Source organism: Tauraco erythrolophus, chromosome 19 (genome assembly GCF_009769465.1).
Source record: "Tauraco erythrolophus isolate bTauEry1 chromosome 19, bTauEry1.pri, whole genome shotgun sequence".
Classification (NCBI taxonomy): domain Eukaryota; kingdom Metazoa; phylum Chordata; class Aves; order Musophagiformes; family Musophagidae; genus Tauraco; species Tauraco erythrolophus.
In genome coordinates this window covers 5,689,643-5,962,932 of record NC_141483.1, presented here as the reverse complement: position 1 = coordinate 5,962,932, position 273,290 = coordinate 5,689,643, and the positions used below count along the sequence as shown (strand labels likewise).

The following is a 273,290-nucleotide window of genomic DNA, read 5'->3' as shown; positions in this document are numbered from 1 at the left end:
CACAAAAGTCCTCTTCTGCAAGAGCTGTGCGCTTCCACGAGCAGAGCAAGGGTCTCCCTCTTGCGCACCTACAGCCCACCAGCCTACCTTTGTGGTTTTTTCTTCTAACTAAGCAATTACGGGCAGTTATTAAGACATGCCCGAGTTGAAATACGAGGTGGCAGAGCCTGGTCGGATCTTTGCACAGGAGAACTGCCATCACCCCCCTCCTCTGGCACCCCCCGGCACAGCTCCAGCGGCCCGAGCAGCTCCGCTCCTGGCGGTAGGCCCGGGCGGAGACCGGGACGCCGGGGGCCTCCCCGGGCGGGGGCGGGACCGGGGCTGCCCCGCCCCGGAGCGCGGCGCTGGCGGTGCGGTGCGGTGGGGTGCGGGCAGGAGCCGCGGCAGGATGGGGCTGGAGCTGTACCTGGACCTGCTCTCGCAGCCCTGCCGGGCGCTCTACATCTTCGCCCGGAGCAACAACATCCCCTTCGAGTTCAAGCAGGTGGAGCTGATGAAGGGTGAGCGGGGCCGGGGATGGGGCGGGTGGAGGGGGGGTCGGTTCTACGCGCCCCCGCGGCCCCTGGGTGCGCAGAGCGCCCGGCTGCCGGCCCCGCTGCCGCGCACGGCCCCGCCGGGACCCGGGGCTGCCCTCGCCGCTCCCGGCCAAACTGGTCGTTACCAGCCCCAGAGCCGCGCCGCGGGCGGGACCGGGTTACTCAATCATCCCATCCGTGCGAGATGCTGCGAGAGGGTGGGGAGGGCTGGGCCGTCCAGCTGCAGAAGGCTCCAGATGTCAAGGAAGAAAAAACAAAACCCAGTTCCCTACAGAAGCCCTGGCTTTGCAGCGGCAGCCTCGGTGCCTGCGCTCCTCTGCAACGAACACGACTCTGCAAAGTTGTGCGGTCTCTTTGCAATCAGCCCCACCCCAGCAGAACACGAGGCTCTGAAAAACGGACTGTTTTTCTGAGAAGAGACGCTCAGGGTGTGCTAGCTCTGAGGCCCTTCCCCGTTTAGAAGGGAAACAAAAAGCGACAGAGATGGGACATTCACGTATGGGTGAGGACAGCGGAGCGGTTCTTGCTCACGAATTCAACTTCCTTAGGAAACTGCGCTCCGGTGAGCAGCAGCGGTTGCTGCAGAGCAGCTCTTCTCCTCTTAGCAGGATTTAACAGCCCCTTGGGAAGGGTCCTCATGCACAGAGCACGCTGATGTCTCCCCGTGTGCAGGTAGGGCAGGACAGCCAGCCACCCCTCGGGTGTTCCGTCGGGTCAAGCTGCTCGTGGTCAGGTTATTTTGAGAGGGTTGAAGACAGGTTTGTAAAGACAGTGAAGGCAGCAGAGCGAGATAGCGCAGGCACCAGGCATCTGAGCACTGAGAAACGGAGAAGGGAAGGTGGTTTAGTCTGTATTAAAACCAACTGATAAACAGTAGGAGCCTGCCCGAGAGCTATCATGTGTTTTCACCAATGGATGCCCAAAGATCTGTATCTTTTCTTTGCAAATGAAGCTGGTAAAAACTATCCTACAACCTTTCCAGACCTCTGCTGGATTTGAAATGAAGATAATGTATGAGGCGTAAAAATGCCTCAGTAAGTAATGCTTAAAAACAATGAAAGATGAGAAGGCTCCTGGGTAAAGAAATAAAAAAGGCTACAGCTTGTGACTCAAAGAAGCCTCAAGTGTGTTGTGGTTTACTCTCTGGGTGTTCCCCTGCACACTGGCTGTGCATTCATTGCACCTTACTGCAGCTTTCCTCCGACTTGTCTCTGTAGAAAAAAAATGTTGCTATTGTTTGTAGCTGAGGGCAGGCTCATCTAGTGTCCTTCCTCTTCCTTCCCAATAAATCAACTGTTGTGGTGAGATGCTGGTGCAAAGGAGACTGGCAGGCAAGCAACGAGAGCATCAGAGAGAATGGAAAAACTGAAGTACAGGTATCGGGGAACTGAGAGGAAGGAAAGTAAATTAAATCACAGTTTTCCAGTGATTTGTGGCATCAGCACTTGCTTTGGTCAGTGGATTTAAGATGGGTAGTTTGGCTTACAGGAATGCTAGACGTGCATCCTGTTCCTGCAGTGCTCACCTCCCACGCCGTGGGGAAGCACTCCTGGTACCTGTGGCTGGGTTAGCTTGGCAGACAGGTATGGGCATACCGGCCCCCGAATGAGCACCCGCTCAGGGATATAGTCCCAGGACCCATTGCTGCATGGTATGCAAGGACCAAGTGAGGGAACAAATACTCAGATCTGAGCTGGCAGGTTAAACATGTTCCCCCCAGAAAAGCTCTTGGACCCCCAATAGGGTAAGTCTCAAGGAAATGGGTGGAAAGAGTGAGAACGGATAGAAATCACATGACACTCCAGGGACACCTGAGGATTGGAATCTGCACACCACATGCAGAAAATCCCGATGTCTTTTTGTAAGGGGTTGGGGGAGACGGGCTGTGAGCCAAGTGACAAGGGTAGTCACGGATCAGGTTTGCCAAGTACTAGGAAAGCTAAAACCATTTCCAGAGCATCTCCTCTGGCACAGAGATTCTGAGGTGACTCACACAGCAGAACATGTCATGGAGTTAGACATTAGGGAAACTTGAATACAGAGGTACACACATATGACTTGAAGCCAGGGGCTGGAAAAGGCTGGCACGAATGAGTCACATAAAACAAGGCTTCTGGGACTGAGTTCAAATGTAATAGAGCATGCTGAGACCTCAGATGAACAAAGCACCTTCTCCTCTCAGGCTCACTCTGCCTGCCTTTCAGGGGGCAGCTGAAAGGTAGCTTAAAAGCAAACTCAAATCCATATTTGCTCTGATAAAGGATATACAAAACCCATGTAATCAGCTGATTGAGAGATCTGTAATAAAGTACCCATGGCTTTATATGGAATCACAAAAATCTATTTCATCTGAGGACTAAAAAGAGAGTTGAATGTAAATTATGTTATCTTCCAGAAAAAAAAAAAAATCCCTTGCTTTATCACTGTCCTTGTGGTTCATATTTCTGATACCGAGATCCCTTTCCTCCCAGGTGCTCGGTGTTCACTCTGGGTTTGTACAGTGATACTTGAAAAGTCAGTGCAATCGAACTTTCCAAGACCCGTTTTGGAGTTTTAGAAAGCAGATATTCTTTATTGCAGCGCTGGGCAGCACTGGGGATCACTCCACCACAAGTGTGTGCCCACTGGGCAGAGTTACAGAGCATATATGTTGTTAAGTCATACATATTTAATCACTTTTCTGAGAATTAGTTTACATATTCATGAGATTTCCTGGAAATCATTAGGATATTTACATATTAGCCTCGCATGCGTAGTTGTTCATCTCGGTGGTCTTCTGGTCGAGGGAGGAAGTAAATACTCTTCCTCGCCGTGTTAGTTCAGTGAATTTTGTTCTGTCGCATGCGCAGTCAGGAGCTGCTGTCACAGCTTTTTCAATTCTCCTTCTAACTTCCTTTGGTTCTGCAAGCTTAGCTATTTCATTAGGGTTTTTTATGCAATGGTCAGCTCATGACTGATATAGTTAGTAATGTTTTGCAATGAATGTTGTGTTCTTATTATAATCTACATTTCACAGGACTTTGGCATGATTCTATGTATATAAATTTTCTATTCAACGGGACAGGCACAAACTTAGAGTTGATAGAGCCCTGAGCTGACAAGTGCCGTTGGTATGAAAGGACTCTTAACCATTCTGACCTGCCTTGAGAGGTTGTTCTGGTATGCAGGCAATAAGCAAATAAGCTGACATCATAAGGCAAACCCGTATTCACCCTGAGGCACTTGTTGATTGCTTTTAAACAAGACTGTATTTGTACAAGCAAAACCAGGAACTTGAGGCCAGGTGGTCCCCACAGACTCCTCAGGTGTTTGCAGACAGGTCCTGAGCATCACTGCCAAGTAAAACTTCTCATTTCCCTCCTCAGGGCAGCACAGGACAGAGGAGTTCCGGAAGGTGAACGTCCTGATGAAGGTGCCCGCGTTAAAGGACGGTTCTTTCACCTTAGCAGAGAGGTGAGGCTCAAATAAGCTCCAACTCCTACTGCAGAATTGTTTATCCTAGTGCTTGGGTTCTGCCAGCGTGCTGTTCAGTCTCTAGTGGGGCTCCAGCCCAGGTAGCTGTTTGCCTCCTTCCTATCTGTTCCACTCGTACCGAACATAAACCTGTGTTTCAAGAGAAGATTTCTCATGTAAGCAACTCGGACAGCGTTGATAGTGGAAAAATCTGTGATCTGCTGCTGGGAACTAGCTTGCACGTAGGCAATGTTTCTGAGCTTAAATACCTGTCCATCTGTCCTCCTGCTCTCTGCCGTCAGCTGGAGGCTGAAGGTCAAGGCAGTAAATCTGACACGAGGCAGCTGCTGCTGGATGGCCAGGCAACGCAAGGCTCGGATTTGGTATAACCTCATTCTGCAGCTCATATCCGCTCAAAAATGTTGATGGGGTAACTGTCCCGGCAGGCCACGTCTGTCTCGCTGGGCTGATGCATCGTGCAGTCGCTGTCCGCAGGCAGCCGGTCAGGCCAGCACAAACTCTCACGTGCTGTGCCTCGCCAGCAGCTGCATGTCCTGCACTTACACCGGACTCGGGCCAGGGTTGTGTTGCTGCTGGTGCAGCAGTGCACAGTTTGGGGGAAGAAGGTGCTTTAATCTCAGATGACCAGCTTTCGGGTCTGTCTTGCTCTCCGGGCAGCATTGCCATCCTCCTGTACCTGGTGCGAAAATTCAAGACTCCTGATCACTGGTACCCATCTGACCTGCAGAAGAGGGCCAGGGTTGATGAGTACCTGTCGTGGCAGCACATCAACATTCGCGGGAAGGGGAGCAAGCTGTTCTTAACGAAGGTAAGACCATTATATACCAAAAACCACATGGTAAGAGCTGTGAGCACTCTGCCCCAGGAAGCACCTCCTGCATGCAGGGCCTTTCTAAGCAACTGTACAAGCCAGGTGACAGATAGGAACTGCCTTGGCTGCTCAGCTGAGCCTAACTGGTGGCCTGAATCCTTCGTGCTGCCGCCACAGCCCTGCAGAGGTCTGCAGGACTGTTGTCGCTTCTAGACGCAGTCCAGAGCAAACCTGTCCTGGTGAGCAGCTCACACCAGACACAGCTCGCCGGCGCTGCCCAACTTCACGGAAAGAACGAACCTCCTATGGGAGCACGAAACGCAGTTGCTTGCAGATGAGAGGAGACTCTCGTGCTTGAAATTTCAGACTTTCTAGGCAGGAGACAAGGACAGGCAGGAAGTAACGATTGACATTAACGTCAATCTGCCAAAGCAGATCAGCAGCACTGCTTGTTCTCGTGCGGGGCTGGTGAGGGGTCCTCAGAAGGCGGCAGTGAGAGGGCCGGACTAAGTCTGGAGGGAGACATGTAAAAAGCAACCTGTTTCTTCTCCCTGCCAGGTGCTGATGCCTCTCCTCACAGGCCAGCCACTTCCTCCAGAGAAACTGGAAGGTGTTACTGAAGAGCTGAATGTTGTCCTGAAGCAGTTTGAGGAGAAGTTCTTGCAGGACAAGCCCTTCATCGCAGGCAGCGAGATCTCCCTGGCAGACATTGTAGCACTGGTGGAGCTCATGCAGGTGAGCATCAGCCCCAGCCTGTTGGATATGCAAGTTGGGTTGAGGGCAGGCCGGGTGAGGTGTGACTGCTGCACCACCACCTCTTCAATGGCAGATCTGTCTCCCTGCAGTTAACTCTTTAGTAGACTTAAATCTTCTTCCTTTCTGACTTTGACCATATTGAGTTTGCCAGGGAACACTACTTTGGTGAGACAGTTCTCTCTATAGAAGTATGGACAAAATTCCTCAGAAAAAAAAATCACAAACTAGGCAGCGAAAGTACAGATATTTGGAAGAGATGTGTTGGTGCGCACGGACCTCCGTGTTCTGCATTAGGCAGTTCTCGGGTTCGCCGTGGCAGCGCTCTCTCGCTGCGTGTCCCAGGGGACAGCAGCTGCTGAGGATGACTACACTTGTTTCCTGTGAGCTAAGAACCTAATATGACAACTGGCTGCTGCCTTGAGCCAAAAGCATATCTGTGCTTCGTTCTGGTCCCATCCCTGGTAAATGTGTTGTGTGACTCACTCCCGGGTCCTCTCGTTCTCTCTGCAGCCTGTGGGTGCTGGCTACGACCTCTTTGAGGAGAGGCCGAAGTTGGCAGAGTGGCGCAGGCGGGTGGAAGAAGCAGTGGGCAAGCAGCTCTTCCAGGAAGCCCACGAAGGGATCTTGAACGCCAAGAACTTGACCGCTGATAAGATTGCACCTGAACTACTGGAGCATTTCAAGCACCAGCTCCTAAAGCAGGCCAGCCAGGTTTAGGGGGTTATACTCTGAGTACAATGGATGGGTTTGTGCAGGCTTTTTGTAGTATTTCACCATTTCTCCTAAACATCATACAGAAACACCATTTCACAAAATGCACTTCAATCACAGCCTTTCTGCAACTTAGAAGGGAAGAAAACTACATCTTAGACTGCAGTGAGCTGCTTTCCCCTCTTGTCCACTACAAGTATGTGAGCTGTAGCCTATAGGCTTTTCTTTCTTGCTCCAGCACCACTGGATCTGCTTGAGGACAGAGGCAATTCAGTCTGTGTGGGAAATGGGACCAGTCAGCACTTCCCTCTTCATCCCTGTTTTGAGTTTTCCAGGTCACAGTGCTATAGAAAGGGCAAAGAGTTCCTGAGGGTATGGTAGAACAGATCTGTCTGAAGCAAGGAAAAATCTTTGTTGGAAATGGCTTTCACTTGGCAACACGCTCAGTTGGAAGATTTTTTTTTTTGCTCTTTCAGTAAAGAGACAGGTCAGGAACCAGCCCTTGGTGGGGGCCCTGCTGGGACTCTTGGAGCTTCTGGCCATTAGAGGCTGCTGTGCCACCCGTGGGAGCAAAGGGACATTGTGCCCAGGAGCAGGGGGGCTGTGCAGGTACCAAGTGCGGCCCCCCTCTTCTGGGGAGGATGGGGTTAGCCCTGTGAATAAAGATCCTCAACCATGGACTCATGCCATGGTCTACACAGAACAGCCTGCACAGCTGAGAGAAGCTGCTTTTCCAGGTGAAGCTGCTGCCCACCACACTGTCCCCCTCTGCAAACCCTATCAGGGCCCTGTCTTTTCCCCGGAGCAGCTTCGTCAGCCCAATGGAAGCCCCTCAAGCCAGGCTGTCTCCACGGATGAGCTGCCGTGGCTGGCCCAGCTTTGGTGGCAGGGAGAGCTGTGCTGGCCAGCCCCGGGGTGAGCGGAGTGCGCAGTCTGAGTAACGCCTTAAATACTGTTGTGTGCCACTACTCTTCTGTCATGTCAGATACTCCAGTAAAGTTAATGGTTACGCTTGCCACGTGTTGTAGCTCTGTTTGGATCTGTAAACAGGATTGGGAAGGAAGCGGACACTGATTCATCCCCCACACCTGTGCAGCGCCCTTCACAACCTCTCGCCTGCGCCCCGTCGTACCCCTCCCGCCTTCCTGTCCTCTCCCATCCGTGTGACCTTCCAGGTACAAGCCATGAGGAGGGTTCCAGTTTGCAGAACTGTTTTTTTTTTCCCTTCTTGTTAAGCTCTGGTGGTTCACACCGCCCACAGAGATGGCTGCGTGGTACGCTGGGTGTGAGGTGTCAGTCATTGAAGCGCAAGTCATTACAGTGCTCAGAAAAGGTGAAAGTCGCTGCTCAAACCACCCTCGCACATCCTTTCAGCTGGACTTGCTGATATTGGGGAATGGGCCAGCTGCCTCTTCTGTGTTTGTTTCCTGAGTAAACTTGTCCTTTAGTTCAAAAGGGCACCAGGAACCACAGCTTGCGATGCACATCCCTCTGGGCTGAGCTAACGCAGCCAAGCAAGCCGGTCCCTTTTACCTTCTGTTCTTCCAAGCTGCAGGAAATCCTAAATGTCAGCGGTGAAAAAGCAGATTTGCCCCAAAACTTTTTCAGGCAGAGGATATTTGTCTTCTTACCTAATTTTTTGTTGGTTAAGTTTGTCGAAGAGAGCCTATTGCTCTCCAGCCAGCGAAGTCTCTGACAGCAGCTTTCTTCTCGCCCTGAGAGCACTTGCATGGTTGGTGCCGGAGCAGCAACCTGCCCTGCAGCACTGCACCGCTGTTCAGCTGTGGCAGCTTGCCAGCAGTGCTGAGCCTACAGAAAATGGCCTGTTTACACTGTGCCACCAACCACTTCCTTTGCTCCATAACCTGCAGCTTACCACAGCCACCAGCTGGGCTTCAGTGCACCACTGGAATAAATCAGGTCCTGCTTTGCTACCTCACCGAAGCTGCCCAACCTCACTGCGCTCTCTCCCATTAGCACCTTTGTACTTTGCCTAAATTTCAAATTTCTGACCTCCAACTTCTCCATTTTCTGTAGAGAGCAAACCTCCTCCTACTAGCACAATAAATTCCTCATGCAGCTTCTGTTCAAGTAGAAGCAGAGCAGAGGAACTTATCAAAACCAAGAGTCTAATCTATAGAGTGCTTATGCTGACAAACCTCAAGCTCAGATTGGAGCAGAGCCCTTCTTGATACACATCTCCATGCAGAACCTTGAGACAGGGCTGCTGTGCATGCAAAAACATTGCACAAGCCAAAGCAAATACTGTGTCTTTTTTTTTTTTTTTTCCTTCTTTATGGTACTTATAGCACAAGAGCTCCATGTAGGAGAGTCTTGAGCCGCTTTTCTGGTTGTTTGACTAAGGCAAGGGTTCCTTAAACGTCACCCATTGTGTGCTCTTGCAAGGACGGCTGCCTTCAAAAACAAGTTGGAACTGTGTTCAGAGCTCGTTGTCTGGTGCTGCTCCACTGCCAGTGTCACAAAGGATAACGCTGATCGGCTGCCACCTTGCTCCAGCCCGGTTCTGGTGACAGGAGGAGGTTTTAAATTGTTTTTCCCACAGTCTTCTCTGTCTGCTCGAAGGCCAACTGCTCTGTAGATGGAGCTGTGCGTGCAGTGGCCAGTGGCATTTTGGGCCCTTCTATGCTGGGGGCACAAAGCACCTCCCCAGGGTACCTCATTGGATGGCAATAGAGCTGTCCAACAGATAAATCTGCCTTGCTGTTTTTTTCATTCTAAATCGTGGGAATAAGGCATCTCATCCTTGTACTTTGCCTTTTGCTGTCCCTCCACCTCTCCCATTTGTTCATGTGTGTCATTTGATGGTGCTGATTCCTGCTCCTAGATTGAGAGCCCCAGGAGCTGCCCGTCAAAACCCAACAGGTTGTGCAAGAGTTTTGCCTGCATCAGTGCAAGGTCTGCTCAGCGTCCACTCTCCTTTCATCTGAATATGGAGAGTGTTACACTTCCGGTGACAGTTTAATGTGCTGTTCTGATTCAATTTCCTCAATTCTTGGCAGGGGCTATTTGGAAATAGGAGAGAAAAAGCGTTTTCTAGAGTAAAACAAAGCTGGGATAGACAAAATAGGAGGAAAGTTTAAAAACTAGATACCCATCCTGAGATGTTTTCTAAATGATTAAGAAATGAACTGCAAAACTTAACTGCATTTTTTCTGCCTTGTTCCTGTTTCCGAAAAGCTGACAGACAAAGTACAAAGAGGAAAAATAGCCTTTGAGGTGATGGAGCCAAATGAATATACAGTGCTAGAAGCACTGGCCTAGAGTCAGGAATAACAATCAAATGACATATAACATGACCAGATAAAAATCTCCCTTTGGTTGTGTGGGCTGTACAGTGCAGTCAGCAAATTGGGGAAAAACTTAAGGAAGGCACATTTCCAGGAGGTACATGAAAAGATCTTTGAAGTCCAGATAGGACTAATGGATCAACTGAACCATAAATACAGGAGAAAAGCGAACCCACGCTGTGACTCTTGCTACCCTCCGCTGAGATCAATGAACTCTTCTCAGTGATATCTCCGAGTAGGGACATGCAGCCATTTCGAAGCACAAAGACTTCTCGGACTATTACCTGTGCAGAGCCACATTCACGCTCCTTTCCCCCACTCCCTTTACATTTCAGATTTCTTTGCACTGAAGGAGTCTTGAGATGAACTCGAGCACCTGCCACAATACTCTATGAGCCTTCATCTCTGGCGTGTTGGTGCTGCCTGCAGGTGCTCTGGAGGCTAAACTACTGCTGGGGAGCTGAAGCGTGTGTGCACGCAGGCCCTGTCCCTGTTCTGGCCAAGAAACGGAAAAAAATGGTGGACGAGAAGCTCAATATGAGCCGGCAATGTGCTCTTGCGGCCCAGAAGGCCAACCGCATCCTGGGCTGCATCAAGAGGAGCGTGGCCAGCAGGTCAAGGGAGGTGATTCTCCCCCTCTACTCTGCCCTCGTGAGACCTCACTTGGAGTATTGCATCCAGTTCTGGAGTCTCCAACATAAGAAGGACATGGACCAGTTGGAGAGGGTCCAGAGGAGGGCCACGAAGATGATAAGAGGGCTGGAGCACCTTTCCTATGAGGACAGGCTGAAAGAGTTGGGGCTGTTCAGCCTGGAGAAGAGGAGGCTCCGGGGTTACCTTATAGCGGTCTTCCAGTACCTCAAGGGGGCCTACAAGAAAGATGGGGAGAGGCTGTTCAGGAGGGCCAGTTGTGATAGGACAAGGGGTAATGGTTTTAAAATAGAGGGAGGTAGATTCAGGTTGGATATTAGGAAAAAATTTTTTACCATGAGAGTTGTAGAACACTGGAACAGGTTGCCCAGAGAGGTGGTGGATGCTCCATCCCTGGAGACGTTCAAGGCCCAGTTGGATGAGGCCCTGAGCAACCTGATCTAGTTGGAGATATCCCTGTTCCTTGCAGGGGGGTTGGACTAGATGGCCTTTGAAGGTCCCTTCCAGCCCTAACGATTCTATGATTCTATGATTCTATGATTCTAAAATCTTGTGCAGTTTCTAAATCTGAACAGTGACTGAAAATAGGTGCGTGGTGCAGCGAACTCAATACTTTGTGTCGAGACGCAGCTTGTTCGCCAGAGTCTGGCAGACTGACCAGTCTAACAGTAATCCCCGTTCCTAAGGAGTTCTCAGAGCAGAAGTCTTGGCAAAGTGGTATAAAAGGAAGCACCTGAAAATGTTCCCACTGGTAATTTATCCAGTCAACGAGCTCCTGGCTCAGCATCCGAGCCTTTTCACCACCCTTTGTAATGATCCTTTACACAAGTAAAAGAGAACCAATCCTCCAGTTCCCTCTCCCTGAGGTTCCTGTGGCTCTTTCCAAGGATTTATGCGTGACATACAAGCTCTCTGGCACAATGCTGATAAAAAGGTGTCAGCTGAGCCGAGGTGGGTTTGACTGGGGGTGACTTTGCCCTGAGTGGTTCAGCTACTCTATCTTCCAGAGTCCCAGAAGTCCCTGTACTCAGCTATCATGTCACCCTCCCCGAATCACACAGCTGTGAAATGCTGCGGGCTGCATGCAAGGGCTCGAATTCTGTCTGAGCTGCCTTAGTTCTCCTCTGCTTGCGTGGAAATCTGAAATGACAAACACCAGGGAGCAAGGAAAGTCATTTGACTGTGAGTACGCAGAGGTAATGCCTGCAGAGATGCCCTCCACGCTTCACTGCCGTTCAGGCGGCACCTTGCAGTGCTGGGCAGAGACTATGTGACTAAAGAATTATCTTCTGAACTGAAAACCATACTGAGATCTAGCCGTGCGAGATCAACGCCATCTTAGAGATGTCGCACAAGGGCCCCGCTTGCAGCGTGACACATCCCTACAGGGGCGCGTTACAAAAACAAGCACTGGCCTTGTGAGAGCCGCAGTGGGGCGAGCGGGCTCCCAAGCCCCTGCGGCATCCTGCGGAGGGGAACGACAGCCCCGGCTCCCTCAGTGCTTAGTACCAACCTCTCATGTGAGGTGGGTAATTTACCATTACTCCTAAGTTGCCATTACTCTTCTTTTCCTGAAGCTGGGCTGTAGGCACAATGCCAGCCCAGCTGCCCAGGGCTGCCAAACCCTGTGGGATGGGGAGCCCTCTCCCTCCCACACTCTGCCCGTGGCTCGCTGCCGGGGGAGGCTCTCCTGGGGTCCTCCGGCATTCTCCCGTCCTCGCCCCGCGGGGCGCTTTCGCCCGGAGCCCTCCCCACGGCCCCGCCCGCCCCTCGCACCAGGGGCGGCCGCGGCCCCGTTCCGCGCCCCGCGCACCCACCGGCCGCCGCGGGCCCGGTCCCCGCCCGGCGCAGCCCGGGGGCGGGCGCCTCCCCCCCGCGCGGGGCGGCTCCGGGCGGGCGGCGACGGAGCCGCGGCAGCGTCCCCGCGGGCCGGGCCAGGGCGGGCCGGGCGGTGACGGCGGCAGGATGGGGCTGGAGCTGTACCTGGACCTGCTCTCGCAGCCCTGCCGCTCCATCTACATCTTCGCCCGGAGCAACAACATCCCCTTCGAGTTCAAGCACGTGGAGCTCTTCAAAGGTGGGACGGGCACGGCCGCCCGCCCGCCGCCGCGCTGCCCCGGGGGCGGTGGCGGGCGGCGGGGCCGGGGCGGGCCGGGCCGCATCCCGCCGGGGGCCGCGGGCTCAGCGCCCCTCTCTTGGCTCTTGGCAGACTCGGTGCTGGGGAAGAAGCCGGCGGCGGGGAGCGGCGCGGAGCAGCCCCGTGCAGGTGAGGGGAGGGGAGGAGATGGTCCCCCCCGGGCGTCCGTCCCGTCGGGCCGGGCCCGCTCCCGGGCGGCGGTGGGCGCCTGGCAGGAGGGGAGAGGCTGCGCTCCGGCGCTCGGGCAGCCCCCGGCGGTGTAACGCGATCCCCGGGCCGGGGCCATGGGGCCGGGGCCGGGCTGAGCCCCCGGGCGCTGGCAGGGCCGGGCGCCGCGCTGGGTCCCGGCCGCGACCTTCGGGCAGGGGGGCCGACCGCGGCAGTCGAGGATCGCGCAGCCCGCGGGGGGTCTGCTCGCCCGGCCCGGCTCTCTGAGCAGCATCCCGCCGCTCCATTTCCCTCGCCTGTCCTGAGCCGCTGCTCCGCTGGGAATTGACGAGCCATTGAGCCGGTTTGGACTGTTCCCAGAGCGAACGTCAGTTCGGCCCGTTCCACATCAGTGGAGGTGTCAGATCAGAGGAGGGACCCTCCCTGCTTGGAGACGCTCAGTCTCAGCTGAAGGAGGCAACTCTTGAAACCTGGAAGCTGGTAAAACGCTGGAGCTCGTGGAAGCGGGAGATCACCCGTTTATGAGAAGGATGCAGAGATGCAGAGCTCGGAGGAGGCTTAGCTGTGGTCTCAGCCTGGTGGCCTCTCAAGACAGGGTCCCATCCTGCCTGGGAAGGGTGAAGCAGGTCAAGCCTGCCCAGACTTGCACTCTAGAGCTGAGTGTGCTCCCAGCCCCTGGAAGCTCTGCTTGGCCCATTGGGAGGGGAGGACTGCCTCCTCGGGTGAGCTGAGTGGTTTTAAATGCATGCTCTGCTGAGGGGCCTGAGTACAATGGTTTGACCATGCAGCTCTTATTCCCAGAGCGGTCTCATGGCTATGTTACATCTATTTTTGTGGATCCCCAAGGAATGTTCCTTCAGCCATTTCTAGCAAATTAGTCACAGTGACAGCCAAGGAGTGCTCTGGGAACATGTACTTAGCAGAAACACTCAGCTGTTCAGACTTGTCCAACTGTACAAGATGTCTAGTGCCATTTACGTATTGCATTATCCTAGTAAATTGTTACTTTTTTCCCTAAGGCAAAGCATAGTACTTGGAAGTCCTTGTCTGAAGAGGTGATTAGCCAGAAACATGATTGGCAAATAAACTGGTCTTTCTGCTGAACTTTCTGCTTCTGTAAAATCTTGTCCCCTGCTCTTTTCATCCTCTGGTAAATCTCCTTCCCTGCACTACGATTTTGGCTTAAGAATTACTCCTGAGTGCAGCCTGCCCTGCTTTCTGACAGCGTATACTCTCTCTGCTTCTTAAAGTTATTCCTCAAAGCCCAGTGGTACACACTCTGTGTGTGTATATGTATTCTTGGGGGACATCAAGAATTAATTACGCCAGATGCAACTGATGTTAAACAGCACTTAAGTCAACATCACAGGAATGATAAAGATGAGCCACCTAATACCACTAAACAAAAAGGCTGGCTCTGCTTGCTGGGTGCTGGAGGAGAGGCACAGGCTTAAACTCTGCTAACGGCAAATACAAGTATCGCTCTCTGTTTTAATACAATAAGCAATCGGTGTCAATGAAGCAACCTGGACTTGGTGTTCATTCCAAGGCTCTTCTCAGTTTGCAGCTCGGTGGCACAGTCTCGGCACGAGTGTTTTGTGTCTGTATGCAAAGACCCTGTACGAGCCAAAGCAAACAAGGTGCCATCCCTGGGCTGTGGTGCAGACTGCGTAACAGACACTGACCTACTGCCCAGCCTGCTGTAATGACATGTTAGTCCCATCAGGGGACTAATATGTTCAGTATTCCTGCTGGGACGGCTGCGCAATGAAAGCAGGCTGAAATCTGATTCGGGCTGCCCTCACCCACTGCTTACTTCTCATATCATTGTTTCTCAGTTGCCTGCTGCCTTGGATGATAAACACAGACAGCAGAACAGCCAAGCAGCTACATCTGAGAATCAGCTGTTCATCAGTTGTAAGCATTATTGGCTTGCAACTTTCTGCTGCGTTTTCCTAAGGAGCGCCTGAACTCTACAGATCTCGCCAGAGCTGGAGGTGTGATGTTCGCTGGCCTGTAGAGCCCTTCTAAAAGCACAGGACCAAGCACCTTCCCAGAGCAACTCCTTGCTTGACAGTGGATTTACACAAACTTGCCTCACTGTTTTTATGATATAAATCATGGGCATAAGGCACCTCGTCCTTGTGCTTTGCCTGCTGGCTAGATTTTCGGGTTTGTTGGGGTTTTTTTGTATTTAAGTTTCTCAGTTATGAAGTTTAGCTTGCACTTTCTGTCTGGCTCTTATTCTTATGAAGCCTTTTCTTCCTACCTCTCCTGACAATGCTGCCTGGTTCTGCTGTGCACAGGGAACCTCTTACCCAGCTGAGCTGGAGGCCACCATCACCACAGGTAGCCAGAAATGTTCCCCGGTGAGATGGAAGACATGGGTTTGAATCCCTTCAGACAGCAGATGGATGTGAACCTTAGTCTCCCATGAAGCTACTTAACGCAAGAATTTAAAAAAGCATCTCTCAAAGAAGAAGCAAAGTAGAGGCTAGTCAGCTAGGAAGGAGAGCAGGGTGGTAATGTTTGCTCTGCTTCGTTATGTGAAATCAATATTGGGAAAGTAGGCTGTAATCTGCAATGCAGCAACCTTCCTTCCTCCCACCCCTTCCCAAAGACAACTGCAAATAAACTTGACAGTCTAAAGGCTGGTTTTATTTGTTGGAGACTATTTCCTGCTGCACATTTGTCCAGTAAAGCAGACACTGCCACTGCCTCCTGAATGGGGGCAAATAGTTCTTGGGGATGTAGATCACTGTCCGTTAGTTAACGGCCTTTATTTTTTTTGAACAAAGGGATTTTTGTACAAGATCTTAGAATCATAGAATCATAGAATGGTTAGGGCTGGAAGGGACCTTCAAAGGTCATCTAGTCCAACCCCCCTGCAAGGAACAGGGATATCTCCAACTAGATCAGGTTGCTCAGGGCCTCGTCCAACCTGGCCTTGAACGTCTCCAGGGATGGAGCATCCACCACCTCTCTGGGCAACCTGTTCCAGTGTTCTACAACTCTCATGGTAAAAAATTTTTTCCTAATATCCAATCTGAATCTACCTCCCTCTATTTTAAAACCATTACCCCTTGTCCTATCACAACAGGCCCTCCTGAACAGCCTCTCCCCATCTTTCTTGTAGGCCCCCTTGAGGTACTGGAAGACCGCTATAAGGTCACCCCAGAGCCTCCTCTTCTCCAGGCTGAACAGCCCCAACTCTTTCAGCCTGTCCTCATAGGAAAGGTGCTCCAGCCCTCTTATCATCTTCGTGGCCCTCCTCTGGACCCTCTCCAACTGGTCCATGTCCTTCTTATGTTGGGGGCTCCAGAACTGGACGCAGTACTCCAGGTGAGCTCTCACGAGGGCAGAGTAGAGGGGAAGAATCACCTCCCTCGACCTGCTGGCCACGCTCCTCTTGATGCAGCCCAGGACGCGGTTGGCCTTCTGGGCCGCAAGAGCACATTGCCGGCTCATATTGAGCTTCTCGTCCACCAGTACTCCCAAGTCCTTCTCCTCAGGGCTGCTCTCGATCCATTCTCCGCCAAGTCTGTATTTGTGCCTGGGATTGCCACGACCCAGATGTAGGACCTTGCATTTGGCCTGGTTAAACTTCATGAGGTTGGTACGGGCCCACCTCTCCAGCCTGTCAAGGTCCCTCTGGATGGCATCCCTCCCTTCCAGCGTGTTGACGGCACCACACAGCTTGGTGTCATCGGCGAACTTGCTGAGGGTGCACTCCATGCCACTGTCCACGTCACCGACAAAGATGTTGAAGAGGGCCGGGCCCAACACGGACCCCTGAGGGACGCCACTCGTGACCGGTCTCCACTTGGACATTGAGCCGTTGACCACTACTCTCTGAGTGCGGCCATTGAGCCAATTCCTTATCCACCGAGTGGTCCATCCATCAAACCCATGCCTCTCTAGTTTAGAGAGAAGAATGTCGTGCGGGACAGTGTCAAAAGCTTTGCACAAGTCCAGGTAGATGATATCCATTGGTCGACCCTTGTCCACCGATGCTGTCATCCCATCATAAAGGCCACCAAGTTGGTCAGGCACAATCTGCCTTTGGTGAAGCCATGTTGGCTGTTACCCACCACCTCCTTGCTCTCCATGTGCCTTAGCATGGTTCCCAGGAGAATCTGCTCCATGACCTTGCCAGGCACAGAGGTGAGGCTGACCGGCCTGTAGTTGCCCGGGTCCTCCTTGTTCCCCTTTTTAAAAATGGGGGTTATGTTCCCTCTCTTCCAGTCATCGGGGACCTCGCCAGACCGCCACGACTTCTCGAATACAATAGCCAGTGGCTTGGCAACTTCATCCGCCAGTTCCTTCAGGACCCGCGGATGGATCTCATCAGGTCCCATGGACTTGTGCACCTTCAAGTTCCTCAGATGTTCCCGAACCTGCTCTTCAAGTACAGTGGGTGGTGGTTCATCCTCACAGTCCCTGCTAGTTCTTTCCACAGCTTGGGCAGTAAGACAAGAGGCTTTACCATTGAAGACTGAGGCGAAAAAGTCATTGAGTACCTCAGCCTTCTCTATGTCCCGGGTAACCAGCACCTTCTGCTGGTCACGCTGATTGGATCAGGATTTGCACCCTAAATGTCATGTCTCCTTCTAGAGAGCACTTAAAACAAGTGAAGCAAACTCCTCGCACTTTCTCTTACGTAGGTGTTCCTGGACTTTTATGCAATTTCCTGGCATTTAACTGCTGACTGGCAATTCCAGTGCCTGCAGTGGGAAACTGAAAACCTGATTAGTTATTCAGCTGTTAATGCCTCCAAACTCCAAACGACTGTGGAGTTTAAACTCTTCTTTGGGATGATGTCTGCCTCCTGCGTTTTTCTGACAGAGGTGGGTTCACATATAGAGCCAGGAGTAATGCAGAGGCAGGAGTAATGCAGGGCAGAGGTGTGTGAGCTTCCCTGCCCCTAGCAAGTGTCCGCTATGGCAGAGTGAATTATTCCATGAGCCTACTATTGTATTGCTGACATTCATGTTTCTCTCATCCCAGCAAAAACTCTGGAAACATCCTCAGCTGCGTGTCTGCCAAGGGATCGGCTCTGTTGACAGCGTTTACTTTCTTTGAAAATGCTCAGTTCCCTCTGGTCTACAGAGGCAGACAAACAGGGAAAAGATTTTGCTCCCTGTGTCTGTACGCCAGCTGGGTTTTCTTTGATTAATTATAGAATCATAGAATCATAGAATTGGAATAGGGTTGGAAGGGACCTCAAAGATCATCCAGTTCCAACCCCCCTGTCATGGGCAGGGAAACCCTCCACTGCACCAGGTTGCCCAAAGCCTCATCCAACCTGGCCTTGAACACTGCCAGGGATGGGGCATCTACAACTTCTCTGGGCAACCTGTTCCAGTGCCTCACCACCCTCTGAGTGAAAAATTTCTTCCTTAAATCTAATCTAAATCTGCCCTCTTTCAGTTTAAAGCCATTAGCCACTGCAGTGATCTCTGTGAGCACAAGGCTTTCCAGTTGCTTTCCATCATGACTCCTTTGTAGGTAGAGTCAGCCACATTTACAAACTGCAGGGAAATTACTTGGGTTTGGTGCTGCCTGTGGTAACAGGAGCAGGAGTAGCAACCATCTGCCCTGGGTAGGACGCTGTGCCTGCAAACTCAACTTTTCCAGACCCTGCTTCCTTGGCAAATATGAAGTATTTTTTAGGTGCTGAGTTGTCTTCATCCTAACTTCGGTCTTTCTCTCCCCCCCCTCTCTAAAGCTGTCGGACACACTGTTCTCAAGCCAAGCCAGCTGTTCCCTCATACCTGCAATAGTGTTTTCAATACCAGGACCTTTGTTGCGGTGTCTAAATGCCTCCTCTCAGGGAGTGATTTTTTTGAGTAAGTTTTGCAAGTGTTACTGGTACCTGAGTGAAGCAACAGAATTCCTCTGTAAAAATGTGAACTGCTCTGTGCCACCTGCCAGGCCTGAGCCAACTGCCCTCCGCAGACAGCTTTTACATGGACTCTTCGATTTCACTACCTTTTAGTTGTGAAATATGACTGTACAGGGAAAATCTAACACAGTTCACTGATTGTCCAGTTGGCTGCAGGTATTTAATTTGTCATTCACTGGCAGGTACGTGTCTAACCTCTGACTTGTCTGTTCATGTTCTTAGGGCCATCAAATAGTGAAGGAGCTGGCAAAGTCAGCCTCCTGAAGAAAGTACCAGCACTAAAGGATGGAGACTTCACCCTAGCAGAATGGTAAGAACTCAGTCCTTAGACTTCCTTGGGTACCAGTAATCTGTGCAGCATTTAGGAGATGTCATTCCCCCGAATGATTAAGGATCACAGAATTTATGAATGTGTTGGTTGTTTTTAATAGTATAACCTCATTTGCTCTGTTTCCATTCTCTGTTTGAATTATCTTTCCGAATGTAAACAAATCAGGTGACTTAACTTCTTGATCTTACTCTGAATGCACTTACCTCAAAATGGGATTATAAACATTTCTGGGAAATGTTTAAAGATTATAAAAATCTCTTTTACCCTAGGAGAAAAAAAATCCCTTTTACCCTAGGAAAATATTCTATTTATCTGAATTATTCATAAAGGCCAAGTGAATACCTACAGAGATAAAATTTAGGTTTTACATTATAAGATTAATATGGAGACTGGTTAATGGTGTCATAATACTGAAATAATTGAACTATAGTAGTATCAGCATAGTAGGAGGGTCTGCATTTTCTTCTAGTTTGTCAGCACAGGATTTTCTGTGGCATCTCTTTTTGTAGTAACAGCCTACATGTTGTTGCAGATGACTAAGATATTTTTCCATCTGACTTCTCCTGCCAGTTACTGAAAGTATAAACATCTGGACAAGCACAAAAAGATTCTGTAGGCTGTCCTTGCTGGGACTTCCACTGACTTCAGTGGAAGCTGCAGGCTAGAGATAGGTCTGATGAAAAGGCAACATAACCCATTAGAGAGATGGGTCAGAACAGTGGAGGAACCAGTGGGGTTAACATTCCTGATAGACGATTATGGAGGATTATTGTTGGTTTACCCCAGTGCAGTCCAGCAGTACTGTGCACCTTAGAACAGTGCTGTGATTTTCCATCAGGTTAAAGTTTTCCTGGGAACTAAGGTGATTAAGTGCCATCTCTGATGTCAACATGAATTAGATGCCTATATATGGTCCCCAGACTCCATCAGAAATCCTGATCTGAATGCTTTTTAGTGGAAGCAGCGAGTTCAGAAGGGGCAGGAGAGGGACCTTACATGAAAGCGTTCTGCATCATAATTCGCTGACTCCTTTCTTGTCTCTTGTTCACATCTGCGCAGCACTGCCATTCTGCTGTACCTGAGTCGAAAGTACAACACTCCCGACCACTGGTACCCATCAGACATACGAAAACGGGCCCAGGTAGATGAATACCTCTCCTGGCATCATGCTAACATCCGGGCAAATGCTCCTAAGACCATGTGGATCAAGGTAAGGAGACTAAATATTAAAATGCGAGTAAAGTGATGTTTTCCTGGCAGAATACTGAGCGTTTGAACAGCCCCAATTTGGAGAGAGTTTGTCACGCTGAAATAACAAACCTAGGCCATTCCTAGCTGAGAGGAGCTGTCAGAGAGGGAGCCATTCCTCATTGTTCCATGTCAGGATCTAGCAAAAGCAGCTTTGGCCGTTTTATTTTTTTCCTTGTAGTAGGTTTGGTACAGAAGGTCTCAAAGCCCAACAGACTTCTGTTGCCTGGATTTGTGACCAAATATATAGCAGATCGGGTGTTGCCTCCAAGGGCCTCTCCCTCACTGCACAGCTGTGCAGAGTGTGCACATAGACAGAACTTTGGCTTCTTTGGCAAGTGTGTGCTTTGTTGCTGGAAGCAGAAGGGCTTGCATTCTTCATACAAGTCCCTGCAACTCCATCAGGGTGGAAATCCGGAAGGAGCCTTCTGTTTCCAGTCCACTTAGGTGCTTCTCTGAACTGGGCTCAGGGATAGACAGAACAGAGACACAGAGAGAATGGCAGAATTTCTTTATTCAGCGTGGTCAGATCAATTTACATTTGGGCAAAATTAACAGAATCACCCTGAGGCAGAAAATCATGTAGGATCAGATGATTTTGCTGGACACCTATTTCCAGCCAACTCACCAGACAGTTACTGCAACCATCCTTAGAGAGACCCAGGTGCAATATAGCCCTGCAAGTACAGCTGTGGCATGGAATTTGAGATGAAATCAGGGTTTCTAGTAAACAGGTAAGAACTTCACTCTTCCTGTGCAAAGTTTGCCCGTGTTTGTGCCTAACAAAGCATATAGGGACTCATTTAGCTTTTTGATTTATTGACATTGGAATTTTTGGCTAGAGAGCACAGAGAAGCAATTCAAATATGAGTCAGATTCATACAAGAAGCAGTTTCTTCCAGTCTCTGCAGGCTCTTATTGCAGTGCTTCAAGGGAAAGAAATCCAACTCGTTGCTGCTGATGATCAGATAACCCAGATACAGAAAGGTCCTCAGAATAATTAAAAATAGGGAAACGTATAAAGCCACCATGTAACAGAAGGCACATTAGCTAGACATGGGAGAAGATAGAGGGTCCTGAGATACAGAAAAGGAAGAAGATGCTATTTCAAGTGATTATACCCAGAGATTGCATCATACGTAATCGGAACCACTTAGGAAGAGAATTGGCCATGAATTTTCTGACGAAATAGATTCTGCATGTATTTGGCAAAAATCCTGGCTTGGATTACGCAATCCCAACTTGAATAGTTGAATATACTAGCAGTAAATAGAAGTTCAGTCCACACCCATCAATGGAAATTTCTATCTTTAATTTTGCTTCTCTAAATAAACTATATTTCTGTAGCTGTGGTAGGTGGATGCAGCAGAGTTGTGAAATACTGCGGGCTCCGACGGTGCGTACACCTCTGTGAATGGTGACAAATCTCATGGAAAGGCAACTACTCCCTGTGCCAGTGAGTCTGTGGAGACAAGCACCACATTTATATGACTGCTCTGGAAAAATTTCTAGTGGTTTAAAGAATGACGCGTGGGAGGCCACAGAAAGGCTGGTGTAAAAGCAGTGCTTACCTGCTCCCAGCCTCGCTGGCTGCTGTCACGCAGAGGAAGCCATTTCCTGCCTCTCCAGCCACTGTTGATGCATTCCAGACCCTCCTACACTCCCTGCCACAGACACCACTGTGCCCTCCTTTCTGTCAGCCTGCAGGACAGGCAGTTGCCTGCCTGCCCGCCTCTGGCACCCAGTTACACAACAGGGCAGATAGGAGGGGTGGTTGGTGGGCAGGCAGCCTGCTGACCCATCTTGGCAGGCTGTCGAAACCGAAAACATAGCAGGGGTGACTGTGGCAGAGATTTGTCTTCCCTGGAGCTGTTGCCTGTTTTTCTTTCGTAACCACTCAGGTGGAGTGGGAGGGCACGACTGCCAGGTGCAAAAAGAGCAGAATCTTTGGTCTGGTTCTGCACGTTGATGCCCATTAGCTGGAGGTGACTGTCACGGCAGATCAGCCACTTAGGACTGCTTGTGTGCTGTCTGTCCATGAGCTGCTTGGAATTGCAGCAGTCCATGAAGCTCTAGCATCATCTCCTCCTGTGGGTTTGCTGCAGGACCACTGACAATCATGAGTAGTTCATGAGGTGCAACCTAAATGACTACCAGCAGATCCATGCGAAGACAGCTGAATATATTCTTAAGTCTTTTCTCTCCTCAGGTGCTGATTCCCCTTTTCACAGGGCAGCCACTGCCCTGTGAGAAGCTCCAGGAGGTTATGGAGGGGCTGTCCACCTCCCTGAAGCAATTTGAGGAGAGGTTTCTGCAGGACAAGGCTTTTATCATTGGGAGCGAGATCTCCCTGGCAGATCTTGTGGCCATTGTGGAGCTGATGCAAGTGAGTGCTGGACTGTGGTAAGGAAGTGTCAGCACAAGGGAAAACAGACGCTGCTGGGCAGGGAGAAGTGCAGCATGTGGCAACACTTAGAATCATAGAATCATAGAATGGTTTGGGTTGGAAGGGACCTCAAAGATCATCTAGTTCCAACCCCCCTGCCATGGGCAGGGAAATCCTCCACTACACCAGGTTGCCCAAAGCCTCATCCAAGCTGGCCTTGAACACTGCCAGGGATGGGGCATCCACAACTTCTCTGGCAACTTCACTAGAAAGAGGAGTGAGTGGGGGCATAGCTCAGCAGAGCTGGCCTAAGATGATGAGGAGAATATGGGAGTGGGTTCAGAAAACCAGTTAAAAAAAAAAAAAAGCTGGCTGCAACAGATCTGTTTTGTTTCTCTTTGTTAACAATACTTCTTCTCCTTCATCCTTTATCATGACTTTATTTTTAACCTTGAGAGAAGGAGGTAATACATAAAAGTGAGAAGCAATAGCAGAGAGGTGTGATGAAATAAGAAAATTATATAGGAATGTTTTTATCATACAAGAATATTCTTCTTCAGATGGTACGTGCCCATACCATGTCTGGAAGATGCAACACTGAATCGCAGGCAGAGGCAAATTAAGTCTGTTACAAACCGGTTGTTCTCTGTAAGACCGTCAGAGATCCTGCAGCCCAGAAGTGATTCTTTCTCCCAGTTCTGTGTCCCAGAGGCTGCAAAACAGAAGTTCAGCTTCTCTACAGCATGGGGTTCCAGAAAGTGGCACAGAGAGAAAGTAGAAGGGGGTGAGATTATGTCAACTAAGACATCAGTTCAGTTACACACTTAGCGTTTTGTGCTGGTTTGGTGGCTAACACAGCAGTCTGTACTGCAGACTGTGCAGTTGTCCCTGGAACTGTCAGCCCACCATGTCTTCAATGCTGTAGCTGAAAATCACTCACAATAAGTGGTCTTCATCTCTGCTGCTTGTAAAAGCTGTTCCAGCACTCAAGGATTGACTTGTAAATGCCCTTTAAAATACAGGCTAGCTTCTGTGTCCTCCAGATAGATACACACGACCAGAGGAGACTTCCCTCCTTCCTAGTGCTCCTCTATGAGCTCTTCTTCATTTTTTCACCTCTACCTGTACCTGCAGGTACACTTTCGGTGCCTCCTGTCTTGGTGACTGCCCAATGTCTCACTGTTGCTCTCTCCCCCTTTCCGCAGCCTGTTGGAGTTGGTTGTGACATCTTTGAGGACAGACCCAGGCTGATGGAGTGGCGCAGGCGGGTGGAGGATGCTGTGGGGAAAGAGCTTTTCTTCCAAGCCCATGAAATGATTCTCAATATCAAAGAACTGAGCAACATTCAAATTGATCCACAGCTGAAAGAGCATCTGGCACCTGTGTTGATGAAGATGTTGAAATGAATTAACCTGTCTTACCATTTTTCCTGCCCCCTTTTTTGTTTTTTTTTTTTCTAACTTCTTCTCTGACCTCCAGTTCTACATGTAACTGGAATGAGCACTGTAATTCTAACACAGAAACTGCGGAGTGCTTCCCCCCACCTTGCCAGGCCTTTCCTGTGTCTTTGAGGGTGGAAGCTGGGGAAGTTTTAAGACCTGAAACATTAAATTTATACAAAAGGTGGAGGCCCTACAGGCCACTTCATGTGTGCATCTGGGTTTTATTTCAGTGTCAGTCTTCTCAGAGATCATGGAGACACGAACGGTATTTCGTGACAAAGTTTGAGCCAACCTGCAAACTGGGAACATTAGAGGATGAGGTTTGTTGTTTTCATGTGTTTTTAACATTTGCAACTCCTTCCCAAGTGGGAAGCACTGCAAAGCATGCCTGATCCTCACCTTCCCAGCACGTGTCTGCACAAGTACAGCACAAAGCTACAGGCAGTCACAAAAGTGAAAAAAGACATTGAATAAGTTTCTTATTCCTGAGGCATCTTGCTTGGCTGTCCATGTACATTCCACTCTTCTATTTGCCTTTAGGTTCCTGTGAGAAGTTTCCTCATATTTGTCTACAACTGTGAATCTTCATAATTCTTCAGTTTAATCACTACTCTTCATTTTTGAAAGCCTGGGTTTCATTGATGCTCGGTCTGCCACTACACAGGCGGCAAAAAAACCTCCCTCCCAAAAGTTGAAGGTAACTACAGCCTTCAAATAATTGCCTACCTAAAGTACTCTGCTGATACTATATAAGGAATACACTGGAAGAGTGCGTTCATAGTGATTTCTTGAAAGAGAATATAACAGCAATCACAGTTTGTTTTTTTTCTGTGATCATACTGTAATAGCAGTCTACATTTCTACTAGAAAATGCAGAGGGGGGAATAAATCTCTCAGCTCTTCTGAGACTGTTTTGGATGCAAGTTTGCAAAGTAAGTCACCCTGTGCAGCTGAAGTAATAAGAGCGATTTTGTAGCATTGAGCAACATATGCATCACAATAAAAGGGCAGAGAGCTGTTTTGGAGCTTTTGGGCTTTTTTTCTTGGCTGTGTTTATTTCTGATTAGCTGTAGCTCAAATACAAAACCCTTTTGTACTGCAGCACAATTTATGAGGTAAAACAGAATCCAACCATTGCTAGTTTGTTCAGTTGAAAAAAGCAAATTATAAAGGATGCAGAAACTGGTCGAATATAAATCTCTACATACTTCCATTCACAAGTAGTTGTTGCCCTTGAACTTTACCCTGAAATCCTTGCACAGGAACTCTTCCTGTAAGGAGTAAGACAAAATGAGTAAATAATTCAGGAATTGCTTCTTTCGCTAATCAAACAGCTTCTCTTCTTTGCACTACTGCCATGTCTTGGTTAGTGATGTTTCTGCTGGTAAGTTCTGTAACACCTGATGTGTTCTGGTGATATTTTTCACTAAGGTTTCAGTTCTAGATACTACTGATTTAGTCCAGAGCCTAGGGAGATTCTTTAAATTCCCTGCCTGGAAAGAGAACACCATTATATACTTCAGCTTGCATTAGCAGGAAATTTTGTTTTGTGATTATGTTCTCTATAAGAGACCTGACTGAAGGCGCTCTCTTTTCATGAACCAAAACGACTAGCAACAGACACACGTTTATTCGCACCCTTCCTTTCTTTTCTTCCCAAACAGTAGCTGAGTAATAAGTTTTTATTGATGTTTTATTCACAAAATATTGTCTACAACTGAGTTAAATTTTAAATGAAAAGTGGTTGATTTTGGGGGTAATTTTGAGAGTGGAATTGCTAAGTGGATGATGACACACACAAATGTCTGCAGGAGGGAAAAAACTACTGTGATTTTCCAAAGGTTGAGCATGTCTGAGACTACTTGCTGCTGTGCTGTCCTCTCTTGGTTGTATGGTCATCCCCCTACAAGCATTTTAATCACTCGCTCCAAGACAGAAACAATAAAACAAATGTCTTTAGTTTAAAAGCTGGGAGACTGTGAACAATCTGCCATTCACATGGTGAACCATCAAGAGCGAAGAACAATACGTATCATCAACGATGTTCCATGTTCGGGACAGACCCATGTCCTGTTGCAATTGCTGACATCCAATACTTGAATCTTTTCCTTTTGGAGTCCTTCTGATATGCTGGTTTCTTGTCATGTGGGGTTTTCTGGCCTTGGAATTGGAAGAGATTTTTAGTATTTGAAGGCATTAGAGAGAAATAGAAAAATGGATCCTAAATGGTATTTTACGTGGAGGCAATGACTCCCAGCAATCAGGCAGTGGTGACCCTGTACCCAGGGTTTGCAAGGTGGCTGAATACCCCCACTGCCTTTGTTTTGTTTCAGTGACAAACTCAGGATCATCTCTTCTATTTACAAGGTTTTATCTTTCTGTAAATTTGCCCTGGAATCTAACAGTTTTCCTGGTTATTTCTTCTACTGCTTTCCAAGATTTGAAGGGAGCATCCGTATTGCCACTTACCACCACAAGCAGCCACCCGCTGCCAGCCTGCTGTGCCCCGTCCCCTCTCTGGTTGGGTCTCTCTCTTCATGATCTCTCTCCTAGAAATCTGTTTCTAGCCTTTTTGCTGGCTGGTTTATACACACTACTCCTCCTGCCAGTATTGTCTTCAATAGCAGCAGCGAAGGCCAAGCAATTCCCTCAGCAGAAAAATGAGCAATGCCATCAGTTTTCATTAGGATTGTCTAGAGCTGTAGAAAATCAAGAAGTCACATTATGCTGGGTCAATTTTCACCACAGTGCTGTGCCTTAAACAAGATAACCTTTTGATCTAGCTGGTTCATAACCTTTTGCTGTAAATGAGCACATATAACCTTCACTGGACAGTAGCTCAGCAGCTGAGAAACCTCTGACCTCTAGATTAGACATTTCTGATGTGCAGATTAGACTGTCCCTGAGACCCAGCCTGCCAGGGGCACCTTTATCCATTTCAGAGCTCAAAGTCCTGATTGCAGAAGCTGGTTTGGTAATTAGGTATTTTGGATAAAACAACAAACCTCTCTGCTTGCCTTTTCATTCCTGTAGTGCTGGTGATTCTGAGAATCTCAGCCCTCCCTGCGCAGACAGGTGTGGAGGTGTCCATTGTGGTGACCAAAAATGACATCCCAGTGGCAGTTAAGGACCATCACGAAACTCCTTTTACCCTTCCATCAGTGAGATGGCATTTCACACGTATCCCAGCAATGCACATCGTAAAAAAGCAGCAGGCCCGAAAGCGGCTGCTGCGACTGGGGCAAACAGAGAAACGCCAAAGCGCTGCCTGGGGCTGGCGCAGGACGAGGGGCGGGCGGCCGGGCACGGTGCCCACCGCGTTGCTGCGGGCAGCCCCGGGAGCCGCGGGGATGGTACAAGGTGCCAGATCGGGGCCGCCGCCCCGCGGGGCATCCGCTGCCCGGGCCGCTCCGGGGGCGGAGCGGGGGCCGAGCGGGGGCCGGGCCGGGCCGGGCGGAGGCTGTGCGGGGCTGCGCGGCGCTGGGCCGGGGCGCCATGCCGTTCGTGGAGCTGGAGACCAGCCTGCCGGCTGAGCGGCTGCCACCGCGACTGGCCCAGGAGCTGTGCTCCGCTGCCGCCGACATCTTGGGCAAACCGGCGGAGGTGAGCGCGGGGACGGGGCGGCAGGGCCGGGGCTGGCGGGGCAGGACTGGCGGTGACTGATGGTGCCTGTGCCGGCAGCGGGTGAACGTGACGGTGCGGAGCGGGCTGCCCATGGTGCTGTCGGGCTCATCTGAGCCCTGTGCCCAGCTGCTCGTCTCCTCCATCGGCGTGGTGGGCTCGGCGGAGCAGAACCGGGGGCACAGCGCCCGCTTCTTCGACTTCCTGACGGCGCAGCTGGGCCTCGGCCCCGAGCGGTGAGTGCCGGCCCGGCCGGGGGGGCTCTGCCTCGGCACCTCCTTCGCCCCGAGCGGGCGAGGACAACGGGTCGACCCCTGGGGCAGGGAGAGCGGGGGCACCTCTTCTGTTGGGCTCATGTGGTGTGTGAAACACAGCAAGCAAAAGTACAGGAAGGTGTTCAAAGGGATGATGATGATGTAGGTTCCCATGTCCTCCAGGAGATTAAGGTGTCATAAAAGTCCGAGACCTCATCACAAACGTTAAGTGCTCTTGGATGCTGAATCCCAGACACATAGTTCCAGTCGGTGTAATTGGTGCAAACCCCAGTGTGCACTGGTAGAGCTTTGCAGTGGGGTCACCATGGTAAATGCTGGAACAAGGCCGTTCCTGAAGGTAAGCCATGTCCCTCTCTGCACCTCCTTCTTGGCTGCACAAGGAGAGCAGTAGCATTTCCCTGCCTCTTGGGTGCTGTCGGGTAAACACCTGACAAGACGATGGGCTGCTTGTGTCCTTCTGAAATGGACAAGTATCTCACAGAAACAGCGTTGAAATTGAGTCTGCTTTTGGGTTTGTGTGCATGGAGTCTGGCACTTGTTTTTCCCCTGCCCGTACACAGCTTATTTTGCTTCTGTTAAATTAACGCTGTGAAGTGTGAGCCAGCGAGAGCTTAGTGACGATTTTTTACCTTGTTGCAAACTGGGCAGGGATAGTATGTAATCATAAAATAATAATGTTTCCTGTCCACTGCATTTTTGCTCTTATACCCAAAAAGGATTCTCATCCGCTTTTACCCAATGGAACCCTGGCAGATCGGCAAGAACAGAACAGTCATGACATTCCTGTGATCCCTTGAGTGGCGGGAACAGAGCAATGATGAAGACAACCCAGAGATGACCAGCACCGTCTACTTGTTTCCTCTTCTGATCAAACCTGTGTAGCTCTACACCTTCACCTGTATGATTCACTTTTGTGTTTTAATCGTGTGCACAGAAAATTCCAGAGTGGGGCAATCAGCTGTACTGATTTTACTACAATAGTTCAAGGTCTTTGTCTCAAGCCTGTCTCGTAGCCTAAGGGCTCTCCTGGTGCCTGTGCCTAAGCCCTTGCAGTCTGGTGATGGCCATATGTGCACCTAGAAAAAGCTCTCTGATAGCAGCAAAAAGTTTAATTCCAGAACACATTTGGCTTTATTGAGGAGCAGAGGGGTTCTTGGGTTCACGCAGATTTCTTTACACTTTGCAAGGCAGAAGGATCCTTCTTTCTTTTTCTCTGTGGCAACAGGAGGGTCCCAGGTTGGCTATGAAGACCAGGGAGCCAAGTTCTTCTCTTTTCAAGCTCCCCAAAAGCCCTTTCTGTAAAGAAGAGAGGTGATTACTGAGAGGAGAGCTTATGCATTTGTATAATTGTTCATCTAAAGCTCGTGTCAGATCTTGTGCTCTGTGCTCTACCATTGCTGCTCTCAGCAGCTGTTCCTGAAAAACGTTAACTTCTCTGCCGGATTTTCACAGCTGAATGTTTGTGTGCTGATGGCATCATGTGGAGAAAGGAGTTGCTCATGAAAAATTACGCTGTGCCGCAGGAGAATATTTTGAAGGTTCTGCTGCTGCCAGCTTTAATTGCTGTCACTCACCTCGTTGTTCAAAATACTTTTCCTCACCCCGCTGTTACAGGGAGTTTTGGGACCATACAGCATCTCACTGTTCTGTGGCTGGTGTTTTCAGCTCACTGTCCCTGCGGGAAGTGTGTTGGGTTTTCAGGACTTGTATGCTCTCTCACTTTATAACTGGAACACACATGGCATTTTATTAAAACAAAAGCACGGTACTTTTACCCTTTGCCGTGGTTCAGCCCAGCAGCAGCTCAGCCACCACTCAGCCGCTCGCTCACTCCTCCCCTCAGTGCGGTGGAGAGGAGAAAAATGTATCAAAAGGCCTGAGGGTGAGACAAGAATAGAGGGGGTGCACCCACCAACCTAGGTCCCGAGCAAAACAGACTTGACTTGGGGACAAATCAATTCAGTTTATTAACAGTTAATTGAGAGAAAAACAAGAAACACAGCCAGATCTTAAAAACAACACCTCCCCCTCCCGCCTTTCCTTTCTTCCCACCTCCACCTCCTCCCCAGCAGCGCAGGCGGACAGAGTATGGGAGGCTGCAGGTCAGTTCATCACACGTTGTTTCTGCCGCTCTGTTCCTTAAAGAAGGAGAACTCTTCACACTCTTTCCCTGCTCCAGGAGATCCCCTACTCATGAGGCAGTCCACCGACTTCTCCACTGTGAGTCCTTCCCGCAGGATGCAATCCTTCCCCATCGGATTGCTCCAGCGTGGGCTTTTACCACAGTCACGGATCCTTAGGGAGCTGCCACTCGCTCTGCCGTGGGTTGTCCCATGGACTTCAGATGCGTCTCTGCTTCATCGTGAGTCCCATTCTGTACACCCTCCCTCAGGCTCAGCATCTCTGCTCTGGCGCGGGCTTCTCCCCGGGCTGCGGTGGGTCTGTGCCCCACCGAGTCTCATGGCTGCAGAGGGGCCGCTGCCCCTCACTGAGGGCTGAGGGTTATCCCCGCTCTGGCACCTCCTCCCGCTCCACCCGCACTGACCGGTGTCCATGTGGCCGTTTCTCTCCACTCTCAGCCCTGTCCGGACACACTCGGCCCAGCGTACCCGGGCAGTGGGGCGCTCCTGCGCTCTCTGAGTGGTGCCACGGCCATCTCCAGCGGGTGCTGCTGGCCCAGCGTGGGCAGCCGCCGCCTCCTCCCTCTCCTCACTGCAGGGCCGAAGCTCAAAGCACGTTTCCGGCTCCTTTGTCCCTGACTTAAATCAGGCATTCGCAGAGGCGCTGATGGCTCGACCCGAGCCTGAGGGGATGGGGGTCCGACCGGGCTAGAGACCGGTGCGACCGGTTTTGGACCTGGGAAGGTACAGGCAGTGAATCCCCTCTCCTGCTACCAGAACCCCTTCTCATAAACCCCTTGCACCCTTCCGTCAGTGAGATGGGATTTTTTGCCCTCACAGTCTCTCACACGTAGCCCAGCAATGCACATCGTCCCAAAGCGGCTGCTGCAATTGGGGCAAACAGAGAAACGCCAAAGTGCTGCCTGGGGCTGGCGCAGGGCCAGGGCCAGGTGGCTGGGCACGATGCCCATCGCATTGCTGCAGGCAGCCCTGGGAGCCATGAGGACGGTGCAAGGTGCCAGCTTGGGGCTCTCGCCCCGTGGTGCGTCCACTGCCCCGGCTGCTCCGGGGGCGGAGCGGGAGCCGGGTTGGGCTGTGCCCGGCCGGGCGGGTTAAAGGCAGTTCAGGGCTGCGCGGCACTGGGCAGTGTCACCATGCCGTTCCTCGAGCTGGAGACCAGCCTGCCGGCTGAGCGGCTGCCACCACGACTGGCCCAGGAGCTGTGCTCCACCGCCGCTGCCATCTTCAGCAAACCGGTGGAGGTGAGAGCGGGGCTGAGGGCAGTGGGGCTGGGGTGGCAGAGTCAGGGGCGGTGGGAGCAGGGCAGCGGTAACTGATGGTGCCTGTGCCGGTAGTTCATGAACGTGACGGTGCGGAGCGGGCTGCCTATGGTGCTGTTGGGCTCGGCCGAGCCCTGTGCCCAGCTGCATGTCTCCTCTGTCAGCATGGTGGACTCGGCGGAGCAGAACCGGGGGCACAGCGCCCGCTTCTTTGACTTCCTGACGGCGCAGCTGGGCCTCGGCCCCGAGCGGTGAGTGCCGGCCCGGCTGGGGGGGCTCTGCCTCGGCACCTCCTTCGCCCTGAGCGGGCGAGGACAACAGGCTGACCCCTGGGGCAGGGAGAGCGGGGGCACCTCTTCTGTTGGGCTCATGTGGTGTGTGAAACACAGCAAGCAAAAGTACAGGAAGGTGTTCAAAGGGATGATGATGATGATGATGATGATGATGATGATGATGATGATGATGATGATGATGATGTAGGTTCCCATGTCCTCCAGGAGATTAAGGTCTCATAAAAGTCTGAGACCACATCACAAACATTAACTGCACTTGGATGCTGAATCCCAGACATGTGGTTTAGGTCCAGATAAAACCACACTCATCGAACCATCTGGGAACGATTGTTCTTGAAGATGAGTAGTTCCAGTCAGTGTAACTGGTGCAAACCCCAGTGTGCACTGGTAGAGCTTTGCAGTGGAGTCACCATGGTAAATGCTGGAAAAAGGCCGTTCCTGAAGGTAAGCCATGTCCCTCTCTGCACCTCCTTCTCGGCTGCACAAGGAGAGCAGTAGCATTTCCCTGCCTCTTGGGTGCTGTCGGGTAAACACCTGACAAGACGATGGGCTGCTTGTGTCCTTCTGAAATGGACAAGTATCTCATAGAAACAGCGTTGAAATTGAGTCTGCTTTTGGGTTTGTGTGGATGGAGTCTGGCACTTGTTTGTCCCCTGCCCGTACACAGCTTATTTTGCTTCTGTTAAATTAACGCTGTGAAGTGTGAGCCAGCGAGAGCTTAGTGACGATTTTTTACCTTGTTGCAAACTGGGCAGGGATAGTATGTAATCGTAAAATAATAATGTTTCCTGTCCACTGCATTTTTGCTCTTATACCCAAAAAGGATTCTCATCCGCTTTTACCCAATGGAAACCTGGCAGATCGGCAAGGACAGAACAGTTGTGACATTTCTCTGATCCCTTCAGTGGTGGGTTGGAACAGCAATGATGAAGACAACCCAGAGATGACCAGCACCGTCTACTTGTTTCCTCTTCTGATCAAACCTGTGTAGCTCTACACCTTCACCTGTATGATTCACTTTTGTGTTTTAATCGTGCGCACAGAAAATTCCAGAGTGGGGCAATCAGCTGTACTGATTTTACTACAATAGTTCAAGGTCTTTGTCACAAGCCTGTCTCGTAGCCTAAGGGCTCTCCTGGTGCCTGTGCCTAAGCCCTTGCAGTCTGGTGATGGCCATATGTGCACCTAGAAAAAGCTCTCTGGTAGCAGCAAAAAGTTTAATTCCAGAACGCATTTGTCTTTATTGAGGAGCAGAGGGGTTCTGGGGTTCACGCAGATTTCTTTACACTTTGCAAGGCAGAAGGATCCTTCTTTCTTTTTCTCTGTGGCAACAGGAGGGTCCCAGGTTGGCTAAGACCAGGGAGCCAAGTTCTTCTCTTTTCAGGACTTGTATGCTCCCTCACTTTATAACTGGAATACACATGGCATTTTACTAAAACAAAAGCACGTACTTTTTACGTATAATGTTATCTCTGCCTTCCATTGATGATGAAAACATACATCAGTTTCCTTTGCACTTTGTGGCTTGCTCAGGTTGCAGACAGGGAGCTTAGAGGAGCTGAGAGCGTGTCCTTGGGACACAGATCCATGGGAGCACAAGGCTGAAGGGTGCTTCTGGGTTCTTTCGTAATTCTGATTGGAGTTTTATTAGTTTATGACTTGAGGTCTCAAGATAGTTGAAAATTGCCGTTTGAAGTTGGTTGTTCTCTGTGCAGCATAAACATCTTCTAAGTTTGCAAAATCTGTCGGGAATATAATACCAAACACAAATGCATGTACCAGGCTAGGGGTGCTACACCTTATCTGATTAATAAAATGTATCAAAGCCTCTTTTGGTAAGTGTCATTTTACTGGTGTACAGCATTGGGGTTTTGTAGGTCTTGGGGCTCAGAGACAGGTATCATGGCTGCCCAGGTCTCTGCACTTTCTCAGGAGGTCTCTTCAACTAGAAGTTTTTGAAGCTCAGGTAAGGAACAGGTAGACGAACTGAGTATGAGACACCGGTGTAACTCGGGAGAACTGTTGCAGAGAAGAGGGTGGACAGCCCTGGCTTTGCAAAGGCCTTGACCAACTTGAGGTGAATATTCCGAAATGCGGAAAGTAATATTGCTTTAATTCTAATCTGCAGACAGCTTATTTCCTGGAGGTCCTCCTACCCGTGAAGGACCAAGCACAGAGTCTTGCCAAAGCCTTTGTTTGCTTTAGAGGAACCCTGCTCCACCCTGTGCCCCAGCCCTCCTTTTTCAGGCCGTGTTGGCCACTGTTAGGTACTGCTGCAGGAGTTGCACAGGACCTTCCCCTCACCCTCAGCTGCTCCCTGTGTGGGCTCTTGCCTGAGAGTGACTTTCCCAGCATTGCAGGGCTGAGCAGGAAGAGATAAGAAAGGAGAGAGAAGTCTTGGAAAAGAGTGTGCCATGCGAAGATGTCCGAATAAAATCGGTCATCAGTGTGACTTTCCCACTCACTTCCATGTTGACTCTGCCTTCTGCCGTTATCTGACAAGGCGTCCTAGAATAATGCGAAATCACAGCGAAATCGCTGAGTCACGGACCATCTGGAGAATTTTACAGTTCATGGACTTTGAGCTTTTTTTATAAGAGCAGTTGAAATATTAATCAAAGGATCATTTGGTTGTACTTTTTTTGGTGCTGGGATCTGTCAGCACACAATGAGATTCTGGGAGTCCTATGAGCTTGCGGCTGGCTGTTTTCCTTAACAAACTGCTGGTGCTGGATATGCTTTTTATATTCATGTTGATGTGAACAGATGGCCTATTTTTCCTCCACTGAGCTAATGTTAGAGTAGGTTCGTACAATATTTTAGGGCTCAAAATGGATACCCTGCCAAAGGGCTACGCAGCGTCCTGAAACCCACCCTAGAACACACAGAGAGAAATCAACAGAAGCAGGAAAGATTTCCTCACATCTCTGTGGCTTATGTTTCCTAGTTGGAGAAAATCAGATGCACCAGCCTCATCTAGGACTCAGCAATAATGTTATAAAATCCCTTTCCCTTGAATGCTATGTGCAGATTGTCCCCCTTCCATGCGATGGAGCCTGCCTGACATCTGGTTTTAGTGTCTCCCAGCTACGGTAGATCTTTCTACCGTTGTACTAACTCTGTAACTTCGCAGGCTTAACCTCCTACAGTTGACTAACATTTCTGCTCCCAGACATGGCCTCTGTTGGTTTGCTCCAGCACTCTGCCTGGGCAGGTTTGCAAATTCAAAGGTAAGGACCTGATTTTGAACACAACGTAACCATTTCCTAGCTTCAAACCTTTGAAGCAAGGACAGTCTTCCTGTGGATTTGCAGGAGAGAACCATTGGGGCCCTGAGCACTCTGAAGGGCACTACTGACAGAACTACAGAATTGTGATGGCATTGGGAGTTATTCTCCAAGCACAACAGTGTGACGCTGCTGTTCACAGCACTCCTGTTCTTAGTTTGTTGTGATGGAAAAGACAGGTGTCTCTCTCAAACAGGACCCCGGAGTTCACACCTTGAATCATAGAACGGTTTGGGTTGGAAGGGACCTCAAAGATCATCCAGTTCCAACCCCCCTGCCATGGGCAGGGAAACCCTCCACTACACCAGGTTGCCCAAAGCCTCATCCAACCTGACCTTGAACACTGCCAGGGATGGGGCAGCCACAGCTTCTCTGGGCAACCTGTGCCAGTGCCTCACCACCCTCTGAGTCAAAAATTTCTTCCTTAAATGTAATCTAAATCTGCCCTCTTTCAGTTTAAATCCGTTGCCCCTTGTCCTGTCACTACACACCCTTGTAAAAAGTCCCTCTCCAGCTTTCCTGTCGGACCCCTTTGGGTACTGGGAGGCTGCGGTAAGATCACCGCGGAGGGGTGACCTTTTGGGACCAAGAGGACTCTTCCTCGTACTGCTGAACACCGATTCAGTGAAACGCTTGAGCAAAGCTCAACTTCACGGCTGCGAGGTGACGGGCTGTGGCGACCGGCGGCCTCAGCCCGGCGGTTACACCCCGCGGACGCGCGAGGCCCGAGCCTGTCCCGCCACGGCGCGCGCGCGAGCAGGGCTGGCGCGGGGCTGCGCGCGGGGCTGCGCGCGGCACTCGCTCCCTTCGAGACGCGCTGCCACACGGCCGCGCTTCCTTCAGACCCACTAATTGCCACGAGCAGCGGCCGCCGTTACCGCCCGGCTGCACTGCCTCGCATCGTGCTCCACCTCCCGGGGCACAAGCGCCCGTTCCCGCCAGCAGCGAGCCCTACAAGGGCTCGACGCACGACCAGCGACCCCGGGACGATAACGGACCGGGTTTATTTAACCCGTGCGCGCCCGGCCCGCGCGAACCCTGCCCGCCGCTCCCCGCCGCGCCAGCGCCGCCTGCGCCGCGCCCGCCCCTCCCCGCCTCCCAGTCCCCGGCGCTCCCATTGGCAGTTTCAGGAGCGGCGGCTCGGCCAATGAGCAGCCCCTTTGTTGGCGCCGGAGGCTCCGGGGGTCGGAGGAGGTTGCCGTGGAGACCGCCGGTGGGGTCGCGTCGCGTCTCTGGGGAGTCGCCGCTCGCCGGGGGGAGCCGCTCCGGGAGGCCCCGCGGCGGCCGCGCCCCGCCGGCCGGGAGCAGCGCCGGCGCCCCGGGGCGGCCCTGCGAGGTGAGTGTCCCGTCCGCGCCCGCCGCGCGGGGCGGCCCGAGGGGCTGCGGGCTGTGGCGCTGCCGGTGCCCTGCGCCGCCCGGCCCGGCCCGGCCCGGCGCGGCGGGGCCTCGCCCGCTCCCCTCTGCCGAGCCACGGCCGGAGGCGGGCGTGGGCTCCGTCCCTCCTGCGCCTCCTCCCGGCCCTGTGTGCCGCCCTCGGGGCGGCGGAGCCTGGCAGGCGGCGTGAGGGGTGTCCCCGCGCCTCGTCCGCAGAGTTACCCCATTTCGGTAGAAACGGCTTTTGCGAGAATGCGGCGGAGGTGCGCTTGGCAACGTTAAGAACAAAATCCCAAACAAAAGTGGTTTTTTAAACAGACGTGTGCTTGTAGCGTATGGATTCCAAGTGCAGCAGCAACAACAAAAGCCAGGAAAGCCCAAGTCACTCCCTTTGTTTCTTATTTCGAAGTTGAGAATCACACAAGCTCTGGGAGCAAGAGCTGACATTTGGAATTTTTATTTCAGTTTCAAACTACTAAGGAAAAAGGAGGTAAGGTTTTGAAGGCAAAAGGCTTCAGAGAGGTGTTGTTGCCTTTGGAGGATGTGCTCACCTGTGGTAGCCCCAGGTTTACAGCTGAGACACTCTCATAACTGAAAGATTTCAAGCCAGTTTGTAATAGTTTATATTAGAGACAGATTCTTCTTTTTCTCCACCTTATTGATGTAGCAATGTTCGTCTGAAAGTGCTGGTAGTGACATAATTCTTCGATGTTATGACACTGTTGTAACTCGGTCCACAGTTAGGTTTGCAACCGTGTACAGTGCCTGGCTTGGAAAAACGGAACAAACCCCCACCTGCCTGGCACACTGGCATAAAAGCTCTGCGGAGGCAATATCCTTGTCCTGTTTTTCAAAAGCATTACACTGTTCTGTTCAGTTATGCTCTCTCAACTTCTGATCACCCAAGAGCAGAGGTGCTACATATTTGTTACAAGCATTCTGTATAAATAAAAAGTAGAATTAAAATGGTTTTGCCACCTTCTCTGTAGTGGCAGTTTCATGGGCAGTCCCAGCACAGAAGTAAACTCTTGGCTGTAGTCTCTCTCCTGTCAACTTCCTCTGCTGCCTTGAGCAAGGTTGTGTGGATTCAGCAAGACTCGAGCATGTTTCTGAATTTAGGCATGTTTGTAAGTGAACTTAAAACCACTCAATTTAAATAAGTAATTGATTTGGGATCATACGGCCTTATTTATCGAAATGTCATAAGCGTCTGCACTGTCTGTCAATACCTGAGTATTTCTGAGAGAGCTAACCATTGATCGCTGTGCGTGTGTTTTATCCGTGTGCAAAGCAGACAAGGACACCTTGTCTTGACAGAGATTTGAGGTTTTATTAATGTTTATTTAGTGACTTAAAGAGAAGAATGCTTTATTGCTGTGCAGTTGTCAGTCTGATTTAGCTGCAAGCGAGGAAAGCAGATGGTGCACGGGTAAGCAAAAAATGTCATTGCTGGGTGAATGAAATTCATGTCGAAGCATTATTTTCTCTACGTGCAGAACTAATGATGATGTGCGAGTTAATTCAGCTTATAGTTCAAAACTCCCACTGCTTCCTGCTGTGGTTAATTCTGGAATTATTCTTCTATTAATGTGTTCTCCGATGTTAAAGACTGGTTTTAGCCTGTCTGGCATGTGTCATCTTTTTGTTTGAGTTGATGGGAAGGTTTTATCACGTAGCAGTGAAGCTTTTCTAAAAAAGCAGCACAGAACTCTCTCATGTTTTTTGCCTTTACTAACACTGTCTCAGGCAGCTAATAGAATATAAATTGTGGGTTTAATTATGAGAAAAAATAACTTACAGATTATAAATGTGGATTTTCCCCTTTAAACTTTTTGTCAGTGGTAAAAAGACTAGAAATGTTAGCATCATTCCTTCAGAATGAAGAAATACTAGCTTGTAAAAGTTGAATTTCTTTTGTTTGCATGAATCTAATAGATCCAAGTGTATATGGAGTAGCTATAACTTGCTTTTGCGTTACAGATGGCCTGTAGAAGTTGGTCAACGTACTCAGAAAAGACGATTGTCTTATAAACCCTAGTTCTGTTCTAGCAGGGATAGCAGTAATGAAAACATTTTTAATCAGAAGAATTTCCAGGTGCGGTCAGTGTTTTGAGCAATGGGTTGACAAGCCACTGTGACTTACTGCAAAGTCAATCTGACACGGATAACTTTCTGGTTTTGCCTTTCCTGTTCTGTAAATATCTCCAAGGGTTGAGATTTCTAGACCTGAGAGAACAGCTTGTTTTATAGATAAAAGGTGCAGGGAAAGTTCCATAGCTTTTTTTAAAGTAACAGAAGTTAAACTCATAAGCATAATGATTCATGCCCGTAAAATGCCGGTGTTCAAGTCGTTAAAGGGATTCATGTTGTAATGTTGTTAATATAATGTGTGTTTATTCAATATTATACAGTAACTGAATAACCTCATAGCTGTAATTACATGGCAAATACTTCTACTCCCTCCTCACTGCCAGGACTAGAGTCTTGAAAGCAATCCTGAAGTAATGAGTGCGATTAACTTTGTATTTTATCCTCTGTCTCTAGTTAAAATTCACTCTGTTATGGTTCCTATGTGGTGGGGCAGTTTGTCTCTTGGCTTGGGGGGTGTGGGTGTGTGACATAGGACAATTAATTGGTTATTGATTAAAGTATTCCCAGCCTGTCCTTTACTTCTGAATACTTTCTTTATGGACAGAATAAATATTCTAATCCTGTTTGCTTTCCAGACCTGTTTGTGTTAGGCCGTTCCTCCTAATCCTGGAGAAAGACAGCGTGAAGAGCTGTGAACATGGTAAGGGCTTATTGAGATGGTTTTTGAGATGTTTTGGCAGAAATAAAATTAAAAATGTTATTGGTAAATTTAGTAAGTTGAAAAAATTTGCTGTAAGACACATGTCTGTTCTAGGGAAGCTATTGCTTGCAAGACACTTGAAATCTTGTTTTATCAGCTGATTTTGGGGGGAAAGTGTGTTGACTTACCATTTGCAATTAGTCATGACTAAATTCGTTAAAGAGTTCTTTTAATTTCATGTAGAGAGAGGTCTCTCAATATAGTCAATGTACCAAGTAAAGTGAAAAAATGAGAACGATCCAGTTTGCAAGGGAAACTGGGGCACACGTAGTTGTAACATTTCTTATGGCATCTCAACTGTCGTTCTAGATTCGAATTGCGGCACTCAATGCGAGCTCCACGATTGAGGATGACTACGAAGGTACTTTCAAAAGTCATAAGACACAGACAAAGGAAGCTCAAGTAAGTAAACCCACAATTTCCTTGATGGAGTTTCGTCTGGATGAGAGTTTTGTCCCTTCTCATTGCAGGGATTGTTTAACCATAATTTTTTGTCTCTGAGAAAGTTATATTACTGTGTTATTTCTTGAGTCTTCCTTTAGCAAGCTAAAAATTCACTCAAATGAGTTATATTAGGTCAGTAAGGCTAATGTTCTGCTATACATTCTGGGTGTAGATTCTGTACAGCAGAAAGTATTGAGTGTGAAACCACTGATATTCGTAAGAAATATAGGTATGTTGTAATAAGTATATTTAATAAAGTTGCCCTGCCAAAGATGTTCTAATTTTTTAAACCACAGGAAGCAGAAGCTTTTGCTTTGTACCACAAAGCTTTGGACCTTCAGAAACATGACCGATTTGAAGAGTCTGCTAAAGCTTATCATGAGCTGCTTGAGATTCGTCTTCTGCGAGAGGTCAGTGATCTTTAGAGAACAAAACTCTGCAAACTATTTTTATTATATTTTGTATTACTTTGTTTCTTTTTGACTAATTAGAAGTGTCAGTCAGCGTTATCAATTGGCAAGCTGTTTGCTGCTCTTTTTACTTTTCTAAGTCCTAATGCCCATGTTGCATTTATTTTATCATATCTAGGCAGTTCTTTCTGGTGATGAGAAAGAAGGGCTGAAACATCCAGGCTTGATGTTAAAATATTCCACCTATAAAAACCTAGCACAACTAGCAGCACAACGGGATGACTTAGAGACAGCCATGGAGTTTTATTTGGAGGTACAGTACATACACCTGAAGTAAAACACAGGAGCCTCAGTGTTTGCAAAAGCTTGCTAAAATACAGACATGCACCTTTCAGCATGCATCATTTGTGTACATGTCTGAATTCTGCGTACTTTCTGATGTTATGTGTCATACAAGCAGTCTACTCTTCAGTCCCCAAACCAGTAGTGTCCCTGTTGAAAACTAAAGCAGGGCCAGATAAGTGGGTATGCATGTCTGAAATGTGAATAATGTTATTTGTTGTGCTTTCTAGGCTGTAATGTTGGATTCCACTGATGTCAACCTGTGGTATAAAATTGGTCGTGTGGCAATAAAGCTAATCCGCCTGCCTTTGGCTCGTCATGCTTTTGAAGAAGGTCTCAGGTGTAATCCTGATCACTGGCCTTGTTTAGACAATCTTATCACAATCTTGTACACACTCAGTGACTACACAAGTAAGTACAGTACAACAAAAAAAAAATCTCAAGAAATATGTAAGTTCATGTATAAATAAAAAGTGTAACAGTGCAATTGTGTAAGAGGTGTACCTTGTGTAAGCAGAATATTAGGGTATGATGGAGATTTTTACTTCACAATAGAGATTTTTTTTAATTTTGTGGTAAAGTATGATGGTTTGTATCAGTTCTGGTTACCCTAAAGATAAATGCCTGTGGTCTCTTAGATCAGAGCCTCTGCAAGAAGGTTCCCTGTAGACTGTTCTCTTGCCTTTCAGTGCATGTTGATTTTGTCTTTCTAGTTATTTCCAGCTATGTAGTTCCAGGATTTGCGTATAAAACTACAGTCTAGTTCATAGCCTAGCATGATTAATTGTATTTACAGCAGTTGATACGACTGACACTGAGATTTTACATTTGAGTAATATCCAGTGGATGAACTGGTTCAAATGAAGTTTAAGAGAGAAGTTGCAAGATGGCAGAACTGTTGAATCTGATCCCTTAGGTTTTTCCTACTGGAATGGTCCTTATTATGTTTATGTAATTGTCCACGTGAGCAAAAACCTGGTGTGATTCATAGCTTGTTAAGCTAATGGAATCTGCAGTGAAGACATTTGATAACATAAAAATGGCAAATTATTGTGATTCTGCTTTATAATTCTAATTTATTTTGTGCAGGAATGGAGTCTTGAAAGTAAATAAAAGATGTACTGCAAACATTGTTTAAACAAAATTAATGATATTATTTTTCTGGATGTAATACTTGGCAAGGCAGATTATTTTAACTGTATGCATGTAATTATTTGACACGTTACAAAGCTATTAGTCTATGTAAATGTCATGTTTAGTTGGAATTCAGTGGTGTATATGAAGCCCAGAAATGGGAGCTTTTGAATTAGCCAAAATGGCAACTGACTGTTCGATTTCTGTTTCTCTGTCAGCGTGTTTGTACTTTATCTGCAAAGCTCTGGAAAAAGACTGTCTATATAGCAAAGGATTAGTTCTGAAGGAGAAGATCTTTGAGGAGCAGCCTTGCCTCCGGAAAGATTCCTTAAGGATGTTCCTCAAATGGTGACTGTCATCTTATAGTATAGACTGCATTTGGGGTGTAAATTTGGGGTTTGAGGTAGTTCAGAAGAGCTATCGAGATGTAATGCTTTAAGTTTTAGCTGTATCTTGCTGAGCTGTCTGCTGAATAATAAATCAATGTTAAGTGTTGGTGCTGCTGACAGAATGTCCTCCAGTAATTACTTTTGGAGGGAGATGGAAAGAGGCAAAAAATCCATTTGCTGCTGCTCACTTATTTTCATACCTCAATCTCTTGTAATCTATGTTCCATCTATTTGTTTATTTATCTGTCTATTTATTTGCTTATTTATTTATTTATTTATTTATTTATTTATTTTATTTATTTATTTCCAGCCAATAACTGCAGCATTCATTTTAGGGGTTTTCTTTTCCTTAATGAAAAAAAACCCCAACCCTACCACACACTTTACTGGTTTACCAAGAAGTTACAAATTTGAGACTTGGTGCAATATTCTCATACCAGTAGGTTTCAGGGAGTCATACTGATTTTATTGACAAGTGAGTACAGTCAGAAGGCTTTGTACATTTCATTAATTCCAGAGATGCAGAAAGTCTTAGTTTATTAAGCTCAGACCACTGCACACTGGGAATATTTTGCAGTGTTACATTTGAGATTTTATTCCTTTATTATTTTTTTTTTTAATTACAGTATGTAAAACTTTTTAATAAAAGTTTGGTGTCCTGTAGGTTTGCGAAGTAGACTGTCTCTTTCTGTGTGCGTTTTATAGTATGAGTGGGTAGGAGGAAATTGGGAAAAGAAAGCGTAGGCCCATAAAATTTACAGGATTTGTTCAAGTTAACTGACTGTTCAACATCAGAGCTGCTTCTGCTACTGCAGTCTGGTGTAGTGGAGGGTTTCCCTGCCTATGGCAGGGGGGTTGGAACTGGATGATCTTTGAGGTCCCTTCCAACCCAAACCATGCTACGATTCTATGATTCTGTGTTGCTGTGATGGTCAGCAGAAGTCAAGAAAGAAATTAAGTTTTTAGTTTAATTTTAGTTTGGTCTCACTGAATAAACTAATTGCTGCATATGCAGGTAACATCAGTGCCCTGTATAAGTTGTGTGTGGTAAATGGAAGTGGAACATGCATCCTAGCAGGTGTCCTTAAGTTGCACAATAAATCAGTCAAAAACACGTTTAACATTTTAGACTACTATATTCGAACATTTAAAATATGAAAATACAAAGTATTTAGAAGATATAGAAGAGAAAGGATAACTTAATTTTTAAGGCTCTTGGATTCTATGTGTAGTAGCAGACCTTTAACAGAAAGTTCTGTTTAGTTATAGAGACGCTGATTTATTAAGCTGCCTTAGTCTGGCTCTTAAAATGAATCATATGCTGAATTAAGCCAGGGCTTTTAGCCAGTTGGTTTTTGTTTCTGGTTTGTGATATCTCTGAAAAAGTGGATGATTTTTCACTTTCAAAAATTCATTCCTAGACTCAGACTACACAAGACAATTTTCAGCTGCAGATTTTATTTGTGATGACATGAATTCCTCAAAATAGCATTTTGGAATGAAAGGAATTTTTCAGCTGTACAATTTTTTTCTGAATCAAAAATTTTTTTCTTCTGTCCAAGAAAGAAAACGAAACTTCTTGCTTTCCTTTCATTTCTCAGTGTTTGGAAAACAGAATAGGACAATCGCCCTTTATCTTTCAATTTTTAAGGTAGAGCAAATATTTCAAATGGTGAACACTTCTCTCTGCATGCTGTAGAGTTTGTCAAATAACATTATTGGAATGCTTGTTTTAACACTGTTGATTTTTATGTTACATTAGAGGAAAATACAAAGTTAATCTTCTCAGGCTTTAAAAAAGCCAAGCAACCAACCAAAAAACCAACCGAAACCCAAAAACTTTAACTTGTTTTCATTTCTTATTATTTCCTAGTGACATGTCTATCCATAACGTAAATGTGGGTGCAGCTGAAACAGGAAGAATCGTAGATGAAGCACTGGAGCTCCGCAAGAAAAGACAAGCTTTGCTAGTGCGCGACCGAGAACCCGACCTCAGACTGGTCCAGCCAATTCCCTTTTTCACGTACGTCTGTTTTCTGTTTTTCAAAGGTTTCTCTGAAACCACTTATCCTGACAACCGTGTTACACTTCAGAGTTCTTCTGAACGCTTTTTCTTGTGAAAACAAACAAACAAGACCCCCGGTGTTTTCACGTTTTATGAGTCCATAGGTTGTTTTGATCTGCTTACAATTTTAGCATAAACCCTGTATCTGTCAGTTTTCAACCTTCGAATTAAAGCCGGTGATGTAAAAAACTAAACAAACTAAGAACGATTTGGCAGCCATTCCAATTGTATTATTGGATTTTTGTCTAGTTTGTATATGAAATTCAAAACGTTTAGGTTTTTAAAAATGTTTTTACTATTGCAATAATGGAAACTCAAAAACAAATTACAGTTCTTTATTTGCAGTGAGATATAAAGATACAAACAAGTTATTTATATGTTTTTATTAAGGCATAAAGGACTAGTGTTTAGTTAGGTTTTTTTTATTGCATATATTTTTCTGGAGTATTAATGGACTCTGCACACAGATCCTATTGCAGAGAAATTGCTTCTACTTGTGGATAAGGGTGAGACTTTTTTTTATTGTTGATTGAACGCAGAATCTGGAAATGGTTCCTTGACACTACTTTTTAAGGGTTCAGAATAGAGCAGTTTCCTCAGCAACTGCTGCGTAGATCTGTCTTTGTTAGACATTTTTTGAGATCAAGCACATTATTGACTCCATTTCTTTCCTACTGCGACCAAGTCACCAGTTTCCTCTGAAAACCTTTGCGTGCTGCCACATTTTGTTCTTGTTTTTCTAAGTGGTGTATTCTAGAAGGAAAGCTCTGTTTCAGGCATGAAATTGTCAATGGTCCATATGACAGGAAATACGGAAAGATATTCTCCAGCTTTTCTAGTCGTGGGACAGATGTGTATTCCTCTCCCACTGGAAGGGTGCTCTTGCTACCTCTAAGCTATTGGAGAAAAACAATGTTGAATGCTGCTAGGTTTTTAAATATAATTTAGAAGATAATGGACAAGAATTAATGAAGTTGTGATGCCATTGTGTTTCCACATGCAGGTGGAAGTGTTTAGGAGAAGCTTTACTTGCCATGTATCACCACCTCACGACATGTGATCCTCCTCGACCCAGTCTGGGAAAGAGAATTGATCTCTCGGAATACCGAGACCCAGTTCAACATTTGGTTCTTTCCCCTACCTCTACTCCTGTCAGTGTTATTCAGCCAACTCCTGTCAGCACCAATCCGGTGGTGACAACACCCGATCCTGTATTACCTTATACTCCAACGACACCCAACTTTCCAAGTCACAGTCAGAATTCACTGGAGCCAGGAGCTGCTGTAGGTGAGCAAGGTACTCCAGTCGAAGATTCAAGATATCTTTCCTGCTTCTCTGGATATTAAAAGCACTACAGAATTCATTGGGAAATGCTGTCTTTAAACTGCGTGTTGGTGGATTCAGAACCTTTTCAGCCTATGGATAACATCCGGTAGAAAAAGTGAAGTTGAGCTACATAAAATTAAGTTCTGTTAACCATTCACATTAGAAAAGGAAGGCAGCTTAAACTGCCTGAAAATCGTTGATTCCTGACTAAGACCAGTGTTCAGGACAGTGGACTTACTTTCCTGTCAGTTTCCTGAATTGAGGGTCAGGTTGATTTGTTGTTAATTGTTACACCAGTGCAGGAGTATCTAACTCCTTCTGGTTTTATGCTATTGACTCATACTTCAGTTTTTCAGTCTTTAAGATTAGAAGAATCATGACTCCATTCCAGCAGTGATGCAGATCAAGCTTTTTATGTTGTGAAGAGTCTTGAGCTCCTTAAAATGAGTGATCTGTTACAGAAAAAGATGATTGGGTTATTCTTCTGCTCATATGTAACTTTAAGAATCTAAGAGTGCCAAGCTGTTGCCTATATTTATTTGAAGTCTGTAGCAAGAGGTTTTGAGTGTTTTATATTGTAGTTGTATATGTATTTATATATCTAAAACTATCAAGGAGTTATCCATGTTTTGTTGATATTCATGGGAATTTACAGGTGTCTATGGAGTTAAAGGCAGACTCCTCTGATTTCCATTTCAGAAACTTCTTGAAGATTAAAATAATGAATAATGAAATGCAGAATTTTCACAAAGTCCACTTCTTGCCTCAGACCAGCATTTTAATGCAAAATGCCATAGCCAGTTTATAGTAAACTGATTTTTAAGAAATTTTTTGGCACTATCTTCAGAAAGAAAAGAAGGAATTTCGAGTGTTGCTATAGAATAAAATAAAGTGTCATCCACAAAGAGCTTTTTTTTAAAAAAAACCCTATTATCCATTTTTTGTTTGGCAATTTTAACTGCCAGTATTTTTTTTTCCTTCCTTTTTTTTTTTGTTTAATTCTATTTTTAGGTGACATATCTGTAGGTGATAAATCTAAGAAAGGGGTGAAGCGAAGGAGAATTACAGAAGATAGTGGTGAAACAGCAAAAAGGAGATCTGCTAGAGTCCGGAACACCAAGTGTAAAAAAGAGGAGAAGGTTGACTTTCAAGAGCTGTTGGTGAAATTCCTTCCTTCCAGGTGCTGTACAGCGGCAACTTTCATTATGAGAGTATCAAGAGATGAGTAGAGGAAGCTGTTTGGGGTTTTGTTTGATTGATATGCTCCAACCTTAAAACCACTAAAGCATGTTATTTTTTGAAGCAAATGTGATGTTTTGTCTTCTCGTAAATTTAATAAAACTGTTTTTAGTGAAAATTACTAAAAACTAATTGAAAAATAAGAAAGCTTTTACTAATGTGAAACTGAATTAGAGGACAATGCAGTTGTCAGATTGCATAAGATCAACAAACAAGGTTTGGAGAAAATTTGGGTTACAAAACTTGGAAACTAGATCTAAATCTCCGAATGTGCTTCAGTTAATATCCTTGCACTGTTCAAATATGCACAACATGCTTAGGTTTCACTTACTAGTGACGATTTTATTGATATTGTGGTTTTTGCCCTCCTTTCACACAGATTAAGGAAATTAGATCCAGAGGAGGAGGAGGACCCTTTAAATAACTATGAGGTACAATCAGAGATTAAAGAAGAGAATTTCCAGCATGTTGGACCACATCGAATGTCTTTTGATTCTACAACATTTATGGAATCTGGTAAGGATTTCATTATAACCCGCACTCCTCCTCTGTTGTTTCTTCCATATTGTATGCTTTATTTTCTGTGCTTTCCTATGTTATATATAGAGGATACAAAAGTATATATTGTTTTTAAAACTCTATTTTTATGGCATAGAAACACCTCATTTGGTAACAGTTGTGATTTTTTTTTTTTTTTTCTTTTAAGTCTTGGGGACTGCTCAATTACTGTGTCAAGAGCTCTATTGTGTGGAGTTTCACATCTAAACAGATTGGAATATAAGAACTTAATTCTACCTGCATGCAGCACAGGAGAACTGCTGCAATATAGTGCATAAAACACTGCTGGAACTTACTTGTTTCAAGTTATGGTCTGCCTTGACCTTGAACACATATGACTTTGTGTTTATCTGCTTTCTAGAAAAACAGGATGTTCATGAATTCTTGCTGGATAACCTGAACAATGGTGGGATCTTGGAGCTGATGATGAGGTATCTAAAAGTCATCAGCCAAAAGTTCCTAGTGAAGTGGCCTCCTGGCTTGTGTGAGGTGGTCCTTAGTATCTATAATAGCTGGAGAAAGCATAGTGGTAGTCTTCCTAATCCATTACTGAGGGACTCAAGTAATCAGCATATCAAGGTAATGAAACATTTCTCCTTATAATTCTGTTTCTTTGCCACTGTGTTGCTCTCTGTGTACCAGAAGTACCTAATTGAAATCTGGCAATTAGATGCAGATTTTGCTTAGCTCTGCCTGGGGAGCTGCTTGTCCTAGCTGTCCCATCCTTCATAAACCGTGGTGGCCTCCAGCTCACGGAACTGTTCCTGAGCTCCTGAACGTATCTGGGTATGGTATGAGTACACCCTGTACGTACTGTGTGTGTGTATATATACACACATGCACATAGACATAAATATATTTAACTCCTTTACTCTGTTGTTGCTGTTTATTTTTCTTCCCTTTCTTTTTTCTTCTGATATGACACAAAGTTTTGTTTTGTCATCAGGTGACTAGAGAGGCTGCTCTGTTCACACTGGCTGATTCAGGGTCAGCATTTCTGCTCTAAATAGAGTAAATGCAGGTTATTTTAAAATGAAACTGTAATTTACAGGAAAAAAAAAAAACAACAACAGAACAACAAACCAAAACCAACCCTACCCCACTCAGCAGCTCCATTTTGTTACCTTTGTAAATCTGTACGTTTCACAAATGCAAATAATAAAAATGACAAGTTCATTAAATTAGTGTTAAACTGGCTTAGTGATGCAAGATGATACTTCTTGATTTATAAAACCAGTGCTGATACTCCTTGGCCACTGAGCCTGCCTATAATGTCTTTTCATTGTTAGCAATGTGTATTCATTTGGAAATTTATTTGCCTTTCGTAGGACCGTAGTTTGAAATTAATTTTTTTCAGATCAACAGTGTTTCTGCTTTTTTGGAAATGGAAATTGAATTCTGAAAGCTGTGTTTCATTGATTCAGTTTACAAAACAAACTAACGAAAGTATCGCTATGTAGCAGCTGTTAAATTTTTTATAAATCCTCTGGCTTTTGTATTTCTCTGTTTTTCGTACATATATACTCTTTTTTAAATAAGTGTAAATATATTTGTAAGTGTATTCCCTTGGTTCTCATTATGACTGCGTAACTGCTTGCTTGTATGTGAAATCTAAAAAGTCAGTATTTTGTAGCTATACTGTTAAAAATCACTGTCTTCATGCTAGAATTTTTTTAAACTTGATTTGCAAGCTATCCTGAGTGTAATAAATATGTGTTTTTAAGATTGTAAAGGGCTATCCTGGTAACGTGTATGGACTTTTGAACCTTTTCACAAGTATGTGTTTTTTACAGCTGGACCTGTAGCCCTTATTGCTATGAATTTAATCAGAAAATAGTATATTCTTCACTGCACAAAACTGCCTAGCAGAGACCCATGATGGTGTGGTTTTTAATATACTCCTAAACTTTGTCCAGCAAGCATTAATAAGCTGATAAGACTAGAGTACATACTCAGTCTCATGGAGATAAGTACTGAAAAAATTATACAATATAGACTTTTTATTTCTCAAATATCAGTACTTCTGTTATATCCTGGAAACATACTTCTAGCATGATTTAGCAATTTAATATAGTTTTATTCCAGCCAGATACAACAAAAATAAGGTTGTCACTTTTTTCTAACATCAGGCAATGCTGTTCTGACTACCTCTTTTTATGAGCTGAGATTTTAAATATTTTTTTTAATGCTTCTCCTCATTGTTGTTTGGTACCTGTTGATTTGTAAATGCTATTATATACCTTTAGACGGAGGAAGAAGTAGTTATAGCTTGGGAATAGAAATCCCAAGAGGACAGGTTGAAGGTTTTCTTTGAAGTAAATTGCAAATTTAGTGGTGTGTTTGTTTAGTTTTTTTTATTCTTCTTTTAATATGTGTTCCTGTATACCCTTTTTTATATCTTCATACTTTTTCTGAAGGATATGATGTTGATGAGCCTTTCTTGCATGGAACTGCAATTAGATCAGTGGCTGTTGACGAAAGGGAAGAGCTCTACAGGTGAGAACTGCATGTTACTTTCTTCAGACTCTAGAAACACTCAAGGTATATGAAGAAGTGTTTCCAGGAATTCATTGGATTTTGGAGCTATTTTTACTTAATATCTTTCAGATCTGTATTTTATGGGTCTATCAATTGTTTGCCTTAAAGTAGATCAGTACTTTCGAAATACTACTATGTGGGACTCTTTTCATGGAGTGCTAGCAACTTTATGATAAAATGTAATTAATTGATTTGCAGTTTCTCCACGAAATTGCCCTGCTGCCTCTGTGAATGGAAGGTTTGGTCCTGACTTCCCAGGAACTCATTTCTTGGGAGACCTGTTGCAGCTGTCGTTTGCGTCCTCACAGCGAGATTTATTTGAGGAAGGCTGGATGGAGTTTGTCACTCGGGTGTATTGGCTGAAAGCTCGCTTTCTGGCACTGCAGGTTTGTTTGACTTTTGATTTGACAAATAAAACTTTTCTCAAATTAAAATCAATGTTGTTTGGAGACGCTACAGCTGATTGGGAATCTCAGCTCATTTAATCAGCTCAAAACGTAGTGATTTCACTTTACTCTTTAGTATAATCGACTGGCCCTAAGGGTAGAGGAGGAAGTGAAGTAAGAGGTCTCACATGCTAAGGTAATACTCAGATATGTTTAATATGTAAGTCTTTTTTTAAAACTAGCTCATGTTTGGCTTAAAAAAATATATTTGGACCCAAGTTATTTGGAGTAGTAATGCATAACTGCAGAACATGGATTTTTTGAGGACCTGGAGTAGTGGATATTATCAAAGTCCCAGACAGTCCAAAATGCAGCTTTCAACTGAAGCAGACTGTATATTTAGTTATTCTCCCCTCTGCTTTTTCAAGGTAGCATGGTTCTTCTTGTGGGGAAGTTGAATTTAAAGCCTCTCACTAAGGGAATAATTTCAAAGAACTGTTATTTGATCCCAGACTTTTTTTCCCCCCTCCGAGCATTGCTTCCTCAGGACATCAAAGAGTTTGTTTATGCATCTATTATGTTTAAGCTAATTGTCAGCTAACAATGTGAGTCAGTTTCGTAAGCGTGAACTGACCAGTTCCTTCCGTTTTTAGTTTTTGCATGTAAGGATTCTTTTCTAATAAAGGAAAAATGAGAGTTCCTATACAGCTATTGCCATCTTTTCTTTAGGTATACAGTTATATTTTGCCTGTGCAGCTTGCATTCCTCTCCTGACCACTCAGCTTCAGTATCTACTTCAGTTGGACAGAGCAAATAGAGTGCATTTACTTTGAAGAATATAAGAATGTTTCATGACTCAATGTTTTTATTTGCACAAATGAAAGAGTTATTTCTACTGTTTTACTCTTCCATGTTTTTAAAGGAAAGAGTTTTTAGCAATCCAAATTAATCTTTCAAATTTATGCAAGCTGGTTTGTATTTCTTAGTTTTGTTTTATTTGTTATTGAAGTCACTGGCAAGACATGCTGCCTTTTTTTTTTTTAATTGGAGATTGTAAATTGGATTTGTAATCACACTGGCAGTGCCTGCATTGAATTTAGACATTTTCTACATGCTTTAAATAGAATTCTAGGCTGTTTTTTGTGATTTATTTTTTTTCCTCTGTACTGTTTTTGTAGGGAGACATGGAACAGGCACTTGAAAACTATGATATCTGCACTGAAATGCTACAGAACTCCACTACAATGCAGGCTGAAGCTGGCAATGAAGGCAGCATCGTAATACGGTTGCCTAATCTGCATGTTGATTCCGTTGTTTCTTTGGAAGAGGTAAGAATTAATTTGCAGGTGTATTCTCCCCGCTCCATCCCTCACAGTGTCAAAGGTCATCTGCGAATTAGCTTTTTTGTGATATGGAGGTTTACCGTATCTGTCCTAGGATTTTTCTAAGAGTGAAAGTACAAGTTCATAGTTTAATGATGATGTCCAGGCCATCATTTCCTTTTTGGAAAGACACTTTTTTGGGTCCGTTGCTTCTGTATGACTTAAGATTACTTTTATGCAGAAGAAAAATATTAGAGCAGCTGCATGTAGAACAGTAGATTATTAGACTAGTGTTTTGTTTTCTGTTCTTAAACATAAATTTTGTAGAATCCTAGAATGGTTTGGGTTGGAAGGGACTTTAAAGGTCATCTAGTTCCAGCCCCCCTGCCATGGGCAGGGACGCCTTCCCCTAGATCAGGTTGCTCAGTTTCATCATTGCTTGAGTGAGCTCTTTACTTCAGCAGTCTGTTTTCCACACAACAATTTGTATACACTTTTAAATAAAGGCATGTCCATCTTTTATTCTTTGTATTGGTATTTTGAGGGATGAACTCCAACACAGGAGATACTGCCTTCACCTTGAAGTCTATCTGATGAATGTATGCTTGCGGTGTAGAAACGTGTGATTTTGGGATTTGAGGCAAAAAAGTTTAAAATCATTATAGCACTAAAGTCATATCCTATATAATGATTAAAAATCTGTGGAATAGGTGAAGTGTTACACAGTAGGTGTTTTCTTCCTGGTTCGTAGTCCTGGATGTAGCTCTCGAGTTCCCATAGTTTTACAGCTAAACTGCTTGGAGAAATGTCAGTAGTCGAACGTATGTGAAGACAAAATGAAAGTTGGATTGTGCCATCTGTGATGTTTGCAGATTGAAAAGAACCTAAAATCTCTGGAGAGATGCCAGTCTTTGGAAGAGATCCAGCGACTGTATGAGGCAGGGGATTATAACGCAGTGGTGCATCTGCTTCATCCAACATTGTGCTTTAATGGTTATGGCAGAGCAAAACATCTGGAATTTGTAACATCCATACCAGAGAGACCAGCACAGCTGCTTCTCCTACAGGTTTGTTTTGTTTCTTAAAAAACCTTTTTTTATCTGGGATTAAGATTTATTCCTGAAAACAGGATGACAGGCTTTCTAGAGTAGATGTTAGTGGTTAACAAGTCTTATTTACAAAGCAAAACGTGGAACCAAATCTGTAAGTGGTTTGAACAGCAGAGCTTTATTGATATCATTAGCAATATGCCAGCTTTTGCTAACTGAGATGTGGCTAAAGATGCCAGATGTCAGAGACCTACATGAAATGGCCAGAAAAACTGTAAATTCTAATAAACTTGAATAATCTTATGGATAGATTCATGCTATCTGCATCTGCTGTAAATACTTACTGTTTTTGCTGATGTTGACTATATGGTCATTTATAGCCATTCTGAAACTTAAAACTTACTGGCATATGAATGATTTTTATGATGTAGTGTGTCTGTCCTGCATGAATGACAAACTATTGATATATACATCCAGTGTAATTACTATAAATTTAGTCTGTTCGACACTATGAAAATAAGCGTACAAATGAACTCAGCTGTAGGAACAATTTGAGCCTATCAGGTTCTCCAGGGGAAAAAAAGTTTGCATGAGAAAAGACTGATGCTCTTTCAACTGCCCCTAACCGTATCCTTCAGCCTCTGTACCTTTTCATGACCCAAGCTTGGCAAAGTACAAAGAAGCAGGAGGATATTGCTATAATGCTAGCCTTATAGTTGCTATTTTGTATTTATGGAGTAATCAAATGGTAGCTCAAGACCATAAAGATCCAAACCCAGTTGTAGGGCCTCTATTCAACCGCATATCGTTGGAATTTTAGACATACAGCCATCCCTTTCCTGAATGGTGGTTGTGGTGTTTTTTTTTCTTGCATCTGTTATTAAAGCAGAAAGATTTGTGGTGATTTTTTTGAGGTTTAGATCCTACTTGTATGTTTGTCATCCAGGGAATAAGCACCTCTGATTGTCCTTTTTTAATGTTATTTTTAAAGATATTCTCTTATCATTTCATTAAAGTAACTGTATATGGTGTATTGCTTTGCCTTGCTGTTCATCCATGGTTTAAAATAAACCCTTCATCCTTATAATAGATTTTTTTCACATTTACATTGCCTAGGACTCCCTGCTCAAACTGAAAGATTACAAGCAATGCTTTGAATGCTCAGAAGTTGCTGTGAATGAAGCAATTCAGCAGATGATTAATATGGCAGCAGCCTCTGCTAAAGAAGAGTGGGTTGCTACGGTAACACAACTGCTCATGGGAATAGATACTTCATTATCATCAGTCAGCAGCATCCTGGATGACTCTTCTGTAACACCAAGCCTTGTTCGATTAACAAACAACCTGATTCAGGTAACCTGTTCACTTGCACTAGAAAAGAGGTGTTGCGTGCTCCAGACCTTCAGGCGCGATTCAGCTGCTGTGTCTGAATTGCCACCCGCTCCCAGTGACGTTTGGGTTACATATTTGTTGGGGAAGGTCAGGGAAAGAGGAGCATTGCCTTCATAATCTTCATTTTAATTTCAGTATGTTAGAGATGCACTGAGCGCACCCGTGCTGGGATCAGTAACAGCAGGTACCTTCAAACACCAAGCTGCCTGAAACAGTGACAGAATGGTAGTGCGATAACCCATGGAACAGCGCTGTTTTCTTACGCTGTTTGAAATGGTGGTAATACAAAGGCTGATTGAGCTGCCTGGGTGCAGTTTGTAAGTTATGGCACTGATCTTGACTGTGTGTGCTTTGGGCTAGACAAGAGCCTGTAAGCCTTATGGACATGGTGGAGTTGCGTGCAAGTGCTGGCCAAGCTAAGGGTTTTGAGAAGGGTGATGAGAAGACAGCAGGAAAAAAAGTAATGTGTGAACTGGTTCTACCATTATGAATACAGCTACTTTTAGCCTTTCAAAGAAGGCATTTTCAAACCTTAAAACTACTGAATGAGTATTTTTCAGTCCAGTTAACAAATGGCAGACTCTCAGTTCTGTTAACAAGCTGGCCTATTTAATGTCGAAATTCAATGTGCTTACAACTCTCAAATCTCCATTTGTTTCAGTAAAAGCCAAGGACCTTCACTACTCGCAAAATCATCTTTCTGTAAAGTTGTATGTCTGTTACTGTGTTATGGAATATAATGGAATTCTGGAGAACAGGATATTCATTGTAATATCCTAAATAATTTCTGTAGTAAAATTAATATGATTCTTTATCTCCGTAAATACGGAGAGAAAAACTGTTATATATGAGAAAAGTGTAGGACTTCAGAGATTTCTGGCACTGGCAATAAAATTAGCAGTTGTCTATGAGAAATGCTAGGACAATGGTTCCATGACAGTGTTGTGTTGCTCAGAATTTATTCAGTTGCATCATTTACAGAGCATGTGTTGATGATTCTAGTTGGTCTTTAACTGTTGTTGTAAGATCTGATAAAGAGTTCAGGAATTCTTTTAACTAAGTTCCTCTTCCTTACTGTTTGTAGCTAAATTTCTTCTACAGTAATGAGGCCTACTAACACTAAGAATTTATGCTGTGCACTTGTTACCTTTGAATTGTTTGTATATGGTATTAACAGAGAAATAACTAGTTGGGAAATGATGATGCAAGAGGAATGTCAAGGTAGGGGAAATGATCTTCTACCCTTCCCCTCAGCAGGTAATCTTATTTATAGGACTTTTACCACCACTCGTTGTGAGAAGGTGAGATTCAACTTTAGATTATTTCCTTAGCATAAAATGCATTACCAGCTCTGGGTTGTTTGGAAAGAATTCACACCTGATGTTTATTTCATACTTCTTTGTATAATGTCTGTTTCTTTATTAGATCATAGACTGCAGCATGGCGGTCCAGGAGGAACCAAAAGAACCGTATGTCTCCTCAGTGCTTCCATGGATTATCCTGCATAGAATCATCCAGCATGAGGAAGATGCTTTTCGATCCCTTTGCTGCCAGCAGCAGCAGAACCAGGGAGAAGAGGGTGGGTTAATTATTCACTTCTACATATTGGAGCTGAGGCCCTTACAATCTAGCTCTGGAATATAAATAAGGAAATACTTGTTTGTTGTCTTATCTTGCTAGCTGAAGGGAGTAGAGGCATATGCAAACATAACTTGCTTATCACACAGCGAACTTCTTTTTGCCAGATGTAGCATTGGCTAGTTGGATTTTACTCAGTTCTGTACTACTTAAATACTTACCAACTTCTTTGTTCCAGTGAGTCCTGATACCCCAATGTTGCCTTCTTCACTCATGCTGCTGAACACTGCTCATGAGTATTTGGGAAGAAGATCCTGGTGTTGCAATTCAGATGGCGCTCTTCTCAAGTTCTATGTAAGTGTTAGCATCATAGAATAATACAGGTTGGAAGGGACCTCTGAAAGTCATCTGGCCAACCCCCATCTCAAAGCTGGGACTAACCTCAAAGTTATATTAAATCGTTTATTACCTTGTCTTAATGTTAAACATACACTTTGAAATCCACTTTTCTTCTTCTCCCAGACAAACACGTGAATGCTTCTGTCAGTTTAATCTGAATAGCAAAGGCTTGTTATTCCAGACCCCCTGTCCATCAATATGGTTTCTAAACAGGACTTTTTTTTGTCAGACAAGAGATACCTTTGGATAACCAACTCCATACTATAAAAACATCTGAAATGGGGACTAGTAAATGATCTACCTTGCCCTGAAAGAGAAGGCACAAAACATAAAATCTCATCTATCTTGCTTATCTCTCACATGTCTTGCTGGAAGGTGACCTGTCTGTGTGGATGGACCATGCTTCTTGCTCCAATATTCCAGCAGCAGCTGTGGCTTTCGTCCCCCAACCAGGACGTTAAATTAGGCAGGATAGAAATGGCAAACTTTGAGCAAGAGGTGTGTGCTGTCTCAGCAGTGCATTCTGGTGGGTGTGCACCTCAGTCTTTCAGACAGGAAAAAAGGCAAGTGGGCTTAGCAGAGTTGGCTGTAGGGGTAGATAGCCCTGGTTCCCCACGAGAAGTGTGATGCGAGAAAGTAACCAAACCATAGCGTGGAGAACGAGCCACTCAATTCCCCAGAAACGAGGGGAAAAATGCTGTTAGTGATTGCCAGTAGAGTTGCATAGCTGGTCTTCCTGACAGAGACCAGTGTTGTTGTTTATCACACCTTTATTTCCTCAGAGTTCAAATGTTTGATAAGGATTTTGCAGTTAAGTAGATTTAACAATCATAATTGGTGGTATTAGGAACAGAATTTTACCCAATTATGCATAGGTGGGACAGACATGACACGACAATGCAAACTTTTGTTTCCTCCCATGAGCTGTTAATCAGCCTCAATTATATTCAGGTCTGCTTTTCTTTTTTTCCCCCAGTCTGATAACAAAAGGATAAAAGGGATTTAAAATAACCGACTGTGGGAGGAAAGGGAAATACTTAGTGTCATATGTAGCCACTTTAGATGTTTTCTGTTGAACAATGCTGAGTTCATCATGAATTCCTTACAAGGTATAGTACCTCTGAAGTCATGCAAAATTTACATACTGCTAAAGATAACCATCTCGTGCTTTGAAGGATAACCTAATCATTCATATGAAATAAAAATGCAGAAAAGTCTTTTTTCAAAGCTTTTGTAAAGAACTGCATAACCTGTTTTGTTCATTGCAGGGTTTTTCTTAGGTGTTTTGGTTTATTGTTTTCTAGAACACAAATATTGCTAGTTCAAGATTTAGAAAGAACTTGTGTTGGTAGTCTTATTTGTGCTGAAAGGGGTGGAGTGATTATCCTTGACATACCTTATCATGTTGTCAAAGGTGTTAAATATTAAAATGGATGTAGCAGAGACGTGGATAGTTGGTAGTAGGGATGTGGATAATTGGCAGCAAAGCTGAGCAACTCAGTACATGGACTGTTTTTAAAAAAAAAACACAAAAATAACTATTGCTTTCAGATGATGCTTGAAATGTTTAAATTTGTATAAAGCAAAATTACATTTTTAAGGACGTTTTTCTGTCATCACAGACTGAGACCAAGTTTCATGTATTAGTGACCTTCAAGTGGAAGAATGTAGGTATAGTCTTTGCTTGTAAGAATGTGTTGAAGGATGATTTCTTCTCAGAAAGACGAGAAGTAAAGAATCATGCTCGTTTATGTTCAGTAATCAAAATGATACTCAAATATTTTAATTGTGGTAACTCTTAAATTAAGGAAAATAAAAATTGAGTAGTGAATGTAAGAAAAATGACAGCATAACTAAGTATTAGAATAAAAAGTTATGTTCTGTGTTTGGAAGTCAGTTTTCTAAAATCTGGCTAGTAATAGAGATAAACTCTTGAGTGTTGTTAGAAAATAAACCTGGGAATAGTTTATTTTCTGTCATAATTCCCATTGTTATGTGGACTTATCTCACTGAGAAGAAGAATTGTTTTCTTCTGATTTTTTTCTCCTCTATTTTGGTTCTTGCACTAGTATTTTATTTTGTTCCTAAGATTTGAAAGAGAAGTAGGAGTAGCTGTGATGTGTTTGGCTGTTCTACTGTTGATAAATTTGACTCATTTAATTATACCTGCTTTGATTTTTATACCACAGACTGAAAAAGAAAAAGTGATTCTATTGTTTTCATGTTATTAACTATGTATAGCTTCAAATACAGAGTTTATCTATTGAACAAAATAATGAGAATGATGACGAGTTGCTTCAGTCCTTCCTTCCATGTGCCTGAAGGCTGTTTTCTGCTCTGTTCAGAGGAGTGTCTCAGAAGATGTAAAGTTCTCCAGAATGGGTGTCTGGGCAGTAATGCTGTAGCATTATTACATGAAAGGAGTTACCCACTCATTGTTGACCTTTTTAAGATTATTCCTTGAGGTCTAGTTGGTACTCCAGAACAGAAATTTCCCATGGTTGAAGGAGAATATGTCTATGTGTATTGCTGTTTCCTCGCTTTATCTTTCGCTTAGGAACTCCAGTGCAGGCAGCTTTCCACTGTGCTGGCAGTCTGGGAGAGCCCGGCCGTTGGCAAAACCCAGACAGTACAGTACCGTGCCGTTCGCTGGGCAATGCTCTACAGAGATGTTTTAGTGGCACTTTACAGATTCAGCTTGACTTTATTGAGGTTTATTACTTTCAGCCAAGAGAAAAACATGATTAATTCTGCATAGAGCTACTTGGGAATCTCTTACTTTCCCTTCTCAGTGCTCCCTGGAGCTTATTAGCCACAGCTCAGTGCCAGACCACATCTACCTCTGCATTGAGCAGCTGTGTGTCCAGGACAGTAATTTAGACAGCTGGGAAGGATGGCACGGAGAGCCTGAGGGGTTCTGCAGGAGTCAGCTCACCCTGGTAGGACTGGAGCTGCAGAACAGTGTTTGAGCTGAGGCTGATTCCATGTAGGACTATTGGATTATCTCTGCATCTTACTCTCCTCGATCTCCCTGCTATTAGGAGCATATCGCTGATACACCTGAGTTGCTGCTGCGTGGATCTGCCTCCGGTCCAGAGGGCTTATTAGCTCGAACACTGTACTTCATGGAAATAGATAGTCTGTTTCCAGACTCGAGCTTGCCCTCAGGTGCCGTGCTCCGAAGTGATGAATCTAAATTCTGTCGGTATAGTGTGCCTGTATCCACAGCCTGGCAGTCTGGTAGTATGCTCTGTGAACCTGGATAAACTGCAGATAATTGAGAGCTGCGAATGTCTTTACAGCTAGATCTTTGCAAATGTCATCAGCTACTTTGAAGAAAACCTTCAATTTTCAGTCACAGAATTGCCCACTTAAACTAAAATACAGTATGGTATTATTGAGCACAAGAATTTAGTTTTCGGAGACAAGAGGGTGTTGGAAGGGTAAAGAAAGACAAAGATAAAAAGAAATGCAGCGGCCTTTCTCTTCAAATAACTCAAGACTGTTAAATGAAAGTGTGTTTTGTAGACTAGGATTGAATGATCACCTTCTGTAGGTGAACTGTCTGCTCAGGTACGTTGTACTGCTTGTGGCTGAAGGTGGTGTGCAAGAGAAAATGTTAAAGCGCAGTTAAGTTCTTTAACAATAATCAAAGTCTGAATTATTAAAAACAAAATTCTGGGTTACTGCTAAGAATTTAAAAGCTGAATAAGAGCACAGGAGATTGTTTTGAACACGAACTGTTCAAGTGAGAATTGTTACTGGTGTTAGATGTGATTTTGTTTGCAGCAGTAGGAATATCATGATTTTGTCACAGTATCCTATGATGCTTATGTCTTCCTTTCAACTCACACTTCTCTTAAATTTCAAACATTGTTCACAAATTCTTACAGGAAAAGTAGGAGAAATAAAGTGTCTGCTGTGACTCAAAGATGATGCTATGACTCAAAATTTCATTGAAATACCTTCTAAGAATTATCTTTACTTTCATTTTCAAGAGGTTTGACTCTTAATAAATGGTACCTTGTTCTTAGCACAAATCTTTTAAGCAGAAGAGAATTAGCATCTTGTAGTTAATCCCAGGATTTACAGACAAGCTTCTTACATGTAGAATGATAGAATTTTGCCTTGTGATGATGTGCAGCGTTTATGGTATCAGGAAAGCCAATTGTGATGAGAAGCTTCTTGTAGCATGCATCGTATGCATAAATGATTGAGTTTACAATCCTGGGTATTGAAAAGTGATAAATGGTGCTAAAAAGGCAGCTGAACTACTGTAAAAGTAATATGATGAGCTTTTCTATGAATTGCAAATAGGTGAATTTTGTTTTGCATTTTCAATTTATGACTGCAGAATTTCAGTTGAGGAAATTCGTTAAGTTAACCAACGTGTTAAGGAATGGGTATGGCTGATTTGGAGAAGTCAGATTTTTCTAAAATGAATAAATGAAAGTTGATGCTTTCTATCAGAGGAAAAATGTTAAAGGAAATTACTTATCAGTTAATAGAACTCTCCTGGTAGTATACAGCTTCCTAAAACTTTAGAGACAAATCACAGTGGAGAACTTGGTATTTTTCTGTACCCTTTAGTCTCCCAAATGATGATTACAGTAGAACCATTTCTCTTCTGCCACCTCAAATGAGTTTTCTTTAGAGGTAACAGGTGTGCTCTGATGCTGGGGACACACACACATACTGCCGTTGGATGTGTATGATATTATGAATGTGATTTCTACTTAAACATTTCATTTTTTAATTTAAATTTCATAGTGAAACATGTTGGAATTGATTCTTAAACCTTGGTGATTAAGTGTGGGTTCTGTTTTGGTATTGAAATAAAGATCCAAAATCCCACTACACAGGTTATTATTGGTGAACATGTTTCTCTTGTCTTTGAAATATCTTCCTGTGATGTGTTCTTTTTTGATTTGCTTTTTAAGGAAGTTCAGTGAAAATTTTCGAAGAATTACCTTTCGCCTTTTGGCATTCAGTTGCAGTTTTCTTCAATGAATGTTTTAGAGTAATAGCATCTTCCAAAATATGCTACCGATAGGTATTTTTTTCTTGTAATGTTAAAGTTAAATATAGCAACTTGCTACAGTGTTTAGTCATTTGGGATCAGTCCAGCCAGTTTCCTTGGTGTGTAGCCATCTGTATAATACTATTCATACTGTGCAGTTCTATATCCCTTCTAACCATATTTTCATTAGCCATCCCTTCTTTTTCCACAAAGTCCCCTCCATCCCCCTTTTTCCATGCAGAGGAAATTGTTGTTTGTGTATTAGGGCAGAAATTCTTCTATGCCTTTTCTTTATTCACAGGGTTGACAAATGGTAGCATTTGTATTCACAGAAGCAACTTGATGTGTAGTGGAAAACTTGGAATGATCTTAAGTCTAAAGCATTAAACTGATACGTAATTTCATCGATTAAAGACAAGACTTCATGAATTAACATAGGGAAAAAATAAAAGCACTTTATAGCAGTTACAGTGCCATGGAAATTAGTTGTGTGAGAGTAGTTTACAGAAATACGGGTAATATTTGATTGTAAGTGGGGGAAGAAAACGTGTAGTTCCTTAATGTTGTTTTCATCATCTGCCTTCAGACAACTAGGTACCTTAATGCAATCTTCAGCTTGCAGCTGACTTTTTGAATGATATTTGTGGTGTTGTAGGTTCAGGTACTACAAAAAGAACTTGCAGCATCCACTTCTGAAGATACTCATCCATACAAAGAAGAGCTGGAAACAGCCTTGGAGCAGTGTTTTTATTGTTTATATGGTTTCCCTAGTAAAAAAAGCAAAGCAAGGTACCTAGAAGAACATTCAGTACAGCAGGTAAGATATTTATTATTTCCTGTCAGTGGAATATCTTGAAGGGATGCAAGATACACCCTTGTTTGGTTTTAATGCACCTTAATATATTTTGGACAAAGATTACTTTTATTTCCTTGTAAAATTTATGTATTTTACATATTGTAGAAAATTAACTCATTAAAAATATATGGAAACCTTTACAAATGTAAAGGGTCAGATATTTGAAATGAAATGCTAGTATAGTCTTATTCACAGTAGTCTGCCATTTTGAAACTATTGACAAATTGATTTTATTGAGCCATGACTTTCCTGTTTTCAACAGAGAAGAAGTTCGAGTTTTGAGGAAAAATAGAGAGGAAAAAAAAGTCAGCTTGAGAGAAGAAAACTTTAGCAGCCAGCCTTGCAGTTTATGAATGTGAAAAATGTCACTGTTAAAAATTATGCAAGTAAATTATATTATAGCTTATTTTGAAATCTATGATGGTAAATATGTGGTAGCTGTTTATGAGGAATGTTTGAAATTCAGTTGAGTTTGGGAAAAGAACAACTACAGAGTGCCTTGGGAAGAGGGTAGTATTAAGGAAGGGACAGAAAAAGCAGGTCAGCAATCCTCTGCCTTGAAACATCACTGATTTTGTTCAAAAACCTCAAATGATTTTTGCATTAACCAAATAAAATGATCGTAAATTGTAAATGAAGAACAGTTTCATATAAGCAAAACTATTATCTTGCTCCTTTGAACAGACCTTTTTAAATACATGAATACTGTTAGCTTTTTACTCATTGCATGTTTGTGAATTCTGTCTCTTAAACTTACCTGTTAGAAAATTAACATAATGAGAAAATGGAAATAACTGAGAAAAGGGGAAGTGTAAGGAGATGACCCTCCATTCTCTCTCTCCCCTGAAAAAAATCTGTTACGTTTGGGCAATTCTGAATGTAAAATGACAAATTGATTTTTAGTAATGTGACTTCCCCGTTATCAGTACAGAAGCAAAATTGACAGTAAGGAATAAGATGAACAATGAAAGGAAAAAAATTAGTCTAGGAGAAGAGAACTGTAGGTTTTTAAATATTTTTTTACTATTTTCAAGAAAGAAAAGTGGAAGAAAATGAGGAATGAATTCTGAAACTTACCTTTCTGTAGGAACTTTGAAGATTTTTCAGATTTTTGTCTGATTCCCATTTCATTTATCCTTACTTGAGTTTGAAATCAAAGGTGTAGAGCTTTTTCTCCTCCATATCTTACTCATGATGTCAGTGTCACTCAGGATGCTTGCGCTTGATTCTCGCTTATAACCAACTTTTCTGAGCTACTCTTTTAAGCAAGTAGAATGACTTTGTCAGTGACAGACACTAGGTTGCAGCCCAATACCTTAGTCTTTTAAATCAGCGAGCGGCATGCTATATTATGCAGTGAGCAGCATAAATTAATGACACCTTTAGTTGTTCTGTTCTTGGGAGGTTTAATTTGTTTCCTGCTAGAGCAATATGAATAGTCTTGTGATCTAGAAAAGCCATAGAAACTCATCATTAGTAGACTTTGGAATTTTGGAATTTGAGATAATTTTTTTTCCCCCTCTCATCTACCTCTCTCTTCAGGTTGATCTAACATGGGAAGATGCTTTGTTCATGTTTGAGTATTTTAAGCCTAAAACTCTTCCAGAATTTGATAGTTATAAAACCAGTACTGTGTCTGCCGATTTGGCCAACCTTTTGAAGAAGACTGCTACAATTGTTCCTCGAACGGACAAGCCTATGCTGAGCCTAGATACTGTATCTGCCTATATTGAAGGAACATGCAGCAAGGTATAATTAATTGCTTTTAAAATAAATTCAAAAGGAGTAAAAATTATTGCTGTTTTTATTATGTTGACTTTGAGATAGTTAGGGGAATGATCTATGCCATGATATTTCGTTTCCTCAGGTAATTGCATTTAAATGAAATAAGAATGACACTACCAAAGCTTTTAGTCTTGGAATGGGAAGATGTTATATTGGTTAATATGGAGTCAGTATGAGGTGTTCATTAGTGTTTGTAAGTGCTCTGTGTATCTGTGGAATGTTTTCATTGTCTTCATGTCTGATACGTTCATATTCTGTGATGAAATGGCTACTTTCACTACAAGGAAGAAGCAAGTGTGCAGCTCATTTAATATGAACATTTCATTTAATATGAACCTTTACTTTTTTTTTTTTTATTTTCAGGCACCATCTCTCCCAGATGGCGCAGATTATTCTCCACCAGTGGTGACTGAGTTGTACTATCTTCTGGCAGACTATCATTTCAAGAATAAAGAGCAGTCTAAGGCCATTAAATTTTACATGCACGACATTTGTATATGTCCAAACAGGTCAGTATTATTGAATCCTGCTGCGCATCATTCGTTCTTCTCACTTCTTTCAGTACTGAAAAGCAGACCACAAAAGATTTTGGTTTTAGGAGTTAAAAAAAAAAAAACAAACCACAACTAAAAAAACCCACATGTAATCCATTATTGTAGGTAGATTGTATAATTAAGAGCATCTCTACAAAAAAAAACAGAATTTAGTGTTGGATATTTCTTTCTTCTGAAACTAAAACCAAAAAATGAAAGGAGGGCTGCTAAATAAAAATCAAGAATAAGTGGGAAGGGCAAGGACCGAATCAATATTTCTCTTTTGTAACTTTTCTTCTTCATACATGACAAGGAATGAAAAATGTCACTGTTTAATAGCATAAGCTATAGCACAAATCGCATTCTTTAGTGGATTACTGTTCAAGCTGACCTCTTTCTAAAATTATTGATTATTTAAACTAAAACACCTTGTTTCTTGGTAATTTACAACTTTCTGAAATACCAGCAAGATTAAGCTCTCTCATCTTAATAATAAAGCGTATTTTGAACAAGTTTTTTAAAATGAAATTAAATAATCTTTAAATTTACTGATTAAATATGAGCTTTGCATATTAGATCTTAGCTATCTTTTTAATTCTCCTTGAATTTGGTAAATCAGGGTCAGTGACAAAAACTCTGATTTGGTAGGCTTGAGACAAGAAAACTATTTGTAAATCCAGCCATGTAACTGAGACGAAAGGGAAGGTGAAGGCACAGAGCAATTTTACATGTGAAATCTACAGAGGAAATTGCTGTAGTTTAGTGTTACTGAATCTTCTAGTCTGGGAACTGTGATTAACAGATTGCTAAAAATTTGTTTGAAACCTGATAAAGAAATTACCAAACCCCTCCTCCCCATTTTTTTTTTTGTAGTTTTGATACCTCAAAACCAAAATCCATAAATAACTAACAGTGGAATGCATTTTTACTTTATGCGTGCCATTTGTTGCTCAGAAGATGCTTTATATGGTAGCGTAGTATTTCTACGTCTGTTATATAAGATGTTACTTCCTCAAATGTCTGTATTACAGTTCCCCTTCCATTCCCCTCAGGAGTCTGACTATTGAGGTCACTTGACCCAGAAATGGGTTTTCAGTTGAAATTAGCAAGAAATTACAAGCAAAAGTATGAGAACGTTTTGATTATTCTTTTGGTGTTAGAATCATGGTGAAATTGAAAAATCCCAGAGCCATCGACCCCAGATGCTAATTAGAGACTGTGGAATACGGAAACTACTCTTCAGAGTGTGTTGTCAATGATCTAATAAACACAGGACTAGATCCTGAACAATCCCCTCAGTAAGCAGTCTGTTGTTCATCAGGATGTTCCTACATGAATGCGTTTTGGTTTTTGTGGTTTTTTTATTTTTTTATGTTGGAAAATGATGATCATGACGATAAAAACCATTCACAGTTCAGTCCAACAATACAAAATGTCGTAATGGCTGTGTGCTGGCCTACAGAAATACAGGGTGACAGTGTTTGGACAGGACAGCGTGGTTGCTGAGAAAAGAAATCAATTCTTTTGATGTGAAGTACAGATAGGCTATTTTTGCATGGCAAACAAACCTTGTTTCTTCAGGTTTTCATGCGTGACAATTACTGGGGACAGTGCTTTATTAGGAAATCATTTTTAATAAAATCGGTATGATTTAGGCTATACAGCCTCTGTTTCATTATGAGGGGAAGAAGAGATGCAGGAATCTTTTTTGAGAGGATGAAAGGAAGATGTTTGTGGATATAATAAAGTGAACCTTGTCTGTGCCATTCAGTGTAACATTTAGGGGGGAAACAGTTCATGTGTGATGTTCTTGCTTGCATAGGTTTGATTCATGGGCTGGCATGGCTCTGGCTCGAGCAAGTCGCATTCAGGACAAGCTGAACTCTAATGAATTGAAGAGTGATGGTCCAATCTGGAAGCACTCGACTCCCGTCTTGAATTGCTTCAAGCGAGCCCTCGAGATCGACAGCTCTAATCTCTCCTTGTGGATAGAGTACGGCACCATTTCCTATGCCCTGCATTCTTTTGCATCCCGACAACTTAAGCAGTGGAAATCAGAACTACCCCCTGAAGTTGTGCAGCAGGTGGGATCTAACTGAGCAGTATGAAATTTTAAATGTTTTAAATGATCTTTTCTAACGTCGTAACTTTTTAAATTGAATATTTACACACTGTATACCACGTACTAGACTATGCTTACTCAGTAATACAGAAACTCTAATATTCATTCATATAAGCTGCTGGTGTCAAGCAGTATTTAAAGGGCTTTTTTCTTTCTTTTTCTGTGTAAAATTGGTTTGAGCCTGATCTTTGAATTATCTTTCAAAGGTGACACAAAATTATTGTAACCTTCTGGAAAGGGGAATTGTATTTACCTTACCTTTCTGTAAATGTCATACAGTGTTTCCAGGAAAGGGTGAAACGTATGCATATTTAAATAGCAAACAGGTCGGGAATTACTCTGATAGCTGTGTCCATCTGTCATCTCTTGTATCTAAAGACATGCTGCCCCTTTTCTGGTTTTGAACTATTTACTTAAACAAAAGATCAAAACGAGACAGAGAATTTTCATAGAAAAAGTTGTTACAAATTCATTAGCTCTTTATGCATGACGATGATGAAAAAGTTAGAGTCGTTATGAAGTTTATTGCCAAAATGAGCAATTCTGAATGCTCTCTGACAGTGGCAAGAGTTGCTAGGGGAAATGTTTTGTCTGCCTGTTTGGACCAGTAAACTCTATTTCTGATTTAACTATTCTGACTTAGAAATATTATGTACTCCACAACTGGAAGCAGAATGAAAAAAGAAGTGCTGCTCCTGAGCATCTGCTGTAATTTGTAAAAACTTTTAGTGTTTGAACTATAGAGAACAGTATTGGGAACATCCTTTGTTTCCAGGAGAACATATTTACAGGAAGGTGTCAGGTCTTGCATCTGAGCTGCCTGTGTAACTATTAACATTGCACTTCCCATAGACACTTATACAGCGTTTGACCCTCAAAGAAGACAGACGATGGAAGTGTGTGTATTAAAGGAGAACAAATGGTTCATTAATAGTAGGTTTGAAATGACAGCTAACAGTAGAGTTTTCTTTCTGAGGCTAATTACATCCCAGAGCTCCAAAACTAACTAGTCAGAAAATGAAGTTATAGTTTTATGCCTTTGATCTATCAAAAGTTTGGTCTTACTGTCTTGCGGCCTCTTGACTGTGAGGGACTTGCTGAAGAATTCCAGGGATAATGCTGGAGTTACTTTGTGTTACCAGATAAAAGGTACAATACAGAACAGCCATCTTAAGTTGTTGATCAAATCAGAATGTTTATTTAGGACTACTTGAATCTTCCTTTTTTTTTTTTCCCAAGTGAATATATTAAAATGGCACAATCTACTAAGAAAAGCTCTATTATAATAAAAGATAAATTGGAACAAGATAATCTCCCTTCCAGGGATATAGCTCTTCAGGAATGTGATTCTTCTACACAAAAACCTCATTATTCTCCTCTCCTTACATAATATTTAGAAGGTGAAAGGCTATGTTGTAGTTTTTGAAGTGCAACAAGTGCTTAGGATACTGTCATAGCCCAGCAATTTAAATTTATAAACTTCTTTTTCAAAGAGAGAAAATTACGGTAATAAATCTTTACATTTAGTTTTTTATGTGACTTTGTTGGCAGCTAACCTTAATTTATGCTGCTGGTTTTAATTTCTTTGGGGAGAGGGGTATTCTTGCCATATTCAGCTCAAAATTAGGTGCATTGCAAACAAGATAAAATACATTTCTTCAAAGATAATAGTGATCCGTATTGGCTCTGGGAGACTTAGTTGCAGAACAAAACAAGTAGTATTTTTTCTCTGAATATTTAAAATAATTACAGTTCTGAAAAAGTGGTAAAGTTACTTTTTGTAGACATGCATACTAATGTGTTATTTTTAACATTTATGTTTATATATGTATTCTTACACTTCTGTCTTAACTATTTTGTTCTGGTTATTTGTGTCAGCAGTTACTGGAACGAACAAAAATCTATTCATAAAGACATTTTGTGGGCCATCAGGATGTATTTGATCACTTAGATATGTTCCATGTCTTTTAGGTTGAAAATATTTTAAATTATGTGCCTCGTTTATGCACTTCTACATGCAAGAATGTATTTTTAGAATTTTTCATCCCAGCCACAGCGAATTCATGTATTCTCAACACTTGATTCAATCACAGATGGAAGAGCGTCGAGACAGTATGTTGGAGACAGCCAAATTGTGTTTTACGTCAGCATCTCGCTGTGAGGGAGATGGTGATGAAGAGGAGTGGCTTATTCATTACATGCTGGGGAAGATTGCGGAGAAGCAGAAACAGCCTCCTGTTGTCTATCTGCTTCATTACAAACAGGCAGGTCATTACCTGCATGAGGAGGCTGCCCGTTATCCAAAGAAGATTCACTACCATAATCCACCAGAACTTGCCATGGAAGCATTGGAGGTAAAAGGAAGTTAAATACGTAGGCTTGAAAACCTTGTTCTCTACAGCTAACAGAATACCAGTTATTATTAGTTGATATTATTAGACAAATGTGCATGGTGCTCTGCAGCTGGGAACATTTACAAGACTAACTTGGGGGCTAAAATGGAGCCTGTTAGTTGGGCTAGTTTTGCTTTAAAGACAGTTTATGTGTACAGTCTCAATACTGGACAGACAGGCAGAATTTCCGTTTCTGGATTTTGCTGGACACAGTTCATTAGTTAATTTTCATCAAAATCAAACATGGATAGTTTCACAAGCATCGCATACCTATGAAAGCGTAAGTTCATGCATGAGTTGGAACAGTGGTCGTAACATCTTTGCTTTCACTGTGTTGTCTGGTAAAAATAGTTGATCTAGAACATACTCAGTGATGACCTGTTTCCAAGCAGACCAGATCTGCTGTCATTGTTGTATTCCGTAGGTTACAGTTAGAAAAATTTTACAGTGTTCAGATCTTGTCATTTACAAGCAACTTTCAAAGGCTGGAAAAGTCCTGTCCGGGTGAGTTTAGGTAGCAGCTGACCGTCAGTACTAACCCCTGCAGTTTCTACAGAGAAGAGACTAGTCGTAATAGGTTGCAGAGCTATGAATTCTTTACTGACCGAATGGACTTCAATCTGTGTTCTAGGTATATTTTCGTCTTCATGCTTCTATTTTGAAACTTGTGGGGAAACCAGACTCTGGAGTAGATGCAGAGATACTAGTTAGTTTCATGAAGGAAGCTTCTGAGGGACCATTTGCCAGGGGTGAGGAGAAGAACACCCCAAAAGTTGCAGAAAAGTGAGTGCTAATTTCCAGGAGTACCCTCTGAAAGCATACTTAAAAACTACTGTATAATAGATTATAAAAATGAAGATGAATGAAATATAAACCAAAGTGATTAGAATTAATTCTAATGTTTGCAGTTTTCAGGTACTGTGAGCACTGAGATTATACGCTACTCAGATCTTCTTAATATGTGGCACAGCGTAGATGGGAAGGGAACAAAATAGAACAATTTTGATCTTGTGTTCCATTTTGAAGCCACTGTTTTTATTTATTAATAAAATCAAATTTTTTAATCAACTATTAACAAATGCAAAAGCGAAGGGCCTTTATTTTAAAGGGTAAGAGACTTTAGTCCTCACAATTTGTCTGATTAACAACTACAAAATAAAGAATGTTTTACGATTGACCAGTGACAAGGGAGGAATATAACCTGTACTAAAAATCCATCGTTTAGAATTTGTTAGTAAGATTTGATTACTGTATTGGAAGTGTTGTAAGAACATGTAGTCTCCTTTTGTACTTTGTATATGTCCCTAGTATGTTAACACTTTACTTTTTTTTTTTTTCCTTGCCCTTCCTAGGGAAAAAGCTTGCATGATTGATGAAGACTCTCACTCTTCAGCCGGAACAGTGCCGGGCCCTGGGACTTCCCTCCCCTCATCCTCCGGTCCAGGTCTGACATCCCCACCTTACACAGCCACTCCAGTTGACCACGATTACGTCAAATGTAAAAAACCCCGTCAGCAGGCAACGCCGGACGGTACAGTCCCTGTTCTCAATACTGGCAGCACAGAGAGGTGCTCTAATCATGGGGGGTTTGACCAGGAATGATCAAACTGCTCATTTCCAGGAGGGTGATGGGTCTGTGGTAACACGGGCAATATTGAAGCTCATTACCTTTATAAATTCAGTGCTTTGAATAGAATCAATGTGCAGTCAGAGCTTTAAATAAAAAATTCAAAGTTGTCACCTGCCACCATTGGCCCCTGTCACTTAGTCAAAATGGGAGGATCGGAGGAGTATGTAGCTGACTAAATTTTCAGTGATTTTTTTATTTATTTTTTTTCTCCACAGTTAAGTGTCTGTCTGAGCTTATTAGGTAAGACGTGGGTCCAATCTTTGGACGACTGGACACTGTTTCAGTGCCTATGTGAAATGACCAGGTGAAAATTTGAACTGTGGCTGAAACAAGACAAATTGTTAAAGAGGCAAAGCAAAACAGTATTAACCTTTTTCGAAGGAGGCAGGTGGCAACTATTTTGAATGCATTGTGTATCAGCACGAAGTGATTTGCATGACAGTTCAGTAGACTTCATCTTTTAATTTTTCTTTATCATTTACAATGACTGGTTAGCAGCTCATCTCTATAGAATATGAAGTGATATAACAAATAATTGGCTTATAAATGCAGAAGGTAGGGGGATATCACAGTGTTACTGAAGATTTTGCAATATACATGTATAGTAGAAATTAAGTTACTATTTAAATAACCTGACATTATTATTTGGCTAGGAATTTTATTCTGATTCTACTCTCCTGGCCATTTTTATCCATCTGGATCTGCAAGTATCAGCACTCAAGGAGAAAAATACCTGCAGCGTATAGCTTAGTGTTGGTAGAATGTGGCAAATCCCACAGAAGTGCTCTGCTTGATATGATTTTATTTCTGGAGGGTGGGCTGCTTCCTATTGTCATTTTCTGAAGATTTGTAAATAACTTTGATGACATAAATGTTCATATGCCTGGAAACTCTGCAAGGTGAATTTATTCCTTTTCAACCACAAGTAATTCTTGGTGAAACTGACAGAAGATCTGTCATCTCTTTCACTGAATTGAATAGAGAAATGTTCCTTTTGTCCACGCTTACGTTTCAATAAGGAGTAATTCACTGGACTGTTTTGATATTGTATGTAGTGTGTTAGTGTGAATGGGTTATATAGTGATTAGGCTCTTATATTAGCCCTTTGATATCTTTTGGCACAGCAAACTCAGAAGGGGGCAAATATTTTAAGTATTTCCTAAACAGTATTCCCTGTGAGAAGCAGTTCTGCCTAAGACTACATCTGCCTAGATCCTGAAGACTGTTGAAATGTTGCCAGGAGATACATAATTTAGATAAATATTCCAATATATGTTGTTAGTATACTCACTCAAAGTAAGGTATTACGGACTGTGGCATGCTAGTTGCCCAATGGGAGCGAAGTTGGCTGCTTAGCAAAGCCTGAATGTGCAAGCTAAGCGATGTCTACCTCTGCCAGGGCTGAAGTAGCAGTTCCTGGGTCTGCTAGCTTAGCCTAGCTAGGACTAAACTTCCCTGCTGTCAAAGCAATTCAAAGTGTCAGCTGCTGAAAGATGTGGAGTTAGAGTGATCTTTAGGAATGCTGTGTGTAACCATGACAAGTAGAATTGCAAAGTACTGCATCATTCATAACATTTTGTAAGTTGCTGGCACAACTGAACTCTGGATACAGCATATTGAAGAGCCCCAGGAAACTGGAATATTTGCCTTGGGGCCTTTACAGATGGAAGGAGAGTTAGCAGGCTGAGCAATGCTCAGAAGTCTTCCACTTTTATATTATTACATATACTGTGCTCCTCTGCATACATTTGCATTTTATTTGTATTAAAATACATACTTTTGAAGTAAAATACTCTTGACACACATAATCACAACACTGAAGAAGACTGGTGCCTGCATCTCCATTGTACCATTCCTAAAAATTGCAAGAAAATATCCATCCTTTGACTACTCTTTAGGATTTTTTTTTGTTCCCTACCATTCTGACAGCAAACAAAACCATCTATATTGTTGTTCACAGAACAAATAATTTGGCCTAAATTTGACCTAGATATTTATTCTTTCTGAGGCCTGACAGTACTCTAATTTACTTTTGTATCTATATTGTTGATCATATATGACATAAACAAAGTAAGAGCATTATACAGAGTCTTACCTACAAAATTCTCTTCATATTTTACCATAAACCAACATGCTAGTTGAGATTGCTGTCATTGCTGACCTGTGAGACCTCTTTTTGACCATTTTTGGGTGCTGCACCTCAAGAAAACGTGACCTGTGAGGAAAGAGAGAAGGAATTGGGATGGTTTGTGTAGGGATGAGAAGAGTGAGAGGAGGCATGACAGCAGTGTAACCTAAATAGTGTTGAAGGCTGTACAAAGAGTTAGAGGCAAAACCTCGGGATTTCAGTGTCTGGGAGAGACAGAACAGACAGTATTGGACTTAAATTGCATATTCAATCTGGACATTAGAAAATAGTGTTAGAGTAGTATTAGGAAATACTATTTAGCAAAAAAAAAAAAAAGTGAAACACTCTAATATCTTCCAGGGGATAGTATAGAACTGCAATGCTTCAGCACTGGAAGTCTTTAAAAAGTGGCGATACAGCCATCTGCCAGGAATTATGGAGATGTAATTTATCCTGATGGAAAAAGGAATAGACTAGATGAATTCTTGTGGTTCCTTCTGAGCCCTATTTTTTCTATTAATTTTATGTTGTTTGTGGAGGATGTTTTTTTTTTTCTTGGAGGGGTAGGCATTGTGGGTTTTGTTGTTGTTGTTGGTTTTTTTTAAATCAAGATATCCAGCAGTGTGCTTTCTAGTGCAGGAAGTTCTCATTACAAGCAGAAGAGAATTACTGTACAGCCAGACGTCTTTCCTTGAAAATATTGGGACTCTGATCTTCAAGCATTCATCTGTAGATAGGTAAAGTTGTGAGGGCAGACTTGTTTCGGATACATTGTATTTAAATGTGATGTTATAGCTGTGTAGCTCTCCAGAACGTTTTGCTGGTGGAAAAAGACGACCAGGATATGCAGAAATCACGGTTAAAGTTGAGAGCATTGAAAAGCTTTATATCCAGTGAACACTGGTGATACTCCTTTTAAGTCATATATTTAATGAAAATGGGAGAAAGGAACCAGTAAATACAGCTTGTAAAGTAACTAAACTTCTTTTTCCTCATGGCAGCTGCTGGCATGTATCTCCTTCAAGGAGACAGAAGTATTGCTGAGTGGCAACTGTTAGTTGCTGGCTGACTAGCTGCTGTCATGTGTGTAAAATAGGCAGCTTCCTTTCTCTTTCCGTGTCCTTCCATTCAGCAACATCTTTCCTTCCTTCTGTTAATCCTGTCTTTCCTGTCATCACCCCCTGCCTGTTGCTGTTTTATAACCCTCCAAAATTAAAACCCTGGATTTGCTAGTAGAAGCCTGAGGTTTAGACTTTTTTTTTTTTATTTTCCAAGAGCAAAGTAGGAAGCAAGAAAAACCAGGAACTCAGCAGGGACCAAGACTTATCGTTACCTGGGATGTCACCATATTGGCACGGTTAAATGGCCAGTGTTTTATGTACCAAACCAGATGTGCTCATTGTCCTCCTTTATACAGGCTGGATGTGTGTAGTCATTAGGGACCAATCACAGTACAGACTTCAAGCAGTTTAATTTTACCTAAATTTTGTGCTAAGCATTACAGTTAGTTCAGAAAGCAGTAAAAGTATTAAATTAAAAAAAAAATGGATGAGAAATGTTTCCAAAAAAAGTGGACTGGGAAGTTGTTGTGAGGTCTCTTTTTGCTGTAATATGCCTTTGTTGTGTTGATATTCAGTTCCATGTTACTGTGGTGGTATGCAGATGATGTATTCAGTATCCATTGCTACTGCAGTGTTAAAATGTCTTATTGTTTTAAGTCTTCATCCATGTCATGTAGTATGATATGTGTAGTTAGACGTAATTGTCCTTTTTTTGTGTTTGTCTTTGCCTGATTGCTTTGCAACCAATATTGCCCGTGCTGCCTCTAACCTTTATACAAATCTCTGTTCCCCAGGCATTTTCTTCCTGCTTTCACCTGTCACGGCTTGCTTTTAATAATTGGCAAAACCTGCATGATAAACTCACTGGGAAAGGCTACTTGCTTCATGCTGTGGGAGAAGTCTCACTTCATAGTCTGTTGGTCTGTAATTCTGCAAATGTTATGAATATGCACAGTTTTTTTGTAAACGGGGGTTCTCAACATCCTGATGAGACAAAGGTGATCTCTGAGAAACTTTTTGCACCAGGTTGTCACTCATGCCAAACTAAATAAGCTTCTAAGATGGAGTGGATATTTCTGTGCATAAAAAGAACATCCACATTGCATTTTGGAACATTAAAATCCTACCCTTCAAAATTTTCTCTCTCCAGCAGTTTAAAATGAAATATTTCAGTCTGCAGTACATATCCTTTTCTGGCACATGGTACTGGATGTTCATGGGGACTGCATACTGGACTACTTGAATAATGAATCAGATCCAGTTTATTGCAGGACGCTCCATTTTACCTTTCCCCAGTTTAACCTCTCTGTGATTAGTGGAAGTGTCACACTGACATTTAGTGTGAGATTATGTGAAAAGGATTTGACTAAATAAATGGCACATTGCTGAGATACTCTCTTGCCCCACACTGGAAGACAGAGGAAAAGCAATATAGGACTGCAAGTTACCGACACGCAGTCAGTGTTCAGTGCAGCTGGACAAAACGTAGGCTCTCATCTTTGACTCATGTTCCAAGAGAACTCCCTTTATACATTAAGAGGACTTGCTGCCCTCAAGAAATTAACCTGCTCCCATGCAAATCTCCGCAATTCTTTTGTTTGTAATAATGTGCAAGTGCCTTTTGATACAGAGCTGAATGTTGTCTTCTGTTATGGGTGGAATCTGTTTCAAGAATGAGAATTGTGTGGTACATCAGGTTTCTGACTACAGACCGATAAAGAAAAATGCTAATACACACAAATGAAGAAGGGAGGTACAGTGCCAGGCAGGCAGGACAAAGAGAGACAGTCTGTACATCCACAGCCTGTGAATAACCCACCTTTATTGCATGAGATTATTTTTTTTAATAATATATAGTTAGTTATTCATATCTCCGAACTGTGCAGCAGGATTTTTTACTGTAACTTGAGTTGGCATATGTATCTAGCTCTTCAGCAAAGCTTTCTGTGACACTTGTTTCTGATGTTTTACTTGTAGCTGATTGTGTATCACATTTCAGATATCTTGTATTACAACTGCTTTCCTTCAGATATTTAAGAAAGAAAAAGATATTATTTAGAAAAAGTGAGTTATACCTTCCTGGCTTTCTGAGACTGTTACCTGCCCCCACGTGCAGGTGTTTCAGAGGTCTTCTCCCTCCTCCTTTGAATTTTGAGAAAGTTTCAAGGGATGGAGGGCTGACAACACGCTTACTGAGCTGCACAGTAATTTAATGACAAAGGCAGAATACCTCCTTCATGTTGGCACCGTGAAGCTGTTCTTCAGCTCCCCTGAGAATAAATCACGTAAGCTCGTACCACGAGCAGATGTTACCTGGTCAGCATACTTAGTAAAAGCTCTGTCATTAGGACCGTGTGTCTGCTAGTTCAGGTCACTTACCCTTTCACACATCACTGTCTCTTCTCTTCTCTCCTTCAGCCCTGTGAGTGGACACAGTTTAGGTAACCAGGCTTACGGCGTACGGTCCACAGGGCTTATGGTGCATATGGGACAATGCTGGCACAGGGTAATAGCTAGTAAAGTATTGAGTCTTTTTTTTCCTGTTGCATTTTAAAATTAAATACTCATTTAGATTCCCCAAAGCGTAACGCAGCTTTTTACTGTTAATGGGCAGGCGTGCAGGTGGCGTGCCCGAATGCTAATAGAGCAAAGTGACAAAGGCTTGCGCTGGTACGGAGCAACAGCGTGGAACAGGGAAGTGTGGAAGTCAACCCAGTAAACCTATTATTTCATTCAGGGTAAGATTGATCTTGAAATGCTTTTGAGCACAGAATTAAGTCAAATGGACTCCAGGTATTTTTCTAATATCCAAGACAGATGTGTTTCAGTAACGATAGCTACTTAGTTATCCAAGCGACTGGCAGGATCTTACTGTGATACAATAAAGCTCTTGGCAGTACAGATGAACATACAAGTTCTTTTTTCCTGATGGCATCTTTCCAATAAGCAGTATTTTTTACTAATCACTTGGAAAGTTAACAAGATTCTTCCTTTTGACCTTTTCACATCTTCTGTCCAGAGCTGCTCTTTTTCACCTGTTGACAGAGTAGGTAATATAGTCTGACATAGAAATCACTGAAATATCACAAGTTGAATACATTATAAGGAATGAGTTCTAAAAAAATATAATTTTTCTCTCGAGTGCTGTTTCCTTATCTTTAGAAATAAACATTAAATACTTAATATCAAATAGAGATTTCAGTTCATCAAGTTGTTTGAAGTCTTCCTAAAACTTAGGAGTGATGCAACAAAGTAATGAAAAAAAATGTGATAATATCAAAGAGACAATCTGGTATCAGGACATATTTTTTAATAGGAATTTTGTTGCAGTTATTTTTGCACAATTTAGTAGATCTTTTTCCCTATTCTCTTCATCTCCACTACAGTTAATAATTTTGGGACATTAATACCCAGTTGCGTTTTTATCTTAGCTTTTGAAATAATAAGAAGCTTGACAGGAAGGGACCTCAAAAGAATATTTAGTCCTTGATTTCTCATTTGCTTATAACTGAGAAATCACTTTAGCGTTTTGGAAAAGCTTGCCTTATTGCTATTGCCGGATGAGGGAACTAAGAAAATACCTTAGGTAAACAAAATAGTAAAACAGCCATTTTTTAACTTGTCAATTACACCGAGTTGCATTAAATTGTATTTTAATTATTGTAGAAAATAATAAAAAGCACTGATGTTCTCTTTGGATTTGCATCTTTCAAAAGGACAGGTAGCAATAGCACTTGGGAATTTGGAATTAATTCTCATGTCTCTCGGGCTACAGTGGTCTTGGTATGTAGGTTGAGTAACTAATGACTGTCTCAACTACAGTCAACACTTAATCAGATGAAGGAAAAGCTTTATAACACAATGAATGTAAAAATATATGGTGCGTGTCTGTCTAGTATATGGATAAGATATTTGTGAGTTAGGGTAGAAAAGCATAGTACTTTCATGTATGAAAAATATGTAGACTTTTTTTAAAAAGCAGAGTTAGGATGTGACTTGGTACAATTGCTGTGAGTTCTGCATTACATACTACAGCATTTAGGTACTGACAGAGTTTTATTATATGAAGGTACATCTTGGGTAACCAAACAAATGATAGTTATCTGTCTACCTGTCTTTGAAAACCTCCAGTGATTCCATAGGTTCTCTATGCCATTTTTTAACTGTATGTAACAGTTAGGCTACAGATTAGGGGGGGAAAAAAGCCATTTTCTTGATGCAATTAAAACCTATTGCCTCTTGCTCTGTACTTAGTGAATATGAAGAGCAATTACTGTATTTTTATTTTGGTTAATTATATATATTTGGAAATTCTCCATCATCTTTTTGAAGATAAGTCCAATTCTCCCAATGTTTTTCTTATATGCCGTATCATTAATGTCCCATCATTTTTTCTCCTCTCCTCTGAGTTCATTCTAGTTATTCAGTGTATTTTTTAAAATGTGAGTCCCAAATACAGACACCATAATTAAGCTTAATTTTCATTAGTGCTCAGTAGAACAGGAAGACTCTTATGTATTTTTTCTGTGAAGTTACTGATTATACATTCAAGTGTGATAGTTTGCTGAATTGCTTTTACAATAGCATGACATTTTGACCATTTCTGGTTTGAGAATCGCTAATTCTTTACAAGTATATGTGAATATATGTGCTTGGATACACACACACACTTTTTCTGCTACTGATCTTGTTATGGTTTAGGTGCTTATAGGTGAATTTATTTATTTATGCTCAAATAATTCTGGGGAAAATGAAGGCTGGCTGGCTAATAGCTTTGACTTTTTATCCTTTATAAAGACAGGTACTACACTTTGTTCTCCATTCCCTGGAACTTTACCCATCCTCTGTGACTTCTGAGAAATTAATACTAGTAACTGGTGGCTGCTGCTAATTTCTGAAATACTCCAGTGTTTTTCTTCAGGCCCACTTAGTTTGGAAGCATCTACTGCATTCAAGAAGTGTCTAAAATAATAGGAAGCTGACTCAATAGTAGTCTTCCTCTGTTTTTCAGTGATTAAGGAGCCCAGTGTTAATATCATCAAGATTATTTTTTTTTATAGTTAACGTATTGAAAGTAAAGGAGAATGAACATACATGCCTAGACCTACACTCATTTTAGTAGAAATTTCAAGTCGAAATAGGTAGTTAATTGTAGGGAGGTATTTATATCTGTTCCCCATTGGGAAAAGTTTCCCTGTCACGCATACGTTTGAAACATAACATGCTAAATGATTGTCTCTCTTTGCATGCTGAGAAGTCAGTGTAATTTCCTAGTGATCTGATATCACTCTCGTATATTGGTCTAGCAGTTCTTGATTTACATTCTAATGCCTCATCTGTCATAACCCACACATCAGAACTGACCTCCAGGCTCATGGCAACATTTGGACATTTGCAATTTATTCTTTTCCCCGAGATGAGTAATTTAGCCACTTTGCCACAGATGCAGAAACTTCCTTTAAAAAAAAAAATAAAATTGAAGGGAGCTACTGTAAATGTTTTTCCTGATGCCAACTGGGAGTTCAGCAGTATCCATTTGTACCACAGAAGGTTATTAAAGCTTTATAAATGAGTCATTTAAAGCTTGACTGACCTCTCTTCAGAACCCTTCTCTTCCCATTCTTTATAATTACATTCTTTCTATATAAAACTTGTCATCATTAACCAACTATATAACTTCCAATTAGGAAGCAAAGACTGTTCCCCCATTCTTTTTCAAGATACAGTTTTATTAAGATCTGTTCAGTGAAAGGGAAGGTTTTCTTTGTGTGGTAGTGAAAAGCCTACAGAGTGCATCAAATTTGGTTTAAATTTGTTGGAATCCTAATAAGCAGAACCTGATCTGCAAGCTGAAGGTCTGCAGAGGGATTTATCTTGATAAAATAAGTTCATAGGAGGCCCTTAGCTCTCTCCTGTACAAGTGCAATTCAGATGGAACAGATGAAATTTAATTAAATTACCAGCTCATCTCAAAGCAAGGGCTTTTCCTTTTTTAATTTTCTTTCTTGATCTTATCAAGAAAATTAATGAATAAGAATGCAGTGGAACTACCTAGATAATGGATGTAACATGCCTCTTGGTTAAGCTATTCTTGTATCTTAAGCAGAAACTGAAAATTAATCTTTAGGGCTACAGATTTAGAGAGAATTGCCTGTATTGGAATTTTGTGTTGGGCACTGTTGGCATATGTATGTTGGCACAATGTAACAGAAAAATGCTAATTTCCCATCGCAGTGGGAATATGCATACATCTTTTTGTTGGAGATACTAAGCTGCGTTTTTTGGTCATGCAGGGTTGCTTCTGATAACCCTTGATGCAGAAGAGCTTGGGTTGTATCAGGCAGATTTCAGACATAGGTGGAAGGTTTTCACTTGCCTCTTTGTTCTGAGGTGTGAATTTTGTCCCCCATGATGAAGCCACGATCCCATACAGCTTTTCCTGTGCTGTAACAGCTATCAGCAGGTTAACAACTTAGTTGTGACTGTAATGTAGTCAGCAGCCAACATACACTACTCCACTCTGTCAGGGCAAAGTCACTTCTATTCTTCTGTCTACTGCCGTGAAGTCCAAGAGTTTTCCTGTCTATCTTAGACCTAGTTCTTTGATGGATTGTTCATTTGCCCTATCAAATCACCTTTCAGAACATGTGCTGAACAGCATCTAACACCTGCAGGATAGATGGCATCAGTGATCACTCCTGTAAGTCTTTGCCCTCTAATGGTACTGATTTTTCTGTCCTTCACAGGTAATTTTACCAGTATTATTGTTCGTGGTTTTCTCTTGTCAGTTGTGTCAGACTCAAAATTATACTGAGTCCTTTTCAAGGTAAATGACACAGTAAACCTGAGAAATCTTATGGGACCATACTACCTGAAATATTGCATCCTCAGCTTTCGAAAGTTGAGCATCGTTCCTTTTGAATCAGATTCCAAGATGATATTCTAGGAAGAAATGTGGTGGGGCAGGAAGCTCTCTGTTACATTAGTGTTAAGTAATACCTAGTGAAAGAAGACTGGGGTTTTAATTTCTTAGCACAAAGAGGCAAGATGAAAATGATCAGTTGAAGTAGACAACTTAAAAGAAAATAAATATCTTTTAGACAACAGAATTGGTGGTTGTTAAGGATGCTGTATTGTACTTGAAAGGGGTTTGCAGAGTGGCTGCAGTTTTATGTTGCTGTTACCAAGATGCAAGTAACAGCTTGGTAAGTATTATGTGGTGCATTCCTCCTCTATCTGTTTTGCAGAGAGGAGTCAGGATAGCACTGCCGCGGTGCTGTCTGACTCCAGTTCCACGCAGGATATGTTTAATGAGCCTGCCAGTTCTCAAGACAGCCTGAGGAAGACTTACACAGAGAAGAGGATTTCTACTACCTGTGCTGATGCACTGATGCCCAGCAAAGAGACCCTGGGATCTGCAGAGGATAAGAGTATGTCTGATTTAATAGATAATGTCAGCTGGGGTATTCTCATTAGAATGTTTCTTCTGGCCTGCAGAAGCACTGAAACACGCTGCACTGTGACTGAAAATTTTAACTCGGTGTTACTGCTTTGGGTATGTGTGTAGCTTAAAACTGAAACTGTGGTTTGCTTATGTGGTCGTCATCCTACTTTGTACTACCTGTTAAACCATACAAAGAAAAGAATAATGATAAACTACTGTCTGTGGTGGCCCTTTGACTGGCTTGCCTTCTCTTAGGTTATTATTCACTCTTTCTTCAATGTTTCAAATCTCTAAACAATTTAAGGAGTAGTTATTTGAAGACAGTCTCAAACAAAACATTTTTTCTTTTCCCAAGGTATAGATACCCCTTTTGTTCTGGCCCAGTAACAGCTTGAAGTGTTCAAGGCCAGGCTGGATGAAGCTTTGAGCAACCTGATCTAGTGGAAGGTGTCCCTGCACATGGCAGGGGGGTTGGAACTAGATGATCTTTAAAGTCCTTTCCAGCTCAAACCATTCTATGATATTCAGTGCATAGAAAAGCACAAGTAGTGGAATTGGATGTTTTATTCCATTGGGTGCTTTATTTCAGAGAAGTGGAATTGCTCTCTACCAAACTTTTCCGTATGTTAATAGTAGTAAGTGTTCTGTATTCCACTGGAAAAATTGTTTCAAAATCCATTAGCTGGAATTTCTGTGTCTGATGTTTGTACAGTTGCATGTGGCAGTAGATAGAGGTTGAACTTCAGTAGGGAAAGACAAACAAGACCAATGTATAAATTTTGCCCACTTTTCTGGGTTGTGGAACTGGAATGTTGTATTTTTCCATAAAGCTCTCTATGGAGTAAAATTATAATGGATACATAGATTGTCCCAAGCACATTTTGGAAAATTTGTGTTCTGGAAATCATGTTTGACTCAAAGGAGAAAAGGTTAAGGAGCAGCTTCATACTTGAGGATGGAGTATACTTTAGTATAGCTTGCTAGGAGAGAAGATCTAGTGTAAGAGGCTCTTTATCCTAGCAAAGACAAAGACACAGTAAACTTCTGTAACTAAAAATCAAAGTTAAAAAAATCAATCTGCATGTAGCATGCATGTTTTCAGCAATAATGGCTACCTAACAAGAAATGTGAAAGCTCCCACTAAGATGTTTTCTGAAGTAAGATTCAGTATCCTTCAAGAAAAGATGGGTCAATTGAACGATGAGTTACCAAGTTAATCGCAAAAACATTTGGATAAAACTGTAGGTCCTGTGTTATCCAGAAGGCCAGGTTAGCTGCTGCTAATCATTCTGTCCCAGCCTAAATTGTTTTCTGAAATTGTGTTCCTCTAGGTGGGTTGTTAAGAATAATACATTTCACTCGGCAGGATGGCTTTAATTTGCTGTTCCTTCTTCCTTTCTTTGCAATAGAATTCTACTGAATTTGCACTTTTATTTTATCATGTTCCCCCTTCCTGCCATCTTCCAACAGTATATCAAATCCTTCATTGTGTAAGGTGTGCTGAATTCTTAGTATTGCTCAGGGAAAAACCCAAATGGAGAGATCAATGTTTGGCTCTGTCTGTTAATGAGCTGAAGATTACTTATTCATTAAACATCAGGAATAGTACCACTCAATATTTCTGTCTTTGCTTTAATGGAGAAAAGGATTACCATTTGTTGTATCTAATTTTCGTAATTTTGTGTATTTCATTTGCCATTTTGTAATTTTTATTGTCATTTTTGTCTTCTCTTAATGTTCCAGTTGCAGGAAAGTCAGAAGAGCTGCTGGAATGCTCAGAGTCTTACCATCCTGCTGAGTCCACTGGCCAGAAAATTCTGGTGGATCCTCAATCTGCTTCTGGCAATCCCATCAAAGCTGCAGTCCCCCCACCCACACAGTGGGACTGCAAGAAGAAAGCTGAACCTTGTGGAGATGCATCTGAATTTCCTCATGGTCTTCCAGCAGACCTGGAGGAGCAGCGGAAGTTCCTGACAGAGCAGTGTATTGCCTCCTTCTGTTTGTGTCTCAGCCGCTTTCCCCAGCACTACAAGAGCCTCTACAGACTGGCGTATCTGTACACTTACAGCAAGACCCACAAGGTGAGCAGACTGGTGATGTGGTGCTGACTAACTCTGTGTGTTGCCCAAGGAAACAAACCGTATTGTCATTTTACCAATTTCGAAGTCTTGGTGTTAAAATACAGCAGATAAGTTTGTTTAATGCAGTTTGGATTGGAACTGTGCTTTGGGAAGTCTTCAGTTCCTGGAGTGTCTGATTCATGCGTGTGAGGCCAGATAAGTTGAAAATTTCTTGTTTTATTACTGAACTAAGTAATTTTTTGTCATTCTGCAGAGAATTACCTTTTAGATATGTCACAATAAATTAAGATGTTCTTGTAAAAATGTCAGCAATTATTTTCCTGAGTAAGTGGACTGAAAAGTGACTTGGAAGCAGAAATTAATCAGTATTGGTGCAAACACATCATGTGAGACAGACTTTCTGGCTATCTTGAGTCTTTGTGTGTAGAATGAAAGTTTTCCTACTGTCAGAGCATAGAGGTCATCCTGAGTAAGACAAAATTATTTGCTGTTTAGAAATCACTGAGTGAAAGCCAGTCAGTGATGCTACTGCTCACGAGCTGGTGATTTTGGATTACACAGGAATAACAGTATCTTGGTGACTGTAATAGTATCGGTTCCTGTTTGAGGTGAGAGCAAAAGAACTTGTTTGCTCTAGCATCACCCTTGCATGTTCTTTATAATAAAATTAATTTCAAAAGCATTCTGCTATGAATTACCATTTTTTTTAATTATGTAATTCTTTATTTTACTTCTGCGTACTTCTGTTGATATAATCCTTTGTCTTTCTGAAGTATCAGTTAGTAAAACGTGTATGAATAGTAGGTTGAAATTATCAGAGTCGTTTCACTAATTGTCATAATCAAGGTTTGAGCTCACAGATTTTGTATTTGGAAGTCTTGTGTTGTGTCATATGCTGCACTGCATGACTTCCTGAATTCTTTTCCCCACCAGTACTGAAGCTTGTGTGAATAATAGGGAAGGGAAGGTAATGGAAACAAATCATGCTCCTTGCCTCAGATAGAAAACATATTAACAGGACTGCTGCGAATTGAACAAGTAGTGTATCTTAGCCATCTACTGAAAGATGATGAATATTCCAGTTGGCTGTACGGTGATTATCCAGAAAAATAGTACCCTTTTTTTAAAGACAGCTTGTTTTGAAAACATTCCTTTGCTGTTTGTATGTGACAGTTGTTAATTTTTCCATGGAGCTAATCGTTAATAGGAGCCATAGATTCCTGCAATCTGTCATTACTGTTGCTGACAAATGATTTTGTATCAACATTCAACAAAAAAGGCGTCCTGTTTTCAATTTATTGGTTCAAATAGCATGTCCTTGCCTGAGGAACTACTTGCAAAATATTTTCTTCTGGTTTTTTTTTTTTCCCTGATGAAGCCTTCTCTTTTGCTTTTTGTGTCTCTCTTCCTATATAAATGTCAACTTAGTGATATGTAATGTTTTTCTGTATGAAATGCGTATTGTTGTCTAAATCTGTCTCCTCTTGGAACTCAAAAAAACTTGAATCCTGCCTGTTTGAGCCTAGTAGTTACCAGGTTGGCTTCAAGAAGCATTGTTGGCTTTACTGTCCCTTTTTATTACTTCTCTGGATAACTAACGACAACTCAACACTGCCAAAAAACCCTCTTCCTACTGATATACGTGTACTACATAGTTTCAAGAGGTTGTAATTTTCTTTCTTTGATGACTCATTCAGGTTCTTTTGTAGAGCAGTGTCAAATGTCTGTGTTTTAATGGTACACGAATATGTCTTTAGTGAGAGTTACACTCCTGAACAAACTTAAACCACAAAATGCATCTATGCATTTTCAGCAATAACTGGAGTAAGAAGTATGCTTGGATATACTGGTGATAAGCCTGATTTAAGAAATGAGATAAATTACATCAGGTTGAGATGCTGTGGGGGCGGAGTGGATTATTGGTAAATTTTAGAAAGCTGAAATTAATTTTTAAATGCATATAACCATCTTGGAAAATTCAGCATTTATGTACCAGTGCCAGGAATTTGTATGAAGAATTTAGACTGATGGCCAAAATTCATGGTTGGCTGGGAAAGGAGAGGATTGGCAGGTCTCCATAGTGCGTAGAAAAACAAGTTTTCCATATGCAATCTGTTTTCTCCCATTTTACAGTATTATCGGTTTTGCTGTTGCAAGATTAGTAAAAATAGTTGTTGAGTGCTTTTTTTAACATCCTTTTCAAAATCTTTCAACATTTTGTTTGGCTTCATGTTTTGTTTTTGTTTTTTTCCCCTGCAAAATCCTGCTTACTATTTGAAGGCTCTTTCTCGTTATTTTACTCTGTTATCAAAGCAAATTTGTACATAGCTGTTTCTTGTTGGAATAAACGTGCAGGAAAGTAAGGATGCATTTTCAGAAATTACTTCATTCCAGTTTGGGCAGCAGTTTTAGTTTCCCATTCATTTTGTCTCTGTCTTGAAGTAAAGTCTGCATCTTTTGTGATTTTTGCCTCCAAAATGAGTGTTGGCAGAGTTTGGAAGGAGAAGATAGGACTTGGCAAGATGCTGTTCGTCAGTATAACTAAAAAGTTTTGTGAAAGTGTTTGCCTTATGGTCCTTATGGATCAGTATGTAGAACTGGTGTGACACTGCAGTGAGCAGATTGTCAGGAAATAAAAATATTTACTTAAGTGCTTTTTTTATCTCAAAATAAAAAACACTCTGTAAATCCTGGAAGATTCTGCTCACAGATATTATTTGTATGATTTAGGGTGTTTTTTTAAGTTTTTATATTCTATTAAGTCCATTATTATCAGAGCCCTTAATGGAGATATTAGTGTCAGGTATAACATAATATCAGTAGCATGACAGTTTAGTCAAACTAGGCATAACACATGCATGTAAAAATCACAAGATTATATATGTAGGTTTAATATATACTTCGAGACAGGCATAATCTGAAGAGTAATCGATGTAAGCATTTCTAGTTGTAACAGTTTGGTAATAACAGTTAATTCAAAAGGCTCCTCTTCAAGGTCAGTAGTCTTTATAATTTGCTTTTATTTGATGCAGTAGCACTAGGGTTTTTTGAGTCAAAGCCTTCTAACAGACTGTAAAATAAAATAGAGGGAAGGATTAAGGTGTAGTCGAATGTTTTGTACACCTCTCAGCAACACTGCATAGAGTTTCCAAGTTAGGTAAAGGTGACTTCTGACACCACCGAGTTAAGGAATATCCATCTCAGGTGACTCAGATTTCCACTTAGTTGACCATAAGAGATTTTCTTTTTCCACTTTAACAATGCTGGTAAAGTCTTTTGCAAGTTACTGTACCCTGTCAGTCATCTTCTCTTTGAGTCTCGGGGTGGTGAAGATGTGGGAGGCAACAGCTGAACTGGAAAGAGTACTTCATAATTGCCCTGAGTCAGACAGCTAAATCCAGCATTTCAGACTGGCAAGCAGTGTGCCAAGAAGCATAAATCCTTTTTGCTATGTCCTGGATCCCTTCACCTACTCCTAATAATAACTTCATCAGCTAAAAAATAAGCAGAGCAGACTCTGTGAAACAATCTAATGAGTTGAGACCTGCTCAGGCGTATTTACTGGGAATAATTGATCTGATTTAAGGAGAAGGGTAGTGGAAAATCTGTAACTACATCTTTTGTTCCTATTAGTTTTGATTGTGTGAAGTTACCGTGTAATTGCCCCATTTGTCTGAATGGTCTTTTTTCCTCCTAGCTAGGATACTGTCATCATCTTGTTCAATAAAAGCCTATGAATTATATGTGCCAAAATACATGCCTATGGATGGCCAGTATAATGTGCCAAGCAAATCACCGGAGCCTGACGCTATACGTAATGATCTTTTAACATTTTCATCATAAAACTTGGATTCAAGAATACATCCGTAGCTAAAATTTGTTTAGACTGGGATTTTCTATTTAAGCTTTTGTGGTGGTAGCTTTCTTAAGGGTTTTGTTTTTCTTTAATTTTTGTGATAGTTTTAACTGTAAGATTCAGATTGCCACATATTAGGCAATATTTCGCTACGTTTTCATACTTGGAATTTACTTAACATTTCTGATGATTATGATTGACATAAAATAAAGCATTTATGTGCCTGGATCTTGGGCGTTATGATAGGCTTATTTTTACTGGATTCTGATTTTATTCAAAACAGGATGACTTTCATGGAAGACCAGATTTTTGTAGGCTTGTTTCTGAGTTGTATTTTCTTCTGTATGTATTTCAAAGTATTTTGCAGGCTTAGGTTAACAGGACTACAGAAATATATATTACAAAGAAGTACTGTAGGAAGAAGTTGGTATACAGTTAAGGTTACGTACTTTTCTTTCTTCAGTCTTAATTAAATTTGACATTCAGTGATAATAATTAAATTTACTGGTTCCCCTGACTAGCCAAAAAGTACCTTGTGATATTTGTGAGCTAACATGTATTTGTCCCATACCAAAAGAAAGCTATCCAAATCCCCTCAACTGTCGTACACTATAATCATGAAGGTCCTGTATAAAGTACCTGTATCAGCTTTCTGAATGAAGTGTTTTTGACATCCGTAAATATCTGGTTAGTATTTCTCATGTTCAGCTCTCTTGCACATGAATCTGTAATCAGCGTTTTGCTGGAGGGGATGCTCCAATTCTGAGAAGACATTGGAGATTTCTGCATGATTACCGTCATTAGGACAAAAGCACTTACATTGAGCAGGGCTTTTGCTGTTTTACCAGTCTTGTAAAGAAAATAATTTGGAAAACAGGCTGAGAATTTTGCTTAAAACACCTCCCCCCACCTAAAAAAAAAAATTAAGAAAAAAATATTACAGCTGGAATATAGAATATAGTTCTTGGATGGACATGATTGCATCAAATTTATGATTCACGGAAGCGTATCTTCAGCCCACAGAAAACGAATCAAAATTCAACATTGTAATTTTTCTCTACAAACCAATTATCTTCCTCGTTCTTTTATCTGCTCTGCAGCAAAGTTGTCTGTGAAAAAAGCCAGTCTCATGCAACTCAAATGCTACATTCTGATACTGAAAGAATAAATGAAGTAAAGCAAAACCTCTATCAGTGAGACCTTACAATTAATAATTGTCCCATCTGTGAGGAATGTTTTGCCTGGAGCCAACAGCTGTCCCTAGTCCTCAACTACACAAGAGATGTTCATGCGTTGAACCCTTAGAGGGGCAGCGCTTTTATGAATTTTTGATTGTTGTCTATCACTTAGTCTCCTACGGATGCTTTCTTGTTAACTCGTGGAGCGCTATTAACCAAATCCGATGGCAGGCGTGGAATTTTACAGAGAGGTTGAGTGAAATTGCACAGAGGGCCATGGCTGGGTAGAGGTAAGAGGCCTGAATTCTGCACCCCACTGCAAGAAGGCTGAAGGTTAAGCCTAAAGGTGCCATTTGGGTTCGCCTGGGTGCTGGCGGGTGTGTGCCTCGAGGGTCCTTCACCCGAGGGGAGAGCTGAGGGGCCTCTGCCGGAGCGTGGGAGGTGGGAAACTGGCAGGACTCAGGGGCAGAGAGGGACCCGGCATGTGGAGAGCTGCGGGATACCCACACAGTGAGTGCCACTGTTTGCTGAGAAACTTTATCTTTTTTATTTATAAATTATTTTATACTGAGCATTAAAATTCAACTTTTACCAAAAAGTTAAGGTGTTTTTAAATATACCTGTAGTTCAGGTTTCTGTAGGTGATGGGAGATGGAAGGTACATGTCAATGAAATCAAGGTGTTTTTTTAAATAATAATTTTTTTTAAAGGCAAGAAAGCAAAACTTGATGGTAGGAGGCTGGATTCAGCAGCTGTAGGGGAGTGACTATCCGCTCTGCTGGGGCGGATCAGTCGGGATGCTTGCTCGGAGGCAGGCTGGCTTGTGTCTCCTGAGGGATGTCTTCTCCAAATCACATGCCTCTACAAGTACTGTCAGCACAGCAGCTACCTGGAAAATGAGCAATGACAATGCAGGTTAATAAATAAAAACAATCGAGCGCTTTGTATGTCTACCTGTGGTGGCATTTCCATCCCCTGCCTGCAACTCACCTGCCCCGTTTCATCCGCAGAACCTGCAGTGGGCCCGCGACGTGCTGCTGGGCAGCGGGGTCCCCTGGCAGCAGCTGAAGCACATGCCTGCGCAGGGCCTCTTCTGCGAGAGGAACAAGACGAATTTCTTCAACGTAAGTTTATGCAGCCGATAAACACACCCGTACTTTCAACACCTGTTTCTCATTTAAAAGGTTTGCAAATGGATGGTAACGTGAAAATCAGCAAAGGCACGTTACACAAGCCTGTCAAGTGGCTACAGGAAAGGCAGAATTGTATTATAGAGATAGCTGCTGGGATTTTCCTCTCTTGAAGGGAATCACATTAGAGGGATTATTTCTGATGAGCTTGAAAACACGGGGAGAGAAGCACCAACATTTCTCAGTTATGCATCATTTACCATATATTTGATGATTAAGCCCTCTATAAAAATTCTAATTATATTCATCTTAATTATCCTCTTGTTTACTGTTTCTCAACTAGACTTGCATTTCTCGTGACAAAAAAATGGTGTTAGTTGTTCTAAGAAATGTCTGGAGTTGGAAGGAGCTTTCTTATGTTCAGCTTCTGTAGCGTGGCTCAGCAGAAAGAGTACTTCCAAGTCCCACAGTGTAGTAGCAGCACTGTCGTATAGGCTTCGAATGTGTGGCAATAAGCTGGAGATGTTCCCTTTGTCTTTCTGGACTATGTATCTGTTATATGATCACCTGTGATTGCAGTGACAGAATTTTATGTCTCTGCTTTCCCATCCAGTGCTTCTGTTTTAATATTTTAATTAGGAAATTTATTTCCATTCTATATCTATTAACATCTATCTTCATTTTTGCTGTATGTTGTGTTAATTAGCACTTCTGCAAATTTCTGTTAAGTATAAGTGCGTGCTCCTCTCTGATTATAATCTCTCAGCTGGGTTGAACAACTGAGGAATACTGACAGTGATTCAAAATTATGTTATGCATCAGTTTGCAAAAAGAGCTTCTTTGTCATTCTGTCTTTCTGGATAGAAGTTTTGATTAACAAATACTGTCAGTCTGATAGGGTATAGACCAAACAGTTGTGACCTGATTGATGGCTGCATGGCTTTGTTCTGGTTATTTCCCTGCAATATCTGCCTGCTTTCTGTACAAGAATCCTGCAGTGTGATTAACTCTTCAAACTGGTGAATACTTTGGCTCAGATCCAGCTGATGCAGGTATTCTCATAGAAGTTAATGAAATTATTCAACATACTTCAAGTCGAGTGTGAACTTTGCATGATCAAGGCTGCCTTGCTCATCATTGCAGGGTTAAGTGTCAAGAGTATCCTGTGTTTTCATGTATGAAGAAAATGAGCAGTAGGGAACTGAGCAGTGATTATAAGGGAGTGTTTCTACCTGAAAATGTGAATTATCACATTAAGAGAGATCAGTGGTTGACCTAAATCATGTCTAGTTTTTGAATGTTAATGCTAGGTAATTTAATTTAAAGACAGATTTCATTGTATACCTAGGTGGATGGTTCCAATGTTACTTCAACAAACAATTATTCCTTATTCCACATATTGATCTTTTTATACTCTGAAGGATGAAAAGTGCTAGTAGAGATATTAGACAGCTGTATAATAACTCTGTTTTGTAAATTAACAAAAACTTAATTCCCATAATTTAATATTATTATCTTCAGTAAGAAATTAAATATGCTTTCAAATAAAATATAACCTTCAACAAAAGGTATATGCTAGCCCAGTGCAATATATTGGCAAGATTGTTAGAAAAGAGAGAAGATGTGTGAAAATCATATTCTCAGCCTGAACTTGGGTCTGCTGACAGATAAATACAATGTTAGTCTAGGGTCCTCCACGTAGACCACTGCTTCCAGGCTTGAGAAATTTCAGTTTTGGGACTCAACTGCAGTGTGTCTTGCTATGGTGGTAGCATAACTAGCATATGGAGTGCCTCAGACAGCACAACAACTCGTTGAGGCCTTTGTGAATCTGTGCTAACATCTCGACTTATTCCTGCATGCATGTAGCTTAGTCTTGCTGTTAACAGGTACAGTATACATTATGAGTTTAGCACGATAAAATATTTTGGTGGTCTCATCTTCTACCCAGCTATATTTTCAAAATCCTCTTCAAGTAACACACTGTGTGGAACATGTGGCAGTAATCCAGTACAGATGACACAGACATAGCACAGTGAGAAAATCCAGATCCGAGAGAGAAATGGCTGCAAGTGCCCATGAAAAAAAAAGCTGTTAGTGTCATCTGACATTCCAGAATTGGACAAACCTAAATCTGTGAACAACTTGGGGGAAAAAAAAAACAACTCTGAACACTGCGTTGACCTTGTCTGAGTTAAACCTCAACTAGTTTGTTCTCATGCGAAGCGCCGAGCCAGGCAGTGGGTAAGCAAACGTACTGCACCATCTGGGTCAGCGCTCAGAATACAGTCTTGTGTGTCATCCATTGCATACAGATGGTGTTGCAGCCCACTGTCCCAGCTAGTGTCTTCACATACAGAGCCGGGTGATAAAACAGAAATTCTAGAGCTCTACAAAAGTAAGTAGTCACATCTAATCTTAGAAATTAAATGGCCAACCTTAAGATTTTCTGAGCTTATTAATGTTCTCTAGGGTTGTTTTCAACAGAAACGCTTTGCTTAAAGTGTTTATTTGCTTCCACGTAATTCAGTTTGGTTTTATTTTTGAGAACTCTTTGGCCTTCATGATACAAAAGAGTTAAATGAATGTCTAAGTGTCTTTCTGTAGATAGTTCACTGTTGAAATACCTTTTTCTTCTGGAGCACGTAACACTAGTGTTTTTAGTCTCTTGTACAGAAGAGTCAGGGTTGTTGAAATTACAGCTGACTCAATTTTACAAGTACAAACAACAGTGTGTGAGAGAGAAAGCTAGCAGGTCAAAGACAAGTAGGGACTCTGCCAGCCTGCTCCTCCCAGACATTTAATAAATCATGCATACTCCTAGTAGAATTATTTATGAAATGTTTATGACAGTACTGTATGAAAAAGAAATAAACCTGGGTAAAGCTGTCTCCTGTTAAATTTTACTGCAGAACTGCTGGCCTGAATCTGTGTCTCATGGTCTGTTGTCTAATTTGTTAGCTGTCACTCAGCTGTGACTGAAATCTCTTTGAATTTATTTTTTACTGTCTTCAGAATGAGCAAAAAAGGAATATTCACTTAGCACTGATTTCTTCTTACTTGACATATTAGAATAATGTCAGGATGCACAGAACTTTCCTTTTCAGTTCTAAGAAAAAAAAATGCTTACTGCATTATTGTACCTATTTGTTTCCCAAACAGAAAAGAACAGCCCTGATTTTCTAGGACCAGAGGTTTTTGCACATTCACACCCCTGCTAGTGATGGCAATCGTTGTATGAATGACTGTTGCAGTTAGGCTCACAGAGTTTTAGCTGCGTTTCTGTAAATGAATACCACGTCTTTTTTGTTTGGCCAGTTACACGTTCCTCTATAACCTGCATGTAAAGGTACACTGTAGCTTTTCTCCTCTTCTTTATCTGTGCTGTGTGTAAATATAGAGAGAGACTTCTTTTTTTTTTTTTTTTAAGAGGGCTCCAGGATGGTTTCTATAGTAACTAAATTAGCAATTAATTCACCAGGAGAAAAAACAATCCCAAAACATTGCTTTGTATAGTAGGGCACTTTTTTAATATATTCCAATTTCATGACACTATTAGTAAAACAAAGTTAAACTTTGTGCACAGATGATGGGTATTCATCAGTCTGTGGGTGGATGGTGATTGTGGAAGAAGCATTTTGATGGTTGAGCCAGTGTACCAGTAACATCTCCATATGGTTTGATGTACAGTATTTGTATTTTCCTGGCACATCTTCTGTGGTAATAATAATTTGTTGTAACAAAGATCTTGATGTCCATCTTTGGTAACTGTTCCCCACATACGAAAGCTGTGCATGCACACAATATACTATAATGCACACATTCATGTGCATGAAGTCTTGCTGCAGACTGTTGAGGATAATTGTTCTATTTTTAATTCCAAAAGAAATGCAGTATGTTTATTCTCTGCTGTATCCCTGAAGCTCTTCATTCTGTGGTCTGAGTAAGCAGGGTCAAATTAAGGTAGCAGCATCCACTGGGAGCCAGAAGCTGAGAGACAGCAGTGATTTCACTTTAATTTGCCATTGTCCATACCAGGTGTGACTGGGCACTGGCAGGAGACCTCTGCTATGCAGAACTGCAAGTTCTGGACGCTGGGCAGTTGAAGAATAAAGTCTAAGTTTGGTGCTGCAAGTTTCTAGAGGTAGTTCTTATTACAGCATGGTGATAACCAGGGGACCCTTTCTCTGTTACTCTCCCTGTGTAGCAGGTTCTTTCCCTAATTGTGTTTCAGGTTGAGAGTTGCATGCGTCTGTCTTACTAGAGGAAAGTCGATGCTGAAAAAGAGAGCAGGGTGCAAGGGCTGACTCTGTTTTGGGATTCTGTACAACCAGAGCCATTCAGGTGAATTCGAGATGTAGGAAAGAAGGCTGTTAAGAAGTCCCTAATATAGGGGACTATTGAGGGGAATAAAAGGCAGCATGCCTCAGCTTTCCCAGAAGCTGGGCAGTTATATCAAGGACATTTCATTATATCTCTCAACTGTTTTTATACCTTACCTTAGACAGACATTCTGGTCACTGTCAGAAATATGGTACTGAGTGTGTGGGATTTTCTTTTGTTCTAATAGAGCCCCCTTTTGTTTCTCTCCCAGCTTCGTAAGTGTAACCTCAGCATTAATGATTCCCATGGCTTGAATTAAAATGAAACATTCATTACAAAATTTAACATCTCTGTTAGAGATAACTGGCTAATATCATCTAAGGGAAGAGGGAAGTCTGTTACGGTGGTCTGAACCTATTCTTGACATATGTTCTGCCCAGTCTGAGGTTGCTACTAACGTTGATCTAAAGAACCTGCAAATACTATGCTGGAACAAGGGCAGCTCTTCAAGGCTGATTGTGGCAACTTGACTGAAGCCTCAGGTTCCAGTACAGGTTTCCTACCATGTACTGGAAAAGCCTGAAACTGGAGGCAACAGCAGAGTAAAATCACTTTCCTATAACTTTTACTGCTCTGCTTTCCTTCCTGTCCTTGGCTGGTGATAGATCTGGGTTACTCTCCTCCTGCTCATAGTTGGTGTGTGTCTTTTCAGTTGGCAAGTGTGCTTCCAGCTCCTAGACATCTGCTATGTGGAACATCAGTCTTCTGAGAAAAATAGTGCCATTTGAATCAGATTGGGGGAAAAGGGAGGGGACACTGTGCATCTATGTGAGTTGAGATTGTGTCTCAGCGTGATGAGAGTTTGCGTTCAATCATGTATGAGGGCTCTCAGAGAATTAATGGTTATGTTTTAGCTTTGATGATTGGTTGCAACTTTTTGAAAAAATGTTGGTCTTTTTAGTGCTTCTAACTCTTTATGTGAAAATGAGTATGAGAGGATGCCAACTAAAGTTAAAAAAAAAACAAAAACAAAAAAATCACAAGTGACATCCCAGAAATCACAAGGGTTTAGTTATTCAGTTTTGGCCTTCTTGCTTGTGAGTATTTGGATGCCATTTTTATGCAACCACAAGAGAACAGAAACCATAAAGGAATCATTTAAAAAAACAAAACAAAAAAAAGTTTTTGATTCCAGCAACTAGATAATGCTTGGAACAAGTTATTAGACTTAGTACCATTTAATAGGTGGTATACGAAAGTGTCTGGAAAAGGTGACCTTCACCATTAACAATGACCTTCTGTGTAGCTGCATAAACCAAAATTAAAACGATACCATAATGACAACACATGTTAATAGTTTTAATATTTTTATGCTTCTCTTTTACTTTTTTATGCTTCTGGTAAGCAGATAGAGGCATCTGGTGAGAGGATGGTTAAATCCCTACCTACTTTAAAAGACAGAATTGTCTTTAATCTTTTCAGGAGATGGCCATATTGCAGCCATGAAATACCCATGTTTTCACTGTGCAGGAGATGGGCCCTGAGAGAGCGAGCTTTCTGCTTTATCAAAGTGCCGTTCCGTAAATGCAGGGTCTTCCTGCCAGCTTTCTACTGACTATGAAGTATTTGATTTTAAGTAAAAGACACCTCCCTGCTATCTATCTTCTTCATGTGCTAGCAAGAGCAGGCTAACTTCTGAAATGCTCTGACAATTCAGAAACTGGGACAGTCAGCAGTGTGCTGGTGTGCTGTTGGGAGGCACTAAGCTGCAGCGAATCTTTGCTGCAGAGGTGCTTGTGTGAGCCGAGGCTACGGGTCAGCCAGTACCTCTCCTTACGAAGAGATAATGGAGAGCTTCTGCACTGCATTGGGGAAAAGGTTGAGCTGACGTGCTGCCTGCCTGGCTTGCTTCCTCCGTCGTTCTAACAAGTATTTCATTGTTTTTCCTGCGTTCCTGAATAATGTCATTATAAAGCTATTGTTCTTCATCTATGTGAGGAAACCATTTCTGGTGTGGTGAAGAGATACTTGTGTGGAAAGCTGCTGAGGAATAAATAAAAAGCCCTTCCCAGAGTCCCTTCTGAGCCAAATGAGTCTATAATCCTATGCTTTAATTTGTGAATACAGTCAGCTGTATAAATGGCAGTTATTTTATTGTTACAGTATAAGCTAAAATTAGGAAGATCAAAGAGTGAAACCAAATCAGTGTCTTCCCATCCTCTGTTCCTTGTTTTTCTTCCTTTTTGGTCTTTATTAGTTTCCTCAATTTCCTTTCACGGTATCTTCTGTGGAGCAACACTAGGTCATAGGCGTGGTGCTCCCAACACCCATCATTCAATGCCCACTGAACCACAGGACAGAGGAACTCATACCAAAAGTCATTGTCTCACCTGCCTGCAGATTCAGGAAGGCATGTTTGCGTTGGTTAAAAATAATTATAATTCATATTTCTGAGGTTATTTTTGCATCAAGTCTAGAAACTTGGGATTTTTTTAAATGAATGCTAAGATTTTGGATAATTTGGTTCATTAAAATACATAAGGAGGTGATAGCCTGGCCCTTCCCTTGAACCATGACTGAAAGTCAATTTTATTAATGTGAATGTATAGAAGAGAATTACTGTTTCCTCTGATTTAATTAAATTTACTAATATTAATGTCTATGTTTGAAGCAGGTAGACATTTTCTAGGTGAAAAAAGGCAGCTTTTAGAGAATCCATGTATTTTAGTCAAGTAAGCATGTTAATTTCCATTGGTTTTTTTATCTAGCATGGAAAATGTTTTCCACTGAGGGAACGGGAAGCGAGAAATTGTGATACTAGTTGCCCCTGTAACGAGAGTTAAGATTTCATTGTTTTCTGCTTTACTTTTGGCAGTTGTTTTTTTGCCCATAACAAGCTGTTTTCCTCTTCTGCCCCATTTTTTCGCTTGTAAAGTTAGTGTAATTCTACTCATACATCTCCTACCCAGATTTTCTAACATTTTAGTTGGAAAAATGCTTTCAGAGGGTACACAGGAGTTCATTCCCTCATTCTCTCTCACTTGCCCTCATGTGTGCTCACTGTCTTACGCAGTCTTAATACCAACTCTGAGGACAAAGGTAAGCAAGGAGTTAACTCTGCAAGTGAAACCTTCCTAGTGATTGGATTAAGACCAGAAACCCAGTAAGCAATGAAGTCTTAAAGTTGCCTATAAAAAGCTAGATAACTTTTTCAACCTCTGCCCAACATGTTATTTACAGTTCTTCACTCCATCCTCTTGGAAAAACAGAACTCATCAGTGAAAAATGTCCGTCGTTCACAGAGTTTTCTGTCTCAATATATACACGCTGTTCTTTCTGGCTAACGTTGCAGGCTTCCAAGACCCAGCTAGTAAAGATGCCAATAAATCTAAATCCCTGGAGACAGAAGCATGGGGTTTTGAACTGTCGTTTGTGCCAGTGGATGTTAAACAGCTATTTTTTTCCATTCTGTTTCCTTAGGAAAAATTTCTTCTTTTGTTGAGTAGTTGAAGTTCTAGACAAAGGTAAGCTAGGAAACAAATAACTCAAAATAAATGAAGATACGGCTTTGTAGAGGAGAGATTGTCATGGAGGGCGTATTGTGTTACACGACATAAGAAGTTAGTTTTAAAGCTGGATCTGAAAAGTTTAACAGCAACTGTTTCACCCACTCTAAACAGTATTTGAAAGGTGCAGCCTTGCTGGAATACTGTGTGACGAGTGTCCTTCTACAAATGTGCAATGAATAAATCCATAATTTGATTTTTCCATCTGCCAGCTGTGTATCAGATATGGATGGGAGAGCTACCTTTAGACACTTAATGGGGTTAGTTTAAAACTTAAATTATGTTCTTTCCTTTTAAAAAAATCTAAATAGGATTTTTAAAAAGCTAAATAGATTTTTAAATACAGTAGGAGAGCAGAGTTCTAAAGGTGATGATCCATAGAAGGTCTTTAAAATACATGGAGGTTTTATTATATGTCTGCTATCCAGTTATCAGACTAGTTTTTGCAGCTTCTTGCGGTGAGTTATTAATCCTAATTTTATCACAGAAATAAATGGCAAGACGGTTAAGTCTGTGTAGACTGCTGCATAAACAAAACAAAGCAAACAAAACCAGAAAAGAGTAAATTTGAAATCTTAGAAGCAAATCTAAGACATAAAATTTAATATTTTTTATTAGCTGGCATTAGCGCTCTCCTTTTCCCTACAAATTCCCGTAGCCTCTGGCTGAAACCTCTGACAGAACTCCTTTTGGTGGCAGCGTGCAGAGTTCACACAAGAGTGCTGAACAGGCAAGTAGTGTGTGTGTGTGCCTGGAGTCATACCTTGTTGTCTTTAAATCCCCCCTCCTTTTGTTCTAAAAGTGATAGCATTACTCTGAGGAACATAAATTTAATGGATGTGTAGCCAGAATCAAGACCTACTCAGAGCAGTTTTCTTCAGAGTGAAGCTGTGTGTGATACAACCAAGATGAAGTATGTTTTTTCTTGATGAGCTGTTTCTACCAGTTGTATTTTAAGAGAATTCTGTGACATTAATCAAGGCTGTTTCCTCTTCTATATATTTAATTTTGTAGATATTTCCATGACTGCTTGTGCGGTAGATATCAGCCTGTATCTGATCTTGCTCAGTACAGCGCTTGTCTGTTGCATATTCCAGGTATGACAGATTTTTTCATTCCCGTTATCTTGTCTGTGTAAAAACACCAATCCCGCTCCGAAGGTTAAGGGAGCCAAATGGCAGTAAGTGAACACAACGCAGCTACCATCAGACAAACAGCTCATACTACCTTTCTGAAACCCTGTGACAGTTTCATTCTGCATCTCTGATGGTTTGAATTTATTAGAACTTTCATCCTTATAGAAAGAAGAAAGTTAATAGTGTAATTAACTTTATTTTTTTAAAGCAGCATATGTAATGAGAAATATTCCTGGAATTACAGTTCTCAGCAGAAGGATCTAAGTATTTTTCATGGATATACATTGCCTTAGTGTAAAAATGATAACAGGAGACTGTGGGATGAGAGCAGCATGATACAAGTCTGTGTGTACATCTGTGCAAGTGAATAGCATTTATAGATAAATATTTTTAATTTAATGGCTACAGCAGGATGTAATTGGCCAAATTAAAAAGGTTAAGATGGAGAAGATAAGATGGCAGATGATGACAGGTAAGAACATATTTTGTTGTTATGCAGTAGCTAGTGCATGGTGAACAGTCTGCTCACTGACTGCAGTATCACTGTGCAGAGCTCAGATGAAGATACTGATGCAGGAGTTCTCTGAGTAGTAGTACTCCATCTTTGGCAAAATTCCTAAAGTTAGAAGAGTAAAAATGTTGAATATTGTATAGTCTATTATTGTTCCAGACTGTTTGGCTCCTGTGGAGGAGGTAGGATTTCCTGGCATAATATGAACGCTTTTGGAGTTTGCGTGATAGCTGCTATTGAAACAGCAAGGGCTGACCACTTAAACAAGGTGACTTTCTCAGTCTCCTGAAAGGAATTAAAACAATTATGATTGGGTGGGTGAGCGAAAGTAATGAAGTCCGTAGTGGTCAGTATTTTAGCTTGCTCCTCTGAACACTCAAATGTCTTACTGTGATCCAACAAGGGAAGTTCCTATAAGAGCTTGAGTGAAAAATGGCTTATTTCCAGGAGCTTTATGACCTTTGTTCATTTCAGTTGCCTACACTTCATCTCCACCAGTTTGCTTACTCACCTCCTGTCAATAAACAGTTTCACAAATTTGGCTTTTACGGAGTTGTTTAATTTTTCTATAGGTTAGAGGAACCTAAATCAGAATAAAAACAGACCTTTCAGTTGAAGCACTTCCTAACAGTTACTCAGAATGAATTATGAATTTTGCTGGCTATTTGCTTTGCTGATACAGAATAAAAATCAGAATTTAAAACTCCTACCAGGTCACTTTCTATGTAAATCTTTATCTCTTCAGAGCTGCTCCCTGTGTGTATATTCCAAGTGTATCAGCACTTACATTATCATCTTCTGCTTAGTAGACTGGAACTAGTGTGAGTCTTTAATATAATGGCGTTTTCTTAAGTGTTCAGATATTTCAGATAATTTGATGAGCTTGGTATAACAGCTAAAATGATTGCTGTTCACAGATATGTGTTTTGTTCCTCCTGACAGACTGCACTAAGGGTTGGAGATGGTATGTGTTGGGGTTTGTTGCTTGTGTTTTCTTAATTAATGGTATAACTATCAATTACAATATTTCAGAGTCACTGAGCTCCGCTTATTCCAGTGATACTGACTCTCAAGTGACTAAAGTATTTCCAGCGGGAAAGATTTGGACAAACTTGAAAACAGGCCAGGCTTTTATGTCTATGTAGCTCGTCCATGGAGGAGCATGTAGCCATCCCAAACTATGACACTTTAACAGTATCTTCTATCATGACTGATCTGCTTAATACAGAGTACATATATTATGTTTATAATCCATGTTTGTATCACAGCTAGGGGCAGATTCAGTGTTAAAAAACTTTAATAGAATAGTAAATCAGATTTTTAAAAAGAATATTACAGGCCGGTATAGTTGTATAATGAAGGCGAGACTTTCCACGTGAATGCAGTGCAATGATTTCAAAAGCATTTTCTTTGTAGCATAGAAAAACCCCTCATAATAGGAATATAAGTGTTGAAGTAAATTGCACATTCCGATTACTTCGTAAACTGAAATACTGATGATGGGATAAACTTAATCTTTAAAAATTGTATTTAGTGACACATAAAGGTGATGTTTTCGTGCCCGGAATGAAGTAGTTGTTTCAGAAGGCTCAAAAGAAAAACATCTGGCTTTGTTTGTTTGCCCTTAGCCTGACAGCTCTGTACTAAAGGTCTTACTGAAAATTACTTCCCAACAGGTTTTAGGTCACAGGATATTTTCATTGTCATTTTCTTTCCAATAAACAAGAAAGTAAAAGTATTTTTCTGAATTAATTATGCTAAAATGAATGTTGCCTTCAAGATCAAGAAAAATAATACTTTATATTTTTTAGCATTTTAAGTAAAACGTGCAGCTATGTACATAGGCTAATTTTTTGACAGTTAAGCTAATGCAAATTTTCCATACATAGGAAAATGCATCCTGAATGCCTTGTCATCAGTGAAACGTGGTCTGCAAGCAGCACATTCTTGTCTTGCGGGCCTTAAACATGAGCAACTGTAAAAGGACTTCTTGAGTCCTCTGTGCGTGCACATACGTGTGTTTATGTATATTTCAGGAGAAAGAACAGTTATAATGTTGAAGAATAAAGACTTTTTAAGGCAGGGAAAAAATGAAAGAACCATTATTTTAAAATATATTAGGCAATAAAATAAATCTTAATAGGAAAGAAATGTTATCTTTACCAGTAGCTAATTGGCTGGAGGACTTGGTCCTGCTCCTGTGACTGACTGAATTCCAGAACTAAGATTTTGGTGAAAAGACAGAAACAGAGTGAGATACTAATGCACTTTCTTCAAGTGTATTGTTAGTTTATTCAAATGTCTTACAGATGTATGAAAGCTAAAAAGAGTGAAATAGTACTTCTGAGTCCAGTCACAGCTATTTCCAATCACAAAGAAAAGAGTGGAAATTAGCTTCAAGATGCTTCACTGTACTTCACTGATGAGAGACTGTGCAGTGTGTTTGAACTGGAGGAAGTCTAATGGCTCTTGATCAGGAAACGCTTGGGTTCTAAGCATTGCATTTCAAGGCAAGAAATTTCAGAAAAAAACAGTCTTGACTGCTTTGGAGGTCGTCAATGTTTGGATGAGAAATTTTGTAAAGTCCGTTCCTGTGCTGAAACTCAGAGATGCCAACTACCATGTGATAAAAGTTCTGATTTCAGCTTGTGCCACCTGTCACCCAGGCATTTAGGAAGCAAAAAGATTTGAGTTAGGGAAGAAAGGAGGAGACAGAGAGGACTTAACTGCCTTACATATTTCATTCCCAGAGAGTTCTCAGCCTAAGATTTAGACAATCACTTGATGTGACCCTGCTGACAAAGAATAATTCTAAGCAGAAGGGGCTTTTCTTCTTTGTAAATGAGCAATCCATGAGTATTGCGCTCTTTCTGAAATCTTTGCTACAAGTCACAGACTGTATTCTGGGCACAGCATTAGCGTGACAACGTAGGCAGGTAAACCATTCACATGTAGGCCTATTTCCTGGGTTATTTTGTCACTGTCTTTTCAATATGTCACTTTTCTCCCTTCAAAATCTGACAAGTCTCTGCTTGCTTTTTGTGAGTAATTGAGCCAGAATAAAATTTCCTGCCACTGTATGTTCTCAAATCGATAAGGTAAAGCAAAGCAAAGTGTCTTTCTTCCTGAAAACTTCCGTCTGAGAGCTGTCTCCAGCAGCAGACTGAAGCTGACAAAATGAAAGGCCCACCAGGAGATGAGTCTGAATCTGAAGTCTTTTAAGTATGTGGGCAGCAAGGGGAAGACAGCAGGATGATATACCACAGATTTCTGTTCCAAATCTCCTTTCACTTTCTCGTATTCCTGTTACTACCTTGTGACATATTCCTCTCCTGTTTTTCCATTTGCATTTATTCTTTCTTATTCCATTTGCCCTTTTAAGAACAGCAGGCTAAATGTCGTGTGTGGACAAATAATTAGGTGGTATTTTACATTTGTTTGTCTCTAGACAAAGACAGCATATGATGCATATGAAATACCCAAAATAATAGCTTTATCCACAGAAATTCCTGGTTTTAAGAGGAGTAAGTTTGTCAGGTATAATATGATATTGAATCGGTTAAAATATTCTTTACAATCAAAGTTATGGTTTTGAAGCAAAATAGTAATTGTCAGAAAGGATTGAATTACCCTTACTCGTTGAATGTTGAAAAGACAGGCTTTGAAAAGATGCACGTCCTCGAAAGGTCCAGATTTGACACTTCTTGGTTTATGTCAGTCTTTGAAATTCAAAGGGGATAAAATTACCTCTTAATAAACAAGAAATACAAACCTGTATATAAACAGGATATCATCTTTGTCTATCAAAATTGGTGAATATATGTAATGTGAAATACATTTTTCTCTCTTCCCTCCTCTTTATTCTCCTTAACCTCTATCTTTCTGTTACCTGCTGACCACTGTGTGGGTTTAACTTCAGTGCAGGTATGTTGTTGGGTTTGGTGGTAGCAGCTGATTCTGCTGCTCAGCATTAGTGGTCTCTTTACAGCAGTTACAGCACTGATGGAAAAGAGAAATTTGCCCGGAAAATAGTTATATAAGACCATAAAATTTGCTACTCTGGGTTACACTGGGTTTTCTAGGTAAATATTCTGATCTGGTAGCTATTGTTACCTGACTGTTACCAAGAAGATTAAAAATATCCAAGTTAAAGGAAGCAAATACTGCTGCTGAAGGAAGAATACTTTCTTGTTCCTGTAGGACTTCCATTGCACTGAAAACTTGAAATTACTTTTATCTCTACAAGAAAAAAAAATGCCATCTATAAGTGAAAACAATATCCTACTTCCTTAAAAACAAGAGGAAATCTACTAAGTGGAAGTAGAGTTCATGCTAGGATTTACAATGCATATCCTCTGAACTGAAGAAAATTACTTGAAAGTGGAAGAGAATTTCAAATATATTGACCTTAACAAACTCCTATGCTGTGTTTGCATGGGAAGCTAGCGCCCTTATCTCAGCAGTGCAGAGAGGTCTCGAATCTTTCTGAACATTTGTTATTCACTCCAGAACATTTCATGGAGGAATCCCAGTGTGCAAAAGTTAAAAATGCTTAAAAGTGTAAAATCACTTCCATCTGGCACTGGAGAGCATGTGCTAGAGCTCACATCCTGTAGGTGATTCTGGGTGAGGCGTTCCTCAAACTTTCTTTAGTTGTTATTGACTTAAAGATAATCTTAAATCTTAGAAGATTTAAGAAAAAATAAAAAACAAACAAACAACAAAAAAAAACACACCAAAACTAAAGCACTTGATGAAATGAGACTCTTAAAGAAGGAAACACTGAGTGACATATAAACTTGCCACTTTTTAATGGTCTGGAATAGTGCTTTGCCCTCCTCCTTTCCCATCATAAATAACTAAAAGGCAGGTATAGGACATGGTCTTTGAGAATGAACAGTCGCACCTAGGATAACTGTTCTTTCTCAGAGATGATTTGCTGACCTGAAAGTATTCATTATGAGTATTTATTTTTAAAAGGACAAATGTTAGGTCATCTTGTTGACTCTGGGCATGTTTCAAGTTCCCTGTAATTGCTCTGTCAGTCTTTTTCCCATCCATCCTTCCTTGCCAAAATCCATAAAGTCGCGTTGTTTTGTTCCTGTATCACCCAAATTAAGCTTAAAAAGCAGTAGATGTTAGCTGTTTATACAGCCCTCACTTGCACAGTGTCTCCAAGTAATTAAACAATTAAGAAAATACTATATCATCTTTTACCCCTAATCAGCCAGAAGACTTGAATAGAGACTCCCAAATACTGCACTGGGTAAGAACAATTAACGAAAAGGCCTTTGATGTTACATAGTATTACACCCACAACATCTGTGTGTAATTGTGCCCGCCATCTTCTGCAGCAGCCATTTCACCAGTGAGCCTGGAGCAGGTGGTAATGGGAGTAGGATTACCTGAGGCATCGATGTAGCTCAGGTGTGCTTCTGGGTGAATAGCTCAAAGGTATTTCTGACATGAGTGCCGAACATTTACTCCCTTTTTGTGAACATCAAGTAAATAGTTTTATCCACTTTCTGTCATAACAGTACTGGATTTAGGGTGTCTCTGTAACGTATCTCCTGTTTCCAGAATGTGGAAGTGCTATGTTGTTGGTTCCTGCAGGTATAAGGAATGCCACTTCCACTGTATTTTTCATCTTAGGTAAACAAATTGGAATTTTCTTGCTCAACAGCGCCATAAGGTATGAACACTGACACGTGCAAATAGTGCAAAATTCATTCTGTGTAGGAGTCGGCAATGCAGACCTGGGGAATTTGATGGTGGTTAATAAATTGATGATTGAGAGAGCACATAAGAAATTTTTGGAATTGGACAGAACCTAAGATAATCGAAGGTGAAAACCATATCCTTTTAAGCTCTAAAGAGACAAATTTGTTTCCTTACTTTGTTGGTAATGGAGCTTTACCAAATAGTGTTTCTATACTAAAGCAATAATGAATCACGCATGTAGTAAATATTGCAATTAGTGATATTTAAAAAATTTGCTTGTTTGTAAAGCAGTTTGAAATCTAGGAACTAAGAGTATAACTCTCGTTTACCTTTTATTATCATTTAAAGATGTCTTTGTTCTTCCTGCTTCTTATGGTACTATTCCTGTTCATTGTAACAGCTAAGAGGTGTTAATTAGAAAACAAAATCCTTAAAGGTATTTAGTTGTGCAGAACTTTTACATGACATAATTTCCAATCTAGTGAACATCCAGCCCTTGGGCCATTAACTTTAAACATTTTACAATGTATTTAATTCCAGGTACAACAACTATTTAATTTGCATAAATAAATGACAATACGTACGAAAAATACTCCAGTGCAGTAGAGGAGATAAGAGTTCCGCTGTGACTAAAGGAGCAGATGAAAAAGGGCAGGTCAAAAAGCAGCTTATTTGCATGAATGCATAGAAAGTAAGTATTAATTTCAGTTCGGTATTTAAAACATAAATCCATGTTACGCAGTCAAAAGAGTAAAGGTTAATGGATTTTTGAAGTGGTAGTGCCAAAACTGCATTGTTAATCAGTACAGGATGGGTTGTTGCCTTTGGTAGCAACATAGAATCATCGAATGGTTTGGTTTGGAAGAGATCTCAAAGATCATCTTGTTCCAACCCCCTGCCGTGGGCAGGGAAACCCTCCACTACACCAGGTTGCCCAAAGCCTCATCCAACCTGGTGTAAGATGTAAGAGACGATGAAGGCATGGGATGTGTTTTTATAGAGTGGTAATGCCCATGGTGAAATCTCAGCTTTAAAACAAAAAAGCTGACTGTTACAGTTTGAGTGGAGAGATAGACACAAGGGTATTATTGATTAATGTAATTTTGTACAAGCTAATTAGGATAGCTAAATTATATTCTTTAGCTTTTTTTTTAAAGATGCTGTTAAGCATAAGTGTGTATATATATATTAAAAATATGCAAATAAGGAGGAAGGGGCAAGGTATATGGGACTCTCAGTGTGAGAAGTCTAAAACTGATGTGCTATGAAAAGAGGAACATGAAGAAATGAAAAGATGGGTAAAAGTGACTAAAGTGATGGGAAAGAAAGATAATTTTAGCAACTGACTTGTGCATAGCATGTGGGGACTACTGTGGTTGTGGAGCAGGCTATTAGACCTGCGGTGTTAGTAAACAGGATAGATTTTGAGCACTTCAGAATAATCCTAGCAATCAGGAGGGAAAAACCGAACCAAAGCCCCGCAATGCTTGGGAAGGTGAGGAAGAAGTCAAAGCAATTGCCCTGCTGGCAAAAGTGAGAGGAAGCAGCGAGTAAAGAGAAAATGTTTAAGCTTTTGTAATGAAGGTAATCAGGAGCAGAGCCCAGACGAGTGGCTGGGAAAGGAAGGCGAGTTTAGCTGAAAGGCGTTTGTGAGGCAGGGTTGGATGGACTGAGGTGGCAGTGGACTGGCACACGTTTTGGGTCTCTCAATAACGAGATTGAGTGAAATCCTCAGAAGTACGGTGAGGGAAGTACGGGGGGAAGGGACAAGGCTTGTTTTCCCCTTCGAATGGTTTGAGAAAAGGAGCAGGATGTCATGAAAGAGGAGGCAAAGGAGTGGTGAAAGAAACGTTCGCCAGCACCCCCGGTATTGCAGAAGCCGGAGATCAGTCAAAACCCCCTGGGGCTGGGGGAGGGGGCGATCTGACGGTATAAACACAAGGAACCGGTGTGAGAGGATTGTCGTGCCGTTTGGTGAAAGGTGTTTCGGTGGCGCGAAGGGAGCTGTGGTGTCGCACGGCGCGGGGGCGAACACGCCTGCACCCGCTGCGTGCGCCGGGGGCCCCCCGCCGCCGGGCGGCCATGGCTGCGGCTGCGGGCGGGGAAGCCGCCCGGCGGGAGGCGGCGGCCGGTGGCGGGAGGCCTGTGCCTCGCTCCCCCGCTCGGAGCATCCAGCCGGGCTCCGCCGGCTCCGCGCTGCGCGGAGAGGAGGGAACCAGCTGCGCTTGAGAAAAATAGGTCACGAACGGACCCTCCGGTGACGGCGAGGTGAAGGGCGATGAAGCGGCACCAGCGGGGTTAAACTGGGTCAGGGAATATTTCGGGAAGGTTTGGCGGACAGGTGGGAGCAGATAACTGGTTTTTGTTAACGCTCGCAGACCGACAGGAGCAGCTGTTTACTCACTTGCCCTAAGTGGGATGGCTCCGAGCCAGGCTCGGCACTAATTGGGACCAACATCCTATGTCAAACAAGACCGTCCTCCGGCAGGAGCGCGAGCAAACAGCTCCAGCCCGGCACGCCACCCCCCGCCCCCGGCACCCGGCAGCAAAGAAAGAGGGGGAAAAAAAATAAAATAAATAAATAGCCGCGGCGGCAGGAAATCTAAGGTATGCGGCTCCCAGAGGTCGGGCGAACTCCGGTGCGAGAGGAAGTGTGCGCCGAGCCGGGGCGGGGGCGCAGCCGGCGGGCTCGGCCCGCGCGGTCAGGTGGGGGCGCGGGGGCGGCGCGGAGCGGAGCGGGGGCCCGGGCGGGGGCGGGCGCGCTCCGGCTCCGCGGGCCGCCGGGGGGCTCCGGCGGAGCGAGCCCGCCGCCCCGGTAATGGTGAGTGCGGGGGGCGGCCCCGCGGCCGTGGGAAGCGGCCGCCCCGCGTGGGGCGGGGGAGGCTCGAGGGAAACTTCCCCCCCCCCCCGCGCCGTGGAGAGGCCGAGGCCGGCGGGCGGGAGGGAAACGCGCTTCTTGCTCGGCGGAGAAAACGTGCCGGTGCTGCTGGCCGCGGCCAGGGCGCGGGGCTGCGGGGTGATGCCCCGGGGGGAGGCGGGGGGGCGGCGCGGGGCCCTCCCTGGCGCTCCGGCGGGGACAGATGCGGTGTTGTAGGAAGTTTGCTTTCTCGCTGCCGCCAGAAGCACAAATAGCTGCCGGCTTCCCTAAATTGTAGGGCGTTTCTCGGCGTGGCTTTGCCATTTCCCGTTCGGTTTGCCCGCAGGTGTTAAAACCCTTCCCCGAGCAGCTGGTCGTTACCAGCGGCCCCGGCGGGGAATCCCTTCCCCGGGGCTGGGCTGGGCTGCCTGGGGGCTGGGCGGGCTCCGGGCGTCCGCAGGGTTCACCCACAGCGCCGAGCAGGCAGGCAGGAGATGGGCTCCGATGACATTTGTCGTCGTGGTTGGGAAATACTTGTTTCATTAGTTCGGTTCGCCTTCGGTTAGAGGCTGTAACAGATCTGCTTTGCTGCACAGAGGAAAATCCTGAGAGCAATGGGAAACAGAGGAATGCAGAGAAGTTTGGAAGGGGGAACGAAAGGGTGAGGGATTTTTGTTCTCTTCTGTCTGCATTGTTTGGGATTTCTCGGTCTCCTTCTTCCACCCCCTTAGTGGGATGAATTATTTAGCACCCTCATGTTCAATTCAGCCCTAAAGCTTGCGAGGGGAGGCTTTCATGTCTAGAAGAAAAAAGAGACGGTAGGTCTGTAAAAATGATGTCTGGCACAGAGCAACCCAGCTGTGATCTCTGGTGTGCACTCTGCTGTTCTGCCTACGACAGCCAGGCTCACACTGGAGATTCCCCTTCTTAACAGTGACCTAACGGAAAAGCCTGTTGTTCAGTATCTATTTTGCATGAGCTACTATGCTGTAGCAGTTGCTTCTTCATTCAGCCAGAGAGAGAGAGAGGATAAGAGGATTCCAGTTTAATTAGCAGTTTGTTAAAACCAGTCAGCTTTGTCTGATCACATGTTTATAATTTTAGAACGTATGTCTTAATTGCAGTAAATTCTGGTGTTGTGCATAAAGCAAATGCCACATGCTGTTTGCGGCATTGGCTGTGGCAGCTTCATGTTTCTATTTTTTTTTAATTTACTGCAGCATGTGTGTGTTTGCAATGGCAGATTTTTGTGTGTACTGTGGATATTTTGCATGAAGCAGATCTAGGCATTAAAGCATATGCTGTGGAGGTTTTTATTACCCAGGAAGCTGCAGGATGTGTCTCTCTTATTGGAGCGTATTCAGGTTGACATCTTGAATATCCACATGTTGTTCTGGTTGTTTTCAGTAATAGGACTTTTGCATGTTTTTAGCTTTTTTTATTGGAGTCTGAAATACTCTAAATGTTGAGGCCTTCTTCACTCCTCCTCCTCAATAATTACTCTGGTTGTTCTCAAACAAACAATTCCTGTCTTGCAGTATCCCTGAAATTAAACACTAGCAGATTGTACCCTGTCTTCTGCCTAGCTAACTGAGTCACTGCCATGCCTTGTGCTAGATTAAGCTGTTGTAGTATTGCTGCTGGTTGAATATGGAAGATCTCCTGTGTATACTGTGGTTTGCGTTACTGTAAATAGGATAATTGAATTATAGCTTCTCTCCAATGTCTTGTTCCTCTGGTGTTTTTGAAGATCAGTCAGCTTTAGCTGAGGTGCTAGGCAGGCTGCTGCCTAAATGTTTGCATGAATTAGGCAGTTCCACTAACTCTTAAAATTGGATAAAGAACTACTTTTGTTTGTTTGTTTTTAAATGCTGTGCTGCTGAGGAAGCCCTGTTTGTGTCTGAAAGCAAGGCACGCTTCCCTCCCTGCCCTAAAAAAGAAAAAGGTAAAATACTTGAATAACAGTTAATGAAATTCTTTTTTGTTGCATGAATTCCCGTATCAGAGACTCTGAGGTGAGCTATGGGGTGCATAACAGTAAGAGATTTTTTTGCCTTTTATAGCAGTCAGGACTCATTCAGGGCCTCCACTTGCTGGACAGAGAAGGGAAGTGTTCTATGGACGCTGCTGTAGTGGGGGAGAAGAGGTAATGAAATGAGTTATCTGTCAGCTCCTAACAACTTAATTTGAAGATCTTAATTGGTGAGGATGAAATGTGCAAACTCATGTAGAGCTTTAGTCGTTTGAGAGGAATATTCCTCTTCTCCAAGGCTTGGCTCCTTTTTACCACTGCATATGTCTTTTTCTGGTTCATAACCTCCAATATGGGATATTTGGTTCTTATTACCTATTTTAAATAAGCTGCTTCCTGCCCTCAATTTAGCTGACAAACAGTTTGAAATCCAGGATGTGTACTTCTGTCATTCCTAAGCCAGTATGAAACCTCAGACAGAACTGTGACCTTCAAATGAACTAAGACGTGTCTTTGCAAACACATATCTTTATAAAACTGGTGTAAAAAAAAGGGATAGGGAACTCTAGTCAGATCTTGCAGGGTCCTGATTTGAGATTAAAAGGCTTTTCCACTGGCTCCTGTTGTCGTTTTACCTCTCTCAGAACACTAGAGGAGTTTAAATTTTTTTGTTCGGTTCAGCTCTCTGTTGCTTTTGTTCTTCTCAACGTTGATGAAAGATGCAAGTATTTCTCTGTGCTTCCAGATTGTGTGCACATACCGAAATACCAGCGAGTGATGGAACATACCATTCTTGTTGCTTTCCAAAAGGCTTTTAGAATTTGATGGTTAATAGTGAATAGTTGAGTATAAATTTTTTAGTACCATTCCTGGTATGTGTGGCATTTTATATTTTCTCCTGGTTAGTAGTACTTGTTTGTATGCATGCTATTAAAAATACTGACAGTTCTTCATTACGTTTCAATATGCAACTCTCTTAATTTTTGTAAATACCTTCACAGTCTATTTGGTGACATTTACTAGATTTTTCCATAGTCTCTATTTGTTTCTAAATAAGGGGCAAAAAACCCCTACCTATGTATATTTTGAAGGCTGTGGCTCGTAAGCTACTAAACATGAGTCTGGGGTCATAGCAACTCTTAACGAAAATCTGATGAAACATTGCCAGGGCCCAACCAGAGGTCGTCGTTACAGCGACATATTGATGTGTCACCTCCTAATGACAACATGGCTCTTTCCTGACCCAGCTGCAGTTATGTACTGTACACAGATCTGTTTGGTTTTGTGTTGCATCACCTCAAACCTACTTAACTTTTCATACTTACCATGTCAGTTGAGAGAAGCTATGCCAAACAGGTCCCTGAGGAAAAATGTGTGCTTTTGGAAAGTCCTTATGTGGTTCCTTGAAGTTAGATGCCGTGGCTGTGTGGTCACTCATCATGCTCTAAGAGAAACTCATGTGTCTGAAGGATGCATTTTAGTCAAAAGGTATTGTAAGGATAACGTTTCTAGGTAATTTTATATGAAAATGAAATTTTCTATCAAGATGAAATTAAGCTGAAGGCTCTTATCCAGATAAAGGTTATCACTTGATTGTATTTTATGAGCTGCCATGTGATGTTGCTTTAGAGGGTTTTCTTGTTTCAAAAACTGTGATGGAAACTAGTAGCAAGTGTTGTCTGGACCTCTCGGTTTATGTTCCTTCGGACTCAAAGATCTCTTTCAGCAGGACCTCCTAATGCCATGTATTCTAGTGATTTGGTGCTGACAGGAAAGAACATCGAACACATGATCAGTGGTGATATGATAGTGTTTTCCTTCGCACTACTGATCTAAGCTGATACGCTTTAGCTTTTGGTATTTTCTGAGATTTTGAGTCTAACTTGGTGATGTTATTTGTAAAACATACAGGTGGATGATGTTACTTTTTCTAAGAATTGTATGAATATGCTGACATATTTTGCAAACACTGGGATTTTACAGTTTCTCATTCTGATGTTTTAGAGTGTGTGTCGTTATGCAGAAGAGAGTCTAAAAGCTGAAAGACGCTCCATGCTGTCAGTGCAGGGATGCTGGATGTCAGCTGTGGGGCGGGAGTGGGCAGTTAAGTGTTTTGTTTGCTTGAAAGTTAGGCATGTAGGATTGAAGAGCAGTTTTTGTTGGCACAAGAATCTGAATATTTTGATAAAAGAACTTTTTAGCACTCTGACAGCCTAGTTTAAAATACTCAAAATCAGTTGATTCTCGTATGTGGAGACTGTCTTGCTGTTAAAAGGATAATCACTTACGTTTTATGTATTGGGTAATTCAGTAAGTTACGTCTAGAACTTGGATATTTAAGTAGTTGAAAATGTGTTTCTTCAAATCCTGTTAAATCCTTCAAGCCTGCTGAAATAGTAAAAGGTGGTGTCCTGTACTAGGAGACCCTTACTGCAGTGTTTCTTAATTCTACATTAACAATGTGCCGAATCTCAATAATTAGCATATCTCTTAATGTTACGAAGTTCTTGTCCTCCTTTTCTTTCTAGTTTCATGTGTACTGCACTAGATGATGGAGGTGAATCAGTGTTAAGCTGTTTGGAGTTAGGCATCTTTAGGTACCCGTAAGGCAGGTAGGTCAGATTTAGCATTTTTCCTCTGCAGCACTTCATCCACCAAACTTGAAAATTAGCTGATGTTCTTGTGAAAAAATCTGTCGTCTTTTGCTTGTAGCAGCTGCCTTGGCCCATTTGGACATTGCACAGATTGCATTATTCTGCACATCCTTTTGAACATCTGTCTTATGTTTAACTTACTTCTCCATTTAAGCCTCGCCCAGTTGTTATTCCCAGAGGAGTGGAAAGGCTGCCTTTTGGAGAGCGAGACGTTTGAGTCTTGTCTCCAGACTTTAACTTTTCTGTCCCTGTGTTAGACTGTTGGCGTTTCTGATCTCTCTTCATACCTAGGCTTTGTTATGCCGTACTACTCTTGTATTCATCTGAATCAGGAGTGTTGTCAGAACAACATTAATAATACACTGTGCCATGTTCACTATTTGTGGGTGTTACCAGATGTAGGCGAAGATGATAGCTGATAGTTCTGTGTTTTGAAGCAACTTTTGATTTGCTTAAAATTAGGCTGAGGTAACCCCCCTTCTGCCAAATAAAATCTAATACCAGTTAAAGTGCATTTATGCTACTAGCTGTTTACTTTGTAAGACGAGGACAGTCTGTCTAGTGACAGAAGTGTAGAGGTCCAGGTAAAAAAAAAATCTCATGATCCTAAAACTTGCGCTACTTTGAGAACTGACTGTTTCTCCCAGCTTTGTGTTAGCCCCAGTTCTCTTTCTGGTTCTGCAGCACCTCCTTTAGGAATGACAGTGAGAACTGGGGCTTGACCTTGGCCTGCCATTGACAGAGGCCAGAACTGTCTAATCGAAATCTGCCCTCTTTCAGTTTAAATCCATTGCCTCTTGTCCTGTCACTACGTGCCCTTGTCAAAAGCCCCTCTCCACCTTTCTTGTAGACCTCCTTTAGGTACTGGAAAGCTGCTAGAAGGTTTCCCCAGAGCTTTCTCTTCTCCAGGCTGAACAACTCCAAGTTGGTGATGTCTGCCGGAGGGACGCTTGCAGAGGTCAGGAGGGAATGCAGCTGTGTTGTTGCTTGAACAGGACTGCGCCCTCAAAGCAGGTTAAGAGAACAGCCTGTCGCTCCTTCTCGCTTTCTTCTGTCTGTCTTTCTGTTGTAGCTATGGAGTAGAATGGATTCTTTATTTCCTTTTTTCATAGTCTAGTTAGCCATTTCTCTTTAAAAAGAGACGATGTGACTTTCTGTTGACATCGTAAAATCACATGGTACATGGGAACCATCTGAGTAAGAACTCCTTAAGCCTCCTGACCGAGTGAACGCAGCCCTCTAGATTCTGCCTGGCAAATGGCCAAACCCAGTGTTTTGCAAAGGCTATCTGTAGACCTCGGTTTCTGTTTCACTAATTCCACCTGAACTTGTAACTCATCATCTTAACAAGGCATTTCTGGTGTTACAGAATTGCTTATTCAGCAAGGAAGTGACTCCCTTTCTCTGGCTCCTGTGTGTGTGTCCCTGACTCATGCTCGCACTGAACAGTCTCTCGAAGTGGGTATGGTTTGGGTGTTTTAACCCTTTTCATGGGGTTAAAACCAATTTACTGTCACGTCAACTGTAAAATGATTGTTCTGGAAATTGAAATATATTAAATTTTAGACTCTGAAAATACATTGCATTTTGAAGAGAGAAATAAGAAGTGAAATTGTCCATTATGTTTCTTTATCAGCATATGATAATTGGAGCATGTGGAGCATTTTCATTTGTCAGTATTTTTTGTGCTGCTTTCTTGCTAAAATAATGCTGCAGAATTCCACAGTTCTTCCAGAAAGCATACATGCTGTTTGTTCACTTCCAAGTGTGTGTGTATTTAAAAAAGAAGAAAAGAAATAGACAATATTTACCTTATAGACCAGGAATTGTAATCCTGCTTGGTTCTGACTTATTAAAAGTAAGTTGCTGCAGTTTTGTCTTATTTCTGTTTCCTTTTCCAGACTGATAAAATGTAAGTTTTTTTATTGTCATACTATTTTTGATATTTTGTTACTGTACAACATGAACAAGACTAACAGCCCACAAGAGGGGTGCTGCTTTAATACTCTGAAAAAGTTTGTAAGATCTTTCTGAAATAAGCTGTTACTCACAGAAAGCAGAGGCTGCTTTTTTTTACCTTGATGACACGAGTCCCTGCAGCTAATAACTTTAATATTGTGTATATAGCTGCTTTCATTTCATAATACTTTTGTACCCACTCGCATTCCCGTTCACAGAGGTGGAATTGTTCCACTGCATACTAAATAGCAGTGTGGATGAAATGAAGACTTGAGGAAGAAAAGTAGTAGAATTATTTGTGGAAAAGAAGAAAAGCCAAAATCAGGTGACAGAGTAAAATAATAAGAGAGATGGGAGCATGTTAAGATTGGATCAAAAAAGGCGATTTAGTAATTTTCTAAATGGAGGAGGGGACAGCGGTTTTAATGGTTACACGTAGAAGATGCAGGAAGTCACGAGTCACACACACACACACGCTTGCTGAGTTGAACACCAAATAGAGCGATGCTTTCAGAAAGGAACAGGGATATTCAGGGGTCTGTGCTGCACTTTCTGAACTGAAAAGAGTGAGATTTTGAATTCTGCGTGTTGAAACCATTCAACTCGAACCATATTCCTTTCCTTTTCAGGCCTCTGGTGCAAGATCTTATGTTGACCTAGATAACTGCAAAGAGAGGGCACGAGTAAAGCTAATAGTACTTCAGTATGTTGTGCTTAACCCTGTATTAAAACATAGACTTAAAAAAATAAAAGTGTTTAGGAAAACGTGAGCTTTCCAGGGATTATGCAATTGTGCTGAGCTCAACTTCTGATTTTAAAATATTGTATAGGTTCTTGCATTATTAATCAATGGCTTCCCTGCACCACTTTATTAGTTCTTTTGTTAGTTTTGTCACATTTTATAACAATCTTTAAATAATATTTAAATTAGATTTGAGTTTAGTAAAGACTTTTCTTAATAGGACATTACTGAGATTGACAAATACCGGTCGAAGAAGCGTTTGGTTTTGCTTTGGTCACATGAAGGCAGCAGTGGAATTGAGTTTGTTGTATGTGGTGCAACTTGCGCTCCTGAGACCCTTGGGGGAAAAAAGGAATAAAAAAGAGGGAATTGAGTCATAAGTAATTGGAGGTCTTTATTTGTTGCAGTAGTTGTTTTATGTGTTTGCTTGTTGTACATGAACCAGATTGTCTGAAGTATGACTCGTGTTTCTCCGTCTCGTTAAGAAGAGAAATCATGGAGCATTGAGAGAGGGAAGTTTGATCTCTGCTTAGAAAATGGCTCACTCTGAAACTCTGCAGTGTCAGCAGCAGCCCTCCCCAGAGAAGCTTGGGTTTTGTTGAGAACTGTCAGCCTTTCCTCCTTGGAGAGGCATTCCTAAACCCCAGGGAATCCCCTCCCGTAAAGCTCTGGAGTAAGCAACGTGGAGGAATAATAAGCACTTCCTTCCTTTCTATTTTCAGTGACTGAACTAGAAAGTATCCACTGTTGCTGTAGCTCATGCTCACAGAACCCTGTGCAGCATGGTCCGCTTCTCCTCGCCCTCCTCCCCGAGTCTTCAGTTCTTCTGCAGGGGTAGGTTGTGCAGCAAGCTTCAAGCTGAAAAAAATTTAAAAAGCGTCACCAGGGATATGGAATACTGACTTCATTATTCAATTTCATATTTAATGTAAAATTCAGTATTAAGTTATGTGCAGGATTTTCATGTGCTCTGGATTTATTTTTTTCTAGCAGTGCTATCAGGCGTGCTTCCCCCGCCCCCAGCTCTTGCAGCGTTTGTTTAGCCAGGAAGGCATGGAGAGCGGCTTGATGTTTTGGATCTTGAGAGGCATTTTGGAGTTGTTGGAAGCATCTCACTCCTTCCTCTGGTTTCGTGTAAACAGCTTCCCTGGCTGTTGCAGAAGGGAGGAGAACCTTTCAGCTGTGGGAACAGCAGCCAGCAAACTGCAGCCGTGTGTTGGACGTTAAATCTTTTTGGTGTCCAGAGCGGGAGATGTTTTGTCAAGTGGCCTGAGTGATGATGATCGGTAATGAAACCTTTCAAAGAACTGCAAATGTTTTGTCACAAGGATCTGCACTCCTCTGTGTGTGTACTTTCAAGGGAAGTACTTTGCTAACAAATCTGAATTTTCAAATGATTATATGAAAACTTTAATTTTAATCAAACTGAATAACTTTTTCCAGTCTCCTCCCCAGTTATTTCATTAAGACCTTTGCGTTTGTATCTTTGTCAAGTTTTGTTTAAAAAGCTGAATGCTATCCTGTTTTTTTTAAAAGTTGCATTATATGATCTGAATTCAGAAGTAATATTCCTGAAGGTTATTGATACTTTGGAAGGAAAAATTCATGCCTGATGGATTTAGTTATACTTCTCTTTGGGAGAGGTTTAAATGAAACTGTTTCTGTAGTCTCTGACTCGGATTGCAGTCTCAAGAATTCAGCATCACTCATGAAATAAATTCTGATAAACTCACTTTACCATCAGTGTTTTGCATATTGCTTAATAAAATCAAAGTGGGTGGAATGAAGGTTGTTCTGACTCTGCATGGCAGGTTTGTTTCTGCTTGTGGCTTGAGGCTGCATGTGAAACAGGCAGGTACGTAACGTAGGACAGTAATCTTACTGCTGTTTTGCATTTATAAAACTGCAAGTCAACACATGAAAAGTTAGTGACTTTCCTTTTACAATCAGACCTTCTTTTGTGATTGTGACATAAACTTAAACACCTGTAGTCTGAATTTTAGTTTAAGCTATTCCAATGTGACCTGTTGTAGAAAGACAGAAGAGCAGCATTCCCCAAAATACACGACTTTGTTTCTATCAGATGGACTTTGTCACTTCCATGGCTTTCTGGCAAATGGTTTTACTGCATTATTGTTGTTTCCGGGGTAGCGTTAAAATGTATACATAGGACATGTGAGGAGCTGCAAAATTATTTTCAGCTGATTCCTGATACGGGATCCGAAAGCTCCCTCCAAGTGATCTGTCTAATTCAAATGAAGGATGAGATAATGCTGAAAAGGACCAGGAACCTACACATTGGCTGCCTTCCATTCCTACAGTATGTGTCTAAGTTGACCATAAATTGTTTTGTATAGTTAAGTTGGCGAAGTAGATTGTTCCGATGTGGTGCCACTATGAGGCATTCAGTTGTTTTAGGATTTGGCAGAAACCCAGTTTACATACGTGCAGAGAAGCAAAAAATACCAGCTCCAGAATGTGTGTGTGTTTCATCTGTAGCCTGAAAGGAAAGTCGTTGTGTAGTTTAGGGGAAGAAAAAGCTTCTCTAGTTAAATAAAGTATGTGCAGTTTTACAGAACTGTTACCTACAAGATCTGTACGTGCTTGAGAGCTGCTGAGCTGCAGGAGCAGATAAGATCTTTGCCACCAAGCCGCAGAAGGTACTTGCGGATGTTGGTAGTTGAGGATAGGAGGAAGTGACGGTTGTGCCTTGGGGGTCAGTCATGGTACAGTTTAGGTACTTTCTGGAAAGGAAAGCTACAAAAAAAGTTTGAAAGAAAGCATCAGGGAGCAAAGATCCCTCTGATCACTAGGGAGTAAGAGTAGAGAGCATGAGGAAAAGCAAGAGTAGGAAAATCTGGCAGAACAGTCTCTGCATTATATCTAGTTGAAGTCATAGTTTCCTATTTAAAAACACTGATATTTGTGTGCTGTTTTATCCCAATTTCCTATACATCCTGTGGAGTAGAACTGCAGATTGGCTGAAGATGTGGAGCGGGAAGGTCCGTTGTAGACAGGCCAGTTACGTATCTGCTGCTTTTGTGGTCAAATGTCATTTAGATTGCAGTAATCGTTTTCTTTGCTTCCACCTTGCATTAAGTTCTGAAGAATTTTGCTCACACTGAAAGTAAAGCTAAAAATACTAAAGCAAGACCTTTAAACAAGGATAAAAGTGTAAATATTTTTATATCCTGCTGTCTGAACAGGTTTGGAAAGCAAAATTCATTTTCAGTCAGGTACTCCTATCACTGAGACTGTTCTTCCTTGCGTTGTCACAAAATGGTATATGTGACCAGAGGATTTTCATCTTGAAAGAGCTGCTACAGGGAAAATTTTAGAACTGAATAAAGCACGAGGGAAGGGTTTGCACTGGTGTACCAGCAGTTTTTGTGAATGGACATGTTATAAGTTACATACTAACGTGCAAGCATAGTAGTATTTGCATTGCTTTTTTTTTTAAATAGAATTGACTAGTGTGTTGACAGCATCCATGTTAAATACCTGAAGAAACATCTCCTTAGACTTATTAGACATTGAAAAATCTGAGATGACTAACCATAATTAAATTATATTTTCTGTCAGTCTCCAGCCTTGTTCCCCAAAGAATCCCTTGTCCCAGAAATTTAATTAGAAGGCTCAGGATGCACACACAAGTATTTGAATCTACCACTGGAAAATGGATACTACCGAGGATTCTGATTCTTCCTATCAGGCTGTTAGTGCCATGGTGAACACTGATGATATCAAGGCAGTAACCAAGTTGCTAAGATGTTTAGTAACACATTGTTTGAAGATAGAAACTTGCTGTGGCTGCACAAGAGTAGCAGCTTGCAGGCCAGGAAAGCTTTAAGTTACTCCTTTTTTATTATGGTGGTTGAGCTTTGGCTTAGGAAGGCAAGTTCATAGACATTTGAGAAAAGCGCACGATATGATTTAGACTTTGCTTGCTTTTTTCTGGGAATAGTTCATATGTGTATTTAGAAGGCATACCGTGGCTTCTGCAAGCCTCCCTCTTTTGCTGCTGGCAGGAATCAGTTTACTTTAAATCCACGTCTCCCTGTCTGAAGGACCACAGCATTTGTCTGTCCGTTATTTCCCTGACCCTCAGGGAATTTCCTGATGCTGCTGAATCCAATCCGTATTTTAAGATTTCAGTCCTTTTCATTTGGATCCCTTTGTAGGAGTTTCCTCTTTTCCTTTCTCTGCAGGGAATCTGGCGCATCCCCGTGGATGAGATTGACCGCCCGGGCAGTTTTGCATCTCATATGAACCGCTCTATTGTCTTACTGCTAAATGTGCTGTCACAACTAAAGGATTACAACACCTTGCTGAAAGTCTCATCTATGCTACAGAGGACCCCCGATCAGGGAAAGTATGATGTATTTATTTTAATCCATTACTTTCTAAAGCTTTGAATATATTTTGTTCACTATGTAACTATTTTATTTAAAAACGTTCTTAGTTTAGGAAAAAAGTCTTCAGACAGATTTCCCTGGGAGCTTAGTGGAATGATGTTTACTTTTTCTCAGGATTATGACTCCATAATAGAGTCTAGAATTTCTCAGAATTTCTCTTGAAACTCAGAGCAGCCGTACAGCTGCCCTAAGAGACTCGCAGGGGTTTTCTGTCACGTGGAGGGATTCGCTGGTGGAACAGAGCATCGTGACTTCTGCGCTGCGCTCTTGGCCTGTTGCGTAAGAGCCATGTCCAGTGAGGGAGGTCACGGCCCAGGCATCCTGCCTTCCTGTAATCCTTGATGGACTGAACAATGGTTATGTGCCTCTTGGCAGCTGATGCTGTTTAAAAGGCTTATCCTATTCAGGGGTGATCTAATTTTAATTGCATTAACCTTATTTAAGAAAAAAGAAGCTATTTAACGTGAGTTATATACAGATTTGTATCAATGGGAAGACCAAAATAAACATCTAAGGAAAACGAAGCAACCGAGGTCAAATTCTCGTAGCTTGCTGAGTGGGAAATGCTGAAATTAGTCTCTGGCAAGTGCTTAAGAAATTGAACTGAATGATTGATGGCAGTAAGTTGGAGTCATTGAAGGTTCTTCATGTGTTTTGAGTGTGAGTGCATGTGAATTTGAACAGATCATAGTAAGTCTGGGAATATGTCACCACATGTTCAGCAAACTTGAAGTCAAAAATACTTTGACTTTTAGCATATCAGAAGTACTGGACCATAGAAGGTTTAAATTCTGTCCTAAGCAAGCCCACAGTTCTACTAAAAATATTATGTTATTTATAAGTCTAGACTGAATTTAACAAACAAGTGATTTGAAATGTTGGATCAACCAGTGCCAGCCATGGTGAACTGCAATCATTACAGGAACTTACAAATGCAGATATTCTGGGTGTGTCTGGCATATGCCTGTAACAACCCTATTTTTAAAAATAGAGGGTTTTTAACTAAACTTTAGACTGAGCTAATGAGTCGTCAGGTTTTTATGTCTTTTGTCTGAAAAGCAAACCATAAAATTACCAACTTCATGTCATACTGTAGAAAGAAAATGTGTTTGTTAACAAAGTCAGCTTTTTGACTGAAATAGTACCCTTCAAAATTATTTACTTGATTTTTAGCTCTCAGACAATTCTGAAAGAGAAATTCTGTTTTCCATTAAACTCAATTAGGTGGGTTTGATGACTGGAAATGTTTTCCTTGAAAGTGACAGAATACACTGAAGTTACAATGCTGTAGTAAATTAAATGAAGCTCTAGAGTGAATAAGTTTTACACATACAATATTATTTTTAATAATACTAAATAGGAGAAAAGACATTAGGACACCAGTGTTCTAGCTTTAAAAACCTGAATTCAAAGGCAACTGATATGACCAACAAGAAGGAATGTCCGTAATCTCATCTGCACGGTTTCCAGAATGTGAAAACCACCAGACAGTTCAAGATAGCTTTATGTGACTAATGCTCTTTTTCAAGAAAAGGTTTGAATAAATAGCTGGTATTTGAGAGGCACTTCATATAAGAAAACTGTAATTCCGTTTATTTTGCTCTGGGTTTGGTATTTTGATGTATTTTCCATTTCTCTTCTTCCCTCTGTTTGTAGGTAGTGCTATCTTTTGCTTCACACATGTCATCTTTGATGACTGTGGGGAGGGGAGAGGTGAAAGGAAACAGCTGAAATGTTATATTTCAATATGCAACTGAATGTTTTGTTTGCTTTCTTCTTACTTTTTTTAATTGTTGTGCTGGGTTTTTTTGTTTGTTGTTTGTTTGATTTTGTTTGGGGTATTTTGATGTCCTGGTTCTTGCTTTTAAAGTCCTGTAAGCTTTTGGCAGTTAACTTAATTTCTGTTGTGTTACTGTGGCACAGGAAGTATTTGCGTGATGCAGATCGCCAGGTTCTGGCCCAACAAGCCTTTGTGCTTACAGTGAAAGTGTTGGAGGACACTCTCAACGATCTGACACAGGTAAGGCAGCAGTGCGTTTAACAGTCATTGGTTTGGTAATTAAATTTTTCTAGGTTCACTTTACTCCTTCCTTAGATCTCTTGAGGCTGAAGGGCTGCATTGTTATAATTTATTTCTAATACCTTTTGTTTATATGCAACTACACAGAAAACTTTCTTCCCGCATTGTTGTTTTTCATTTTTGAAATCCAGTAACAAATGCAGTTGTTGAGAATGGATTGCAGTAAGTTTGGTTTGATTGTCCCTTAGATTTCAAATGAGGATAGTTATGTGGAGTATAAGAACAGCTACGTTTTCAGGTGGGGCCTGTTGGAAATTTCCTTTTAAAGTGAACTAAGATTCCTCTTGCAAAACAAAACCAGATATTACATGCTTAGCCATTTTTAGTCCTTGACAGCACCACACCTGTTATTACGTTAATAGTAATTTAGATTTAATTTTTAAAAGTCATATACAGACTAATCAGCTTCCAGATTAAGATAACTGGAAATTGGAAGTTTATTTGGTAAACACATTCAAGGAAGAGCTTATTCCTGAGGGTTTTTCAAGTTAACAGAATATAGGTTTAAAAAATTAAACTAAAACATCCTTAAGAACACTGGAACTCTGTGCATGAAATAATTTGTTCATAAATCTAGATGGAAGAATAGCACTTTTTGAAAGAAGAGATGATGTACTGAGCTTTTCTACCTTTGGACCATCACCAAAGTAAAAGTACAAAATGAAAATACTATAGCAGAGTTTGGCATACTTCTTAATCTACTAACAAGAAGAAAGTAATGCAAGAGCAACCAAAGGGAAGGTTCTTAAATATGATCTGCAGCTGCCAAAAGAAACAGGTTCAGTTTTGATTTCCATACACTAGAAGAATATTTTGTGCTATTAAAACCTTGGATTTTATTTATTTGGATCTCACAGTACAGACTGAAGTAGTGGGGAAAAACCCCACACACTGCTGTGTTGGTTTAGCCTGTGCTGTTGATTTCTTTGGTGTTTTCACTGATTAGAATACTTACATTGTAAGACTTGTGGCTTGGATTAATTAATATTCAGGAACATACAGGAGTGAATGTGAAATAAATGTTTTCTTCAGCAGAGGCAGTAACGTAAAGGTACTCGTCAATATTTGTGGTAGTCATATCTGTACTCAAAATGCTTTCTGATTTAAACAGTAACAGAGACGAATTACTTCTTTTATTAAGGTTTCAGAAGATCAGAGTTCCAAGCCTTCTAACCTTGCTTCAGGAAGGATGACAACAGACGTCTCTAATAAAACTAGTGCTGAAGAGGGGAAGGATGTCCTTCCCAAAAAGCCAGTTTTGTCGGATGGAGTAGTACATAGTGCTGAAAATGGAGTAAAGGAAGTGACCCAGGGACAAATTCCCAATGCTATGGACATATTGGAACAAGAGGACAAGAATGACAAGGAAATTAAAGAGCTCCCTAGGCCTGGTTCAGTTGAGCCTATGGATCTTGATGGATATTCCAATGACCCTGAAAAAGTTGATTCTTCATGTAAACGCAGTGAGCCAGACCATCTTCAGTCTGGCAGGAACTCAAAAGAGAGAGCTCCAGAGAGCCGGACTCCAGAACTTTCTTTGGAGAGCTAAGTATCAGCTCAAAACATCAGCAGCAGGCAGCTAAAGGAGTAGTTCAAGCAGTACCTACAGAAGAACCTCTCCAGAGATCAAGCAGGAAGAGAAAATTACTTGAGGATGTGGAGTCTGGGAAAACACTTCTACTCGATGCTTATCGGGTATGGCAGCAAGGTCAGAAAGTTATGGCCTATGACCTGGGTAAAATTGAGAAGATCATGTCTGAAACGTACATGCTCATTAAACAGGTAAAACATTTTGTCATTAATTGAGGTCACATAGAGAAATTACAAGCATGATAATAGAATAAGTAATTGCCAAACCAAGCAGTATAAAATTGGCCCTGTATCTCTTCAGAAGTTGGGGACATAAGTACCTCCCAAAGAACCACTCTCTTGACTAGACCAGCGATGGGGGGGAAATAGGACCCTCTGTGTTTTGCAGCTGAATTTCTGAAACCAGTTAAGAGCTGTGATACCAATTATGTGGGGTTTGTTCGTGCTAAATGCTAGTTTGAATCGAGAGAGTTGTGTATCTTTGAATATATTCTCCTGAATAATTTAAGATCACTGTTCTGTGTTGGAAGTGCTGCTTTTCCCCCTTACTCCCATGCTCTACATCTCCATTTCATCTTAATTTAATTAGATTTATAGATGAACTATGTAATTATGACTTAATTGGTTGTGATTCTTTGTTCAGGTGGATGAAGAAGCAGCACTTGAACAGGCAGTCAAGTTTTGCCAGGTGCATATGGGAGCATCAGCCCAAAAACAGGTGAGCTCTGTGAAGTCCCTGGCTGCTTGTAACATGCTTTTATTACTTAGTTTGTACAATGAAGCCTGTCTCTGAGTGTTTGCAGCAATTAGAAATACCTACTTTCCTTGTATTATTGTCATCTAACATAAGTCACATTAGTGTAGGGAGCTCATCCCTGTTTTTAGGGTCATTGCCACTGTTTGTGTCAGGCTTGGAGGATAGTTTGTGTGCCCAAAAGCTTTTGGTGAAACCCCAAACAACCTTCAAATTGAAATTTTATGGCATACTACAATTTTCTTAATGTCCACATCGTTCCTCAGCATTTCATGAACGGTAATTACTTCTTTCTGATCCCTAAGGGCTAACAACCTCGTCAGTTCTTCCCTTGCTAACATTGCACTCTGCTCCAGAGGTATCAAATATCTTTTCTATCAATTTGCATGGTTGAGAATCTGATTTTAACTCTATTATATTACTCAGTTTGTTTTTTAGCTTGTAGTTTCTGGGTTTATCCAGCAAACAATTATAAAGCATTAAAAGGATGGTTTTTTACCAGTCCTTAATGTGAAATTAAAGCCAAGAAAAAACTTGACAAATGACGTTTGTTGTCACTTTGCCAGCAAACCATCAGTTGAAAGCCCTAAAGTATTTTGTAGTTTTCTACTTTCTGTAATTTTTTAGTACCACCCAACAATGAAGCAGTTACTTAACAGATTTTGACTAGAAGATAAAATAACATTTTGAAGCAAAATCTATCTTGCTAGTTAATATCCTATGTTGTAGTACTGCTCAGGGCTTTATGCATGTTTTGTGTTATGAAAACATAGTCTGTTATTGATTACTAGTTTTCAAAAAGTAATTAAAATAGTATTTGTCTAAAATATTTGAAAAAAATCTTTTGAATTGCAGCTTAGAAATCTTCTGTGTTTCACAAGTGGTGTCTGTATCATACTTCAGTGTGTAGAACTGGCAGCATCTCTAAGGTTTTCTGTAAAAGAAAGGTAGAGAACTGTATTACTACGTTGAATTGTGTTCAGTACTGATTTGAAGTAGAGCTCTTTCAGAAATGTCTTGAACAAACTTGTTTTATGAGCTGCAGAAATTTATTCTGGTTTTCTGCAGTGTGTCTTTTCTGCCCTCAAGTATCTCTTCTCCTATTATTTAATCTTCCCATCATCTCCTGTAACTTTATCTTCCTGTCGTGTGTCTCACCTGGTAGAAGCATACAAGTACATGCTGTTACTGGTCCAGAGATATCCACATACTGCATTCCAATTTGCCAGTTGCCAGAAAAAAAAGGTACTATGGTTGCAGGGAGGGGGAGAATTGTCATCTTCTCCATCACTTGATTCATTGCCTAGGCACTAATTTTCATAAAAAAGGACAGTAAAAGTCTTTCAGAATTTCTGCTTATCCTCCAGATTTTTATGAGACTTTTCTTCTGTAAAAGCCGACCATCTCTACTTTGCAAAAACCATAAGCTTTTGAGGAGGTACATCTCTGATGTTAGCAAGTTAAATATTGTCTTGGTACGAAATGGATTTGAATACCTATATCTCAACTCTTCCAAAAGAAATAAGTTTCTTAAACGTTCAGTAATTCCTCTAGTTTCTGAAGAAAATTTGATACCTGTCACCAGAGCACTGCCTCTGTTCTCTAGATCTTTTCAACCTGACCTCAAATAAAGCACATTGCCTGGTCCTCCCTTCAAGTGTGTTAACACGCTTTACAGATACTTTTCAGAACTACAGCACAACTGTGTTAGAGATGCTGGTTAATAGGTAGAAAAAACAAAGTGAACCTTCTGTATTGCATAGAGTTGAGAGGGCTTCTGTTGAGATCTTTCCGCTTAGTGGCGCTGAAGAAAATTGAGGCTGTAGGTTACTCTTGTAACAGGGTTTAATACTGTCTACTCTGCAACTTCAGGAAAGCAGATATTTCTGTGTCTTTTGTGAAAGGTTCCAGATATTTTTTTGTTTCCATGTAAGATATGTGCCTTCCAATGGAGCTTGAACCTTGTGTTTCCATGCAGTATTCCCTTGAATCTGTGGGTACTTGTTCTCCTCAACTCATTTTGATGAATATTGTTTTACTGGTGATTACCACCTTGTCCAGGAGGGTAGAGGAGGTTCAAACCCTCAGGGCAGACTCTCTTATACAGCATTTGTTCTGGATAAGGTCACCAGCACACTAAATTTCTTTGTGAAATAGTTTTAGTTGTCAGGAGGCGTACCAACCCGTGTTTTCCCCTGTGCTGTGTACAAAGTCTGGGTCTTGACTATCCATAAAGGTTCCCAGTTGTTAATACTGAGATTATCTAACGGTGCCTGTAGTTAAAGTATGCGTTTATCTCATCTAGCAGAGTAACAAGAGAGGATGGAAAAGCAAAGGGAGGTTGTCTTTATTAGATTTTCATGGAAGTAACTTTCTCCAATTTGTGCCCCTCAGGAAATCAGCAAAATTTTTCCATTGAACTATAGAAATGAGCAGAGATGTCAAGAGAGGTATTCTACTAGAAGTGTTTCTTTGCTTATAGTCTGGTATTCAACAGGTTTGGGTTTTTTTAATAAAGAAATCTTGGCTCAGCATGTTAAGACTTTTTAGTTTATCTTGAGGGGAAAAAATAGGAGTCATCACAGTGATTTATGACTTCATAATAAAAAGAATTTGCTAATAAGCTCCTTTAAAAGTAATGTTACTGTTTGCTTTTTGGATGTATTCACCTTTTCAAAAACTACTCAACAAACTGACATGTATCAGCCAAGTTCCTTGCTGGGCTTTCTTGAAGATTCTGGGTATGCAGTTTCTCTGCCAGCTCTTCCAGCAAAGGCCACAGTTACTCAGGCATGTGGCAAAGTGTTAGAATGGTGAAAAACCTGCACACAAGATGATCTTGAAAGTAGACGCAATAGATGAGCTAGTATTTAACTGCACTGGAAATCATGAGATTTCCTGTGAGATCACTTGAAATAAAACATACCTCTTAACGTGATGCACTTTGAAGCTTGTTACCTTTTAAGCAGCGGTCCCAGCTAATGAGAGTATCACATACTGCAGTCTCATTTTCATCTCTCCTAGTAGGATCTTGTAAGCCGTGTGAAGCTGCTCTACTGCTAGTATAACACCGTGAGTTAGTGTGGAGACATAGGAATAGCCACTCTTGTGGACATCTGTCGGTTTTCAACAGTCTGAATCCTGTTTTATTTAAAACTGGCAAGTATTTGCCTTCTGTAAACAAATGATGTCATGTACAGAGCTGCCGCAGCCAGAGAAGTGCTCTGTTATTGGATAGCTTGAGTAGATTTACAGGGCCTGTGGTTCTTCAGTCACTTATCCCAAGAAATTGACAGTTAAAAACAAAAAGTGAACACAGAACCTGCCTTGATATATGTCTTTCTGTGCTGGCTGTTGTATTTTACAGTTCCAGGCAGTATATGGTTTCTTTATGAAAGTTTTCACTTGCTGCTAAAATTAGGAATTATTTGAATTACAGCTTTTCAACTTTATTCCAGGACTAGTCAGAGTTTTTAACCTAAATATTTAACAACTCCTTTGAAATCTTTTTATGTGCCTCTTCAGGCATAAGCAGGAAACAATACAGCAATCAGTAAACAGAATTTGACAAAGTGGGTTATTATACCTTTGTGATGAGACCTAATCTTTTAATAGCTTGGCAATACTGTGACCCTTTCACTTGATTTCAGAAAACCTCTGTAGTCCTGATGACTGATGCAATGTTAACATGTATTGAGCCAGCGAGACTCTAGCATCTTCTTCTACAAAGTCAGCTAAATGCGTGGGGAAGTGGCTTAGAAAGGTTGGCTCCCAGCTTTGAAGAAGGCAGAAGTCAATGGTGGTACAAAACCTTGCACAATAAGTTCCTGTGCTCCTGGAGAACTGTTGAAATTTAAGTGTTCTCTATTGAGATGTGACACATCAACGAAGAAATTACTGTAGATCCTCTGTCATGAGATCTTGCATGGGGTGACAACATACCCTGCTTGGGCCAGGGACAGAAGATTGTGTTTCAGAAAAGGGTCCTTTACAGATGTGGCTGGAGTTCATAGTTCAGATGCTGCTAACAGAGGCTTTGAGGTTTTAGTGTCTAATGCAGAAGCGGCTGAAGACCTGAAACAGCCATTCAAAGAGGCTACCAAAGAGAGACTTGTAAGCTTGACAAAGTTGCTAGTAATACAGTATAAATTAATTCATGTATATTCCTGTATTTGGGAGGGAGAGAGGAGATTTTTAACTTTATGAATAATTTGTGCTGTGTTTGTATTTGGTTAGGTTCGTTGTCACTGGAATAAGTATTTTTCTGTTTAAACCATAATGGTGACATAAAATTTGAGCTTGTAACACCATCTAATGTGAAGTGAGGGAGGGGAGGGTAAAATGTATGTAGCTTGTTGATTTTTATTTTTTTTTTTTTTTTAATAGAAGGGAAAATACTTTATGATGTGTGGGACCAGAGTAGCATCAACAGACAAGATTCTAGTAATGTTAGAAAAATGTGTTCAATGTAAGTTGCTGGGAGATTTCTTTCAGTATTCCAAAATACTACTACTAATAATAATTTTTTTAAGTGATATATTTGTCAACTTCACGCTTTGGTTCAAAATCTGGAATGGTGATGCAACATTCTTAAACATGATATAATGCTGCTGTTTATCTTTCTTATCGTATCCTCAGACTTGAGGGCAAGGGCAGTATCGTCTGATCAGTTTTCAGTGTTGCAGAAGATTGCCCAGCAAACACTTTGAAATAAATACCATTTTTATCTGTTACAACAATATAATTATCAGTCCTTTAGAGAATTTTGGTTTGCTGCCTGTTGCATATTTAGCTGCTCTTGTTGAAGTCACTGAGTTGATCATATGACTAATATATGCTGAACATATAAAAAAAATATCTTCTCAAATAGTCACATTTTCTGTTATTGCCTATTGACCCTGTAGCCTGGTGCAGTGTTTTTAAGAACAAAAGACTAAAGTTCCATAGACTACCTAAGCTTAGTTCAGACTATGGCAGCTTCCAAGAAGGGTGTATGACCACCAATAATGACCCATTTAGGAGTGGGGTTGTGATTCCAAAGACACTTAATTGCTTATTGTTAGTATTGGTGAGTAGTCCTGCAACTGGAGGAGGTGGGAGAGCGGTAGCCCATCTCATCTGATGGACTTCTAGTAACTGAGGGATGAAAGTAAGTACTTCTGGTTGAACTTACGAGTTGTGATGATGTTGGAAGTTCCTGATTTTTTTTGTTGTTGTTTAAAGTAATACCTCTAGAAGACATGATAGCGAGTCATAGCATAAGAATATGGAGTGGTTAAATCAGCACTTTAAAGTGAGAACTGCTGCTAGAAGTAAGCCTGCCTCCTTGGCAGCTGATCCTTTCTCTGCCATGGTATATGTTCCTCTGTGCTGGCACAGGCATTTGTATGACCATGCAGCACACCAGACTGGAGAACAGGTGTGGCTGAAGTCATTCCTCCTCTTATTGTCCTTTTCTGTTTTAAGTTCTTAAGTGTGAGCAAGATTTTGATATACACGTATCAAGTGGGCTGAAATTGCTGTCCAGTAGTGGTCACCGTGTCATTAGTAGTGAAGTTATCAAAGTTACGCTGCAGATCAATTCACTTTCTGGTCAAGCAGCGTTTTGAAGGATGCTTGTTCTTTTCTTTTGATTTCTCAGTCTCAGAATATTATGAAAAAGATTCGCAGAGATCCTGAAGCAGTCAGCTATTGCTCTGAGTTATAAGATATATTTTTAGTCTTGCCAACTATGGTTTTCGTATGAAATTAATGGTCCTGGGAGATGGAATACCAAGGAGGCCTTGTTGAGGGAGAATGAACGATTAAGAGTCAGACTAGTTGACCTTGACATAGCATTATACTTAAATATGTGGTCCTAAGGACCAAGGAGGGGACATGCTGGCAGAAAGCAGTTATGAGGCTTCTAGGTAATTAGAAAATTTCTAATAATCCTTTTGATCTGACTGCCTAAAATGAAGAATTTAACATGACCAATTTTATATATAATGACAGTGTCTGTGATACTCTTAAGGATGTGTCAGCATGGGAGAGTTATTGGAAGCACAAGCTAGGATGAAGCTTTGTAGTGCACAGAATATTCTATTAATGCATGTGAGATACTTCAATCTAAGAACACATCTGTCTTCTTTTTTCTTGACTTGCAATTTGAAAAGGTATTTTTATTACTATGGACTTAATGTTGAATGCCTTAATACTAAAATTACAGCTTTCTCCAGTGTTGAAACTCTCCTGACAGGGTAGCCTAAAGAGGTCAGGTAAAACTTTGTGGATGTGTGTTAGGCTATACTAGTGTTGCTAATCCTGAGAACTGAATTTATGTAAAACAAATAGCTTGAACACATTGCAGACATCAACATTACACAGGTCTGGATTTAACATCTCTAAAAATACAGGCGCGTTCAAAGGCAAAGTTCCAAAACGCCACTAAGTCTCTAGTCCCGTGTTGTGACCCTTGAGAACATGGAACTGTATGTAGAAAGCCCTGGTAATGGGTAGCATTGTAGCAGCTGAAATTTCTTTTGGCTCCTCACAGTATAGTATATCATCTAAATGTCATGAGAAGGGGCTATCTCAACATTACTGAGTTATTTAAGACTCACTGCTGCCTTAGCCAAAAAATCCTCGCTCTGGGACCAACTCCATCCCTGGAGAGTGAGAGAGAGAAAAGAAATTGTCAACCATCCTTCTCCTGCTCCAGCTGCCAAACCTTATGCTCTCCCTGCACTGTTCTGACTGATCAAATCCTCCCTTTCACCCTTGGCTTCGCTTGCCTCTTCCAGCATAACACATCCATGACCACCTTTTCCCACTGGCTGGTGCCAAACTCTGAGTGCTCTCCTTGTTTCCCTTTGTAAACCTGCAGTCAAAACTCTTCAGCAGCTTTCAGTGTCAGATCTAATTAAACTGGATGCTTCATGAAGAAACTGCCACTAGAATCAAAACAAGTAAATTTTTTTATAAACACAAAGGCACAATCAGGTTTATGCAAATCAGCCGTGCCTTCCCGGCTCCTGGCGGGCTGCCAGCGCGATCCCAGATTTATAAAGTTTTGCTGCTTCTGTAATACAAAAGCAGTATTTGTTGAGGAAAGGCACTGGTTTAGTGCTGCTGTTACTGCCCCTACTCTAGTTCCAAACAGGTAACTGAGGTCTTGCTTTCTCCTTTCACCGGTGTTTAACTCTTCCTGGTGCCAGCCATGGGAATCTTAAACCACAGCCTGTGCTGAAGAATTTTAAGGATCATGGGTGATGGGCGTGCTGTATGGGAGGGTTCTGCAACTGCGCACAGCCACGAAAGTGCTCAGGTTGACTCTGGGGCAGCAGTCTGGGGATGTTACAATCTCTGTGTTGGACCTTACAGTGAATGTGACCTTTTATTTGGAACAGGGAAAGTTATCTTCCGTATGTGAAGCTAGAGGGCACTTCAGGAGATTTTTTTTTTTTACCCCCTTCTGCTGTGGGAATGCAGTCAGCACTGCAGTGACATGGTCTTTTAGGCTTTTTTATTCAAGGAGAAACTTAAGTGTGACTTGTTTGAACTGCCTTGAATGTCTAGAGCATTTTGTTCTCAAATTCTCACTTTAAAAAAAACCCACAAAACAACAAACACCAAGCTGTTCTCTTCAAGACAGCTGAAAGTGCCGTCTGTAAAGGCGCTTTGCTGGAGATGGGAGGAGATAAGTAAAATATTAAATAATTAGAAAATAATCATCTCTAGTTCTACCTCATGTGTTTTTTGTTCCACCCACATGCTGCTAATTCTCATCTTTTCTTCCTGCACATCAAGATGTCAGAGACTACCTACAGGAAAAATTTGTTTTTCCTGAGTTGTCTGTATGCTTTATTAATGCAGGAAGGCTGGCAAGAAAGGAGGGGGAAGGAGGAGGAGACGGGGGGGGGGGGGACAAAAGGACGAGTTCTTTCATGGTCACACTCCTACCAAAGGGTGACCATTTTGTTCACTGTTGCATTTGCCAGTTGCCATGGCATCCCCCTCTCGCTCTATCTGGAGGTGTATTCTTGATATAATTAACAGCTCTCCTCCTTCTGTCTCCTGCAGAGAAAGCAATCATTAAGTGAACATGAAGGAAAGAAAAGTCACTTTTTCTTTTACTTTGTCTATCAGTGTTTTTCATTCTACTACCTTATGCTTCTTGGTCCAGTAATGATGTTTTGTGGTACGGAAGCATTGCTGGAATATAGCTGCCTCTGCAGAGCAGGACATTAAGCCCCTGCATTCATTTGTGTAAGTGAAGGATTTTGTTAAGCTAGAGTGCAGTTCAATCATAGGCATATAACATTCATTATTTTCTGTATATAAAACTGTAATCTTAGGAAATAAAACTGTAATCTTAGGAAATAGAAGGTTCTTCAGGATCTCGATCATGGATAATACTGCTAGTTCCAATGTAACTTGAAGAAAACTTCCAAGTGAGATTTCTTTCAAATATTGCTGCAGAGAGATTGAGAAAAAAGTATGAATAGGCATAGTTTAATTAAAACACAATATCGAACAGAAGTTGGAGTGGTAATATTGTGGAATGGCCAGAGTATGGTTCAGCCAGTTTGTGTGACAGCTTCCAGGCTTTGTGATGATGTGCTGGTATTCTTTCTAAAGGCCCACCTTTTTGTTACGTGGATTCTGACTCAGTCCCAATAGGGTGCTAAACTCAGATGTGGAAATAATTAAAAAAAAAAAGCCAACAAGAAATGTTATGTAACAGTTTGCAGTGCCAGCATCTTTCATTAGGAAAACTTCTATTGGGAAGACTGTCACTTTCCCTTTCTATGGAACAATTGAACATTGCTTTTTCCCACAGCCCCAGGGCAGTGAGCTGTTCCAGAAGTAGTATGGATAAAGTTCCTGTAGGATTCTTTGTTTTTCAGATGTGTTTTGAAAACAATAAGTATGGTAAAATAAACACTCGCTCAGGTTGGCTGGTTTGCGACCTCACAGACAGGCTATGAAGTAAAATTTTTCTCGTGTGTTATCTTAATGCTCAATTTCTTTTTGCTGCTGCTGTTGTCTCACTACCGAAGTGCCTCACTGGGAAACTATAGGCAGCTATTTTTTCCACTAACATCTGTGGAAAAAATTCTGTGCTTCTTGTATACTACTTTTCTTGGTGGAAAGCTGTCCCAGTGCTGGCTTACCTGCGTTTGTCTTCACTTTTCTTACATCAGCTTTCAGCATGGGAAGGGTTTGTCCATAGCCTCCATGAAACTGAATGAGCTCTTGAGGAATATGCTGGAATAGTCAAGGTTTTAACAAATAAGGAGACTGATTTTTATCCCCTGTATAAGTCCGAAATAGTCACAATTCACACAAACATGCACGCTAATATTCATTTGAATTTCAGCTTTATACAGACTTTATAACAAAGAACATTTTTACTAAGAATTTTAAAGAAGAGCGAATAAGATAACGAATATTTATGGAAGTAATGGACTATTTTTCTCACCATCTATAACGTCCTTTGGATATTAATAAGCTTTAAGTGTTTATTTCATCCGCTTTGACAGTATAGTAAAGACAAAAGTAGTACTGCACACTCTTCAGTGCTCCATCTTGTTTTTAAAAAGCCAGAAGGAAGTCCAATCTTGACTAGATGACCTGTAGTTACAATGAAAGATAGGAAGAAGGCAGATAACAGAGTTTTCATCTTATTTCCATTATATGCGAATATTCTGTAAGAGGCATCCTCATCAATGTAATAGAAGATTGATTTCTTCTTGGTGACTAAAGCCACCTAGTAATAAAGCTACTGTATTTCAAATGGAGTGATGGTAACAGAGATGCTCAACACGGTGGGGTAGACTGGAGAGAGGGAAGGAGGATTTCTGTAGTTTTGACTTAGTGCCACAACAACGTAAAACTAAAAAAAAAAAATCTCCTAATGAGAAACCACATAAAAGACTAGTAAAGGATTGTCACTGCTTCTTGGTTTCCTATAGCATGTTTGTGGAAAATAATCTTATTATGTTTTACTGCTGGTATAGCAGTAGAAATAAATGAACAGAAAGTGCTTCTGGCAAATCCAAGACTTCTGTAATGAGTTTTCCTGGAGGCAGTCACCTGCGGGATGATGAAATGTGACCTCATAAGTCTTGAGTAGCATAGTTGGTGACGTTGGCCTGACCTGGGTTTTCTGGGTAGCATCACTTACTGATTAGAGGTGCTGCAATTCTTGCCCCTACACTCAAACAAAAATCTTTTAAAGAGAAGAACACGTGCCTTGCTGTGGTGCTCATCTTAGCTTTCTGCTTACAGCTTTTGGGTGGTCTTCAGCTTCTGAGTCCAGTAAAACACATGAAGCAGGTTTAAATCCCTTTTCTTAGGGCCATGTGAGTCGCAGAATACACAGTAGCCAAGAGTGAGGTTTTTTAATGCTTTGACTCTTCTTTTAAGGATAGCTTTCTTCTTCTTTTTCTCTCACTCCTCCTTTTGTGATAAGAAAGTCATTGAAAGGGTTTTTTTCTTCTTTCAAGGGCTCTGTTTCACTGGGTTGAAAAGAACCTCTGTATTTACAGAAGCCTTAGACAACTCTTCACCAGGTCACATCTGGAAAGTTCCCTTTAAAGCCATAAATACGAAATCTTAGTTGCCTTTCTTTGGTATAAGGCTGCACTTTTTTACTACACATGAAAATTTTTAGTCATTGTTTTACTGGTACAGAAACATCATATTAGTTTTCAGTTTTATTCTTTTGTGCAAATAAAAATATTACTCTCTTTGAGGCAGATTGATTCACTAAAAAAAAAAAATCTTACCTAAACCTCCACTTCACCTGGAGGAACCAGTTAAAAATAAAACAATTTTTTTTTTGTCCCTGATACAGCATCTTCATATTGAGAGAAATTAAATATTAATTTGATTCTGTCTGTGTATACCAAGAAGGGGTATTTCATTCTCAGCCTTTTCTTTTCGTGTGCTTGATGATCTACAGCTTATAAGATGACTTTCCTCCTTCCAGTGTTTGTCACTGCCTGCGTTGCCTAGTTCAATGCATGGTGGCTGGGGAACAACTCTGCCAAAAAAAGTTTAGAGCTCTGGAGAAGAGGTTGAACACAGGTCAGCAGTGTGCCCTGACAGCAATGAAGTCATAGGGAGCTGGGTTGCTTCATCCTGGAGAGATGGAGGGTGGGGGTACGGAATTGCTTTCTTCAGCAAAGAGGAAGGAACCAGATGAGAGGCACTATTTAAAGTTGCAGCAAGAGAAACTTGGATGAAATGATAAGGAAAAAAAAAAAGTTCACTGTGAAGTTGGTTAAGCACTAGAACAGGGGCTTGGAGAGGTTGTGGAATCTCCATCCTTAGCGATGTTTGGAACTGGGATGGACACAGGCCCCCAGTAAGCTGATCTAACTTTGAAGTCAGCTCTGCTCTGAGCAGGAAGTTGAACCAGGACCTCCAGAGATCCCTTCCAACAGGAGTTAACTCCATGGTGGTGTGCTCCTTCTCTCACTAATCATTTTTCTTCTGAATACCATCCAAATATTGCTAAGTTACTTTCCAACTGTGCTCTTACTGTCTCTGGAAATAGCTGTGCATTTTTATAGAAATACAGTGTGAGATGCAGATATATTTTAACAAATATGTACCTAACTAGTAGTACCTTCATGTATTTCTGCTGAAAAAATTTTGGGTACAGTACAAGCACAGAAATTTCAGGGTTCTACAAAATGTGTTATGTAAGTTAATGAAGTGCATGGGCGTGAAGGGTTTTCCCTCTAAATCACCGCTGAAAACATTCCTCTAGTGATCTCCACTTCTGGCTTAAGGCTTCTTCTTGCGGTTTAATTTCCCTCAGGTTCGTGTGATCCATTTGTGCATCTTAAGACCTTTAGTTTTGGAACTGATGCTTTAAACATCAGAGAAACTTGCTGCTTTCAGAAGCAGAATAGTGGGGTTTTTTTTAATCTAATATGGTAATTGTTGTGAATTAGGTGCTATATTTAAGTTTTTGTGTGCACATAGAACCCATAGATTTTAATTGTGTGCTTTTTAGAGATTGTCTAATCAAGTTCAGGAACTTAAAAATACATTCCACCAAATTATTTAAAAAAAAAATGTACTTGTGTGCTTTCCACCTTGAATTTTAAGTATGTGATTTCTCCAGCTGAAACTTACTCTGTTCTCTGAGTGAAATTCTGCTGACTTTTCTGGCATTGTAATAAATCTTTGGTTATCTAGGACATAGGGCCCAATTTGATTTTACATTTGACAGCAGAACTCTTTATTTCTATTTCAAACACTACACCTTATCACTATGGTGAAAATGAGTTTTCCCTCATGTAGAGGTGTGAGAGGTAGAGGTATGAGACAGACAATTAAACAGTTGAGGATTCCATTCAACCGTATCTTTTACGGTCCAATAAGTCTCCATTAAGTGAAGACTCTGAAGAGCATGAAATAAATGCATTCTTTGGCCTCACAGACAGGAATACTTTATGTGATTGCTGATAAAAATTACAGAGAAGATACTCTTTTATGGGTACTTTTGTTCCCTTCTTGGTGAATTTATGTCACCCTTCTACTTTCTGTCTATATAATCAATGACACTGGCGTTAAATTCTTAGCTCTGGCTTTGGAGAAGAGCGTTGCTCTTGGTGCCACTTTTAGTTCTGCAAAGGCAACAGATTTTCTTGAGTATTGGTCCAAGTTGGACACCAATGTTACACAGTTCTGCAATTATAGGAATTTAGGATTTGGGGTTAGGCTGATCACTTATTTTACAAGCAGATAGATTTTTCTGCTTTCTCCATTTCTTCTCCCATCATTCACTAATAATTCTTTCTAATAATTTGCAAATTCTCTTAAAGCACTGCAGATCTGTTTGTTCACATAAAGGTTTCATCAATATGTTTTTAAAATGAAAGAAATGTGTTTCTGCTCCTATGAGTTTGTAATTAATGCTTAGTAACAGTTCAGGAAAGTACGTAATGTTGTGAGGGATTTTTTAAATAAAGCATTGTAAATGTGAATATGAGTAAATGTTCACAGTGCTATTTTGATAAATAGACCATAAAGAACAGAAAAATAATCTGTAAAGGAGAAAGATTTCTTTATAATAGTGTTTGGTTTTATATTCACTTTAGAGAGAGTGTTTTCTGTCTACAAAAAGTTGTACTGTTTGCAGTTGTCACTGAAGCAGGTAGCATATGCAGAATTACTGGCACGTATTTCTCACTGTCTCTGCCTGCACTTTTGGTTTTATGTAGTCCACTGGAGAAACACCCACAACCCCAAAGCATACAAAGGACAACAGAGAGAGCTTCTTCCCAGTACACACCAGCCACACTGCATCCTACCCCAGTGAATCCAGACACTGTGACTCCTGAAAATCTCCTGAGACTGAATGATCTGCATTCCAATCCAAGCCAGCCTCTTCCTCTTCATCCTCCTCCTCCTCAGCATCTTCAGTACCTCCATCCCAGGAGTCCCACAGGGATACTGAGCATCTCCGGAGTCAAAGTGCAGAGACTGCTCCCAGCATGAGTGATCTCGCACGTGGTAAGTCTCAGGGAGACAGAATGTTTTGGCCCTCTCTGATCGGTTTTGCCAAGGCCACATGGTGAGTCAGTGCCTGATTCTGATTCTGGCCCATTTTCCTGACTGCTAGACCACATTCACAAGGCAACACAGAGATTTTTTTTCTTTGTCTTGGTCATGAATTAGGCACATCTACATAATTAATACATGTTTAATTCTAGGATAGATTAAGAGTGACCACTGTCTATGTAACTTGCATGTAAAATCAGGAATAGCAGCCTAAAAATAGTCATGTGTTTTAAATAAAGAATTTAAGTCTCTAGTAGGATAAAAAACATTATTTTCTTCGAAGAGGTGAGGATCTAGTTCTTTAAATAGCATAGATCTTTAAAAAAGTTAGAAGTGATTACAATTGAAATTGACTGGGGGACAGCCTACATCTGACTTACAGGTGCCTGATTACATAATCAGATGCATAGCTATCACTGCCTTGTGTATGTGCGTGGAGATACATAACGGTGTGAGATCCCAGGCTTCTGCATGGTTCATGAAGTTAGTGTATCATCACTATTGCTTTTCACATTGAGAAAAGAAGCATTTGGCCGGACTGGAACCTTGGAAGTGTATTATTTATAGCCCTAGTATGGTATACACAAGGTTAGAGTACAGAAAAGGATTGAAGAAACAGAACAAATGTTATTTATTTATTTATTTGTTTATAGCAGAATCATGTGATTTGTTTAAGACTGTATTATGGACTTGGTCCTGTATAGTTTGTCTAGATGAGGAAAAGAATTAAATGAGAATGTTGTATTTTTCTTTACCACTGTCATGGCAGACTGGCTTGTTAGCAGCAGTCAAAATCACTGTGCAAGGCAGTACTGATCCACTTTAGGGAAGGAAGTAAGATTAGACCCCATTTCAGACTTGTCTTGGTGCCCAGAAGAGATGGTTACGCTTATTTGTGGGACACTGCACAGGTTAAGGTGGAAGAGCACCTGCCGTAGCCTGTACTTTCTTGCAACCTTAGCAGAACACTGTCTGAAAAAGCATCTGCTGCTTTTGCTCACTCCATCTGTTCACATGCTTGGGGCCTTGACACTACTCACAAAATGCCCTGGACAAATTCATAGCAGCAGTTATGAATGAACATATAGATAACATGTATGGTGGAAAGTGACAGATGACGGTACAGTGTAACTAGTGCCCAGATCTGTGAAACTTAGTGGTGCGTAATGTTAATTAGTAATGAATAGACTGTGATCCAGGCTGGATGCTTTGTTAATCTGGTGTTGTGTCTTTCTGAAATTTTTGTCTGTATACTTCTGGTATCTGATTTCTTTCCATATGCAATCAGCCTTGGCATCTGAATGCACATAATCTTCTGAATTTGTCAGCAGCTAAGAGCAAATTAGGGATAAATCAGTTTTCCCCAATTTGCTAATCTCTGAGTACAGGACAAAATTGAAATTTAACATCCGATATTAGCAGTTGCATTATAATCATCTAATTTTCCTTTATCACAAATCCAGGGAGAGATTGTGTTGGGAGGGGAAGAAAGGAAAGCAGAGTGATAAGGAAGGAATGGCTTAGTCAATATGTAAATCATGTTTGTTATTGTCCTTATGAAGCTAAAGAATGGAGTTGCACGGTGTCATAAGATACCTTAGCAGATCGTTCAACAGGGAGTAATTCGGGTTTGTGCCTAGACAACAGGGGAGAAAAAAAATGAATCCTCTGTGCAGTTGTCGAGCACTCACTAAGAGACTGGTAGGAATGACAGTGCAGATAAGAACTCACGCATTGTTTTGGTTTTCAAACGAAACTCATGAGCATTTCTGACATGCTTTCCTCTCTGCAATTTCCCAGGCCACATTGCAGTGATTTGAACGTTTGTTTTAATCTTTTGACTTCCTAGGCTTTGTTAGGGTTGTAAAGTTACGTATTGTTCTTTCTTCTTTCATGCTTTCTGTACATCATCTTGATTGAGGGAGATGGAAGAGTTAGCTGCCAGAATTACACCCCTGAAACTGTCTGAAGATCAAGAGGCTCTCTCTGCAGAGCGCTCATTGCAGTGCTGAATACATGCGTTGTATCTGGCTTTCTGGCTCTCAGACCTACCTGACAGGTCATCTCTCCAGCTGAGAGAGACACCAATTACTGCTGTGTCCTTCCTTTTTCTTTTTTAATTCTCCTACCGCTGCATCCACCTCCTCTAAAAAGAATTATTTATAAATTCTTTTTCATCTGCCTTCCATTAACTCTGTTTCTGTAAAAACTCCTCCCATTTTAGAGCAGTCTGTCTTCATCTTTTTGTCTCGTCACCCTCCTCCTGTATCTATTTGTTCGCGTGAAAGTATTCCACATCAGAGAGTATTAGCTGCTGTCATTTTCTGTGACTTCACCCAGAAAAAGGAATGGCTTTCCAAGCAACGTTGATGCTATGCCACTTGTTTCTTCTGTAAATACTTCAGTGAGGTTTTGTCTAGTACATGACTAACTGGTACAGAACACAGTGTGATGAAGTCCAGCAGGAAGGTGATGATGGGGTAGATTTCAGCACGAGAGCTTGCTACGTTAGGCCTAGGTGTACATGGGACTGGTAGCCTTTGTGGCTCAGCCTAAAATTTTCTCTGGGAAAGCTAAAATAGGACAATTCAGATAAACCCTCTCCAGCATGTCACGCTGTTCCAGTATTATACTGTTGTAAATTGCTGAAAAATCTTGGCATTTTCTTCTTCTTTGCTGTCCTTTATTCTAATAATGATTCTTATAAGGAATGAACAGGAAAGCATTTACATCTGAATTTTGATACCAAGAGGAGGTTTTTATACTTGGAGTTATTTAAAGTAATATGTTTTGCTTATAGCTAGCTATTTACCTAATTGGAATATGAAATCAGAGTAGAAAAATCAGTATTAACACTTCCCTCTCCCCCCTCTAAAAATTCATGTCCATTTAAGGCCTAAGCATTTCAGTAAAAAAACAAGAAGGTCATGATATAGCTGTCCAAACTTAGAAATTCAGAGCTAAGGAAGGCGGTTTTTTCTGTAGTGTGCAGGGAACTTAGGCTCCATAAGCCGTGTGAATATCCTGCTGTAATTTCAGATGTTGTCTAGGCACAACAGGGCAGGTAGACGTGTAGATGTATTTCGACCTGTAGAATGTTCAGACTTTCAGAAGCACAAGAAATAAATGCAAGTGAGGACAGTTGCATGGAAAGGCAAGTAACACTATTGTAATAGTGAGCAATGAAGTTAAATTGTTTAAGTGTGTGTAGGCAGCAGCAGACTCCCTAAAAGACAGATTTTCAAAATAAAGAGGGTTTTGAAGTGATAAGTCATAAGAACTCAGTAATGATGTTGTAATATGGCAGTTCATCCTGTAGGCTTTTAACTGGGCGTCAGAGTCAGAGGAGTGCTTTTAGATGTAAAGAGCATCTTTTCCCAGAAGTCTGTGGCTTAGTTTATTTTAACAACTGATACATGACCGTAGGTTGATACTGAGTTCTTGGAAGACTGAGGCAATTTACGTAAGGGAGAGGGAAATACTGCAAAGAATTTGTCAGCTCTGTAATTTTGCATTGACAGCATCTGTCTTCGTATTAAAACAGTGCATAGCACAAGCATTCACCTTGATTCCTCACAGTTTGTAGATACCCAAACATCAGTGGACAATCCCTGTTTCTATCTGAGTGAAATAAGGAGGTTGTAGGTTGTCATCTTTAGTTGAGTTTAGCCACATACTGATCTCGGTGTCTTCTGAGTTTACCTGTCATAAATTTCTAAAGACAAAACATGCATTTTAAGAGCCTGTAATTCAGTGTACTGAAAACTTTCTGCTTACACAAAATGCCCAAAGTATTTGGCACCCTGTTGGCCATGCCTTATTTAACTATGGATTTCAATTCAAACTTTCAGGTACTTTTTAAACAACTGGAAGTGGTAACATTCAACCCTCTTAATTGCCATCAGTGCCTTACCTTGTTTTTTCTGCTGAATTCAAAATCATGCTTTAGAGCACAGAATTGATCTCAACAGATGGTTCAAAAAAAGCTGAAAGATAGAAGAGGTTGGGCTGACCAAAGACCTGTGGCCTCATGTGAGCTGCCTTCGTATTGCAGTTACCTGGCATGAGGATTCTGTCTTGAATGCACGTATTCTTCTGCTCCGTTTTCTTGAGTCGTTTGTATGCAACTTGCTTTACTTACTTCCTCCTTTAATTCCCACGTTGACTTACCCTGGTATTTGGCAGCTATCTTCCTCAGTTCCCAGGGCTGAATTCCTCCAAGGCTTTAAAAACTGTTCTTTAAATACTTGTAACCCCATGCCTTTTGTACCACGCTAGGGTAGAAGCTCCTGTCCACCTGCTAGTGGCTGTAAAGTCACTAATAGAAATCAGCCAGGCTGCCCTCAGCTACCTCTGCATTGGCTCTTTCTGATCTCTTGCTGCTTCAGCCTCCTTGGCATTGGTATTCTTGCTTCCCCTTGTCTGATCCTTGCTTTTCATGAAGCTTTTTATTTTTCACAATGGGTGCACTCTGAAAACAACTTCACTGCTGAATGCCAGCAGGGGGTTTGCTCTTTGTGAATGACTTCTTAATTCCTTTTGCCTAGTGCTCAGACAGTACCAGTCAGTCGTGTCTTCTCTTCCCTTTGGAAGTATGCTGATTTGCTTTGCTGTTGCAACAAATTCATTCTACAAGAGTTTTTCAGTACACTTAATATCTATTTCTGATCTTTACTGTTGAAATTTCTTGTTCTATTTATTCAATCCAACACTGTGAAGAAAGTTCTTTGAAATTAAAACTGTCGTCGTTTTATGTATTCATGTTGGATCAATAAGAAAAATAGGACAGGAATAGCAGCTTCCCAGCTGTGGCCTGTGAGGTGATGGTATGTAGCCAGGGGTTTAAGTGCAGGCTGGGCAGGTTTGTGGTCCAAGAGCCTCTCTAGCCCCGTGCACTCTTAGATCCTCCTGAAAATCCTGGGGAGTCACTAGCTTATGGATCTGTTACACTAATGGAACACATCTTCTGGAGACCTTTTGTAAAAAGATTTGTAAAAGAACATGGTAATGATGCTATATTGTTACAGGATGCTTCAGTTGCACTAGTTTTAGATTACTGCCAGCAGCATAAAATTTACATACATTCCTGCACAAATGAAGACTGAAGAGAGATCTAGCTGTAAGCCTACTGCACAGGTATTGTGTTACATAGAAAGTTCTTAGAAAAATCTCTTAAAAGAATATAATGACACTCCACAATTTTCCAACAGCTGCTTTTGCTAATTTGCATTGTGCTTAGCTGGCTCTCAGGCCAAGAAGATGAAATACTGACAGAGAAGAAAAGGTCTTACAGCATTCATTAGGTAACTAGTACATAAAATTCAGAAGCAGTAGACTGCAAACAGGTGACTGTTACAATCCACAGGTGCTGCTATGTGCATTTGCTCTCCAAATGATGTGTGCTTGCTAAGACAGATACTAAAACACAAGTGTCAATGAGCTGTGTTTTACAATGCCATTTGAAAGATCATGTAGTTGAGTATCAAACTGTCGTCTTTTTGATCTAGGCCCATGCGCTTTTTTAATTGAAGTTTGTTTTGTTTTAAAAGGAAGAGAGAAAGTTAGTATGGAACTTCAGGGCTTGTCTTTACCAACGTGCATGCCAGCTTTCTGCACCTCTAGGAAACTTGGTAGTGGCAGGAAATGTTTTTGAACATGGGCACTCCACTGTGTCTGCTGTTGGACTGGCCCCAGCATGGCTGTTAAAGGACCTGGTAGCTTGGGAATTAGTTTGAGCCAGGGACTATTTCCAGGAAGTGCTTTCAGAGCAGCCACCTGTTTTAAATTTTAATTGCATTAATGTTGTTCTGTGACAGCTGACCTTGGCAGTAGGAAGCATTTTGGGATATGTCTCATGTAACTGTACAGTAGACTCTCTGTTCAGGACCCTAGTGAGGAATACAGCAGTATGCCATGCTATTACAGTGCAGACTTCTGTTTGTCACACTGCTTGAATTTCTTTCGGTTCAGGGGGCAGTAGAACTCCTGTTGTGCAGCTTTGCGCCCCCCAAATTACTCTGATGTGTAATTTTAACACATGGCTTTGTGTGTCAGCTTTGAATGTAATTTCCTGAATTTGACATTTCAAGTCAAATACTTTCTACAGCTGTGACTTGGTAGTGGTTTTTAAGAAATAAATTCCATGGCAGGATATTTGGAATAAATTTAGAGGAAGAAAAACGTGTCAGGAAAGGCTGTGAGGTGTACCTACCGCATCCCGTGATGAACTGAGTAGTCGCACTGCCTGCCGTGGTGTTAGTGCCTCATGGCAGGGACAGTTTGAGGGCTGATGTCCCCATTATTCCTGTAGGTTAGCATTCTTAACCAAACTGTGTGCAGCCAAACCAGCCCGTGTTCCAGTGCAGTCTTTCCGTTGACTTAGTAGCACAGTATATGAGGAAACTCTGAGCTCCTTCGAATTCAAGCTTTCCATGGCCTTTGCAACTGCTGCATGGGGAAAAAAGCTGTGTTGATTCCCAGTGCACTGGAGGCTTGAGGCAGATGGAATACAGAAAATTAATTGTTACCGCATTAGTACTGTTCTTTGGAAATGTGGTAGTATATATACTGCACTGTGTCAGGGAGCAAAGGATGAAACTCATTTCCATCTCCATGAAAAAAAATATCTACCTTGTGTGGTAAATGAGTAACAGTTCTGTGAACAGTTCCATGTGCTGTGGATGGCCATTAAAATACACAGTAAGCCACTTGTTACTGGGACTAGTAAAATAAGTATTTTCTGGTGTCTGTAGGCACACAGAAGTCAATCTTTACTTTTCTGCAGTGGTTGGAAGGCAACGTAGTACGGATTTGCTGCATCATAGTAATGTATTTCAGGCTTTTGTCTTGATGCACGGAACTGCTGGGGAAGGTGTTTTGCAGAGGGATGAAGGCAAGTGGTGCAAGTGCTTTATTTAAGCACTTGAAGCTGTTGTCTGATCATTTCTCCAAGCGTTTGCTTTTGAAATCGTGTTAGTATTCTGTCCTGGAGTTCAAAGCTCAGCTTCTTCCTTTTTCTTACAAGGAATGATGTTTTGTGCATGCACTGTAAGTTGCTTGTATCCTTTAACATATCTGTGCTGTAATACTTCAAACTGCTTCTGTCAGATACTGGAAAACATTTTTTTCCAGTGCTAGTCACATTTTCTGGGCTTGGCTTTCAGTTACCGTGTAATAGGTTTAGTGCATGACTAAAGGATGTTTTGAAATTCCACATAAAATGTTTTATAACACTGTAACATTAATGTCTCTTATACCTGACATCATGATGAAATCAAACTAAGTGTAAGGGGCAGTGCAGAGAGACCAGACCAGCTGTTTACTGGTTACAGTACTACTGCTTGTAAACTTTCTCAGCATTTGAAAATTGGTAAGTGAATATTTTTGATGGTGTTATTTTCATTTTATACACATCAGAATAGTAAAGTAAATTGTCTCAGTATAAAAACGGTTGCAGGAGTTGTGGATATAGGTATATAGTGTATTCTCTGTATAAAGAGAGACTGAGAGAGAGAATATTAACTGTGATGAAGTCATGAACCCGGGCGCCCGCTATAGGCATCTGCAAACACTGGTTACCCTGGCAACAAGTGGAAAGAGGTTGGAGAGGAAAGCTGGAGTAGGTTGTTGCATTGAATTGTTTTCGGCTTGTTTCTTCCTCACTAAAGCAGGGAGATGTTGAAAGGTACGATGTCCCTCTTTCTATGTGTGTGCTATTTTATATGTATTTAGACAGTTGTTGGGAAAGGGAAGGCTGAAAAAAAAACCACCCCAACTTGTAATTCAGCTCAATTGGAGATGAACTTTTCAATATAAATAATAATAGGCATTGCAAATCTGTGGTTTTTTTCTATGTGCTTAATTTTTGTGTGTTGTGTTGTGAGTGAGAGTGCTAAATGGCTCTCCGGAGTACAGTACCTGTCCCATCTTCAGCCTGGAGACAAGTGACTGTTGCATATTGCGTCTTCAGAAACTGATTTATTTTAAACTGGATTTGTAGAGCTAATGTTTGAAAACCTGCCAGGACAGTACAAGTACTGGGTATTACCAAAAGATTTGTTAACTGGTATTAAATCTGAGCTTCTGAACACCTTCAGAATGTATTGTACTTATATTCTTGTGCTCTTTCACATGTGCAGAGTATTGTGGCTCATGAGTTAGTGGAGTCTTTACCTCCCTGGGGAAAGTTTTTATTAGAAAAACTAGGACGTTATGTTCAGGGCTATAACAGCATCTTACACAAGACAAATATCAAGATACTCTCCTCAGAAATCTGTTTTAGACAAAGAATAGGAGATCCAACTGTGTGTTTCTTCTTTATTATCCTTCTCTCTTTGCCCTTTTCGTCTGTAACGAAAAAAGATATACATATCTGTGTGCTATATTAAAGTATAAATAGTGTAAATTATGATATATACACCTGAAACAACCAATTCTTGTCATTTTCAAGAATTTTTAAAAATATTTTCTTCATTAACTTTATTTTTAACTTAGGAATACTGCCACTCAAGTGGCTGTTACAAAAAGAGAATTAAAAATTGCACAGTCCTAAAAGAATAAAGTGTATTACCCAATCAGGGGATAGAATCCAGTTGCTGTGTATTTAGCACCTCTGACAACAAGGGACTGATTAACAGACAGTGGTTCTTGATTTCTCAGGTACTGAAAGACGCAGCCTAATAGAATATTAACAAGTGCTGTTTCCAGAAGTGCAGTGACAGAAATACACACTTAGTGTGCCAGACTCCTGCCCTTTCATTTCTATTCACTTCTACATGAAAAAGGGCTGACACATAATTTTATTCAAATGAAATCTAATTTTACTGTACTATAAAACTGGATCTTCAAAACTAACAAAACCAAATATGATATGGAAGATGGAGATGCTTATGAGTATGATGATTGCTCATAAAAGAACATAGATTGATAGCGGTCTTGTAGACTTTCCTAGAAATAAGCTGCTCAAAAGAGCTTTTGTCAGTGAGGCATAACTTAAATAAAATAAAGCACTTAAATCAGCTTAAGCAATGATATATTTTATAATTAACAAAGATTGTAATCAGCATAAGAGGTAGAATTTTGTCATTAAACAATAATGCAAGTCAAAGCTCTTATTCTGAACGGTGAACTAACAAGTTCCTAATATAATTTAGCAGTTGAGTACATACAAAACCGTTCTCAGTTAGCAGTACAGTTGATGCTGTAGGATTTGCAGCTTGTTTGTATATAGTATCGTATCTGCTAAATTAATTGCTGTTCTTGTATTCTTGATTAATAAGCGGATTAGAAAGATTCTGTTAGTACTTACCCGATATACTTAAGACTGTGAGTTTGGAGTGTTGGAGTAAGTTAAAAAGGAGTTGTTTTCTTTGGTGTCTTGTAGGGTAATCTTCCGAAATCATCATTTTCATCTTGCTTTTCTTCAAATCTTGATGTAATGTTTCTTTATATCTTTTTATCAAGTGTCTTGTAGCCATTTCAGTGTGGGAGTCTTCTGGGTTTAGACTACAACTTATCGTCAGACGTTAGCGGTGTCATGGGATATGTGTACGTTGGCTTCGGGCCATGTTCGGGCTGATCCTTCTTCGTACAGTCTCTTGTACTTTGTCAGCATGTGGTTCAGTCATAGGTGTACCTGGTATAAAGGGCAAGCAAATAGCACAAAATAGTCCTTCGGCTATCCTCTGCTGCTTAAACAGAGAAACAGTGAATTATGGTTTTCCAAGCCAAGATTCCTGTAGTTTAAGTACTTCCTTCTGTGTTGTTTTTAAGCTGATTTGGTCTATTAATACAATATACGCACAGATGCAACTGTTATTTTCCTACTTCCAATGCTGTATTTTGAAGTATCCAAAGAGAAATGTGCAAGAGAGTGCTGAGAATGAGAACTACATTCTTCTGCATTAGACCTTTCCATTTTGTGCCTGATGGTGAGTGGAACGTCACAGAACAGAAGCTGCCTGTGATTTGTGCTGTCGTGTGTGACCTTTCTTTTTGGGAACTATTGGAGAATTCTCTACAAGCAAACTCATTTATCCAAAGGCTTATATTGGCTATCAGCTACAGGTTTAGGTGATGGGTTCTTTTCTTTACCAGTGAAAATTAGTGGATGAAAGAACTTAGAGCCTGCTTTGGTCAGCCTTTTTTGGTTACAAATTATTCAAGAACCCTAGAAAATCTAGTTAATTTTAAAAGTTACATCTTTCAAACTGCATTGGTCTGACTTTTACCAAGCTGTTAAGCGGTAATGTCTTAAGCATTTTCTGTGAGGGGAACTCTCTTGCAGGAGATATTACCATGGTAAATTCCAAGTTTTATCTACATCATATCTGTCTAGATGGAGAAGTGCTTTCAACACTTGAGGGGGTGTTTGAGTATTTTTCCAAGGAGGAAAAGTTGAAATATATATTTCTTTTAATACATCATACTGTCAAAAATCTTAAATTAATTTCGAGTACGGACATAAAAAGAATTCTAGGCCGAGTCAGACTGTGAACATACATTGCGTCTGCAGGTCTGCGGTAGCTGCCTGTGCACACCTTAGCCTGTGTAAATATAAGCTGATCCAAATTAGACTAGACAGCCCTTTATTTTGAAGGGTATCTTCATTTTTATCAGAGACTAAGAGCTTGTTTGCGTGTCCATGGCCTTGAAAGGGTAGCTGCTGTTTCAGTTTGCCCTTCCCAGAAAGAGCATCAGTAGCTCTCACTGAAAATTGCTTCTGTTACGTATAATATGCAGCGCAGTGTGTAAGAAAACTGGTTCAGCGCGGCATTAATTTAAAAGCAGATACAGCTGGTACGTAATAAAGAGATTGAACACACACGTACACGGATTCTGAGTTAGAAACGTCACAAGTTCTGGAGTAGCAGAAGGTGGGAATTTTAGACTAATGTCCTTACGGAGGTGCAGTGGACATATTGGTGGAAAGTGGGCATTTAGTATAACCTGATACTGGTTTCATAAAAAAAACAGGTTTGGCCGTGTTACTGGATGTTCACAATAATTAATCTTAACTTACCAGTAAGCTGCACTTCAGTGTAGCATGTAGCTGTGGTTGCAGATCAGAGAGGGACCCATGGATCACAGCTGGCTCCTCATTAAGGGTGATGGACTTTGCGTGTGTGGCAGGTGCTTCAGCCCTCACATCTCCAAGGGAGAATGGTCAGTTGCAGTGTTTTTCTTGCCTTGTGAAGAGATAACAAAATGTCATACGTAAGAATTTTTCCTTTTGCCTTTTAAATTACGTTTACTTCTTTTTTTTAAGAGTTTGAATTGATGGCACCAGGTATGGAAAAGCTGGTATTGCCATCTTAGCTTCCCAATGTTTAATTTCACTCAGTCATGCTACAGTTTAGAAATAGAGCCAGGGTTAAAAAAAATTTCTACCAGTTGGTTAGACAGCAAAAGGATTGAGACGTAGGAGAGAGGTCAGGATGTCTCTTAATCTGTCAATTATATTTCATTAATAAAGAGGAAGAAGAGCTTGAAGTGCCTTTGGAGGGGCTTGGATTTCAGCAGCAGGAGTCACGGCTTTGTCAGCAGATGAAAATGGCTACTGTTGCACCATCACCAGAGCCTGTTTGCTGGCAAGTGGAATCAGTGACCAGCACAAATTCGGGACATGTTTGTACCCAAGGTAGGAGCTTTCTGTGCTTCAAAGAATTCTGAAAATGGGTGGCTAGCTGCAGATCAGTCTGTAGGAACTGAATGATTGGATAGTTGTGATGCATATTCCTCAGTTTCTCTGCCTGCCTTCCAGTCAAGTATTCCAGAGCTTAGAGGCATTCCTGGCAATGTCCCAGCTTCCTGGGAAAGTGCCTTGTCGTCCCTTAATGGCTATTCTTTTTGGTGCATGACTCACATGCTAAGTACCATGGCAGCAAAGCCAAATAAAAACCCTCTCAGTATCAGGCTATCATGCTATATAGTTTGTGCATCCTTTGAAGTAGAATTTTTCTTTAAATTGAAATCTTATACGGGGCAACATGACAATACTTTGGATCACACTATTGGAATATTTAACAGAAGGAAATGATTTTTTCACAAAACCTGAGTGAGTCAGTCTGAGTAAACATAAAAAAACAGTATTACAGCAGTTTATGTTTTTCTATCTCTCCTCTGTCTCCTTCCCAAGAGAAGTAAGAGTTGGTGTTTAAATTGAAAAAATTTAAAACTTGGTATTTCGGGTGGAGATAATCTAGAAATTCATGTTTGGGGTATCTCATTTTTCCTTATTTGTGAGAGGCAGATTATCCTGTGTCTGATTACTGCAACATTTCTGGTACTCTACTCTGAAATGATTGGCTGCCCATGGAGATGGATCACTGACCTTGATGGAAAGCTCTGTCTCATCTGTTGTGGCATTTCTTACATTCTTGTGTACAGTTGAGAACATACAATTCAATTTTATATCCCTTAGTAGTTAGTTCTACTGCTGGTTGTTTTCAGGGTAGCATCAAGAAGCTGGCATTTTATTTTGCTGTGTTTAAGTGGCCATGTCAGTTCCAGAAATCTGCTAGAAATGGATTTGACAGGACTGAATCTGAAAAAATGTATGTGGACACCTGTCATTATTATCAGTCTGAGACAGGCTCTGGTGTTTTCATTCATACATCTTTAAAAAAATAGTTTGACTCCATATGAAGCAACATTATTAATAAGAAATCAAGACATTTCTTTTAACAAATTCTCAGATTTTAATGTGAAAGCATTGTCTTCTGCTGGTTATTGTTGTGTATTTATTATTTGTATTGTGATAATGCCTACGGAAGGGCTTGATCCCCGTCTGCTTCATGAGATGAGCCCTGTCTGAGCAAGCTCACATTATAAAGACCACAAGCTGAGACACTTGGGAAGTTATGTGGAAATTATGCTAACTAGTGTAGCAGACAGTGGCGTGAGCACACCAAGGAGGTTTTTATGGCAGGGTTTGCAGAGAGTAATGAGGAAATTTTGACGGGTGTTACCATATATTTTTCTTAAATCGTTGAGGAGTTATCTCAGTAATTAAAGAGGCAACGCTATGGTGGAGGAAATTAAGACTGGTAAGTAAAGCTGAGTAGCTTTATTTTTTGTGTTACAAAATGGAGAGACAGAATGTGCAAAGATTGCTTGATTGCATCTGAAACAGCAAGTGGGAAAATGGTGTTTGTAGTAAGCTTCTAACTAGATGTAGATGGGTCAGTGCTGCAGTGCCACTTGCCATGCTTGGTCAGACTGAGTTTCTGCTGTCCAATAAGATTTTTTTTTTTTTTTTTTTTTTTAAGATTTAAAAAAAAAAAATCTTACTGGTTTGCAGTTGTCATTATAGAATCTTGAGGCACTTTCTTCTTCTGTCTTTGAACCTTAACTAAAGCAAGACTTGAAGAAAGACCTTTTGAGCCAGCCATATGTCTAACAATGAACTGTTCCATCTTCTTTGATATCTGAAATCCTAGATAGCTTCCTAACATGTTTTTCGTATTATTTTCTCTTTAGCCTCCAGTTCCAAGCCTGAACTCAGCTCCAGTTCACAGACTTTGGGAAGTCAGCAGAACAAGACAGATGGCACCCGAGTAAAAACTCGCATTCTGCCCAACATGCCAAAGCTTTTCATACCTTCATCTGTCACCAAATTTCCACCTGAGATCACTGTCACTCCACCCACTCCCACCCTCCTTTCTCCAAAGGGCAGCATTTCAGAAGAGACCAAGCAAAAATTGAAGGTAATAAAAGGGAAACAGTAATTTTTTTAGATTATTGTTTTTATCTTAATTCCCCTCTCAATAAAACACTTGTATGAAGGGATCAACAGTTCCTATCTCTAGTTCATAACCAGACATAGAATAAGTAGTGGAAGAAGATGCTAGTTGTTATCAGCAGGAGCCAGTTTTAAAGGACTGGTGAAACGTTGGCTGTGGGCAAAATCATAGCTATCCCTTTTCTGAGGGAATTAGAAGGAATTGCAGAAATGGGTGAGGGAGCTAGTGCAGCCATTGCAATTCTTTGGTTAGCGGCAGCTACCAGAACATTAACGGTGGGGAAGCCTACTGGTAAATGTTATGTTGTTTCACATTAGGATGCCATATCTTCTATAGAAAGAAGAGAGCTATTGAATGTGAAGGAATAGCAACCAGTTGGCTTTTATCCCTGTGATCATGGGTTTATCCTGACTATTTAGCAATATATTCTCTCTCTCTCTTTTTGGGATCAGTCTGCTATTTTGTCTGCTCAGTCTGCAGCGAATGTAAAGAAGGAGAGCCTTTGTCAGCCAGCTTTGGAAATCTTAGAGACCTCAAGCCAGGAGTCCTCACTGGAAAGTGATACTGATGAAGATGATGACTACATGGACATATGAATGAATTCTGGCCATCATCAACACCAACCATATAACCATTCTTCTTGTTGCCAGCATCTCTGGCAGTTGAAACATCTTCGTTGGCATTACTCTCCATTTAACCTGCATCGTTGTGTTCTTCACTTTCATTACCTTTGTTATCACCACGACCACTTGTATTGCCTTCAAAATCTTCGCCATTCTCCCCATCATGGTGCTTGACGGAAAGAATGACTGTTTACCCAGCAGTTAATTAATTTGGACCATACTGTCACCTTTAACTTCAGTAAACACAAGGATGTTTTGAGCTGCAATTCGTATCTCTCCACTGTTCCTGCTTCTTCAAACCAGATCCTTGGGAGTCACTCCAGTAGCTTTTTTCTATAGCATTTTCTTCCTTTTAGTTGTCTTTCTGCATTTTCCCCACTAGTTAAGTTTTTATGCCAATAATTCAACAACCTGATGTCTGTCTAGCCATGCCAGAATTAGTCCAACAGCTCTTTTTAAGGTGAATGGAGTAGGAAAAAAAATCGCTGAGCTGATAGAAGTTCAAATTGCGTCAAGAAAGTCTATGGTTTTGTTGTGAGGCCAGAAGGGTGAGCTGAGTTTGTTGGCTCCTTGGCACTGCTGTGTGCTTTGTTGGAATTTGACTCAGTGACAATAGGCAAAGAACCAGTTTTTCCAGGCAGAGAGGTTGGCCTCCTGTTTGTGCTTATTTCACGCCGATGTATGAGGTCCAGCAAAAATGATCTACCTGAATGTTGGCTTACAGAACTGATCTTTCCAGAATTGTCTTACAGTCCTTTCTCTTCTAATGCCTTGGACAAGCATTTTGAATTGGGGGCTAGATGATATTTTTATGGTGGTATTGAAAAAACTTGAAAGATTTCAGTACCATTTCAGTAATGTCTGTTTTTTACAGAATGACACGAAAAGGTCTTTTTTATCTATCTGCAGAGGGACTGCTCACAGTTATTTATATGAGAAAATAATGGTAACAAAGATCCTTTTCCTTTTTTTCTACTAAATGTTAACTTTGTAAAATAATGAATGCAAACCATGCAAAAAAACATGTCACACACTATATATACACACGCGTGCGCCCACACACATATATATATGTGTACGTACATGTATATATATGTATGTATATGAAAAAAGAAAATGCATACAGCTTGCAATGTCGGATTTATTTGTGTTTGGGGAAGGTGGTTTTCTGTAAAATGCAGAGCTTTGTATAAACTTTTGGGTTTTTTCTAATAAAGTTGAAAAGTACTGTTGTCTCTGTTCCTCTGAGAGGGCAAGGTGCCATGGTTCTGAAAAAAGTACTACTCCTCCCTTCCTTTTATTTCTTGGATAAGAAGGTAATGGAGGAAGGAGGCAGGGGGAAGCCTCTTCCTTTTCTGAAGACTACCAGAGCTCTCCGGATGGGTTTGGTCTTGTGTGACCCAGAACTCTGGTCAGCAGATGTTGCCAAGATGCCCTGCAACGGGTTCGCTTCCCTGTTGAGATAGGTGGAAAAGATTTCAGATCACATCTGAGTATCTTTGAATGCTGACGAACAACCTCAGGGGGAAGACAGCACATGGTGAACAGAATCACACAGAATATTTGGCTGTACAAATTAGCGTTTAATCCACTATTACAGTGATGGCTCTCATTTACTGTAAGGATGGGTAAATGGACCATGGATAAAAAGAAGCAGCATCAGATTTTGTGTTGCAAGTTTATTCTCATATTCTGGGTTGTTTGTAATGCAAGCAATTTGTAAGCAAGCAAGCATGTTGATCTTGGGCATATTAGCAACTGTTTGTGTAACTTGTTCACTTACTACAAGTGATAGGTGGGCTGGAGGCAACTAGTATGGAGATGATCAGGTAACTGAATGGTAAAAGCAAATGGGTGTTTTCAGTAGTAATACGTTTTCAGTGTTTGCTCTTTAATTTGGTGCAAGTTATTATAAATACAGTGTTTAGCAGACTGTATGGTCAGTGACTGGCAGTACACTGTTAGCTTTAGATAACCGAGTGGGATCTTTTTTTTGTTTTTTTAGAATATAGCACAGGAAAAAAGAAATTAGCTTCTTATGAGAAATGGAACACGACTCGGAGGATGTAGTTCTGAGTAGGACTCTTTCACCCAAATAGAATAGACTACATAGGCTTTTTGGCTAATCTATGTTCTTAAATGTATGTCTAAGATCACATATAAATTCCTAGTTCTGCACTTATAGCATGGGTTTGATGTGTGAAGACAGAGCATTTGAGTTTGTTAATTGAATCTGATCTCTGAAAATGGTTGTTTTCCTTTACTATACTTAAGGATTCTTCGCATTAGACATTTTGCTTTTTTTTTTTTTTTACTCCATAGCTTGCTGAAATGCCTGATCTTGAGGTTTCTTTTGACTTCTTGTCCAGCTTTTTGAGAAGGATTTAAATTTTTGCTGGTTAAGGAAAGCTAGACCAACTGTTTCCATTAGCAAAGAGAGCTGAATTTTGCTGATTTGCTCTAAACTCATTCTGGTCTTAAACTACACTACTATGCAACTTTTTTTATCCTTATAGTCATAACTCTTACCTGTTTTGTTTTGTTTTAATCTACGATCTTTTATTCCCATTATGCCATCGGGTAGCTCAAGGACTTTTTCTCAAGCTTAAGAAGTTACTGAGACTGAACTACTACACAGGCCACCTTCTTCAAATCCTGCCCTTCTGCTAATAACTAAATAGTGTGTTGCTCAGCTGTGGACCATCTTCCACAATGAGTATTACTGCTGATGTACGCTAAAGGAGCCATTCTTCTTCTGTATGTGTGAGATCATCTCTCTGTAAGTACAGTTTGTGTAGTTCTTCAGTTCAAGGAGCCATCATATTCTGGAGTGAAGATGCTGAGATCACTGGATGCGTTTACATACACGTTTGTCTGAATCACCATCTGTAAAGGTACTTGGAGAAAGAACTTCAAATCCTTGCAAACAGAAGTATTCGCTTAATATGGCATTTTCTGAAGCCTGACAGTATAATTTTGTGGAATTTTCAAGAAAAAAAAAAAGAAGCATTATGGTAAAACTGCAGTTAGCTATGAGTTTACCTGAAGTAATTTCTTTGATTTCAGTCTAATCCTAGTTGTAGCAGCTTGAAATCCAAGTATAGACAAAGTTCAGCTTACCAAGGTGTGTATCAAATGTAAAGACAACATCTATCTACAGGATTAACTGGATAACTTGCTTCTGAAATCTCAGTGTTCCCAGGTGTGTTTCTAATGTGCCAGACAAATAAATGGCAGCTACTGACATATATTGCTTTTGTATTTTTTTGTTTTGTTTTGGTTTTTCCCTGTGAAGCTGTAATGACAGGAGGAATGTCTGGTGCCTGAAGTAAGGTAAATACTTAAAAGGTAAGGTCTGTGAGTAAGTGGGCTGGGTGGGGGGGAAGACTTTCCGCCCTCCCCCCCCCCCCCCCCCCCCCCCTTCTTCCTGCTAGTAATGGATTAAAAAGCAAATCCATTTTGGCTACTGAAAAGCCAAAATGTTAAGATTCCCAGGCAAATAGCAAAAATGTTTTTGTTCAAAGCAGATGGGAAAATTATTTTTAATCATGTTGAGAGTAGTTTGTAGATAATTGATATAATTTCTGTGCTGTTATTGGCATTGTCTTTACAGATGGTAAGGTATCTTTCACTGATCGCTGTTGCTAAGGTATATAGTACTGGGATTTGGCTGTGTTTAATGCAATTTCATTTCCTGGCACAAGGTTTATATAATCTATGTATAGTTAAGACCATCGGGAATTTATATCTCTGAGTCAGGGACGAGTGTTTTACTAAGAATTAATTTTGTTGGGCACAGCTTCTGCCTACTGTCTCAGAAATGCTGTTCTTCAAAAGCTGATAATGTTTCATTCCACAACCAAAATATTGAATTAAGGAAGATACCAAGTATCTTACTTAATTTTATCATGTACTAGAGTTTGTCAGTTGTTGTCTCTTGGTGGTGTGGTGGGTTTTTTTTCCTTAATTAAAATGAGATTTCCTCATGGATAATGAAATTAATGTCTTTTGCAGCCAAAACAAACATCATATGGTCAGGGAGAAAGAGACCAGGAAAAGATAAGGAAGGCACAGCAGCCGAAGCTGATCAGGAGACAAAACGGACTGAATAGAAACAGAGGGGCCAGGTGAGAATAGACTTAAATCTTACCAGCCAGGGTGGGATCACACCGTTGTTAAATTCAAGACTCTGGTTTTGGCATTGGTGTTGATATTTCAATGAAGGTGAAAAATCTGTGGTGTATGTAGCTTGTGTGTAGAGCATTATACACCGAGCACAGCTCATTTCTGTTCCTGCAGATGCTTGTCATATTTTTTTAAGGAAAAAGGTGACAGGGTAAACGAGTTTGGATGCTCGAAGAAAAAACAGCAGACATAAATCTTATGGTCTCCTACTTAGTTGTGTAAAGCTGGGATGAAGAAGCTTTGTTCTTCCAGTTGAAGATGATGGTAAGAACTTCAGTGTAGGTGTTGAGTGTTAATTGCCATCTTTCCCTTTCTTCTAGCTGATGACTAGGAATCCACTAATGCTATGCTTTGAAGCATGTGTCAAGATTTTGAGAGTAACCTTGGGGTACTCAACCACAGGCTGTACAAGTTATGCCTTTGTGAGAACTTCCCTGTGAGGGACTCAGCTGCTGTTCACAGTGCAACAGGTAGCGTTGTGAGGGGTAGCAGAACAGCATATGAGGTTTGCTGACTTCTTTCAAATTAATATTTGTAGACTACAGGCACATCTCACCAGAGATTTGAAGACACAACTCTCCTTGATAGACATTGTTTTTTCTGCTGCTGTTTATCTAATGTGTGTATGAAGACACCCCATCAGCAAGTGCTTGTTAGCCAACTCCAGAACCTCTGTTCAACAGCGTTCAAAGCTGTCTTGAGGCGCACTGACCTTTCTGCACCCTCGTTCACGTAATGTGAGTATCTTACTGCTGTGGACTTCTTTTGTCCAAAGCTGACCCTTAAAAAAAGAGTTGGGGCCTTCAGGACTATAGCTGGAACGTGCACGTTTGTTTGTCCTGCCCCCATACAACCTACAAGCCATCTATACCAAGCACATGAGCTGTTTGCCATGTCTTTGGAAGTTCAGTGCTTGCAGAGGCTCCAACGCAGACTCGGATTGCAACCTTGCGATGCTCGGACGCAACAGTGCAATAGCTGTGGATGTCAAGGGCTTGTCTGTGTATTATCTCAAAAGTATTTTCTATCCTGCGGATAGATTATCCCTAATAAAACGTCATGTGTGACTCAGAACAAGGCATGAGGCAGGGCTGGCTGGAGTGCAGTCTCAAGGCTGGGTGCCTCTCTATGGCCGTGGGCCCGAAGCTCATCCCGTGTCATTTGGGAGCTGCTCTGTCTGCTGTGGTAGCGCTAGAGGGGGCCCTAGGACAGAGAAGAAAAACGGAAGGAAAAGAAATTACTAAAAAAAAAAAAGAAGATAAAAAACCAGCCCCACATCAAACATTAAAATGGATGACCAAGATCTATCTTTAAACTTCTGAAAGACTAAATTACATTGCTGGGTTTGACCTCACTTACTTCTAAGGGCCTTCTGCTGATTACAGTATATCCTTTTCAAAATACTGGGTCTGATTCAAAGCAGAGAGAATGAGAATCCTTGCAGCCTGGCCATAGCAAAAAAAAAAAAAAAAACAACAACCAAAACCAGCCACAAAACCAAACCAAAACCACCTCACTTGGTTACCATTAATATCACAACTTGGCAGGAAAACAGATCCACTGTATACTTGCTTTTCACACAAAATCTGTTTGCCCCTTAACTATGTTTTTCCCCTTTTTTTAATTCCCCTATAAAAAGCCTACTGGGTGTTTACCATTTTCTTAATGTGTGACATATTATAATAAGGGAGAGAAAGAGTATCTTTTGACAGTTAATCTTATGTAAAAGAACTCAAGTAAGGCTTTCAGCTTCATCGATGTAAATGCCAATTAATTCAAGCCTAGTTCATTGCAGTGGCCTGGGGTTTGTACCACTGTAACTGAGCCCAAGAGTAGGTGATAAACATGCAACTCATGGATCTAGTAAGTGTTTTGAGATAGCTTCATTAAAGTAAAATTCTAATTAGGGACAAAAATATGTATGAAAATGATGGAAGAAATACGTAGCTTTCAAGCTGGGAAAAAATCTTGTGTAACAGTCTCTGTTATGTAAAGTTGCCAGGAGGTAAGATAAGTTCTGTAGTCATCTTGCAGAAATGCACACGGAATGGGATAGTGAAATGGAGCTGAGGCCACGAACTGACTGCAGAGTTAGAAAAACAAAGTCACTTCTACCAAGGGGAAAGTAAAATCACACTTCTGTCTGAGTTCAAGATTTATCTGCTCATTTAAGTGGCTGTGTATATAGCTTGGTACAAAAGCATTCAGTTATATAATCCCAGTGGGAGGAACACTTCACAATGCCTCTCTAAATACATTGTCTTGTTGAAGGAAACTGCCTCTCTTAAAGCAAGTCAGCATATATGGTAAAAAGTAGTTTTTGCTCTCAGATTAGACACTGATATCTCCTTTGAATTTTTATTTCCCAGACTATTTTTTTCTTTCCCTTTTCTTTCAGAAATCCTGCAAACGACAGTGAATTCCAGTATAAATGGAATATAAACAAAAGTCCTATATGGTATAAGCATGTAAGATCCACACTGGAATGGTATTAATTTCATTTTAGTTAGAGTGATATTATTTTAACTACAAGCGGAAGGCCACATAGCAGGCCAAAGGCATTTTAGACATAGTGCTTCCTGTGTGAATGCTTAATTTTTCTGTATAACTACAGTTAGCTGTAGGAACCTGTCAGTATATTCATTCTTTTCTTTTTACTTTTCTGAGGTATTTGACAGATACGGAGGGCTGTTCACAAGAAACAATATGCAACTGAGCTTTATTTGCAAATACGCATCGCATTACCTGTTATCTAATACAGCACTGAACACTTACTGTTCAGTAAAGGGTGTCGTATGAGCAGAAAAGCTTCGTACCTTAGAAGTGTTCTTTGATTCCTTGCAACGTAAGTCACACCAGAGATTTAATTTCCGTAAGTTGCATAGTAAAAGGTGTGAAGAGTCACATTTTCTCTTCTAAATGCATGGGTATATATAAAATGTAACTCTTCAATAAGATTGCAATAATTTTCTTTTCTCCTTAAGAGATGGCACTAGATGTATTCTCAAAGAAGAGCTTAATTCATTAATTGAGCCGACATATAAAACCACCATGCTATATGAATGTCTGAAAGCAGTACTTTGAGTATGGAAATTTGTCACTTAGGAATGTCTAGACAGTATATTAGATTTCCATTAAGTTAGAGTGCGTTAGGGAAAAAAAATGTTTAGAAATTCATAGTTACTGAGCTTACAACATCAATTCGCATTGCTGGGCCCTTAGGTAATCAATGCACGTTCAAACAAATAACAATGCTGCTATGGCTTTCCCAACAGGCGTCACTGCTGGAAATGCTTCCTATGCTTAATAAGTAAATGGGCTTTCCTGGGAGCAAAACAAAGAGTCTGACATGTTGTCTCACAGCAAGTAGCACTGGTACAAGGTGTTTTTTTCAGTTTGGCTTTCTTGAACATAGTAACAGCTCAGGATTGCACATCGGAAAGTGTTGCTGCAGAAATAAGTGCAGGAGTTTCTTATTGATAACCTGGGTCCATTGGTCCCTGTGCTCTGACTGCATAACGAAGCCTTTAAATTCTGCCAGTGCAGTTAGAACCAGCCATTGGCATCTAGGCAGTGCTGTCAGTTCCCAGTTTAATTGTGAGAAGACAGAGACGTGGGTCTTTCTGTAGAAGCCAGACAAGCTGAGTGTATTTACTGGTACGCTCTTGGATGCACTGTGATGGTTTTCATTGTCTCTAAAATCAATCTTCCAATGAACTAAGCAAAGCTGCTCCTACAATGGCAAGTTTTACCAGGCCTGTACTTTTCTTTGAAAGTTGTTAATATAATGGGTTTTGTCAATGTTAGAAGGAAAACGAGAAAGCAGTACAGGATTGCTAGAAAGCCTGCAGCCTCAGAGTCATTTTAATCCCTCTGTCTTCCACTGCCTCCCCCTCTGCCACAAATATGTCCCTATTCAGCTGGGATGACAGGTGCTGAGCCTGGGCTGAGCCCTGCCACCCTCTCTCTGCAGGAGCAGAGCATCTCCCCTGGCTGAGCACTCGGACATGTGTATTGGCAGCTGTTAAGAGGCAGACACGAGGTCCTTTAACAACTGCACATAATTCGGATGACTACTCTGGAGCTGTTACCATCTAAATTAGTGGGTTCACTTTTAGACAATTGGTAATTCAATTAAAATGTAAGATTGAGTAAATAGTACGTGCTTATACATACTCCTACTGTATTTGCTTTTTCAATAAGGTGAACTTGCAATTTTGGTGAAACTCATAAGTATTTACATCACTATTATAACGCCCAGTTTGTGTGTATGGTCACATTTCAGTAATGACGACTCAGGTACAAAGGCAGCCCAGTGTAGCACCTGTCGTGTTATCTGGTACTATGAAGACAAATGGAAAAGCGGCTGTAAAGAATATGAAAACATGAAAATGTTATTTCCAAGTGCAGAGAGTCTGCTAGGGAAGAGGGAGAGAGGAGGAAGACAGTGTTTCTTCTAAAATATGTACCTGCTTCAACAAGGTACCTACATATAAATGTAAATGACTACGGTTGATTTTAGCAAAGAGAGCGAAGGGCATAATCAGCTTATGTTTCACCGTAGGCTTACATTATATACAATTTCTTCAGTAAGTTAAAGTATTTCTACAGTTAAAATTTCCATCAAAAGCAGATGCTTTAAAATAAATAGACTTAACTTCCTTAGTACTTGCAAACCAAAAGTTCACAGTTAACCACTGAAAAATGCAAAAGGCCAAACAAAGGAGGAAGTATCTCTGCTGGTAAAAATTTCATCCCAAAAGAAATTTGTGGGAACCTAAGTGACTATAAAGAATAGGCTTGGGTATGGTAGGGTGTGCAAATAAAATGATAATATAACGTGAGGTTTTGCTAACAAATCAATCAGAGTGAACAGGAACAAACTGTAGTTTTGAAATTGTCCTACATTAATTTGAGCGCAGTACTAAAGACGTCAAAATTCCTCAGTTAATTCTCCCCGAAACGATTGTGGCTGTGGCCTATAGATGAACTTTTGAGAGCAACTGACATTATCTACGTAAGTTCCAGGAAGGGAGATCTTAAAATGAAGTTCCATTTAGTGATACGTCTCTTTGTGTGATCCCTGGGGCAGGGTGTTTATTAGGAATATCGTTTTCTTTAACAGATTTTCACCCCCATCCTCAGTGGTTGATATGGATCCAGCAATGAAATCCTGGTGGCTTGCAGGACAGTAGCAGTAGAACTGGTGATATTGGCTGAATAGGATGGACTGGAAGCTGGCTCATTCTTGGTGGGTTCTGTATCTGGGCTTTGTCAATATTCACTTTCCGCACCTATTTCATAACACCACCATTATTGCTTAAATCATAAGGGTCAAAAGAACTGTATTGTGCATCAGAGCTTTCTCACTAGCTGGTAGGTTTTTCAATTAACCATTTGTCTTCTATTTTTTTATCTCCATAAAATGGAAACTACTTGTCCAAAACCAAAAAAAAAAAAAACCCCAACAAACTACTGCCCCCAAATGGCCACTGAATTTGAAGCTAAGACAAGCTTAAGTTATTTATAATTTTATCTTCTAAACAATTTTTGTTAAAACTACAGATTTTTTAATTTTGAGTGAATGAATAATAATAATATCTACTAGGAAGAGTGCCTGTAGTTGAGTTAGACAAGAGTAATACAGAAAGTCACCCGAGTTTTTGTCATGGTGAATAACACAGACCTTCCTATGAGCAGAATTCTGGAGAAGACTAACAAGTGTCTGCTCATGTAAGTGTAGAACATGCTCAGTTTTTTTGAGAGTCATTAGCTCTGACTGCTGAGAAACTGGGATAATTCAGTGCAGTAAAACCAAGTCTTTTATTCTAATCAAGACTTACTTGGATTTTTCAGTTTTTCCCGTTCCTCAGTTGAAATGTGTCTTGTAACCATTTAACAGTATGTTACTAACCATCCATTATGTCCTGCCTTTTTCTCTTTTAGATGAAAGAGCCATGTAAAAAAAGAATTCACCAAGCCCTGTGACTGAATTTGAGCGATAATGTCAATGGAATTAACACATTGCCATTGTTGTATGGTCTCCTGTGGCTATATAAACATCAAGGTAACACATTGCCAAAGCAGAAGACATGACTGCTGCAATACTGTTGTTTTGAGAGTATTTCCTTACTGCCAAAATACTGATGTAGATTTAGTATTTTGCCTAGTGGAGGATGATGCTGGGGGAGGAGAGGGGGGGCGGGGAAAGGTTGTGTTTTGCTGCTTTTATTTTTGCTGAATTCAGGTTTATTTGCTGAAGAAAATCTATTACATTGTTGGGCTAAACATGGAATGAGAGTGTAAGTATGCTGATGTTTAAGATGACCTCTTATTGGCAAATACATTTAAATGACAGCTCTCTTAAGGGCCTAATTCCGTTTCTGAAGACAACCTTCTGGAAAAGCTGGGGCAGCACTGCCTTCAGGGTACCCAGGATTCTTCAGCCTGGGGAGAGTTTGCTGGAGAATAATTCTCCCTTACTAGCTTCAGCCATTAGCATAACTTTCATCTCTGCAGACAGAAGTAGACTGAGGCTTAAATACCTTTGGTATGTTGCTGAGTAAAATGTTGCTAAGATGCATGTGTCAGTTTTAACTTCAAGGATGGCAAACAAGTTGTGAGGCCAGGCTAGTCAGATAAATTTTTAACTGCGATAATCCCAGCGTAGGCTCATTGTCACTGTCTCACCTAATGCAAGAGAGAAATAACTAATGTGGATGTTGCACAGAAACTCTTTTTAATTCCTTGTGTCACAAAGCCATTGACAATGGCTGCACTACGGAAGCCAGAGCAGATCAGTTAGGACATGCAGGTAACAGTAATGATTTTCTTTGTTATGAGCTTCCTGATCCTGATTGCAAATGGAAAAAGAAACTGTATTTCCACAAGTGTATTTTCATTTGTCTTCAGGCAAGAAAAAGTTCAGGTAGTAAGCACTAAACTAGAACCTTTTATCTGACAAGTTCCCTTCCTAAATACCCCTCCGTATGTGAGTTTTACTTCTCTACGGTCACCTTTAAACAATGAGTCAACAAGCTTGCTGCATTTCTACTAGTCGGAGACTGTAACCCAATATTGAAAGGTGGGAAGTCAATCTCAAGGCTGCCCTCACTTTCCAGGCAAAGACAGACATATCCCTCTCCAGAATCAATGTGACACTCCCACTGCCTCTACCAGAGCTGAATCCTTTCTGGAACAAAGGACTTCAGTTTGCGAAGCTGAATCTGGCACTTTCATGAACATCAGGGCTGAAACAGAAGAGAGTGAAATATTGTCCATCCTGGTTGTTTGTTGCAAGAACAGCCCTTGGATTGGATTGCTCAAAGGAGAAGACCTCTTGGCACAGAGGGTGTTCTGTTTCTGGACTGCCCTTGGGTAACGCAGCAGAAAATGAAGTTGTGATGGGAGGAGCTGCCCATGGCAGGAGTTTGTCAGGACATGGAAAATGACTTGTTGAGTTCTGAACACTGTGCATGAGTTAAATACACTAAGTGGACATGGTTTGTGTCAACTGAAGCCCTTTTTCTCCCTTGAGGGCTGTTTGAAGCTCTCTGAGAGCAGAGGAGAGAACAGCTAGTAAACTTTGTGCTTTAGAATTGCAGAGAAACTGCTGCTTTCATCCATGGATCAATCTTTTGTCAGCCCTAACACACTGGCTGATGGCTTTAGTGTATCTCCACTGTCACCAAAAGGCACTTCTTGGGAAACGAAACCCCATGGCTCAATAATTTGTCACCTTTCCCATCGCTCTGGCCTAGGCCTAAGAATGGGGAAAGGGAGTGCTCTACCAGGCTCAGTAACATTTAGATTGCAGTCACACCTCCCGTGGGAGTCAACAGCTGGTATTTTGTGAATTATGATGTGTGCAAATAAGGATTTTATTTTTGTAAATCCTCAGTTGGGTACAAAAGCTGATGGCAGGACCCCTGAGCCCAGCAAGAGGATACCAATGGCAGAAGCATTGCACAGCCAGTTACTTTTTTTTTCTTTACTGTGTCTTACCTTTCATTTTTTCCCTTCTTTTTTTCTACCCTCAATTTTACATACATTTTTTCCCCCTTTTACTCACTTTTACCACCCCCCCCCCCCCCCCTTTTTTTTTTTGCAAGTACACAGCACAGCATCTCCTGAACAAGTAAGGGACAGCTCTTCTGAAGAACAGGAGTTATGGAGCCCTTCTGCACTTCTTCTGTAGGGTTCTTCAGGAGACCTGTCTGCAGATAGCTCGCAGCACCAGTGCCAAACAGGCACCAGCCTTGCAACAGGTGCAGCTTTGGCCAATGGCAAGTAACACCAGTGACAATGACAGGCAGGAGAAGTGGTCCATCATCTGAGTCACCTGATATGCTCATGGCTTTATCACCTCGGACTGTAGTAAAGTAGTTGTATAGATACTGTGAGACCTAAACATGTAGGAGAAAACTCTGTGGGGGAAAATTCAGCACAATTGCAATAGTTTATTTTCTGTTAATTGACACTAGGAGTCCATTGTCAAAATTCTGAACAAAAGGCAGACCTAACCACTGTTCAAAGTTGTTGAGGTTCAAACTTGAGCATGAAAGATTGTTCCTTTTCGAAATTCACTTGATCTGTGCTCTGACTCTCTTCTGGATGATTAGTGTTTCAGATCTGGAGCCCTCTTAAAAAACTTGGGCAGCTTTGAAATGTATCAGTGTACGGTGTGAGCAGATTATCTGAGGAGAGGCAGAGCTACTGTCCCAAGAGACAAATGAGGATGAAGGGAGTAGATAAAGAGGAAGGCTTTGTGTGTTGTTCTAGCTGTCTGGCACATTGTGTTGGTAGTTGCACTTTTTTGCTTCTAGTGGAGCACTAGGTAAGTTCTAGTATCAACCCTGAAGTGACAGCATCTGTTCTGCTCTCTCCTGCTGTGCAGACTCATGTTCCCTCCTTGCAACTACAAGCTTCAGACCTGAACCCTCACTCTGTCTCCCTGATGTTGATGAACATCGTACCTTTGGACAACGCCCACAACAAGTGAGAAGCTGTTGAGAAGGCTGATTCCCCTTTCCCCAGCCACTCTGTCCAGATTCTCCAGCTCTTAGGAGTCACTGGAAGAAAGAACCAGTCTCCTTCCAAAGAATTAAGACGACCAGTAAAGCTCTGAAAAAGTGTGAGCACATAAGACAACCCCGGACATTTCCCACTGCTTGAATCTGTGTCAAATGTGTAGTGCAATCCACCATCCGTTACATGGCACCAGGAAGCTCTTTGATTGCCAATAGAACATACATTCTTCTTCATGGTCCCAGAATTCATGTAGTATTCGTTGGAAGAATCATGGGAATAAGAGATGAGCAGGTATCTCAGAGCCTTCTTTGCCGCTCATGTGAAGGTGGGATTGTTCTCTGCAATACCACTGGTTTGTGCAAAAATCATTTAAAAGTCTAATACAGTAAGAGCTTTACTCTGTGAACAGGCTGCCCTTGCACAGCCAATACATTTTTTTCCTGGATACTCAAATTGCTTCTCTCTTATTTTCTTCCCTACTAATGAAGATAATTATATCCCTGTGTAGCATATTATTTCCTCTGTCATCTGTATGTTTACACCCCGCAGACATATTCACTACTTGTTTGTGCACAGAGCCATCAGTCAAAGAAGCTTTACTTACCAACTCTTCTCATCTTTTCTGATGTTCATTTCATCCAGTCTCCCTCCAGTTCCCCAGCAGCTTTGATAATGAGGTCACCAGTTTATTTTACAGCAGACTAACAGCAAGAAGCCCTGCAACTTCCCTGCTTAACTATATGCTATTTTCACATAAGCATCCTGTGGTTACATTTCCAACAAGGAAACAAAAGCATCATGCATACTGCAGAAAGCTGTATGAACTCTCTCTATATTGTAGCCTCCTTAATATTACTATGTTTTTTTTATAGGTGGATATGGCTGAACGTCACTGTGTTCAAAAGAAAAATTTAAGTGATACTAAGCAAGTGTAGGAAGATCTACTTGCAGGAAGATCTGGAGTGGGGAGCAAGGAACTGCAGAAGTCAGCAATTCTTCCCTTGAATGACTCCTTGACAATATGATGCGATGGGAGAAGGAGTAGTTCCATCCTGGGGAGGAAATACAAGACAAGGAGGTCAGAAAGACATAATGGGGAACCATGAATGGGCTTAGATTTCAAATTTTTGCCTCAGGTTTCTGGTAGTCTAAGCCAGTCCTCCCAAACTGCTGTCGTAACTTCTCTGCTCTGTCCTCCAGTAGGCTTCCTCTGGTCCGCAAGCAGTTATTTAAAAATGAAGTAGAATACTAACAACTTCTCCAAAACCACAGCTGACTGCAGGCATGCAAGCAGGTTTGATGCCATTGTCCAGTCCTCCTGATTGCTTATGTTGCCTTTGGCTTCAGATCGTTTTACGCTTGATGCGTAAATACCAGCCCAGGTTCCACGTGGTGCTGACCAGCATGGATGCCTGCACCTTACCCTGGAATGCGATAGCTGCCTTTACATTCTTAGAAATTATTTTTATGGACATGACACCCTATCGCAATTCCAAGGTGACCTTTTTAATCTCCTTTTTTCACTCCATCCATTTCTGACTTTGCATGTGACAAAATGTGCGTAAGCAGGGAAAGCGTGATGGGCACAAGTTTGGGCTCTAACACCATTAAGTTAGAGTATATACAATATAGATTATGTTAGAGTATATATACAATTTAGTATAATTGATCATTTTTCCTGCTTTAGACGTAATAAAACCCCCTAGAATCCTGCAATGGAATTTTGCCACAGCTTTGTCCAGTAGAAGCCTTTGAAACTTCAGACCATTGCAGTGGGATAGTCCCCAGAGTGTGGGAGCATTCTCAACATTTCTTCCTCTGAGATTGCTTCAGATGAGCTCTTCATCACCCAGAATTCTTGTGTCAGGAACATCATGGAGAGGCAGAAAAATTAAGTGCTGAGTTGTCCTGTCATAACCAGTCCTGAACAAATATATGTGAAATGTGTCTAAAGACTTGTGTGATCTTGTTGCCAGTGTTTCCTTTCTAATAATTTTTTTAACCCAGTCTCCTGGTTTCAGCCCAACTTGGCAGAAGTGTAGAAGTCACACAGATGAGTTAAGTCCTGTGGGTGTCTTGAAAGTGCTCTGAGAGGATGGCTCCAATGTGAGTTACCATAATAGTAGTAGACAACAGAGAATACGAACAGGAAAGCTCTTTTTTTAAATGCCTCAGTCATGAGAAAAGCATCAGTCAAAGCTCAGGATGGACAACAAGGTACATGTTACAGTAGTGCACAGGTGTGAGCATTCCTCACACTGTCATCATCTGGCTGTTTTGGTTTCATTCTTTGTTTTAAGAGGAAGAAACTGAGCAGCACCAAGCCAGTAAAGCAAGCTAGCAGCGAGGATGAGTGAGTGGTATGAGCTCTTTGGCAGTGAGTCCAAACCTGCGTTGCAGACAGGCTTAACTCTCACCAAATCTGACCCTGGCAGTAGCTCCCTGCAGAAGCTTAAACCAGTTACTGCAGTGTTAGGGGGTGACAAAACGAGTGACCCCATTATTGATAACCATCTAATCTGTGCTCAGAAGGAATGCTTGCTCTCAAATACGACTTTGATTTCCTCCTGCACACTCCTCAGCACTCTTCTTAGCAGAATTTAAATGATTCTGTTGAATTTACATTATATTGTTGTTTGTATCTGCGTTTGGTTGGCAGGCATGGTTTAGGCTGTAAAGTGTCAGTCATTTAAACAAAAGCAAAGATTGTGTTTTTAAGAGTGGTACCTACTAAGTGTGTGATAGTGATCGCTAGGCTAGAGAGAAGAAATCCAAGTCATCTATGCCAAAGTAGATGAAATCCAGTATTTTCAGTATAAGCAGTCATTACACACGTCTGTTGTCCTCAGTCCAAGTGGAACTTGTCTCTGTAACTGTTTGAATAGCTCAAAGCCACGGGTCATCCCTTGGTTTCTCAAGGAATTGCAATCAATGTATTTAAATCATTCAAGTGCCTGATATTCTGAACAACTTAAAAGCGTTTGTCTGCTATAGCAGGGGTAATTTTTAATTTATTTTTCTAAGCACATCTATCCAAAATGATGCTAGGCTTTTATATTCACAGCAGGGAGCATTGTGAGGTTTAAATATCCCTTTAATCACTAAGGATGTAATAAAAACAAGAAGAGTTCTTTGAGCTGCAGAGTGTTACCCAGGGAAAAATCTACTCTGGAGCTTACAAATGTGAGCTGAAGAGACAAACTGGGCAATAAAATCCACAACTATGGACCAAACCGGCTGAAAGTTGGTCTGTAGCTGCCCATCAGGAGCTGAGACTCGGAGGGGGGAAAAGGCCATTCAGCACCTCTAGAGCCATAAGAGCCAGGTCATAAATATTTCACAATCTGCCGCGTAGGGGGAGGGAGCCGTGGGTCTGTGATCCTGCCTGGGGTTTGTACCCTCGCCTGTGATTGCAACAAAGAACAAGTAAGAGGAATTTGCCAATATGAGAAGAATGGAGGGAAAAATCTAGACAAATTAGGGATTTCCAGAAAAAGTGATAGCTGTGATTGATTATGTCAATTCATGTACCTTTATGACAGCCTCATCCCACTGCAGACTTGAGGAATCCATGAAATCTGACAGGTGCTCTTCTCTAGAAAAAAAGGATGTTGAAGGATTCTTACCCGAATATTGTTACCGTGGACACCAGTATCCTTTTGCCTCCAGATGATGAACATGTTGGGTGAGAAAAAGTGTGGCTCCAAGTTTATCCAAGGACTTTCTGCTTAAAATGAATACATGATTCCAGCTCTTTGTTTCCTACAGATTATATATGTCCCATCAGAATGCTCTATATCAGCTTTCAAAAACCATCTTTCAGAATGTACTGTGTGAATCCGTCTTGGTGTTCATTTTGGTTTTATGGGAGATCCTGTAAATAGCTCAGCTCAGACTCTCCAGGTTAGTTAGACATCCTGTGAGTTCGGTTCCCTTCTTCCTGTGAGATGTATGCACAGTTGTATGTATCCTATGGCTATATAACTTTTTATAGTTCTTTTTTAGAGAAATGATAAATTGTAATGTAAAAGGGAAAAAAGATAGTAATAAAATTGTAGTAAAATGAGACATGATTTGTTGTAAAATGCTCTGAATCAAAATCTGTTGCACCTGGTTTAATTGGTCTGTTCTCTCATGCTTTCTGGTAATGTTCTGGTAACCTTCCTCAAAGAGTTCTTTAGAGTCAACAGTGATGTTGGAGGAGCTGAGCTCTACTCAGCTCTGTAGAGCTCACAACCGTTTTTATTTTTAAATTCCAGAACCTTTATATCTTAACGGTTTTAATTTGCTCTTTGAAGCTAGTTCCTTTGATTGGGAATTATACTGTTTATTGATTTCCTGTTTTGATTAGAACCTTACTATGATGAAGGGAATATGGAAACTTCCTTAGGAAACTGAGAATAAGTCTGTGTTGGCAAAACAAAGTAACTTGCAGATTGACTTGCATGACTGAAGTCTGGCTTTTTATCTGTTGGTTTCATGGCTTCACAAATGCACACCAACAAAAATAATCTTTGCAGAAACCAAAGTAGGATGACAGTGCACCTGCAATCTCAAAGGTCAAAAAAGTTTAGATACAAGCTTCTGGGTTTGGGGTGCTGCTTTTTCCTGAAAAGATCAGCTTTTTAGCTGAGATTGCTGAAGCATTGTCAGCTGGGCTTCTGTTCAGCAAAATCCATTCTGCTCAGGACTTTTTTTTCTCATCTCCATTTACGGTTAAATAAACTGCCAGCAATTTTTAAGCTCTGTATAAGGCTCCTCTTTGCATGTGAGCGTGTGCGCATGTGTATAAATATAAAAGTATTTCTGTACGTTAAGCCAGAGCTGTTCGCTACCTGTTTTCCAAGGCTGATCCTTGATGGCTCCTGGTGGAGACCCATGGGCTCTGGCAGGGCCGCTGTGTCCCCAGGAGCGGTGAGGAAGGGCAGGCTTGCAGCGTGGTGGTGCTCTGTCCTGTCCTGTGCTGGGTTACGAAGCTGTTCTCGCTGCTGTAAAGCCCTTTCAGTACGAGCTGTTTGTGGATTTGAGGGGGACAGAGCCCTGAGCTGTGTCTGGGAAACACAATGGGTTGACAGGAAAGCACTGCACCTAACATCAGGAGTCTGGGAAGACTTGAAAGAGCTCTAGACAGAAATATTTTGCATTTGACTCTGGACTGCAGCCTTTGAGGGCAAACTCGGCCTTCAGTGTTAAGTGGCTGCTAAGTATTTCCCTTCTTGTCTCAGTGCTAACTGCTGGGAGAAGCGGGTGCATATTCCAGGAGGGCTGGGGAGGGCGGATATGATAAAGGGCAGACAGAAGAGCATCTTCTTTTTTCTTTAGTTCAGGAGCACGGCTTTGCTGCCCGATACACAAACCTGCAAGAGGAAAAGTCGTGTGTCAAACTTGTAACGTACAACTTTCTCTTACTGGAGCCGCTTTCATGCATTCCCTTCCAAAACAGATGCAGTCACTGCTGAAATCCAGCCTCCTTCGGGGGGTGAGGGCATGGCCAGTCCCCCCAGCACCCTGCGCCTCTGTCCAGAGCCTGTTGTGGATTAGCGTGGAGCTGTTACCAACAGGCCCTCTCCAACCAACTGTTTTGTTTTGCCAAATGTGATTTTTTGCTTTCTGAGAGCACAGGGAAGATTTGGGGGTGATAGAATTTGGGGCTCAGCATGGGGTTTTCAGTCCTACAGAGGTCTGCCTTCTGCAGGACTCCTTGCTTGGGTCCCAGGCTAGGAATGTCAATGCACATGTAACATGCCTGAAAACACCAGACCAGACAACTTTTCCCAGGAAAAAGCAATCAAACCCAACTGTAAATAGGGAGGGGGGGGGGGGGGGGGGGGCGGGTGTAGAGGTGCCATTTCCCATCATCAGAAGAAAATGCTGTGTTATGCGAGCTGCTGTAAGGAACTGAGTGGGAACTGTCCCTTATGCTACTACATCATAGAAAATTACATATACTACTTGTCTGAGGAGTTGCACTTGTATTTCCTTTTTTATCTGTAGGAGATGTTGGTCACTAACAAGGACAAGGAGTCACACGCTTCGAGGCGGGCACAGCTGGAGGAGCAATAGTTTCATCAGGCTTTTTCTCTGGAAAAACATTGCTTTTCCCCATGGCCCTGTGTGCATAATCAGGCCCTGTTTGCTCTGCAGTGAGCTGAGCCTGTGTTTAAGAGGCAGATTCATGGATTCTGAAGCCGTCTGGAGAGTCTGAGGCCACTTCACGTTTTTGATTAAGTATGAAAATAAGTAGCTATCAGTGTAGGGCTATCTGTTTTATTTTGGGTCCTGTTAATGACACACTCTGTTTCCACATTTTCAGTATCCATCCCGTGCAGATGGCAGAGTGTCCTTCATAAAGAGTTGCCAAGATGCTCTGGGACAGTGGCCTTCATGTGCCACGTGGGAATCTGCTAAATGAGTCACATGTAAATGGCAGTAAGGCTATCCTCATGTTTCAGAGGGGAGTATCTCTTAAATGCGGTTTGTACTTCTCCATGTTATTTTTTCTCGCTTGTGCAAACTCAGGCAGGCAACACTGGTTCGCTTAAGCCCAGTTTTATTAAAGCTGATATGATAATGCTTTCTCACAACCATGTGCACAGAGGGAAGTCTGCAGGGGTTGGATTGCTGGCTACTGCACCTGAGTGCTGGTACAGATGAGCAATGATCCAAGGCTGGCTCTTTCAGGAGATCATTGTTACTAATCTGGATTTCTGTTGCATTTCAGTGGTCTTCTGGACAGTAACTTTATGCCTCGCACTTGAACTTGCTCTGAAGGTGGAATGCTGTCCTGGAGGTTATGCCTAGACAGAGGTGGTGGGTCCTGCGCAGCCACTTGCAGACTCGGATCCTGCTAGCCAAAGCCTCCTGCTAGCTGACATGCGTGATCTGTTCTTCTGAGAGCCCCAGACACCAGTTAGAGATGGCAAGATGGTCACCCTGTCTCGGAGAGCTCCCAGTACAGAAGGTAGGAATGAGGGAGGATATGTGTGCAGACCAGTTCCCTACAGGATCCTGTTGAGTGTTAAGGGTTAAAGTTTCACTTAAGGAGGGAGAAGTGCCAGAAAACATTTGCCTTACTACAAAACCCGGTGGAGGGGAGGTGAATGTTTCTTTCTAATCACCTCCTCAAAGAGATGCAAAGCAAAAGTTCTTGGCCTCTGCTTTTGTCATTGCATATCCCCTCCCTTCTGTGCTGCCCTACCTCTCCCCTTCAGCGTGGTGGGAGAGCCTACTGTTAGAGCTAGGCACAGCAGGATTTTTACCTGCTGCTGTCAATGAGCTTGGAGCAGAGCTGTGTATGTCACTGACTTACACGTCAGAACCACTGTCTCTCCCATCCCTTTCCACCCCCCCAGCCTCCAATTTGCCAGTGAATTGTTAAGACACCAGCACATTCACCTCTGACTTCCCAGAAAACTGCCTGAGGGTGCTCCATGGACCGACAGACAAGAGGGTAATGTGCTAAATTCCTCCTTTGCTAGTGATGAATTTCATGGGGATTGCTCCTGTTAGCCACGCTTTCCAGCAACAGTAACAAATTCACTTTTCTTTTTCTTTTTTTTTTTTTTTTTCACTTTTAAAACCTTTCCAGTGCAACTAGAATAGCTGGGAGAAAGCTAGTTGTTAACTAGTCATGGATAATTAATGACTCCACCTTCTCCATCAATCAGCTGAGAAAAGCCAAAAGGATTTGAGTACTTGTAGCAAATGTGTGTTCGCTAGACGTGCTGATACGCAGTGTGCAAATGAAATGGCAGCAGGAGACCATCTCATACCCTTTCGTGGAAGAAGCAGTAAGTCATGATACACATCCCACGCTCTTGTCAGGTGAAGAGTCTGAAATTCCCAGCGCTGCTGCTGCTGTTGTGCAGTTTCTAACTGTGTGGGATGTTGATCCATCTTGCTGCTAGTTTGAGTCTGACCCAATTTTTGTTCTGTTTTTTTCCTTTTCAGATTCTGATTCTGGTTGTCTTTTCCACTTTCTACAATTAAAATACTAGCATTAGAAAAGCGGGACATGGAGGTGGGGGTGCAGATTTGACCTTGATACCATTTTCAGCTGATCTTTTCCCTTCCAATTTATTTTCCACCTGTGTAATAAATAATCTCCAGTTAGGCTACAAGTTGATGTTGCTCCACCACATGATAATCTCCTCCTCAGTGGTACTGAGACTCCTGGATGTTCCCAAGTTAGCTGAAGGAGAAGAGCTTACAGCTGGTTCTGTATTATCCAGTAGTTTTAAAGGGATATCAGGAAGGCTGGATGCGATCCTTCAAAAGTGCCAGGAGCCAGTGGACCATCTCCTGCTACAAAATCCTCCTCAGGACTTCTCAAACTCTCTAGCCCCTCTTTTAAATGTTCTTCATTGCCACGCTAAGCATTAGCCTTTCTCTCCCTGCCTAGTAGTGGGATGCCTACGATTCAATATACTATTGGAAAAGAGTCTGTCCCTTCTCTCCTTAAACTCCTTTGTCTTCTTTGCCTGTCCTTGTATTGCCTGCTCCAAAAGACAGTAAAAGCAGAACTAAAGGGATATTGTTTGATTATAGAAAGTGACTCAATAAATTCAGAATATGTTTTGCATATCAGTCTAAAAATCAGATGTCCTAATAACATCACTGACAAAATAAAAAAATGTTTATTTTATTGGGAGCAAAACTAGACCATGAATCAGAGGCAGCCTTATAGCAGTGCTCTTTGAAATGAACAGAGCTCTTAAATTTGCTGGGTAGGATCTAGCACTGGCCCACTGAGACGGATATCCTGCTTTGGACCTTCTCTTTTTTAACATCTTTGACCTGTAAATGTTAGTGTAGCCATTCCTGTACATGAACGCATAGAACTCCCTTCTTCACCGAGGTGTAGTGGCTGGTTTGTGCCCTGAAGCGTGAGACTTGATTGCTGTCTCTTAGCACTTGTAAGCACTTGTAAGCACAAAAGCTAATGGTCACACTTGCAGAATAAACTAATTAAGGAAAAATGCTCAAGTCCTTCAGTTTCTGCTTAGCCTTCCCTCCAGTAAGAGCAGTGCCTTAAACAAGACCTAAAACCAGTGCCTGATCTACCATGAGACTCTTGGATCACTCGCACTGGCCCTGGAAGGTGCCAGCCGAAGGAGCTGAGTGCCAATAAAAGGATATGCTGGCATGGCTGCGTCATCAAACAATTGCAGTTTTCACTCCTGAAGCTCAACTGAAAAGATACTGCATGTAGAGCTGCCTCTGTTCCGAGCTTCTGACCAGATATGGAGCAGCCGTGAGGACCCTGCCAGAGGAAAACAACGCAGCAGGAAAATTAACTGTGCAGTTAAAGGCTGCGAATGCAGAGGTTGGGTAGGTAAGTAATGTTACATCATCAAATGTGTTTCTGTTAGTGGAGAAGACATCTGTTGGTGAACGAATGTGTTGCTGCAGCATCCCAGTTGTGAGAGCAAACTTTACCACAGACTGTTAATCTCCCACTTGGGAAGGAACAAGCTCAGTACAGTCCTGATTCTGATACCAGAAATCGAGAGTAAAATGATTCTGTGCTCTGGAGATGAAAGTTATATCAAATCCTTGGAACAGCCAGAAAGAAGTTTTCCTACTTGCTGTTTAAGGCATTCTTTTATTTTGTAGGTAAGTCTTCAACTGACGTTGGTCTTGTCTCTATGTGTTTAAAAGTACGTTAGCAGTAAATCAAGGTGCATTTCCCCTGTAGGGTTTCCTGTATGTCAAAGCCATGTTAATTCTCTTTGATTTTCTTCTCTTAGCCCCAGCCATTGCTGCAGATCCTTCCTCTCTTTGTCCCTTTGGACATCAAAGGATCGCAAGGGGACAGCCCTGGCGAGAAGCTCCTCCCTGCTCATTAGCCTCCATAAAACAGGAACTCACCTTGGCTAGCTGCGCTTGGAGTCCCATCCTCATCCCGGTCACTCTTGACACTGGATCTCAGAAGGAAGGGCTTTTGCTTGCTTCAGGAAATCAGACCTGCTTTTGAACTGGACTATTTTGGCTCCCCTTGTAAGAACTCTGGTGGCTCTCTCAGCCGTGCAGCCTCCTGGACTCCACAGTACATGGAAAAATGCAAGCTTTACCAGGTGGGTAAAGGACTCCCTCCTTTTCCTTATTGCGCAGAAAGATCCTAGACTTGTGCCAAGAGCGTACAATCATTTTAGAAAGAGAACAAGTGCTCCTGAAGGGTTACCAGCATTCATAGTTGTGTGTGTGGCTGGTGAGGATTTTTAAAATGGGGTGTTTTTTTCGTAGGAATAGATGAGAACTTGTGATTTTGAGTGTTCTTTGTGAGCCTTGGAAGATCTTTTGTAAGGTACCAAAGGTTTACTCACGGTTATGCCCAAAACTCCCTTATCTGTTAGCACCTTGTGCAGTGTGATCCTTCGCTGAAGGCTCAAGGTGTTATTTCTGTATTGTCTGCAGAGTACCCTGACTTCCTTCAGCTTGAAGGCCACAGAAGGTTTGGAAAGATTTGTTGTATCACTAATAAGAGTTCTGGTACAAACGGTCTGGTTTTTCTTGTGTTTTTTTCTCTGCCCTTTGAAAGTATAAACCCCAAGCAGGCATACCCCAGGTTCATGCCCAAACAGAGGATTTTTGTGATTTTCTTTGAGTTTTCTTTGTGTTTTTCTTCATCAGTCTGTCTCATGGCATGTTGTTAACCGTTTCTGTGTGGGACGTGATCAGATTGGGCCTGATGACAGATGTGCATTGGGAAACCAAGGGCCAGTCCAGAGATACTGCGTTTGTCAGTAGCTCAACCCAGATTTAGTCTTGCGTTTTGCTCTGCATTGGAAGGAAACAGCTATTTACCTAGATCAGGTATGCAGTCCATGTTAGAGGTGGCTGGGTATTCTCAGCTTCCTTTCACTACCTCAGCAATGTGTTGTTTCATTCATAAGCAAAATACATGTGCAATGACTCAGATGATTTCCATCTTCACCATTCTTTTGGGGTTTTATAAAGCAGTCCATAGTGTATTGATCTGATTCGTGCTGTTTCCTGCCACTTCAAGAGAATTTTGACTTGAAAAGCAAAAGAGCAACAACAAAAAAATCACGGGCTGTATTATGATATTTGATCATGTTAAAGATTCCAATTGTTGCAGAAGTAATCTCATTTTATTTTTGAGTTGTTTCTGGTGTATGACCCCACACGGCAGAAATATTCTAGGTGATGATGACTGGGTGCATTTGAGAGGTGAAGCCATTGCATTTATAGAAACATCATACTTTTGTTATTGCCAAAAGCTTTCTGGTTCTGAGAAATGAGGTTCCCTCCAGAGAGTCAGATTGTTTCTACTGGCATTTATAAGATCGAAGAACACGAGGGTTTTTTTGGTTGTTGGCAGGATTAATTTCTCAGATAGCTTTGTATATTGACCTGCATTTCTACCCTGTGGATACTGGATAGCTGTTAGTGTTGGACTTCTTTGTTGGGAAGTTAACAGCAACATATGTAATAATAAGTGAAGGCAAGAAGCACACCTTTTAACTTGGAGTTTTCGCAGTATTGCAAACCCTATCCCATACTTTGTGGGAAGTCTGCAACAGATTTTCTTATGTCATAACATTGTCTCAGTAATTGACAATTAGTTCAGGGACTGCTGTAGGTAAGTAGATTATACTCTAGCATCTTCTATCCAAAGATCTTAACCCCCTCTCAAGCATTACTGAATTGACTCTCATTTCTCTTTCTTTCCTTTCCCATCTCCAAGGTAGGAAAAGAATATGTACAGCCTATTCTAGATACAGAAACTGAAGGACAAACTGCTCTTATTTGTATAAAGACTTTAAAATCAAGCATGAAATATATTGAAGATCTTTTAATTTTCAGTGCCTTTGTCATAGCAACTATCTTCCTTTTCAACCTACTCTTGGCATAAGCAGTATGTTTCGAAATGTGCCACATGCGGTGTTACCACCACACAAGGATAATAATTATGAATGCTTTTAAAATAGCCTAGAACTAAAATTCTTGGAAAATGTTTAAATCTCTTTCAGGTAACACTTAAAAATAAGTTACATAGAAGAGGAAACAATAGTTCAGATCTAAACACATTCAGTTCAGTGCTTGGACACCCTGCCGCAAACCTCTTTGTGCTGTAGTTTCAACGTGCAGCCGTTTTTGGGAGGCGATGTGTGCGTGAGTCCTGGCATTAGTTACCTAGGCACGAACTGAGAGTGAATTAAACTAAGTGCCATGCAAACCAGCCTTTGGCTCTGCAAAGAAAATCCTAAGTGGGCCCTACAGCTGGATGCACCACTGCGGAATTGTGCTGAAGAAGTCGATTGCCCATGACTCTAGCCAGCTGTGTGGATCCATTAGCAAGCTCGCACCATTGCTGGGGTCCAGATCCTCTTGCAAACTGTTAATATCCTGCTTCTCAGCCTCAGACTGTGCACACAAAGCCTGCTAGGTGCAAGACATTGACTACATTTAAAAATCTTTGCTGCAGTGTTTATTGTATGCACAGCTCTTTTTCCTTGTCTCCTGTAGCATCTCACTCATCCAGGTGCACTGTGGGCTCTGAAAACCAGGTTATAACATCTGCCTTTGATTTTTAGTTCAGTATTGAACTCTTTTCACTGAAATTCCTCTTGATTTCATTGGAAGTCTCCCCTCAGTAAGGACTCTCGAGATCTGCCTTCTTGTAGTCTCATTTAATGGCATTGGAATTTGCTCACAAAAATGTTAATTGTAAAATTTGTTTGGGGAAGAAGGGAGCATCTGTCTAGCTAATCAAAATCTGTTTGCATGTATTTGTGACTGGACGACTCCTGTGGGAAATCAGCCCAATTTTATTGTAACTCCTTTTGATACATGTGGTGCACTGAGCTACCGAATGCATCGTCTCATGGCAGCTTTCATGTCTCTGCAAGAGGATATGGGGGAAGCTTTAGTAAGAAGATGTTAACAGGCTAATCTTAGTGAGCAAACTAGGTGTCACTTCTTAGCCAGTTCATTAATGTTGGATCAAAGCAGAAAAAAGGGTAGAGGATATTTTTTTTAAACACCTAAAGACCTTTACAAACTGACAAAATGACGTTTAAATGTTTTTACTTCCTAATACTGTTGGAAGAAACCCTTAGACTCATATTGAGGTGGGTTTTTTTTTGTGGAAAGATGTCACTTTCTGAAAAAAAGCTAATTTGTCTGGAAATAGTTGTCTGCTTTTCATGCTTTTTCTTTTGAAGACATTACTCAGGAAAGGTTTAACAGGCAAAAATTCCCTTATTTCTGATGTGCTCTGCAGAAGATCAGATCAGGCTGAGAGGCAGCAAAATTTTCCTTTTAAAGAAATAGCCGTGCATGGCTGATCATGCATCCCCCAGCAGAAGTGGCCTGCCCACTGAGCTGGGAGTGCCCCACCTCAAGCAGGCTTATCAATACGTCCTTCAGACCACAGGGCAGAGTTGGTAAAGCCTTACCGGGTATGAAGTAAGTCCACCAGTAGCTATACCAGGTCATTGTTTTTGGTTTTATCCCAGGTTTTGACCTGAAATGAAACTGTTGTGGGTTTTGTTTTGTTTTGTTTTTTTCCTGCCTGGGCTTTTCACTATGGCAGCATCAATCTTGCTTGTGTTACAATGTAGTTAAGAGCTCCTACAGGAGGTTTTTAATCCCAAGGGTTTTACAGAGGGGGTGGGTTCCATCAAGCCAAAGACAGTTTCTCCAGAATAGTTTCCCTTTCCTCTTCCACAGGACTGTAGTTGGTCCTCTGCCTGTAATACAACGTGCAGACATATTGCAGGCAGCTCCTCTGATGTGCCGTGGTGTGCTACTGAAGAGGCACCTTCCACCTCCGTCACAGCCTCCTTGGTGGTCTCCAAGTCCAGTCCAGAGCAGCTGCCCTGTTTTCAGAATATTCCATAGTCCGGCTCTGTCACTTCCCTTTCTTGTCTCCACATGTGTTTGGGTCCCCTGTTTGTCCCTTCTTTGTCTTCTGGAGAGATTTTTCATCTCTGCTACCACCTATCTGTCGTTTTATCCTATTACCCACTCGTATGCCTCAAATCTTTCCAGTCCTTTCAGATTTCATTTTATTCTCTTGGTGAAGTGTTTTGTGTAATCTTGATCGCAGCAGAACAGCAATAAAAGTGGATTGTGGCTACCTGCCAGTCTGAGTTTTGGCATAAAGGAAGTCAGGTTGAGTTTTTACAACACACAAATCTTTACAAAAGAACTTATCAACTAAAAAGAAACCTGTTGGAAAAGCCTTTATGCCTTCTGAGCCTGCTAAATAACAAAAGGCCTTTGAAGAAAAATAATGAATTTTCTTGAAGAGGTTTATTGTGGCACAGACTCCTTAGTTCTCTGCAGCACCTGGGACCTTCGTGGGTGACATTATGCCATTCAGCTCCCTGAGCTGAACCGGTGCTGCGCGTTGCGCGGTGCTTCGGGGCTGAGACAGACCGTGGCCGGACGGGATGAGCCAACGGCCAGATGTGCGGACCCGTCTGTTACAACAGCGTGTGGAATTTGGTAGCTGCCTGTGCTGGAGGGAGCTGGCACTGGGAGGGCTGGTGTGGGTACTGCACCTCAGGCTCCTGTCTCTGGGCAGGAGAGGCAGCTTCACGCTGGCTCCCCTCCTGCCTGTCTAAAGTTACTGTTCCTTTCTCTCCCGGTAGACGTGAAAGCGCCATGTGAGGCACTTCCTTCCCCCAGCCTGGAGCCCTACCCGCAGAGCTCCATTGTGGTCACCCTCGAAGACATGGGTCTCTGGATGAAGTTTCATCAGATAGGAACTGAGATGATCATCACCAAATCTGGCAGGTGAGGGGAGCAGGACGGCTGCCCACACCTCACCCCTCCAAGCTCAGAATCTCTGAGCTCTCTTTATTGAATGGTAGCTCTTAGACTAGTTTTTTAGCCAATTATGCACATCTCCTTGCCTCTGGTAGAAGAATTGCACTTTCAGGTTGTCGTAGAAGTCCAAACTGTGAAGTGCAAAAGGTCACTGTGGGGCTGATGTGCTGAAAAAGCTCCTGTACTCTTATCTCAGCACTTAACACTGATGTTCTTCCTGTTGTGCTCTGTGAGGTTTCTCTGAGCTTCCTTTGCCTCGGTCATAGGCAGCAGCAGTTGAGCAGTAAACGCCTGGTTTGGAGCCTGCATTTGCAGACAAGAACGTAGTATAGTAACAATTTGTGCGTGCAGACTGCTCCAAAGTTTAAATGAGTCATGCATTGTGGAGCTTGCAGTGAAAGAATATAAAATTGTGAAATTGTAACGTATTGTGTCAAAGCTGCTGTGAGCTGAAATAATCCCTTTGGGTAGGAAGGTAAGTGTCAAAGCTTTTTTGCAGAGTCAGAAGATGAAAGCAGTCTCAGGGGGCACTGGAACGGAAAGCTAGATGTGCTCTTAGATGAGAGCATGTTTTCTACCTGTGCTAGAAAATGCTCTAATGTATCCTCCAGGTCTGCAATAGCTGCAGAAGGCTAGGAACTATGTGCAATTTCCAAATATTTTATTTGAAGTTTCCCACTGTTGTGTTACAGGGATCAGAAGAACAAAAGCAGTAGCAATGTCAGGCCATCAGTGACTGCTGCCCTGTTAGTGCCTCTTCCACCTAAACCCATAGGATTAGACAATACATCAGTAAAATGGTAAAACTGCTCAATAGCTGGCCTGTAGAAATGCCGCTACCAGAACTTTGCACGATAGTGAGTGAACATGTCCTGCTGCTTGATAATTAGACAATATCCACTTTATAGAGAAATCCTTATGCTGTTTTTAATTTCTCCTTCAGGCGAATGTTTCCACAATGCAAAATCAAAGTCTCTGGCTTAATCCCATACGCCAAGTACCTCATGCTGGTAGATTTTGTGCCAATGGACAACTTCAGGTACAAGGTAAGTACATTAAATAATAGAAGCTATGCTGTCCTTCCCTCTTCATTTGAAATAGATTAATCTTTTATGCTTAACTGGCCAGACTGATAAATAAATTGTCTTTGGACACAGTTCAGAAGTAATTGGTGGATTTTATGCCTCTCTGGAGTTGTTGTTTTAACTTGGGGAGCAGCTGGAAAGGTAACTAATTTTCATTGTAAGTGGTACAGTTTTAATCAGAATTAACGTCAGACTTCTCTGACAGCCATTGGGAGAAAAGGAGGAAAAACAAGGCCTAAACTTGGAGCTGTTTTGGTAACACAATCATGGCTTATAAGAGAGAATCTGCCTCTTGTCAGGGCTGTGCTTCAGAGGAATCCACTAAATCTACAGTGAAGCAAAGTTGCTGTGGTTTTCCAATAATGAAAGTTTTGGGTTTTTTCTTAAGCTCTACATTTTCCTCTTTCCCTTCACAGTGGAATAAAGATCAGTGGGAAGTTGCTGGAAAAGCAGAGCCTCAGCTCCCTTGTCGCACCTACGTCCACCCAGATTCCCCAGCTCCTGGCAGCCACTGGATGAAAGAACCCGTCTCCTTCCAAAAACTGAAGCTCACCAACAACACTCTGGATCAACACGGGCATGTAGGTTGTAGCTGGTCTTTGTGCTGTGCTCTCTAGGAATTCATTGCAGATGGATGTTAAGGGAATTAAGGGAGATTTGTGAGATATCAGATCATGTGGAAATTAAAACATATCCAAGTGCTCTCTCCCTTCCTCAGCCCAGCCCTTGTGCCCTCTTAGCTACGTGCAGGGCGTGGTGGAGACACCAGTCCCAGACAGGTGTCCCTGGTTTGAAATTCTCCACAGGAGACTTTGCACAGTGTGTTGACAGTGGTTACACATAGAAACTTTCTCCTTTGTCCGTCTCTGTGCCAGATCATCCTCCACTCCATGCACCGTTACAAGCCTCGGTTCCACATTGTGCAGGCAGATGACCTCTTCAGTGTCCGCTGGAGCATCTTCCAAGTCTTCAGCTTCCCCGAGACTGTCTTCACTTCTGTTACTGCCTACCAGAACGAGCAGGTACAGTGTGCGAGCACTGCCCTTGGAGACGTTGCTAAATACTGTGTCTTTACAAATCTGGTAGAGGAAGATGTCTCCTTCCAAGCTACTCACCCTGGGTGCCTGTGATGGACAGTGGGAAGAAATAGGCACATTATGGTTCCTGTGGAAAACATCTACTCTGGGATGAGATGAATCATACACCTTAATTGTATTAGGTGCGCTGTCAGTCATTAACAGAACCCTAAATACAGTAAAAAGTATGAGCAAAAGCCCAGATGCAGATACTGACCTTGTATATTTCTCTAATGAGATGAGTCCCACTCAAATTCCTGCTGACCCTGGCAAAGTCATTGCTCCATGTATGCCAGTTCCTAATCAGTAACAGGAGCTGCTGGGAGAGCTGAGATACTGTGGCAAGGGCATGCCCCAAACCCTCAGACAAGCTGTTGTGGTAAGTTCTGAAGTGAAGGTCTTGAGACAGTGAAGAACTCAACCAATCACCATGATACTGAATCTTGTTCCTTTTATTTTAAGATTACAAAGCTCAAGATTGACAACAATCCATTTGCTAAAGGTTTCCGCGAGCATGGGAAGAACACTCGAAGGTAAACTCTTTTTTCATCTTAACGTGTTTATAACTGGAGTTCGCTTGTGAATTTTACCCAAGGCCAGAGAGCAAAACTGTACCAGCTAGCGCTGCGGAGTCCACTGCATTGTGCAAACTGCTTGTCTGTGTATGGGAATGATGAACCCCTGTGCAGCCTTCTCCCGAGAGACTTGGGGAGTGGGAGGAGATACAGAATTCCCTACAGAAATGTGGGAGGTGTGACAAATTTGAGACCCACATTCCCTTGCAAGTTGGAGCTAGACTGGAGTCTGATGTGAATAGCAGTGGTAACAGAGTCTGCAGTAGATCATTGTGTCTCTTGGCGATCAGCTTGATTCTGACATTTGGAGGCTTCCTAATCTCCTTTCTCTGTGTGTGGAAAAGCATCCCTTCCAACAGGAGGTTTTGCCTGCAAGAGTGAAGATGGATAGCAGTACCAGGGAGATCTTATGTCTAGTCTGAGTGCAGCCATGGATGAGAATTAAAAAAAAAACCTTAAATGCAACCATAAATTGGCAATAGAGAGGGGAAAAGATTTTTTTTTTCCAAGCAGAAAATGTTATGAAAATGTCTGAGATTTCAGTTTCTGTTATCTTATGCCTGGAAAACAAAACAAAACAAACTTATTTCCTGATGAAAAAGGCCAAGACTGACTCTTTTTTACTTAAACTTTGAAAATGTCATGGATTTTCTTTCTCCTCCTAATAGGATCATTTCTGACTAAGCTTAGACTCATTTTCCATTTAGGAAAAAGCTGCTGTCAAGGGAAAGACCCACCCTACTATACACATACCTGTGTGTATACTCTGTGTATCTGACATCAGAGTACACGTACAAACTCAGTGCCAAAACCTCCAGTGCCAAGTTTCCGTGTTGATTGTGCCTTTTGTACAAACACGAAGTGGGCAACCCCTTTACCCATTTATCCCCAGTGCCCCGTGGGATGCGGGCTCTCGCTGGAAGTGCACACTGATGGCAGGCGGCACAGTGAACCCTGTAATTCAATTATGGCAAGTGTATTCCCCAAGGGCCCATCGAGGTGCTTTGCTAGGAACGGTGTAAGTCACAGAATGTCAGAGAGGTTCATCCCATCTTTTTGCCTTCCAGGGCTTGCCCATCATCACTTGCATGTTTATCTAGGAAAAAAGCTTGCGTACAAGCTACCCCCATATCTTGTTTCTTTCCAGGGAAGGACGAGCCAAATGCCAGAAACCTAGTCCAGCCAAGGGCCAGAAGAGGAAACTGCCTGAGGAAAAGGAGTCCGGTGCTGAGGAACGTGGTAATATTGATCACAACAAACCCAGAGAGTTTGTTCCAAACAGTGCCCAGGCCACGGGAAGGAAAAGCAGCAGCAACATAGCCCCCTCTCTGGGGAGAGTGGCCTGGGTGGAGTCCCTAAAGAGTGCTGTGTGTGGCTTTGAGTGTCTGACACTCTCTGGCAGTGATCCACAGGAGCCTGCTTGCAAGTCGCTTGTCATTACTGACTCCTCATCAGCTCTCTCACCAGCCTCCCAGCCTGGCCACGCTTTGTGACCGCGTGCGATCGTAGGCTGTGCTTTCGTAACATTCTCTTCAATAGCGATACGAGCTCACAGTATCACCCGTTGCTTTCTTCTTGGTTCTCATCGGTGCAGTTGTGTCAGCAGTGCTGTTTGTACAGCTGGGTTGTGACGCAGATGTGGGGACTGATACCATTTTTAAAAAAGAAATGTTTACTCTTTGTTAGGTTGGTTTTAAGCTTGATTATTCCTTGCTCCAGTTCACGGTGCTGCGTGCTGTAGCACAACTAAGGAGAGAGGACAGGGCAGGACTGAACACCACAGTGTAAGGGCAGAAAAAAGCTGCAAAGGGCTAGTCACTTAAGGCAGTGTGACTGCAGAAGAGGTACTAGTGTGTTTCCTTCCAGCATCCTGTGATTAATGCAGCTGCCAATAGACCATTGTGAGCTCTGGCGCTCTCTTGCCCCTTCTCATTTTTTTCCATTCTTTCTTTTCCCCACTGTGAGTCAGATTTTGAGAAAGAGGAGAACACAGATGTGAAGGAAGAGAGTAATGCCATCGTGGTCAGCAGCGGATACCCCTTCTGGGTCTCGGAGCAGAACGGCAGCCATGCCTTTCCTGCAGCATCGCCAGTGCCTGCTGACCAGAGGGAGGGTCTGGCCAGAGAGCAGCAAGTGCCTACGCCGTCCTACCAGACATATCGGTGAGTCCCACCTCCCAGTGCTCATGTCCAAAGCCACCCTTTAACTGTTGGGATTCCTCCTCTTCTACTGGGTATTTCTGAAGAAAAACAGCCAGTGGGAGTGAGGAAGGATGCCTTTCTGTTGGACAGTATACCTGGGTGATAGGTGCTAGATTAGCATGGAGATAGCTCCACAAAAAAGACTTTCTGTGTTACTTCAAACCCCCTGATTCTGGGCACACTCACATCTTAGTAATGCTCTTTATTTACCTGTCCTGAAATGTTCTCCCAGCCAGCTCTGTGTACTGCAGAGCTTGCCTGTCCTTTGAAGGAAGCGTATTGGAGGAGCGGCAGGACTCCAGTGATTTCTTTCTCTTCTTATTGTTGCAATTTCAGGCATGAGCTATAGTGTGCCCAGACTAGAACTGAGCCAGAACTAGAGGAGTCTGGGCTTATCTTCTCTGGCATTTAGTTTTTCTGTGTGAATGACAGCGAGGCTTGGACTAAAATCCATGCTAACAGTAAGATGAAGCAGTAAGCAAGGGGAAGAGGCCATGCTAAGAGCTTTCCCTGCCTTTCCTCAGGGGATCTGTGTGGGTTTTTGGTGGTTTCCTGCTGTGGTAGGTTTGACTCGCTCTTCCCTCTGCCCTTGGGGCTCAGGTTCCATGAAGCTGGAGACAGCCAGCAGCTTCCCACCCGTGACACTGCAACCCTGAATGATTTCCGGGCAAGGTGCCATCCCTTGGATCTCGCCACGGTGCCTGAGCACGACTCCAAACAGCTCCCAGAGGGCTTCACCAACCTGCCTCCTCTCCCTCCGCCTCTGCCTCCTCCCCAGGACTACACAGGAGTGGTGAACATGGCTCTAGACTCTGTTGGGAAACCCGGGGCCCGAGCGCCCATGTACAGTCCCTACGGCACTGAGCAAGGCCTTGGCCAGTGGATGGTGCCTTCCCACAGCCCGTACAGGGCAATGAGCTACTCGACCTTCTCCACAGAATACAATACACAGGGGGCTCCAGGACATGCCCATGGGACCATGGCAGAGTGGAGCCAGTACCCTCTGTTCCCTTATGCCTGCTGGTGAATGGGGAGACCCTTCCCAATGAAAAAACTGAAAGAAAATTGTAAATGACATCAAATTTGCTCTGGAGTGTTGACCTTTTGAAGCCTTGCCTACACTACACAAAGAGGTATTGCTGCAAGCGGTAGCATGGGACACCTTCACTTCCTTGTCTCCTTGCACAACAACCCTCACCGTATTTCACAAGCGATGGCTAAACTGGTGGTGGCCCCGGACATGTCAGTGTGGGTCTGGCTGAATCAATGTGTTCTGCAGTGCTTTTTTTCTTTCCCAGCAGGAGTAGGAAACCACAGGAGCTGCAAGAGCAGTGTTTAAAGAGATGCTGAACTCTCAGTCCCAGGCTGTTTGCATCTCGCATTTGGCAGTTTCCAAAAATCCCTTCCTCCCAGGACTGTGCATGCAAGGACTGGGGAGTTTCAGTAAGCTGTCCAGGTGGCCAAGGAGCTGTAGAGAGTTATTGCAGAGATGAGCAAAACAAGCAATCCTAGTGCCCCCTTGAGCAGTTTCCTCACGTAGTATAGTCAAACTGAAGCTAGAGTCTTGCCCTTCTTCCAGCAGTATTCCAGAGTAAAATACACAGCAACACGCGTGCGTCTGCAGCGCAGCAGTGGGTCATGCAGGCCCATGAGGGAGGAGTTTGTCCTGTGCAGGACACGCAGCAGCAAGACTGTGTGTTGTGTCTGCGTGTCCCCGTGCCCATCCCTCTTCTGTCACCCCTAGGCTGGAGGTTAGTGAAACACTCTTCTTTCTGCCGCTGGCAGAGGGAGGTTGTTCACAGAACGTGGGGGCTGCTCGGGGGGTTTCCAAAGGTCTGTGGTGGTCAGAAACAGGGCCATGCACAGCCGTGCTGGCTGCATCACTCCGACCTCTTCCTTCCGAGGGAAAGGAAATCTTCCACTGTGAACTTCTTCCTTCTTCCACCCCCTGCCACCCCTGGGGAGTGTGGTTTATGGTCGTGGTTACTGTGCTGCGCTCCGAGTGAGCTTTGTCAATAGACAGTTCTCACCCGCCTGGCACTGCTCTTCAGGCGTGTACTGTAATGAGTACCCAGTAGGCACTGAGCCGCGTGCTGCCTTGCTGGTGTGCTTGGCACCTCCCAGGCTGGTCGGCAAAGTCACCTTGCCGCTGTTCGGGAGTCTGTAGGGATCTGCTTCCATGTTTACTTATCAGAGCAGTTTCACCTCCCGTACCTCTGTGTTCCCATCGTGGGGAGGAGCTGTTCTGCCAGCGAGCAGCCTGCGCGCTGCCTTGCAAAGCCCATTTCTTTTTATCTTCGGTTAGCATCTCTGTTTGCCCAAGGGGCAGAAAGGCCCTGACAGTGGGGTCTTGTTTGAGGCAGGCTCTTTGCTTCTCCGGGAGGATAGACATGTTCCTAGATGTTATTTAGGGAATGTTTTCTTGTAACACTTTAAATAAACTGCTGCGTGGCCTGTAGCCATCAGTAGGCAGTGAAGTGTGTCATTTAGCACGTATACCAGATGGTTTTCTCTGTGTGTGCACGTGTGTGTGCGTAGCAAGGTGCTGTCTATGAGCAGACCTGGGCGGGTCTGTGACCACCAGTGCATGAGGACCGGCGTGCAGGAACCCCGGGAAAGCTGTGTGCTGCTCTGTTCAGGTACCAGCTTGGCACAGTGTGTGTGCATAGTGTAAAGGTGTCGAGCTGTGTTGATTATTGTTAAAACGACTTTGAAAAGTAGCCCTACAAATTTGTGGAACTCAACTACAGCGACTACTTCCTTATTTAAATAGTATTTGCTAACTGCTTTTGTACCACGATTATGGTATGTGCCAAGTACTGTATTAACAGCCAAGTACTTCCCCTCGGCTTCACAGGATGGGTGTGAGATGTGCAGCATTTAAATAAAGGTCACACTCCACCACAGTATATGTACTTAATACCCTATTAGCCTCTCCTCTGATAGCACCCTGGCCAGTAGTGATTTATACCGGCTGTGCGTGACACGCATGTGGATGCGAGTGACTCACTAAAAAGAGATCTGTTTGGGGGAAAAAAATGTGGAGGAGATTGTTTTTAACCCCAGAATATTGTGGTTACCCACTGTCCAAATGCCAGCTGCGTGAAGGCAGGTCAGCTGCAAAAGACTGTCCTCTGTGGATGAGAAAAAGATTTTTGTCTCTGACTATTGGTAGTTGATTTTGCCACCATTGTTTTCCACATCCTGGAAGTCAGGTGAGAAGGCTGGCTAGGGAGTTTGGCGCCTTGAGCCCTGTGTGTGGGCACCCTGGAGGTGGTGCTTTCTGCAGGACAGTCTCCCTGGTAGCCCGCTGTCATTGCTAACAAGAAAACAGAAAGTAATACATTCCCCCAGGCTACTTGGTTAGATCTGTTTCTTTATCGTTGAAGTTGGGTTGTATTTTGCTCTGTCACAGGGTGCTAATGAGGATGAAAACCATGCTGTGCTGAGTATGAGTAACTGAGGAGAGCTGGGCAGCACAGGGAAACCCCTGTGCAAATATGGGTGTAATGTTCTTTTTTTTTCAAGCCTTCAGAATAGCACTGCAGGTGCTGCTGCCCCATGGGCCTGTTGGTAGAGCTGGTTTGGCAGGCGGCTCTGCATCGGGATAAAGGACTCGGCCTTGTGCCTACGATGAGCCATTACTCACTCATCAGCTTTCTGTTGCAACAAGACTCCTTGCCCTTCTTCAGTGAATCATCCAGCTTATTAGAAAAGTACCTTTACTTTCCTTGCTCGCCTGTCTTTGGTTAGAGGCTGCAGCTTCGCTCCTTTGTGAAGCCTTTGGAAATTTTGCCCGTGGGTGTGTGCTCTGAACTCTGCTGCTGTCTCCTCCCTTTGCAGTTCCCACTGTCTTGTTTTCTTCAGCTGTGGCATTTAAAAGTCTGTATGAGCTCGACTGAAACGCTGTTTTTGCACGCGTGTGAGACAATGTAATGCCTCTCTGACAGCTTCAATAAAAGGAAACGAGACATGCAGAAGGCAGGCCATTAAGAGCAATAAAATAAACTCTAAAGTGTGGTTTTGGTGCATCTCTTTCAAGCACACCAGTGGCTCTCCTTCAGTCGTGTTACCTGGGGCCAGTTTGTACATGCATGACACACGCTGTTGATCTCAGCGTTCATTGTTCTCCGCAGCGTATTCAGTGAGCCCCAGGTTATCTGCTTGCATGGCTAGATGTGGCTCAGTCTCTTGCACTAATTCTTTGCAGGAAATTGTTTGTTTTCTCTGCGTTTTCTGTTCCTCTCTTGCAGAGGAGTTACATAAGGATGAGGGCAAATGGACTATAAATGGGATCTAGGTAAATTTCCTATGGGAAATAAAGATCCTGATTTATTTTGGTTTCTCCTACTGCTTTTTGCAGCCTTAAGCTTGTCTGACACTGCTTCAATGCAGATGGGAACGGCAGAAAAATGCTTTCTTGCCAATGCTGCAGTTCCTCCACAGACAGCCGCATCCCAGTGAGCAGCCGCAGGCTCGGGAGAGGCACCTGTGGTGCTGCTTCCCTGCAGCGCAGCAAAGCACCCGCCTCTCCCCACGCCTCTCAAAAGATACAGCAAGTCCTCCGTGGGGTACGGGGTCCCCTGTTGCCTGGCCCAGGATGTGGCCTCTGCACTTGTACCCACTCGGTCATCCTCTGGCTCTGCAGCAGAAACTACCAGCTGCTTTCAGTAAGAGCTTATCTCATTTCCAGGTGCTGGGGAAGAAAGAAGTGCTCAGCTGGTGAAAACCAAACTTGTGCCTGGTGCCATCAATCAGCCTCCTTAGTCTTCATGTGCATCGTGTGGGGCAGGGTCTACCTGTCCCCGTGGGGGCCCAGGGAGACTCCCTGCCTGCAGAGAGGCATGAGGATACCCTGGGGAGCAGTGTTTCTGTGCCCAGGTGGGCTGGGGCACTTGAATTGCCTTGTAGCTGGACAGCCGGGCTGAGCCAGATTCATTGCTTCCTTTGGATTGACCTGACTGCCCAGCATGGGGGTCTCTGGTCCTTGGTGACCCCCCCCCAGGAGAGTCCTGCAGTGCATTTCCTCAGTTAGCATATGTACTGGGTCACCGTAAGCAAATCCAAACAAGCGGTGCAAACCCCCTTCCAGGAATAATAACATTCTTTGAGTCAAATGGGGTTTATTGCAGAGCTTAAAAGCCGCCTAATTTTCGAGCCCCAGGTTGGGATCCCATACGGAGCCTCTTAGCAGGGGGGATGCAGCATTTGGCTGACATCAACAAACAGCAGCCATCACCCGCCGTGCCAGCACAAAGCCAAATACCCCCTGCCCAGGAGCTGCAGGCAGCTGCCAGCCCCCCTCTCCCTGCTCATCAGTGGCCAAATGTGCGGGGTGCAGGTGTCTCCACTTACCTGCTTCCCCGCCCTCAGCCTGAATTTACTTTGTAAATGGCCAAGAGTAAAGAGAAAATGGGTAGAACTGTCCAGGGCCAGCTGGAGAAGGGTGGACAAAGGGTTTTCCCCAAAGCGCAGGGAGGGGGTGGTCTGTCACACTCTCCCCTCTGCCCGGAGCGATGCCTGCCCAAAGCCCGCCCTGGGCTGGCAGGGCTCCTGCGGTGCTTGGAGGCACGACTGGGCTGCGGTTCTGCTGCGGCTGTACTGGTGCCTGTTTCTGCCTGTTTCTCGAGGGCTGGGCTTGGTGCCCCTGCTGTGAGCAGCAGGTGTGCCTCTGGCCTGGCTCCCGGTGGCTCCAGGTAAGCTGCTTCCACTGTCGTGTTTTGCAGAGATGTAGTAAGGTTTAAATGTGGCTTCTCGACATCACAGCAAATCTGAGCAGGAGAAACCCAGGGAGAAGGAAGGCAGCTGCTTGCAGGCTCACAGGACAAAGCGAAGCAAGTCAGGACAGCGCTTCTCTGCAGCCCGTGCTCACATGGTGTGTGCTGCCCGGAACAAATGCCAAAGCTTTCTGGAGACCTGGGCCTGAGCAGCAGCATCGGGCAAGATTTTAACCAAGGTGAAGTGATCCTTCAGTGCAGGGGTGAGGAGAGGCACTGCAGCCCTGATCAACAGCGTTGCTGCTCAGCTTGATTTAGTGTTGTTCCTTTTTTATTTTTCTAAGTCATGTGAGTCTGTTTTATGGCATGAAGTACTTTGCTGTAGGGTGCTGGATTGCCTCTGGCACTTCTGTAATGCTCCTGTTTTTTCTTTGAATGTGCAGGTGTACGACTACAGTGTTCCCGCCCAGGCAGCACCCTGCTTGGTGAGCGTAATGGATGGATTTAATTTCCATCTCCTACAGTTCTTTGGGGACATGCTGAGATTTTTATTTCTTCCTCTCTTATTTTTACTGAAGAGGGAAGATTTTGTGCCTCCATAAAGGAGAATGGGAGTGGGTAGCTAGTGATAGAGGACAGGCACACCATCAGTCACGCCGCCAGGCGTAAAACATTGCTCAGTTTTGCTATCTCTGCCTCTCATTGTAAAAATTAGACTGTACATGTAAAACACAGCAGCTGTTCACAGGGGGGACCTCCTGCGTGCTGGCACTGCCACTCCTCCAGCTCTCATCTGTGCGGTCGCAAAGTGCTGGCACCTGGGATCTCTGCATAACATCCTCGCTGGGAGATGGTAGGTTAAGGGCAGATCTGCGTGGCAATGCTGGTGCAGAGTAGAAGGGGATGAGTCAGACCTGATTTGTGTCACACCGCGGGGTCCGTCCCCATGCTGGCTCTGTTCGTGCTGAGCAGCCAGCCCTCTGCTCGCCCACAATCTGGTTTTGGCTCTGTTTTACCGTCTAGAAGGGGGTCTGTGGAGTCAGAGCTGCCCAGAGCAGCTCAGGCACCACCCAGCAGCATTCTGGTGAGGGGTAAATGAGAATTGCTGCAGACCCGGTGTGTAAGTCAGCCCTCCTGCGTCCTTTGGGGCATCCCCGGCCATCGTTCTCCAGGGATAAAAGCAGGGAACGATGGAGCAGTGGAGGGGATGTGATCAAACCTGCCCTGCTCTGTCAGCGTTGCACTGACATAGGCTGCATGACGCTGTGTGCTCCCGGTGAAGGCCCTGGGGACACGAGGGTGTGTTGACAATCACGGATGAGGACTCTGGGCCAGCACAGCACGGTTTTCAGCGTGTGGGGCTGGGGACGCAGTCTCGCGTGGAGCCGTGCCGCGTGTTTCTCATCCCTCACTTCATCCTGCCCGTATGTCTGTTAATGGCCCTGTCCTGCCTCCATCCTCAGGGACTAATTGCCTCACACTTGAGCAAATGTGCTTGGTGTTTAAAAGGAGTCTATCGATTTGTGCGTATTCCTGAAAGCCTCCCAGGGCCCTGTTTCCTTTGAAGTGTAACAGCATCTGTCTGTCTCTGCTTCTCCAGCAGTCTCCTCCATTTCCATCTCCTCTCCTGCTCACAGAGGCAGCCCAGGGAATCCACCCCTGGCCCCATGCAGCGCTCCAGTTTCGGGCTGCTGAGAGGGCTCCGTGCCACAGGAAGATGGGACTTAGAGACAAAGGGGCAAAGCTTCAGTCTAGGCGGGGAGTTGAGCTGAGCTTGCAGCTCAGGGTGCTCAGGATGGAGCTCTTCCTGAAGGCCAGTTTCCATTACTCCAGACTTTGGGAATGCTCTCACTGCGTGTTTATCTGCGGGTGGGTGCATTGATTAGAAAGGAGAGGAAATAGCCCCTGGCTTCTTCCCACAGTGGTACGTAGCTTCTCGTGCCAGACAGCACTGGTTGGTAAGGAAATAAGGTCAGATCTGGGCTGCTTTGGATAATCTACCATCGAGGAGCTAAACTGCACAGGGATGACCAGAACCTGTGATGGTTCTCTGACGTACATTTGAACAAATACTGTTGAAATGCAGCCAGGTCCCTGCTCTGTGTGTGGGCAATGTGGCCTGTGATTCTCCCCATCCCACCTGCCCTGGATGGGCTGCTTGTCCCCACCGGGGCGTTTTCACGTAGGCACAACCTTACAGGAGTGACTGTGTGTCTGGAGCGAGGACTAAAGCTGTGTCACTCCTTGGTTATCTGCAGGGCAGGGGTGAGCGGGCAGTACAGATAAATCCAGGCCTGAACTGTGGGGGCTGCCTGTAGCCACTGCCGTCCAGCACCTCCCAGATGGTGCGTTGGGTTTCCTATTTCAATGGGGCCTCAGCGGAGCAGCGGTGGCACCTCACTGTTGGAGGCAGTAAATGGGCTCCCATCTGGTTTTAATGATCAGTAGCACTTTGGTGCTTGTTTATTCCCATGTTTTATGCTTCGGCAATAAAATACTGCTTCAGTTTGTTCAATCCATCCTGGTGCTGGATGGAGATGAGTTCACAGCCTCTGACAAAGAGGTCCCACTGGTACACAGGATGTTGGATGGTTTTTTTTTTTTCAGACAGCTGGGCAGAATCAGATGATGTAGTGGCAATTAGTTTGAAATACAAATGACGGCGGACAGCAGAGAAGATAGGGAGGGCAGCTCATTGTGTGCCCAGCAAAGAAATTTTGTCCTTGGATTAGAGGAGGCGGCTTTTGGTTGTGGAGCTGGAGTCGTCCGCCCTTCTGTCCCTCACGGGGCAGCATGGAGCTCTGATGTGGATTCCAAAGGAACTCAGTCCCAGCTTTAAAACCAAGTACTCAAGGAAACTGTAGTCCTGAAGTGCTGCCCATGGCTGTCACTCAGCTGTAGCGTTGTGTTTTAACCTGCCCATCCTGTTGCAACGCTGAAATGGTGGTGGAGGTAGCAGAAGTGCTGACAGGGCCACATCTTGCCACGGGCATAGACCATCTCTGCTGCAGGCTACCAGTGCTGCAGCGCGGGACTGGGACTTGTTTTATAAAATTTTCTGGCATGAATACAGTCTAATATTAAATTAATCTAAGGAGGAAATTGTTTGCAAGAGGCTGTGGGGATTTCTGATGTTGCTCCCTCTGCCTGGCACGCTCATGTTACCTGCTCAGCGTGTCCAGGAGCGGAGAGCCTGTCTGCCAGCAGCTCTGCCGCTGAGGAGGTCGTCCTCCAAAGGGATGAGCAGTAACACTTTGCATGTCTCTGGCAGTCAGTATCTGGGGATCTTGAATCATTTTTGTAAATGCTAGTTAAGCTTTTCAGCAGGTCTAAACGTGACTCTGTCCCGCGGGGTAGGTGGGGACACTAAGGCAAAGAGAGATTAAAGACAGTAAACCACCGAAGAGAGAAATGGGCTCTTTGTCTCCCTTCTGACTTTTATGGAGACGTGGAAACCTTTTGCTTTCCCATCTCCCATTTGTCTTCTACCCTAATGGTAGAGGAACAGTCTCCTCCACTTTATTTCCCAACAGTATACTCCTTAGAGGATCTATAGCTCTTACCTCTAAAGAGCATTGATTTTTCAGCAAAGAAATCCTTTTTCCCAACTGTTTGTCAAGACTTGGAGCTATAGGTGGCAACCAAAGAGAGAAGGATTTCAACAAACTAATTAACCCCCTTCTGAGTTGTTCGGGGTCCATTCCCTTGGTGCCACTGATGTTGCATTTGTGCTAATTTCCCCTGGAAGGTCTAATATAGGGGGAGCAATTAAAGGAAACTTTTCTGGGGCTGTTTTTACGCATTGGGAGGAAGGAAGGTAGGCAGCTGCTGCTCCGTTTGGTTATTGCTTCCCCCGAGGTCATCCACCCAGCCACTGCTGGAGCCAGGACCAGGCTCCCTGGTGTAGGTTTCAGGCTGACATACATTTGGAGCACACCACTGAGATCTGTCGGGTCCCAGCAACGTGCGAAGCTAAAACCAGTCCCTCAGACCCCACCAGGTGCCCTCCAAAACGGGGCTCCGGGTTACACCAAATGTGCCACCTCCAGCTTCCCAAACAAACACGGGGTGTCAATGTGGAGGGAAGGGATTTTTGCAGAGCTGAGTGGGTTTTGCCATCACCCTGTGAAGAAGGGCTGTCTGCTCCTCCCGAGGGTGAGCCTGGCCTCCGCCTTTCAGTTGCAAATGAAGCAAACGGCAAAGTGTTTACAAAGAAACCGCCCTGGCCCAGAGCTGAGTCCAGCGTCTTGGCCCTCGACTCACCCTCGTCGTGTAAAAGCTCCCGGAATCAGGGCAGATCTGTGTCTCTCGGTGCCCTGGAAGGAAGAAACCCTGATCCCTATGGATGCTCCTAGGCAGCTTTGTGCTGCTGGAGCCGAGTGAGGCTCCGGGCAGTGGGAGCCAAGCGATAGCAGGTGGGCGACCAGACACCGCACTCATCCTCGTGCTGCTCCCAGCCCTGAAGTGAGGATGGCGGGGAGAAGTAATGCTGTGATTCCTGGGCTTTGGGGTTGAGACAGCCTGTGCGCTGCGGCATGAAGTCCTCGAGTCCAGACTATAAAGTAGTTCACGGGGCCATCCCAATTGCCTGGCCTATTAGCTTTATGGAGGGGGATATTGTAACGGTGCAGTTGATCTCCTTTTACCACCGTGATGAAAATGGAACCGCAGTGGGGAAAGCCTGGTGGGGAGGCAGCGGGAGCTCGTGGTTTGGGAGCCGGGGGTTCCCAGGCGTCGGTCCGCATCCACTGCGGCTGAGTGGGGTGGCTGCGCTCTGGCGAGCTGAGCCTCGGCCCCTGCCCCAGCGGGGGGTTCCGCTCCGGCACCCCCAGTCCTCCCTGGCGGAGGATGGAGCCGGGTGGCTGCAGAGGCAGGGGCACAGTGCCACCCAGTGACTGCGGGTGACCTGCAAGGAGACAGCTGGGGCAGCCTGCCCTGGGGTGCTGCAAAGGTTTCAAGGCCTGGAAGCCCCAGCAAGGGTGTCCCGAGGTGATGGAGAATATGGGGAAACCCAAGAAACCACCACACGTGGTGGCTTTCTGACTTGCACCCCAAGGTTAATTCAGGACTTTCCTCCTTTCTGCCCATACGCTACTGACATTCCTTGCTGGGTTGAACCCTGTCAGGTTCCCGGGCTATAGCAAGCATCAACAGGCAGCTTGAATGGTGGGGGAAAGGGAAAGGAGCCAGGTACAGTGGGGTGCGGTGTCAGCAGCTCCCGAGGTGGCTCCCTGCGCTGGAAATCGCTGCCCCGGCAATGCCCTGACATGTTTCCAGCAGGGACTGTCTCTTGGAGGAGGCACAGACCGTGGCTCTATTTTGGGTGATGACTACAGAGCCCACGGAGCATTTGGCAGCAGGCAGAGGTGTTAAATCAGCCTGCCCTTTTCCAGGTACATTGTTTCTTCCCTCCACTCCCCTCTGTTTTCCGTAGCTCTTTCAGTGCCACACTGCTGCTGGGCTGTGGGACTGCAACATGAGGCTGAAATCAGGGCACTGCAGTGAGGGAGGCATGTGCCCTGCACGCTTGACAAATGAAAGTCCTACATCTGTACTGCCCTGTCAAGGACTCTGCATGCTTTCTGTTCCTAGGCTGCTCTCCAACATGTCTTTATTTTTGTCTATTTAAATTTAGGCCAGTGTTGACACCACAAACACCGCTGTGGAGGTCTGTGGCCTATCGTTGCTGTTCAGCACAAACCCTTGCTAGAAAGCCAGCACCTTGTCTTGCCGACTGGAGAGCTGTTTCCGTCCCGTCGCCTACATCTGCCTTGATCAGTTGGTCACTAGTGACAGTGAAGGTGGGTCACAGCCCGGTACAGGCAGGAGCTGTTATTGAGTACTGGAAGTAACCCTTGTGTTGCTACTGGGGTATGTCCTGCAGTTTGAGATGGTTTCGGCCAGAGGTTTCTGATAGTGCTGATACACTGTGTGTGTTGGTGAGATCTGCCTTAGCAGAATTCCAGACCGGAGCCACTTTTAGCTTATCCATTTCAGACTCCCCCAGTGTGTCCCATGTCCAGGCCAAGGTGCTATTTATTGCAGGGAAATTATCTTTGTTAATTTTGGATCTGGTTCTCTTTGGATCTAGTAGCCACAGCTATTCCAGGTAGTTGGGGGCAGCGGGAGACGTTTGGTCTTTGAGGGATATGGCTTTTTCTTCCATTAAGAAGACTGAGTATTATGAATTATGTTTCCTTTGTGCCATGCAGTGCGTTAGGCTGGATGCTCAGTGGGAAGCGAGCCCGGTGCTCTGTGTGTGTCGGTTGTCACTGCAGACTCGGAGCCAGATCACCAGCTGCGATACCTGGAAAGAGAAAAGCTGTTTCTATTCAAGGTCAGTGGATTAATGATACCACTGGGCACAAGATGAGGGCAAAAAGGAGGCAGTCCAAGATTACAGAAATGGATTCAGCATGTAGAAGTCCCAGTGAGAGTCCCTTGAACTACCTTATAATCCAGATCAAATCCGTAAAGTAACATAAAATAGATTAAACCCTCTGGGATTAGAGACTAGAAACACATGAGGCCTGTGAGTCTGGCAGTTACCTGGGCTTCTTCACAGTAATGGCAACGGGCAAGTTTGATTTTTATGTTTTTAATGACGAGGATAGCGACAGTGCGCTCTAAGACCTGGCTGGGTTTTTAGCTTCTGTGAGGAGCATCTCAGGGGTCTCGTTGCCCAGCTTGGCTGCCACGTGGTGGTGGGCTGAGCCGGAGTCAAGTGCCAAGAGTTTCAAACTGACTCCTGTTGTTCGCTTATGTCAGTCCCTTCTGTCTTTTCAAAGTAGCTCCTCTCCTGACTCACTGCTCCCCCCAGTCAGTCGAATCTTGAGTGCAGGGGCAGCGGGGGGAAGGCAAAGCAGCACGTCCAGCGCCGCCTTTGTGCCCCCAGAATTGCCTTTCTGCCCCCGCCGCCCTCTGACAAGCTCAGGAGAGCTCTTCTTGCCCCAGGGTCTGGAGAAGGCTCATTAGATAGCGCAGATTGGGAAACACGGTACAGTGGGGGGGTGTTAACCGTCCCTGGATCCACGCTTTCTCTTGTGCTTTAGCGCTTAATTTCTAGACCAAATGCAAGTTTACAAGTGAAGGATTTTTCAGCGCTGACTTTCAGCTGCCCTTGTTGGACCGGCCAGGACGTACAAAGCAGGAGCCAGCTCCCTGTGGATACCCCAGATTTAGCTCTGATCCCGATTGTCTGGTGCGCCAGCGGCGGGTTAGACTAATAACTCGTGCAGGGAGGGTTCTGGTTACAAAATGCCTGGAATGAAGCAAGCAGGTGCTGGGAAGGTTATCTGAGGAGAGTGCTGCATTAATTCCCCATCATCTCTCACTCCCCCCACCTCAGAAGCAGCGTGGATGCTATCTTCTGCAGGTGAGGCTGTGTCTAGTACGCGAGGGGCTGCTGGGTTCCCCCCGTGAGAAGCATTGCCGCACTGGGCAGGGGCAGTAGCTCAGCTTTTGGCTCCCAAGGGTTGTGCCAGTCTGGAGCAGGAGCCCCCACGAAGCAGAGATGGGTCTGAGTCACAGGGGTGGGCGCTGGATTCCCAGGCTGCTCCCGTGGAGGGTGCAGGTCCAGATGGAGCAGCGCGTTGATAACCTGATTCAAGGTGGGCACACAACAGTCCGTGTCAGCAATGTAAAATAACGGGTGTAACTCTGGCTGTAGGGAAGCTCTGAGGGCTCAAATTTCGGGTCGGGGGCTCACTCTGGGACAGCTGTGATGGCTTCTTTCCCTGCTGCCTGCCTGTCCCGCTCGGACTCGCAGTCCCGCTGCAGGAGGGCTCAGCTGTTTGCGCAGTGACTGCCAGAGTTTGCAGCTCGGGGTGTTAAGGTAACCTGAAATTGGAACGGCTTTACCTTACCGCGCCGACCCGTGCCTTGTGGTTCTACAGCTGCTACGGGAGCAGCTGATCTGCCCTCTCAAACAGGGCAGAGGGGACAGCATAAGGGACAGAAACCGCTACAGCTGCTCTAAGGTGAGCCATCCCTGCTGGTGAACACAAACCTGAAGAGCTTTCCTACGTGCACAATCCACGCTATTGCAAATCATGTAAAAATTTACAAGGAAACGTGTTCTTTTGCTGTGGCAGCATTTTATTCGAGTGTATTCAGGCATATTTCCTCCTGGTGTAAGCTCAAACCGGCCTACCTCTGGTTGAGTCTAAAGGGGTGTTTGTTATTGCACTGGTTTAGAAATAAAACCTCTTAATTAAATGAGGGTGACAAACTGGTAAGCCCGGCTCATCCCAGCTGGCTGGCACCTAAAAATTAAGGCTTATGCTGCCTCTTGTTGGACTGACCTAACTAAACTGGTTGAAATGTAAATTAGTGAAAGCCTGTATGCAGGTGAGCCAGAAACAAACCCGGCCCGAGTTACTGCTTGTTTCTTTTGACTTTCTGCTGAGTGGGCTTGGTTGTTGCTGGAGCTTGAGGCGTAGCTGCTGTGCTCGGACCCCAGCTGGAAAATTGTCTGGGCGGTCAGTGTCAGGGGTAGCACGCCAGAGGGAGGGAGGACAGTCAGTTAGGGGCGGTGGAGGGCGTGCGCTGCGGGGGGCAGGCGGGAGGCAGCCTGTGTTTTAGAACACAGAGACAAATCGCAGTCCCTCGCAGCCCACTTGGACTACGGAATTTGTCCCTTCCGATAATGGAAAAGTGCCACAGTAAAGCAACCCGCTCCTGAGTCAAAGAGTAGAAAGGGGGCATTTCTAATCGCATGCAGAAATAGGGAACGTAGATCGCTGTGGCCTCACATCCATATGAAGTGGTGCAGATTTATACTTGGTGACACCTGGTACATGGACACAAAGTTCTTCTTTTAAGCTTCCCCAAGTCCCCGGCTATGAAGTCACTTCCTCTCTCACTGATTAACAAAAGCATGCGTAGATGACGCAGTTTAGTGTCAGAGAAGCCTGGACAGTACCAGAACAAAACCAAGGCCAGGCCACTGCCTCAAGCTGTCACTGCCGTGTCCCACCCTCGCCTCACACAGGGCGTGCAGCACCTCCGTCAGTTTGCGTGTATTGTACCCGCGGTGGTAACTGAGGCTGGAGGAAGCAGTCGGCTGGTGGAGCAGGGGACGCTTGGTTTGGCCACGTAAACAGCAAAACAAGAGCTGCTGAAGAAGCCAGCAGCAGCGGGCCAGCGCTGCCAGCTTTTGCTAGAAAGCTGAAGGCACAGGCAGTGGTTTGAAACTGATGCTCACGCCTGCTGCACCCACCTTACCTGTTCTTGCGTGCATGTGTTAAACACTGATGGTCTTCCTCAGAACTGGAACTTGCCAAGTGTGAGTACTGGATGATAAGACACTCTGCACAGCTGGCTATGAACGTTTATTAACATCACATGGAAATCCGTGCTCCAGAGGAGACAGCCACCAGGCTGTGAACATACCTACAGTGAGTCCAGGGAACCAACACCAGCTTCTTGGACTTCTCCTTTGCAGCAGCTGAGTGTCTGACGATCCTCTTAAGATTTTCTCCTACATAAAATCATCTCAACTTTCAACATGTTGTTAACAATCGAACTGAACAATCCCAAATATTAAAAAACCTCTTTAGTTAGTGCTATACTCAATCTGGATCGACGGTAAAAAGGCAAACGACGACCTCCTGGTTTTGACTTGCAGAAGCAGGTATTTATGACATATTAATTATGCATATTAATTATTTCAAGAGAGGCTAGAATGCCAGCCGTGCTGCTTTCCAGTACTTGCACAGGTTACGCCTCATTTACTCAAACAATAATAAGCTAAATCTGAACCGTTTGCAGAAACCAGTCACAGTCAAGGGTATCCCAATAAAAGGTGGTGATGGCTTCTATAGAGCCCTTTAAAAGCCTCTGCAGAAGAGCAGCATAAATACAGTGACAGGAAGAGCACTGACGTGTCGAGTGTGAGGGTGGAGGAGACAGTGACAATCTGTGTAACCAGAGATGCATCTTTTTCAGGTGAGCCTCCAGAGCGCAGCAGTGCAGTCTGAGAAGAGACACAAGGATGGAACAGGAAAGTATCATCCAGCCTGGCAACAGCGTTTTCTCCTGCTTAATTCTTCCTTTGGTTCTGGAAAACTTCAGTTGGCACTCTCATTCACCCGCAGAACAGGGCACCAGAATGACAGAGTAAGGACTTAAATACTCTGCTATTCTGCTGATAAGGTTTTAAGACTGAAGACAACAAATAATACTGTAAGTTGAGGCAAGTTTTATTTAGACTGTACAAACAGGGCACTGGGGAAAAAAAAAAAAAATCAACAGTGGCTTGATGTTGGGACCAGTTCTATGAAATAAGTAGAGTAAGAAATTAAAAAGGCACTAATCTTAAGAAAAGACACTCCATATAGTCTAAGAATATAATTCATTTAATACTGTTAATCTTATAGCACAAAAAATAAAACAAGCTACAATCCCCAAAATAAACTTTAAAAGCTTACACTTAATATTATTGCCTGAAGATCATGGTCTTTAAATTACATATTGTGTTTTAAAGTTTACACAGTGAAGACTGTCTCAAATACAAGGCCACCTTTCCCACTGCAGTAATTGTATCCTTGTCCCAAAACACACTGTCGTTTAATGAGTAAACAGCAAATGACAACTGTACAAGAATGCTGTCACTGGTCCCAAAAGGCAGTCTCTTAGGCAGGTCTCACTTTCCAATGCAGGTACTGAGGAAAACGCTTGAAAACTTGAGTAGAAAACAAAGGCAGCCCACTCGTTCCCAGGATGTTAATACAATATAAAAAATTACTTTACAGGCACATGAAATGGCACAAAGAATGCTGTTTTTCCCTTTACAAAAATAATGCTCAGGCTCTTCAGAGCCCCAACCCAAACAGGATATTCCCTTTTGTTTATTCTTTCCCAATTTGTAAACAGTCATGAATTAAATTAGCGCTTATCCAGTGATGGACACTGATTAAAACAGTTTTTGTTTCAACTTTCAGACTGGTCAGAGGCTTCAATGTCTATATACACATGGGCACAGCAGGAGGAAGTCAGAGTCCACCTTGCATGGTCCTTAACTATTGTGGCACCAGGTAATGGCACCAGCCCCTAGCTGAAAAGCACAAACAACTTCAGTGGTGCATAGACTGAAGCCATCACTTGCAGGCTCTCACGCTCCATACAAATACACCTCACCCGCTCAAGGAGCACTGACACTGACAGGTTATCACTCGGGTTTAAGAGGCTCCAGAAAGCAGCAGACAGCACACATGTCAGCGAGCAACAAGCGACTGAGAATCCAGAGTCCCTCAAAGAGAAACACAAACTGATCAAATGCAGTCTTTATATGAAAATACTTGTCTTCTAGTACAATAGCAAAGACACGTTTTGAAGCAAGGTTACAGTCAGCTTAGGCTGGTCAGTATGCTACATTTAAACCACATTTAACATACCTGAACCACACCGCTGCTACTCAAGAGAAACACTGTTCATCCGTGGCCTAAAACCAGGTTCACAGAAATTTAAGAATTCTTGTCTTTGCATCAGATGCACTACACACAAATTTTGCATAGTTTTGAAGGTAAAGTATTTTGCTTTTCTGCAGTATCAGAACGTAATTAAACCTAAAACAATACTTGTGTTCAAAGCATATATACCTTATTTAATGAGAGGATAAGTCAAGACATTTATTTCCTTGGAAAAAAAAAAAAATCCAGGTTAATAGCTGTGTTCAAGATCTCACATCTCACAGTATTTATTTACCATGCAAAGGACAAATTCTACAATCAGTCTTCTGAAGAGCTGCCTGTAACTAGGTCAGGTCTGAAATAAGATTTCTCTGCAGCAGACTGAGTTTAGTGCAGTTTCTGTATTGAAAAAATGACTTTCAGTAGTACAATTATGTAGTAAACTTACAGGTATAGTTGGGGCACAGAGAAAGCATGACCTTCTTTAGTCAGAGAGCTGCACAGCTTTTCTTCGCAAGACAAAATGTCAATGCCTATTGTCAAAAATTACTCTTACAGCACCAAACACTTCAGTCAATGCTACTCCACTTCACAGTTAATTTGGTAGTAAAATGCTCTACAAGAACTTCTAGACTGTCAGCTGTGTGATCAATACTACAGAAAATAGCTAACAGATGAACTGAGAGACTTCTTTAAAAAACCCAGGCATTGTGAATGTCTTGTTGCAAACACCATTTCTGCACCTCGTCAGTGCCTTCCAATTAAGGATCTCATGGCACTTTCACATCAGCTAAGAACAACGTGCTTTTATTAAGATCAAGCAACACAAATCAACAAGAAAACATAGTGGAACTTAAGACAACAGCTTTTATATAACTTGACATTTATAAGAACTGGTGAGATTCTGCGGGTGTCTGAAGTTTCTCATTTTGCTACAACTGACAGCCTTCAGAAGTTGAAAAATGCAGACTGCTGTTTTCCTGTCAGCTTCTGCAACAATTTCTTTAACCAGGCTGTCTGAAAAGGAAGGGTTTGTAGTTGTAGTCTTTGCAGACGTGTATTCTGTTAATTCAGGGTTCCATTATTTTTCAAAGAGCATTCCAGTTCACCTACAAAACCCATTTCAAGAAGGAGGCACAGGATACCACTGTACCTAAGCTTCCATATCCTGTACACAGGCTAAGGACCTAACCTACATGGCATGAACTGTACTTATTTAGCTGCAGCCATATAGTCCCCTACTGTAGGTACAATCACAGCAGTATAGCTTATGTACAGAAAAAGGGAAAGAAGCTATACTGATAACAGACACCTTTGTGGCCTTCTCCAGCCTGAGCATTCATTTATCACATGGGGGAACCCAGGCAGCTGACTCCAATTAACCATTTTCTAGAGGATACTGGGAGGGGGAGGGATCTGGGGCATATATAAAGCAGAGCCAACTCATTTGGAAGGGTAAAAAAAAAAAGATGGCAGCATGCAGAGGGCTTGGGATGCAAGCAAGGAAGAAGAGGGAAGAAAAAAAGAAGATCAAAGCAGCTCTGGAAAAGAAGCACAGCAACATGGAGACACCCTAGAAAAAAGGTACTGTGTTTGTAAAGGAACTTTTACTGAGCTGGGGCTGGCACAGCTAGAAAACTTTGGAGAGAGAAAGGAGCTGGCAGAGAAACAGGTATAAAAGGTGTATGTTTAAATAAGAGGATTTTATCAGTATTTACTGAGTTCTTCTGTCCCACCCCTTTCCTACCTCTCCTGACCATGGCAATCTGATCAGTCTGTCTACCAAGTAACTGCTTGGTGCCAAGCACTGCTACACTAGTAGAACTACACTTTCAACACTGCAGAAGAGCTGTGTGTAGACCAGGCCAAAGTGTTTCCCTTTAAAGCTCACTTTCAACAGTTAGTGCTTGCAAAAACCAACAGAAACGCGTTAAGTATGTCAAAACCAGGTTACAGTATCAACCCCTCCTAAGTTTCCTTATAAATAAATGCCTCAGCTTCAATGCAGCTTGATCAAGGGTTAATTTGCATTTAACACACACTGTTTCAGGAAGGTCAACAACAAGCTTAAGAGTTAACAGAAAAGATCAGCTTCTAATACAACTGCTTAGAATACATAAGCTTCAATTATTGTCCTTTAAAGAGACCATCATTTTAAATGTACTACCTTAGGACAGGTTCTCTTAAAACTAAGTCGTCTTCAGTCCTAAAATTGCATTTTTGTTGTTGCTTTTTGTTGGACAGTAATGCACAAGTTGCATGTTTGACCTAAGATTAGGGCTCTTCCTCTACTGAGCAAGCCAGAAAAAGTCTATGGAAGTCTCAACAGGAAAGGTTTTCTTGCCATACTTCTCTGCTATATACTGGTTCAGTCTTCTCCAGCTTAAGGCCCAACAGAGTTTTTAAAATGAAACTAAGTTCTGGATGACACAACTATGGTATGAAGGTCAGGCAGTAACTTCAGTTGTATGTATTCCAAATGTATATTAAAAGAACTGTCAAACTGCAGCAAGCTGGAAAATGGGCAATGCTAGCAATGTGCCATTAGGTCATCATCCCACTTCAAACAACGCTAATGATAGCCAGGAAAATGAAGCAGCAGTGTAAATCAGGCAGAGGGAATCATTCATTCTCATCTGGGTTTTGAGGATCAAATATTTTGACATGCGTGAATGGGAAGAGCCCTTTTCGACCGTTGACCTCTCCTTCCCACTGACCGTTTATATTCATCCTTGTAACCTTCACAATATCTCCAACCTGCATCATTAAAAAAAAAAGAAAGTTATCACACATGGGAATCTCACCTCTGATACAAATACAAATCAAATTAACAACAAACAGAAGCTCATCATAGGGGGAAAAAACCCCACTCTCTTCTTGGCATAAGGTTCAACTGAAAAGTTACTTTTACTTAACTAAAATACCAACGTTTTGCTGCTAAACATGATAATGTTGTCTGCACTCTTTTTCCAGACTCTTGACTAAATGTATATTTACAAATTCAGACAAGCTGCTGAACTACACCCTTTCCTATAGGAAAGCTTACAGCTTCATGCAATGATGTATTTAGCTTAGATGTAAGTTAACATCACTAAAGCTACCATCAGTGACGAGATGCAACATCTGTTCAAAAGAGCACAGTGCTCATAGTGGTTTTGGCATCAGCTGGCTTATTCCAAAGGAAATTTAGTTTTTCAAAGGGAGATTCCTATGGCAAAGAAACCATTACTTGAAGTTCTAGTTCTGATTATCATAGTCTAAGAAACTTCTGTAGTTTCTAAAATAATGGTACACTTCCAAAGCAGACAAAAGCAATTTTTTTTTTTTTAACTATTAGATGTACAGATTCGAGCTTTTTTTGTTGTTTTCACCTCTACCTCCTGCCCAAGAATTTGAAACAGGAACAATGATGTGTCAGGCCTTTCCTGCCAGAAATGCGTCTCTTTATTTGGCGGTGAAAGTGAGAAGAGCTAAATTACGATCAAACAAGAAACATCAGCCCGAATTGTGATAAGTTATACTCTCATCATCATTCAATGCCTCTATTTAATTTGGATTAGGATAATTTACAAAACAAAATACAGAATGTGACAAGTAGTGTTTAAGACTGGCTAAACAGTCATTTCTCTCTTAAATGCTTCAGAAAAGCTGAACGTGTGGTCTGTTGCAGCAGCTTTTTAACTTTACACCTCCCTTCCTGTTTACTTCATTTACTCTTTGTGGTAACTATAGTAAATATAGAAAAGTGACATTAGCAGCTAATAACTAATTTCACAAAAAGTAGAAGCAGCCTATGACCAATGGCAAACGGTGAGTTTCTCCCCTGAACTAGATCCAAGCTCTTTTGTAGTTGAGTCTCCCCTTACCAAGCTACTTCTGTGAAATCCAGAAGTAACTAGCTTTGATCTTCTTTATGGAAAAACTAGATTTTTAGTCCTGATACACTATGTGTAACAATTTGTCTACGTTATCTAAATAGTATTAAAATTCAGAACTGATGCAGATAGTTTAAGGACCTTGGCCAAGGGCCTTAGATTAACAGAAAATATACAGGTCTTACCTGAAAAGTTTTAAAGAAAGAAACCTTGAGTTTACAAAATAGTGTGCATGTCACTGGATGATTTGAAGCCTGTTTAAACCAGCTACTATTAGCCCAATAGATATTTTTTTGGAGATCACTCAGAAGAGTGAGCCCTTAAGTGCAGTTTAAGATACTATAACAACTCCTTAGCAGTTACTCAGTGTTACATCTCATAAAATGAATTTTCTCAAACTTTGAAACTCTTTTTAGAGATTTAAGTTTTATGTTGCATATTAGAATGAAATTACACATTTAAGCAAAATGTGTTGCTGCCCCCCTTACTTTTTCTGCACTACTTGTAGGGTTGTTCATGTCTTATCTGTCTTCCCTCACCCCAAATTTGAGATTGTCACACTTGGAACAACAGTAATCTTGTTCTTTTGAGGGAAGAGAAAACCCTCTGAACTTCCATAAGTTCTGGGGATATAACTGAGACCACGTTACTTTCTTAAATGGACATCTTTACTTGTGCTGTTCCTAAACTTAAACATGAAGCCAGCATACACTATTGAGGAGCTATACACTGCCCATGATGGTTAGCACACACACATCGCATTAATTTGCCTGGTTTTCATCTCTTCACGACTACTGCAGCACGCTTTAATTGTGTATTTGCTAAAACGCACAATTTTTCATACTTTTCTCTGACTAGAAAGGCTAAAAAAAGCTTTAAATAGTAACAAGATGACCTAAACAGGAACCTAACAAATGTCTCTAGGAAAAGGCTGATAACATCTATAAATACTCAGTGTTACATTGCTAAATTTAAATAACCCTTGAAGACAGATCCAAGTTCCCCAAATTCAAGAAGATGCAGCCAACAACACAACAGTTAAACCCAATAAGAAACTGCATTTGCACCACACCGTAAAACCAATCCACTCTCAAACACTTCAATCTTATTCATGGTAGGGGGGAAAAAAAAAAATCACTGGATCAAAAACATGGACTTGCATTTTCTGAGTCTGACAATTTAATTCTGCTCACGTGCTGTAGAGATCAATCCATTATTAATTTTGAAGCTCTAGAAAAAGATAACCTTCAATTTGACTCTGAATGATTTCTACAACGTGAATAGGTTTGGAAGTCTTGCTTCAGCTGAGTGAAAAAAAATATTTACAATATAAGTGTATTGCACTGCAATAAACTGCCATGTAAACAAACTGCCATGATAACAATGTAAAACGTTCTTTAGACTGCTGGATGGGCAAAGTTACTACAAATCAGTATCTGCCATGAAAGAGTGCTAGCTGACAAAAGCTACTCAAAAAATATTCCCATATTCTGAGAACCACAGGAATAGTAAATTGATTTGCAATAACTTTTTTTTTTTTTAATTAACACTTCTGAATATACTCTTGTGCTAGATTATTTAAAAAAAAAAATTCAGTTCCCCTGAGAAGATTAAACAAAATAGCATGTTGAAACAAGATTTTTGGAGAAGGAATCCTGATGTCATGAGAGAATAATTCATGGATCTTATGTTGAAGACATCCATTTTGACAATGTCTAGAAGAAGCTGGTCAAGTAGTCCCTCTATGTGTTTTTTCCCCAAAGTACTAACTAAAAGCAAGATTTGGTAAATGCTTTTTAAAGCATCTATAATACAATCACCTGAGGTGTGATCTCCCACTAAAATTACTTAACACATTATTTTTTCAGGGAACATTTTAAGCCAGTCAGAAGAATTGTCTCATGATTAGGCACAGGACAGTCAGGAGATCTGGCTCTATTCTCATTTCTGCCACAAACTTCCTGTATGACTCTGGACAGCTCATGGCCCTTATCTATAAATTAGGGTAATGCTTCCTCAGTCTCAGCATCTCTCAGATAAGTTAATTCATTTGTAAAGCGTGCCAACATCACTGCATGGAAGTATCAACTGCTGAAATGAGTAATGCTTCTGAAATGCAGCCATTTGGTTCTGCCCAAATGATAAAAATCAAAACGTGCTCTAGATAGCATCCTTTCATTATGTCCCTGTTACAGCATGAATTCAAAGCCCTGGGGAAACACAGGCAGCTGTGGAACATGCCAGTCAGAAAGGTTACTTCATTCACCCTAGACTCTTCCATACCTGTCTTCCATTTGAAGCTGATTCATACACTGCAAATGTTTCCTGCATGCTATTTTAGTCACACAGTCAACCAATTCAATGTGTTTTACAGATACTCCAACAATTGTATGTTAATAGTTCCATGGCTGATAGAGTTCCATAATAGAAGTTTAAGGGCATACAAATGCATTAAAACTCTGAATTGTCATTTTAGCCCACTGGGTCGATAGCTAGAGAAAACATACTGCTCTCTGGACTTTACAGGGTGTTGAATCTCAGTCATTATCCTAATTGGCTTCACAACTCACCTCTTTGGTAACACTAGCATTAGCATCAAAACCGAAACAATTGTTCATACCAGCGGAATATTCTGGAGAAGAATAAACAAGGCTCAACACTAAGAAATTATCTGATATCCCATTGTCTCCAAAAGGTATAAAGTTGAGCTACACAAAAGAGGCAGAGTTCAGTCATGCTGCAAACAGGACAACGTGACACTGAAGTAGCTGGTGCTTTATGTATTGGAAGGTTCAAGCAACCAACAGGCTGTAAGCACAGCTTAATTATCCTTCACTTCTGACGTTGTGTGCCAGAGTAATAGTTGATGCTCAAACCAGAGAATCAAGCAGTTCAGAGGAAACGCCTTCAGCCGTTCTTGAGACATGAAAAGTAGGTCAAAGGGCAGCACAGAAGTGTAGAAGTCCTAGATGCAATTAATCTAGCCTCATCGAGGAACAGAGTAAACCAAAAGAAGTTTGCATTCCACTATAGCTAGGACAATTGCTAGAGTTGGGGTTGCAGCACCATAGCAAAGTGCTGCTTTTCATGCAGTGATGGTAGGCTGTCTCCATCTGATTAGGCCAGCTGTTGTGACTGTACAGAATTTGGAGAGCTCAGAACTCCCATAGACCATCACTCTTGAGCTGCACTGAATCTCACTGTAGCACAGGATCTTGTCTAAGTTATCCATGTCACTTTTGGTTTCATCTGAAATCAAACTTTGCAAACAGTTCTGAGAGTGAATGTATATTAAATCATGAGGCACTCAGCACTATCATGATAGGAACCATCAATAACTTTGGCTGGAAAAGGAAGTTACAAAGATTTAAGATTGCACACAAAGTCTCCAGAGCAGTTGTGTTTTCAAAGGTAGCGTACTGAAAGTTGGTGCATGTCAGCACAGGAATCCTGCTGCCAGTGTCACTTTCAATTCAGTAGTTACCAGAACTAAAGCTCCCGGATCAACACTTCACGCTACACAAGAACAGGCCCAGTATTTTACTTAAAATCTAGACCTTGTAGGTTAGATGCATTTTACTGTTTAACAGAGCAATACTGAGTTTCCTTGACTTAAGAAAAGCACAATGCTTGTTGTCTAGTGAAAGAAGTAGCCTAATTTCCTAATTAAGAAAGTTCTACTACTAGCACATTTTGGCCTACTTGTCTCAACTTTCCTTTCAAAAGGAAAAAAGTTAACTGTAACCTAATTGTAACAAGCTCAAGATGTAAGTCAGTTATATAATTGTGGTGAATGGATATTTATTTCACCAAAACATTTCAGTGACAGGTTAACTCTGTACTGGCAAACACACATGTATGTGTTTGATATATCATGAACAGATAAACTGCTTAATACTATAATGCTGGCACAGGTCTAGAAGAAGCCATCATTACTATAAAAATATAGTGAAGCTCTTGTTTTTTTAAAAAATAATCTTCAGATTCCATAACGCTGTCATATTAAGTCTGGAGATGAATTCTAGGACTACTACTGCCTTCAGAACGGTCTATGATGCTTATTACAGTATCGGCAATATACTTACGAACCATTTTTTAAACACACAGCAGACATGAGTCTAGTGGTAGCTGCTGGTCTCCCATTTTATGGTTCCTTATGCCCTTTTTAATTCCATTTTATAGGTGAATTTGGAATTTGTTGTTCACATCTTGAATCAACCTTTGAACAGTTCACTAATTTTTAAGGAAATTATCCACCATTATTTATCTACTGACTATGCTGGACATAAAGAACTTTGTCATGTAGAAGTTAGTGATCAATCAACTACTTTGAATCCAAACAAGAAGTACCTAACTACCAAGAGACAAACTCTTTTAAGGTAAAACATACCAGATCTTAGTCTACTGGGCAGTGCACATGTCACATGCTGGTTACAGCATGCCAGTTTAAAACAAGGCTTCATTAGCATATTATTAACAGGCTGACTATAGAACTATAGGTTATTAAATGCTGAGAAACTTTCAAGTAGACTTCGGTGCTCTGTATCATAGCAACAGTGCCAAAGAATCTCTGCTCTTACAAAATTCGTAAATTCTTGAAGTGCTATCCTGAAAGACCTTTGAACACAAGATTGCCCTCCTGGTCATCCCACAGAAAAGCAGGATTGAAGAACAGCAGTACATAACGCTGTAATGTAGAGTTTTCGTCCAGCTAAATACAGGACACTGTATCCTTGTCCTTCATATTCCTTCCTCTAGAGCACCAGAAAGGAAGGAAACTGCATCTTGGCTAAAAGCACACAAGTAAAGAAACAGATATGGGGTTTGGTAATTGGTTTTGTGGGGGGTTTTTCTGTTGTTTCTTTCTGTTGTTTTTTTTGGGTTTTTTTTGTGTGTGTGTGGTTTGGTTGTGTTTTTTTTTTTTTAATGCAGTATCCATGAAAATACTACACACATTAGTAGTAAAGTTAGTTGTAGTGAGAAACTTCAGACTTCAATCATTTCATTAAAAACATTAAATCTGAACTGCCAAGGTAACAAACTCAACTGACAACACCACATGTAAATCTTTAGAAATACATATAATTTATTGTAGGCTTTACTGATTGTTCACTGGTGCAGGGAGGTGCCCAAAGTTACATATATATCAATCAACTGTATGCTTTGAGGTAGTAGCTATACTTAATACTTTTATTTTAGCCTACAAAAAAGTAACTATTTAATTTTTTTATTTTAAAGAATAAAAGTAGGACATATAATGCAGTAGGACCAAGTCAACATTTAGATGTTAATCACTTCAATAATACCAGTATGAATGCTAAATAATTTTAGCCCAGCAAGGTTCAAATTGTAATAAGTGCAGTATTAACAAGTATCCTTACAGGAACAACATTGTAGTTGCCCTTAAAACTGTCACACTTTTAAATAGTATTTAAAGTTAAACACTCCATCATCATCCAGCCAGTGTTCAGCTCGGGTCCCCAGAATAAGAAGGACATGGAGCTGTTGGAGTGACTCCAGAGGACCACAAAGATGATGCTTTGGGCTGGAGCACCTCTGCTATGAACAGGTTGAGAGAGTTGGGGCTGTTGAGCTTGGAGAAGAGAAGGCTCTGGGGAGACTTTCTAGCAGCCTTCCAGTACCTAAAGGGCCTACAGGAAAGCTGGAGAGGGGCTTTTGACAAGAGTATATAGTGACAGGACACGGTGCAATGGATTTAAACTGAAAGAGGGCAGATTTAGATTAGATATAAGGAAGAAATTTTTTACAATGAGGGTGGTGAGGCACTGGAACAGGTTGCCCACAGGAGCTGTGGATGCCCCATCCCTAGAAGTGTTCAAGGCCAGGCTGGATGAGGCTTTGAGCAACCTGATCTAGTGGAAGGTGTCTCTGCCCATGGCAGGGGGGTTGGAACTAGATGATCTTTAAGGTCCATTTCAACCCAAACCATTCTGTGATTCTATGAACCAAACAGATCTTGTTTCCAATTTTCAACAGAATACTCACTTGTTTTAAAAGTTACGTCTTTCCTGTGAGAAATTTTTTTAAAAATAATTATACCTTCCTTACAAAACAAACTTCTCTGTAACAGGCTATGAATTTTTATATTTTCTTAAAGAAAACTTCTGACAGCTTATGCAAACAATAGTGTGCAACAGAAAAACTGGACTGGCAAGCAGAGATTGTCTCATTTTCAAGCTGAACCCAGGAGAATGACATCCCTCCACTTAAAAGGAAGTCAAGTAAATTACTACGCAACAGCTTTATTTACTCCAGATAGTATTCTCTTCCTTTTAAGTACTGTCTGTGTGGTGACCACACAAAGCTAGAGCCAGCAAACAGATATGTTTGCTCTTGTATCGTTTTATCAGTTTAAATGAGATTACACAATCAGGCACTGTATAATTATACTAACAAGGTGTTCCACCTTTACAAGCTGAACTGGGATTTGGAGTACGCCTATACTAAGGTGGAGAACTGTCAAATACTACGATTCTGAAAGAACACCATTAACTTTCTTCCCCCAAACATTCCCATAACCTATTCTTTCTCTACTTCCAGCTCTCTTAGTGCTCTTACAAAAGAGAAGCTTCAAATGGTCCAGATTATTTAGTGACATGCAGAGCCTTGGCATGATTGGGATTAAATGCATCCTCAGGGCCCAGCAGGTGTTAGGCCATCTGAAGGAAGATCATAAAAGATCAGGAAGATCATTTTTTCTTTCAGAGTAGTACATGTGACAAAAAAACATTGCTATAATGAGGCTGCTAAAGTTCCCTATACATGGATAGATATGGAGAAGCTGCAATCACTAATTTTAATGAAAATGTAGATCAGTTCCCAGAATTCAACTTCTGAAGCTTTTAAGAAGCCACAGTGTGGCTACTGTGCACTTGCAAAGAATACAGACTATCTAGGAAGACAAAACATGCTAGTGCTGGGAGACACAAAGACATGAGGCAGTAAGTGATTAGAATTTAGTGGAAGAGAAGAACGTCTCAAACAAAACTTCAGCAATTTGAAGGTTCAAAACAATTCAAACCTATGTTTTGGTCAGTGAATTAATCCTACTGGTATACTAGAGTAGCTAAAACAAGGGGATTAACTAGGTCACTAAAGCACAAGTCAGAAAAATCTATTTGTGAGGGCCATCCCTCCAAGTGGTTCTGCTACCCTGCAGCAAAGCAAGTTCCCTGAAGTAATTCCATGACACACTGATAACATAACAAATCTATCGCTTGCCTTGCTTTGTTTTCAGAAGCATGAGTAGTTTTGGCAGGAATCTTCTGTACACTGCAGTTGGCAGTGAATTTACTCTTTGCTCTATGATAATTTTCACACACTGTTCACAAATAACAAGCTGCTAGATTTCGTAAGACTCAAGGAAAATCCAGTGACACATATTTAACTTTTAACCCTGTAAGAGTAATGACCTGCAGAGGTTTTACAAATATAAGAGGAAAAACACTTACGGAACTATTATGAGTAACTGGAATTCACAAATATAACCTTTCAAATTTCAGTGAAAAGTACCAGCTAAAGGTAACAGCTTTAACTTGCTAAGTAATTGAACAAAAGCAACAGGAAAAGTTCACAAGTATTTTAAAAACCACTGTTATTTTACTTGCTAAAATGCTGTTGCTTCCTTTGCTTGTTTCCTTGCATTTGCTCCTTGAAGTATTGTAGCCTGCTCAAATTTCACCTTTGAGACTAGCGCTTTTTCCAGGTGAGACATTTTTGAACTAGGGTTAACCAGCCTTCAGTATAATCCAAACGTAAAAGTAACAATCTCAATGTCCTGGATGTAGCTTTTAAAAGCTTCTTCCAATTCATCATTTATACCACTTAAATTCAAATTGTAACATGAACTCTTTACTATTTAAAGAATGAAGCTCTAAAGGCTTAAGGACATCCCTAATAAAAATAAAGTAAAAAAAAAAAAAGAAATGTTTTGGCAAGCACAGGAACTTATAAAAAGTTCGACACAAGCTTAGCTGCTACAGTACAGTCTTTCACCTAAGCCCCTCGCCCCAATTTAGGTCTTAAGGCTTCTCAAATTCCACTTTTGAAAACCAAATTAAAAGAGACTAGAGTACTTTGTGGTATATTCCTGCCCAGATTTCGGCTCTCAGCACCAGATACTCAAGTGCATCTCATAGTACAGTTCAGGATTTGAAAGACTATGTTTATCAGCAGTCCTTACCTTTCTCTGAAGAATGCTACTGCCAGTTGTCCACCTGGAATACTGCAATAATTAATGAAACATCTCTTTCCTTCCCCAAGATTAAGTGGAGAAGCAAAAGTCATCCTCTCACTAGCACTTACTTCCACAGCAGGATGTATACACTCCTCTACCCTTGTAGCACATTTGCACTGTTGAACAGGCAAGAAGAGAGGGTAAATACATGTCCTGAAGTAACTTAGTCACTTTTCTCAAAGGAAGTGGTATAGGTGAAGCAATTTTTGTAGATCTTTCTTCAGAATGTAACCTAACTTCTCAGTCCCTTGACACAGATAAGCAGACTCCATATGAAGTCATCCACACCAACTCTGCCACTAACAATTTTTATTTTTTTATTTTAAAAAACTATGGAAAACCATAGGACTTGAGAGGAAAAACTTACCTCTAATGCCAGCGCAGTCTTGTCATAAGCACAGGGTACTCGCTTTTGGACAGCTTTGGCATAGACTGGTCCATTCTGTGTTGATGGCAGAGGATTGATCACTGCTCCAGGTGTACTGGATACTGAGGGAAGGGGACTGGCGGTTTGAGGCTGAGCATAAGCATGGGCAGGTTCTGGAATACCATAACTGTTGGAATTCCTGTTTCCATGCTTCCCATGCGAAGATCTGACTAGCTTTTCTACATAGGGAACAGGAATCATCCCAATCCGACCATCCTTGTTTCTGGCGCTCCACCACTGTTCTTCTGGCTTCTCTACAATTACCAGTATCTCACCCTTTTTAAATGGAAGATCCTCAGCATCATTGCCAGGAAAGTCATAGAGAGTCCGAACATACTCCACATTTTCTTCTGCAGCAGACATAGCAGGGGCAGATCCAGATCCCATTGGTGGACTTGGATACCTAAGTTTAAAACGGATTTGGTATAAGCAATAGCTATTGTTTTGTATTTCCATTTACAAAGCTAAGTACCAGTTTTACAGCAGGAACACCTATTAAAGGAGAATTACTTATTCAGCTTTGTAACAACAGTATTGGCTTGGTAGCATTGTGAGGCATTTCATGGGTAACTCATGCTCTTAAGTAATTACTTAAATATCCAAATCAGCTTCCCCAGAAACCAAATAAAAATCTATCATGGATGCAGAAAATTGGAAAAAAACATTGCAAAATCTTCATCCACCTGTTTTGGATTGCTGTGAGGATCTTAGGGTAGAATAAAATTAATTCTATAGCTTAAGTTATGAGAGTCATGATACATAAAAACAAACCAAAATTATTTGGGTGACTTGGGGATGGAGAGGCTCTCAGAGAGCTAAATAATCCTCTTCAGTTCATCACATCTACATTTTTAACTTCAGCATCTGCTTCTAAAGAATTCAATAACTCTAAATGCTTGACTTGAAGAAGCATAGTGGGAAAAGGGAACAAAAGAAAGAGAAGGGCATGATAAACACAGTTTTCTAACTCAGCGCTAGAAGTCTTAGGTTGTCTTTCTGATCGGTAGCACAGCATCTTTCTAACTGAATCCTACTACTTACATGCAGAATTTTGGGGACAGCCAGTCACATTTATACTGAAAACTTCTTTCTTTAAGAAAAAAGATAGGCAGATCCCGTGTTTTTAGGAGACAACGCTTTTCCCCTCTTTTCTGGAAAGTAATATGGAATTAAGATACTTAATCTTATTTTTACAACTTCAACTCTCAAAGGCTTGTAATAACAGAAAAAATATTAGTTTCAAAGTACTTATCTTTACTGCATATTTAAATACCTAATATCCTAGAAATGACATCTTCACAAAAGACAATATGAAATACTTGCATCCACTAGTAAGAATGGAGCAAGAAGGGAAAAAACTAACCATCTAGAAATATTCCTTTGCCTTGTTAACAATAATACTACCTTTAATTTATTCACATCATTGTTTATTACTATGCCCATCATCTGTCCAATACAGTCTCTTCATTGTTTGTGATAATATATAAGATTGTTCATCAAATGAGACTATTTTCACTGCAATCTACTTTCATCATAAATTTTACACATTTTACTCAAAGCAGCCGTCAGAAATCTTAGTGTATATAGGCCACAGCAGATATTTATTACCTAAGCTACGACAGCAAGAATGCATGTCATTAGCCTACTTAAATTCTCTTTTGCTACTTGCAAAATAAGATGGAAGTCAAATCCCTGTGATTTTTGCAAGATCCACCAGAAGCTCTGAACAGAAAGATATCTGCTTTAAGACACCCTGCTGCAGCCAAAGCCAAGGGAGAGAAGGAGCCCCCTTCAGAGAGGGGTCACTGCATAAGCAAGAGCTCAGGAATGTCTGCAATGATGGTCAGAGCTCACTACTGACACAAAACAAACAGAAAGCTTAAAACAGTTTTCAACTGTTTTACAAGTTTATAATGTCATCTCCGAGAGCTAAAAGTGTTGTATGGTTATATACAACAAACTACTTAATCCTACCATGAAAACCACTTCATGCTGTACTTTATGAAATTAAAAGAATCAACAGCCTTCTAAAGCACAAGCACCTGAGTGGGATGTTCCCCTGAAAATGCCAGAGAAATAAGAATTAGCAATAACAGTTCTGAAGCATATACCTGTCCACATCTATTCTAAGTTTAGTCCATTAACTAAAAATAAATTAAAAAAATCTGGAAATGCTACCTCTCATCCTCCCTCTTAAGCAAGAAGTCTCCTTCAAAAAGAATTTCAAACCATCAACCACATCATTGATTTTTTTTAAAAGCGTTTACAACAAAAATTATGCTAAGGAAAACCACCTAGTCCATCTTGTTTGTCGTTTTATAAAGAAAAAGCTTGTCAGTTTACAGTAGGCTAGGTCTCATCTGTCTCTGCTGAGGGAAAAATATGCAATTAAAACCTTGAAAATAAGGTGGTACTAAAATGTTCATAAAACATTTCACACAAGACTCCTAACAAATACCAAGTGAGCAAGTGGAATCAGCCAAGTTTTCAAGTGTTTTGAGAAAGCCAAGTCAGCCATTGCCATAAATTATTAAGAACAGGTTTTTACAGCCAGAAAGGCACAATGGTATCCAGGGGTATCCAGGTTAAGGAGAACCGAGATAAGCATAAAGATTGCTTCACTGTAGACTTTCTTCCTCCCAGCTGTCCACAAGTTTAAGCATGCACACAACACTGGGCAGCTCCATTTACTTGTTCCTTCAATGGTGAAAGTGATTTTTTTTTTCCTCCCACCTACCCATCTCTAGCCACAGCACAATCACTACCCAGAAGATTTCTCAGCAACTTTAATTCTTGAAGCTAGAGCTTTCTGTCACATCCTTCCCATCACCTGACAGCTTTACAGAAATACTTTTTTTGACCACTTGAGTTTTTTTAACTTGACAAGCTATTGTCAACCTTTGACAAGTTACTGGTTGTCATTAACAACTGGCTTATGCCAAGGTTAAATTGTGACTATAAACCTCAAAGTTATTCTTTCCCCCTAAGAACTTGCTAATCTGCAAAACACAGTAAGATTTTAAACTGCAGAATTTAGAAGCAAACCAATCTGAATTTCTTTTTTAAATGTGTTGCTACTTTTCTATATTTTATTTCACTTCATTCTATCCAAGAAGCCCAAAAGCTTTGAAATAAGATACTGGGAAAGGCTTTATTAATTAAATAGAAGGAATATGTTCTACAGTTATTGATAAGCAGTTTACTGATGTAAGTTGCAGGTATATCCCACGTTGGGAACAGGACAAAGAATGAGCTCATAGCCAAGTCACATTTTCCCATCCTCCTAGAACAGCATTTCTCAGCGTATTTCATGTAGTATGCAGATATAGATGAACAGTGCCTTAACCGAAGTGTGAGAAATAGATGTTTTACATTTTTAGGGGGTGGAAATTCCACTCTAGAAGTTTGAGAAATTATGTCCTAGAATGTATTAAAGCTGACTTAACCGGGTGAAGCAGTCTAATCACATAAAGGCCTGTTCTATTGTAATCAGTGTGAGTGCACGGAGAGACAGCAACTTAAGTTCAGAGGCTGTACTTCAATCACTGAGAAGACCTGTGAACCAGCTTCTCCACTATCCTAGCAACAGAAGGACAATACCAGAAGAAAAGGTTGACACAAAGAACGACCACACCCTCTTGCAAGGCAATTATAGCCAATGGTAGAGATGTACACAATATCTTTACATATGCCTACACACCCCGTAAGGACAGGCACCGTGCATTATACGGATGACTTGACTCAAAGAGCAACCCATAATGGTCACTCAGATTGAGAGTGCTAAGAAGGACCACTGTTAGAAACAGCTTCAAACGAGGGCCATAAACAAATCCTTCCTCAGTATATCTAGCATGGCCCTACATCCAATGTTAAGATCCTGGAGCTACGAGGCTGGACTGACACCTCCCTCCGTGCGCCACCTCGGGCGACGATGGCAGTGGGTGGGGCGCGGGGAGGTGGCACTCACCTGGGCGCGGGCTCGATGAGGGTGGTGGTGTCCAGGTAGTGGATCTTGTAGAACTCCAGCAGGGCAGGCAGGTGCTCAAACTCCTGGTCGCCGATCTTAAAGCGGCGGTTGGGCAAGGAGTTAATGATGTAGTGGGAAACCCGGGAGTTCTCGGACACCGAGAGCACGTAGTCCCCCGGGCAGGTGGACGAGTCCCGCACCAGGAACATGCCATGCCGCTGCCCTTGCAACCGCGTCTGCGCCTCCGCCCGAGATACCGGGCCCACGTACCAGCTGGAGCGGTCCGATGAATCGAAACGAGCGGCGGAGGACATGGCTCCGGCCGGGAAAGGGGAAGGGAGGGGGAGAAAGAAGGTGCAGAGCCCGAAGGCCCGGGCAGAGGAAGGGCCTCGGCGAAGGGAAGGCCTGGGCAAGGAGGCCTGGGAGGCGGAGCGGGATGGGGGCTACGAGGCAGTCGCCAGCGTCCAGCCTAGAAGACAGGAAGCCCCGGACGAGGAGTACTAGGGAAAAGGAAGCTCTGTGCCTCTGGAGGCGAAGGACCGAGGAGCGGCTGGGGTGGGGCTGGCCAGACGCGGCGGTCAGGGCCCCCGAGTCTCCCTCAGCGGCGGGGAGTGCAGGGCATCCTTCCCGCCTCTCCCTCAGGCCTGCGGCGGGCCCGGCTGAGCGGGTAGCGAAGAGCAGCGGCGGCTGACAAGGACAAGCAGCCCACGAAGGTGGCGAGGGCAGCGCGCGCCGGAGCCGGACGGGCGGGGCGGGAGAAACGGCGGGCTCCTGCTTTCTCCTGTCGCTTTCCCTCCCCTGTAAGAGCAGAGCGCCAAAATGGCGGCGGCGCCGGGCGGTAGGAGCTCTCCGGAGACACCGCCCCGCGCAGGCGCGCTGCGGGCCGCGGCTCGCGCCGGCGCGGAGCGGAGCGGGGAAGCGGCGCGGGCGGGGGTGCGCCGCGCTGAGGCGCCGCGGGCGGCGGCGGGCAGCGCTGGGGCGCGGTCTCCCTCACCAATCTCTCCGGGGTAGGGTGGTTCGGAGACAGAGATCACCTTTCCTGAGGTTTTCTTGGTTTATTAGCTGGTTATTTTTTTTAAGGAACGAAATAGACCGCTGCGATAATCTCCTCTGAGAAAATTTCCTACGTGCTCTAAGAGGCAGTTTCCTGTCTCTTCATGGCTTCGTTCCCAGATAACGGGGTCAAAGCCCTGTCCGTCTCGGGGCGCGGGCGGGAGGGAAGGTGGTGCTGCAGCCGCTGGAGAGGAAGGAAACCCCGGAAAGGACTCAGCAGCCCTGACGGCTGGGGCTGGGCGAGCCCTCGGCGCGTCGCGCAGCGTGAGCTGTTGGAATTTCAGAGGGGGGTTGGGGCGTGGTGGCCCCCGTGCGTGGCCTGGCTCGCCTTGAGAGGGCTGGCAGTGGCCAGCGGCGTGGCCAGCGGCAGTAGGCAAGGGCGCAGCGAAAGAACTGCGCTAATTCCCAGGCGCGCTGCTGCCTTTGCGAACAGTGTGAGTTTAGCTCAGTCTCGTGAGTTCCTTTAATTGGTGCTTTTGATTTTGTTACTTTTGTTTCGCTTTGGGGGTTGGCAATGTGAAATGAAGGAGCACTCGAAACTAAATAACATTTAAAACGGAGAAATAGATTTTAAGATGACTGTCTTGAAGTACCTAACTGGACCGTTGTGCAGTCTTACTCCAGCTTTGCCATCTTTCTTTCCTGCTCTGCCTTCTCCGAGAGCTCAGTCACAACATGGTCTTTTTTTTTTCCCCTCTTTGTTCTTCCTACATTGGCAACTAGTGCCAAGCGAAGTGTTTGGACTGGAAACACGGGCTGTGTCTCTGCAGACATTTAGCAGAGTTCAGATCATCTCAAACAGAAGACTCATCCAGTGTCATTCTTACATTTTAGACTAAATTATCCAGGATAGTCTCATAACATCACGAACACGAATGATCCTGAAGTACGCCTTGAATACGTATACAGGTACCACCAGCCACTGAAGTACAGCCAACTCCTGGGTGGAAAACAATAGCTGTTTAGTCACAAACAGCAATGCTAGCAACACAGCAGACTCAGAGATGAACCGTACCATCTGAAATTTCACATCTATGCAAAAATTTTCCATTGCCAGGGCAGCTTACTTAGCAGCTGTACCTTTCATCCATTCCCATTGTTTTAAGTTCTTCTATCTGCCAATGAGAGTCAGTTTTAAACACACGTAGACAGCTACAGTAGATTATGTTATGTTTTCTTCTGTCATTTGAACAGGTTTGGATCGTTTTCTGTTTGGCCAATGCTAAAATACAGACATTAAAAGATAGTTCTTGGACTTGCAATAACATTTTAAACAATGTCTAAAAATAATCACAAAAGCCGTAAGTCAGCAGCAGAGTTAGTAACACATAGTATATAAAAAGGAAATAAAAATTCCTATTGCTGCATTTTATTGAATCATAATTTTAGTTATAATAAAAATCAAATGTAGTAGGTCAAATACACAGTGATTTTGCCTTTTTTTTTTTCATTTTGTATGGATAATATTAAAAAGAGCTGAAACATATCAGGAATAAATAGTATTTAATTATACACTTGTTTTTTGTGCAGTACTGCATGGGGCTGGACTGATGCTGGAGAACCAGCACACCCACCTTCTCATTCAGAGAGGATTCTAAGACATGAGAGTTCTTCATTTTGGAAGCAACTGCCACTATTAGTCGTTCTGAACTTGCATTCATGCAGGCTGCTTGCATCCTTCAGGTAATTCACCCCTCATTTTCAGTAACTGTGGTTGAACTAGGCCAAATCTTCTAGGTGAAAGATCCCACTTTCTACTTACATATGAGAAAAAGGTGACTTGTTCGAGATCATTAATGTTTTCTGATAAGACTGGGCTTCAACTTCCTAGGCTACAGACAATCATCCCCCTACAAAACTGCATTTTGTTTAGGAATGGAGAAATGTATGGATATTTAGGACTGTTTAATGGTACCACTTTACCTTTTTATTGCATATAAATACATTTTTTCTCTTTGTCTTACCTGTTTGCAGCTTCCACCCTCAGCATGGCCAAATAGCTGTAGCACAACTGAGGAGGTGGAGAGCTCTTAAAGTGCATCAGCTGCTGATGAAATAAAAACTCAGTTGGCAGAATATTCCCTTGAGAAGGTCCCATCCCTCTTTCTCTGTGCCCAGCTGCTCCTTCCTTTCACCAGAAGCTTCTGACTCCATCCGTTGGGCCGAATGCCAAATAAACTGTACATGTGGCTGGTCTCTAAGTAAGGAGAAGTAAATTTCTGTGAAGGATATAGAATAAGAACCTTTATTTGTTTCAAATCAAGCACTGGGTATGTTTCCAATGCAAAATTAATGACCTTAACTTAAACCATGTGGAAATGGGAAAGAGTATGTTGGATTTGGAGGTAAAGAGCTGGAGAAGAAATACAGTAGTGAAAGCAATTACGAAACAAAAACTGAAGCAATTACAATCACTTCTCCAAATGTGGAAGCCTGAAATACTTCAGGATACAAGTCCTCTAATTACAAATCTAGCAAATAAGCCTATACAGCTTTACCTCTGTGCTGGCAGGAAATAGCAAAATAGATCATCAAGAAACCTAGTTATTATTCTTCTGGACTTCCTAATGTATCAGCAATTTTAAGTGTTGGTATTTTGATCACTCAGTTCTGGAAGAGCTGTTTGGTTATTCTCTTACAGACCAGAAATAACTTAAAGCTTTCTTAGTTCATTGTCCATCTGTCCACAATGTCTTGTGCTATACTGTCTCTGAGGACTTGCTGTAAAAAATGGATGCTTTTTACTCTAAGATACTAAAGACTGACATATTTAGGAGATTAGAGAATTCATAAATAAAAAAATATGAAATCAGCCTAAAATCCCTATGGTACATGTTTTTCTTAAGATAACACAAAGTTTAAGTGGACTCTTGAAGGCTAGATTCCTGAAGCATCATTCTTGATACGAAAATCAATAATAATTATAGCTCTGCATATCAATCTGTAATCGCTCCTGCAATTTGCTCTGTGTAGGTAACTGTAGTAAGGAAGAACAAAGCTTTTATATGTGCCGAGTTAGATAAAATTGCTAATTGTAAAGCAAAGCAGTTTTATTATTGTTTAGCCTATGTGTTAGTTTGAAAAGGTACATGCTGACTAAAATGAGCTACTGCTAAATGATTAGGATGGTCTAAGCTAACCTAAACTAAGCTCTGTGGTTTTTTTACCTAAACAAAATATATGCAAATAACTTTCAACAGTTGGATTATGCTCAGATGAAAAGAAATTTTGAGGGTGAAAGCAACACAAATTTTGTTTTTATGAGATCAAAATACATAATACCTGTCCTTAGGTTCAGTTCATGTAACTTAGGAGTATTATATTAGTAACTAAAAAATTACAAAAAATAATGCAGCACTTCTCTCTAAGGTAGACGATCTGCTTGAAGGAAAAGTAATGTGCTTGTAACTGCATTCTAAGCCTTATATTGATTTTCTTTGCACAGCATCCAACTGCAACATATAATAAATAATGCAATCACAAAATTGCATATACTGATTAATGGAAAAACAGATCAGCTGACTATCTAAAAATCAGTCTGAAACACAGAAGGAGTGATAGAGTAGAAGCTGGAAACCCCCCCTTCCAAGTTTTCTCAAGATATTTCTTTAGCTTAATAATTACTCATGAATGTCTTATATTCTATGTAACCTAAGAATGAGCCTATCGGTTTGGTTATTTGTAATAGTAAGTAATACCCTCTAGTGGTATACGTAGGAAAAGGAAAAGAAGCCAAAGAATGATTACCTTTTTTTTTTTTTTATCATGAAAGAGGCTAAATAACATTTTCACTTGTATAACATAGAGTAGTTGAGAGTTGAGAAGTGCTAGTTAAAATGGAAAATGCACTGCAAGCATTAGACTTGAGTTGGATGTCTGGGTTTAGTTACAACAGCTGGGTCTAGAATATGACCTGGACCACTAAAAGTCTTGAATCACTTGTCTGCAGACAAAACAAATTGCCACTGCCAACATCTGCAGTCTAGAAGGAGTGGTTTTAGTGATGTCCAAGTCAGAGAGATCTGTTCTTATATCTGAGGGCTACATTTAATTCCTGCACATTAAAACTAACTCTCTAGGCAAAATAGGAGTATCTGTCAGTCTCTAATATTGCAGCATAATGAAGTCTGTATTTCCAGACTCTATGTGCAATTCAGAGTTCATTATAAAAAAAAAAAAAAAAAGATTTTCTGAAGCAGCTCATATACAGGGTTTCCTGCAGTTACCAAGACTTTTGTTTTATTTGCCAATTCGCATTGTTTAGAGATCGAGGTGAAAACTGACAGTGCTGAATAAAAAAATCCAACAAATGCCCCTCTTACCAAGAAAAAGCTGTTGAGCTTATTAAAAGAAGTGTGCAAATACTCTTGAATCTTTTCCAGAAGCCCAGTGTACTACTGCAGAGTAATCTAGGTCCATTTTGAAATCATCTTTGTTTCCATAAACAAAATAACCCTAAATAATTGTAATATCCAGGAACTTCTTCCATTTCTCTACAGTAGCAAGTCAACGTGCACAGTGTTTGTCATAATGTGATGACTTGACTGGTATCGTATCATTCTGATTGTCACTTTGGTTTTGCCCTTCCTCTGCAACCCCATTATTGCTAAAAGATTTAAAGGATTTTGGTAGTTGTTGTCATTTTCTGGTGGCACCGATTACTTCCTGCCCCTCCAAGAGGAAGGATCCCATACTATTCAGGTATCACACTGGTTCAGATTTTAAATCAGCTTCTAAACTGATGTTAAGCAACATGGTAGTCAGAAGCCAATTATTTTAAGTCCTCATGAAGGAAGGATTTACTATGCCTTATCTTTCTGAGCTGTAGTAATTCTGTATTATGTTCCTGGCATTAGTTCAGCTACGACAGGGTCTCGGACCGGTGTAATCTTCAATACCTCTGGTTACCTCCTTATTACTCTTTTTTCTTACGCTGTGGCAAACCAATCTTTGCTCTCTTTCTCCTCTTCTAAAGCATGTAATAGAAGAATGAAAAAAAATTCCCATCTCCCAGGCTGGTGTAACTTCACGGATACTAACATAGTACTATAGGATCTAATTAAGCTCACTAAGTTTCAGACTCCACGGTTAATAAAACTGAGACAGTAGTTAAAAAAGTTCTGACAAGGATTTATTAATTTATGCTTTTGAACAAATGTGGCTGACAGTTGAACGATGAGATTGCCATACTCTGTACAGAGAGGTTTTTTCTAGAAATCTTCTTTCCACTGTGTTGACAGAACCTGCAGTATAGAAGTTCAGGAGTGGGTGTCAGTTCGCAGACTCTAACCCAGTTACAAAGATGGCTGCATGCCCAGATGAGAAGAAGGTTCAGACTTTCTTGCTACTCTTCCCGTTTCCGTATGTTCAATCTTGCTGAAAAACCATTCAAGCTGTCTGACACCTGGCACAGGAGGGAGACACTAGGTGTTACCCTCCTGTGTTAAGCTGGCTAGGAAGTTTTATTACCAAAAAGAAAAGGAACAAAAAAAAATCTCACAAAGCTATTTCAAGCTAAAAGCTGGAAGGAAAGAAGCTAGTCAAGCTGAGCCTTCTGTGCCTTTTTTTCCATCCATGCCGAAGGTTGAGAAAAGTCTCCTTCGAAGCGAAAGAACCTCTATACTTTAACTGGGGGAAAATGGCAGTTCTGTGGTTACTATAAAAATGCTGCTTTCTGGCAGGTGGGCAGAAACTGTCTGTAAGTGGCATTTTGTGCAGAACGCTTGCAGATGGGCAGATACTGACTGTGAATGGCATTCTGTGCAGAACACTTATTTTTCAAACCTTTAAATACTGATTTATGTATATAAGAAAGACATATAAAATCTCTAAGTATTTTCTCCAAGCCTTCATTTCCTCATCCACTGGCAAAAAATAAATATTACAGTTTTCTAATCTTCACTTGAATTGTCAAATTCCTCCCAGTCTGATACACTCATAACTTCTGATGGAAAGTCAAGGTGATACTTCATGCGGTCTGCATGCCATTCTGAGAACCATTTCTCTGTTTCCATTAAAATAGCCCTGGGCAAAGTGAGGACGCAGGCAGCCATCCCAGAAATATCATCCTCCAACTGGGGTCCTTCCTCCCAGCAGTCTCTCTCTGCATCATAAATGTGGACGTAATCCATGCGGATTCCTCTGTTGTGGGATCTGCCTCCCAAGACATAGATCCTGTTGTCTAAGACCGCAATACCTGGTTCTCCATGTCCTGCAGGAAGCGGACATACATTTGTCCACTGATCAGTGCTTGGCCTATAGCAGGCAACCTGCAAAAAAAAGAAAGAGATTAGCCAAAACCAAACTTGTATCTTAGTGACAGAGCCTGGCCATATGGCAAACTATTTAGGAAGCCATGCAATATCATCAGTATTTTGACAGGGTGTTGATAATGGGGAGAGTGTTTCACTATGTAATAGAAATACAGTACTCAGCAAAAAACTGTATGTAGTTGCCATATAGCTTTGAATTACAACTTCTGACCTGCTGCTGGGGTAACAGCTGTATGTCATTCAAAAAATGTATACAAAAGTGAAAGAGATGGGGACACATGCTAATATAAGCTCAGATATAACGCATCTGTTTGCATTAGGAAAAAATGTGCCAGAACATACGAATATGAAAAATCTGCTAAGCTGTCTCTGCACCATATGTTGGGAAGTTTTAGATTTCGTTTGGTACCTACTTGGCTAACTGCTTTTATTTGTAAGCACCTTTTTATCATTCAGATAACACTTTTCAGCTAGATTTAATTCTGCCATCTTCATTGTCTTTATAAGAGCAGTTACTTTTTGTGTTTCTTTTCATGTCTCTAGCAGTTCTAGAAGCGGGAATACAACTCAAGAGAATTCTCTCCAGCCATCACTTATCATCAGGTACTGTATACTTAATTGCATTATACAATTGCCATCCAACAGATCCTTAAAATCTCTGTCCTGCAATTACACATTGGTAATTCAAAAGTCCTCGACTTAGAAAACAATGCATGTGAGAAGACAGTGCAAAGTAAATTTAGTTGATGTGCTACTTACTGGGTACGTACATCCCAATAAATGTTATCCTTCAAAGATGTTTTAAAATTGGTAGGAATGCAAAGTGCTAGAGTTTTAATGCTTTGTGGGTGAGACAATGCGTTCAAGACAGACAGCAGTAAACAAATCATTGCAAGTTCTGCAGTTGCGTGGGGGAGAGCTGGTGCAGTCCTGTTGCTAGGCAGGCAGTTTTATTTGCATACTTAGTAGGAGAAAGACATTACATCAGAGTAATCCATAAGAAAAAAAGCATCCATAAGAAAGAGATTCTTCCAAGAAAGACATAGGTATGACATGCTCTCACCTGGTGAACATCCCGTCTGTAGCCAGAATCATTGTTGCTTCCTCCAATTACATAGAGCTTTCCTAGCAGTGCAGCCATCCCATGCCAAGCACGTCTCACTGGACCATCTGCTAAAACATCCCAGCGGTCAGTCTTTGGGTCATAACATTGTAGCTCCTTCAAATAGTCTTCTCCTCTCCTCCCACAGGTAATATACATCTTCCCATCCAGTGCTGCTCCAGCATGTGCATATACCTGTATCACCACATGGGAAAGCAAGAGGTTGAGGTCTGGATTTATGTATTTCTCCCAGTTTCAAAGTATGGATTAGACATTAGGGAGTGATATTCTTCATGAGTTATGCAGATATCAACATCTGGAAGGATTTTCTTACAGACAATTCCTTTCTGGGTGATTATGCTATAAGTGTTAATTTCTGAAGGAAATATACTAGAATTTCTAAAACTTCCAGAACTGCAGTGGGCTCTCATTCTTTATTGTTCCTTGATTAGAAGATTATTCCTTCAATTACTTCTCTTCCTAGTCTACTTGGAAGTCTTTCTGTTGGAGATTTTTCTTATGCAAGCAGTGTTATCAGGAATGCAAGATATCCTGCTTCGTAGCACTCAACTGGATCTTAAGGCTTTGTATATTCTCAGCATTGACACACATTTATTGTTTGTGACCTTACGCAAGCTGTTCATCCTCTCTGCATCCCTTTCATAAAATGGAAGTAATATTTATATTTTTAAGGTGTCCTGAGATTCTCAATTGAGAGGCATTATGAAATCACAAATACTATTTTGAGGTGGTCACTTGACCCAAAGCTTTGAAAAGGTGTAGTAGAAATCAGCATAGTTTCTTGAAAGATAACTTAGGATTTTAGTTTTCTTCCCTAATCAAGATTCATCCAGCAGTTGTTTGTATTTATCTTCCTCCTTTGCAACACTTTTAACCTGAAAATAGAAAATCTTGCCTTTTTTAGCAGTATTAGAACAAACTTTTCCATTCATAACCCCAATTCCTATGTCACTACAACACTTCCTGGTTCCTAGGGTCATGACTGCTAGTTTGGTGATCGCTGTTCTAGAAGGATAAATGGTACTGATGACAAAGGATCGCTTATTCACTCACATATTTCAAATGAGTAATGGTCTTATGTTAGCTGACTGAGATGTGATCTGCATCACATAAGCTCTTGTCACCAGAACTTGTTACCAAATCTCAGTTCTGTGTCCAGGAACTAAGTAGTCTATAGAAATTGATGTACTTTCTTACTGAGGCATCATCTCTTCTGATCAAGAGTAAAACATATTGTCAGGACTGTAAGTGAGAAGCTTGTACTACTGTGACTCGGAGTTTACCTGCCTAGGAGAGATGGGAACTGCCTGTTTCCAAAGGTTGTGTGTTCAATTTTAAATGGTTTTAAGGATTAACACAATAAAGGTGCAGGGGAAAACAACAAGAAAACAGGAAAAATAAGCATTTAACTTCAAAATGGAATTTACATCTATTATTATTCTCCTTCCTTGATATTCATTTTTCCCATATACAGAGGCTACTGTTTCCCATCTGAGTATCAGCACATTTAAATCTACACACGAGAAACGCATCTAAAAAGATGAAATCAGGAACTGGGGAACTGTGGTAGTATGTGCGGCTAATGCACTCCTTACCTCCTTCTTCAGAGGTGTCACATATTCCCAAGTGTTGCTTTTAGGGTCATACCTCTCCACTTCCCTCAGGTCTTCATGGTAATCTCGGCCTGCGACGGCATATATATAGTTGTCCACAACACAAACACTGAGGTCAGCATGCTCTTGCTGTAGGGACTGGATCTGGAACCATTTGTTGTGTCGCGGGTCATACCTTGTAAAAGAATAGGATCAAAGAAGGTTAGTCATACAGCCACAGAATCGTTGCTGGAATACCAGACAGCACCGCAGATGTGGGTAACTGTACTGTCTTTGACTGAAATTGAGTTCAGCTGCAAGTGGAGTGAAATTTTGCCTTATCATCATTTTATTATTAGCAAAGTTGTTTTATTCTATTTTTAGAAGATGTATTTTAGCTGATATAACCACGCTATAAAAGCCTAGGCTTTCCATTATCTTACGCACTGCTGTCAGGTTATGTATCAAAATCGCTGCTTGCACAAAGCCATTCTACAAGGTAAAACAGTCTAAAGATAGCACAAAGACCGAACCTGGATCTTCGAGTGTCCAAGAAGGGCATAAATATGTGGTGGGTTCTTTGATTCTTTTCCCCAAATATCTGCTGCTCAAAGGAATCTCATGATTCATTTTCAGATCAAAATATCTATCTGGTCTGGAAATTTTAGTTACAGAGAACACTGGCTGTGAAGTGAAACTATGCAAGCCATAAAGTAAGGGCAACTTAGCTAAAACTAGTAAAAATGACCACAATATAAAGACAAAAGGGTTTATCTTTTTAAAAACAAATTTAAAAACAAAATATCTGGTTTTGCAATGTAATTGGCATTAAGATCTAAACCTTATCCTTCCTACTGCTCTTTTCGCTGACACAGAAGCATATAAGAGGACACAAATCCTTGATAATCAACCAGTAATAGCATTTTATTTAAAAATCCTTGTTGTTAGCTAAACCCCCTTTGTATTGGGACCAAAAGTACACACAGAGGACTTCTAGAAAATCCTAGTTCAAGAGCATCTAGACAGTCTAGGGTTCTAAGGAATCCTAGCTCATCACTGCTTCTCACACCTTTAATACTTCCCCCCCACAATAAGGCAGGAAGGTAGCACATATAATACTCCTGAATGAGCAGCTGTTTCTGCCGTGTCAGGCTTTGTCCCATAAGCACTGCTAGAAGCTTCCTGTTACTATAAGGCTCATTCCTTTTATTTCTTGTTTTCTTTCAGTGAGGCCTCTGCTCAGTTCCTAATCTTTTGGCTGGCCAGTGTACAGACTGCGCTACTGGCTTACGGACTCAGAGATGGTCAACAGGGTTGTAATAAAAATAATAGCAGGATTATCCTGATCTTACCTCCAACACCTTGACTCTGCTCGAAAACCACTTACATTGTTGTCTCCGCCAATTAAATATACAAAATTATTGAGAACAGCAATCCCTTGATTGGACATTCTGGGGGCTAGTGCAGCTGTAAAGTGTCTCCACTCTCCCAACAAGGGGTTCAGATACTTGGCTTGATCACTGAGGACAATGGATGGAGTAGAATGCATTCCTCCAAATCCCACTACACACTGGAACTCTGATCTCAGCTGCGTCTGGGAGCTCTGAAGCATTGGCTGAAGACATTCATTCTTGTGGTACATTAATGCATCTGCGACTGTATCTTTTAAAGGACATGGACTTAGTTTGTCGTGAAGCCTTTGCAGGATCTGGGGTTCCATCAGAGGAAAACGAACTGTCTCAAGTAGCTTAAGGGGCTCCATCAGGGAGACCTGATCTGTTTCCAGTTGCTCTGGAGAATAATGATAAAAAAGTGCCCCATCATAAACTTCAAACTCATAGTTAACCTCCAAACGGTTACTGCTGAGAAGGGAGTAGACCTTCTGCAAGGGTAGCTGTCGGTACACTTGTGTCCTTGAGAAAGCTGCAAAGTTCTTCAAAATGTAGGAGTCCAGCTGATCACTCAAATGTCTCAAGTCATAATGGTCAGCTAGTCTGTATACGTCAAGAATGTTCTCTTCGTCTACCCAGGACATGAGAAAATCACAACAGAACTTAATGACTTCTGGAATCTGAAAGAGAGAGAGAGTTTTCATTTCAGACACCACTTGCCTCACCATCAACAGACAGGTGACAGAAGCCTGGGATGAGTGTACAAAAGTTCTCTACAAGACAACCACTCTCATCACAGTCTGATCACCGTGTTCACTTGCACCCAATTCACCTTTCCAGAGAAAAAGAAGAACTCAACATGGGTATGTAGATGAATATCATATATATATTCTAGCCACACTATGCTGCAAGCCTGTGAGTTTGGCTTCAAGTGCAGCAGCAATGTGTCTTCCAAGACACATGGGACACTGGACAGCCAGGCTGCCTGGTTTGTTAGCATAGCACCAAGCTGCAGGCTGCCTGGGAGGCAGTCATGTGAACAGAAGGCATGAAGGACATGGTGAAAGCCAGGCTTACAGCCATTCTGAAGTTGTTCTTTCAGAGCACTATGGACGTACTGTATCAAAGACTGTTATCTGTAACAAATGCATCTGCATCACTCAAGAGCACAGGAACCCATTTGAAAGGAAAATTAATATTCAGTGTTGTCTTCTGAATACAATTTGAAGTTGTATCTGGCAGGAGGGACTACTAGCAAATAACTAACTGCTGTCCAGGAGCCCCTCTGCTAACAAAGTGGTGCAAAGTGTATAGAAACAAACCAAAGCAAGCACCCAGAAAGTATAAGATGTAGTACTGAAGCCTTGTGTAGTGGTTAGCTGCAGGGGAACTTAGAGAAAACAACTTGTCTTAAAGGGACATGAACTCTGCACTTAGTGCAGAAACCGTAGTGGTAGGATTTCCTGTAGTGATGGGGTGAGGGGAGGTTATGTGCCTGTGGACTCAGTCTGGGGAAGATTTTGCAAGGCTTGAGCAGCACAACAATTTCTGAGCAGCAAGCCCTGTCCTTTACCATAGGCCAGATGTATTCTATTCTAGGGAAGCTTTCATAAGCAGACCAGTGGAAGTGAGTGCTGTATAAAATAGTCCTCTAGATGAAATGGTAAATTTTGATAAGTAATAAAACCATTGGCATATTATGCATACACTCATTCATTGTTTCTACTCTTCCATAGTAAGTTCCAGTGGATAGAGCATCCCAAAGAAATTCTTCTCATCAGATCCACGCCCTTTTTCACCCTCTAACCCTCCATCTAACCAGATATCTGTGTTTTCTTTGTCTCTCATTGTTGCCTTTGTTTCTTGCTTCTTTTTGTCACATCTCCTGGTACCTCACCTGAAGCTGACAGGCTGCAGCTAAAGTTTCCTGTACACTGTTCACACTGAGTTCCAGCTCAGAAGTGTAAATGAAGTTCAAGATTTTACACATTGCATTGTAGGAGATGCCATGAATATGAACTTCTTCTTGTTCCATCTCTCTCAGTCCTCCTGCAAACATTCCTCTGTAAAAAAAGACAATGGCACATGCTGTGGCAGATTTGCATTGAAGCTACGTTCAGTTTGCTTATCTTATGTTGTCCTGGGAACATAAAAAATATTCAGAAAGATAAAAAACTAGCCAGACAATTTTATGGTATTACCTCTTCTCTAAGCCAATGATAGAAAGAGTACAGGCCTTCAGGACCTAAGAAAGTAACACTCTTCATTCTGCAGGAAAATAGTCGGGGCCACCTGAAAGGCGGATTCAGAGCTGAAAGACTTAAATACAGACCCAGGACACATGGACAGTCAATGGGCAGAGGCAGATATTCTGGGTGTGGGGGAAGAGGAAAACCAGAGGAACTTGGGACTGTAAGAATTTTTTCTAAGCTAGAGCAGTGCTTCCTTCCTCCAGTTAGAAGTTTGTCTGGAATGCCTTGGGATTTGTTTGCTCTCTGAAAATAAAGTCAGCTCAAGAAACTGCTAGTCAGATTGACCAGGGAGTGCCTGATTTAATGGACAGCAAGTCACACTACAGGCATGTAACAGAGGAGTGACCTGCTTCCAGTGACTTTTTGTGTATTATGAAATTATCACCACAATGGGCAAAGTCTTACAATGCTAAGGATATGTTGAAAGCCACCCAGAGTGCATTTATGCAGAAAACACTTGTTCAGATTGTCTCTCCTCTTTATATACCTCCATGTACCACTGGCAGTGAATTTAGTGGGGGTAAGCTCAGTGTGCAGGAACAAGAGCTTTATTTCGGTAGAGACATAACAGAGAGATGAATAAAGCCAGACTCAGTATTTTGAAACACATTCAGCTCCATTTTATGGCTCTAATTTCACATCCAGAAGCAGTGTGCCAAGACAGAAGATTTGGATGTTGCAGGTTTGAGTAACATGCTTGTCACTGCCATATGACGCGTACCTGAAATAGTCACAGGATGCAGCCAGAAGTATGCGATGAGCCTCAATAGGTTTCTCTTCCACTACCAGAACTACATCGAAGAGGATGCTGCTGTCTCGGAGAGATACCAGGCCACTGAGCAGGGCCTGAGAGTGCTCTGCACTGCGGTATGTGTTGCTTGTGCGCTGCTGAAGGGAGGGCTCAAGTTGAGCTTTGTGTGGCTGAGTCAGCTCCTGATCCTCCGCCATCCCAGGCAGAAATGCTCAGCCACCAGCTGTAGCAGAATGAAATCTGTGAGACAACAGAATCAGCAAAGGTTTGTGCCTTTTGCTTTACCAATGGTCCCCTGACCCCTGCCTGTCACAGTAAATAAATCAAACCAACTCTTCAGTCAATGGAGAGACAGTTCTACCCTGAATAAATTATTCTGAATGATGATACTGGAAACAGACAGGTGTACATCAGCACACCAAACTGGCAGAACATGTTTTTTCAAACAAGTATTCTGACTCTTGGGTTTTCAGTCCAAAAGTCAGAGTATGTGGCATGTGGGGATATTTTTTTTTTCTTAGCAAGAGTTTCACTTCCCAACTCCTTACCAGAACTGCTTGTTTCCTTTCTACTTCTGCATCATTTATAACAAAGAACAAAACTGACTTAATTTTTGCCAAATTGCAAGTTGTCTTATATCCTCAGATAACTTTGCTGCAACATAAACTACACCTTCACTCTTTCTCTTGATATTTTACCCCAGAATCTGAAAGCTCTCCTCTCTCCATCTTCGCTTTTTCATTTTCCTCAGCTGAGCACATTTCCATCTACCATTCTCTAAAATACTATATGAAACTGTAGGCTTCAAAGTGAGTTTTTTTATTGTGACAACTTCAAGCTAGCATGCACAACTGCTTTTCACTTCACCTTCATTCCCTGCAGAGAGAGGGTGTTTCCTCCTGCGTAGGCACTGTAGAGGGCTATCCTGTACCTTTTTCTAGGGCTGCCATTGACACTGTAGAAAGGTCCCCTATGGCACATGGGGAAACACCTGTAAAAAGCTAGCTGGAAATGATTGTGTTTCATGTCTATGGTTAAGCTCTCAAAATCTCATGAGTCCTCTTCCACCATCCTGTAATTTACCCTTTCCATTGTCTTTGAAGAATGTTACAAGTTGTAGCAGTTAGAACTCTTAGACTCTATCCAGTTGTCAGAGTGCATTAAAAAAAACACATTAGCTAAAGGAAATAACTTAGCTGAGATGGCTGCTTAAGACACAGTCATAATAGCCTCTCCTCCAGTGGCCTGGGAAATAGCTTAGTGGCACAAGGGATAGTGACAAGGGGTTATCAGCAGTCGGAGAAGCAAAAGCAGAACAAACCCGGCAAATCCAAACAAACAGTGAAGAAGTGGAACCATTGTTTAATTGTGTCAGCCACAGGCAGCGAATGCAGCATTGGAAATCTCTCCACGTACTGCCAGGTATTCTGTGTGTGGTCAGTGAGGAAGGAGCTATCTGGATGACACCAAGAATATGAAAATGTTTACTGTTCTGCCTGAGGGAAGTTAATCTCTACTGGCCAAAACAAGAGGAAGCTAGGTGGCATTGCATGGTAAATGGGTTGGAAAAAAACCTGAAAAAGCATATTAACTGTTGTCTGCTCTTTGCCAGCAAAAACAAGACAACCAGTTCAGAGAAGGAGCTCTGATCAGACAGCCTTCTACGGAGCACATTCAGGTCCATTATATGGGGGAAACCACCCATCATCAGCTGGAGAGATGAGTAATGGATTATTTTTCATGACGGGTAGATGCTTTTCCTAGAGGTAAGATGACTGCTTTTGAAGCAGACAAAACATTACTGTATCATTTGGTTTGCTCCTGGGGAATAGTAAAAGTGATGGATTGATGCAAGGGAGATAATATAGTAAGAAAGGCAAGTGAAGGAGTGAGTGTTCCTAGATGTTAATCAGAAATTTCCTGTTTCACTAGAAGAGAATAAATGCAGCAAAAACAAAGTAGGGTGAGATATAGTCCAAATGAAGAACAGATTCAGATAAACCACATTAACAGAGTTAATTTGGTTTAATGTGGTTAACACTCCAGAATTAATGTGGTTAACGCTCAAAAAAAGGTTGCATCTTTTCAGCTACTTGGAGGGCTATATCAAAGTAAGTTTCTATGAGAGTAAAATCATTGCATCAAAAAGCAGAAGTAAATGTAACAAATTAACTATTTTGCCAATTTAAAGACTTGTTGGGTAGGGTGGTGAAAGAGAGGCTAGGAAGAAATAAGTGAGATATATTAAACTACAGAGGCCATTGAACCCATGTAACAAGTGTTAGCAAAAGAAACGTATTGTAGAAGTGATTTCTTGAGAGATACATGCAGGTTAGAGTGGGAAACCTGTATAACCATGCCAAGCTTTTACTCAGATCTACCTTTAATTAATATAACTGTAGACAGTTACTATTCAGAATACATTCTGTATCCAAATAATCTTGAAATGGAACAGAAAGGGTGTGAAGCTTTCAGCATGTAAAGCCCCAGAAGGGACAAATATGGTATCTGGGACCAGGAAGAACAAACACTGTTATGAAAGAGAGTAAATTAGAAAAAAAAAAAAAAAAAGAAAGAAATAATTCAGGGATTCTGAAGCCTGTATAAACATTAGTATTTGCAGAACTTTCAGGGACAAATAGGGCTGTCTTGGAAATCTGGAGGGAGTTTATCTCACTGCTAGTTCTAATACATGCAGACTTGACTTGAATTATCCCACAACAGTTAGCAACAGTTGAACAAACCAGCCCTTCCAGCAGACCTGTGGTAAGCCCAGCGTGGTCAAACATAGATGCTGGGAGTGCAGCTGAACCATTTTCCACAGCTGATTTTTGGCTAGCCAACAGCTGAGCCAACAGGTATTTCACTACTCTGTTTTCGGAAATTTGGCAGTCCCTACTTCTTGTTCTCAACTTCTGCCTCTGGATTGTACCTTGGTGTCACTGGTGAGCTGGACTGTTCTCAGGGTGGTCACTCACGTGCGTACATCAACACAAGAGCTACCTTGTGCGTTTGCAGTACAGAGCCACTATGATAAGGAAATTCACCTCTCTATAGCTACCTGTATTTTGCCATCCACAGTTATTTGCTACTAACCAATTTTGGGTATGTAGGTCGAATAGTGATGCTGCTGCAGAAAAAGAGTGGAATACTACTAAGCAGGTACAGTGTATGTGGTCTAAAACTTGCCAACACTCACAGGCTCTTTTTGTACATGGATACATAAAGTTTCTTAATTACACTACGGCTACTCAGAGAACCTTTATCCTGTCATGTGTATCTCGCTACTCTCCTAAATTGGGCTTCGTGGCTCATAAATAAGCCTCAGCTCATACCTAGGCAGTGTTAGGAGATGGGAGACAAGACCTTTAAGAGAAGGAAGGCTTGTGGGGAATGGCCAGCAACTCACTTAGCTGATTACTGAGTGCCCTCAGCTTTGCAATAGCTGTACAAGGAGCAGCTGGGCTTGGGTGAGCAGGAAGTTACAAAGAGTGGTTGTTGAAGGAGGGTTAGGGGAGTTGTGTTCTGGGCTGCTTTGAAAGAAAAGTGGGGTGGTTTTGGTGTTCAGGTTTTCTGGACTAAATGCAGGATGCTTGGTAAGCTGATAATTTACTGTATTTCTTTGAATATTTTTCTAAATGCTGGCTAGAAATTTGCTGGGGAAGGGGTACTGGTGTTGGCACAGCACCTTGCTTCTCAGAGCGTGTGGCTGAACTGTGACCTTTCTCCTCTGTGCTTTGTGCCTTTGTCACTGCCTAAAAATCTGGTACCTCAGACAGTGTCAGTGTGCTGATCGTGTGTGAGGTACCAGCTGGGGGAGAAAGACTGTTCATGTACCCAGGAGTTGTGGTGCCTTTTAAGTGTACATCAATCTTAAAAGTAGCAAGGAACTTTATTGCATAGCCTCTGTATATTTTTAGCTGAAAATAATTTAATCTCACATCCTCAAACTTGTAGTTTTCTTAATCTTTATTGTCCTTTAAAAAAAAAAGCTAACTATAGTACAAGTGGCATAGCTCTGAATGGAGAGACGGAACAGGTCTGTACAGCTTCTTGCATGCTGCAGAAAACTTTCTCCTTACTGTTTTTCCTTCCTGACCACTCACAAACTTTGCTGGCTTTTAGGGCTTGAGACACTGCTTTCACCAGCTGGCGCGTCTGTCCCTGTAAATGAAGGGACTGTAGGCGCACGCCCTTGCTCGCTGATGTAAATGCACAGTCCCTTGAACTGTGCACCCAGCAGTTCCTCTTTGTTCTTTTACTTCTGTTATTGAGAAACTAGCTCTGTGACTGAGCCAAGTTCCTAGAAATCCTTTTCTTTTTTTTTTTTTCCCCTCTCTCCTCTTGTGAAAGTTTCTCCATGCTGGTCAGCTGTGAACAGTAGGATTCAGTGGCTGAGTATTCCAGGGCTGACCCTAAGGTGGAAGAGATGAGGAACTCTTTCTGTTCATTGTGCTGCTTTAACAATAGCAAAGATAAAAAGTATTGTCTCGTGTGCTGTGGGATGCTGCCTCCAGACACAAGGGAAGGCACGTCCTTGTTCCAACCACTTTGAAACTACAAAGAAAGTCAGACTAGAGATATTCTTAGTTGGCTGCACAAGGTATTTGAGACTGTGATGATGGTTTGCATCTGTCCTTTAGAGGACATGGGTTAATGTAGTGATTAATTTTAGGCTGTTAAACAATTGAGTGCCCAGATGATGAAGAGGAAGGAGGCATATGAGGTCAGTGAGTGTATGGGCAGTGCTAATGTAGGTAGACATGCACTGTTTTATCACTTTAAATCAAGGAATTAAAACAAAACAAAACAATTCCCCATAAATGGCAAAACCCATTTTTCAATAGACCGAAGTTTTCTATATTCTGTGCCTTGCCAGCAGCTGGGTCAGGGCATACGTCCTGCTGCCATTATAGATATACTCAGCCTTTACTCTCTAGTGAGATATGCTTTGCTCTAAATGTAGTGTAGATAACTTAGCGTGCTGAAGTCTGTTATTGGTATGACATACACCTAGACAAGTATTCACCCCTTCTATGACTAGCATCCATGTCATACCGTGATGCTTACTAGTGTGGGGGGGGGTTGTTGTTTGGGGCTTTATTTGTACAGTTGTGCTGACAGCCTCGATTCTCTGCTGTAGAGAAATGGCTGGATACAGAAAGGATTATCCAAGTTAGTTTCTATGGAAACTCAGACATTTTTGTATTGAAGAGCTCGTGGTTGTCAGTGACATCTCTGCAAAGAGGTGTTTTATGCAGATAGTGATATTTTCTTGTGCATCAGCTGTTCCCAAAATAAACTAGAGCTTGCTGGTGTCGGGTATCTAAATCTGTTTAGCTTACTGCCATATGGACAGGTGGTTCAAGCTTGGTGGAGGTCCCATGCTTTCTCAGAATTGTGGAATAATGTAGGCTGGAAAGAAACTCGGGAGGTCTCTAGTTCCATTTCCTACCTGAAGCAGGGAAAACTTCAAAATTGGGTCAGGATGCTGAGAGCCTTGTCTAGTCAAGCACAGAATCTCCATCCTTGTCAATAATTGGAAAACTGAGTGCTTAACCATCAAATTTGTTTTCTACTTTGTCCTGTCTGAATTTCTTCTCCTGCAATTTGTGACACTTGTCTCTCATCCTTGGCACTGCGCACCACGAAGAAGAGTTTGGCTCTATGTTTTCCTGTACCCATTAGCTTAAAAAATGGCAGCTGGCTCTCCTCTTAACCTTTTCTTCTCTGTATTGAACAAACCCAGCCTTCTTGCCTTGCATGTGCTTAGACCTCCTTACACGTGCCCTGCTCTGTATGGTGCTCCTCCACTGAACTCACAAGTTTCAGCATGGAGCTCAAAGCTTGGCATGGTATTCAGGTTTTGGGGGTTATAAGTGCTGAACAGAGTGGAAAATAATAATATCCCATGACCTACTGGCTATGCTCTTGCTAACATAGCCTAGTATGAAGCTGGCCCCTACTGGAGGAATCATATTCAACTTGCTCGTCAGGACCTCCAGGCTCTCTTCTTGCAAAGCTGACTTCTAGCTCGGCTTGTTTCCAGCCTGCTCTGATATACGGAGTTACTCTGACCCAGGTGCATGACTTCACTTTTGCTACTGAAAGTTATAGGGTTCCTCTTGGTCCATCCTTAAAGCTTGCTGATGCCACTCAGTTGCAGCTCTGTCCTCTTTCTTGCTGGCCATCTTCTTCATAGCTCTTTTCCTAACAGAGCAACCAGTATGGCATGCTCATTGTGATCCAAATAGATTAGGCCCTTAAAAATCTTCGTGCATTGAAGGAAGTTTAAAATCTGTGCCCTAAGGCTTCCCACACCTTCATCTCTCCCTAGGGAGTAACAAGAATTAGGATCTAAGCCAGGCTTCAGCTGAAAGCCTGACAAGACAAGACTAGAGCAAAATGCTAGTTATGCCGACTCTCAGGGGTTGCAAATGCAAACAGGCAGAACCTGGCTGTGTACCAACATTTTAACAGGGCAGAGGGCACACAAACAAATAGATCAACTAGTCAGGGAGTGTGCAGAACGGGGAGGCAGCTGGGCGCCTGCCAAAATAGTTCAGAAAACAGATGTGATGTCATAAACTATGTAAACTGAAAAGCAAAATTGTTGTTCGTTCTAACTGGAGTGTAAATACTGGAATAATTCACCAACTATATAATAATTTGTAACGGGCACTTGTAAGAGTGTTGCTACACAGGAGACAATTGAGTACACCATTACTTGTAGACAAGACTTAAGCCAGTTTCATGCTTTTTGAAGAAAAAGGGAAGAGAGGTGAAGGAAAAACAGCAGCTTTGCCCAGCAATGCTTCTGTCAGAATTATCACTCTATGCATTCACAACTATGCAAAGAAAATCATCTTCCTGAAATACCACTTCACTTCAGGAACCTTCTATAAATAATGGAAATGACCCAAACAACTCCTTTTGACTAAGGTCTCCACAAAAATAAAGAAACAAAGATATCTGGTAGTATATAATATCTCAACGTTAGTTTTGAATACTCATCAAATGATGAGATGTTTTGCTAGGTCTGTACACCCCGTCTTTCTTTAAGTCACTAATGGAAATGTGCAAGCAAATCACTCTGGGCTGAATTTCTGAGCCGTTTTCAGCTTATAGCATTAGCAGTATACTTGAAGTGTGGGAAGAAACCAAAAGGTGTGGTTTGGGAAACAGCTTTTGCCGACTATGCTGTCTCACAAATTTCAGCGTTCATTCCTTTCAGGAAACACCTGTTGGGCTTTTTCTTTTTTCAAGGCTATTACAAGTTATTTCTAAGACATATCGAGAGTAAAACATCTCATTTAATATGTATATGGCAAACTCCCATGAAATGTATCTATTTTTAAATATATAGATATTTAAAAGATCTTTTCCCCATGAACAGTAGCATAATCTAAAGAGTATCAGCTTTCTAACTTGAATATTTTGCCTTGTCCATAAGAAACTTGGAACTTACCCAAATTCATAGAATTGTAAAGTCTTCTGTGGTGCGTTTTTGGGAGGTGGCCTGTGGCTCAAATGCTACCCGAAAATTGTAATAAGGAAAACAAAAATTCAATACAGTGCTAAAATGCTTTCTCTTTTGGCTTCATCATCTTTTTGAGAGTTTGATTCTCTCTTACTACTTTTTTTTCTTGTTCCTAATCTTGAAACAAGATTTGCTTTTCATCTGAGTCTTTCAACAGTCATTGTTTTGGTTTGGATGGAGCAGCTGCTTGCCTTTGAAGGAAGGAAGTTATTCAAGTAGATTCTACCTGCCTACCCTAAAAACAAATGGCCTACCATTAAGGCTCCATCTTATTCCAGAAATCAGGAGGTAGTGTTTAGTTTTATGTCCAGATAGAACTCGTCAATCTGTGAGGAACATGTTCTTTTGACAGAATTGTTTTAATTATCCCAAGAACTCTTAGAAAGCGCATTAAAAATCCTGAAGTCTTTTCCATAATAAGAACAACACTTTTTTTTAATGAAGCTTCTACAGATCAAACTGTCTAAGTAATAACTATGCCAAAATTGACAGTTTATAAAGTAGGTAATGGTATATGTTCTATGAATCTTGAGAGACTCATCTAGTTGGCAAGACTTAACCTGCTTTGTTGAATTGCCTAAACCACATAATGAATCTTTAATAGTCTAAAATACAAGGAGGAAAAAAAAATTCAAGTAATTAATTTTGTGCCAAATACAACAATTAAGTGACTTGGAAGAGCCAAAAGGGCTCTTCCAGCACGTTCCAGCTCTGATTTCTGTATCAAACATGAATTCGTTCATATTATTCACTGTGTCAATTTTATTCCTGGAGAGATCTGTGGGTTTAGGGCTTTGTTTGTTTGTTTGTTTTTCCTCCCTGTAACTTACACACTTCCCCATCAAGAACACAGAACGAGCACTCTTCTCTGCAGGGGAGACGGCTACCTGGAGCTGCACATTGTTAAGAGACTCTAGACTAACCCTGTGGTGAAGAAGTGAAAGCCAGTTCAGGCACGCTTCTCGTTTTACTTTCCCTTTTCCTGCTGAAAGTGCCTTTGGAGGTCCTGAGACCCAAAACTCTCCCCTTTGCTCGTCCCACCTCCCGTGCGGGCAGCCCCGCGCCGGGCACAGCTCTTGGCCTCCACCTCGCCAGGACGTCCTCGGGGGCTCCATGCGGGCGGCGGGGCCCGGGCTGCAGCCGCGGCCCGGCTGGGGCCGCCTCGGTGGCTTCACGGGGGCGGCAGGGCCTTGGCAGCCCCTGCTCCGGTGCCGGCCGCGCTGCCCCAGCCCTGCTCGGGCCCCCACGCCCGCTCCCCCGCGCCGGGCAGCCCTGCGGCGAGCAGGGGGAAGCGGACGCCGCCTCACCCGCTCGGGCCTCGCCCCGGGGCCCCGCGCCCGGACAGGCTGCCGCACGCAGCCCCGGGGCTCGCTCGGCCCCCCCCGCCGGGGGAACAGGTAACGCCGCTGCCGGGGCCGGCCGGGAGGCGCCGCCACCCCTGGAGCACCGGGCGGTCCGAGCCGGGGGCCTGCGCTCCCTCTCCCCCCTCCGCCGCCGCCCCAGCCACCTACCGAGAGCGGCGGCGGCGGCCTCCGCCAGCGGCTTCCGCCTTCATGTGCGACCCGGAAACCACGGCGCCCGCGCGTGACGCTCCCGCCCGGCGAGGGAGGGGCGGCCGCGGCCGGAACCGGGGCGGGCGGCGGGGGCGCAAGCCCCCAACGTCACCCCGGCGCCCGAGCGGCCCCGGCGGCGGCGCTGCCGCGTCTCTGGGCGCGGGCGTGCCCGGCAGTGCGCTCGTCGCCCCCGCAGCAGCGCCGGGACTGCGGGCGGCCGCGCCCCCTCGGTGCCGGCGCTCGGGTCGCTGCCGGGGATCGCTCCCGGGGCGGGACTACATTTCCCAGCGGGCCCCGCGCCAACCGGAAGCTCGCGCCGGGACTTCATTTCCCTCCAGCCTGCAGCGCCGGAGGTGGATGCGCGACACTTCCGCGGCGGCGGAGCGAGCGCGGCGGCGGGGCGGTAGCGACGGGCGGTAGCGGCGCTCGCGGCGGCTGCAGGGATGGACGTGACCGGGCCTGAGACCGACTGGCGCAGCACCAACTTCCGGCAGAAGCTCGTCAGCCAGATGTGAGTGCGGGCCGCGGTCTCGCCGCCCAGTAGGCCGCAGGCGGGCCTGGGCCGCCGCCGGCGCTCCCGCAGCGCTCGCTGTCCCCGGGGCCGCCCGCACGCCGGGGGCTGCGTCCGGCCCGGTTCCGCTCCTCCGTGAGCCCTTCCCGGCCCGCCCCTTGTTGCCTGGGGTCGGCCGCGGTCCCCGGTGTTTCCTCCTCCCCTGGGCCCGTTCACACCCCCCGTGAGGGCTCTCGTTGTCAGGATGTGTGCAGAGCCTGTGCGGGGGGCTCTGGCACAGGGACTGTTCTTCGACTTCATCTCTCGGATCCTTCTTCCCTTTCACTTTCCTCTTCCCCAGGAATACCAGCTTCCTGCCCCGCTTGACAGCGTCGGCTTTAGGGCTCCGGTTTTGGCGGGGTCCGTAGTGCTGCCAAGTTTCACATATTCTAACCCGTGAAAACCCCTGTTATTATCTTGCATCTTGACTTCTTCAGGGCAAAATAAAATAAAAATGTCGGTGACAATGTTTTGGTTATTTCGGACAGGGATTCGCTTTCTCACTTCTAGAGCAAGCATCATCATAGTTGTGATCTATCTGATGCTTAAAAGGCTGTTTAAAAAAAAAAAAGTTAAGCTCGTTGCATTTTCAGTTGTCCTTTGTGGAACAATTGCTTTACTTGAATTTTCTGCTCTACAAGCTTTTTTATTTTGTGGAAGTCTCTTTACCCTACAAAAGGTGGTTGTTACAGAAGTGAAAGCACTGTTCGATGTTTTCAAAGTAATGTTGAAATCCTTATTTATGTGCGCTTGAAAGGCTTGATCTTGTCTTGTTGCTTATGAGAATCAATATTTTAAAAAAGATTGTCTTTTTTTTTTTAATGATATGTTAACAGTATGCTGTTTGGCTGCAGGTGATTTTACTGCCCAGTTGCAGGCTTTACTTAAGGTGCTGTTTCAGAATTAAACTGTTATGGTATTCGTTAAAGAAGTATGATAATATGTGTCTGTCAAAGCTGTGCAAGCTTTCTTAGTGCTCAGAACTGATGTTTTACTTTCTAAACTTTCTGCAAAGTCATTAATCTTGTTAGATTAATCCCTTGCTTTCTCTTTTCCCCCTGTTCTACTCCTCTATCAAAGCAAGGAAGCAAAAGTGCTGTGTAACTTCGAGAAAATAAATATTAGTAAGCAGATACAAACCTTAATGCAATAAACCTTTTTTTTTTGTGTGTTTGCTTTGCAAACTGTAACTGTTTTTTCTCTGAGCAGTAAACAATGCTGATAAATATTTCAATGGAAGCATAACAGCAAGAGATAAAAAGAATTACTACTACTTACCAATAAAATCTTTAAGGTTCATGCCATATGAAGAGATGACAGTAATCTTAAACTTTTATTTCTTATTGTGAAAAATTAGAAATAAAATGTTCTCGGTTTGTTGTCTTGTCTCTTACATCTGTGCACAGATGTCTGTGTATGAATCTGCATGATTTTTTTATAGATGTATTGACACAGGTTTTTTTGAAAATTGTGTCTGTAAGTGGTGTTTCTTCCTTGCCATCCATCCAGTTTTATAGTAAACATCATGTATTTGTGTATGTGCTAGCCAGAAACAGAGTTTATAACAGATAAGTTTGTTGAATGAGAAATAGAAGCAATATATTGGCTAGAAAGACTTGAGCTCTGTATGCAACAAGTTCCTATTTCTTTCTATAAGCTTACAGTTTTGCCATTAGTGAGGCTTGTGCAGTAGGTGGAAGAGGAAGATACTTAAAATAAGTGTCTGGTGAATTGGCTGAAAGTTTTCTTAATTTGTGGGGAGCTTGTTCCTAACAGTTACGAAAATACACTCTTATGTGTATGTATATCTTCCAGTTCATACTGCAAATAATAAGTGCTATTCATTTCTAAAGACAAATATTATCACTTGGTCTTAAAAGTTAACTTAAATGTATGGAATCATTCTGGCAACTCGTTTTGAGTGCCTTGTTATAGCTTCTGGGTACAGGAGTCTGAATTTGTTGCTATTTCATACTTCGGTTTGTTTTACAACACTGAATTTAAATTTTGGTGGTGTTTTTTTTGGAGGGGAAGAGTGACATTATGTGGATGGACATTTCAGGGATGCTGTGTGGAATAGGTATCCTAGTGAATGTGTCAGTGGTCAATGTGAATGATTTATTTATCGTCAATTCGAGACAATACTGCATTTGATAAGGTAAGAAGGCCCCTTCAGGATTAGCTTATTGTGTGACTGCAGGCCCAAGCAGGACTTCTATACAGTTGATAGATCCAAGAGTGCCTGAGGATAGATAACTGAGGCCAGGGATCAGCTTTGGCTTCTCCCAGGTTGTTCCAGGAGATAGTGATGATGTAGGAGTGTGAATATACACTTGTGCTTGCAGGGCAGCCCTTTATTCTGGCTCTTACAGGGAACAGGCATGTACTGGTGCCTTGGGAGTCTCCTTTCTAAAGGCCTTTCCTTAACATGTTTTTAAATGTTGATATTGCCTGAAGGACAAATCTGACCTGGGTTGTGTGGTGGTAAACTCAGTATGCAGTTGTGTACAGTTCCTGCCCCGAGCTGCTTCCAGGCTATTTAGAAGGGAATAGTGTTGAGCATAGAAGAGGGATGTAACTTAGGTTGTGTGATGGTCCATTAATTTCATGTTCAGTTTTTTGCTTGAAGTTTTGATCTGTATGTTCTCATTTAAGATTTGGCTAGTGATTCGGCCAAATGAGAAGAAAGAACATATGTGAACAGAAATAAGATGAGAATGTGGAGAGAACATGAAAGGAAGTAGAGGTGGAGACTGAAGAACAAGCAGGCAGGAGATCAGTGGATCAGCTGAAGGTTTTTGAATGAGGGGGAAAAAAAAAGGAAGGTCACCAGCATTGCTGGTCTCGATGAAACACTTCTCAAAACCAGTTCATAGAGCAGCCTGAATTTTATATTCCAGCCTAGGTTGTCCAATGAGAATCCAGGCAAAGAGGCCAAGAAGCAGATGTTTCTCCCTTCCTGGAACTGTAGAAAGTGAGGGATGCGTTTTATAAATGCTTATTTTGACACGACTGTGTGGACTGAAAATGCTTCTGCTTCTGCAATACCTCTTCATTGCAAGTGTTCAGGTTGCCACGCAGTGAGCCCGAGGGAAATGTTAAAATTACTTTTTAACCTTGGTTGTTCTTTGATACTGCTGATGGCACAGCCACACAAGCAGTTGTGTTGGGGGGTGGCTTCTTACCTAGTCACCTCTGCTGCGGGATGTCGCTTCTGCTGGAGGATATGCCTGTGAAGCTATGAAGAGGTGATTCTGTGTGTAATGGGAAGGGTTTTTTCATCACTGCGGAACTGGAATGAAAGGTAATGCTAGAACGAGGCCTTAGGGAGGCTGGATTGTCCTTTACTTTCCCCTCTATAGCTGAAGGCGGTGTTCTGGGATCCAAGGCCTTCAAGCCTTTGCATGTTCTGGCCAGCAGATGTGCATAATGTCATATTGGTGATTCCTGTTTTGGGTCTTCTGCTGGTCTGTGTTTTTATGTAGGTATTCCTGCCGTGAGGGCTGCTATTGATGAAATTTGTTATGTCCAATCTGTAATGTTGTGTGGGACAGCATCATGTGCACAAGATGAAATGATTCAAGTTTAATGTATTTGTTGGTGGTTTCCTGGAGGTTTTTAAACCTTGTAATGTGGATAGATGTGGCTAACAGCTTACCAGCATGTTCCTCCCTCCTGCCCCCTGTTGGTTTTTTTTAAGCAAGAAAGGTTTGTTGAACTGAGTGTTACAGGGATCAAATAGTCTATTTCATGAAGCAGCATTTGGTGATGTTACATGGCTTAATGCAGTGTTGGCCCTGGAACTCGTTGCCCTTTTGTTTCATTGGAAAAACTGATTCATGCAGTCGTGGTATGAACTGGATAGGGGAGCTGGTACGGTTTTGAAGGAGAACGTGTTTTGCAAGATTTTTCCACTAGACCAGCTGGCCTGAGTGAGAGAGTGCATGTTGTTGGGCTGGAAACAAGCTTCTTGGGAATGGAGGGGGAATTCCTGAAGCTGGTGTTGATGTTGAATGCTTTGTCTTGTGAAACAACAACTGTGAGTGTTCTGCATGAAATGAAAAAAAGCAGAGTTTTGGTGCGCAGCTTATAACGTGTTTAGTTAAGCGCTTGTGAGGCAGATGAAGCTGATACCATCCAGTTTGCAGAGTTTTGTTGAGTTTGATGTTCTGCAAGGATATGATACTTTATTTGGTATCCTTTACTCTATGCTAAATCTATGGCTGTGGGTTTTTTTTAGTAACTTTCACAGTCTTTTAACATAAATATTTTTATGTTGATCACAAATGAATATGTGAACAAAGAACAAGTTGTGTGTTTTTCTCTTTCTCTTAGTCTAAACTTTTATTGGAATGCTAACAGATATGACATGGAGCACTTGAAGTGGCATTATTGGTAATGCAGATGTAGTCATTGTAAAATGCCTATCATGTTCTATAACATCAAAGGGAAATGGTAGATGCGAATAAAAGTAGATTAAGTTCTTTGCTGTGGATTTTTGTACAAGTTCCTGATACCTCATTGATCACTGTCTGTATCACAGCCACTTAGTACTACAAACCTGTTCCTCCTTTACTTGCCTCTGCATAATCTTTTTCTTGTCGTTCTGCCTGCTCGGTTCTTGGTGCTCTCAAAATGAGAGGCGTTGTCATTGTACTGTGCGACTGAGAAGTAAAGGAGGATTCAGAGAGAGGTGTGGATTTAGAGGCAGCCTTTCTGAAAGGCAAAGCATTAAAAAAGGGAGATGTCAATAAGAATTGGATAGAGCTCCTTCTTGTGCAGCAGAGCTCCTTTATGGGCAGCTCACTTTAAGGCTTATTTGCACATAGAGGAATAGTTATTGTGCATTATGTTTGGATTCTGCCTCAGTTTAAGTAATCTTCATGTATAAACAATATTATTTTTTAATATCCGCCAGACCACATGAACAAGTTACCTGCTGTAAGGCTCTTTCAGGGTAGCTATGTTCCACTGTCTTCTCCTTTGCAGGCTGCAGCAGGTTGTGTGTTTGCTACTCGTTTGCAAGGTAAGGGTGTGAGTTGTGGCAGCCTAAGCTCCTGCATTTTAAGGCTGTAGCATCTGCTCTTCGCACTTCTGTGACTGTGTTACTGAGTTAGTTCAGGAAGCTGAAGCAGCTTACTGCTCATGCAAGCACCATTCCTGCAGCATGGGAGGTGGTAGAAATTCAGGGGGAAGAAAACAGTAGTGCCCCTTCAGGCTGGCTGAAACTTTCAGGGATCACTACACTAACACGTAGTTCGTGTAGGGTAGTTGCTCATGCAGCAGCAGTTATTGAGAAGTAAGTTGCTGAGATGTTAATTACAAGGTGAAAGTATTTCCTGGTAACTTTTTTGTGCAATTTAGACTGTAGGTGCTAGGCTGCTTTAACACAGAACAAGTTTTGCAGTGAAATGAAATGTTTCCAAGGATGAGGATGCCTGGAGGGTCTGAACAGGGCTGTTCACCTGACTGAACTCCTCATTTTAGGACGTCTTTATCTCATTGCATGTTTCACAGTTGAATTACTTACTACCTTTTGATCTTCTGAGAATGCCCCTTCTTTTCCACCCATGTCCTTAGCAACATGTGGTTTTTGTGTAGGTTTTTTTTTTTTTTTCTTTTTTCCTTTTCATCTTGCATGTTCAATATCCCCTGCAGAAGGCAGGTCTAGATTCAATTTGCTAGAGGTATGATGGAGAAAGGACAGCAAGTCCCCGTGATTCTGGCTGGTAAATGGAAAAGAACAGTAAGGGAATTGAAAGGTTTTTATTACCAAACCTGTTATTTTTCTTACCATCAACTTTTCATCAACAAGGCCTTCTCTCTTCATCTTACTGCTTGACCTGCTCTTTTTATGTTGATTATTCCTTCCCTGCTCTGCACATCACTGCACCTCTATTCTTCTCTGCCCTTGATCAGTGCTTGAACTCATTCTCACTCATGGGTCAAACTTCTATGCCTTTAGGCAATCTTTATTTATTTTTTTAATTTGTTTTTTATTCTTCCACCTTTATGTTTAGAGGATTCTTTTGGAAATGTCTGATGCTAGGCTGACTCAAGCCCATTGTTCACCAAACATTGATTACATTAATCCTGTCATTCAGCTTTCCTCGAATGAACGAGTCCTGGTGTTTGGTCAAAATAATACATGAGGTGGTAAAATAATGACTTGCTTAGCAATTGTTCTTGAATTTTTGCAAAGAATGTTTGTGTTGCCTTTTAGAGATTAGTTGGCTTTTTTCTCCATTATTTGAAAACATTTAGAGGGTGACAATTTCAAGTAATGTATGTGGTGGTTGACTTTTTTGTTTGGATTTTTTTTTTTAATCTATAAATGAGAGAAGTGTAAAAAGCTGTTTAACAGACCTTCCGAACTGCAGAAAGTATTTTCTGATGTCCTCAATTGATACTCAGCCTTGTTTTTTCCTCTCTTTTTTTTCAGTGATGATGCTATGAGGAAGGCTGGTGTTGCTCATAATAAATCCAGCAAAGATATGGAGAGTCATGTGTTTATGAAGGCCAAAACAAGGGTAAAGCATCTCTATTTGTTTCCAGAAGTTACTGGGGTGTCAAAAGAAGTTTGGAACAACCTGCAGAAAGAGCAAACCCCATGCACTTAGTTAACTGTCTCTGCTTAGAGCACATTGCTGTGCATTTTTTTTGATTTATGTGTGCTTCTTTTACCCTGAGAAGTGAGGCATTTTTGCATCCAATATGTGCATCAAACTGGACTTGAGTCCAAGACAGCTTTGCTGATGCTGCACCATTTAATGCATATATGGGACTGCACTTAATTCTTATCCAAAGACTTGTATGTAGTGAATTGCATAGAATTTCCTTTATCTACAGTGTAGCACCATTCCATATGACCAGTTTGATGGTCAGGAGAGACTAAGATACCAATGAAAAGGCTGTATCAGGAGTAAGACCAAGGCAAGTGCTGTGGTCTCTGTGAAAGTCTGGTTATCATGAAAAATTCTAGATTCTACCAAAATGTAAACTTATTTCTGGGGACTATGTTACGAGAAATTGTACACTTGTTGCTGTCTCCAAGCAAGCCACGTTTGAGATAGAACTTGCCTTGGTGAAAATTTTATAATGCTGATGTCACAAATTTACACCTGCTGATGGCATCCTCACTTGTGAGTTGGTCGTTTCATGGGCAGGAAGACTGTCTCACCCCTGTGCAGTTTCTCGTACACATTACGAAGCACACTATTAAACTGCTGCAAAGAATATTTGCCTTTTCACTTCTGACATTTCTCTCATACGTTAGTCTTTAAAGTTGTGAACTTACTTGTATTCATAATACTAACTCAGCTTAAAAAAAGTTCTTGTAGTATGAATGTGACATGGGACGCTGACTTACCTTAGTCCTTGAACTAAGTAAGCAGGTTCAGTCCTGAAAAAAAAGGAATTAGAGTGGATAAGAAGTGGAAAATGAGTGTGTTGGTTCATGATTTTGTTCACATATTGTGATCCCATTAGTGTGACGGTCACGAAGGTTCTTTCCAGTGAATTTTGTGGCTTCTTGGCCTTCTTGTACCGTCAACCACAATGACCTATTAGTAAAAATATACTCATGTAGTTAGTGAACAGACTACTCCTTGTAAGTGAACTGCTCTGGAAAGCCCTCAGATGTTGTAAAGTAAAATCTGCTATGTTGAGGAAGAATACTGAACAGTCAGAAAGTCATGGTTGCAGTGTTTTTATTTCCCATGCTAAAATACTCATTTTTCACCTTTAGGAGGAATATCTTTCCCTTGTGGCCAGACTTATTATCCATTTTCGAGATATTCGTAAGTAATTGGATTTAGTTTTTTTGTTTGTCAGTGGTGGGATTGGCTCATCCCATCCTCCCCAAAAAAGTAAATTTTAGGCTTGTATATGTGGTTCTGCATGTAACTCTTCACAAATGGCTTTAAAAATTTTCCTGTAATACACATGCTTAATTTGTAAATACTGTTTCTTTTACATATCCATCTATAATTGAAAAGTCTTTGAGAAATTATTTAAACTTACTACTTTTTCCACCTTCCTAATTTTTTCCTGCATTTTTGCTTTATTTCCATTATGTAGCATTCTGGTTACCAAATCGGCTTAGGTTAATATGTTTTGTTAGAACTACAGTAGACAGCGATTTTTTTTTTTTTATTTGTTAAATTATTATGTGAATATACTTATTGTATCTGAAGGGCTAAATTTGTGTGTGACAAGTTTAACAAAGGCAATTAATTGTTCTTCCTTTGCAGACAATAAGAAATCTCAAGCCTCAGTCAGTGGTAAGGGATCTTTTTTTTTTTTTTTCCCCTTTCTTTTTTTCTTGCCTCCCTCTCGTTTCTAAATCAGACAGCTTAGAAATCAGGGCTGTGGTGTACTGAGAATAAGGCGGCTGTGGATTCCCTAGCTGGAATATTAAATGCTGCTGGAGTAAAGGAAGGGTAGCCATGATAGTCTTGGAGTTCTTGAGGGATGAGGGTGACAGGCTTGGACAGTGTTTTGGATGTAACACAGGAGACTTGTTTGTTTCACTGTTTGTACATTTGTTAGCTTGCAACACTGATTCTTGAAAGAACAAGAGTGATTGAAAATAATTTCCTGCTGAGCAATCCAGGTTTCTCCCTGTTACCAACTTTGGGTTCCTCAGTGTGTTGCATCAGAGGCAAGTGGTGTGTTTGTGGGGCATACATGCTCTGCCATTTGGCTGAGGTTAGATCTGGTCATGTCTTCTGCCTCTGTGCTAATTCTTAGAGCAGTGTGTTTTAGGAACATAGTATGATGCTCTATTTTTATCCTCCTGTAGGCTTAATATGCGGTGTCTGTGATTGATTAACATCCAGCCTAGACAGCTGGAAATTGTTTTATAAATATTCTTAAGGAAGAAGAGGGTGTTGTGTTCTATACCTGATTAGTACTGCTTCTGCACTCCATGTTGTATTTTGCCCTCTTGAATTGCCATTCCCTCTTTGAGTTCACTGTTGTGTGTGGTCTGAAGCTGGCAGATCAGAGAGTGGATGATGGAGGACAGAGGAGTTGGAGGAGACAATTGCATGGCTGGCTGCATATTGGTAACTATTTTCTTTGTAGATCCAATGAATGCCCTGCAGAATCTAACTGGAGGTCCCCCAGCAGGGGCACCTGGAATGGGCATGGCTTCCCGAGCTCAAGGAGCACCGATGAGTGGGATGAGTGGCCTTGGCCCAATGGGACAACAGATGAGTCTCCCAGGGCAGCAGCAGCCTCCTGGAACCTCGGGAATGGCCCCTCATGGTATGCCTGGTGTCTCTACAGCTACTCAGCAAAGTAAGTGTTCAGTTTGCTGCAACTGCTGAAATTGTTAGATAACCCTTTTCCATAAGGAAAGGGTGCTGAAGAGATTTCGTACTTCTGGCTAAATCAGCCAAGTGAACTGCAGGAAGAATTGACTTCAAATACTGCTACCTAATGGGATAAACGTCTTCCTTAGTATAGTGAGAAACAGTTTAGCTGTTGTATGAGCAAATGCTTCTTCCATCCTACAGGATGTTAACTTCAGAACATTGTTTTTGTAGAGCTCACCTATGTTTTCTATGGGTATGGTGCTTCCTGTTGGTGACCTCTGCGCACATTTTCTCCTGCACATTTTTTACGTTTTTGCCTAGGTTGCTGGCTCAATATAGGCAGTGAGAATTAGAGGTTGGTAGCAGGCAATGTCATTAATTCTGCTGTTAATATGCCTCATCCATTTGAGGAAGAAAAAGCACATGCTGCTAGTGAAGAACATTAATGTACTGTAGGGATTATCTTCTAGTTAATTATCTTATACTGAGTAACTCTCTCGCACTATTTGGGTCTCATGTTTTAAGTACAGTTTACCTTCTTTTTAGCCCAACTTCAGCTTCAGCAGATAGCTCAGCAGCAACAGCAGCAGCAACAGCAATTCCAACAGCAGCAGCAGGTGGCTTTGCAGCAGCAGCAATTCCAGGCCCAGCAGTCAGCCATGCAACAACAGTTTCAGGTCCAGCAGCAGCAGGCAGCAGCAGCTGCAGCAGCCCAGCAGCAGCAACAACAGCAGTTGCAAGCCGTCCAGCAGCAGCAACAGCACATGCTGAAACTGCAGATGCAGCAGCAGCAAAACCAACAGCAGGTGATGACAAACAATTACAATGGCAATTGAGGTGATCCATGTTCAGTTACTTGTCAAGTGAGGCTTGGCTTGTATGAAGTACTGAATATCAGCTCTGCCTGTTAAAACGTGTTTCCACTTTGGGGTAGGACTTCAGTTCAGACTTGCAAGTTAATTGGCAACAATACATTACGTGTCAGAGGAAAGGCTTAACAGTCATTTGGTTGCTCTCTTCTGTCATAGCAAGAGAGAATTAAAAACTTTGTCTCTTTCTCGTTATACACATCAGAATAGTCCTTCATTCTGGCAAGAATGGGGTGTGGAAAAGAGCTAAAAGCACTTGTATTACTCTAGAAATAGTGACCGTTTTGTCATTGTGTGAATTACACATTGCCACTTCAAAAAATGTGTGCCGAGCCCATCGTATATATGTATCATCCTTAGGCACAAAAGCAGAAGAGGAAACTTCAGCTGTCATGCTCTTCTGCAGTTTCTGGTAAATAGTGGTGCTGATGCAGGCTGGTTACTTTTGAAGAAGTGCTTCTGAGCCCATTTGTACAGGAGAAGCTGATGGACTTCATGTTTGCTTTTGAAAACTGTTGTTAGTAGTTAGGCAAGCTTTTAATATTGAAACCACAGGATGTGCATTGTGTAGAGTTGAAATATATGAAGAGTGAGTGGATAAAAAGGTTGGGCTTTCCCTTTGGACTTAAAACCGTAGCCTGGTGTGTTAGGGTTCTGTTTGCTGTTAGTTTATGCTATAAAAATAAGACTGCTATCACATTGCTGGAAGCTTTAGCATCCTGGCTTTTCCTGCTTTTCAGATACAGCAGCAACAGCAGCAGCAACAGCTACAGCGAATTGCCCAGATGCAGCAGCTGCAGGCAGCACAGGCTATGCAGGCACAACAGCAGCAGCAACAGCAGCAGCAGCAACAAATACCACAGCAACAGATACAGCAGCAGCCACCTCAACAAGTAATGCAACAGCAGATGCAACAGATGCAGCAGCAGCAGCAGCAGCAACAGCAGCAACAACAACAGGTTGCTCAGGCACAACAGTCTCAGCTTCCACCACAATCCCAGCCTCAACCGCAGCCCATGGTATCCCAGCCACAGGCAATCTCAGGACAAATTCCCAGTCAGGTTATGCCTGTTACTCTTACGCCACAGCAGTTAAAAGCAATGCAGGTAAGGGCTAGTGACCAGCTGATTGTTGGTTCATTATGATCCTCTAGAGAAAGAAAAAAAAACAACTTTGACTTTAGCTAATAATGTAAGTAGGAAGAACGTAGCTTATTAAGAGATCTGTTGTTAGCATGTTGTGAGTACGGAAAGTTTAAAGGTTTATGTCTGGGCCTGCCAGGAGAGAACACTTTTGTGTCTAAGAGTAGGACTGTGAAAACCACTTATACAGCTAATATTTAAAAATAATTTCTTGTATTACTCTTGAATGAATAAGTAAAAAAAGAAAAAGAAGCAAACTCTGATTAAAGAAAGGTCACTTCCATGATGTTTGCTGTTCTAGGACGTAAGCAAGTGCTTCGAAGTGCCTAGTGCATGCGACTGGAGCCAATGTTGGCTCTAGCATGCTGGCTTTGCTTCTGCTGCCATGTTTAGAGGTTTTGGTCAAAGTTTAAGATACTGTCAGTTCCCGCCCTGAAGAGAATGTGGACAAGACAATAGTTTTGCTTTGTTGAACCTCTTGCTGGGTCATCCTCTTAACAGTGTGCAGCTTTTTGAACTGTTGCATTACAGTCAGATTTTTTGGGGCTCCATATGTGCTGTGGAGCAAAAGCTCTGATGTAATCCCAAGACCTGCTTTTCTTTGGGCCTTGGTGGGGAAGAGTGGAGGAATTATTGACCCCACATGCACAAGTTGATCAATCCACTTTATGCTCCTACCAGCTAAGCTAAGAGTAGTTAGGTGTCCTGTATATCACACTGTCAGTCATAATGAATGTATAGATGTTTGAAATGCTGGTCGTTGGTAGGTGTTCAATACAGTGTGCTTAAGGGAAATCAACACGTATGTGGTTAACTACATTTGCCAGAAGGCTGAAATATCTAGTATTATCATAGGATGACCTGATAGTATAGGGAAGAAGTTGCAAGAAGAAATCAAACCTTGGGTGGACAGTCTATGGGAAGACTGTTCTAAATGTTAGAAACATGGGAACTTGTTTTCATAAAGAAAGCTCAGAAACTCTAGGAAGAGTATGTATGCGAGGCTGATCTTGTCTCCACGCCCTTTTTTGTAAGTATAGTCAATATAGTTGAAACAGAAGTGTCATACCCTAATCAGATAAGTATGTTTACTTGATTCTTCCTTTTCATACTCAAGGTAAGAGCTCAGCTGGTCCAGCAGCAGCAGGCAGCAGCAGCAGTGCAAGCAGCTCAGGCCCAAGCTGCTCAGATGGGAGCTTCAGGGCAGGTAAGGGCCCAGGAGCCAGTATCACTAATTACAGGCCTGTAGCAAGTGCATGCTACAGATAAGCATGTAGATGGGTTTCTGGTGGCTTTCTGATGAGGGGCCTGGCATCGGTCATCCCCTTTATGAAGAGGGTATGGGTTTTTATGCTGTTTCTTCTTTGCCTGGAGTCAGAGGCAGGATTTCGTTGACAACCTCTCCGTGCATGCTCTCTGTCCCAAGTAGGTAAGATCGTTGCCTGTTCTGACACAGGAACGTACATCAATAAGACGGTCTACTGTGGTCACACTACAAGTCTGACTGTTGGTACCTGGAGTGTATCACCTCTTCTTTTGTTAGACCTTCTTAGGTGACTGCTTTGTTGTGTAAACTGATTTCTGTACTGTGAATCTTTGCCTGCTGTCTCTACTCACATGTGATTTACCTTCCATCTCCATGTATTGACCATAAAAAAAATAGTATAGACAATGAAATCTCTCTGCGCTCCCCTTTCATTCCTTTCATCTTTCATTCTTTTCTGAGTGAAATGGGCAGTAGATATAGATTGCTCTTGTTCTGGATGTGAATTGTGAAGAAAAAATGGCATGTGTCACAAGTGCAGAGTTATATTAAAAAAAAAAAAAGTGCTGGGTGAAAGCTTATTGTCTAACACAGTTTTATTATCCTGCAATACACTTGTAGCCCCAGTGATTGTTCCTTGATGTGTGTCTGGTATGAGTGTCTGGTATGAAGGAGACATGGGGAAAAAAATTTGGAATGGCTTGAGCTGAACCTGTCATCCCATTTTCCACAAGAATATGAAATAATCTTTTGTGGCTTGCCTCTGTAGTGTTTCATATTGAGGCATTTTACAGACATGGGTAAGTACTATTATCACCACTCTGTAGATGAAGAGACTGAGGCAGACAGATGAAATGAGGCTGACTAGGATTAATGACAGAGTTCTTTTCCTATACCCCAGACATTCCATGTCTGCATGCACCATTTTCCCTTCTGTACACAAGTAATACAGACTCACTAAGACATTTGGAAGCTTTTTACATGGGCTGTGATAGCAATTGGTTCTTCAACATAGATCTCCCAGACTTGTGTCAGGAATAGTGTCTCGCACCATCGTAACTCTTGTGTGGCCCACATCCTTGTTGGTGGCTAGGTTCTGTTTCTGTATTGGTCCTTTTGCTTGTGTCAGTGTAACACAGGATGTAAACACTGAGCAATGGTAAGTACAGTTGGTACAGTGCTGGCAGCAATGCAGAATTCTCTTTCTACAGTTGAAATGTGAATTAAAACTTCTGTTTGTTTCTTAAATAATTTCCAGGTGGGAGCTGCAGGGACTTAGACTGACTGGAAGGAGACTCTTGACTTATTTTCCTTTTACTAACTTAATGGTGCTCTTTTAACTCCTAAACAGATGGATTGTGCTTTTGTAGAGTCAACTTAATTCTTGTCCCATTTAGTGAATTCGTATGCCAGTGGCTTAACAGCACAGTGCATTTGAAAAGTTTTGGGTGATAAGATGGTTGACAGCAGGTTTTGCATTGCAACTTTTTTCAGACGTATGTAGTAAACTCAGGGATTGTTATCTATCACAAATGGGGTTTAGAAAATTCCACATACAGGCTTTACTCCGCTTATGTTCATGTCATTGAAATATAAGTCTACTGAAATTCACTTAATGCTGTGAAGTCCAATAATTAAACAAGTTTCTTGTACTTGTCTAAATATTTTCTGTATATAATACTTAGTTTTAAGATTGTGGCTGTGTACAATATTAAAATGCAGCTTCAATGTTGACAGTGTATGTGGATTTTCTTTATAAGAAGTTTCTTTTGAGAGTAGCTTTGCTTTGTATTGAGTACATTTTTCACTAGCACCAGCACTTTTAATAAATCTGCCTTGATCTCTTCCTTCGGTTCAGGGAAGCTTTTGTTATAAACAAACTCTATCCTAATCTTTGCTTGTTAGATTTGAACTGAGTCTCTAGGGGCCTTCAGACTCAGAATTTTAGTTGATATAGATGCGTTTTTCCTTTTCCGTAAAGTTTCTATTCATCCTTACTACATAAAAGCAAAAGCAATCCCAGGTTTAAACACGGATCCATGTGAGATTTGAACTTTGTCTCTGGAGTCCTAAAGACACCATGCAGGTCAACGTTACCCTGCTTGGGTGTCTAGTCCTTGTGAGCATGTAACTCACAGGCGAAGCCGATAAATAGACAAAAGTAGTGTCCTAGTGACCAGAGTATTACACAAGTGCTTGCAGCACCGAGAGAAAATCTGTAACCAACTGGAGTTAGTAAAGCTTAAATCACTGTTGTGGTGCCAGGTGCTCAGAATGCAGATTGGCTGTTGCTCTTTGAAAATCTGAGCTGCCTTTAGTGGAGCGACAGTGGCACAATACTTACGCTTGCCAGAAGCTGCGTATTTATGGAATTCTGAATCTTTGGATGTTAGATGAAAGAAAATTACAGGTTTAGGATTCTAATTGTTATGTTCCACTTCATTTTTATCAAATAATGGGTTTTGTATCTTACACTGGAGGGAGATTCTCTTCCTCTGCTTGCTCTCTGTTCTTTTGATGTGGTAAAATTCTCAATTCTGTAAATTGATTTATATCAATTTCACTTGTGGAGGAGGATTTGTCTTCAGTTCAAATCTTTTTCAAAAGCACTTGAACATTTCTGGTTGTCTTCTGTTTGTAGACTGACAAGAACAGCTCCTTCATGGATATACTGCTTTGCATAAAACAGATGAAATCTTTGGAACCCCCTTACCTGATTCCTTTGTCAGAGTCACAGGTTTCATAAATGTAAATCAGCTGGAGAATGGGAAAAATACATTACTTTGGTTAAGAAAGAGAAATTGGTGTAATTATATATATTTATACACACTTCCTTTCCAAAGCACATATTTCAAAAAACCAAAATTGTGTGCATGTGCATAAATATTTGACCAATCACAATACAACAAACAGCTGAAAGCCTTGAATCAGAGTTTGTCATGCTGGTGTTCAGTGGTTTGCCAGACACTTGAACTGTGAATATGCTTCTAATTTCCTTGACCTCAAAGGCAGTAATCTAAATCTTCACACTTTGGTGGTGTGGCATGAGAAACAGGACCAAGATGGGACATGTGGGTCACCATGACATCCCTGGGATTTCACACGCTCCAGAGATCCATGTGCATTCACGAGGGTCTAAGATGGGGTGATTGTGCCTAGAAGGATATGGGTTTGTTTTTGGTTTTTGGTTTTGTTTTTTTTTTTAATTCCCCCCGCAGCAATTTCCTTTTTTTTTTCTTTTTTTTTTTCTTTCATTTTTTGTTAGGGTTGTGTTGCTTCACCAGCTCTCATGTTGATACTGTAGCTCTTCACTGCACTTTGTTGCATCCAGCTGTGCTTTGTGCCAGTGCTGGGTTGTTGTGTTTGCTTGTGGTGGCTGTTGCATGCTGTGTGTGTACATGTGCATGTGTGTGTGATGTCTGATGCGTGCTTATTTGTTTCCTTTTTTGAAATCCTGTCTCTGACCATCCCTCTTTGCCTGGATGGGAAGGGACTGCATTGCTCTGATGTTGTGAACTAACAGCTGTGCTGAATTTGACACTATTTTCTTTATGAGTTATTGCTTTCCTTTTTCAGTCTTGCTGTGTTGTATTTAATTTTATTTATTTTTAACAATTGTAAGCACATGCATTCTCTGACTCTCTAGAGATGTGTTGCTGGCTGCTTCAGTCCATTTACATAGAACACTAAGCAAGAATGGCCCAAATCATTTACTGAAAGAAGGCTTCCTTAACTCATAGATTAGTTAGGATCTGTATAGATTCCTTGGTAATATGTACGCTGAAAGGAAAAAAAGTAACCCAGAGAACTTCATTGTTGATATTTGAAATACTGAAGAGAAGCTTACCAATAAGTGAATCTGCCAAAGTTACCTGAATGCTACTTCAAAAATATGCTGTATTTGCTGTAAATTCTCAGCATGTATGATATAATACCAAATTTTAAATAACAGAGATCTATATAGATACATCTGATTAAATCAGTGTGGCTCATGCAGGCTGAAGGTTTTGAAAAGCATTCTAGACACTGAGAGTAGCACAGTCCTAAGGCTATTTTAAAATACAAATTCTAATGCTAATCTTCATCATTTGTTCTAAATGATTGTCCTTTAGAGTGTGCTCATTCTGTACATCTAGAGAATCAAATGGTGTATGAATAAGCTTGAGGCAGACTATGAACCCCTAACAGAATATTTTAGCATAGCTTAGTAATAGAAGAATGGGCATTTGTCTAAATGATAGACATTCCAAGGTTATATTTGTCTTATTTAGTGGATTATAAAGAAAAGTAAATAGCTTTTTCAAACACAGAAGTCCTTTTTGTTGTCTTTGACGTTGTTATACTGTCACAGGTCAGGTTGGTCTGAAATTTTGCTCACTGTGGAGCATTCCTGCTGACAGTTGCTGTTGAGCTCTCTGCCAAATTCTTTTGTAATGAAGGGTGGCATATGCAAATACTGCTAAATCCTTTGAGTCCACAGTGGGGAAAGCACATCAGAAAGCTATGCCATTATATAGCTTCTCAGATGGAGCATTCTTGACAACATTTCTTAGAGTACTTATTTTCAAGAAATCTAGAAATTCAAGATGTCGGGCAAAATTTAGGGAAGGCCCTTAATTCAAATGATAGCATAGTCAACCCTTGACCCATGAATCTGAATCTACATATCAGCTCTCTCAAGATACCTAGAGTTCATTAGATGCTTTCTAGAAATGAACAGAAAGTATAAAAAAAAGGAGTTTGATTTATAAGCTAGCATGTTAGGTTAACCTTTAGAGAAAAGCTCACTAACCTTCCCTTCATGCCCCCCCTCCCCCTAATTCCTGGAGGTTGCATGTGCTTCTCATCCTGCCAGTGCACTGCATTTCTTGTTTTGCGATTACTTTTGTCTGTTGTCCCTCTGTCCTCAAAGATGATCACCGCACCTATGGCCCGAGGTGGGATGCAAATAAGACCACGGTTCCCGCCTACCACCGCTGTGTCTGCTACACCGCCAAGCTCCATTCCTTTGGGCGGACAGCAAATGCCACAGGTATTTACTGAGTAAAAGCACATTGTGTCAGGAATTGTGCAAAGCATTCAATACGCGATTGTGTAGCGCTTGCGTTCAAGCACGGGGAAGTTCACTTTTCCACCAAACAACTAACTTGCTGGTGTTACTCAGGGTGTGGGACTCTTTAGGTTTTTTTATGGATCCTTTTTTGTTTTAAGTCATAGGTTTTCTGAGACCTTGGGATATCAAATAAAGCATTTTTAAAGCAGCACAGATCTTTATTTTAATATGTAAAACGCTTCTATGTTTATAATTGATTCAAGTCTCGAATTAGAACTTTGTGGTTTCTGTTAGTCTTTGTGCATACTCCACCAGTGTGCATTTATGAGGGTGTTGCAAGCCAGTACTGCAGTGTACTGGCTGAGTTGTGTCTGGGACCTTATCATGTCTTCATACTCTGTACAGGTGCTGCTTTCATTAATAGTAAACGTGGCTCATTTCAGTTTGAATAGTTTCTTGGCGTGGTATCAGAGACCAAGAAAAATGGAGCTGTTCTCTTCTTTCATGGCTGTCTAGAAGGAGCTGCCAGAAGGATTCCACTTGTACCTGCATCAAAGAAGAACCTGTGTAGGCAGCCTGAAAACACCTATTCAGCTCTTCCTGGAAGATGCATGAGGTCAGAATAGTGCATCTTCCTGGTGCAGGTCTGGATTTGCTAAGGACCTCACAGTCAGGTTTTGCAAGCAAAATGTGTCATTTTGGGGGAGCAGGAATGGGGAGAACTAGAATGAAATAGAACTGAGTTCTTACCAGTAAGTCACAAAACGAGGCTCTGCTCTGCAGAAGTTTGCTGAGCCCCACTTGGTTGGTGTTGGTTTAAATACGTGTCATATTATGATGGTGGAATAGCGTTCAACTGCATTTTTCTGTTATTCATGAACCTCATGTCTTGTTCTTCTGGATACTAATTTTCAAATTTAATACCAGGCACAGTTTTAGTTCTTAATGCCACTGCATTTTGGTCATAGGGTTAATGAAAGTTTATTCACTCTGAGTTTTTGTTTCCTTTGCAAGCTTTTCGTGGGGCTATACAATGTCTGAAACTCTGCTTCCTAGTGCTGCTGCATGAAGTTTAGACACAATCTTTTCTCAGGAATTTGCTAAGGCAGATACAGTGACCAGAAAGATTCTGCAGGCGTAGGCAAATGCATCTGTTGTTATTCTTGTTTTAAGATGAATGGTCATTTCAATCCAGGTCATTGCTTATATGTTAACTGAAATAAAACCCAGACATACCTGTTGAGTCAAAGGAGAATTTACTTTGAGCTGTATTTGTGGTAGCAGTCTGTATAGACTGGGACGGTCATCTCCCATATGAAGTAATCACGGTATTTGGTTTGACAATGAGGCCTTCTGATAGATATTTAAGGATTGGATTGGCTTGTATTTAATATTTGAGTCATAGAATCATAGAATGGTTAGAGTTGGAAGGGACCTCAAAGATCATCTAGTTCCAACCCCCTTGCCATGGGCAGGGAAACCCTCCACTACACCAGGTTGCCCAAAGCCTCATCCAGCCTGGCCTTGAACACTTCCAGGGATGGGGCATCTACAACTTCTCTGGGCAACCTGTTCCAGTGCCTCACCACCCTCTGAGTTAAAAAGTCATAACAAAGATTTCTAGTTTAAGCATTCAGTGCTGTTGGCTGATCTTTTAGTGCTATCGTGTCTGTGGTTATTGAGGAGCTTTGATTCCTGACACCAAATGAATTGGTCATCAAGGAGTGCTCTCAGTAGGAGTAGCGTGCCAAGGATTGTGAAAATTATGTAGAAGACTGAACAACTAGAGAAGGCAGAAGAAGAAAGGAAGTTTCTTTATGAGCAATGATGGGAGTGAAAATGGCTCCGAAGCAGATGGTAGGATGAGTGAGTCAGTCATGGTTTAATGGTGGTGGGAAGCATGTTTTTAAAGCCAGTCTGACATGCTATGTACTTGACAGCTCTGGGTCAGGATGAGTCTCTAGTGCTGTCTGCCAAAATACTTGTTCAGGTTCTAGAGAAATTAGAAATGTTGTAATTTATGCCTCTTAATTTCATAAAATGCTTAAATAATATTGTATGTTGGATATGTTGTAACTTCCTTGTCATCAGAGCCCTTCAGCTGTTCACAGTAAGAGGAAAGGGCTGTAGCGTATATCCAGTTGTTAATTACATGTTTAAGAATCTGTGATCTCTTTGACTACAGTATCAAAAGTCTTTAAATCTTGATGATAGGTGGTTCAGAGGGTCTTCTCTCTTTGGAAAAGAATCTTGTTATTGCACTGAAGAATCCCTTTTAACAAAAGGACCAGATGTGATATCAATGGTGTGTGGCTGTTTCTTCTTATCCCATATGACGCAAGTGTCAGTCTACCTTTTTTTATCACAAGGTTCAGTTGGTTCTGCAGTGGGTTATTTGTTTGGTCAGGGTTTTTTTGCTGTTACGGTCTTTTAAATCAAAAGAATATATTTACTGATATGACATTGTATTCCACAATCTTCTGGTCTGTTGAGTTGCTGGAGAATTAGAACTGACTTTTTTTTCTTAGCTGAATTTGTTTGTGCCTGAATAGTCACCAAACATGAACTACAATCAATATTAGTGGCACTTCTTGAACAGCTAAGAGAACTTTCGTATACCATATTTGGATTGGCTCAAGAAACCTGCTGATATTGAAATTTTGAAAGGTTAAACTAATCTAATACTTACCTTTTGCTTTAGCAATTAGATAACTAATACGCTAATACCAATCGTTCTCCTGTATTTCTAGTGTCAAAACCTTCAAGTTCCGTCTACAAATTTATTGCAGCCTGCAATAGTGTGAACTTCCAGTTTATTGTTGGCACAGGAATCTTCAGCAAACTGAAAATACAGGAAAAAAAGTAAAACTGAGTTAATATTAAAATAAAGCAAGGCATACTGACGTGACTGGGAAGACGGAAACCTGTATCTGAACTTACTTGAAGCTCTGCGGAGTTTCTGTTTTGTTAGGCAAAGCCCCATAATGGTGAACTTTAAACCCAATTTTGCAACATAGTAGGCAAGGCTGTGCTTAGTGGCTTAACATTGAAACTGTAACTACAGTAGTGTAAATGCTTTCTAGAGTATTTTCCTTCAGACTGAAAGTGTTTCTACTTTTTCTCATTATTTTCCATCTCATTTCCATGAGAAAAATAATGTTTTTCCTTATTACCCATAATTTCCTTGTCGCAGTCGTCTTTTCCTTGCTGTTAGTATCTGCATATTGTACACTCTTGCTACCGGGAGCTTCTGAAAATCTCTCACTAGCCTTATCTGCTGAGTGCTGTTCCTTGCCTGAGACTCAGCAAACTGGGGGTATGCCCTCATAGCTGAGTTTATCTTCTGGCAAGGTGTGCTCTAAACACAAAGAATAGCATTGATTTAGTGGATGTTAAGTGCAAACTTTTGTCTTGCCTAAATATCTTTTGGGCAAGACTTCAGCAAATCAGGGGTTGGTGTCATGATCAGGTCACTGTAGAGTTGCAGAGTAAATTCATGTTCAGTGGGCTGTAATAACTGTCCATGAACATGCTTGTAAATCTTATCCTGCAGTGAAAAAATATGTAGTTGCATTTCCCTATAGATGTTGAAGATGAAGGGTATACAAATGGGCAGTAACCATGGCTTAAATCTGGAGTTAAATGAGGAGCTAAATGAATTTAATGGATTTAAAGCTCCAGAGGCAGGGCTTTTTCGTCTTACGGGTTTACTGGGTATTTTTGGGGTTTTTTTGTTTGTTTGTTTGGTTTTTTTTTTAGGCATTCTTTTTAGTGAGAGTCAGTTGGAAAGAATGTTTCCCCAGAAATTGGAATTTCATTAAATTGTTAGAATCTTAATCCATATCCTGCAAACAATGTAGAAGTCTGAAGCCGAAAGCATCTTCAGGTTGTTCTATAGAAAGACGTGAAATTTATGTAGCAAATTAACTGCTTTCAAAGAAAAGCAAGGCAATAAGTTCGGAATTCATAGAATCATAGAATCGTTAGGGCTGGAAGGGACCTTCAAAGGCCATCTAGTCCAACCCCCCTGCAAGGAACAGGGATATCTCCAACTAGATCAGGTTGCTCAGGGCCTCATCCAACCGGGCCTTGAACGTCTCCAGGGATGGAGCATCCACCACCTCTCTGGGCAACCTGTTCCAGTGTTCTACAACTCTCATGGTAAAAAATTTTTTCCTAATATCCAACCTGAATCTACCTCCCTCTATTTTAAAACCATTACCCCTTGTCCTATCACAACTGGCCCTCCTGAACAGCCTCTCCCCATCTTTCTTGTAGGCCCCCTTGAGGTACTGGAAGACCGCTATATTGCGTACTTCTGAGTGCATGTTTTTGAAAATGTCACAATTTTGTTTAATATTAGACGTTAGTCTTCAGTATTTCTAAATGAAGCTGGCAGAGAGCAAACCTGTTGCAGGAAGGAAAGCTGGTTGCCTGTGCATGTACTTAAATGAGAAGGATAATGCAAAAACAGATACCAGAACTAATTCATTCTGTGCTTCATACGTGCACAGTATATGCTGCATGTTCTTTGCTTTTCTGTGACATTTGTAAATTAATGTGAAGGGACTTTGGTGTGGAAGTAGATACAGAAGCTTAAATCTGGTGAAAAAACCTAATGAAATCTTTCTCCTTCCTTCCCAAAACACAAGGATTTATGTTTTCAGAAGTAATTTTATGTAACCAACTTGAGAGACTAAAAAGGGGCCTGATTTTCAGGAATTGATGAACCACTCAGAAGTGGTCTTAGTTTGACTTGATGAAAAATGGGTGCAGCATCCATATGGGTAAGTTCTAAATCACTTGCTGTTTAATAGAATGTTAAATAGAATCGTAAAAAAAAAATCACAGAGTGTTTTTTGCAGTGCTTATTCTGGCTTCATTCCAAACAGTGGTGAGACGCTTGGTTTCTGTGGGAGGCAGATATGTTTTTCAATCTCAGAAATGCTTTTTTAACTGTTGAGGACACGCACGCTGTTAAAGAACCCACTTCCTATGCAAAACAGTAAGCACAGTCTTCAGAATGTGTTGATTGTGGAGGAAAGGAAGATACAATAGCTAATTTAAAACATCATTTCAGCCTCACTTGTTCTAGAGGTCTTTGTTGGAGAGGTTGTGAAGGTAATGGAGTTACTGAAGATTTAAAAAAAATAAATCATCATAGTATGTCAGGCTGCATTTGAGTTTAAAGTAGGCTTTAATGGATGATAAACTAGTATCTTGAAATTTAGTAGCTTTACATTTGCACCTAGTTGGTGATTGTTTTGGCCCATTTTATTTTATATTTTTTTAATGGTAGCTATAATGTGATATTCCAAGCAAAGCATTTCCCGTCATTTCAGTGCATACATGCAAAAGTAGACCATGCAATACTTACTTTTTTAATGTGCTGAATATCATGTCCTCTGGAAACAGTTGAGTGATTTAGATGGATATTTAATGCGTGAGTGAAGGACACCACCGGATCGCAGTGCCTATGAAGTGTGTGGGACTTGTGGATTTACTGGGCTGTTTGCTTAAAAATGGTTTAGACTGATTTGTTAATTCATAAAGGTGCTAATCAATGACTTACAGAATGGATGCATATGTTACTGAGTCACGTGGCCTCTGCAGGCTAATTCAGTGTATTTTTGTATGTACTTATAGCCTCAGCTCATAAGAACTCCGTGTGTGCCTTAAACACGATCACTTAATATCTGCGTTACTATACCATGCTCCTGGCCATGATACAGGTTCTTTTGCTTGGTTTTAAGTGATCAAAGGGAAAAATGTCCATTAGAACAAATGTGAGAAATTGCTCTAATTTCAGCATTATCTGACTTTGGCACTTTATAGTGTACAGAATAAAATTAGTTATTACCCAGAGTTTGATGCTGTTCTAGGAATGCTCTTAGTCATCTTTTTGTCCTTCAGGCACACCTCATCATTCTCCAAAGGTCAGAAAGCTACTTCATTTTTTTTCCACCCAGCTGTTCAATTTGGAGTGTTTTTATCTCCACCTAGATTTTCAAAGCTGAATATTTAGTTAAGGTGTTGGTGGTTCATCTTACTTAATTTTTTTTTCCTTCCTTCCTCCTAAACAAAACCAGTTGGGAAGCTACAGTCAAGTCTGACACACCTTTGAAGACTGTAATTAAAATGTCAAAATAAGAAGAGGTTTTTTGTGGCTGTTAATTCTCAAGTTAGAACCGTCTATTCTTCCAGCTCTTCTTTACTCTAGTTCTAATGAAGTTCAGATTTTTCAGATGACACTTGTGACATTTTAATTGCAACATGACAGTTTGGGAAATGAAAAACAATAATTATATAGTTATTCAGATTATGTGTGGTTTTAATGGTTATTTCTAGAAAAGTTGATATGAAGTACAGCCCTGAGAGCCTCAAGAATGATATAAGTGAGACTGTCATTATGAGGGAGAACAGGAAACTAACACTTTCGTTTCTTATAGGCCTGAGGATACGTTTCTCTCCATAGGTAAAGCCATTTAGTTAAGTTCCTATCTGTACTCCCTTTTGTTGTTATTGATCTGATCCTTTTCCACCTTTCAGGTCAGCCAAAACAATATCACCATGATGTCGTCTCCGTCTCCTGTCCAACAAGCTCAAACACCCCAGTCAATGCCTCCGCCACCACAGCCACAGCCATCTCCGCAGCCAGGCCAGCCAACTTCTCAGCCAAATTCAAACGTCAGGTGAGCTGGACTGCAACTTTTGAGGACCTTTGTCAGTGCCATAAGGGTGAGGTTTTCAGAAGCATTCAATATACCTTACTCTTATTTCCATTGAAGTGAATTAATTTTATTATGAACTTCAGTGAGAGCACAGGTGAGATTATGCTGAATACACTCTGAAAACTCTCATTTTAAGTAAAGAAGCTGTGTGTGAAATACTCACTGAGTCTACTGGCAGAGCAAAGAGTGCCATAGTGATGCTTACTAAAAGCATATCTGCTCACAGGCTGATCATGCTTCCTTGTCAGATTCTGGCAGGTTTGATTGTATGCTTATTTTTCAGCTCAGGCCCAGCTCCGTCACCCAGCAGCTTTCTCCCCAGTCCATCTCCACAACCATCCCAGAGCCCAGCAGCTGCACGAACACCTCAGAACTTTAGTGTCCCATCTCCAGGTCCTTTAAACACTCCAGGTAAATGATCTGAGAACTGTACTGCAGACCATGAGTTGGGGTATGTTTCAGTAACTGTAATAGTTCCCAGGAAGCCTGTTATTGTTTGGCACGATGTAAACTTTAAAGGGCTCTAGAAAGCAGCCAGCATCGCAAGTAGCGAACGTCACATGCAGCGCATAACACCATGGATATCTCAAATCAAAATCAATTGAAACCTCTTTTCTTACCACTGAACTACGTAATGGATTTTTCTAACTTCCCCAATCTTTTTTGGGGAAAAAAAAAAAGATGCTTAATTGAGCAATTTCATAGTGGCATAATGATTCCTTGGTTCCATGCAGGAAGGAATCCTTAGCAACAGCATGCGATAGTAAAGGGTGTAACCACTTAATCACAGATGGCAGGCTGCTTTGCTTCAAAACACCTTCCTAGGCATACTCAGGCACTTGTGCTCTTCTCTCTCCCAGATGTAATAAGCAGTTTCTGATACTATGAATGAAAGTAACATACTGGCTCCTTCTTATACCACTGTCGTATGCTCTGCAATTTGGAAAGCACTGACTTAAGGATAACTGCAGCAAATTTAGCGAATTGATTCAGGGTTTAATGCACCAGAGTGAAGGCAAAATGAAGTAGAAAATGGGCATATGAAGCTTTGGACTTTTTCAGAAAAAAATCTATGAAATGGGAATTGCTGTTCTTTGCATAGAACACTCAAAGATTAGAGAGTTGGACAAGCACTTAAACTGAGGAGGGCATCCAGTTGTGGATTTGGATATTTGATGTGAGCTACGCTTTGAGACTGTCACGTTTCAGATCTAGATTCTGAAACGTGAGAATGCTGTTCTACAGTATCTTTTATCATCCCCGTGACGTGCCGTCTTTACTTCTTCCCAGGAAATCCAAATTCTGTCATGAGTCCAGCCAGTTCTAGCCAGTCAGAGGAGCAACAGTATCTGGAGAAACTCAAACAGCTATCAAAATACATTGAGCCGCTCCGGAGGATGATCAATAAAATAGATAAAAATGAAGGTGAGATTCCCTATATTTAGTCCTGCGTTTCTCTCTCTCAGCTCTCTCTCCTGATGAAAGAAGCAGTGATGATTTCTATACCAGGGATTAAAAATTACAGGGAAAATTAGTTGCTCTTTCTTGTCTATGACAGTAAAGATTTTATTGTGAAGAGTAGGTAAAATCCTCATCCGTAAATTCTCATCAGTTTTCCTTTATTCTGATGTTATTGAGACACATACAGCTTATGCAATGGATACATTTATGATTAGATGAAAGATCTTTGATCCTCACTACTTTCTTTAGTGTTGGCTCATGTTTTCACTTTTCACAGTATACAGTATTTCTGTCTGCAAGTATGGAAGCTATTCTTGTAGTCAGTGTTTGTGTCTTTGATGTTATTTCAGATAGGAAGAAGGACCTGAGTAAAATGAAGAGTCTCTTGGATATCTTGACTGACCCTTCAAAACGGTAACTCTTTTTTCCTTTTGATTGGACCTCAGGTTCCCCAGCTCCTCCAGAAATTTGTTGTTTAGCATCCAGCCATGTTGGCATTGAAGCTGTCTGTGGGGCTCAGATAGCAGAAACACTTCAGCCAAAGTAACCCTTTTGTGGTGATGAAATTTCTCCTTTTCTGCAGGTGCCCTCTGAAGACACTGCAGAAATGCGAAATTGCTCTGGAGAAGCTGAAAAACGATATGGCTGTGGTACGTAATGCTTTCCTCTAGCAAGCGATGAGCAATTAATTCCAAAAAGTCTTATGATTTGGCAAGATAATTTTTCGCATTTCTTGTTGCTTGTGCTGTTAAGACTTCAAGTAAGGTTGGACAAAATAAGAAAACAGGAAAAAAAAGAGCAAGTGTTTACTTCATGTAAGTCACCTGTATGTATCTTTTAACCGAACTTTCAAATTCTCGTGCTTTGTACAAAGACTTGAGTGATTATTTCTACGAACTTTTGCAGCTGATTTCAGGACAGGCTTCCTAAATGAAAGCTGTAGATGACCTTTTTTTTTTTTTTTTTTAATGTTACTGTATGCAATTTTGAGAATCCTTTGCATCTCATGCATTGGAAGTTTATGGCTATAAAACTTTGCATGATCAATAGTAGACATTTCCTTTTTGGTGATGATTAAAAGAAAAGGGGCTTCTCTTGTGTTTTAGCCTACTCCACCGCCTCCCCCAGTGCCCCCCACCAAACAGCAGTACTTGTGTCAGCCACTTTTGGATGCTGTTTTGGCCAACATCCGTTCACCAGTCTTCAACCATTCCCTTTACCGTACATTTATGCCAGCTATGACTGCAATTCATGGACCGCCGATCACGTATGTATCATTGACCTACTGTCTGTCTTAAATGTTCATTATTTGAGGAAAGAATATTTATTTATAGAAACTATTAAAAGAACAGATGAGTTTATGGACGAGTGTGAGTTATAGCTTTCCTTTTTACACCTGTAAAATATTTGACAAACGTGGTGTTGACATAACATTTTCACCTGATCCTTTTGTGGACTATATTTTATGTAGGGCCCCAGTTGCTTCCCCTCGAAAACGGAAATATGAAGAGGATGAAAGACAGACCATACCAAATGTCTTACAAGGGGAAGTTGCAAGATTAAATCCTAAATTCCTGGTGAACCTGGACCCTTCCCACTGCAGTAATAATGGCACAGTTCATCTCATATGCAAGCTAGGTAAGCATGAAGAAACTAAATGCTAAATTGAGAAAGAAGTGCTGAGCTTAATTGTAGAAATTTGAAGAGTTTTTTGCTAACAGTTTTGAATCTTGCCGACCTATGATTTTTGGACAAAGTCTGTACTTACATAGCACTGCTTAGTCATGACACTCTACACAGCCTGCTTCAGGGTACACCTGGAGATTTCATTCATGCTGATTGATCCTTTCTTTGTGCTGGAATTGCAGTTGGTGATCTCTTATAGTGTCTAGAAAATTACTTGTTGCTAGCAACAATCTTGATTCCTGATTTGACCTGTACTGATATGTGAGAATTGTTCTGCTTCCAACACTAGGACAGAGCTGAAGAAAAGTTGCGTTAATTTTTGGGAGGGACTGTTTCAATTTGTACTAATGATCACTGACGAGGGTGTATGTTCAAGAAAGAAATTTGGATTGCATCTTTTTTTCGTCTTGGTTGAATAATCATAAGTGTTATAGTCTACTAACTTGTTTTACTCTTGGATCCCAATGGGGAAAATAGATTCTTTCTTCCTCTCCTTCATTTGAGGAATCTGAACTGTTTTAGTCCTGAATATTAGTACATAAGGCACTTAATTTTCAAAAATGAGGTGTCTAACTGAGTGAAGTTCAGCTGATGAAGTGATGAGATTGGCAAGATGCAGAAATGTATAAGAGATGGAACTGTGTTTGCCAGGCTTTCCTTCCAAAAACCTAAGAGTGCTTTTAAAGCGAGCAATGAGATTGCCTTCCAATAAAAATGGAGATGTACAGCTTGCTTCCTCCTTGGGGTTCAGAGGCTAGAAACCATGCTGTGAATTGTGCACAAAAAAAACCCTCTGTCCAGCAGAGAATGTTTTGTTCTGATGGAAAGTGTATTTGCATTCTAGATGACAAGAATCTTCCAAACGTCCCACCACTACAGCTCAGCGTTCCAGCAGACTATCCAGATCAGAGCCCTCTGTGGATAAAAAACCCCAGACAGTACGGTATGAGGATGCTAGCATGATATTTGTTGGGCATGTGTATATGGTAATAGCAGGGAAACATGAACACCTAATACTACTCTTTTTTTAATTGTAATTTTAAAAATTTTATTTATTTTTATTATAACTCTTTTTATCTGTTATGTGTTTTTTTCCAGCAGCCAATCCCTTTTTGCAGTCAGTGTATCGGTACATGACTTCAAAACTATTGCAGCTTCCAGACAAGCATTCAGTTACAGCACTCTTAAACACCTGGGCACAAAGTATTCGTCAGGCCTGCCTCTCTGCTGCATAACATCTCACTTTCTAAATTGTGAAGCAAGAAAGAAGGTCTCAACAGCTGGCTTCTTCCACATGCCACTGGAAAATCACAGGCATTTTGGGGAGGGTACTTCAGAAGAAAGAAGCCTTACGTTGTTTTGTTTCTAGGTGTCAGGTTCAGTAGAGAACCTGGTGTTAGACTTAGCTTTCATGCTTTTTATCTTCTGCCTCTGTGGACTTTTGCCAGCATTTTCAAATATAGAAGATATGTATATATGGTTCTTGAGACTGTATTAGGATGAGTTTTTATTGTCTTCTTAGAGAAGAAATTATTTGTGGACTTCCATCAGGGAGTCTGGAATAAGAGAGAGTAGGGAGAGAATGTCCTAATTTGCTTCAAAGTTTGCTCAGTGCCAGTATTCCTTTCACACTGTGTTTTGTGACCTGATACTGCCCCAGAAATAAATTAGCTGCAACTAGAATGTGCTTGCAGACTTCTGAGTGGTTGCAGGAATCTTTTTGTCTATTAGCTTTGCCCAGAGATGGGATAAATTACAGCTTTTTAAGGCATGCCTCAAATATGTGAGATAAATCTGGATGATTATACTTGGGGGTGGGGAACCAAATAGAGCAAAAAAAGTATTTTATAGCTTATTTTAAACACTACTTTGTATAAACGGTTTTTAGTTAGCATGGACCACATGTTTCTCACTCCAGAAGAGTGAGGTGATGAGAAAGAAGATATATTAATGTGCACACTGACTTCCTATATAACCTCAGTAAATGTGTACGTAAAGGTGTGGGGGGAAGGCCCAACAGTATAAAGCCCTAGTAACACAAATCAATCCAGCAGGCTTGTAGCTACATTTCTTCTTTCCCTGAGAGTCTCTCTGAGGCATCTGCAGTTCAGTGAAAATGCTTCTATGCTACATCAGTTTGTTTAAAAGAAAAAGGGAAAAACCAACATAGCTCAGGAGTAGAACTGACAACTAATATTTTGTGCCTTGATCAATGATGGGCACTCAAATCAATCATCAGTTGCCTTATAGTTGGGTACTTCTAAGGAAAACATTTGCCACAAGTAACTCTAATTTCATGCATAGTGTGATTGTTTTATTTTCCTCATGTTTATAAGTTGCTCGTGCCTAATTTCCTGGTGTGGAAGAATTTCAAATTTCAGATGTTCCCTTTATATCCTGCTTCATCTCCCTATATTGTGCAGCAAACCTTAAAGAGTAGCTGGGCTCTCTTACAGTAGTGTCAAGAAATTGCTATGACCTTCGTAGATCTGTGTGGTGTCATCAGTTTTAGGATGTTTTTAAACGTGGGTACTTAGTAAGCACTGACTGAGGCAGAAGAATGCTATCAGTATTTTGTACATGAACTAATGCATTATCTGTTTGTTTCTATTGTAATAAATTTATTATTATTCCTGTGTTGGATGCTAACATTACAGTGATCTTCCCATGTTGATCCTTAGAAACCAGTTCTGTGTGTCCATTGGATGATGGTTACTTTGTTCTATGGTAAGTGAAAACTCATATGCTTCGAAGATTAGAGGAGGAAACCATAAATGGCTGTTTGTCCCATGGAATACTGTCTTTACTGTCCTCAGTTATTTGGAAGACCTGGTCAAGAGATGAGTAATAGTATCTACAAATGAAAGATGATGTTTTTTAACTAGTACTGTTACATGGCTGTCTCTTTCTTCAGGAAAAAAGAACCAGCAGTGCCAATACAGTTTGTAATACATTAACTAAGTAACCAAGAAATGAGGGTAGAAACAGGGTGAGGTTTTAAAGATATTGCCAGGATATAACACTGAGACATTTATAGCATTTATTTCTTAACAATTTGATTAAAACATCTGCAAATAGATGCAAAACATGCATGTCCCTTAGGTTTAGAATTAACTTTCCTAGTGCAGTTTTCAGAGCTGTCACTGCAGTACCTTTCAGTTTTCCTTCAAACAAGATGTATTGAGATGTTAGACTAAGAGTGTGCAGTAGGCATCCTGACACACGGCAACTTCTCAATCGGGAAATAAATCATGAAAACTGGAAGTGGGTCATGTACCCACAACATGTCAAATTAATAGCTGCGTATCGGTATAGTTGCCTGCCTTTTCTGTTGATGGGCAAACTGTCATAAGCTGCTTATAGGTCTTCTAAAATAAAAAATACAACCTTATTCCCAAATCCTTGGAAAGATGCACCCAAATGGGAGTAAGTTAGTATTAATGTTCGAGTACTTTACCAGCTCTTGGGGCATTAAAAGTGGATTCAGAAAATGCCCATTACAAAAAATTAAGAGCTTCGTGTCTTTCAGAAACTCACGTATCTGTTATGAATCAAAATATGCAAGTCTGATCCTTTCTTTTCTTGAACAAATGGCATATAAAATTCATATTCAGCTTTTACTTGAGGTGACAATAGCAATTGAAGAATCTGTCATGAAACTGCAATGTAAATGTTCAAAGCAGTAACAAAGAAACAGAATGAAGAGTAAGAGTGTTGAATTAAAGCACAGTTCAATGAAGATGGCTTCTTTGAGTAGCCTGAGTTCTCCTCTGCCTCTCAACAAAGCTATTCACTAGTGTTTGTTTCAGTGGTTTGCAAAACTGCCTTTTTTTTTTTTATGACTGGCAGTGGTGTGGCAATCGGACTGCAGAGAGGAACGCAGCAAATCAGTATTAGCATGATTACCTGAAACTTTCTTTTTCAATTAGGAGGGGTATTGGGTTAGGATTACTACCGAGCTGGTGAGCTCAGTGACTGTGTGAGGGACTGCCCTGTCTGACTGATGAGACTTTAAACTTCAGTGGGAATGTTTTTCCCCAAAGTTTTGGTATTTTGAATGAATTACTGTTTTTCTACATGGAACAAGGATATTGTGCAATTGACTGGTCTTCTGTTTT

The 273,290-nt window shown here is 42.0% G+C and overlaps 9 protein-coding genes across 20 annotated transcripts; 7 read left to right on the top strand and 2 right to left on the bottom strand.

Moving 5' to 3' along the window:
- The first annotated feature begins 385 nt into the window (after window positions 1-385).
- On the top strand, window positions 386-7,053 carry LOC104376898 (glutathione S-transferase theta-1). Its single transcript, XM_086623411.1, has 5 exons — window positions 386-500; window positions 3,902-3,989; window positions 4,668-4,818; window positions 5,380-5,556; window positions 6,088-7,053. Exons 1-5 carry the CDS (start codon window positions 389-391, stop codon window positions 6,292-6,294), a joined length of 735 nt encoding a protein of 244 aa, XP_086479537.1. The 5' UTR covers window positions 386-388; the 3' UTR covers window positions 6,295-7,053.
- Window positions 7,054-12,212: 5,159 nt separating this feature from the next.
- Window positions 12,213-23,828, top strand: GSTT4 (glutathione S-transferase theta 4). Of its 3 annotated transcripts, XM_086623523.1 has the most exons (6): window positions 12,213-12,324; window positions 12,457-12,513; window positions 18,680-18,767; window positions 19,848-19,998; window positions 22,246-22,422; window positions 23,628-23,828. In XM_086623523.1, the coding sequence occupies exons 1-6, from the start codon at window positions 12,213-12,215 to the stop codon at window positions 23,826-23,828; spliced, it is 786 nt and encodes a 261-aa protein (XP_086479649.1). The 3 variants fall into 3 exon arrangements, with proteins under 3 accessions (XP_086479649.1, XP_086479650.1, XP_086479648.1); XM_086623524.1 differs by lacking the exon at window positions 12,457-12,513; XM_086623522.1 differs by lacking the exon at window positions 12,457-12,513 and having other exon boundaries at window positions 12,213-12,402.
- Window positions 23,829-27,359: 3,531 nt separating this feature from the next.
- Window positions 27,360-28,549, top strand: LOC147527415 (D-dopachrome decarboxylase). Its single transcript, XM_086623625.1, has 3 exons — window positions 27,360-27,467; window positions 27,546-27,721; window positions 28,477-28,549. The coding sequence occupies exons 1-3, from the start codon at window positions 27,360-27,362 to the stop codon at window positions 28,547-28,549; spliced, it is 357 nt and encodes a 118-aa protein (XP_086479751.1).
- Window positions 28,550-31,034: 2,485 nt separating this feature from the next.
- On the top strand, window positions 31,035-32,349 carry LOC104376897 (D-dopachrome decarboxylase). Its single transcript, XM_086623632.1, has 3 exons — window positions 31,035-31,142; window positions 31,236-31,411; window positions 32,277-32,349. Exons 1-3 carry the CDS (start codon window positions 31,035-31,037, stop codon window positions 32,347-32,349), a joined length of 357 nt encoding a protein of 118 aa, XP_086479758.1.
- Window positions 32,350-38,864: 6,515 nt separating this feature from the next.
- CABIN1 (calcineurin binding protein 1) lies at window positions 38,865-152,136 on the top strand. The gene is given in 39 exon segments (XM_086623810.1): window positions 38,865-38,905; window positions 39,275-39,367; window positions 39,706-39,819; window positions 39,998-40,132; window positions 40,392-40,572; window positions 41,514-41,643; window positions 43,558-43,707; window positions 44,753-45,045; window positions 46,087-46,255; window positions 46,694-46,830; window positions 47,234-47,451; window positions 49,290-49,368; window positions 49,609-49,796; window positions 50,975-51,124; window positions 51,991-52,185; window positions 53,284-53,520; window positions 54,985-55,138; window positions 55,376-55,491; window positions 61,212-61,373; window positions 62,955-63,161; window positions 63,561-63,706; window positions 65,553-65,814; window positions 67,946-68,206; window positions 68,877-69,028; window positions 69,598-69,776; window positions 80,312-80,494; window positions 82,258-82,589; window positions 88,634-88,747; window positions 118,403-118,566; window positions 120,533-120,629; window positions 121,831-122,227; window positions 122,230-122,471; window positions 122,923-122,997; window positions 136,257-136,322; window positions 136,324-136,405; window positions 136,408-136,548; window positions 148,070-148,234; window positions 150,076-150,302; window positions 150,791-152,136. Coding segments are annotated over 39 exon segments (6,540 nt in total). The 5' UTR covers window positions 38,865-38,902; the 3' UTR covers window positions 150,935-152,136.
- On the bottom strand, window positions 133,789-241,110 carry KLHL22 (kelch like family member 22). 3 transcript variants are annotated; one of them, XR_015222719.1, is made up of 8 exons: window positions 241,055-241,110; window positions 231,974-232,243; window positions 230,898-231,063; window positions 228,962-229,680; window positions 227,613-227,805; window positions 225,958-226,191; window positions 224,123-224,891; window positions 133,789-133,805 (listed from the first exon to the last, which is right to left on the bottom strand). XR_015222719.1 is itself a non-coding variant. In XM_086623811.1 (7 exons), the coding sequence occupies exons 2-7, from the start codon at window positions 232,198-232,200 to the stop codon at window positions 224,514-224,516; spliced, it is 1,917 nt and encodes a 638-aa protein (XP_086479937.1). In that variant the 5' UTR covers window positions 232,201-232,243; window positions 241,055-241,110; the 3' UTR covers window positions 223,732-224,513. The 3 variants fall into 3 exon arrangements, 2 of the variants coding, with proteins under 2 accessions (XP_086479937.1, XP_086479938.1); XM_086623811.1 differs by lacking the exon at window positions 133,789-133,805 and having other exon boundaries at window positions 223,732-224,891; XM_086623812.1 differs by lacking the exon at window positions 133,789-133,805 and having other exon boundaries at window positions 223,732-224,891; window positions 231,974-232,226.
- On the top strand, window positions 174,237-184,942 carry LOC104380347 (T-box-containing protein TBX6L). The gene is made up of 9 exons (XM_009987813.2): window positions 174,237-174,252; window positions 178,801-178,945; window positions 179,922-180,024; window positions 180,480-180,644; window positions 180,939-181,085; window positions 181,602-181,672; window positions 182,862-182,953; window positions 183,684-183,876; window positions 184,516-184,942. Exons 1-9 carry the CDS (start codon window positions 174,237-174,239, stop codon window positions 184,940-184,942), a joined length of 1,359 nt encoding a protein of 452 aa, XP_009986115.1.
- CRKL (CRK like proto-oncogene, adaptor protein) lies at window positions 200,795-218,004 on the bottom strand. Of its 2 annotated transcripts, XM_086623619.1 has the most exons (4): window positions 217,570-217,888; window positions 213,543-214,005; window positions 203,761-203,800; window positions 200,795-201,075 (listed from the first exon to the last, which is right to left on the bottom strand). In XM_086623619.1, exons 1-4 carry the CDS (start codon window positions 217,881-217,883, stop codon window positions 201,065-201,067), a joined length of 828 nt encoding a protein of 275 aa, XP_086479745.1. In that variant the 5' UTR covers window positions 217,884-217,888; the 3' UTR covers window positions 200,795-201,064. The 2 variants fall into 2 exon arrangements, with proteins under 2 accessions (XP_086479745.1, XP_009986104.1); XM_009987802.2 differs by having other exon boundaries at window positions 200,795-203,800; window positions 217,570-218,004.
- A 408-nt stretch (window positions 241,111-241,518) lies between the features above and the next one.
- On the top strand, window positions 241,519-272,253 carry MED15 (mediator complex subunit 15). 7 transcript variants are annotated; one of them, XM_086623207.1, is made up of 18 exons: window positions 241,519-241,607; window positions 248,089-248,176; window positions 249,394-249,445; window positions 249,899-249,928; window positions 250,734-250,949; window positions 251,513-251,772; window positions 252,582-252,941; window positions 254,107-254,184; window positions 259,154-259,273; window positions 265,844-265,986; window positions 266,309-266,436; window positions 267,316-267,450; window positions 267,837-267,900; window positions 268,070-268,136; window positions 268,593-268,753; window positions 268,958-269,124; window positions 270,017-270,115; window positions 270,271-272,253. In XM_086623207.1, exons 1-18 carry the CDS (start codon window positions 241,540-241,542, stop codon window positions 270,405-270,407), a joined length of 2,373 nt encoding a protein of 790 aa, XP_086479333.1. In that variant the 5' UTR covers window positions 241,519-241,539; the 3' UTR covers window positions 270,408-272,253. The 7 variants fall into 7 exon arrangements, with proteins under 7 accessions (XP_086479333.1, XP_086479332.1, XP_086479331.1 ...); XM_086623206.1 differs by having other exon boundaries at window positions 254,095-254,184; XM_086623205.1 differs by having other exon boundaries at window positions 252,576-252,941; window positions 254,095-254,184; window positions 270,274-272,253.
- Window positions 272,254-273,290: the final 1,037 nt, after the last annotated feature.

Coding starts and splice junctions, on each gene's coding strand:
- LOC104376898 (XM_086623411.1), top strand. CDS start 389: ATGGGGCTGGAGCTGTACCTGGACCTGCTCTCGCAGCCCTGCCGGGCG. Junction 501..3,901: donor GCAGGTGGAGCTGATGAAGG/GTGAGCGGGGCC, acceptor TTCCCTCCTCAG/GGCAGCACAGGACAGAGGAG. Junction 5,557..6,087: donor CACTGGTGGAGCTCATGCAG/GTGAGCATCAGC, acceptor TTCTCTCTGCAG/CCTGTGGGTGCTGGCTACGA.
- GSTT4 (XM_086623522.1), top strand. CDS start 12,213: ATGGGGCTGGAGCTGTACCTGGACCTGCTCTCGCAGCCCTGCCGCTCC. Junction 19,999..22,245: donor CTAAGACCATGTGGATCAAG/GTAAGGAGACTA, acceptor TTCTCTCCTCAG/GTGCTGATTCCCCTTTTCAC. Junction 22,423..23,627: donor CCATTGTGGAGCTGATGCAA/GTGAGTGCTGGA, acceptor CCCTTTCCGCAG/CCTGTTGGAGTTGGTTGTGA.
- LOC147527415 (XM_086623625.1), top strand. CDS start 27,360: ATGCCGTTCGTGGAGCTGGAGACCAGCCTGCCGGCTGAGCGGCTGCCA. Junction 27,468..27,545: donor TCTTGGGCAAACCGGCGGAG/GTGAGCGCGGGG, acceptor CTGTGCCGGCAG/CGGGTGAACGTGACGGTGCG. Junction 27,722..28,476: donor CTGGGCCTCGGCCCCGAGCG/GTGAGTGCCGGC, acceptor ATACCCAAAAAG/GATTCTCATCCGCTTTTACC.
- LOC104376897 (XM_086623632.1), top strand. CDS start 31,035: ATGCCGTTCCTCGAGCTGGAGACCAGCCTGCCGGCTGAGCGGCTGCCA. Junction 31,143..31,235: donor TCTTCAGCAAACCGGTGGAG/GTGAGAGCGGGG, acceptor CTGTGCCGGTAG/TTCATGAACGTGACGGTGCG. Junction 31,412..32,276: donor CTGGGCCTCGGCCCCGAGCG/GTGAGTGCCGGC, acceptor ATACCCAAAAAG/GATTCTCATCCGCTTTTACC.
- LOC104380347 (XM_009987813.2), top strand. Junction 180,025..180,479: donor TGGACAACTTCAGGTACAAG/GTAAGTACATTA, acceptor TTCCCTTCACAG/TGGAATAAAGATCAGTGGGA. Junction 180,645..180,938: donor CTCTGGATCAACACGGGCAT/GTAGGTTGTAGC, acceptor TCTCTGTGCCAG/ATCATCCTCCACTCCATGCA.
- CRKL (XM_009987802.2), bottom strand. CDS start 217,883: ATGTCCTCCGCCGCTCGTTTCGATTCATCGGACCGCTCCAGCTGGTAC. Junction 214,006..217,569: donor CTCATCGAGCCCGCGCCCAG/GTGAGTGCCACC, acceptor TTTTAAACTTAG/GTATCCAAGTCCACCAATGG. Junction 203,801..213,542: donor AGACTGCGCTGGCATTAGAG/GTAAGTTTTTCC, acceptor TTAATGATGCAG/GTTGGAGATATTGTGAAGGT.
- KLHL22 (XM_086623811.1), bottom strand. CDS start 232,200: ATGGCGGAGGATCAGGAGCTGACTCAGCCACACAAAGCTCAACTTGAG. Junction 231,064..231,973: donor GCATCCTGTGACTATTTCAG/GTACGCGTCATA, acceptor CTTTTTTTACAG/AGGAATGTTTGCAGGAGGAC. Junction 226,192..227,612: donor TGACACCTCTGAAGAAGGAG/GTAAGGAGTGCA, acceptor GTGGTGATACAG/GTATATGCACATGCTGGAGC.
- MED15 (XM_086623204.1), top strand. CDS start 241,540: ATGGACGTGACCGGGCCTGAGACCGACTGGCGCAGCACCAACTTCCGG. Junction 267,451..267,836: donor TAAAATAGATAAAAATGAAG/GTGAGATTCCCT, acceptor ATGTTATTTCAG/ATAGGAAGAAGGACCTGAGT. Junction 268,137..268,592: donor TGAAAAACGATATGGCTGTG/GTACGTAATGCT, acceptor CTTGTGTTTTAG/CCTACTCCACCGCCTCCCCC.